We start from the raw sequence: 288,358 nt of genomic DNA on the forward strand, positions 1-288,358 counted from the left end.
TTGGCTCAAAGAGAGAATATCACACATATTTGGTATCACAGAGAAACTTATCATACCTTATAGGAAAGTGGGAGGGGAAAGGTAAAAAGAAAGGGGAAGGCTAATAGAAGGGAAAAACAAAAGACCTAGGAAAAATGTATAAGAAATGGGGAATGGCTCTAAAACAGTGAGGGCTGTCTGAGGGAGGTGGTGATCAAAGGCAAAATACAGCAGTGGAAGGAAGAGGGATAGGAAAGAGAAAAACATAATTTGGGGGTAAATAAGGTGTTAGGAAATAGAGAATTAGTTATTTTAACTATGAATGTGAATGGAATTAACTCTCCCATAAAACAGAAGCAGATCGTAAGCTTGATTAGAAGCCAAAATCCTACAATTTGTTGCTTATAAGAAACACATTTAAAGCACAGTGATTCATATAGAGTAAAGATAAAGGGCTAGAGCAGAAGTTATCATGATTTAGGTGAAATAAAAAACAGGAGTAGTAATCCTGATCTCAGATCAAGTAAAAGCAAAGATAGATTTAATTAAAAGAGATAAGAAAGGAATCTATATCTTGTTAAAGGGTACCATAGATAATGGAATACTATTATCTAATACTAACCATATATTTAGTATAAATAATCATATATTTGATATAGAATCCAAATTTTTAGAGAAATTAAGAGTGATGCAAGAAAAAATAGGCAGCAAAATTATACTACTGGGATATGTCAACCTTGTTCTCTCAGAACTAGATAAATGGGATCACAAAATAAATAAGAAAGAAGTTAAGAACATAAATACATTGTTAGAAAAGTTAGCTATGATAGATCTTTGGAGAAAATTGAATGGAGGCAAAAAGCAGTATATATATATATATATATATATATATATATATATATATATATATTTTGGTGGTTCATGGAATCAATAAAAAAAATTGACCATGTATAAAAGCATAAAACCTTCAAAATCAAATGCATAATGGTATAAATAATAAAGACACTTTTTAAAGATCATGCTGTACTACAAATCACATGCAATAAAAGGAAAAAGGAAAACTGACCAAAAATTAATTGTAAAGTAAATAATTTAATTCTAAAGAATGAATAGGTGAAAAACAAATCATAAACAAAATCAATAACTTCATCCAAGAGAATGACAATAATGAGACAACATACCAGAATTTGTGAGATGCAGCCAAAGATGTTATAAGGGGAAATTTTTTATCTCCAGATGCATCCTTGCACAAAATAGAGAAAGAGAAGATCAATGAATTGGGATTACAGCTAAAAAAAAGCTAGAAAGAAACAAATTTAAAATCCTCAATTAAATACCAAATTGGAAAATCTGAAAATAAAAGGGGAGATTACTAAAATTGAAAGTAATGCAACTATTGAATAAATAAAACTAAGTTGTTTTTATGAAAAAATTAATGAAATAGATATATATTTAGTTAATTTATTTTGAAAAAGGAAAGAAAATCAAACTGTTAGTCTCAAAAATGAAAAAGGACAACTTTCCATCAATGAAAAGGAAATTAGACTAATAACAATGAGTTATTTTGCACAACTATATACCAATAAATTTGATAATCTAAGTGAAATGGAGGAATATCTACAAAAGCTAGATTGCTCACAAAAGTAGAAAAAATATTTAAATAGTCCCATTTTAGAAAAAGAAATAGAATAAGCTGTTAATCAACTCCCTGAGAAAAAATCTTCAGAGCCAGATGAATTTACATGTAAATTCTACCAAATATTTGAAGAACAATTAATACAAATACTATATAAACTATTTGAAAAAAATAGGGAAAGAAGGAATCCTATCAAATTCCTTTTATGACACAATATGGTGCACACACCTAAAATAGGTAGGGTGAAAACAGAGAAAGAAAATTATAAATTAGTTTTTCTAATAATTGATGCAAAATTATTTAAAAAAAAAACTATTAGCAAAAACATTACACAAAGTTTTCCTGAGAATAATACATTACTGTCAAGTAGGATGTATACCATAAATGTAGGACTGGCACAATATTAGGAAAACTATAAGCATAATTGACTATATCATTCTCAATATATGCAGAAAAAGCATTTGATAAAGTACAACAGCCATTTGTATTAAAAACAATAGAGAGAGTATAGGAATAAATGGACTTTTCCTTAAAATGATCAGTAATAGCTATTTAAAACCATCAGCAATCATCCTATGTAAAGGGGACAAATTAGACCCATTCCCAATAAGATCAGAGTTGAAATAAGGTTGACAACTATCACTATTACTATTCATTATTGTATTAGAATGTTAACTTTGTATTTGTGTATAAATCTTATATTAGAATGTTAGCTTTGGCAGTAAGAAGAAAACAGATTAAATGAATTAGAGTAGGTAATGAGGAAACCAAATTAGTACTCTTTGCAGATGATATGATGGTATATTTAGAGACCCCTAGAGAATCAACTAAAAACTAATAGAAACCATCCACAACTTTAGCAAATTTGCAGGATACAAAATAAATTCACAGAAATAATCAGCTTTTTTACATTTTACCAACAAAGTCCATCAGCAAGAGAAATTCAATTTAAAATAACTGTAGATAATATAAAATATTTAGGAGTCTACCTGCTAAGAGAAAGTTAGATACTATATGAATATAACCACAAAACACTTTCTATACAAATGATCAGTGGAGTAGGTTAGGTTAACAGGACCTCCGCCCCACCTCCTTCCTTAGATGGCAGGCAATCCAATACATGTGAAATATGTTAAAATATATGCTATATCTAATAATGTATAGATATTTATGCAGTTATCTTGCTGCATAAGAAAAATTGAATCAAGAAGGGAAAAAAATAAAAAAAAATGCAAGCAAACAACAACAAGAGTAAAAAGGCCATGTTGCGCTCCACCCTCAATTCCCACACTCCTCTCTCTGGGTGTAAATGGCTCTCTTCATTACAAGATTATTGGGAGTGATCTGAATCATCTCATTGTTGAAAAGAGCCATATCCATCAGAATTGATCATTGTATAATCTTGTTACTGCTGTGTACAATGATCTTGTTCTGCTCATTTCACTTAGCATCAGTTCATGTAAGTCTCTCAAAACCTCTCTAAAATCATCCTGCTGATAGTTTCTTATAAACAAAGAATATTCTGTAACATTCATATGCCATTACTTATTCAGCTATTAAACTAATGTACATCAAGTCAGGTTCCAGTTTCTTGCCACTACAAAAAAGGCTGCCACAAAAATTTTTGGAAATGTGGGTCCCTTTCCCTCCTTTAAGATCTCTCTGCAATATAAAAGCTCAATAGGAACACTGATGGATCAAAGAGTATGCACAGTTTGATAACTTTTTGAGCATAGGTTCAAATTACTCTCCAGAATTGCTGAATTTGTTCACAACTCCCCAAAAATGTATTAGTATCCCATTTTTCCCATATCCCCTCCAACATTTGTTATTATCTTTATCTGTCATGTAAGTCAATATGAAATATTGAGTTGTCTTAATTTGCATTTCTTTCATCAATAGTTATATAGATCACCTTTTCGTATGACTAGAAATGGTTTTAATTTCTTCATCTTTTTCTATCCTTTGACTATTTATCAATTGGAGAATGGCTTGAATTCTTATAAATTTGAGTCAATGCTTGATATATTTTTAGAAATGAGGCCTTTATCAGAACCCTTAAATATAAAAAATGTTTTCCCAATTTATTGCTTCCCTTCTAATCTTGTCTCCATCAGTTTTGTTTGTACAAAAACTTTTTTAACTTAATATAATCAAAACTATCTATTTGGTTTTCAATGAGTGTTAGTTCTTCTTTAGTCACAAATTCCTTCCTTCTCCACAGATCTGAGAGTTAAACTAGTCTATGTTCTTCTAATTTTCTTATAATATCACTCTTTATGTCCAAATCACGCATCCATTTTGACTTTATATTGGTATATGGTATTAGATGTGGATCAATGCCTAGTTTCTGCCATACTGTTTTCCAATTTTCCCTGCAGTTTTTGTCAAATAGTGAGTTCTTATCCCCAAAGCTGGGGTTTGGGAGGGGTTTTCAAACACTAGGTTATTGTACTTATTACTATTTTGTCTTGTAATCCTAACCTATTCCACTGATCAAGCACTCTGTTTCTTAGGTAGTATCAAATTAATTTGGTTTTGATATTTTGATTTTGGTTTGATTTAATGTTTTGATGACTGCTGCTCCCTGTGCTTCTATCTGGGCTCAGCAGAATGTGCCCTCCTACACCTCCTGACTGAAACAGATCTGTTCTGAAGTTCTTTCAAGGTATGGTCTAGAAATGTTTGTTGGTTCTGTCACTTCAAAACCTTTTAGAAGTTTAATCTGCTGTTGGTTTGAGAGAAAGGTCAGAGGAGTCACAGAAAGTTGTGTCTGCTCTCAGCCATCTTGACTCTACTCCCCAGCAATGATTTCTTAATTAGAAAATTCAGTTTCTGAGACTTTAACTTTCTTGACCTTTGTAGTGTTTCTAATCCTTAGCAATAACTTCATCCTGGATACTTTACTCTCCTTGTGTTTTCACAACAGTACTCTATTCTGGTCTTCTTATCAGTCAAATAACTCTAACTTAATGTTATTTAATAATTAATAATTATGAATGTGTACTACAACTCTTTTGAATGATTTAAATACATTTCAATCTCAACATCTAAAATTAACCCCACATTTTTTATTCTTTAAGTACACTATTTTAAGTTTCTTATTTATTTCAAGGACAATAATATTCTTCTAGTCACCTAGATGTGAAATGATGTAGTTATATTCAACTCTTAACTCTTGGACACATTATATATCCAATTAGTGGAAAAGTTTTATTGATTCTGGCACCACAGTCTCTTTTTACAGTCCTTCTGTTTTTCTGTCACATTCCATCAACTTATTTCAGGTAATCTTTACTTCTAGTCAGAATATTTTCCCCCTTTTGTCTCTCTGTATTTATTCTATCCTTTTCAATATCTTTCATAGTCTTGTTACCTTAATAGTTTTAAAGGATGTTTCTTATTATATCATTGTCCTACTCAAAAACTTCAATTGTTCCCTACTGATTTTAAGATTAAATTATAATCACTTCCATTAGTAATTTAAAATCCTTCAATTCTAGGTTTACCTATCTTTCTAGGTTATGATAATTATCTATTTCTCCTTTTGACACTTGATGACCCCATCAGATTAGTTCACTTACTGTTCCACACACATGACATTCTATTTCTACATGCTAATGCCTAGATTGTACCCAAACCCTGTAAATTTTCTCTTCTCATTTCCATTTCTTGAAATCACAAGCTCCATTCAAAGCTCAGATCAAGTATCAAATCCTACACATAGCTTTTTCTAATTTTCTTGAAAGTTAGTACTTCTCTTCCTCCTACATGTTTATTTTTTTCTTAAATATGTTATACTTATTAATATGTAAATATTGTAGAGCACAGTCTCTTTGAGAGAAGACCTTGTTTTAATACCTATTTCTGATGCAGAATATATATGTGTGTTTGTGTGTGTGTGTGTGTGTATGTGTGTATCTTCAATGTTTTTGACAATCTCCCAGTCTAGCAGTAACAAATCTGCATTTATAAAAGGATGTTTTCAATGAGGATTTCCCTAGCCAATGAAAGCAGAGATCTAATATATAGCCACAAAGAATATCAAGTAATATTTGGGTTATTCAACAAAAAACAATGATGTTTACATGAGATAACCATGCATTTTACTGAGGTAAATTGTAACTTCTGTATCTCATTAAAGATATTTGAATTTGGCTATATTGGTTGTTTATTTTTCCTTAGAATTAGGTCAGGATCAAGCTGAAGATGTGACATTGGGACAAATTGATTTACATATTGTGGACCTATTCATGGAAGTTAGCTCAGTGGTTTGTCTATGAAAGGTTCAGGGGTATAGGAAGGCCATATTTCTCCTCTGTGTCCCCTTTTATTATTGAAATGATGAAACGTTTACCACTATGCCAAGTCTAGTTGAAATTAGCCTCTGGGATCAAAAGTTATTAGTGGAAAAGGAAAGGGATAGACAAACATAGTGATTTTATAATCCTATTGTCCTAGGAAACTAGGCTAATGAGAGTTGACTGGTGAAAATGAAAATGATCATGAAATGCTTCAGGCACCACACCTCTATAAATAGTGAAGAGAAACAGCAAAAACTCAGTCCTGCTGTCAGAGATGCTACACTGATAAGGTGAGCTCAGCCTACAAAGGGAGGATAGAAAATACCCTCCACTCACATTTTTGTCCTTCAATCCTTTCAGTGATGAGATAAAATTAAGTAACTATATTGAAAAGAAACAATAAAAATCCCAATGGTTTGCATTTAAAATTAAAGAAACAATAATTTACTAATGTTTCAGTCCTGCATAATTTTTAATTGTATCTATCCTTTTCTTTTCCCTCCCTAAAGCATTATGGATCCATTTTCACATTCTGATTATCTGACTGAGTCTACTTGCACTAATTTAGCATTTTCTTTCCTAGGGGCTCAGAACTGTGGCATTCAGATAAACCATATTTAATAGGTTCTTTTGCCACTGTTTCCAGAATACATATATATATATATATTTATACACACACACACACACACACACACACACATATGTCTAGAGAGAGAGAGAGAGAGAGAGAGAGAGAAACATATATAAGTATGTATGTATTTCAGTATATACTGGAAGTTGATTAGGGCAAGCAAATTATGAATTTTGATTGCTGCATACACAAACAGGGATACCTACATTTTCATACTTTCCACAATTTTTAAATCAATGTTCATCATAAAAGACTGTCTCTGCCACACATTTTCATACAGAATTATCTGTACTCAAAAATGCCATGACTCCCATCAACCTCTACATTATTTCAATCTCTGACTCACCACACTTCCTTATATGAACTTTATCATTTCTCCCAGAAGTGTATATTAAACATGTCATAGATACTCTGTAAACCATTCTTAGTCAGGTTACATCTATTAATGGCCACTTGGCCTTCATAGAGCATGCTTACAAGATAATTAATAATTATAGGCAACTATGACTTTTCCACAGATTGCTTCAATGGAAAAAGAACTGAACTTCCAAATCTATATCTGCTATGTTATTTCTAGATGGGTTCAAGTACCTTCAGTTTTTCCTATTCTCTATTACTTAAGTTTTAAACTCCTTATAATTGAAGTGAAAGCTTTATATGAGTCGGCTTCTTTGTTGTTGATGTTCAGTTATTTTTCCATTGTGTCCATGAGATCCATGACCCCATTTGAGGTTTTCTTATAAAATATCTTGGAAGTGTTTGTCATTTCCTCCTTCAACTCATTTTTCAGTGAGGAAATTGAAACAATTAATATTAAGTGACTTACTTAGGGTCACATAGCTGTTTGAGGTCACATTTGAACTCAGAATGATGAGTCTTCATGACTTTATGCCTGGTACTCTATCTACAATAATATCTAGTTGGTTAATATGGCTTCTACCTCTCTCTTTATCCTTATTTAATACAAATTTTTAAACAACAGTATTTTTTGAATTATATGTAAAGATAGTTTCCACATTCATTTTGTAAGATTGTGTCTTCCAATTTTTTTCTTTATCCCTTTCTTCCTTTCCCCTCCAAAAATCAGCGAGCAGTCCATTGTAGGCTATATTTATACATAAATGTTAAACATATTTCTGTAATATTCTTAGTTCTGTTTCAGTTTCCTTGGGGTCTCTGGGAGCAGCCTTTGCTTCAGTTCAGTAATCACCAGGGGTTAAAGTCTGTAAAGGGCTGGAACTCTGAATAGGTGCACTGGTGTCAGACAACCAAGCACTTAAGGCTAATTACCTATTGGACAATACTCTATTAGCATATGCTTGGAAAATGGCTTTTCTAACTATTCTGTGCTTGCTTGATTTTTTGGTGTATACAGATAATTGTAGGAGGGATTAGGGGGTGGAGTAAGATAAGCCAGAGTCACTTTGGAGGAGAAAGAGGAGAAGGGGGGTCGGTTGGTGGAGAGCTTGTGGCAGTTTTGTCCATCTCCTTTACTTCTCCCCCTAAAGACCTAAAGACTTTTGCTGATCCTGACTCTGGCTGATCCTGAGGTCAACAGAGAGCTAACCTGAACTTCACAAAAGTCCAAATCCTTCATTATTTTTTTCAAAGTCTTGTCTCCTTTCCTGGGGCTGGGTTAGCTTTCTTAGAGGCCTATCTCTCTCCTTGGTTCTGAGAACTTGAGCCCCCACCTGTCTTCTCTGCCCTCTGAACCTCTCCAAATGAATCCTGACTAAGGCTTTGTGAATCTCTGAATCTACCTGGCTAAGGCTTCTAGCTTATATGCTCTATACTGAGTATAAATCAATCATTATATCACTAGGAAACCATTATTTGTTGTAGGATTAAATCAATCATACTGAACCATGCTAAACTAGATAACCATTGTATCCTCAGTTCCACTTCTGGCCCATAACATATTTCCATATTAGGGATGCTGTGAAAAAAGAATCAAAAAAGACAAAAAATACAAGAAAGAGAAAAAAACATTTTAAAATTGAAATCAAAGCTTTGTCCTTTGTTGTTTTCAAAATAAATATCCTTCTTTTTCATGTTCAAATGAAATGAGATAGGTAGTCACTTTTCCTTAATGGGAAGAATAGAGATGACAGGTCCTGATGGTAGAGGGGTCACTTCTCTTATATACCCAGCCAATAATGTCAGAAAAAAAGCATTGAACAAAGACTATCAGACAGCATTGTTTGTGGAAATGGAAAACTTGGTGATGAGAATTCAGGAACAAATTATCATGATTAGATATAACATAAAAGCTATCTTGAGACCTAGATTTATTAATAAATACATATTATTGAGAAATGATACAAATGTACAGTGTAACACTGCATGCTATAAAAATATAATATTTACCAAACACCTAAAATCACATAACCTGCTGGTCAGAAATACATACGCAGTTTTCTACTATTTTATGAAGTGAAAGCAACAAAGCATGCTGGTACAAATACAGATTGAAAAATATTCTTGAGAATTCAAACCATAAACTATGGATAGATAAATGCAATTTAAAATAACTACAGAATATATGAATACAGAATATATAGTTACATAGAGTAACTATATGAACAAAATATTTTTTCTGAAATCTATATGAAGAAAAACACCCTTCATGACAATATGTATAGACCAAAATAAGTATCCTGTAGAATAATTTGAGATCAGGAACTTCTAGGTCCACTTACTTTTTGTTTCTTTAAATGAAATTTGTTATTATTTTTTCTAGCTCTATAAAGTAATCTTTTATTAGTGAGTTAATGTACTTAAAAGTAAACCAATATAGTAAACTAAGTAAAAAATAATATAGTAAATTAATATATAATAATTTAACAATATTGTTCTTATATTGGTTTGCTTTACTTATAAACAATAAATATTCATTTATTTTGGTCTATATTTATTAACATATAAAATAGTTAACATCAAAATAATCTCATCTAACTTAAAAAAAAAGTAAGATTATTCAGTGGAGCAGAGTACATAACTGTATACAGAAGTTATTGAACTTAGTGACCAAGTGTCATATAACTTCGAAGAACAATGCTGTTTTCTTACAATGTTGATTTCTGACAAAACTTCTGGAAATCATCCTTCTCTTTCCTCCTTCACCTTACCTAAATGATACCATGAGGATATGCTAAGACATGTGCTCCAAAATGGCCAAAGGTGAGATAGCCACCAGTGAAGACTAAAATTTTCTGGAAAATATGGACAAACTGATTAGTTTAAAGTAACTAAAAATTAAAAATATTGCAGCAAATATAAGTGAATTCCTAATACCCTCTCTGATACAAGCTGTGGTGGTATGTGAAATGAAATAATTTTTTTTAGGCTCAGATTCCTACTTTGTAAAATAGAGATCATAGTACCTGTAGTTTCTGCATCACAGGGTTATATTGGAGTTCAAGGGAAAAAAAAAATGTATGTGAAACTCTTGGCAAACTTTAAAGTCACATATAAATCTCAGTTATTGTCATTTTATTCTTCTCATCTTTTTTGATGTAGTTCATATAGAAATGACCCTGACCTACATCTATTTTCTATCAATATTAGCAACCCATCACCCTGCAAGGATTCGCTCTAAGGTATGAATCAAAAAGCACTGTATCAATTCTATTGAGTTAACACCAGGACCCTGACATAACCCTTGAGTTTTCATCTTGTTTCAAGTTGAGTTGACATTAGGATTCCAACATCTCCCCCTTTCTTTTGATTTAGAACATAGGCAATCATAACCTCCTTGACTTCTCAAGGAGATAAGAACTCCAAAAAGGTGATCACGCCTTCCCTGACTGCTCAAAAAAAGGAGTGAAAACACCATAAAAAGAAGGTGGTCACACCCTCCCTGACATCTCAGGAAGGGAGATGAAAACACCGAAGGAAATAGAAAATGAAATCAGATTAGCAGGTTTCTAAAGGGGCTCACTTGAAACAGGTATGAAACAAGGTATATATAAATCCATCAATACAGGAGGCATTACATATAATTACATAAGTTCATAGCAATATAACATAGGCTAGTACTAATGTAATAAATAGCATGAATCAACATGAAAATTTATACATGTCTATAAGTCCTAGAAATAGTCCAAAAGGAGCCCATTACCATTAATTCATGTGCCAGGAATTCAATAATTCCTGTAAGTTTGAATCAACATGAATCAACATACAGAATTATACATGTCCATAAATCCTAAAAATAGGCCCACAGGAATCCCTTGTCTATTAGTTAATGTGCCAAGAATCCAATAATTCCTGTAAGCTCTGAAGTACTGCAATAGTCTCATCAACAATTTTTCATCTCAAGGAATCCAGTGATTCTTGCTGGTTTTTCAACAACTTGAAATAGTCTCATCTTGTGTTAGGAAATCCAATGATTCCTGAAGATTTTAGAGTTTTTTTTTAACAATCTCATTATCAGCCATGATCTTTCAGTGTCAAATGTTTCTTGAATCTTCTCCTTTGTTTTGAAGTTTTTCTCTTTTTCTGTTTCTCTTTGATGGACAAGGTGAATACGGCTTGTTGGCACCCATCTGATTCCTTCTCCACCTGTGAAGATACAAGCAAACCCTTTTCCCCAAGCAGCTAATCTATCTAATTCCCTTTTATTTACCACTTTAGGGATTTCTCCTCATCATCTGGCAATTACATTGGAACTGTTTGCACTGGACACTGCCCTGTTACTTTAAAAGGCCTGTATTCTCCCCAACTGTAATCCTGATTACTTTTCTGTTGGTTGATGACATCAGAGTCCTGAATTTCTAAAGACTCTCTGGGTATAAACTCAGCTGCCACCATGCCCCACCTGTCCTTTGATTGATACTGAGGAGCTAGGCCCTGCCTCTCACTTCTCTGGGTCAATCTACATTCAGAGGCCCAGTGAAAGCCTCGGTTACATTTTGGACATGAGCTTTTGCATTTTATTCTCTCACTCTGTCCTCTCACTCTATCTCTGTATCTACATTGAGCTCTCAAATGTCCAACTTTTCCACACTGAAAACATCTACGAGTTTCTCTAGAAGTCCCTTGCCATGAGGGGCCCTGTTTTTCCATGTTCATCATAGTTTGGGTATAATAAGCATTTATGCCCACTGTGGTACAGTGTCATATGATCTCCTCTAAAGGAGCATTTCTGTCTAGTCCCCATATAATTCTTTTGCAAACTTCATTGGCATTTTCTATAGCCAGATGTCTAGTCATTATTTCTATGGCAGCATTATCTCCAATGATTCTGATTACAGCTGTTTGCAAATGTCCCACAAAATCTGCAAAAGGTTCATTGGGACCTTGCTCTTTTTTTGTAAAAGACTTACTTCCATCTTTCTGTCCAGGGAGAGAACGCCAAGCTTTTATTGCAGCCTTAGAAATTTGTTCATACACTGATATGGGATAATAAATCTGTTCTGAATTCTCTGCATACTGACCTTCACCAGCTAATTGGTCAAAAGCAACTTGTACAATAGCTCCTGTTTGCCTATTGTGTTGGGCTTGAATCCTACATAATTCATGAAACTCTGAAAGCCACAATAAATTTTGTCCAGTTTCCAAGCATGTCCTCATTATGGATTTCCAATCATTCGGGGTTAAGATTTCATAAGACAAATTATCTAGTAACATCTTCACACAAGATGATGTAGCCCCATAAAGAGTGCAACCCTTTTTCAAATCTTTAATTTTTTCCAAATTAAAAGGAGTGTATTTTCTCTCTTTTTGACCCAAAGAGTCAAGCTTTTCTATCACAGGATATGCATTTATAAAATCAGATATATCTTCTCCTTCATTTTTTGCCTTAATTAATGCTTCTTCTAATCTTGTCATATTCTGCTTCACAGGAGAAGCTGACTGTGTTTCTGCCTCTCTCCCTCCCCCTTCTTCCTCCACCCATGAAGGGTTAATTGATGGGCCAGGGTCATGATCTAATTCCTCCTGCTGTGAAGTATCACACTCAGAATTGTATTTAACTCCATTCTTATCTGAAATTTCCTGCTTATCACCTAGTTTAGTTGGCACCTCTCCCTGCTGCACTTTCTTTTTCTTCATTCTAACACTTAAATAACTTCTTATAGCCAGCTGTAATAAATTATATGTATTAAGTATGTCTTTAGAAATTGAGTAGGGCCATTTTTATTATAGAATTGACAAAGATCCTCTCCTAATAATTTCCATTCATCTAGATCCAATTCTTTCTCCAGAGAAAAACAAGGGCATATGTTCTTAACAATTTCTAAAAGTTCAGTGATCTGCTCCAAAATTATAATCAAACCTTGGCTTTCCATAACTTTGACAATGTTCTCTAAACATTTTCCTTGAATAGAAACGGGTTGTATTCTAAATATCTGTCCCATCTTAGCTGAAATCCTACTTTAACTCTTTTAACAAAATTTTTTTGTTGTACTCGCCCTAACTTCTGGATTGAGGAGACTTTTCAACTGGATTCAGGATCAGAGGCTTTTCCACTGAAATCAGGATCAGAGCTTTTCCACTGAAATCCACTGAGGCGCCTGTCAGCCCCACATTCAGGGCACCAAATTATTGGTGTTTTTGTTCTTTAAAATAAAATAATAGTTCTCTCTGGGAGAGAGGTTTCTCAGAGAGGTTTTCTGGAGGCAGCCTTAGTTTCAGTTATAAGTAAATAATCACCCCAAATCGCATCCAGCTGGTAAAAGTTCAGATCTTTTATTGTGTCCTTCAATATAGCCCGGTTAGCTTTCTTAGAGGCCTATCTCTCTGCTAGGTTCTAAGAGCTCTTGCAGCTTTGTCCTTTGCTCCTGCTTCTGCTTTCTTCAGCCTTCAGCCAACATCATGGTGGAAGTTGTAATGAATCTCTTTTGCCTCAGATAGAGGGCTTGTGGTCTTCCTCCCAGAGCGCTCCTCTCTGACCCCTGGGAATGTTGACACTAGGATTCCAACATAAATCAGTATATTCTTCTTATTCTTTTATAGTAAACATTCAGGGTATCATTACACAGTGCATTAGATGTCTGTATTTTGTAAGTGAGTAAAAGCCTACCTTCTATAGACTCAAAAAATATCTTTGAAACAAGGATATTATGTATGTTACACTGGTAGTACATATTTTTGTAACTTCCAATGCTAGATCTCTACATTTTGAAAGCTTTAAATTCAATGTTGTTTGTTGCTTATAAGTATTTATCATATTACTATGAATTACAATTATTTTTCTTCTGACGATCAATAATTTTTGAATATGTTATAAAAGCCCAATGCTCTGTACATATTGTTAAGCATACTAATTTTCTAAAAGTCTTTCATTGAGACATGTCAGTGAGACATTAAATGATTTATCAAGATTCACACATACTAAGTGTGTAAAGTAATATTTTTAATTAAAGCATTTTATTTACAAAACATAGGCATGGGTAATTTTTCAACATTAACCCTTGCAAAGCCTTCTGTTCCAAATTATCCCCTCCTTCCCCCAACACTGTCCCCTAGATTGCAGGTAGTTATTTAACAATATATGTTAAATGTGTTAAAACATATGTTAAATCAAAAAAAATGTTAAATCCAAAATATCTAAACATATTTATACAGTTATCTTGCTGCACAAGGAAAAAAAAGATAAATAAGGGGAAAAAATGGGAAAGAAAACAAAATGCAAGCAACAACAACAGAAAGAGTGAGAATGGTATATTGTGATCCACATTCAGCTCCACAGTCCCCTCTTTGGGTACAGATGGCTCTCTTCATCACTGAAAATTGGAATCAATTTGAATTATCTTATTATTGAAGGCAGCCATGTACATCACAATTGATTATCATATAGTCTTGTTGTTGCAGTACATAATGATCTCCTGGTTCTGCTCATTTCACTTAGCTATCAGTTCATATAAGTCTCTCCAGGCCTCTCTGCAATCATACTGCTGGTCGTTTCTTACAGAACTGTTAGGATTCTGAGAAGGTGCTAAGGCACTGGAATTAATAGGCATTCTAGGAGATTCACAAGTTCAGTGGAGGAGATTCACAAGTCACAGCTCCCACAATCCCACTCTCAGAGGAGGAGTCAACCTGTTAGTTCACAACCCACACCTCCAAAAGAGCATATAAAAGGACAAGCCCACTGAGAGCATGGGGAGATTGAGAAGCCAGGATTCAGGTGGGCAGAACAAAGGATTCAGAGGGAGTGAGAGGCTGAAGCTGGCAGAGGAAGAGGCAAAGGCAAAGAACTAGCAGCAAGAGGTCTTAGAACCAGGGAGAGAGATAGGACTCTAAGAATGCGATCTGGGATATTTTAGAGGGAAACAATAAAGTACTGGACTTTAACTCCTGGCTTCATTTGAGGTGATTATTACTTTGAACTAAAAGGAAGGCTGCCTCCAAAAGCCCCCTCCCCCCCCAAGAAAGCTGCTCCCAGAGAACGATTATATTTTAGAGAAGACAACATTACACAGAACAATAATATTCCATAACATTCATATACCATAACTTATTCAGCCATTCTCCAATTGGTGGGCATTAAGGTAGTATTTGAATACAGGTCTTCATTTTGCTTTACTACATCAAATTAGAAGAACAAGGAAAGAGATGCTTTCCACAACCATGCCCAAGAAAGAATTTATGACCAAGCAATTTATATTAAGAAACAAAGAAAAGACAAGAAAAAAAAAACTTTGTAATAAAAAATTCCTTTTTATCATCCTTCTACTCTTGAGCTTTCCCCATATATATGAATCAAATACTTTCTCCATTTTTCTTCAAAATTCTTTATAATTATAAAGATACATAAAATAATTATGTATCCATATCAAGTTTATTTTGGCATATAATATAAGGTATTATAAATTTCTTCTGGAATGTTTTTTAGTTTTTCTAGCATTTTTTGAGGTTATTAAATTGATTTTATTACTTAAGTTAAATAAGTGGTTATGAGGGGTGGAGTGGCAAATAGAGAACAAAGAGTCAAAGATGAAGGGGGAGAAGGCAGAAGATAGAGAGACAAAGCCTCTCTTCTGTGCTCTAAATGATGTTGATCTTGATTTCAGAATAAGGCACACAATGAAGCACATGATAAGATAGAGTTCCAAGGTATACACTTTTAAGAAAATATCAAGGACTGCCCAAAGTTACACATCCAATCAAAGGTAGGGACTGGAATTCTTCTTGAATCAGCAGCATTACTTTCTTTTACAAAATTTTAACATAGACATTTGATAAGGTCTATCACATGCATTTCAGCTCTTATGAAAAATTTTTGTGTTAAAGTTCTTCTTTTAAAAAATAACTTTTTATTGACAGAACCCATGCCAGGGTAATTTTTTACAACATTATCCCTTCCACTTACTTCTGTTCCGATTTTTCCCCTCCCTTCCTTCACCCCCTCCCCCAGATGGCAAGCAGTTTCATACATGTTAAATAGGTTACAGTAAATCTTGGATACAATATATGTGTGCAGAACCGAGCAGTTCTCTTGTTGCTCAGGGAGAATAGGGTTTAGAAGGTATAAATAACCCGGGAAGAAGAACAAAAATGCAAGCACTTTACATTCATTTCCTAGTGTTCTTTCTTTGAGTGTAGCTGCTTCTGTCCATCCTTGATCAATTGAAACTAAGTTAGATCTTCTCTTTGTCGAAGAAGCCCACTTCCATCAGAATACATCCTCATACAGTATCGTTGTTGAGGTATATAATGATTTCCTGGTTCTGCTCATTTCACTCAGCATCAGTTCATGAAAGTCTCACCAATGCTCCCTGTATTCATCCTGCTGGTTGTTTCTTACAGAACAATAATATTCCATATGTGTTAAAGTTCTAAAGAACATTTTCTTTAGGGTGGAACCAAGATCGTGGAGATGACACACGTTTCTCTCTGACCTTCTTTACAACCCTCACAATAATTATAAAATTCAGCCTCTGAATTATCTCAGGATAGGCAGAATTCACAAATATTGAGAATGCAACAAATTATCAGGAGAGGATAATTTCAAAGATCAAAAAAAAAAAAAAAAAAAAAAAAAAAAAGGTCTGTTTCAATTGGAAACAGGAGGGAGGCAGCCAGGGAAACCAGTACTAACACCAGTGTGGACAGCTCAGAGTTGAAGGGCAGAGAATTTAATGGCAGAAAAAGACCAGAAAAGATCTGTTTCAGTCAGGAAGGGGAGAGAGGCAAAAAAGCACAGACAGCTGACAAACACCAGGGCAGACAGCACAGAACCTGCTGCCAACTCCACATGGCAGACCCAGAATCAGGAATGAATCAGTACTGACCCAGCACAGCTGCTGTCACTTAGAAAACCACTCCTGCCTTAAAGGCAGACCTAAACTTAAAAAAAAGAGTAAAAAAAAATAAAGGGTGCTCTAATAATTAACAGCTTTTATGGCGAAAGTGAAGAACAGATTTCAAATCCTGAGGATTCTAAAGGCAGATTGTCTCCAGATGAAAGTCCAAAAGGTGAAATAATCAGATGCTCATCACACAAGGCTCACCTAGAAAAATTTAAAAAGGATTTTAAAAAAGAGCTAGAAGAAATATGGGGAAAGGAAATGAAAGCCTTCCAAGAGATTTTGGAAAAGGCAACACAAAGTAGACATCATGAGGTAGAAAAAGCATATGTCATTAAAGGATAGATTTGATAAAGTGGGAAAAGAAAGCAACTCCCAGAAAAACAGAATTTGTGAAACAGAAAAAGAAAATAACTTTGTAAAAAACAAAATTTGTGAAATGGAAAAAAAATAACTCTTTAAAAACAGAATTTGTGAAATGCAAAAAAAAAATTCCATAGAACAAAACAACTCATTCAAAATTCAATTGGACAAATACAAAAAGAAGTAAAAAAAAGTAAATGAAGAAAATAACACATTAAAATTCAGAATTGAACAAATAGAAACATATGACTCAATAAGGCAACAAGAATCAGTCAAGCAAAATAAAAAACAAACAGAAAGAAAGAAAGAAAGAAAGAAAGAAAGAAGGAAAAGAAAAAAATAGGGAAAAAATATTAAATACCTAATTGCAAAAACAACCGAACTGGAAAATAGAACTAGGAGAGACAATCTAAGGATTATTAAACTCTCTGAAATGCATGATGAAAAAAAAAAAAAAAGCATAGACATTATTTTTCAGGAAATGATAAAAGAGAAATGTCCAGATGTCGTAGAATCAGAAGGTAAAATAGACATTGAAAAAATTCATCAATCACCTACAGAAAGAGATCTCAAAATTAAAACTCCAAGAAATATTCTGGCTAAATTCCAGAACTCTCAGGCCAAATAAAAAATACTACAAGCAGAAAAAAAAAAAAAAAAAAAAAAAACAATTCAAATACAGAGGAGCCACAGTACAGATCACTCAAGATATAGCAGCTTCCATATTAAAGGATTGAAGAGCCTGGAATCTGATATTTCAAAATGCAAAGGAACTTGAAATACAGCCAAGAATAACTTATCCAGCCAAACTGAGCATTTTTTTTGAGGCAAGAAGATGAATATTCATTGAAATAGGTGAATTCCATTGATTTCTGGAAAAAAAAAAAACTAGAGTGAAACAAAAAGTTTGACCTCCAAATATAAAACACAACAGAAGCATAAAAAAGTAAAAAGAATTCTTGAAAACTGTATTTCTGTTATGGGTATATATAAAGAGTACATGCATAATTTGGTTTACTGTTATAATATAAAAAGGGATCTAGAGGTGGAAAGGAAACTGTACCAGAAAAAAGGAAATGTGGAAGGGCTACATTTCACGAAGAAGCAAAGGAAAACTATTATATCAGAGGGAATGAAGGGAAGGGGATGATCATAGTGAGAATCTTACCTCATCAGAATTGGCTTGAAGACAAAATAATAGACATATTCAATTTACAGAGAAACTTCTCCCACCTCATTGAAAAGTGGGAGTGGGAAAATGAAAAGAGAAGGGACAAGATAAATATAAGGAAATACAAAATTTTAGGGGAAGGATTAATAAAAGGGGAGGGACTCCAAGGGGAAGGAAAGGATCCTAAAGAGGGAGGGCTGCACAAGACAAGTGGTGCTCATAAATCTAATACTGGAGAGGGGGATAAGGCGAAAAGGAAAGAGAAAACATAATCTGGGGTTAACAAGATGGCAGGAAATACAAAATAAGTAATTTAAATCATAAATGTTAATGGGGTAAACCCCCACATAAAGCAGAGGCAGATACCAGACTGTATTAAAAACAAGAATCCTACAATATTTTGTTTACACTAAATACACTTGAAGCATGGAGATACATATAGACTAAAGGTAAAAGGCTGGAGCAGAATCTGTTATGTTTCAGGGGAAGTAAAAAAACAGGGGTAGCCATCCTGATCTTAGATTAAGCAAAAGCAAAAATTGATCTAATTAAAAATAATAATGAAGGCCTCTATATCTTGTTAAAGGGCAATATAGATAATGAAGCAAAATCAATATTAAATACATATGCATCAAGTGGTATAGCATGAAAATTCCTAAAGGAGAAGTGAATAGAGCAGCAAGAAGAAAAAGATAGCAAAACGATGATAGTGGGAGATCTCAAATTTGCACTCTCAGAACTAGATAAATCAAACCACAAAATAAACAAGAAAGAAGTTAAAGAGGTAAATAGAACAATAAAAAAGTTAGGTATGATAGATCTTTGAAGAAAACTAAATGGAGACAGAAAGGAGTATATATTCTTTTCAGCAATTCATGGAATCTATACAAAAATTGAGCATATATTAGGAAATAAAGACCTCAAATTCAAATGCAGAAAGGCAGAAATAGTAAATGCATCCTTTTCAGATCATGATGCAATAAAAATTAAATTATATAAAAACCCAGGAGAAAATAGACTAAAAAGTTATTGGAAACTAAATAATCTCATCATAAAGTAGTAAATTTGATTAGAAAAAGGAAAGAGGAAAATCAAATTGTTAGTCTTAAAAATAAAAAAGGGAGAACTCTCCATTAATGAAGAGGAAATTAGATGAATGATTAGGAGCTACTTTGCCCAACTTTAAGCCAATAAATTTGATAACCTATGTGAAATGGAAGATTACCTTCAAAAATATAGGCTGCCCAGATTAGGAACTAAACTACTTAAATAGTCCAATTTTAAAAATAAATAGAACAAGCTATTAATCAGCTTCCTAAGAAAAAATCTCCAAGACCAGATGGATTTACATGTAAATTCTACCAAACATTTAAAGAACAATTAACACCAATGTTATATAAACTATTTGAAAAAATAGGGAATGAAGGATGCCTACCAAATTCCTTTTGCTGAAACAGACATGGTACTGATACTTAAACCAGGTAGGTTGAAAACCGAGAAAGAAAATTATATACCAATTTCCCTAATGATTCCTGATGATTAAATCTTAAATAAAATATTAGCAAAAAGAATACAGAAAATCATCACCAGAATAATACATCATGATCAAGTAGGATTTATACCAGGAATGCAGGGCTGGTTCAATATTAGGAAAACTATTAGCATAATTGAGTATATCAATAACCAAATTAACAAAAAGCATATGATCATTTTAATAGGTGCAGAGAAAGTTTTTGATAAAAATCCAACACTCATTCTTATTAAAAACACTAGAGAATATAGGAATAAATGGACTTTTCCTTAAAAAAAATGCTATTTAAAAGCATCAGTAAGCATCATATATAATGGGGATAAATTGGAACCATTCCCAATAAAACCAGCAATGAAAGAAGGTTGTCCACTATCATCATTACTATTCAATACTGTGTTAGAAATGCTAGCACTGGCAATAAGAGATGAAAAAGAGATTAAAGGAATTAGAGAAGGTAATAAGGAAACCAAATTATCACTCTTTACAGATGATGTGATGGTATATTTAGAGAACCCCAGAGATTCTACTAAAAAGGCATTTTAAATAATCCACAACTTTAGCAAAGTTGCAGGATACAAAATAAATCCACATAAATCCTACATCACTAACAAAATCCAACAGTAAGAGATACCAAGAGAAATTTCATTAAAAAAAAAACTGTCAATAGTATAAAATATTTGGGAATCTATCTGCCAACGGAAAGTCAGAAACTATATGAGCAAAACTACAAAACATTTTCCACACAAATAAAAATCAGATCTAACCAAATGGAAAATATTAAGTACTCTTGGATAGGTCGAGTGAATTTAATAAAGATGACAATACTACCTAAACTAATCTATTTATTTAATGCTATACCAATCAGACTCCCAAAAAACTATCTTAAGGACCTAAAAAAATAATAACAAAATTCATCTGGAAGAACAAAAGGTAAAAAATTTCAAGGGAAGTAATGAAAAAAAAGAAAAAAACATCAAATGAAGGCGGCCTAGCTGTATCTGATCTAACACTATATTATAAAGTAGTGGTCACCAAAACCATTTGTAATTGGCTAAGAAATAGACTATTGATCAGTGGAATAGATTTGGTTCATAGGACAAAATAGTCAATAAGTAGCAATCTAAGTGTTTGACAAACCCAAAGACCCCAACTTTTGGGGTAAGGACTCACTATTTGACAAAAACTGCTGGGAAAATTGGAAATTAGTATGACAGAAACTAGGCATTGATTCACACTTAACATCGTACACCAAGATAAGATCAAAATGGGTTTATGATCTAGATATAAAGAATGAAATTATAAATAAATTAGAAGAACATAGGATAGTTTACCTCTCAGACCTATAGAGGAGGAAAGAACTTATGACCAAAGAAGAACTAGAGATCATTATTGATCACAAAATAAAAAATTTTGATTATATCAAGTTAAAAAACTTTTGTTCAAACAAAACTAATGCAGACAAGATTAGATGGTAAGCAATAAACTGGGAAAGTATCTTTACAGTTAAAGGTTCTGGGGGCGGAGCCAAGATGGCGGAGAAGACACACGCGACTTTCTAAGCTCTTCTCTTACCCTCTTTATGAATATTATATCGAGCCTCAAAAATAGTCTTGACTGCCACAATTCGTAAAGATAAGAAGTAGAACAACTCACCGGCCGAAGAAAATCTGCAATCCTGCCAAAAAAAGGTTGGTTCCGGGGCCATGGGGGAGATCGGCGCAGACGGGGAGAGAAATTAGGTTCCGAGGAGAGTCTCAAACCGAGGGTGAAGGCACAGATCTCAGCACAAGCGCACAGCCCCAACCCAGTACGGGGCTTTTCCTTGGGGCAGTTGTGATCCTGCACGGCAGGAGGACGCAGCCCGGGTTAGCCTCCAATCTGCACAGTGGGGAGCTCGGCTTGGGGCCATAGAGCTTTTCCAGGGCCAATTTGCATCAGGCAGAGACCTGGGAAGAGTTTGTGGCAGTCTGTGGTCTGCGGTCTGCGGTCTGCGGTCTGTGGTCTGCGGTCAGCTGCTAATACTCACAGTCCCACAAGAGGCTCCGGCCTGGGGCAGTGACACTTTCACCCCTTAGTCTCTAGCCGAGGGCAATCGCTAACCCACTCAGCCCTACTAACAGTTTGATAAGCTTGGCCAGTGCTGAATCCACTTCCTGTTGGGGAAGGGAAACCTCCCAGAGCACTCCATACCTGGCCAAATCGGTTTACATCTTTCCCTGCTCTGCAGAGGAAGCTGTAACCCCTGCCCTGGAGACCTACCCTAAGGTTTCCAAACATGAATAAAAAGATGAAAAGAACGATCGACGCTTCTATGCAGAAAAAGCAGGTCAGCAAACCTGAAGGAACTCAAACACAAAAATGCATCAGACTGTCCTCCTTACTAATGCTCTCATAGAAGAGACCATTAAAAGTCTCAAGAGAGTTAGAAGATAAATGGGGAAAGGAAAGAGAAGCCTTACAAGAGAGCAACACCTTCCTGAAATACAAATTGGAAAAATAAAGAATTCACTAGAAAGTAGGATTTGTGAATTGGAAAAAGACAAAAACTCGCAAGAAAGTAGGATCCGTAAATTGGAAAAGAAAAAGAACACGCAAGAAAGTAGGATCTGTGAATTGGAAAAAGAAAATAATTCACTAATAAAAAAAATTAGTGAAATGGAAAAAATTCCACAGACCAAAACAATACATTCAAAAACTCAATTGGACATATACAGAAAGAAGTAAAAAAAGCTAATGAAGAAAATAATTCTTAAAAATTAGAACTGAACAAATTGAAACTAATGATTCATTGAGACAGCAAGAATCAGTCAAGAAAAAAAAAAAAAATGACAAACTGGAAAAAACCATGAATTATCTATTTGCAAAACGACAGACTTGGAAAATAGATTAGGGAGAGATAATCTGAGGATTATTGGACTTTCTGAAAATTATGATGAAAAAAAGAGCCTAGATACTATTTTTCAAGAAATCATCAAAGAGAACTGCCCAGATATAATAGAATCAGAAGGTAAAATAGGCATTGAAAGAATTCATCGAACACCTTCTGAAAGAAACCCTAAAATAAAAACCCCAAGCAATATTGTGGCAAAATTTCAGAACTATCAGATTAAGGGAAAAAATTTTACAAGCAGCCAAAACCATTTAAATACCGAGGTGCCTAATAAGGATCACCCAAGATCTGGCTGCCTTTACATTAAAGGAAAGAAGGGCCTGGAATATGATATTCCAAAAGGCACAAGAACTTGAGATCAGCCAAGAACAACACCAGCTAAGCTGAGCATTTTCTTCAGGGAAGAAGATGGAATTAATGAAACAAATGAATTCCATTTGTTTCTGAAGAAAAAACCAGAACTAAACAAAATTTGATCTCCAAGAATAGAACTCAAGAGATGCAAGAAAGGTAAAAATAACTGTTGAAAAATTGTATTTCTGTTGTGGATATACAAAAAGAATACATGTATAATTTGATTGTACTGAATAAACATAAAAGGAGTAGATATGGAAAAGGGATGATGGCAGAATAAGGTGGGAAGGAGGGATAAAAAAGGAAACCACATCCCACAAAGAGGCTAAGGAAACTTATCATATCTGAGGGAATTTAGAGAGGGAGGAACATTGTGTGAATCTTACTCTCATCAGAGTTAGCTCAAAGAAAAAATAATTGACATTTGTTTTAGAAAATTCTCCTCGCCTCATTAAAAACAGGGGGAGAGGAAAAGGAAAAGAAAAAGAGTAATAAGGGAAGGAAGGGAAAGACTCAAAGGGGGGGAGGGGGATTATAAAGAGGATAAGTATTGTGGATACAAGAGGGGTACATAAGTTTAAAAGGGGAAAGAGGGTTGGGGGAGGCAAGAATAAGTAAAGCACAATCTGGGGTTATTAGGATGGCAGGAAATACAGATTTAGTAATTCTAACGTAAATGTGAATGGGATGAACTCCCCATAAAGAGGAGGCAGATAGCAGACTGGATCAAAAGTCAGAACCCTACAATATGTTGTTTACAAGAAACACATTTAAAGCAGGGGGATACATATAGAGTAAAGGTAAAAGGCTGGAGCAAAATCTATTAGCTTGGTGAAGTCAAAAAGCAGGGGAGCCATCCTTATCTCAGATCAAGCAAAAGTAAAATTGATCTAATTAAAGAGATAAGGAAGGTAATACATCCTGCTAAGGGTAGCATAAACAATGAAGCAATATCAATATTAAACATATATGCACCAAGTGGTATGGCACTCAACTTCCTAAAGGAGAAGTTGAGAAGTATTACAAAACTGTAATAGTAGGAGATCTCAACCTTGCACTCTCAGAATTAGACAAATCAAACCACAAAACAAATAAGAAAGAAATTAAAGAAGTAAATAGAATATTAGAAAAATTAGGTATGTTGGATCTTTGGAGAAAAATTGAATGGAGATAGAAGGAATATACTTTCTTCTCAGCAGGTTCATGGAACCTATTCAAAAATTGACCATATATTAGGACATAAAGACCTCAAATTAAATGCAAGAAAGCAGAAATAGTAAATGCTTTCTTTTCAGATCATGATGCAATAAAAACACATTCAACAAAAGTTAGGAAATAGACCAAAAAGTAATTGGAAACTAAACAATCTCATCTTAAAGAATGATTGGGTGAAGCAGCAAATTATAGATACAATAAATAATTTCACTCAAGATAATGACAATGATGAGACATCATACCAATATTTGTGGGATGCAGCCAAAGCGGTAATAAGAGAATTTTATATCCTTGAGGCTTACTTGAATAAAAAGAAAGAAAAAGATTAATGAATTGGGCTTAAATAAAAAAAACTAAAAAAGACCAAATTAAAACCCCCAATCAAATACTAAATTGGAAATTCTAAAATTAAAAGGAGAAATTAAAAATATTGAAAGTAAAAAAACTATTGAACTAATTAATAAAACTAAGAGTTGGTTCTATGAAAAGCCAATAAAATAGATAAGCCTTTGGTAAATCTGATTAGAAAAGGAGGGAGGAAAATGAATTTAGTAGTCTTAAAAATGAAAAGGAGAACTTTCCACCAATGAGAGGAAATTAGAAATAATAAGGAGTTATTTTGCTCAACTTTATGCCAATAAATTTGTTAACCTAAGTGAAATGGATGACTACCTCCAAAAATACAGACTTCCCAGACTAACAGAGGAGGAAGTAAATTGCTTCAATAGTCCCATTTCAGAAAAAGAAATAGAACAGGCAACAGGCAGTTAAACAACTCCCTAAGAAAAATCCCCAGGACCAGATGGATTTACTGTGAATTTTACCAAACATTTAAAGAACAATTGGCTAATGCTATATAAATTATTTGATAAAATAGGGAATGAAGGAGTCCTGACAAATTCCTTCTATGACACAGACATGGTACTGATACCCAAACCAGGTAGGTGAAAACAGAGAAAGAAAATTATAGACCAATTCTCTAATGAATATTGATGCTAAAACTTAAATAAGATATTAGCAAAAGACTACAGAAAATCATCTCCAAGATAATACACTATGATAAAGTAGGATTTATACCAGGAATGGCTGGTTCAATATTAGGAAAACTATCAATATAATTGGCCATGTTGATAACCAAATTAACAAAACCATATGATCATCTCAATAGATGCAGAAAAAGCATTTGATAAAATCCAACATCCATTCCTATTAAAAACACTTGAGGTATAGGAATAAATGGACTTTCCAAAATAATCAGCAGCATCTATTAAACCATCAGTAAGCATCATATGTAATGGAGACAAACTGCAACCATTCCCTAATAAGATCTGAGGTGAAACAAGGTTGCCCACTATCACCGTTATATTTAATATTGTATTGAAATGCTAGCTATAAAATAAGAGCTGAGAAAGAGATTAAAGGAATAAGAATAGGCAATGAGGAAGCCAAATTATCACTCTTTGTCGATGACATGATGGTATTTAGAGAACCCTAGAGATTCTGCTAAAAGTTTTAGAAATAATCCACAACTTTAGCAAAGTTCTGGTTATAAAAATAAAACCCACATAAGTCATCAGCATTCTTATATATCACTAACAAAATCCAACAGTCAGAGTTACAAGAGAAATTCCATTTAAAAGTAACTACTGATAATATAAAATATTTGGAATCTATCTGCCAAGGGAAAATCAGAAACTTTATGGAGCAAATTAAGACCACTTTTCACACAAATTAAGTCTGATCTAACCAATTGGAAAATATTAAATGTTCTTGGATAGGGCGAGCAAATATAATAAAAGATGACAATATTACCTAAACTAATCTATTTATTTAGCGCTATACCAATCAGACTCCCAAAAACTATTTTAATGACCTAGAAAAATAACAACAAAGTTCATATGGAAAACAAAAGGCCATGAATTTCAAGGAATTAATGAAAAATCAAATGATGGTGACTTAGCTGTACCAGATCTAAAATTATATTATAGAGCAGCAGTTACCAAAACATTTGGTATTGGCTAAGGAATAGATTAGTTGATCAGTGGAATAGATTAGGTTCAAGGGATAAAACAGTCAACAAATATAGCAACCTAGTCTTTGAAAACCAAAAGATCCCAGCTTTTGAGATAAGAACTTACTGTTTGATAAAAATTGTTGGGAAAATTGGAAACAATATGGCAGAAACTAGGCATTGATCCATACTTAACGCCGTACACAAGATAAGGTCAAAATGGGTTCATGACCTAGCCATAAGAATGAAATTATTAATAAATTAGAGGAAACATAGGATAGTTTACCTCTCAGACCTGTGGAAGGGAAGGTCTTTATGACCAAACAGAACTAGAGATCATTACTGATCACAAAATAGAAAATTTCGATTATCAAACTGAAAAGTTTTTGTACAAAACAAAACTAATGCAGACAAGATTAGAAGGGAAGCATAAACTGGGAATATTTTTACAGTCAAAGGTTCTGATAAAGGCCTCATTTCCAAAATATATAGAGAATTAACTCTAATTTATAAAAATCAAGCCATTCTCCAATTGAAAAATGGTCAGGATATGAACAGACAATTCTCAGATGAAGAAATTGAAACTATTTCTAGTCATATGAAAAGATGCTCCAAGTCATTATTAATCAGAGAAATCAAATTAAGACAACTCTAAGATACCACTACACACCTGTCAGATTGGCTAAGATGACAGGAAAATAATGATGATTGTTGGAGGGATGGGGAAAACTGGGACATTGATGCATTGTTAGTGGGAGTTGTGAACTAATCATTTTGGAGTAGTTTGAACATGCTCAAAAAGTTATCAAACTGTCATACCTTTGATCCACAGTGTTACTACTGGGATTATATCCCAAAGAGATTATAAAGAAGGAAAGGACCTGTATGTGCACGAATGTTTGTGGCAGCCCTTTTGTAGTGGCTAAAAACTGGAAACTGATGGATGTCCATCAGTTGGAGAATGGCTGAATAAATTGTGGTATATGAATATTATGGAATATTACTGTTCTGTAAGAAATGACCAACAGGATGATTTCAGAAAGGCCTGGAGAGACTTACACGAACTGATGCTGAGTGAAATGAGCAGGACCAGGAGATCATTATATACTTCCAACAATACTAGATGACCAGTTCTGATGGATCAGGCCCTTCTAGCAACAAGATCAACAAATAATTTCTAATGGAGCAGTAATGAACTGAACTAGCTATGCCAGAAAAGAACTCTGGGAGATGACTAAAACCATTACATTGAATCTAACCTATATTTAGCCCACCCATTTTGATTTCCTTCACAAGCTAATTGTACAATATTTCAGAGTCTGATTCTTTTTGTACAGCAAAATAACGTTTTGGTCATGTATACTTATTGTGTATCTAATTTATATTTTAATATATTTAACATCTACTGGTCATCCTGCCATCTAGGGGAGGGGGTTGGGGGGGGGTAAGAGGTGAAAAATTGGAACAAGAGGTTTGGCAATTGTTAATGCTGTAAAGTTACCCATGTATATATCTTGTAAATAAAAGGCTATTAAATAAAAAAAAAAAACAATTAAAGGTTCTGATAAAGTCCTCATTTCTAAAATATATAGAGAATTGACTGACATTTATAAGAAATCAAGCCATTCTCCAATTCAAAATGGTCAAAGGATATGAAAAATTTTCATATGATGAAAATGAAAATATTTCTACCCATTTGAAAAGGTGTTCCAAATCATTATTGATAAGAGAAATGCATATTAAGACAACTCTGAGATACCACTCCATACCTCTCAGATTGGCTAACATGACAGGAAAAGATAATGAGGAATATTGGAAGGGATGTGGGGAAACTGGGATGCTGATGCATTGTTGGTGGAGTTGTGATCAGAACCAACCGTTCTGGAGAGCAATTTGCAACTATACTCAGAAAATTGTCAAACTGTGCATATTCTTTGATCCAGCAGTGTTACTGTATGTGCAAAAATGTTTGTGGCAGCCTTTTTCATAGTGACTAGAAACAGAAATTGAATAGATGCCCATCAGTTGAAGAATGAATGAGTAAATTATGGTATATGAATATTATGGAATATTATTGTTCTGTAAGAAATGACCATATGTACAGTTATCTTGTTGCATAAGAAAAATCAGATTTAGAAAAATGGTAAAAATAACTTGGGAAGAAAAACAAGAAGCAAGCAAACAATAACAGAAAGAGTGTAAATGCTATGGTGTAGTCCACACTCATTTCCCAGCTGTAGCTGATTCTGCTTATTACTGATCAATTGGAATTGATTTGGATTCTCTCATTGTTGAAGATAGCCAGTTCCATCAGAATTGATCCTCATATAATATTGTTGAAGTGTATAATGATCTCCTGGTTCTGCTCATTTCATTTAGCATCAGTTCATGTAAGCATCTCCAAGCTTCTCTGTATGCATCCTGCTGGTCATTTCTTACAGTACAATAATATTTCATAACATTCATATACCACAACTTATTCAGCCATTCTCCAATTGATGGGCACCCATTCAATTTCCAGTTTCTATCCATTATGAAAAGGGCTTCCACAAACATTTTTGTACATATAGGTCCCTTTCCCTTCTTTGATATATCTTTGGCTTTTAAGCCAGGACTAACACTGCTAGATCAAAGTGTATGCACAGTTTCACATCTTTTTGAGTAGAGTTCCGAATTCCTCTCCAGAATAATTGGATCCATTCACAATTCACCAACAATGAATCAGTGTCCCAGTTTTCCTACATCCCCTCCAACATTCTTCATTATCTTTTCCTGTCATCTTAGCCAATCTGACAGGTATATAATGGTGTCTCAGAGTTCTCTTAATTTGCATCCCCTCCAACATTCTTCATTATCTTTTCCTGTCATCTTAGCCAATCTGACAGGTATATAATGGTGTCTCAGAGTTCTCTTAATTTGCATTTCTCTGACGAATAATGATTTGGAACACCTTTTCAAATGGGTAGAAATAGTTTCAATTTCATCATATGAAAATTGTATGTTCATATCCTTTGAACATTTTTCAGTTGGAGAATGGCTTGATTTCTTATAAATTTGAGTCAATTTAACATGTTTAACATGTATAAGACTGCCTGTTATCTAAGGGAGGGGGTGGAAGGAAGGAAGGAAAAATTTGGAAAAGAAGTAAGTGCAAGGGACAATGTTGTAAAAATTACCTATGCATGTTTTCTGTCAATAAAAAGCTGTAATAGAAAATAAATAAATTTGAGTCAATTCTCTATATATTTTGGAAATGAGGCCTCTCAGACTGGGCTAAGATGACAAGCAAAGATAATGATAAATATCGGAGGGGATGTGGGGAAATTGGGACACTGATACATTGTTAGTGAAATGGATGGATCCAATCATTCTGGAGAGAAATTTAGAGATATGCTCTAAAAGTTATTAAACTGTGCATGCCCTTTGACCTAGCAGTGTTTCTACTGGGTTTATATCCCAAAGAGATCTTAAAGGGGGGGAAAGGGACCCACCTGAGCAAAAATGTTTGTGGCAGCCCTTTGTGTAGTGGATAGAAAATGGAAACTGAATGAATGCCCATGAATTGGAGAATGACTGAATAAATTATGGTTGTAAGAAAAAACAGGAGATCATTATACATGACAACAAATTCTATATGATGATCTATTCTGATGAATATGACTCTTTTCAACAATAAGATGATTCAAACTAGTTCCAATTGTTCAATAATGAAGAGAGCCATTTATACTCAGAGAGAGGACTATGGGAACTGAGTGTGGACCACAACATAACATTCTCGTTTTTTTCTTTTTATTGTTTGCTTGCATTTTAGTTTTCATTCTCAGTTTTTTTTCTTTCTAGATAGAATTTTTCTTGTGCAGCAAGATAATTGTATAAATATGTATACACATATTGAATTTAACATATATTTTAACTTATTTAACGTATATTGTACTACCTGCCATTTAGGGAAGGAAGTGGGGGGAAGGAGGGAAAATTTGGAACAGAAGGTTTTGCAAGGGTCACTGTTGAAAAATTACCTATGCATGTGTTTTGTAAATAAAAGCTATAATAAAATATTTTTTTAAAAGTCTTTAAAGTATCCAGTGGGTAAGATGAGATAGCTCAATCAAAGAACTTACTGTCAGGAAGATCCAACTGATAAATAGAAAAAAGGCCAGACAAGGAGTTACTTAGTAAAGAATCATTTGAATTTTTACTATGTGACAAGCTTTGTACTAAGCATTGAATTTGCAAAGAGAGACACAAATTAGCTAGGCTCTCAAGAAATGTACACAATATATAGTGCATATAGCCATAAAACAATGTCTCTTTTCATCAAATATTATTTTGGTAAAAAGTTTACAACTGTTTTTAAGAATTGAACATTACTAATTGTTGTTATCTGTCTGGAAGCAGTTAATTCAGAAGTTGCTGGATATATATTCTATAAATTTGGTCTGATTTTTTGAAGGTAATGTTTATCTCAGCATTATATATTTACTATTTAAAAGCAAATAATTGGATGTCTACTTAAATCTAGGAAAGTGAAAATGCATATGAAAATTAATTTTAGAAAGAGAAAAAAGAAGAATCATTGTACCCTTAGTTATTTTTCTAGATTGATATTTTTCAGAATGTTATAGTCAAGATGACCATTGAGTAGGTACTGTACCCCTTCAGACAAATATCATCTCTGTTTGTCTTAATAACTGACAATCCTTTCTCTGTGTGTATTAAAGTTCTGTAGCTCATAATTTCTATGAGAAGTAAGTGTGTGGGAGTAATTACCCAGGTGTTCCTCCTGGTTGGTATAATATGACATTGATGGCCATATTCACAGCATTGGCCTCAACTCCAAAGAACAGGTGGGGTGTAGAGAGCCAGAGAATCAGGTCCCTGGTGAGCCAATGTTTGAGTGACTTGAAGCTCTTACTGAACATCAGGTGTCCCTGAAAAGGTCTGATGACTCTGAAAAAAATCAGCTAAGGAGAAAGCACTGTGAAAATGCTGGAGAATGAAATACTATTAATACTCAGAAAACTTCAAAATTTTTAAAGATATCCTTAACTTTCTTGACAGAATATTAGAAGGTACTAATTATTATAATTATAAATCAACTCTCATTATTTTATACCTATTTGGATATCTGACTAGAACTATTATTTAGGAGAATGGGAGGAAATGGGCCTTAGGACTAGATTAAGAAGTTGATTTTATTTTTTCATAGAACAAAATTCTCTCAATTAGGGCGCAGTCCTACCTTATGAAGTGAAGATAATTGTAAATGAAGTCCATCATTTTCCAATTTGACTGGAAGCTCATAATAAGAAAATAATATTTTTATTTTGAATTTTTTAGGAGTTGGAAAAGACCAGATACTAGAGAACCTAGCAGGTAATTTTTTTAGACCAAAAGCAGTAGGAAGATGATTGAGAAAATATTCATGGGAATTCTACCCTCTGTCTTGTATTGTAACGAAATTCCAGAAAGATAAGATCAAGGAGAAAATACTGAAAGGAGCAAGAAAGAAACAATTTCAATATCAAGAAGCACAATCATGATTACCCAGAATCTAGCAGCTTCCAATTTAAAAGACTAAAGGGCCTCGAATATGATATTGTGGAAGGCAAAGAAACTTGAACTGCTGCTAAGCATCAAGAATCACCTCCTACCCCCCAAAAAAGCATTATCTTTCAAGGGAAAAGATGCACATTCAATGAAATAGAGGCTTTTCATTTATTTTTGGATGTAAAGACCAGAGCTGAACAGAAAACTTGATCTTCAGATACAGAACTCAAGAGAAGCATAAAAAGGCAAAAATGGAAGAAAAAAAACTATGTTTTTTTTAAATGTTAAAATATTTGCATTCCTATATGGGAAGATGGTATGTAAAACTCTTGTGAACTGTATCTTTATTAGGGCTATATTTCAAGAGTATGGACATAATTTGACTTTACTGTAATGATACCAAAAAGAATTTATGGGTGGAAAAGAGATTGTGCTGGAAGATGAGGGAAGGGGAAGGAAAATGAGATCATATCACTTCAAGAAGAAAAAAAACAACTTATAATTGAAGAAAAGAAGAGAGGGGGATAAGTATTGTGTGAATCTTAATCTCATTGAATGTGACTCAAAAAAAGAATATTAGACATATTTAATTTCACATAGAAAGTTGTCTCATCCTATAGAGAGGAGGAGAAAAAAAGGAAAGGGGTAAATAATAGAAGGGGGGAGTGATAAGAAAGGGGGACGGGCTGTAAAAGGAGAGGACAGATTGAGGGAGGTGAGCAAAACATAGGTGAGGAGGGAAAGAGGGAAAACAAAAGGAAAAATATAATTTGGGGAAAATAAGATGGCAGGAAATAGAGTTAGTAATTTTAACTGTGAATGTGAATGGGATGAACTTTCCATAAAACAGAACAGGATAGCAGACTGTATTAAAAGCCAGACTACTACAATGTGTTGTTTACAAAACAAAATGAAACAAACAAAAAACAAAAACAAACAAAAAAAAACACATTTAAAGCAGAGTGATACAGAGTAAGGGTCAAAGGCTGGAGCAGAATCTCTTATACTTCAGCTGAAGTTAAAAAAAATAGGGATAGTGATGATGATGTCAAATTAACAAAAGCAAAAAATAGATCTAGTTAAATGAGGAAGAAAACTTTATCATATTAATGAGTACTATAGAAATGAAGTAATATCAAAACTAAACATATATGCACCAAGTGGTATAGTATGTGAATTCATAGAGAAGTAAAGAAAATTGCAAGAAGAAATAGACAACAAAACTATACTAGTGGAGGAGCTCAACATTGCTCTATCAGAACTAGATAACTGAAATCACATAATAAATAATAAATAATTTAAATATGTAAATAAAATTTTTAGACAAGTAAGGTATGATAGACTTTTGGAGAAAATTCAAAACGGAGACAGAAAACAATATACTTTTTTTCTCAGCAGTACATGGAACCTACACAAAAATTGACCAGGTATTTAGACACAAAAAGCTCAAAAACAAATGAGGAAAGGCAGAAATAGTAAATGTTTCTTTTGCAGATCGTGATGCAATAAAAAATATGTATAACAAAAGGCCAAGGAAAAATAGACCAAAATTAATTAGAAACTAAATAATTTTATCCTAAAGTATGATTAAGTAAAACAACAATTTAGAGGAAAATATTCATTGAAAGAATCCATCAGTCATCTCTGGAAAGAGATCCCACAAAACCTCAAAGAACATTGTTGCAAAAATCCAAAATTTTAATCTCAGAAAAAAAAAAATACTTCAGGCTTCCAGACAAAAACAATTCAAATATCAAGGAGAACAGTCAGGATTACTCAGGATCCATAAACTTCTACAGTAAAGAATTGGAGGGCCTGAAATAAAATATTCCATATGACAAGGGATCTATGGTTGCAACCAAAAATTAATTACCCCAAAAGACTAAGCATCATGTTTCAGGGGAAGGGATGGATCTTCTTACGAAACTTTCATTCATCTTTTGAAAAAAAAGCAGAACTAAACAGAAAATTTAAACTACAAACACAGAAATGCAAGAGAACCATAGAAAAGTAAACGGAGAAAATATATATTTAAAGGTTAGACTCTTTACTTCTCTAGATAGAAAAACAATATCTGTAATTCTTGAGAACTGTTTCTGTTACTGGGGCAGACAGAGGAGGACATCACATGAACTGAGATGTGATTGTGACTGGTTTCTGATGTGCTGACCTCAAAAAAAGGACATTAAGGGGGTGGGAAAAGATTTGTACTGGAAAAAAGAGGAAAGGGGTGGTTTAATGGAAAAATTAGTTCACATGAAGAGGTGCAAAACACATTACAATCTAGGGAAAGAAGGGAGGTATATGAGCATTTTTGGAAGTTTGTTCTCATCAGTTTTGCCTTTAAGAAAGAATAATTTAATCATTCAGTTGAGTTTTGAAATTTATCTAACTTTATAAAGAAAGAGGAAAAGAAAAGGGAGGGAAAGGATAGAAGGGAGGTCAAAAGACCAGGGGAAAAGGAAGAGAAGGATGAATGGGGTGAGAGAAGAGAAGGTAGTGGATGGAGTGTGTTAAAAAAATTTCTAAGAGAAAGAGGTAGGGGTGCTAGGAGATAAGGTAGTAGGTAAAAAAAAAACACTAAGAAGTGAAGGATGGACAGTGATAGAAGAGAAGGTAGTGGGTGAAGTGGGTAAAAGAAAAAAGACCTAACTAAGGACAGGGTGGAAAGAGAGAATAACAAAACTAGGTGAGAAAATAGGATGGAGGGAAATACAGAGCTGGTAATCATAACTGTTAATGTACATGGGATGAACTCTCCTACAAAACAGAAGCAAATAACAGTGTGGATTAAAAAAACAGAATCCTTCAATAGGCTGTTCATAAGAAACACATTTGACAAAGAAAGACAAATATGGAATAAAGGTAAAAGGCTGGAACAGAATTTATTATGATTCAATGGAAGTAAAAAAGCAGGAGTGGCATTTGTGATCTCAGATAAAGCAATAGTAAAAGTAGGTCTTATTAAGAGAGATAAAGAGGGAAAGTGCATTTTGATAAAAAGTACTGTAAATAATGATTTAGTAATGTTGCTAAATGTGTATGCATCAAGTGGCAGAAAAAGCAAATGGCTAGAAAGGATTTTAAGCCAATTAAAGGAAGAAATAGAAAACAAAACTATTCTAGTGGGGGATCATAAACTTCCTCTCTCAGAATCAGACAAATTTAACTACAAAATAAACAAGGAAGAAACTAGGGAGGTTAATAGGATCCCAGAAAACATAGATATGATAGTGCTCTGAAGACAATTGAATAGGGACAGAAAGGAATACACTTTTTTCTCGTAGTACATGGCCCCTACACTAAAATTAACCATGTATTAGGGAATAAAAACCTCACAATCAAATGCAAAAAGGCAGAATTAGTAAAGGCTTCCTTTCCAGACCACAATGCAATGAAAATTATATTCAACAAAGACCCAGGAAAAGATAGGCTAAAGACCAATTGGAAACTAAATAATCTTATTTTAAAGAATGAATGGGTCAAACAACAAATCACAGAAACCATCTGTAATTTCATCCAAGAAAATGTCAATAATGAGACAACATACCAAAACTTATTGGATATAGCCAAAGCATTTCTTAGGGAAAATTTTATGTGTCTATATAGCTACATAAATAAAATAGCAAAAGAGATCAATGAAATAGCATCCAACTAAAAAAAGGTAAAGAATAAATTATAACCCCCCAAACCAAATTAGATATTTTGAAACTTGCTAGAGAGCAAACATTATTTGTAATGTAGAGAAGCTGAATGCATTCCTAATAAAATCAGGGGTGAAACAAGATGTCCATTCCCAGCACTGTTTTTTAACATTGTATTAGAAATGATGCCTTTAGCAATAAGAAAAGAAAAAATGAATTAAAAGAATTAGAATACGCAATGAGGAAATAAAACTCACTCTTTGCAGAGGATATGATAATGTACTTAGAGAATCCTAGAAGATCATCCAAAAACCTATTAAAAACAATTCACAGCTTTATCAAAGTTGCAGGATATAAAGTTAACCCACACATTCAGCATTTCTATGTATTACTTGCAAAGCCCATCAGAAGGAATAGAAAGAGAAATTCCATTTAAAATTACTGTAGACAAATAAATACTTGGGAGTCTACCTGCTAGGACAAACCCAAGAACTATATGAACACAATTACAAAACAGCTCTCACACAAATTAATTCAGATCTAAACAATTGGAAAACATTAATTTTCCTGGCTAGGATGAGGTAATACAATAAAAATGGCAATTCTACCTAAATTGGTCTATTTGTTCAGTGTCATACCAATCAAACTGTCAAAACTTTATTTTATAGAACTAGAAAAAAAATAACAAAATTTATCCGGAAAAAGAAAAGGTTAGGAATATCAAGGGAATTGATGAAAAAATACAAAGAATGGTGGCTTAGCAGTACCAAATCAAAAATTATATTATTAAACAGCAGTAATCAAGACAATTTGATATTGGCTAAGAAACAGAGTAGTGGATTAGTGGAATAAATTAGATACACACAACAATAATCAAGGCTTATAGAAATCTGGTATTTGATTTATAACCAAACGCCAGTTTCACTACTTCACAAAATTTGCTGGGAAAATTTTAAAATAATATGTCAGGAATTTAGCAAAGATCTAAATCTTATGCCCCATACTAAAATAACCTCAAATTGGATATATATTTGGGCATAAAGGATGTACCATATACAGATTATGAAAACAAGTGATACTTTACCTATTAGACCTTTGGAGAGTGGAGGAATTTACAACTAAAGAAGAACTAGAGAAAATTAAGAAAGGCAAAATGGATAACTATGATTACAGTAAATTAAAAAGCTTTTGCATAAGCAAAACCAACAGAAACAAAATGAAAAGGAAAGTACAAATCTGAGAAAAAAAATTACAGCCAGTAATTCTGATACAGGTCTCATTTATAAAATATATAAAGACTGGTTTCAAATTTATAAGAACACAAGCCATTTTGAAATTGATAAATGATCAAAGAATATGAAAAGATAATTTTCAGAAGACAAAATTGAAACCATTTGGAGTTATATGAAAAAATGCTCTAAATCACAATTGATTAGAGAAATATAAACTAAAACATCTCTTAGGAACCACTTCAGAGGTGTCAGACTGGCCAAGATGACAGGAAAAGAAAATGATTATTGTTGGAGGGGATGTGGGTAAACTGGGACACTAATGCATTGTTGGTGGAGTTGTGGAATGATTCAATCATTCTGGAGAGCAATCTGAAAAATATTCCCAAAGACATAAAATTGTGCATCCCAGCAGTGCCATTACTGGGTCTGTATCTCAAGCAAGTCATAAAGGAGTGAAAAGGACTAATATATGTAAAAATGTTTGTAACATTTTTGTGGTAGCAAAGAGAATTGTAAAAGGTAATGATTGCCATCATTTGGAAAAAGACTGAACAAGTTATGGTATATGAAGGTAACAAAATATTATTGCTCTACAAAAATGATGAACAAGTTGACTATAGAAAAGCCTGAAAAAGATTTATATGAAGTGATGATGAGTAAAACAAGCAGAATTAGGAATTAGGAATACATTGTACACAATAACAGCAAGGATGTGTGATGATTGACTATGAAAGTCTTGATTCTTCTCAGTAGTTCTGTGATCCAAAGCAATACCAATAGATTTTGGACAGAAAATGCCATCTGTATCCAGAAAAATAACTACTAAATGAGACTGAATGTAAATCAACATATGTTATGTTCACTTCCTTTTTCTGTTGTTGTTGTTTTTTTTTTTTTTTAATCTCTTCCATGGTTTTCTATTTTTGCTATGATTTTTCTCTGCCACCATGATTCATAAAGCAATGTATCTTAAAAATAAATAAACTTACTATGGTAAAAAATGAGACTTTGGGAAGCATGAGGGAAACCTAATAACAAAAGAGTTCAATTATAACAAAAATAGAATAATCATATACTGTATGCCAAGTACTGTGTAGATAAATATAGTGAAAGAAATAATCCTTATATATAAGATTTTCCTTTATAAAAGAGCACATAGCTAATGTCCATACAAATTCTCCATATCTCTTAGAATTATTGTGTGTAAGGAGACTGCTTTGTAAACCTCAAAGTGCTTTTTAAATGTAAGCAATCATTAAAAAAAATAAAAATATATAAATAAATTATTCTACATTAACCATCACAAAAAAATTAATCTGGAAGATCAAAAGATCAAAAATATTAGAGGATTTAATGAAAAAAAATGTAAAAGAAGATGGCCTAGTTGCATTAGATGGAAAACTGTATTATAAAGCAGCGGTCATTAAAACTACTTGGTACTAGGCAAGAAATAGAGTGGTCAATCACTGGAATCTGTTAGGTTCACAAGATACAATAGTCAATGACTATAGTAATCATGTGTTTGACAAATCCAAAGACCCCCAGCTTTTGGGATTAAAATTCACTATTTGACAAAAATTCCTGGGACAACTGGAAATTAGTATGACAGAAACATATATTGACTCATATCTAACACCCTATACCAAGATAAGCTCTAAATGAGTTTATGATTCAGACATTAAGAGTGACATTTTAAGCAAATTAGAAGAACAAAGGATAATCTACCTCTCAAAAATATGGAAAAGGAAGAAATTTGTGGCCAAAAAACAACTAACGTTCCTTATAAAATGTGAAATAGATTATTTTGATTAAGTTAAAAAGTTTTTTGTATAAACAAAACCAATGTCAACAAAATTAGAAGAGAAGCTGTAAACTGGGAAAATTATTTTTACATCCAAGCATTAAAATAAAGGCTTCATTTCTAAAATATATATGACTCAAATTTATAAGAATTTAAGCCATTCTCCAACTGATAAATAGTCAAAGGACATAAACAATTGTTGATGAAAAAATTAAGACCATTTCTAGTCATGTAAAAATGTTCTAAATCAGTATCAATCAGATGAATGCAAATTAAAACAACTCTGAGGTATCACAATATATCTTTCAGATTGGCTAAGATGACAAGAAAAGGAAATAACAAATGTTGGAGGGGATATGGGAAAATTGGAACACTAATACATTGTTGATGGAATTTTGTACCGATTCAACTATTCTGGAGAGCAGTTTGGAATTATGCTCAAAGCTTCTTTCAGTTTGTGCATACTTTTTGATCCAGCAGTATTTGTACTGGACTTGTACCCCAAAGAAATTTTAAAAAAGTGAAAAGGACCCACATATGCAAAAATGTTTGTAGCAACCCTTTTTGTAGTGGCAAGAAACTAGAAACAATGGATGCCCATGTATTGGAGAACTGCAGAATAACTTATTGTATATGAATATTATGAAATATTATTGCTCTATAAGAAATGATAATCAGGATGATTTCATAGAGACCTAGAGAGACTTACATGAACTGATGTTAAGTGAAGTGAGTAGAATCAGGAGAACATCATACACAAGAAGATAATACAATGCTCAATTCTGATGGATGTGGCTCTTTTCGATGACAAGATGATTCAAGCCAGTTCCATCACAAGATCAAGTCCAGAGAGAGAACTATGGGGAATGAGTGTGGATTACAACATAGTATTTTCACTTTTTTGTTGTTGTTTCCTTGCATTTTGTTTTATTTCTCATTTTTTTCCTTTTTTGATCTGATTTTTTCCTGTGCAGAGTGATAATTGTGGAAATATCTATAGAAGAATTGCATTTGGTTAACATATATTGGATGGTGAATTTATGTACATATTTTGAAAATAAAAAGATTTTCTTTTAAAAAGAAAAAGGATTCTAGCAAAGAGAAAAAATAACATTTCTTGTTTAATCAGAGAATGAAGGAGAGAACTGATCCCTCTAAAGCTTTATACCAGACAATGGAGAGCATCCTAGAGTTGATGTCAGATGAACTAATTATGTTTAATGTTTAATGATATTCAATGAGTCCATCAAGGACTCCTTGATGGACTCATTGAATATCATTAACCATTCCTTATCTGTAAAAATAAGAGAATAGACTCCTTAATGTCTAATATGCCTTCCATCTCTAAATCTATGCCTTTTGATAATGCTAATCTCTTTTATAGTAATTACATAGCATGGGTGCTGCCTCAAAGAAAGGCTCAAAAGATCCCATCGCCATTAGTGATAGTGACAAGCATAGTGTCCTGTGTCCAACTGATTTATCTTGCCCTATGTAGACATCTTTTCATGGTGACAAAGCAACAATTTAGACTAACACCTTTTCAGATAATGGACTGAAGCTCATTTTTATTTTTATTTCACTTGAGAATGTCAGTTGATTTCTAATTGTTTTGACCTATGACTTTAAGACTCAGAAGTCTCTTGCCCTGACTCTAATAATAAATACCCATTCATGCTATATTCTATTTGTCTCATCAAACCATAGCACATATGTTATCATTTCAAGAGTATGTTTCTATTTTTCTGCATTTCAGGAAATAATTTGAAGATACATTCTAGGTACAGCTTAGGCATTTTATAGATACACATTCTTAGGTATATTCTGATCTAAATTTAAAGCATCTATTTTTCTTCCAAGCTCTCTCCTTATTTTCCACCTAGATAATAATTCTTCCCATAGCTAATTTTTAAATCAAAGTCCTTTTTTCAGTTATAACCTCCATGCTAATGATAAGCTGAACTAATAAATTCTTAAATTCAAAGATTATTTATTAATAATGGAAGGGACTATATATTTTATAGAAAGTAAAGTCAAGAGAGTATGACATATATAAAGGTCTGGGTTTAAATTCTTTCTAGGAAATTTGTGCTATAACACCAGGCAAGTATTTCACCTCTCTGAACCTGTTGTTGCTTTATTTTGTTTTGTTTTTTCATTTGAAAATTGAGGTGTCTATTTTTTTTTCATTTGTAAAGTTCAGGTATCAGTACTTTACTACTCATCTCATAGGGTTATTAGATATTGTTATGAAAAAGTATGACTTAGAGATAGAGGACTAAATTGAAAATTGATAAGACCAGGGATCAAATAGTGGTGTGAATATTTCATAGGAAGAAATTTTGGATGGAGATAACATAATGGTCACCCTCAAAGTCATTAACACTGCCAAGCTCAAGTCATGCCCCATTTCCCTTAAAGATATCAACTGATTTTGGAAGGTTTTAACTTTGACTCAATTCTTTTGTCCTAATTCTTTAGTAATATTAGAACATGTCCATCTACTCTGTACTCCATTTTCTTCACCTCTATTTGTCTACCTTTCTTATATCACTTGTGACTTCTCAATGTCTCCAGGAGACTTTCTGAGAGATTATATCAGATAAAAATCAAGCATCAATTGTATTTGTTTCCACACAAATGGTAGTAATAAAATGTCAGGCCTGTGTTATATAACAACTATCACAACAGCAATGTAATAATAATTGACATTTACAGAACTCCTTAAGGTTTATAAAAACTTTTCCTCTGTTCACATTCTCATGTCATCCATACAAGTATGTGAATCTTTTATATGTATTACACAAACAGTGTGAACAAGAATCAGGACATTTATTAGGAGTATGCGTCTTGTTTTAATATTCCCATTTCAAACAATGGATTTTCCTTTGGAAACACAATCAAGAAATCTTCAAAAAGAAACTGTTATTGTTTTCATCATATTGAAATTCACTCCTTATATATGACTAATCTCTATTTTCATAGGATATGGTTATTTCAATAAATATGTATAGATTGCATGATATTGCAGAGATATAAAAAAATTCCATGTAAATTATAAACCAACATCTTCATTTCAAGTGTGTACAAATTAAAACTGGATTATGTAAGGCACTGTTCACAGCAAGTATTCTGATTTTAAGCTACACTTCAGCTAGTCCCAAGACAATGAGAGTATAGATTAACATGGAAGTTTTCTCCATAAAAGAAAATTCAAAATATTCTATTAAAAATGTACGAGAAGGTAGATTAAAGATTAATGCTCCCCCAACTTCCTCCCCCAGGAAACTGAATTGGAATAGAGACAAATACTCATTGAGGCCTTTGGCACAAAGAATTCTTGGAAAATTGGGAGACATATTGTTAGTTGAATCCTTTGAAGTTTGAATACAGATGTTTGTTCCATATTTTATTGTATTTTCTCATCATCATTCAATAATCACTTTTTCAGTCTTGTCAGTTAAATAATTTAACATTGTAGGGATATGGGCCAGCTTTGAATAACTCTGAAGATTTGCCCTTGGCTCTGCATTTTAGAAACCTCAACATGATAGGAGTATTTCCACTGGTAATAACTAGATTTTTTCAGGTGATATTAATTCAGAGTTTTATTTTTGATTAATAGTAGGGAAGTAGTGACTGATTTTAAACTTGTTTACAGCCACTATTCTGTCTTCTTGCAATACAAAATAATGGAAAAAAATAAACTAGATCAGTATATCTTTTTCTCCTGGAGAAGAAATATCAATGCATATATTTTAAAGATCTCAGTTAACCAAGTAATCTTTTAGGAAATTAGGGGATTCAAAACTATTATTCATTTGAAGTTGATGGAATATTATTTGAGAGTAATCTAGGCTTTTTGTCATAATTCCTTTACAAATAATACTGTCAATATAAATCAATTCTTTGAAATTATGTAATTTATTGTATTATATACTATTGTGCTAGGGAATTTAGCAACACGAATGCTAGGGAACAGAATAATAAGAGTCTGCATTAATCTTGTGACCCTTCATTGTACCTTGCACACAGTGCCCCATTTGCGTAAGCAACAAGTCTGTGCAAAAACAAGTCTTGTGCTACCTGACCCTTGTGGTCTTTGGCTGGTTAGATCTTCCTCAGCTCATTCTTGGGAATGGATGTTGAGGCCTCGGGTGTATGGTCTACATGACTGGCTAAAGGTCTGGGGTACACACCCTGTAGACACATCAGGACAGGCGTCGAGCACACACCAAAGGCCAAATGTAAAATTCCAAAAACAAAAGGGGAGATTAATAAAATTGAAATTAATAAAAGTATTGAATCAATAAATAAAACTGTTAGTTTTATGAAAAAAAAACAAAATAGATAAACCTTTAGATAATTTGATTAAAAAAGGAAAGAGGAAAATCAAATTGTTAGTCTCAAAATTAAAATGGATGAATTTCCTCCAATAAAGAGGAAATTAGAGGAATAATTTGGAGTTATTTTGCCCAAGTTTATGTCAATAAATTTGATAACCTAAGTGAAATAGAGGAATACCTATAAAAATATAAATTTCCCAGATTAACAGAAGAGGAAATAAATTTCTTAAATAGTCCCATTTTAGGAAAAGAAATAGAACAAGCTATTAATCAACTCCTTAAGAAAAAAATCTCCAGGGCCAGATGGATTTACATGTGCATTCTACCAAACCTTTAAAGAATAATTAACTCTAATGTTATGTAAATTATCTGAAAAAATAAAGAACGAAGGACTCCTACCAAATTCCTTTTATAACACCGACTTGTTACTGATACCTAAACCCGGTAGGATGTAAAAAAGAAAGAAAATTATAGAGCAATTTCTCTAATGAATATTGATGCAAAAATCTTAAATAAAATGTAAACAAAGAGATTACAGAAAGTTATCCCCAGGATAATATACTATGACTAAGTAGTATTTATGCCAAGCATGCAGAGCTGGTTCAATATTAGAAAAATCTATAGTATAATTGGCTGTATCAATAACCAAACTAACAAAAAACATATGATTTTATCAATAGATTCAGAAAGAGCATTTGATAAAATCCAACACTCATTCCTATTAAAGGCTCTAGAGAATATAAGAATATGTGCACTTTTCCTCAAAATGATCAGTAACATTTACATAAAATCATCATAAAACATCATATGTAATGGGGACAAATTAGAACCATTCTCAATAAGATCAGGGGTGAAATAAGGTTGCCCACTATCACCATTACTATTCAAAATTTCATTAGAAATGTTAGCTTTGGGAATAAGAGAATAAAAATACAATAAAAGAATTAGATTAGTTAATGAGTAAAGCAAATTATCACTCTTCAGAAGACATGTTGGTATACTTAGAGATCCCTAGAGAATTATCTAAAAATGACTAAAAAGAATCCACAACTTTAACCAAGTTGGAGGATACAAAATAAATTCACATAAGTTTTCAGCATTTTAATATATTACCAACAAAATCCAGCAGCAAGAGTTAGAAAGAGAAATTCCATTTAAAATAACTGTTGATGATATAAAATTTTTGGGAATCTACTTTTCAAGTCAAAATCAGGAATTATATGTACACAAGTACAAAACACCTCTACACAAATAAAGTTAGATCTAAAAATTGGAAAAATGTCAAGTGCTTTTGGGTAGACCAAGCACATATAATAAAAATGACAATATTATCTAAATTAATCTAGTATTTGGTATTATAAAAATCAAACTTCCAAGATATTATTTTACAGACCTAGGAAAAATAATAACAAGGTTCATTTGGAAGAACAAAAGGCCAATAATTTCAAGGAATTAATGAAAAATGTAAATAAAGGTGGCCTAGCTATGCCAGCATTAAAACTATATTATAAAGGAGCAATCATAAAAGCAATTTTGTATTGGCTAAGAAATAGAGTAGGCAATCAGTGGAATAGGTTAGTTTACAGGACAAAATAGTTAATGACTATGGCAATCTAATGTTTAAAAAACCCTAAAACTCTAGCTTTTGTGATTAAAACCTCACTATTTAGCAAAAACTTTTGAGAAAATTTGAAACTAGTATGGCAGAAACTATGCATTGACCCACACCTAATACTATATACCAAGATAAGGTTGAAATGGGTTCATGATCTAGACATAAAGAATGATATTATAAGCAAATTAGAAGAACATAGAATAGTTTACCTCTCAGATCTGTGGAGCAGGAAGGAATATGTGACCAAAGAAGAACTGGAGATGTTTATTGATCACAAAATAGATATTTTTTACATTGTTAATTATATTATATTTAATATATATTATATTTAACTTATATTAAGTAAATATTTTGTACCAAAAAAAAAAAACTAATGCAGACAAGATTAGAAGGGAAGCATTAAACCGGGAAAACATTTTTACATTCAAGGGTTCTGATATAGGCCTCATTTCTAAAATATATAGAGAAGTTGCTCAAATTTATAAGAATTCAAGCCATTCTCTAAATGATAAATGGTCAAGAAATGAACAGACAATATTCAAATGAAAAATTTAAAGCCATTTCTAGTTATATGAAAAAGCCCATATTTTGATCAGAGAAATGCAAATCAAGAAGACTCTGAGATACCCCTACACACCAGGCTGGCTAAAATGAGAGGAAAAGATAATAATGAATGTTGGAGGAAATGTGGAAACACTGGGACACTAATACACTGTTGGTGGAACAGTGAACAAATCCAACAATTCTGGAGAGCAATTTGGAACTATGTCCAAAAGGGTTAACAAGCTGTGTATATCCTCTGATTCAGCAGTGTTTCTACTAGGCTTATATCCCAAAGAGATTTTGAAGGAGCAAAAGGGACCCACATGTACAAAATTTTTGTGGCAGCTTTTTTATACTTGCAAGAAACTTGGCAACTGAGTGGCTGTCAATCAGGTGGAGAGTGACTGTATAAGTTATTGTATCAGAATGTTATGGAATATTATTTTTCTATATGAAACTGTCAGCAGGATGATTTCAAAGAGGCCTGGAGAGATTTGCATTAACTGATGCTAAGTGAAATGAGCAGAACTAGGTAATCATTGCACATGGCAACCAGATTATATGATGATCAGTTCTAATGAATTTGGTTCTCTTCAACAATGAGATGATTGAAACCAGTTCCAATGATCTTGTGATAAAGAGAACCATCTTTACCCAGAGAGTGTACTAGAACTGAGTGTGGCTCACAACATAGCATTTTCACTCTTTTTATTGTTATTTGATTGTATTTTATTTTCTTTCTCTTTTTTCTGGTTTGATTTTATGTTTCTTGTGCACCAAGATTTATTTAACACATATTTCTACAATGTTTAACATATCTTGGACTACTTGCCTTCAAGGGGAGGGAATAGGAGAATGGTAAGGAATTTGGAATACAAGGTTTTGTAAGGGTTAATAAAGAAGAAATATACATGCATATGTTTTGTAAATAAAAAGTTTTAATATTTTTTAAATAAAATTTTAGGTATAGACTTTGATGTTTGAATATATTTCTTTGTGCAGCATTGTAGAACATCATCTTTCTTTTTTTCTTCCAATATTTTGGGCTTTATTAATCCAGAAATTTCTCCCTGATTTTTCCCCTACTTAAACACTCAAAACTACCTTTTGATTCTGGCTAATCTCTAGAGTCAAGAAAATAATCATTAAGAATATCCCATATTAATATAACTAGCTTTCTTTTAATCCAAAAAAGGAGTGACAAATATTATATTCCCATATGGAAATGTAATGTTAATCTTATTAGTTTCCATATGATCTTCCTTTCATGTTTTACCTTTTTATGTTTCTCTAGAGTCTCATACCTGAAAGATAAATTTCTGTTCAGCTCTGCTCTTTTACTAAAGAATGCTTGATATTCTCCTATTTCATTGAATTTTTTTTTCCCCTGAAGGATAATATTCAGATTTGCTGGTTGATTCTTGATTGTATTCATAGATCCTTTGCCCTAGATCCTTTAATGTAGAAGCTGTTAAATCTAGTATTATCCTGAGTGTGGTTGCACAATATTTTAATTGTTTCTTTATGTCTCTTCGAAATATTTTTCCTTGATATGAGAACTCTCAAATTTTGCAAAAATATTCTTGTTTCATTTTGGGTTCTCTCTCAATAAGTGATTAGTGATTTTTTCACTCATTTCCCATAGATTCAAGATATCAACATTTTCATTTTTTTTACTTTCCTACCATTTCATAGATGTGTTATGCTCATGAAAATTGAGAATATACATTTTTAGCAATTTTTACATGTAAATAGCACATATATAGAAAGTGATTGTACTAGGTGTTTTATCCCTATGTCATTCATATCTCCCAATTAATTATAAAACTTGAATTAATGTTTTAAATTAAGGGTTTTTTTTCTCTTTAAATCTCTGATGCATATTTAATTATCTTTCTTGAAGATTCTAAAAATCATTTAGTCCTTACCTTATAAATAGCATTATACCATGTGATAATCACAAATTAAAAGTGAAGTATCTGGTTCCAGAGAATATAGGCAGCCAGTAGAGATATGTAACCAATCCATCACTATTTTAGTAATGTCAAATACATGTAAATATATTGTTTTCAGCCATGACTGATTCTCCATGACTTCATATGAAGGTTTATTTGTTTGTTTTGGCAAGAACATTAGACTAGTTTGATATTTATAGATGAGGAACTGAGACAAACAGGTTTAAGTGACTTGTCCAAGATCATAAAACTATTGCATGCTTTTTTTTTTATTCAAGGGCTATTACTCTATCCATTGAACCACCTAGCTGCCCAATATGCATATGTATGTATGTGTGTAAATACGCATTATATATATATATGTACATATTACACAGATATAGTATTATATATATATATACATGTACATATAATATGTTGTACAACAACGATTAACAGAATATAAGTGGTTTGTAAACTAAATCAAAACAAAATCTAAATGGCATCTGTGTGGTTGTAGAAAAAACACTTACTAGATTTGGAGTCAGAAAAACTGGGTTCAAATATTGGCTCAGGTTATTTCTAATTTCTGTGAATTAAAAAAAAACACAATTTTTTTGTATTTTATTTCCTCTACTACAAAATTAGGGAATTTGACCAAATGATCTAGGAAAGCCACATAGCAGGGAAGAGATAGCAATTGATTATAAGTCAGAAGAGCTGCATTCAAATTCCATCTTTAATATTTATTGCACATTCACTTTAATTGTCAATTTCCTTGCGTCTTAGATTCAATCCATGATTCTGTGATCTCTAACATGCCCTCAAATTCTTTGTTATCCTATGATAGTCTTCCATAATATTAACTAAGTAGAATAACATTGTTTTCTCCAAGATCCTATATCCTATATGTTATCTATGAATTTGGAAAGATTTTTAAAAAATTCTCCCTATGGGCAAATTTGTAAAGGAATTATCATTAAAATCAATCATATTGTTCTAGAAAAATGCCATCCATTTTATCCTATTTAACTTTTACTCAACATTAGCTATTTATAAATTCTTCTTATGTCTCCTGACACCAGAAGTTCATCCAACTCTTGTTTATGTGAAGTGTCAAGAACACCAACTTTTTCTAGTTTCTTGAGTTAAGATTCCAGGTGCAGAAACACTTGCTTAATCTTCTGAATCCTGGAGGCCTAGACTCTGTGAAAGCAGCTTGCTATGTGGATTTCCTCATTTAAAGTAATGCCTCTAACTAAGACTTTCCCCTCAATGCTTTAAGAAGTTTTGCTCCCAGGAAGTGTGAGTGCTGAGAAATCCTACACTATATCCAGGGATATCTCATATCAATACTTAAATTATATCAAGCCTCTGAGGGAAAGGGGATTGAAGCCTGAGAGCCCCAGGAAAGAACTGATCTTTAAGATGTTGGACTAAAGCAATTACTGAGCAGTCTATTTAATGAAATCCAGTGAGAAGTAGCAGACAGAGTGGGACACAGTAAAATAAAAGATCAATCAATCAATAATTATTTATTTTAATTATTTAATTCACTTGTCTCAAACACCCTAAAATATTATAATCTGTACTTCTTTATGAAAATGAAGCTATAACTCCAAAAGTCATGTAAGTATTTTTTTCCCATGGTGATTTTAGTATGTTATCACATTCAGGGACTGGATAGCTATTTCATATAAATGCTGAATAGGAGAACCCCATCATCTTGCTTTTCCTCATTAGGAATGATCAGGAAATTAGTTGATAGTAACAAACCTTCTGAAAGCTGAGACATTCCTGCATTCAAGAAATTGACATTCTAAGTAACTTCTTAGCTCAATATTCCATTGCCTCTTTCATTTTCCAGGGAACACAATGGGAGATACCTCAGAACACAAGTTGATGTGAGCAAGGCAGCAGGGAAAACTTGCAGGGAGTGCTAAAAGAAAGCATTGTTCCAGATGAAACATATCAACCAAGTGGAAAGCAGCCATACAACAGAAATGCCTGCATGAGGCAACAAGCAAAGATAAGAGTAATTGGGGGAGCGGATATAGGATTTTGGAGAAAACAATGTTATTCTACTTAGTTAATTCATCAACAATAAACTAGTAATCAAATCATACCAATCGCTGTGCAATCATTATACTGAAATGGGTATATTAATACTAAGCAACCCAGTCCATAATATTAAGAAACTTGAATTTTCAAAGGAAAAATTGATAAACATAGTCAAATAGGATTTGATTTTTAGTTGTAGATCATAGGAAAAGTGAAAAATAAAGCATGAAACAAATCACCGGATAGCATCTTTCAATAATCCAGTTTTTTCCCCCATGGTTTTCTAAATCAAACAGTTCATCATTTCTCAGACCTCAGGAATTTCAATCCATTTATTCTATCTGATTATCAATAAAGCTTTATTCCTCCTTCCCTGTTTTTCTGCATTCCTTTTATTTTGACTACATAAGTTTTATTTACAACAAAAAATTAATTTAAAATAATCAAAAGTATTCATTTTATACGTCAATAATGCTTTAATCTTATAATATGATTTAAAACCTATTACTGTTGAATTTGCCTCATTATATCCTGTTTTCTTCTTATTTATTTGAAGTTCCTGATCTTTTGCTTTTCTAAATGAATTGTTATTACCTTTTCTAACTCAGTAAAATATTTTAGTAATTTAATTGAGATATCATTACACAAATAGACTAGGCAAAATTTGGAATTTGTATTATATTGACTTTTCCCACCCATGGAAATCTTACTTCAATTATTTAAATTTAACCTTATTTGCATAAAAAGTGTTTTATTTTTATATTTATATGAGTTAATTCATCCAATTTACATTCTAAGGTATTGTTACTTCTTGTATATTTTCCTTCATATTATTTTTTCTCACTATTCTTCTCAGTCTATTTCTATCTCTCCTCACTCTTAGCTACCTTGCCTTCCTGGAATTCCTTAACCTACCCACTTCTATAAGTATACCTCCCTTATCCTTTCCACTCACCATATTTCTCCTGCCTTTTTATTTCTTTCTGAAATTAGAATTTCAGAATTGATGGATATGTTGTTTCCTCTGTAACCCATTTTGTAGGGAATAAGATTTCAGTACCCCATAATACTCAACTCAGCTCAAGTTTTTCTTCCAAACTACCAAATAAAAATGACAACAATAAAGTAAATGATAATATTTTCATATATGAGAAATAATTGAAGTCTTCAGTCAGAAAAGAGGGCAGAGAAAAGTGAAGAAGTTGCCTGAGCCCTCCCAAGTTTCCTTTGAAACAATCTTAAATCAAGCCTCCTGAATTCTGGAGCAACAGACCCTACAAAAAGATGGAGTGAAACAATTTCCAGCTTAAGATAATATAGGACTTCAGGAAAGGTCTTTCTTCCTTGGATAAAAGAGGAGCACAGCTCTATGCAAGCTCAATAAGGGGAATCTAGGAGAAGTCTAGATTCTAGCCACAGCACAGAGCCGAAGTAGAGGCCCCTCATTCATGGTTAAGTAGGCTGATGGCTCAACTGACCCACTTCAGATTTCCAGTTCCAATACATAAAATGTATTGTAAGCTCCTGAACTCCAGCACAATAGACTATACCAGACCAAGCCAACCTGGCACAGAAAGTCAGTGAGTGATGATACCTATCCTCTTGTAAAAGAAGCTTAAAATAGTGCTCCCTGTGCCATTGTGCCATAGTTCAACTTTTTGAAAATGAGAAAAATGTCAACAAGCACCCTTATCACTATGCTTACAGGGAATCAGAGAACAAACTCAGAAGAGGACATCAAAAATGAATTTTTTTTACATGTGAAGAAACATGAGTAATGTAAATTAGTCTCAAGCTCAAAAGAGTCACTTGGAAGAGCCCTAAAAGAAAATTTTAAATCAAATAAGACAGATAGAAGAAAAATGGGGAAAAAATAAAAGCTATGCTGGAGAATTATGAAAAAAAGAAGCTTGGAAAAATAGCACAAAAATGATGGAAAAAATAATAAAATGCATGTTTGATCATATTGAAAATACACTGAGGAAGAAAAAAACAACTACTTAAGAATAGAATTGACCAAATAGAAAAGGAAAAATTTTAAAAACAAAAAACTACCTGAAGAAAATAATTCATTAAAAATTGGAAATGGACCAAGGAGAAGCTACTTGTCTCAAAAACTCTTCAAGATTCAGTCAAACAGAATTTTAAAAAAAATGAAAAAATAGAAGAAAATGTAAAATACCTTATTGGAAAAACAACTTACTTAGAAAATAGGAGAGACTGTTTAAGAATTATTGAACTACCTGAAAGTCATGATCAAATATATTTATTTTGATAAAATCCTGGACAACATCTTGGAAGAAATCATCGAGGAAAAAGTCCCTGATATCCTAGAATCATAGGTTAAAATAGTCATTGCACGAATCCTCCAATTACCTCTTGAAAGAGAATTCAAAATGAAAAATTCAAGTAATATTGTAGCTAAATTCCAGTATCATCAGGACAAGGTTAAAATATTGCCATCAGCTAGAAAATATCAAGGAAATATAGATAGTATTAGTCAAAACTTAGCATCTTCCACATTAAAGAATAAGAGCATTTTGAATATGATATTCTTGTTGTTGTTGTTGTTGTTTTCCTAAAGCAATTGGGGTTAAGTGACTTGCCCAGGACCACACAGCTAGGAAGTATTAACTGTCTGAGACCAGATTTTAACTCAGATCCTCCTGACTTCAAGGGGTGGTGCTTTATCCACTGCACCACCTACACTGCCCCTGAATATGATATTCTGAAAGGCAAAAGAACTTGTATTACAAGCAAGAATCAAATATCCAGCAAAACCTAACATAATGTTTCCAGGGGAAAAGATGCACATTCATTGAAAAGGGGGCCTGTCAACCATTTCTGATGAAAAGACCAGAACTAAACTGAAAATTTGGTCATCAAATCAAAGACTCAAAAGAAGCATTAAAAAGTTAAACAGGAAAGGAAAAATGTTACTTAGAAATTGTTTACATATCTAAGTGATAAAATGAGCTGAGCCCCAAGTGAAGGAGACAAGATTTTGAAGGAGACAATAAATAGTTAAAGTCCATACCTTTAACTCCTGACTACTAGTGTGGTGATTACTGAACTGAAATGAAGGCTGCCTCCAGAGACCTCAAGAAAAACTCAACCGCGAACATTACATTTTAAAGAGAATATTACACATATTGGTATAAATTGAGTTTGATGTGATGATATAAAACAGAAACTGATGGGAGAGAAAAAATTTACTAGGATAAGAAGTAAAATGAGATAAATTATATCACATGAAGAGGCATAAAAGACCTAGTATAGTAAAGGGGAATAAAGGAGGGGAGAGCATTGTTTCATCTTAATCTCATTAGATTTTGATCAGAGAGCGAATAATATATAAACTTAGTTTAGTATAAAAATTTATTTTACTCTAAAAGAAATTAAGAGAGGAAATGGAAAAGAAAAGTGGGAGTCCTGATAAAAGGGAGGGCAGAAAGAGGGAAGTGGGTGTCAGAAGCAATACACTTCTGAGAAGGGAAAGGGTTAAAGAAGAGGAAACAAGTATAAGTGGGGAAAATTAGGATGAAGGGAAATGCACAGCTAATAACCATAATTTTGAATGTGAAAGATATTAGCTCTCCCATAAAATAAGTGGATTGTAGAGGGGATTAAAAGCCAGAATCCTACAATATGCTATTTACAAGAAACACTTCTGAAGCTAAGATTTGCACACAGAGTAAAGGTAAAAGATAGAGCAGAATAAATTATGCTTTGTTCTGCTGAAGAAAACAAAATAAAACAAACAAACAAAAAAACACAAGGTTAGCAATGCTTCTCTCAAACCAAGCAAAAGCAAAAATAGATGTAACTAAAAGAGATAAGGAAGGAGACTACATATTGCTAAAAGGTATCCTGAATAATGAAGTAATATCTATACAAACCATATGTGTGATACATAGTTTAGCAATCATATTCTTAGTGGAGAAATAAAGTTCATTTCAGGAAAAAATAGAGCACAAAACTATACTAATTGGGATCACATCATCCCTATGTCAGAATTAAACAAATACAACCACCAAAATAAATAAGAAAGAATTAAAGGAGGTGAATGGAATTTTACAAAACTTAGATATGATAAGCTTTTGGGGAAAAAAACTGAATGGGAATACCAAGAAAGACACCTATGTCTCAGTAGTACATGACAATTACATAAAAACTGATCATATATTAGGTCATAAACACTTTACAGTTAAATGTAGAAAGCAGAAATATTGACTGCATTTTATTCTGATTATGATATAATATTATGTATAACAAAGAGCCATGGAAATGGGCCAAAAATTAATTGGAAACTAAATGATCTAATCCTATGGAATGGTCAAAGAACAAACCATATAAACAATCAATAATTTCATACAAGAATATTATAATGGGGAGATAACATACCCATACATATGGAGTGCAACCAAAGCAGCTCTTTGGGAAAATTTTATACATCAGTGTTGCATCAGTGAAATAGAAAAAGAGGAGATCAATGAATTGGACATGCAAATTTAAAATAAAACATAAAAAGAATGAAATAGAAATCCCAATTAAATATAATATTACAAATTCTGACAAAAACAAAAAAAATTTAATACGTTAATAATAATTATTTATTATTGACTAATAAATAAAATTTAAAATAAGAAAAATATTGAAATAAAAATAAAGCCAAGTTGTATTAAAAATAAAACAATAAAATAAATAAACATTTGGCTAATTTAAACTTTTTTAAAAGAAAGAAACAATTTATCAGTATCAAAAATGAAAATGGTGAACTTACCCCCAATGAAGAGGAAAGTAAACCAGTAATTCAGAGGTGTTTTGCTCAATTATATGCCAATGATTCTGACAATCTAATTGAAATGGGTGAATATTTAAAAAACATAAATTTCCCAGATTGCCAGAATTTGGAATAAAATACTTAAATAACTCTCTTTTAGAAAACAATTTTGAACAAGATATCAATAATCTCCCTAGAAAAAATCCAGGGCCAGGTGAATTCATAAGTAAATTCTATGAAACATTTAAAGAACAATTAATTCCAATGCCACATAAACTATTTAGGAAAATTAACAAAAAATAAATCTTGCCAAATTCATTTTATGACATAAATATGATGGTGATATCTAAACCAGGAAGAGATAAAACAGAAAGAAAATTATAGACCAATTTTCCTAATGAATATTCATGCAAAAAATTAGCAAAGAAATTAAATAAACTAGTCAGAAGGATAATACACTATGACCAAGTGAAATTTATACCAAGAACACAGGGCTGGTTCAGTATCAGGAAAATTATTGCGATGATTTACCATATCAATAATAAAACCTACAGAAATCATGTCATAATCTCAATAGATACAGAAAAAGCTTATAACAAAATATATTATCCCTTCCTATTGAAAACACTAGAGAGCATATGGATAAAGTGAGTTTTCCTTAAAATAATAAGCAATAGCTTATTAGTACAGTTTATTAGTTTATTATTAGTACAGCTCATAGCAAGTATTATTTGTAATGGAAAGAAGCTGGACATATTTCCAGTAAAATCATTATAAAACAAAGATGCCTATTATCACCACTATTGTTCAATATCGCTTTGGCAATAAGAAAAAAAAAGAAATTAAAGGAAATGGAATAGGCAATGAGGAGATGAAACTATTACTGTTTTCAGATAATACATGGATATGCTTTGAGAATCCTAGAAAATCATGCAAAAACTTAATAGAAACAATAAACAGCTTTAGCAAAGTTGCATAATATAAAATAAATCTATACAAATTATCAGCATTTCTATATATTACTGACAAAGTCCAGGAGCAAGAAACAGACAATTCTCATTTAAAATGGCCATAGACAATATAAGCCATTTGGAAGTCTATCTGCCAAGAAAAGCATAAGGAACTATATAAACCCAATGGCAAAACATTTTTCACATTTATAAAGTCAGATCTAAACAACTGGAAATACACCAATTTTTCAGAGACAGACTGAAAATAATGTAAAAAAAATGACAGTTCTACCTAATTTATTGTACTTATTCAATGCCACACAAATTAAACAGCAAAAATGTTGTAGACCTAGGAAAAATAATAATAACATGCACTTGAATAGCATAATGTAATTAATGAAAAAATGTGAAGGAAGATGGCCTAACCATATCAGATCTAAAATTATACTCTAACACAGCAATTATCAAAACTATTTGGTATTATTGAAATTGGTTGGATACAAAAGATTCAGTAGTTAATAACTATAGTAATCTACTGTTTGATAAGTCTATAGACTCCAGCTACTGGGATAAAAATTCACTATGTAACAAAAATTCTTGGGAAAGCTAGAAAGTAGTATGTCAGAAACTAGGCATAGACTAATACTTATCCATAATCTGATAAGATAAAAATAGGTTCGTTATTTGTTTTTTTAAGAGCTAATAAATTATTTTTTTAATTATAATAACTTTTTATTGACAGAACCCATGCCAGGGTAATTTTTTACAACATTATTGCTTGCACTCACTTCTGTTCCTATTTTTCCCCTCTTTCCCTCCACCCTAGATAGCAAGCAGTCCTATATATGTTAAATATGTCACAGTATATCCTAGATACAATATATGTGTACAGAACTGAACAGTTCTCTTGTTGCACAGGGAGAATTGGATTCAGAAGGTAGAAATAAGCCAGGAAGAAAAACAAAAATGCAAACAGTTTACATTCATTTCTCAGTGTTCTTTCTTTGGGTGTAGCTGCTTCTGTCCATCATTGATCAATTCAAACTGAGTTAGGTCTCTTTGTCAAAAGAATTCACTTCCATCAGAATACATCTTCATACAGTATCGTCGTTGAAGTATATAATGATCTCCTGGTTCTGTTCATTTCACTTAGCATCAGTTCATGTAAGTCTCCCCAAGTTTTTCTGTATTCATCCTGCTGGTCATTTCTTACAGAACAATAATATTCCATAACATTCATATACCACAATTTACCCGACCATTCTCCAATTGATGGGCATACATTCATTTTCCAGTTTCTAGCCACTACAAACAGGGCTGCCACAAACATTTTGACACATACAGGTCCCTTTCCATTCTTTAGTATCTCTTTGGGGTATAATACCAGTTGTAGCACTGCTGGATCAAAGAGTATGCACAGTTTGATAACTTTTAGGGCATAATTCCAGATTGCTTTCCAGAATGGTTGGATTCATTCACAATAGGTCCACATAGGTTAATTATTTGTACAGAAAGGATGACACTATAAGCAAATTAGGACCTATCAGATCTTTGGAGAAAGGAAATACTTATGATCAAAGAAAAAATAGAGAATGTTATGAATTGCAAAATTAATAATCTGATTCATTCAAATTAAAAGGTTTTGCACAAACAAAAAAACAATGCATTCAAGATAAGGAGGGAAGCAGAAAGCTGCCAAACAAATTTTACAGCCAGTGTTTCTCATAAAGCTCTCATTTATAAACTGCATAGAAAATTGTGTCAAATGTATAAGAATACAAGTTTTTGCCTAATTTCTAATGGCCAAAGGAAATTTACAAGCTATTATGAGATGAAGAAATTGAAGCCGCCCATAGTCACATGAAAATTATATTCTAAATCACTATTGATTAGAGAAATTCAAACCACAACAACTCTGAAGTACCTCTTCTTATACATCAGATTGGTCAATATGACAAAAAAAGATAATGATAAATGTTGGCGGGAATATAGAAAAACTGGAACACCAATGCATTTTTGTTTGTTTTTATCGATCGAATTTTTGTTATATTGACTTGACTAAGTCACAAGCATTGAATATTCTTCCAGATATATAAGCTCTATATTTCTGTTGTTATTGTTATACATGTACATTTTAATGTGTTTTCTTATAAATCACTTTTAGAAAAAAAATCAGAACAAAAAGTAGAAAAACAGAAGACAAAGAAAATTTTTTTTCTTTTTTTTTCTTTCTTTTTTATTATAACTTATTATTTAAAAGATATATGCATGGGTAATTTTTCAGCATTGACAATTGCAAAACTTTTTGTTCCAATTTTTTTCCTCCTTACCCCCATCTCCTCCCCCATATGGCAGGTTGACCAATACATGTTAAATAGGTTAAAGTATATATTAAATACAATATATTTATACATGCCCATACACTTATTTTGCTGTACAAAAAGAATTGGACTTTGAAATAGTATACAATTAACCTGCGAATGAAATGAAATATTCAGGTGGACAAAAATAGAAGAATTGGGAATTCTATGTAGTGGTTCATACTCATTTCCCAGAGTTCTTTAGTTTGGTGTAGCTGGTTCAATTCATTACTGCTCTATTGTAACTGATTTGGTTCATCTCATTGTTGAAAAGGGCCACATCCATCAGAATTGATCATCATATAGTATTGTTGTTGAAGTATATAATGATCTCCTGGTCCTGCTCATTTCACTCAGCATCAATTCATGTAAATCTCTCCAGGCCTTTCTGAAATCATCCTGCTGATCATTTCTTACAGAACAATAATATTCCATAACATGTATTCATACAATTTATTCAGCCATTCTCCAGTTGATGGACATCCATTCAGTTTCCAGTTTCTGGCTACTGCAAAGAGACCTGCCACAAACATTCTTGCACATACATGTCCCTTTCCTTTCTTTAAGATCTCTTTGGGATATAAGCCCAGTAGTAACACTGATGGATCAAAAGGTATGCACAGTTTGATAACTTTTTGAGCATAGCTCCAAATCGCTCTCCAGAATGGCTGGATGTGTTCACAATTCCACCAACAATGTATCAGTGTCCCTGTTTTCCCACATTCCCTCAAACATTCTGCATTATTTTTCCCTGTCATTCTAGCCAATCTTACAGGTGTATTGTGATATCTCAGAATTGTCTTAATTTGCATTTCTCTGAGTAATGATGACTTGGAGCATCTTTTCATATAGCTAGAAATAATTTCAATTTCTTCATCTGAGAATTGTCTGTTCATATCCTTTGACCATTCAACAATTGGAGAATGGCTTGATTTCTTATAAATTAGAGTCAATTCTCTATATATTTTGGGAATGAGGCCTTTATCAGAACCTTTGACTGTAAAAATGTTTTCCCAGTTTATTGCTTCCCTTCTAATCTTGTCTGCATTAGTTTCATTTGAATAAAAAACTTTTCAATTTAATATATTCAAAATTTTTTATTTTGTGATCAATAATGATCTCTAGTTCTTCTTTGATCATAAATTTTTTCCTCTTTCACAGGTCTGAGAGGTAAATTATCCTATGTTCTTCTAATTTATTTGTAATCTCATTCTTTATGGCTAGGTCATGAACCCATTTTGATCTTATCTTCGTGTACAGTGTTAAGTGTGGGTCAGTGCTTAGTTTCTGCCATACTAATTTCCAGTTTTCCCAGCAATTTTTGTCAAATAATGCGTTCTTATCACAAAAACTGGGGTCTTTGGGTTTGTCAAACACTAGTTTATTAAAGTTATTGGCTGTCAAACAGTGAGTTCTTATCCCAAAGCTGGAGTAAAAGAAAACAATTAAAATAGTATGTGTTGATTTACATTGTCTCCATAATTCTCTCTCTTTGGAAGCAGATGGAATTTTTCATCCAAAAGTTATTGGGATTGCCTTGGGATAACTAAACTGCTGAGAACTGGAAAATGATTGAATGCCCAATCAATTAGGAAATGGATGGACAAATTGTGGTTTCTGAAAATAATGGAATGTTTAATATATATTGGACTACTTGCTATGTAGGAGAGGGCATGTGAGAAAGGAGGGAAAATTGGAACACAAGGTTTTTCAAGGGCTAATGTTAAAGAATTCTCCATGCATATATTTTGAAAATTCAAAAGCTTTAATAATAATTAATTAATTAACTGATAAAGTGATGGAATACTATTGCTCAGTAAGAAATGATGAGTAAGCTGATTTCAGAAAGATCTGGGAAGACTTAGATGAACTGAAACTAAGCAAGGTAACTAGGAGAATATAGTACACAGCAACAGCAAGATTTTGTGATGATCAACTCTGACAGACATAGCGCTTCTCAGCAAATGCAATGTCCAAAATAATTTCAATAGACTTGAGATGGGAAATGCTATTCACATTCAGAGAAAGAATTATGGAGACTAAATGTGGATCTAAGCATGCTATTTTCACCTCTTTTTTGTTATTATTGTTTTTTTTTCTTTCACAGGGTTTTCCTCTTTTGCTTTGATTTCTCTTTCATAATGTGATTTATATGGGCATATGTTTTAAATGATTGTACATATATAACCTATCTAGGACTGAAGAGGGAGGAGGGAATGAAGGGAGGAAGAAAAAGAATTTTGACTCAAAATATTACAAAAATAACTTTTGAAAATTATCTTAAATCATCCCCAGAATAATACACCATGATCACCTAGTATTTATACCAGGGATGCAGGAGCCTCCTGCAATATTAGGTTCAATATTAGGAAAACTATCAGTATAATTGACCATATTAACAACCAAATTAACAAAAACCATATGATCATCTCAATAGATACAGAAAAAGCATTTGATAAAATCCAACATCCATTCCTATTAAAAACACCTGAGAGTATAGGAATAAATGGACTTTTCCTTAAAATAATTAGTAGCATCTATTTAAAACCAGCAGTAAGCATCATATGTAATGGGGACAAACTTCAACCATTCCCAATAAGATCAGGAGTGAAATAAGGTTGCCCACTATCACCATTACTATTTAATATTGTATTAAAAATGCTAGCTTTGGCAATAAGAGCTGAGAAAGAAATTAAAGGAATAAGAATAGGCAATGAGGAAACCAAATTATCACTCTTTGCTGATGATATGATGGTATACTTAGAGAACCCCAGAGATTCTACTAAAAAGTTATTAGAAATAATATACAACTTTAGCAAAGTTGCTGGTTATAAAATAAACCCACATAAGTCATCAGCATTCTTATATATCACTAACTGTGGGTGTTTTTTCTTCTTTAAAATTATAATAGTTCTCTCTGGGAGAAAGCAGGTTTCTCGGGGAGGTTTTCTAGAGGCAGCCTTAGTTTCAATTACAAGTAAATAATTACTCCAAAATCTCAGCCAGCTGATAAAAGTTCAGATCTTTTATTGTGTCCTTCAATATAACCCGGTTATCTCAGGCCTATCTCTCTGCTTGGTTCCAAGAGGTCTTGCAGATTTGTCCTTGGCTTCTGCCTCTGCTTTCTTCAGCCTCCAGCCAGCACCAAGTTGGAAGATGCAATGAATTTCTCTTGCCTCAAAGATAGGGCTTGTGGGCTTCCTCCCAGAGTGCTCCTCTCTGACCCCACTCAATGTTCAGGAGATAAAGTCTATAGACTCCAGCTACTGGGATAAAAATTCACTATGTAACAAAAATTCTTATATCTGATATATGATCTCCCAAAGTAAACTCCTCCTTCTGGAGGCAGGGATTATGGGTTATCTCCCAGAGTGCTCTCTGGTCCTAAGAACTTCAAGAGAGGTATGAACACAAGCATTATTGTCTATCAGTATTAGCAATCCATCACCTTGCAAGGATTTGCTCTAAGGTGTGAACCAACAAGCAGTGTATCAATTCTATTGAGTTAACACCAGGACCCTGACATCACCCTTGAGTTTTCACCTTATTTCAAGTTGAGTTGACACTAGGATTCCAACAACTAATAAAATCCAACAGTCAGAGTTACAAAGAGAAATTCCATTTAAAGTAACTACTGATAGTATAAAATATTTAGGAATCTATCTGCCAAGGGAAAATCAGAAACTTTATGAGCCAAAATTACAGACCACTTTTCACACAAATTAAGTCTGATCTAACCAATTGGAAAAATATTAAATGCTCTTGGATAGGGCGAGCAAATATAATAAAGATGACAATATTACCTAAACTAATCTATTTATTTAGCGCTATACCAATCAGACTCCCAAAAAACTATTTTAATGACCTAGAAAAAATAACAACAAAGTTCATATGGAAAAACAAAAGGTCAAGAATTTCAAGGGAATTAATGAAAAAAAAAATCAAATGAAGGTGGCCTAGCTGTACCAGGTCTAAAATTATATTATAAAGCAGCGATTACTAAAACCATCTGGTATTGGCTAAGGAATAGACTAGTTGATCAATGGAATAGGTTAGGTTCAAAGGACAAAACAGCCAATAACTTTAATTATCTAGTGTTTGACAAACCCAAAGACCCCAGTTTTTGGGACAAGAATGCATTATTTGACAAAATTTGCTGGGAAAATTGGAAATTAGTATGGCAGAAACTAGGCATTGACCCACACTTAACACCGTACACCAAAATAAGGTCAAAATGGGTTCATGATCTAGGCATAAAGAATGAGATTATAAATAAATTTGAAGAGCATAGGATAGTTTACCTCTCAGACCTATTGAAGAGGAAGGAACTGATGACCAAAGAAGAACTAGAGATCACTATTGACTACAAAATAAAAATTTTGATTATATCAAATTGAAAAGTTTTTGTACAAACAAAACTAATGCAGGCAAGATTAGAAGGGAAACAAACTGGGAAAACATTTTCACAGTCAAAGGTTCTGATAAAGGACTCATTTCCAAAATATATAGAGAATTGACTCTAAATTACAAGAAATCAAGCCATTCTCCAATTGATAAATGGTCAAAGGATATCAACAGACAATTTTCAGATGATGAAATTGAAAGTATTACCACTCATATGAAAGAGTGTTCCAAATCACTACTGATCAGAGAAATGCAAATTAAGACAACTCTGAGATACCTCTACACACTTGTCACATTGACTAGAATGACAGGGAAAGATAATGCAGAATGTTGGAGGGGATGTGGGAAAACGGGGACACTGATACATTGTTGATGGAATTGTGAACACATCCAGCCATTCTGGAGAGCAAATTGGAACTTTGCTCAAAAAGTTATCAAATTGTGCATACCCTTTTATCCAGCAGTGTTTCTACTGGGCTTATACCGCAAAGAGATATTAAAGAAAGGAAAGGGATCTGTATGTGCCAAAATGTTTGTGGCAGCCCTGTTTGTGGTGGCTAGAAGGCGGAAAATAAATGGATGCCCATCAATTGGAAAATGGTTGAATAAATTGTGGTATATGAATGTTACAGAATATTATTGTTCTGTAAGAAATGACCAGCAGGATGAATACAGAGAAGATTGATGAGAATTACATGAACTGATGCTGAGTGATTTCAGAACCAGGAGACCATTATATACCTCAACAACGATACTGTAGGAGGATGTATTCTGATGGAAGTGTACTTCTTTGACAAAGAGATGATCTAACTTAGTTTCAATTGATCAAGGATGGACAGAAGCAGCTACACCCAAAGAAAGAACACTAGGAAATGAATGTAAAGTGCTTGCATTTTTGTTCTTCTTCCCAGATTATTTATACCTTCTAAATCCAATTCTCCCTGAGCAACAAGAGAACTGTTCGGTTCTGCACACATATATTGTATCCAAGATCTACTGTAACCTATTTAACATGTATAGGACTGCTTGCCATCTGGGGGAGAGGGTGGAGGGAGGGAGGGGAAAAATCGGAACAGAAGTGAGTTCAAGGGATAATGTTGTAAAAAATTACCCTGGCATGGGTTCTGTCAATAAAAAGTTATTAAAAAAAAAGAAAAGAAAATTATCTTCGTGTGTAACTGGGGAAAATACTATTAAGATGTGGAGCAGGGAGGGAAAAATTAAATGATTTGGCCTTATTGATTCCTTTATAAATGGTTCTTAATGTTTACTTTATGTTTCTTCTGGATGTTACATATCAAATTTCCCCTGAAGTTTTGCCCTTTTTGTCACAAACATCTGAAAGTCAATGCATTAAATATCAATTTTGTTGTTGCTCTTCAGGATTACACTTAGCTTTAAATTACTCTTGGCCAAAATGCAAACTCTTTTTCTCTACATAATATAGTATTCCAAGACCTCCAGTTCTTCAAAATAATAGTTGTTAGGTGTTATGTAATCTTTATTGTATCCTTATGTGTATTTAATATTTTTCTCTTTTTACTTCCAATATTTTCTCCTTATCCTGGGAGCTTTGAAAATTCACCTTATAATTGCTGATTGATGCTTTTTTGTTTGTTTGTTTTTTTTCTATTTCTGCTTCACTTTCTTGTTTTAGAACTTGAGTAATTTTTCTTAATAATTTCTTGCAATATTGTGTGAAGATTCTTTTTAATCATAATTTTAAGGTGGTCCAACTATTTTTATATTAATTCTTTTCAATCTTTTCTCCATATCACTTGTTTTTCTGATGACACTTCACATTTTCTTTTTTGTTAATTCTTTTGATTTTGTCTTATTTCTTGGTGTCTTACAATGTCATCAACTTGTCTTTTCCCAATTCTAGTTTCCATGTAATTATTTTCTTAAGTTTTTAATTCTCTATTTCAAGTTGGTTGATTTCCTTTTTATAATTTTATTGATTTTCTTCAATTGCTTTTTTCCCTAATTTTCCTTCTCTCTTATTTAGTTTTGAAAGATCTTTTTAAGTTTTCCTAAGAAATCATTTTTGTTCTTGGGACCATTTTATATTTCTCATTTGGGAAAAAAAAGTTATTTTTTTAATTCTATTATCCTTTGCTTGATCATTTTTATAATCATTTTTCTGTTATTTTCGTTTTTAACAGCTATTGGTCCTTCTTATTGTTATTTTCAGAGTTTTATCCCAGAGCTCAGCCTTGGGCTCTCTTTTCCACTTCTAAACCTGGGACTGGAGCATTGTTCATGCTTTCACACAGATGATCTTACTCCCTTTGGTCTCTCTGGTGGCTGCAAACTACAGGTTCTAAGATTGAAGTTTCCTCCTCCAACCTCAGCTGTTCCCAGGGCTTGTTTGTTGATTCTGCAAAGTTAGTCTGGAGGTGTTTGCACTTCACACAGGCTGATCCTCTGTTCCTGGAGGTCAGGCCTTTCTTGGGTTCTTTTTAGATTGTTTTAGAACTACTTTAGCCTAACTTTTGTTTATTTCCACTGCTCTCCATTTATTCTGAGGCAATGTTCTGTCTTTTACCTTGGAAGAAATTTGGAGAGCAAAAGTTTTCTGACCTATTCCACCATCTTCTCAGAATTTTTTTCAAATCAAACATTTCTTGAAAAAGATATACTTTAAAAAGTTTTTTTAGAGAACCTTTGTATTTCTTTTTTCCATACTTGATGAATACTGCTATTTAAGGAGTTATTTTCCTTACTGAATTTTGTCCAATTCTATTTTTAAGGTATAATTTCCTTTAGTATCTTTGTACTTTTTTTTTTACCAAGTCGTTAATGGTTTTTTCATCACTTTCTTCATTTGCTTTCATTCTTCTACCTATTTTTTTCTTCTAGCACTTTTATTTAATTTTTAAAATCATTTATTTCTTCCAGAAGTTTTTGTTGAGTGTGTGTTGTTTACTTTTTTCCCCTTTCAGGCTTTCCTTGTAGTTGTTTGACTTTGTTGATTGATTTTGTGTTTCTCCAGATGCTTCCTGTTATATGGTTATATGTTCAGTTTCTTATTTTGCTGTTTGTTCATTTTAATTTCATTATTTTTACTGCATTGCTTCATTAAAAACCTTATGTTAATGTTGGACTCTGTTTTTAGTATGGAGGGGAATAGTCACTGTTTCAAATTTCAGAATTTTTACCATTAGAAATTTCAGAGCTAGTTCTGAGGGGGTTGAAAGTTTTTGGTGCTTCTTAGTTGTGTGATCAGGGAAGACATGTAGTAATCAAGAAGGGCTTCTGATTCTTTAAGGCCTGAAGAGATACCATCCCTCAGGACTTCCACTTTATCTGGACTGAAAATGTTCCTTCCTCCTCTTGAGTTGTGACTTAGGCATGGGTATAAAACACCTTCTTTCCCTGTATCTAGTGCTAGCACAGAAGGCCCTCATAATCTCTTTCACACCAGTTGTTAGATACCCTTATCTTCTCTGACTTGTGAACACTTAAAGTTTCTGCTACTTGAACTGCCACCACCTAGTCCCACCACTATTGCTTCATCCATATGGGTTTTAGGGCATCCTCCTTCCCCATGTCATATGTCTTTTTCTCTGACCTTGTCTTGAGCTGGATTTTTTTTACTTTGATACTTTGTTGGCTCTGTTCTTTCAGAATTCACTGCAAGGAGTGATTTTTAAAGTTGTTGGAGGGGAGTGTTGGGAGATATCAGTTGAGCCCTTTCTCTACTCCAACATTTTTTGGAATTATATTTTCTTAATAACTATAAAAGTTTGACATTATTTTAAGCTTATAAATGAACCCAATCAAGTTTTTTGTTGTTATAACATTGGCAGTTACTGAGACCTTCGACAGATGGCTCCAACTCTGAAATCCAGTTTTGTTCTAATACCAAGAAGTCAAACCTACTTGAACAAAATACAGTATTATCATAGACCCCTGACACCATTTAACCAGTGACTTTTTAGTCTTCATCAGCAAAAGGTTTTATGAATTCTACCCCAGTGACTCAGTTGTAGCAAATGAGCTAAATTAAACAAAAAGAAAATCAGGCCATGTCTCTTGGATACACTTTCAAACAACTGGCAGTCATCTGTATTCTGGAAACTTTAGCATCTCATCTGGTTCATAGAACTAATTTACATATCATCCATCAGGATGATGCTAAAAATCTCTAGCAAACCAAGATGGCTGCATCTTTACTGCACACTAATTCTGATAAACAATTCATTGAAATAATATTAGTAGATACCCAAAAGGGAATTTCAAAATCCAACTCCAAAATCTGGATTCATATGTGAATTTCACCATTTTTCTCCACTGATTTTTCTCTTTCCTAGGGTAGACTTGTTTCTTTTGACCTTGTGCTCTAAGAATTCCATTTTGTTATTCCAACAGTTTCCTATTATGTGCAGATTTATTACCTTTATATATATATATATATATATATATATATATATATATATATATGTATATGTATACTGTTGTATTATAATAACACATGTATATTATATGCATTTAAAATATATGTGCATATAATAAATTAGATACTAAAACATAAATAAGTAATGATGTTTAATTTTTATTAGACACTTATAATATAAATAGAACTAAATATTACAAATATATCCTATGGATACTGAATGTTAAGGCTTTTAAAAATCAAGAAGTTAAGAAGAAGTAGCCTAACCTTTTTTATTCAAGTTCAGACTCCCCTAGGTCTGAACACAATCAAAACAATGCCTAAGATATGGAGCAAAGGGGATCCAGCAGTGGTTTCTCAAGACTGGACTAATATCATATATTTGTTTTCATTTATCTCTTTCTAATGTTTCTTTCTTCCATTTCTGTGGCACCCACATTTTCTTTGTCCAAATATGTATGCTTGGAGTAATTATCTTTCTTCATCTGAGATGGAGTATAGCTCCAGATGATTCCCATCATAAATTTTATGAGAAAATCTATCACCTAAAAAAGGATTCTAACTCTGGTTAATTCTTTAAGCAGAGAGACATTTTCTCCTTTATTAAGTTTTAAGTTGTCTTGACTTTAACCAATCCCACTACTAATCCTACTCCAGTTGTATTCACCTTCTTCAAATGGGCTGAACAAGATCAATGTATTTTTCTGTTTTACAGGATTTAGATAAGTTTGTACTGAATCAACACTGTGTTGATACTGAACAAAGGCTCCAGATTAAATCCTGAAACAAAAGCATGTAAGTTTGCTTGCACTGACTATTATACATAATGTATGGGATGAACTAAGCATACTAAGATTGAATGGAAGCTTCAACTAATTTTTTTAAATTTTATTCTATTTGACGAGACTTTTGTCCTATTTTTCTGTTTCTTATCATTGAGATTTAGTTTTAATTGCTTTAGAATGGTTGTTATTTTCTTCTTGACAGAGTTTTAGGCTATGAGATTATGTAGAAAACAAATATTCTTGACAATCATGTGACCTACATTCATTTTTAACATTTTTCTTTTATGTTAAAATTCTTTAGTGTCTACCCACTGAGTAGGAATAAAGTCATTTCCCAAGAGATTCCTTTTGCCCTGGATATATTTTATAGATGCCTACCCAAGTTGACCTATTCAAGTCTCTTTTTAACATCATTTTATCAATACTGAGTGATGGGTGAAAGGTGAGCTATTTTCCAAAATGTGGAATTTCTTTTCTATCAATATCCAAGTGTACTATGAAACATAACATTAGATTTATGTCTATCTAAAAACCAGTGAACTGACTGTTTGATGTTTAAAACAGACAACAAAGGGCATGGAAGGGGGGACTTTCAGAAAAAGGCTATAGGGGAAATCATTTCTACAAACATTTATGAAGTATTTACTGTGTTCAGGGAATTGCACTAGCTTCTGGGGATTCTGCAAAGACAAAATAATAATCATTCATTTTCAGATGATTAAAGAAAAGATTTTAAAACAAAATAGCTTTGAAACATGTAAAACATTTTGCAAATGCTATTTATCTGAATAAGAAATTATGTTATGCAATACAAATATTACTATTATTCTTATTTTGCAGATGAGAAGACTGAGGCAAAATGACTCGGAAAAGTCACACAAGTAATGTGACCTAACTTTTCTGACTCCAAATGGTATTTTTCTCCTGAAACCACATATGCCACTGAACTTCCTTTTATCTTTATTTAATGTAACCACAAGGTAGTTTAGCATTTGTAAATATGATTTTGATGTAAAAAAAAACATAGTACTGTCTATGTGGAACTAAATACCTGCTCCTTGGTTTTAGTATTTTTTTCTTTGTTTTTGAACTCTCAGATTAAAAATGAGTAAGTGGGGAAAAGATGACATGGAAAAGGCTCATTAAGATACAGCTTGAAGTATCAATAAAATTTAATAAAGCAAAATGAATAGAACACTAGTATTCTGAAAAAGAATGTTAAATAGCTTTTCCTTAATCATGAAGCCCTATTATTATTTTCTATTCAGTCATTGTGGTTATATGGTATAATATTAAAATCATTTTTATATAATGAGAATTTCAATTGATTATTAAGCAAATATAAACTTCATTTGTTTAATAGTATGATGAGTTCAGGATATGTTAGTATCTCTAAAAAGAATATATATATACATATATATGTGCATATATATATGTATATATATATACATGGAGACAGAGAGAAAGAGAACTGTAATATTCTCTCTAAAATGTAATATTCTCTGTTGAGTTTTTCTTGGGGTCTCTGGAGGCAGCCTTCATTTCAGTTCAGTAATCACCACAAGTGCAGCCAGGGATTAAAGATCAAATACTTTATTGTCTCCTTCAAAGTTTTGTCTCCTTCACCTGGGGCTCACCTAGTTTTTCTGGAGGCCTTCTGGATCTTGGTTTTAGTGGAGAAACAAAGGAGAAGAGCCTGCCACCACTTGTCTGTCTTCCCTAGTTCTGATTCTGAGTTTCTTTGAGCTTATATCCTTTCTAATCAAAGGTGTGAACCTTGTAGAACTATAGTAAGTTCTAAGTACATGTACTGAACTAGAGAACTGTCAAGCACCATATTAAACAACCATTTTCTCTATCAATTCCACTGACTTAGCACCTTGTTGTTGGAGAGAAAAGGAGCTTGACAATGTTAGAAGAGGAAATTGATTATAGAATCAAGCAATCAAATGCAATCATTTTCCTCTTCTAACATTGTCAAGTACTTTGTTTTCTGTTGTGGGCAGAGGTGTGTTGTGGGCATAATTTCTTATTCAGATAAATAGCATTTGCAAAATGTTTTATAAGTTTCAAAGCTATTTTGTTTTAAAATCTTTTCTTTAATCATCTGAAAATGAATGATTATTATTTTGTCTTTGCAGAATCCCCAGAAGTCAACAACAAGGTGCTAAGTCAGTGGAATTGATAGAGAAAATGGTTGTTTAGCAGGATGCTTGACAGTTCTCTAGTTCAGTAGTTTGAATTATTTCCTTTTCTCTCCAAGAACTTATATCCTTTTACATTAATTCTCTTCTAGTTGTATCCAATTAAATGAATATGGGGACCTAGAAAATGCTGGATACAACTAGAAGAGAATTAATGTAAAAGGATATAACTTGGCAAGATGAACAGAAGACAGAGTTAGAATATTCTTGAGGAAAAAAAAAACAAGTAATATCTTGTAGAGAAAAGGAAATAATTCAAACTATTTTCCTCTCAAGGAAGACCCCTGGAAAGTAATGATGACAAAAAAAAAGTAAAAAAGAGAATGAAGGATGAAAATAGTTAAATATAAACATGCAACATGATACCGTGAAGTTTGGGTGTTGAGCAACTTGATCAGACTTTGAAAACCCCAAATAGATAAGATCAAGTCCTGTTACCAAGTGTGAGAAGCCAGACTTGGTATATACTTCAAAATGCTACATTTGAGAATTAATGTGTTGTAGAAGAAAGAAATTTAGATTGGAAGAACTGAGGCTCATAATGGCAGTTGTGACATTGGTTTTGAGACTATTAACAAGTATATTTTCTGAGACTCACATAAAATGAGGATAATAATAAAGATTTTATTTTATTAATGTGAGACAAGCACTTAAAGTCTTAAAAGTGCTACAGAAATATGAATGAAGTTTGATATTACCTGAAAGAGAGTCCATTCTCCCATAATTCAGCATTCCACGGGTAAGCAAGCTACAGGCTAAAAATGACACAGAAACAGATTTTAAGGCTATGCAAGGAACAGCATCTCTTTGACATTAAGGCAACATATCTTGCCAGAGTAATACTTACTGACCCTGTGCCTACCTAGTGTAGTTTTTTTTAAGTCTCCAGCAAGAATTTTTAGAATTTGTTATCAACCTTTCTAATCCTGATTTGTGGCAGGGAAATCTAGGTGTCATAGTAACAGTGTACATAGAGCACTGGATATGAAATCAGGAGGATATGAGATTGAATCTCACTTTACATACTTGATAGCTATGATAAGTTGCTTGATCTTCATTTCCTTCAGTTTTCTTAGTAATAAAATAGGATTATAATAGTGCCTAATTTCCAAGATTGTGATGAGGATCAGAGGCAATATTTTAAACACTTTTGAAACCTTAATGCACTATATAAATTCTAGTTATTATGTTAGCATTGTCATTTTTGTTATTATTTTCTCTAGTTCTCTGAGTTTTTAGACTTGAATTCTTCATTTGTTTATTCCCATTCTCCTTACCTCTCTTAGTATTTATTGTGAAATTAATGATTTTTATTTGTTTCTTTTTTTGTTATCTAATGTTTTACCAGTAGTAATAGATCAATAATATATTCCCTTCACTATTTTTTTCTGCTATGCTATTGTATTATTCAGGAAAGAATCAGGTCTTTCCAGAATTAAAGATACTATTTTATCAATTTGTTTCCCTAACCCATTAGCTCTAAAAAGAAAATATTTGATTTATTCTGCTTGTGGTTTCATGGATGTGGATACACATTTTACAAAAAATAGCTCTTCTCTAATGAGAACCTGAATTTAAAATAGATCATTATTTTATTAGTTGTAATCTTGTAGTTATAAAATCCCAGAAGATGGTCACTGAATTTCCTAGTGTCCAAAATTATTTCAGCATGAAACAACTTATAGAAAGAATGTTCATCTTTTGTATCACATTGCGTGGGTGGTAAATGTGTAGTTTATATTGTTGATACTAACCCAGATTTGTCTGAAACCAACAATTACTCCACAATGACTAAACCTAACCCTAATCCTAATTCTAACCCTCAAACATAAATTTTCCAGCAGAAAGGGACCTCACTATCAAAACCATATCTCCAAATTCATTAAAACAACATCATCAAAGTTCACTTCTAACAAAGCTACTGTTTTTTGAGTTATATTCATTGTAAAAGTATCATATTGGCAGTAGCCTACAAAATTGGTTCCCTAGGTTTTTTCCTCCACAAAAGCTAATGATGACATCACTATGGTAACTGTTGACTAGAAAATACTAAGGATTACAGTGAAAAAATACCATTCAAAACAAATAGGCTCAAATTGAGTTTGTGTCCTTCTGTCTCAGTCTTGATATTCAAAGTCCTGGGTCAGAAAGAGGAAGAATAGAAACAGATTCCCAGGAGCCAAGATGATGGAATAAGCAGTAAAGCACCATAACTTTTTCTATATTCACCTTCAAACAACAATAAAATAGCACCCATAAACAAATTCTGAAAGAATAGAACCAGAAAAAAGACTGGGTGAAACAATCTTTAAACCCAGGAAACTTGGAATATTGTCAGGAAAAGTTGTCTTACTCATGTAAAAGAGGAGCACAATCTAGGATGGGAAATGCCCCAATAGCCATATGACAATATTCTTCTGAATACCCCTGGTAGAAATACCCAACTGAACTAGATACCAGCTCATTACAGATATACTATCAGATTCCCATAGTCCCCAGCACCATAAACTACTCCTTCAGGACAACACAAGAAATGAGGATCTCCTGCAAGAATTAGGGCAACATTAGTGCAATACCAGGTAAATACCGAGGCTTTTTACCCCTGTCTTGAGAAGATGAATATAGTGCTCATTTTACTCCAGAAGCAAAACCCAAATTGAAAAGAAAGACAAACAAGAAAAAATATGAACAAAACCCAACAAAAAGAATCAGATCATAGAAAGCAAATCAGACACAAATGTAGTGGAAGACAGCAATGTCATAACACCCTATGAGCAAAGTCCCAAAAAAAATGGGAAGTACTTTCAAGTCCATAAAGAACTCATGGAAGAGTATAAAAAGAAGCTTAAAAATCATAAAAAATAAGTAGAAGAAAATTTGGAAGAAGAAATTAGAATAATGCTAGTGAGTTGTGAAAAAAATTTAACTGTTTGGAAGAAGAAAACAACTGTTTAAAAAAGTGGAATTGGCCAAAATGGAAAAGGAGATACAAAAATCTATATAAATAAACAATTTAAAGAGTACAATTATCCTAATGGAAAATGAAGAACAGAAAACAATTGAGGAAAACAACTACTTAAAATTTTGTATGGTGAAAGTAGAAGCTGATGACTCTATGAAATATCAAGAATTAATCAATCTAATATAAAAGAATGAAAAATAGAAGAAAATGTAAAATACCTCATGGGAAAACATATGACCTGAAAAACAGATCCAGGAAAGAAGAATTTCAGAACAAGTCCACTACCTTAAATCCATAATAAAAAATGAGAACCTGAACAGCATCTTTCAAGAAATTATCCATAAAAAATCTTGATATCTTTATAGCAGAAGGAAAAATAAGCATTTAAAGAATCCACTGATCTCCTCAGCAAAGAGACATCCAAATAAAAACTCCAAGGAACAAATTTCAGTACTATCAGGTCAAAGAAAAAATATTTCAAGTGGCCAAAAATAATCCAAATATTGGGAAGCGACAATGAGGATTGCACAATACTAGCCTCAACATTAAAGGATTGGACTTCATGGTACATACTATTCTGGAAGGTAAAAGATCTAGGACTACAAACAATTATCTACTCAGAGGAGAAAGTTTATTCAATGAAGTAGGATTTAAAGTTTTCATGAGAAGAAGATCAGAACTGAACAATAACCAAAAGACTTGATCTCCAATATCAAGACCCTAGAAGAGTCTGAAAAGGGAACAGAAAAGAATCATGCTTTCAATAGAACTGAACTGTTTACATGCTTACATGGGAAGATGATATTTGTAATTCTTAAAAATTGCATCATTAATGGAACAGCTAGAAGGAATATGCATATACAGATGGTATGGATATAAGATTGATTGGAGGGGATGAGACTGAGCAGTTGCAAGGGAATGGTGACCTTTGTCACTGTTTCAAGGAAAAGAGAAGCATTAGTATTTGTGTCTTTAGAAGAGCATGGACTCTAGCCAGGGTAAAAAGCAGAGTTCAGACTAACAGACTAACAGACTAACAGACTAACAGACTAACAGAGTTCCTCTCACTTTGGAAGCACTGAAGATTTGCAGACTCAGAGAAATACCTCTGACAAACAACAGCATGAAAAAGAGTGAAGTTTGTGACATAGAGTCCGCATACCACCTTTGGGGAGAAGAACCAAACTTTAAAATAAATTCCATGTCAAGAAACATGCAGGAAAAAAGAGCAAACACAAAGAACCAACAACCAACAACAACAACAACAATAACAACAAACTACTACAGCCTCAGGGAAGACCAAGACAAACTCAGAAAAAGGCAACCATATGAAAACAGTTAAAAACAAACACCCAAAGAAAAGTACTAATTTCATTCAAGCCCCCTCCCATCCAAAAAAATACCTTGAAGAATTAAAGAAAGAGATAGGAGTGATAGAGAAACAATGAGAAAAAAATAAAGGAGTGATGGAAGAAAATTAAGAAAAACAAATTTGCATTTCAGTAAAAGAGGCCTAAAAATTACTGAAAGAGCATTTTAAAAATAGCCTCATGATAAAAGATGCCACAAAATTCCCTAGATATGTCATTAAAATACAACATAAGCCAAATGGAAAAAGAGGCATGAAATCTCATGAAGGAAAATAATTCAATAAAAAATTAAAACTGAATAAATGGAAATTGTGGAAGCTAAGCACGAATTTAGTGAATAAAATGATAGTCCTGAAGTAAGGAAGACTCCTCTTTATGAGTTCAATTTTAGTCTCAGACTCTTACTAACTCTGGGACTCTGAATGGAAGGAAAGCTTTAAAAAATAGAAGAAAATGTAAAGTAACTCATTGAAAAACACCTGATCAGGAAAATAAATCCAGGAGAGATAAAAGAATTATTTTATACATGAAAATCTTGATCAAAGTAAAAAGCCTAGACATTATATTTTAAGAAGTTATCGAGAAAAACTGTTCTGATATCTTATATCCAGAGAGCAAAATAGAAATTGAAAAAATCTATTGGCCACCTCCTAAAAGAGATCCTCAAAAGAAAATTTCTTGTAAGATTATAGACAAATTTGAGATTTCACAGATGAAAGTAAAAAATACTTTAAAAAGACACAATTGTATTGCCACAAGTTCAGAAACACAAGGAGATTTTGCAGCTTCTACCTTAAAGGAGTAGAGGTCTTGGAAAATAATAATCTGAAAAGCAAACGAGCTAGAATTTCAACGAAGAATAACCTACCCAGCAAAATTGAGCATAATTCTTCAGAGGAAGATAAAAAGGGGGTGTTAAGTGAAATGGAGGACTTTCAAGCACCCCTGATGAAAACAACAGAATTAAATAAAAATTTTGAGATTCAAACACAGAACTCAAGAGCAATACAAAAGGTAAACATGAAGATGAAGAAAGAGTTATAAGGTCTCAATAAAGATATACTTTTACATTCCCAGTGGGGAGATGATATTTATAAATTCTAAGAATTTTGTTATTTAGTTAATACGTGTTTACACTGTTGACCATGTTAGAATGATCTCCAAAAAAGTTAAAGGTTATATCCAAAATAAATTATCTAGTAAAACTTGATAAATCCTATAGGACAATTAAAGTGACCTTTAATTTAATTAAAGCATTTCTAAGCCTTTCCGATGAAAGACCAGTGCTGCCTATTAACATTGAACAATTGATATTGCAAATAAGAATCATAGAAAGTCAAACATAAGACAACAAGAATAGTTGTTTATATTCTGATATAGGAAAACATTTGTCCTATCATCAGAGTGTCTTAGGGTAAGTTTAATTAGAAAGATGATCCGGGAGGGTTTCTTTTGTATCATGATGACATTTAGAAGAATGATATCATTTACCTTGCTTTACTCCTTGTTCTGTATTCCCCAAATCCTATAAAAAGGGAATTATCCCCTTGTTCTGAGTCTTTAACATTACTAGAGACAAACCATGGACCCATTTATTGAAAAGTAGAATGCCCCTGATAGTAAATGTTACTTTGAATGGAGAGCTGCCTTAATTTTCCCTTTTGTTAATTTTTTTTTTCAACAACAAACCACTCATTCTTGAGGGAAAGTTTAGTGATGTAAAGCTCAAACCCAACTATCCTTTATGTTCATACATTTTCCCCAACGTCAAATTCCTTGAGGCAAGAATACATGATTTTAAAATTCAACCCATTGCAGGCCAGTTTAATTCTAAACCAAGTTAAAAAAAAATGGCTCAAGCAGTTACAAGGCAAAATCAATTACTTGTAATTATGATAAAAAAAAGATACAGGATCAATCTTAATTTTCTTAACTCAAAAATCTTCTTCTAAAAGGTTAGACCAGTTCACAATTACACTAACAGGATATCGTGTGTATTTCATTTATTTTTATTGCGGCTAACATTTTGTTACCTCATTTGGAGGTTTTTTTGTTTGTTGTTTGTTTGTTTTGTTTTTGTTTTTGTTTTTTTTGGCAGAGATAGTGGAGTGCTTTGCAATTTCCTTCTCCAGCTCATGTCATTGATGAAAAAAAGTGAGTCAAACAGGTGTGAGTAACTTTCCTAAGGTCACACAGCTAGCAGAATGTCTGGGGCAGAATCTGAACTCTCAGAGATGAGTCTTTCTGACCTCAAATACAGCACTCCATCCAATGCAGTATATAAATGCCCAAAGACTGTATTAATGTCCCAACTTTTCGTATCCCTTCCAGAATTTATCATTTCCTCTTGTAAATATTTGATATAACATTTCTAAAGTTACCTGCTTCTGGGATTCTTTTATTTAGGGATCTCATTCATGGATTTGTTCAGTTTATTTTGCTGAGATGAGGTTATTAAGTATTCTATTTCCATATTTTAAAATGTTTATATTTGAAATAAAAATAAGAAAAAGTGAGAAAGAAAAGGAAAATAATAAATAAAAAAATTTAATATTGTCATGTGCCTAGCAGAAAATCATGAAGGACTTAAAGTATGTAACAATAAATTTCCATTTCAAGAAAGTATATATAATAATAGAAGAGAATATAGTCATAACTCCATCTTCTTTACTTCCTGGTAGATTTGTCCTCTATTGTGCACTTTTTATTTTATTCTTTTTTCTTTCATTCTTTCTACCTCCCCTAAACAGGCTACAATTAAGCTGGATATATTCTTATATATATATATATATATATATATATATATATATATATATATATAAACATATATGTGTATATATGTGTGTGTATCCATTCACACTCATACACACATACATATATTTATATACACACATAAGTGTGTATATATATATATATATATATATATATATATATATTTGCACATATGTAGATTGCTTCTAAAACAATACTACTATGGCTGATGTATATTGAAGATTTCTCTTTTCATTGAATTTTTAAGTTTAACTTTTTCTGAGATCACACATTTTTTCCTAATAAATTCTAATCCTGAACCTTATTTTACTGTATGTATGTATTTCTTATTATTATCCTTTCTAATCCTTCTACTTTAGTTCTATACTTCACCTTGCTTTGCTCTTCCTTAACTTTCCCCCACCAGGGATCCCTTCTTTATCTTCTCCTCTCACTCTATACCTTCTTCTTTATCCCATTCTCTTTAATCTAACCAGCCTTTTGTATTTCACCTTATCCTGTACCACCCTTTCTCTCCCTCTATATCTTTTTCCCATTAATTAACACACTTTGGACCATTAATCTACAAACTTTGTTCAGCTGCTATAAATCTACACATTTTTCTATGCCTCAGCTTATCTTTTCTCTCTCTCTTTTCTAGTTAACACATTCCCAATGTGATTAGTAACTACCAACCTTTATTCCCTCCTCTAAGACATATGTGTTGATCCTTCCTTGGTACCTTATTCATTTTAACTTTCTTTAGACACTTTTACTTTTCAGTCAGATAATATTCAGCCCTGCCCCAATCTTTCTTTTGAGCTACCCAATTATTGATGCCAATATTAAACATATGGTACAAATGTTCATGTTTAAAAAAATGCATAAACAATTATCTTTGTTGAGTCCCATGAAATTAATCTTTGATATTGGCTCTTATATGTTAAATTTTAATGAAGAACTGGTTTAGTCAAAAGTCAAAGTCCTGAAAACCTGTGAGTTCATGGAATTTTTTTGTCCCTTTAAATATTATGGTTAGTTTTGCTGGATATATTTTTGGTTGAAGGTCTACTTCTTTTGATTGCTGATATATAATATTCTAAGATCTGCAATCTTTTATTGTAGCTACTGATAAATCCTGTATAATTCTCACTGTAGCTCCAGCATATTTGAATATTTTTTGTTTTTTTCTTAAAAATTTTTTCTTTGTTCTGAGAATTTCAAAATTTATCAATAATATTCCTTTGTCTTTTTCTTTTAGGAGTTCCTTGAATTAGTGAATGGTTGTTTTTGTTGTTGTTGTTGTTATTGCTGTTGTTGTTTTGTTTTGTTTTGTTTTGTTTTATTTCTCTCTTGTTCTATCACTCCAGGAAATTTTCTTTGGTTATTCTTTATAGTTTGTCAAGATTCATTATTTGGTCGCAGTTTTCAGGTAGTCCACTTATTCTTATGTCTTCGCTTCTTGATCTGATATTTTTCTTATGTTTCATGTTCTGTTCTATTTTTTCATTCTTAATATTTTGTCTTGCTATTTCTTGAACTCTTACAGCTTTGTTGGTTTTCCTTGTCCAATTCTAATTTTCAAATAATTGTTTTCTTCTTTAAGACTCTAGATCTCCTTTCCTAGTTGGTTAACATTTTTTCTTCCCATGATCTTTTGTTTATTTATTTTTAACACACATTGCTTTATGATCATGTTGGAAGAGAAAAATCAGAGCAAAAGGGAAAAAGCATGGGAGAGAGAAACAAAAACATAAAAAAGAAGTGAACATAGCATGTGTTGGTTTACATTTAATCTCTTTAGTTCTGCATTTTCAAATTTGCAATTTGTAAATGCAGATGGTACTTTCTGTCCAAAGTCTACTGGAATTGTTTTGAATCACTGCATCACTGAGAAAAAAAAACAAGTCCTTCACAACTGATCATAACATATTCTTGCCATTATTGAGTACAATGTATTCCTGCTTCTTCCCGTTTCACTCAGCATTAGGTCATATAAATCTTTCCAGACCAAACAATCAGTTTGTTCATCATTTTTATATAACAATAATATGCCATTGTTTTCTTATGTTCAGCCATTCCCCAAATGATGGGCATCTACTCATTTCTAATTCATTGCTACCACAAAACATTGCTCCATTTTTTCATATGTGTGTCTTTTCCCCTGCTTTATGATTTCCTTGTATGATGATACATATCTTCCATGATTTCCTTAGGATAAAGTAATGGCACTGCTGTGTCAAAGGGTATGCACAGTTTTATAGCACTTTGGGCATAATCCCAGATTGCTCTCCAAAATAGTTGGATCATTTTACAACTCCTCCACCAATGCATTAGTGTTCCTGTTTTCCCACATCCCCTCCAACATTTATCATTATCTTTTTCTGTCATTTTAGCCAATCTGAAAGGTATCAGGTGATATCACAGAGTTATTTTAATTTTCATTCCTCTAATCAATAGTGATTTTGAGCATTTTTTCATATAACTATAGATGACTTTAATTTCATCATCTGAAAATTCATATTCTTTGACCATTTATCAATTGGCAATGACTTGTATTCATATAAATTTGAACTAGTTCTTTATATATTTTAGAAATTATACCTTTATCAGAAATACTGGCTGTATAGATATTTCCTGTCTTTGTACTCCCCTTTGAATCTTGTTTCTTCTCGTAATTGTCTTTATTTTGGATGGTTCTTTTATTTTGCCTCAATCTTTCTCATTTTATTTTTAAAGTCCTTTTTTTTTTAGTTCTTCTCTAAATTATTTCTGAGCAGGTAGCCATTTAACATTACTCTTTTGAGTATAAGAAGGTTTTTTTATTTCTTTATTTTTACTTCACTGTCCTTTTCTGAAGGACATTCCCATAGTAAGCTTTTATGTTTGTTTGTTTTTTTCTTTCTTTTTTACCTGTTCATTTTTTTAATGAGAAATATTAGTATAAGCACCTCTAATTCTGAGTTGAGGTGCCTCTGGCTTCCTTTCAGGTCTTGCTTCTGACCTAGAATGCCAGATGAAGAACTCCATTATCCTATAAGAGCATTGAGCCCACAGTTTCACAGCCCCACTCATTCTGCATTCACCAGGTATGGTGGTTCATTCTTTTCCTGGCCTGCATCTCAGCATCATAATTCAGCCTAGCATTCTTTATCAGCCACAGCTACCTCAATCTTTCCACTCTCAGACCTTCCTCCTCCCACACTGTCCAGGAGATGAAAGTTCCTGTGAACCAGGGTGATACACAGTATACACAGGACATACAGGATGCACCTCCAAAGCCAGCTAGCCCCAGGACTCACTATTTCTGTGCAGTTAGCCTGTAGGTATTTACACTTCCAGTGATCCCTGTTATGCCCCAAATCATTTATATTTTCACAGAACCTTCACTCTGAGGTAAAATTGTGTTTTTTGTTTGTAGGGGAAATCTGGAGAACTTGGAACTTTTAGACCTACTTTGCCATCTTCCTTTTCAATTTATATAGACTTTTATAAAAAATGTATATCCAATCATTTCACGTAGGCTCTTAGTTTTATTGTTATACAACTAGGTAAAATAGTTCCTAATAATTGCTTTGATTTCATATCATTGATTTGCTCTCATTCTTTTCATTTTTGAGATACACAAATTGTTATTTCTTCTTTATTTCCCTGAGGCAATTGGCCTTAAGTGACTTGCCTAGGGTCACACAGCTAGGAAGTGTTAAGTGTCTGAGATCAGATGTGAGTTCAGGTCTTCCTGATTTGAGGGCATCGTGCCATCTATCTGTGCCTTTTCTTCTTAAAAAAAAAAAAAACTAAATTAGCCAGTGCTTTCCCTATTTTATTGACTCTTTTCATAAACCTAATTCCTAAATAAATGTATTAGTTCAAATCTTTTGTCTTGATTTCATTATTTCCTTTGATTTTTATTTTACCATTTAAATATATAAGGAATTTTAATTAGTTCTTTTTCTAGTTTCATTTTTTTAGTTGGATGGCCAATTCATTGATCAACTATATTTTTCATTTATTTTTATTTTAAAATATTTTATTTTGACAAATATTTAATTGTTACTGTTTTTTTTTACCAATTCTTTAAATATTTAAGTTCCAAGTTATTTCCCATTCACCTCTTCCCACTCATTTTTAAAACATAGTCTAAAATTTATTATTTATTTATTTTGAGCATTTTCTCTTGTTTTATTTTTGAGTTCTAAATTCTTTCTCTCTTCACATCCATTTGTCATCCATTGACAAGACAAATAATATGACATTAACTATGCACATATAATGTTGCAAAATATATTCCTACATTAAGCCTATTTTTAAAAGAAAAAAAAGAAAATTATAATTTTGTATTTAAATATGTATTTAGAGTTCATCAATTCTTTCCATTTCTCTAGAGATGGCTATTAATTTTGGGATACTTTTGGAATTGTATTATCTTTGTTATTGATCAGAATAGCCAAGTCTTTCACAATTTATCATTGCAACATTTTTATTGTGCACAATGATCTCCTATTTCTTTTCACTTTGTATCATTTTATATATGTCTCATCATGCTTTTGTTTTATTTTGTTTTCCTGAACCTATGCATGTTCTGTCATTCTTCACAGCACAATACTACACTAATAATTAATATTTGACTAAATAAAAAACCATTTTCATTTGGGGAATGGCTTTTATTTTTTTAATTGATTTCATTTTATGCTTTGTCTCTCAGTGTATATGGTGCAAGTATAAATATAAATGAATATATACAATATGCACTATATATATAATATATATATATATATATATATAATGTGTGTGAGTGATGCGTAAATGTTTTTAAAATAAGGCTTTTATTGGAGAAATTCATTATTAGTGAAATATGGTTTCTGTAAATTTTCCTTTTAATTAAGTCTATTTTTCTTTTTACTTTCTCTGAGATCATACTTGATACTCTGCTCTTTTTGAGAATGAAGAGGGAAGGGAAACAGAATATACTAGGGATATGAGTAAAGTTGAGTTAAAGTACCTTATTCATATAATTGGAGTATGCAAGTAGAATTGTAAACCAAAAAAAAAAAATGAGGAAGGTGTGGGAGACAAAAGATGACAAGTGGAATTTAATCTCATCTGAAGGATGAGAGATTACTTTTAAGAAGGAAGAAAATTCAACATTTAAGTAGAGAAATACATGTCACTTCTGGGAAGGAAAGGGAAGAAAAGGCATATAAAAATGTGAATAGAAAAATTTGTAAGGGCTGAGATTATCTTAAGTAAAACAAACTCTAAAGAGCTAAATATATTTTAATACCTCATTTTGTGGTGAAAAAATGTTTGGTGTGTGAGGGAATCCATCAATTGAGGAATGACTGAACAAGTTTATACATATCTATAGATATATATAGATATAAGTCATGCAATATTATTGTTCTATAAGAAATGAAGAAGATGATTTCAGAGAAAACTGGAAAGGTATGAATCAACTCTTGTTGCTGCTGTTGTTGTTTGTCCTTCCTTCTCAAAGAAGACCATGACATCAGGGAGATGATGTCATGGCATGAAAGTAAGTTGGATTTTAGTGAGGGAAAGCTATGCAAGGCCACCTGTCTCACTTTCCTCACTAGAGCCATCTGGGAGGCAAAATACAGATCAAGATGATTGATATATCTGAAAAGATGGTGGAGAAAGATCTATAAAAGCATCTTATATTACAGGGCAACCACAAAACAATAATAACATAACAACACATAGGGCAATCCATGATTCTAATTTTAACCATCATGAAGAGGTATTATCAAACCTATGTATGAGTTTTTTTCAGCAGTTTTAACTGGATTCAAATCTTAATGAGCTTTCTCTATGTCAGATGCTAATTTATATAAACTTTTTGTCACCTTCAATTGTGTTATTGAGAAATAAACCATTCAAATACTTCTTGATATTGTCCCAATCATTATCTTATCCTATATGATTATATAGCAAAGGGGATCCATATCCTAACAGTGTATAATCTAACAGGGAAGATAGAGCTATAGAATTTAAAGAAATCTCTGCAGTGAATAAACTTTCAGACTTTTAAGAGAAGCAATCATCTTATATGAAAGGGAATTTTTTCCCCCATCTTAACCCTTAATATATCTTCAAACTGTCCATTGTTTCTAAGAAGCCAGGAAATTACATATTTAATGTCATTAACAGTAAATTACATTCATGACATACTAGGCTACCATTTGTTGAAAATCATAAAATATAAAATAGTCAATAAAAAAGTTTGTGCTAGAGAAAAAAAAAAGATGACTGGATATATCTGGATGAAATGGGAGATTTGGGCCTTTTTATGCTAAAGTCCAACAGCTCAGTTTGACTAAGGCTGCACCTATTCAGTGATTACAAGTACACAACAATAGAAGCAAAGAATCTTATCTTTCACTTAGTCCAAAAAATTCTAAATAAATAAGTAAATGAATGAATGAATGAATAGATCTGGCAGGGAAAGACCATCAGACTTTCTGGTCAATGCAGAAATAACTGCTATTTCATTCAATCTGAGTCAGTCAGGACTCAAAAAATGATCAAAGCATCTAATGGGTTGGGACCTATTGGTAGCCAATGAGATTCAGATTGGTTTTGGTTTAAAGACTGATCCTTAACAAAGAAATCTAATAGAATAAAATGAGCAGAGCCAGTATATCAATATGTCCAATGATACAATGACAAAAATACTGTTAGGAGCAACAACTTGAAAAGACTTAGGACCTCTCATCAGCACAATGACCAACCATAATTACAGAGGATTCATGATGAAACATGCTACTCACTTCATAATGAAAAGCTAAAAGAATCAGAGTGTTGGATTCAAACTTTTTGTATAGGGTCAATGAAGGAATTAGTTTTATTTGACTACATATGTTTCTAACCATTTTCCTTCCTTAAATGTGGAGAAGATAGAAATAAGAGAAAGTGGATCTTTGTTATTTAAAAAAAATAAAATTAAAAAATAAAATATACTGAAACTTTGACAATTTTTTGTTCACTCACATTTTAAGTCATTTTCAAACTACTTTATTTTAACCCTTTTTAGAGTATTTTTAACAGAAAGAAAAATAACTTTAAGGAGAAAATTTCTTTCTTCATAATTGTTACAATTTGCCAAGCTACATTTAAAGAGATTTCATTTGTTCACAGCCAATTTGCAAGGAGATATCAGAAGTATGCATGAAGTTGGAGTTTTAAAACGAATCAGTGTAATAAATGCTTATACAGTCAGTTTCATTTTGAAATAAAGAATGCCGAGCCAAGATGGCGGAGAAGACACACGCGTCTTTCTAAGCTCTTCTCTTACCCTCTTTATCAATATTATATCGAGCCTCAAAAATAGTTTTGACTGCTACAATTCGTAAAGATAAGAAGTAGAACAACTCACCAGCTGAAAAATCTGCAGTCTCGCCAAAAGGTTGGTTCCAGCCAGGGGAGATCTGCAGACTGGGAGAGAAATTAGGTCCTGAGGAGAGTCTCAAACCCAGGGTGAAGGCACAGATCTCAGCACAAGCGCACAGCCCCAACCCGCAGTAAGGGGCTTTTCCTGGGATAGCGATCCTGCACGGCAGGAGGACGCAGCCTCGGTTAGCCTCCAATCTGCGAGGGGAGCCTGGCTTGGGGCCATAGAGCTTTTCCAGGGCCGATTTGCATCAGGCAGAGACACTGGGCAGAGTTTATGGCTGTCTGCTTTCTTCGGTCTGTGCTCAGCTGCTAATACTCACAGTCCCACAAGAGGCTCCGGCCTGGGCGGTGACACTTTCACCACTTAGTCTCTAGCCTAGGGCAATCGATAATCCACTCAGCCCTACTAAGCAGTTTGATAGCTTGGCCAGTGCTGAATCCACTTCCTGTTGGGGGAAGGGAAAAACTCTCACCCAGAGCACTCCTATACTCAGAGCCGGAAATCGGTTTACATCTTTCCCTGCTCTGCAGAGGAAGCTGTAACCCCTTGCCTAGGAGACCTACCCTAAAGGCTTTAAAACATGAATAAAAAGATGAAAAGAACAATCGACAGCTTCTATGCAGAAAAGAGCAGGTCAGCAAACCTGAAGAGACCTCAAACAGCAAAATGCATCAGACTGTCCCTCCTTTACATAATGCTCCTATAGAAGAGACCATTAAAAGTCTCAAAAGAGAGTTAGAAGATAAATGGGAAAGGAAAGAGAAGCCTATAAGAGAGCAAACAACTTCCTGAAATACGAATTGGAAAAGTTAAAAATTCTGAAGTAGGAAACAAAATTGGTGAATTGAAAAATAAAGAACTCGCAAGAAAGTAGGATCCGTGAATTGAAAAGACAAAGAACACGTAAGAAAGTAGGATCTGTGAATTGAAAAGAAAATAATTCACTAAAAAAAAATTAGTGAAATGGAAAAAATTCCACAGACCAAAACAATACATTCAAAAACTCAATTGGACATATACAGAAAGAAGTACAAAAGCTATTGAAGAAAATAATTCTTTAAAAATTAGAACTGAACAAATTGAAACTAATGATCATTGAGACAGCAAGAATCAGTCAAGCAAAACAAAAATGACAAACTGGAAAAAACCACGAATTATCTACTTGCAAAAACGACAGACTTGGAAAATAGATCTAGAGAGATAATCTGAGGATTATTGGACTTTCTGAAAACTATGATGAAAAAAGAGCCTAGATACTATTTTACAAGAAATCATCAAAGAGAACTGCCAGATGTAATAGAATCAGAAGGTAAAATAGCATTGAAAGAATTCATCGAACACCTTCTGAAAGAAACCCTCAAAATAAAAACCCAAGGAATATTGTCAAAATTTCAGAACTATAAGATTAAGGAAAAATTTTACAAGCAGCCAAAAACCATTTAAATACCGAGTTGCCAATAAGGATCACTCCAAGATCTGGCTGCCTCTACATTAAAGGAAAGAAGGGCCTGGAACATGATATTCGAAAGGCACAAGAACTTGAGATGCAGCCAAGAATAAACTACCAGCTGTTGAGCATTTTCCAGGGAAGAAGATGGATATTTAATGAAACAAATGAATTCCATTTGTTTCTGAAGAAAAAACCAGAACTAAACAAAAATTTGATCTCCAAGAATAGAACTCAAGAGATGCAGAAAAGGTAAAATAACTCTTGAGAATTGTATTTCTGTTGTGGATATACAAAAGAATACATGTATAATTTGATTGTACTGATATAACATAAAAAGGGAAGTAGATATGGAAAAGGGATGATGGCAGAATAAGGTGGGAAGGAGGGATAAAAAGAGGGAAACCAATCCCCAAAGAGGCTAAGGAAACTTATCATATCTGAGGAATTTAGAGAGGGGAGAACATTGTGTGAATCTTACTCTCATCAGAGTTGGCTCAAGAAAAATAATTGACATTTGTTTTAGAGAAAATTTCTCGCCTCATTAAAAACGGGGAGAGGAAAAGGAAAGAAAAGAGTAATAAGGGAAGGAAGGGGAAAGACCAAAGGGGGGGAGGGAGGGATTATAAAGAGGATAAGTATCGTGATACAAGAGGGGTACATAAGTTGCAAAGGGGAAAGAGGGTTGGGGAGGCAAGAATAAGTAAAGCACAATCTGGGGTTATAGGATGGCAGAACAGATTTAGTAATTCTAACGAAATGTAAATGGGATGAACTCCCAAAAGAGGAGGCAGATAGCAGACTGGATCAAAAGTCAGAACCCTACAATATGTTGTTTACAAGAAACACATTTAAAGCAGGGGATGCATATGAGTAAAAGTAAAAGGCTGGAGCAAAATCTATTATGCTTCAGGTGAAGTCAAAAGTAGGTAGCCATCCTTATCTCAGATCAAGCAAAAGTAAAAATTGATCTAATTAAAAGAGATAAGGAAGGTAACTACATCCTGCTAAATGGTAGCATAAACAACGAAGCAATATCAATATTAAACATATATGCACCAAGTGGTATGGCACTCAACTTCCTAAAGGAGAAGTTAAGAGAGTTGCAAGAAGAAATAGACAACAAAACTGTAATAGTAGGAGATCTCAACCTTGCACTCTCAGAATTAGACAAACCAAACCACAAAACAAATAAGAAAGAAATTAAAGAAGTAAATATAATATTAGAAAAATTAGGTATGTTGGATCTTGGAGCATATTGAATGGAGATAGAAGAGAATATACTTTCTTCCTCAGCAGTTCATGGAACCTATTCAAAAATTGACCATATATTAGGACATAAAGACCTCAAATTAAATGCAAGAAAGCAGAAATAGTAAATGTTTCTTTTCAGATCATGATGCAATAAAAACTACATTCAACAAAAAAGTTAGGGGAAATAGACCAAAAGTAATTGAAACTAAACAATCCATCTTAAAGAATGATTGGGTGAAGTAGCAAATTATAGATACAATTAATAATTTCACCAAGATAATGACAATGATGAGACATCATACCAAAATTTGTGGATGCAGCCAAAGCGGTAATAAGAGGGAATTTTATATCCTTAGAGGCTTACTTGAATAAACAGAGAAAGAAAAGATTAATGAATTGGCTTGAACTAAAAAACTAAAAAGACCAAATTAAAACCCCCAATCAAATACTAAATTGGAAATTCTAAATTAAAAGGAGAAATTAAAATATTGAAAGTAAAAAACTATTGAACTAATTAATAAAACTAAGAGTTGGTTCTATGAAAAGCCAATAAAATAGATAAGCCTTTTGTAAATCTGATTAGAAAAAGGAGGGAGGAAATGAAATTAGTAGTCTTAAAATGAAAAGGGAGAACTTTCCACCAATGAAGAGGAAATTAGAGAAATAATAAGGAGTTATTTTGCTCAACTTTATGCCAATAAATTTGATAACCTAAGTGAAATGGATGACTACCTCAAAATACAGACTTCCAGACTAACAGAGGAAGAAGTAATTGCTTGAATAGTCCCATTTCAGAAAAAGAAAGAACAGGCAATTAAACAACTCCCTAAGAAAAAATCCCCAGGACCAGATGGATTTACATGTGAATTTTACTAAACATTTAAAGAACAATTGGCCCCAATGCTATATAAATTATTTGATAAAATAGGGAATGAAGGAGTCCTACCAAATTCCTTCTATGACACAGACATGGTAATTGATACCTAAACCAGGTAGGCTGAAAACAGAGAAAGAAAATTATAGACCAATCTCCTAATGAATATTGATGCTAAAATCTTAAATAAGATATTAGCAAAAGACTACAGAAAATCATCTCCAAGATAATACACTATGATCAAGTAGGATTTATACCAGGAATGCGTATTGGTTCAATATTAGAAAACTATCAATATAATTGGCCATGTCAATAACCAAATTAACAAAAACCATATGATCATCTCAATAGATGCAGAAAAAGCATTTGATAAAATCCAACATCCATTCCTATTAAAAACACTTGAGAGTATAGGAATAAATGGACTTTCCTTAAAATAATCAGCAGCATCTATTTAAACCATCAGTAAGCATCATATGTAATGGAGACAAACTGCAACCATTCCCAATAAGATCTGGAGGGAAACAAGGTTGCCCACTATCACCGTTACTATTTAATATTGTATTAGAAACGCTAGCTATAGCAATAAGAGCTGAGAAAGAGATTAAAGGAATAAGAATAGGCAATGAGGAAGCCAATTATCACTCTGCCGATGACATGATGGTATACTTAGAGAACCCAGAGATTCTAGCAAAAAGTTATTAGAAATAATCCACAACTTTAGCAAAGTTGGGTTATAAACAAACCCACATAAGTCATCAGCATTCTTATATATCACTAACAAAATCCAACAGTCAGAGTTACAAAGAGAAATTCCATTTAAAGTAACTACTGATAATATAAAATATTTAGGAATCTATCTGCCAAGGGAAAATCAGAAACTTTATGAGCAAAATTACAGACCACTTTTCACACAAATTAAGTCTGATCTAACCAATTGAAAATATTAAATGCCTTGGATAGGGCGAGCAAATATAATAAAGATGACAATATTACCTAAACTAATCTATTTATTTAGCGCTATACCAATCAGACTCCCAAAAACTATTTTAATGACCTAGAAAAATAACAACAAAGTTCATATGGAAAACAAAAGGTCAAGAATTTCAAGGGAATTAATAAAAAATCAAATGATGGTGGCTTAGCTGTACCAGATCTAAAACTATACTATAGAGCAGCAGTTACCAAAACTATTTGGCATAAGGAATAGATTAGTTGATCAGTGGAATAGATTAGGTTCAAGGATAAAACAGTCAACAAATATAGCAACCCAGTCTTTGATAAAACCCAAAGATCCCAGCTTTGGGATAAGAACTTACTGTTTGATAAAAATTGCTGGGAAAATTGGAAACTAATATGGCAGAAACTAGGCTTTGATCCATACTTAACGCCGTACACCAAGATAAGGTCAAAATGGGTTCATGACCTAGCCATAAAGAATGAAATTATTAATAAATTAGAGGAACATAGGATAGTTTACCTCAGACCTGTGGAAGGGGAAGGTTTTATGACCAAAGCAGAACTAGAGATCATTACTGATCACAAAATAGAAAATTTTGATTATACTAAACTGAAAGTTTTTGTACAAACAAACTAATGCAGACAAGATTAGAAGGGAAGCACAAACTGGGAAAATATTTTACAGTCAAAGGTTCTGATAAAGGCCTCATTTCCAAAATATATAGAGAATTAACTCTAATTTATAAAAATCAAGCCATTCTCCAATTGAAAATGGTCAAAGGATATGAACAGACAATTCTCAGATGAAGAAATTGAAACTATTTCTAGTCATATGAAAAGATGCTCCAAGTCATTATTAATCAGAGAAATGCAAATTAAGACAACTCTAAGATACCACTACACACCTGTCGATTGGCTAAGATGACAGGAAAAAAATAATGATGATTGTTGAGGGGATGGGAAAACTGGGACATTGATTCATTGTTATGGAGTTGTGAACGAATCCAACCATTTTGAGAGAGTAGTTTGGAACTATGCTCAAAAGTTATCAAACTGTGCATACCCTTTGATCCAGAGGTTACTACTGGGATTATATCCCAAAGAGATTATAAAGAAGGAAAGGGACCTGTAGTGCAATGAATGTTTGTGGCAGCCCTTTTGTAGTGGCTAGAAACTGGAAACTGAATGGATGTCCACTGTTGGAGAATGGCTGAATAAATTGTGGTATATGAAAATTATGGAATATTACTGTTCTGTAAGAAATGACCAACAGGATGATTTCAGAAAGGCCTGGAGAGACTTACATGAACTGATGCTAAGTGAAATGAGCAGGACCAGGAGATCATTATATACTTCAACAATACTAGATGATGACCAGTCCTGATGGATCAGGCCATCCTCAGCAACGAGATCAACCAAATCATTTCTAATGGAGCAGTAATGAACTGAACTAGCTATACCCAGAAAAGAACTCTGGGAGATGACTAAAACCATTACAATGAATTCTAGTCCCTATATTTATGCACACCTGCATCTTTGATTTTCACAAGCTAATTGTACAATAATTCAGAGTCTGATTCTTTTGTACAGCAAAATAATGTTTTGGTCATGTATACTTATTGTGTATCTAAGTTATATTTTTAATATTTAACATCTACTGGTCATCCTGCCATTTAGGGGAGGGGGTGGGGGGGGTAAGAGGTGAAAAGTTGGAACAAGAGGTTTGGCAATTGTTAATGCTGTAAAGTTACCCATGTATATATCCTGTAAATTAAAGGCTATTAAATAAAATAAAAAAAAAAGAAATAAAGAATGCCAAAATAGTATTGTTTTTCTTTCTCTATTTCCCCTTTCTGTGGCCAGACTAAGAGGATTTGAAAAGAAACTCTTCCAGAGTTTTCATTTAATCACTATTTGGAACTGTATTTTGAACCTGCTTCTTTTAAAGCCCTATTAATCATAAATTGTCTATCTTTGACAGATATAATAAGTGCTAGAGGTAATGTTCTAAGTATTTTAAGGAATGTTTTTCTTTATTTATCTCTAATATCCTATAGCACTCTTTCCTACACTAGTCATTCATGAGTTTATTGTACAGAAGAGAAGATATTCCTGTTCTACCTCCTAGATTTTTTTGCATTTAGATCCCCTTGGAAGTCTCTATGGTGGTGTAGAAAATGCAAGAGGTTTTGAACCAGAATATATGGGTGTGAATCCCAGTTCCTCCACTTATTATCTATGTGACTTTGGGCAAGTCACTTAACCTCACTGAACCTGCTGTTACTCAACTCTAAAATGAGGAAATTGAATAAGATGAACTATCAAATTTCTTTCCTTTCAATTTCCCATGACCTTTCAGGACCACTTTCATATATCCCATGAATTTTCAAATATATTTTCCTCAGAGAAATAATTCTGCTAGCCATTCCTCTAGTGTACTTAATCTCTCTATCCTCCAAACATAATTTAAAACCCAATTCAGATGCCATTGATTGCTGATCAATATCATGAATGTTTTATTTGGAGGTAAACTATTTTAAGTGGATAGTCTGGTGTAATCCACAATTATATATTGTGCTAAGGAGAACTTTCCAAAGTACTGGAGGCCCCCCATTTCACTAGATGACATCCAATGATAATGGCCTTAATATGATGGGAAATTAATTGAGAAAGTATTTCTACACTGTCATAATTTTATCATCCATTCTACTGCTGCTATTAGCAAGAATCCATAACCCCATGGGTGTTTCAAGTGAATCTCTTTTAATAGAGCTTATAGTCTGGAGGTCACACAGTTAGCTCTTTCCATCAGCTCGGTGTCAAATCATTGTCAAAAAGAAATTACATTGTATTCATTTTTTTAGCTTCAAGCCCAGTACTATGGTGTATTAGATGATTTGTAGATATCCTTTGGGAAAAATGAGTGCTGGTGGCCAGGAAAGCCTTCTTGAACACTGGTACTTAGGAGAATCATTACAAGTTAACTCAGATGTGCAAGGTGAAGTAAACAATTGAAAGGCTATTATCAAAAAGAACTGTAAAATCTTTACCTCTCCTTGCTGCACATATATTTGTATGCTGAATTATGTCACAAGGATAATGTTTGCCAACACTGGTGAATGACAATGGACAATACAGGATTTTCTAATATGTACTGCTCCAACAATAGCATAAGCTGAAGGCTAACATAGCATCTATGTTCTCAGCAGCTTATTTATCTCCAACTCTCTCTCTCTCTCTCTCTCTCTCTCTCTCTCTCTCTCTCTCTCTCTCTCTCTCTGTTTCTCTCTGCCTCTGCCTGTCTCTCTCTGTCTCTCTCTCTGTCTCTGTCTCTGTCTCTGTCTCTGTCTCTCTCTCTCTCTATATATATAGATATAGATATATCTATATATCTATATCTATATATATCCTTGAATAGTCACATATGTTTCTGTCTCCATGTGCATGTGTATAGATATGGATTTATAATCATCAAATAACAGACTGAAAGCTGGCAGGAACATCATAAAGACATTCCTCTCATTTTAAGATGAAAACAGGGAAAAGTAAGATGTTTTACCAAAAAAAAAAAAAAAAACCCAAAAACAAAACAGGATTTGACTCTAGATCTTCTATCTAAAAATAGAATTGTTTCCAATGGTGTTTTGGTGCATTGTATTGTGCATCAATGTGAAATTCTTTATTTCATCAATGTTTATATATGCGCATGTATATATGTATGGTTGAACATAAAAACATACATGGGTGTTTATGTAAGAATGTACACATGTATATTAAATCCAGCATAGTTGATCCTTACCTAATCTTAATGCTATGGACTATGTTCTCTTGGTTCTAATTACTTCACTTAGCATCAGTTCGTGTTTCTGAGTTTTTCTGAAATTAGCTCACCCATCATTTTTACAAAACAATAGTATTCTATAACATTCATATACCATAAGTTGTTAAGCCATTCCCCAACTAATGGGCATCCACTCAGTTTTCAATTCCTTGTCACTACAAAAAGGGTTACTGCAAATTTTTTTTTTGTGAATTTGGTCCTCCTCCCTCTTTTATGATGTCTTTGGGATCATAGTATAGATACACTGCTGGTCAAAAGTATGTGGAACTTTATAGCCTGTTGGACATAATGGAACTCAAAACCTTATAAAAATTCATGTTGAAAAATATTTCATGTGTGATTGAAAAAAAAATTAAAATATATTAAGTGGGAGGGGAAATGAAAATCCCCCAATCTAGATCAGCAACTGTAATGGGCTGAGGTTTGAGTTGATGCACTGAGGCCCCAAGTATGTGAGGCTAAATAGTAATTGGACTATACTCTATTAATATACATGATTGGATAAAGAATGGCCCCGCCCTCTTTCTGTACAAGTCCTGATGTGTTGTATAGGAAATGACGATATTGGTGGGTGGAGACAGAGAGACAGGAAGAGAAGCTGGGAAAGATTGGCCTGGGTTCCATACTCCCAGCTGCTGGCCGTGTGGCTGCTGGTCTAGCTAGCTTCTTGACTCAGCTACACACATTGCTACTGCCCATTCTCTTCCACCTCCGATCTTTCTTCACTGAGAATAAAGACTGACGACTTTCCCCCTACCTGAATTCCTGACTCTGGCTGATTTTAAAATACACGGTCTTCACAAGCAACCATTTCACAATTTATTGTCTTGGGGAGTTGGTTGGAACATTTACCACTTAAGAACTATTATTTTGCCAGAAGCAAGATGTAAACACAAGTTTTAATAATTCTCAGCCTTGCTTTCTACTCATTATGCCATTTCATCTTTAGATAGATATTATAGATAGAGTAAATAGCTATTCATCTATGTATACAGAGATAACATAATACAATATGTACATATAAATACAATACAACATGTGCATATGTGTATGTGTATTCACATACATATATGTATGCATACATGATCTAAAACTTTAAATATTATTAAAGTACAAGCTACATGTTTATGTTTTCATATATATATATATATATATATATATATATATATATATATTAGTATTTTGTGAATATGTAGAAAAAATCACTTTTATGGTATCACAGTAAAGATAGCATAGCCCCTATTTTCAAAGGTGCAAAAGTATACTCACTTTTCTGAATCAAAATGGCTTTCCCACATTTGGAAGCAAGATGGTCCCTTAATAATCCTTTTGTTATTTATTTTTAAATTGGCACAATGAGACATACTATTTACAAAGTGAAGGAAGAGTGTAGTGCCTTCTTCAGCACAAACACACACACAAGCATGCACACATGAATATTTATGTAAAAATTGCATGGTTTTATGTTTTTGGAAAACATATGCTATATCTATGTTGGTATTACCAAAGCATGCAGTGTTTGAGCTCATAATAATCTTCACTGAGAGAGTACAGAAAGAATCCCAATGCTTTGTTCCTTTTTCTGGTCAAATACATTGGAACAATTTCTGTATTAAGATTCTATAATGCTATATGAGTACCTTATGAATTTTCTAAAACAATTGTATTTAGAAAAACTAGATGTTGTTGTGACATATTCAGGCTTGCAGGTCAATAGTTTTTTTTGTTCTTTCTTTCTTAAATCTTTCATATATTTCTTACTTCCTTTAACCAGCTCATCACTAAGTGATGGGGTCTAAGACCACAGCATTCTTCATCAAAGTGAAAGCTCTGAATCAATAGGACCCAAGAACAGTTTTCAATGTGATTTTAACCTTTTTCTTTATTAAGGTAGGAATAGGAAATGATTTAGACAATATGAGAAACATCTAAACAAACCATTAACATCCCAGACCAAAAGTCCAGGGAATGCCTCAGTTCACATCCCTCCTCTCCTGTGTAATAAGAGCTGTATGATTATTTTGTAGTTCATCTTTTCAAGTGTGTTTGACTGTGACCTCAGTTGGTGTTTCATTGGCAAAGATGCTGGAGTATTTTGTCTATTCTTTCTCCAGCTTCTTTTACAAAGAAGGAAACTGAAACAGAGTTAAGTGACTAGCCAGGGTTACCCAGCTAGTAAATCTTTAAGACCAAATTTGCATTCAGATCTTCTTGACTCAAAACTCAGTATTTTTCCACTCTACCACATGACTTGTGTGACTTTAAGAAAATATTTAACCTATCTGAGCTTTACTTTCTTCAAATATAAATAGGTATAATGATACTTGCATCACCTGTCTTACAGGTGAAAAGGCAATGAGATTTCTGTATATGAAAGTGTATTTTGAACTTTAAAAATTAAAGTCATACAGCAATGTATTTAATCAAAATGAAATACTATAAAAAGTAATTTATTCAGAGGAATAATGACAATAGTAATAATTCAGTATAAGACAAAGATTGTGCCCATCTAAAGATAGAATTGTCCTTAGATCCAAAAATGAAAGAAGTATTCTTCAGTCACCAAAAATAGTGCATTCTGGCCAGTATTTTATTGTTCACTACAACAGGAAAGGATTTTTTTATGAAAGATGGTGAGCCTCTGTGAAAAACTTAGGGATACTCTCTCAAACTTTTAATCTTAATAGCCTGATCTATATTTCATATTCATTAATTCATATAAACCCTTATTGAATTTCTTTATATTTATATGTCCTTTATTTGAATTAAAAACTTGATTGAGAGTCATATTTCAAAATGATAAAAAAAATTAGTAGAAGACTCAAATCTAGAGTACATCAATCAGGGCTTTGCATTAAGTGATAAAATTTAGAGGAATGTCACTTTTTCCTTAAGCTTGACTTCATAGATAATCGAGTTACTGATGTCAAATATAAACTATCAGCATAGCCAAAGGTATCATCCTTCCAATTTACAAATGATTTGTTTAATATGGATAGAACTCTCTAAACCTTGGTTCTATCTTCTTGGTTCTAAATATTCTTAGTTCTAACTTCTTGGTTCTGAATACTTTTTGATAAAGAAGCAGGGACCAGGGCTCACAAGCTTGGGAGATTTAGTGACTTGAACTGATGATGACAGAGGGTGTACTACAAGAATTGAAATAATGAGTTTCACTATTTAAAGTTTCTACACTTAACCACTAGTCACTTTCAAGAAAGCTATCCATTCTGCTTGGAAGTTGAAAACTGTTGTAATCCAGAAACAGAATCTGCTATCTCCTGGTATCTGAGAACAATTCTTCTTTAGCCTCACCTCTCCAAATTCACTTCACTTAAATAAAATTTTCAGTCTCTTCACCAATTTTTGCCTCTTTGGTTCAGTTCAAACAAGAACTATGTGTTACTCATTATAATTCATAAAAACAATAATGTAAAAATGACCACAAAAGGACAGAGTTTTCCTAGGTCACCATGTAAAGAAGAATATTGTAAAGGCAAGATTATGTTTGTGCTTCCTCTACACATGACTCAAAGAGTCCACAAATGATTTGAGGAACCATTTCATTCCCTTTAGGAAGGAACATTCACTACTCTTAATAACTATCACTCTAAGATTATAAAGTCTTTGGGACACCAACAATAGTGAGATCAAATTAAACCTAAAAGATTACATTACTCTTCTTAATTAATTTTTTTCACTGTTTTAAATAAAGAAATCAAAATTTTGCTCTGTAAACTCCAGCTTCTACAATTGACAACGTGGCTAAACATATCAAAAGGTTAGATTGTTGTTAAATATGATCTATATTATTGTGCATCTCTCAGAAAAATGATGAAGAAAATTGAAATTAGCTTGCATGCCAAGTATACATACTCCTTTTTATGGCAAGACCAAAATGAAGAGATGGGCCATGGGTATCTGGAATTTTTTAATCTTCTATGAAAATAGTAGCTGGTGGTGCATGGACCTACAATACCACCTCTGTAGTCACAATCAAATCTGTCATGAGAAGATTGAAGGAATTGAAAGACCTGTAAAATCTCCTTATTAAATATCTATAGCCCATAGGTGAATAACAAATTGGTTATTTTAGGGGAGTATTACACTTTTGCAAGATTTTGTGAATAGTGGATATTTTAAAATCCTTGAAATTATAGATTTATTTGTATGATTGTTAAATTTCCCATTATTCTATTTTTAATTCTAATTTTCAATTATTCTATTACTTCTATTATTTTTAAGTAGAAATATGTACTTTGTACATTACTCAAAGTTACATAACATATCCCCTAATAAATATGAAAAAGCTTCTAAGGAAAAATAATATTAAAATATATAATTAAATTATATTTTCCAATAGTTCAGGTAAAATATGCTCTCAGATTAACTTTTAATTTGCTAGAAGAAAATCTCCAAAATTACCCCTCTAATCACATAACTAGAAAGTATAAATCTATGTCTTCTTCCCTGCTAACAAAGTATATGTTACATTCAGTTTAAAATAAACATCATTTTTAATTTGTGATAACTTAAATAACTTGCTACATCCTAAATTACTTACTGAACATCATTATGATTTTTTGAATTTTTCAATAGGATAAAACAATGTTTAATTAAATTATGTCTTAGTTCCTGCTTTCTTGGGGAATTAATTTTGGGTATTTATTTTTTATGGTTCATGTGTCCATGTGTGTATGTGTGAGGAGAGTCTCTGGGTGGATATATATGTAAAATCATTTTACTCTGCTAATTTATCATATACTCTTTTAAGGTATGTCTTACTCTAACTGAATACTGTTAATGCTATGTTAAAGCTAATTGTGTAAAATATTTTAATTTAAAACATTCACAGAGCCAATCAATAATTTCAATGAGTGACTGCCTTAAGGAAAGAAATCTAGCATGCATACTTTGCCCTGCTTCTGTTTTAAAACTATTCTTTCTAGGCATGTTTGGCTAGGTTGTGGTAGATTCTTTATTGAAATTATATTATGGGACTTTGCTTCACTTGTATTATTCATTTAAATCACAAGAAAGGGAGCCTATTTGAAGATTGAATGCTAAATAATAAAGTGTGCATTCTCATGTTTTTTATGTGTAATTAAAAGATCACTAAATGAGCTAAAGTAAAGATGTGTGACAAGTTTTGAACCAATTTCCTCACATAAAGTGAGGATATGGAGTATCTGATATTATTGACTTCTTTTCAGGAGTTTTAGAACCAGAATCCTTGTTTAGATTTCAGTAGATGTTAACTTGGATGGGAAAAATACATCTTCTTTTTCACTAAATACTAAAATTTAAAATTTCTTTTTATTATTTGATTTGAAACAAGATAGTGAGAAAGCTTTCATAAATTTCATTAGATTGTCAAAGGGGTTCAAGACATTAAAATGTTGGCAACTTCTGCTTTAGATTCTCTTAAAAGATTAGGTCAAGTTCTAATAATATATCATTCTATGATTCAAATATAGTTTATAGTATATGCATGACCACACATTCATAAATGTGCATAGTTATATATAAAGCGCTCATATAAATATACTCATAGGCATATATGTTTATAGATATGCATACATATATAGGCATCAATATACATGTTTCTGATTGGTATATATGAGCATGTACCTGTTCAGATGTATATGCATATATGTGATATACACAATTTGAACAAAACCTTGCTCTGATGTGAAATTGTAGTGTTGAGATTGCCATGGATCAAAGAGTATGCAAATATAAGTTCTGACAGAATCTAACTGGCTAAAATAGATTTGAACAGAAGGAAGCCTATTGATGGGGTCTATGTTTGCTATCCAAGGTCTAATCTTAAGTTTGGAAAGTATCATTACTAGGTCATTCACAAGATGATTAAATTTTCAGTTGAAGAATATCATGGGGAAGTACTATAAGGGAAAAAAAGCTATATAATTTGAATCTACAGAGAAGCAACACAAAAGGGCAACATTCAATAACCAAGACATACTAAAGTAATCTAAATACAGCACCTCTAAATTATAAGAAAACAGGATCAACTAAACAATTGCTAATTTCTAAAAATTAATTAACACAATCTAAAAAAAATCACATTTTAAACATAATTGGTATTTCCTTTTCCTCATCTCTTCTATTAGGCTAAAAAACAAAGTTCTATCCAGAATTTAGGGAGTTAATTTTTTTATGGTGTTTGTGTGTGTGTGTGTGTGTGTGTGTGTGGTATATGTGTTATATATGTTTAATCATTCTACTGTGTTCCTTCATAATATGATTTTTTCAAGGTACATCTTATCCTAATTGAATATTATTAATGCTGTGTTAACCTTAATTGCATAAAATATTTTAATTTAAAACTTTCACAGAGCCAATCAATAATTTCAATGAGACACTGACCTAAGGAAAGAAATACAGCATGCATATGTTGCCCTTCTGTTTTAAAACCATATTTCCAGTAAAGAAGTTTTCTTTAGAAATTAAATGAATACTTATGCTTTGAATTAAGCATATAAATGTCCCTGCTTTCTAATATTTGCATCATATTTATTAGATTTTTCATTTGTTCCTTTTTAACTATGTTTTGTTCTGTCAACTGTTTGTTAGCAAATTTCCCTAGAGAGAAAATTGAGCTTCCTATCCATGCTCATAGATCACAGTGTGAATACAACTTGCCACACTCCACTTGGCAGGTGGGGAATATCCGTGAATAACATTGGAATATAATTGGCTTCAGCTCCTGGTGTTGTCACTAGAAATTGCTTCATTCCTATAGAGCCTGACCTAAGCAGCAAGGACATATTTTAAATTCAGACTGGCTTAAATAGTTGCATTAAAGCTTTTTGATAGAACCCAAGCATTACTGAAGCTAAACTGCTACTTTTTCACAATATCCTATATGTGTTGGTGGATGAGTACATGAGGGCTGTTTCCTGAATTACAAATTGCTGACAGTTCTGTTAAGAACATCTGGCCTTCACATTATATCCAATGAATCTTCTGACTTCTACTAACACCATCACTTAAGATGACTGCATTGATTATTCAAAGATAAATTAGCCTTTTATTCCTGTTAATCATACCACGAGTTATTGCTTTTATTGTTCCTTCACTAAACATGGGCCTGAATATGGTCAGTGGTCACATTTCCTAGGCAGTAGTGCAGGAACCCAGAGTGCTGCTCCTATCCTGATGAGCTGGGCCTGCATGGAAGGGGTGGGGAGAGGAGTGGAGAGATCCAGGAAGCAGCATTGGTAATTTTTCAGCTCATTAGGTGCATATTCATCCTAATGGGGCATCAAAGTTTAAAACTATAATGCATTCCTCTCGTTTAATACTCCAGAGAACATGCTCTGTAACCACATGAAAGCAGAAAGGATTTCAACATTTTGAAGATGTACAATCAGGTGTCATCTTTCCCTTTAGGAAGAATGGAAAGAAATCTTTTGAGTCTCAGGAATCTACCTGAGCTTCTTCCTGGTAACCTTCACTGGGAAAGAGTGAGAGATTAGAGACAACAAATACACTGCATTGCTTTCTATTCCCATTTTTTAGAGATAAAAATTTTCAACATTAGTGTGATAACAGTTTAACAAATATTTTTCCCCTGTGGAAGGAAGCAAAATAAAAAGTGTTAAGGATCAGAGATAATTAGATTAGAAGTGATAGAAAAATTTTGCATTTAGAAGGGCCAACTATATATTAACTATACTATCCTTCATTATCAGTCTAAACTAACAGGACTCTTGATGTGCTTACCCACCAGATTTTCTCTAGGACACTTTCATTGGCTACTACAATGAAAATAATCTACTAAATTTGTTTTGCTCTACAGAGTCTATAATGACTGGTATTTAGTTGCTTAGAATACTATTAAAAATTAATCAACAACCAGGGCCTGCCCAAATTCCTTTTTATTTTTTTCTATGATCATAAAAAAATAGAAATTGGAATTAAGAATAGTGAAGAGGCAAGAGGAATAATAGAATTTTAAAATAAAGTATTTCTCTTTTCATAAAGCAATTTAAATGTATTTGAAGCTAGAAAAGATCTTATAGTTCATCCACTAGCCTGAAGGGCTTTTTCTTCCCTTCTCATCTCACATCTTAGCTTACATCATATGCCAATATTTTCTCATTTGTTTCAATTTGCTATGAAGTAACACTTCTTGGGATGGGCAACCTGTATAGCTGGACATTTCATCTATACCCCCAAATCTTCTCCAGAATATTGTCCCTACTTACTTCACATTCTCAAATTTTCAATCTATTTCTACCTATTGGTTCCTTTGCTTCTGCCATCAAAACAACACATCAAAATTTCTCCAATTCTAAAAAGATTTTTTTAAAAAAAGCTACATTACACACTCTCATTCCCTCTAATTAAAAACCTATATATTTTCTCTCCTTTTTTCCTAAATTACTCAAAAAAGGTCTAAATTTGATGTCTTCCAATATTGTTTTTTAACTCACTAACCTTTTTTCAGTCTGGTTTCCAATTTGATCATTCAACTGAAACTGCCCTTTCCAGTCTCGTACTTGCCAAATCAGTCTTTTCTTAAGTCACAACATTTTGAGTTTTCTATCACATTTGGAATTCCATCACATTTTATATCTTCTGTGGAATTTTTGGACAGTGTTTTTTCTTTGTTTTCTTCCTAAATCTCTAAAGACACTAGTTACCTGGGTTTTGACTTTGAAGGAAACTGGGACTTCCTGGGCTGAAAAGGCCAATAAATATTCCCTATTTGAGACCTCTGTCACTTCGAACATGGCCTACTATAATCATCTCCTAAATTCAATCAAATTGCAGTTTTCCCCATCCAATACATATTCCACATAACTTCAAAACTAATGTTCCCTAAAACATAGATATACCCATGTTATTCTACTACTAAAAATCTTCAAAGACCCCAATGGCCTTATTCTTCAAACCAGAACATATGACTTTCTACAATTTGATTCCCATGGATCTTTTGAAATGTCTCTATTTCCCAACTTTGCATAGTTTGTGCCACAAGTTGTCTTGATCTATATCTTGCCACTAGACCCAGATGACTCCAGAGGAGAAAGTAAAGCTGCTGACTTTGCACAGTCCTACCTCATTTAGTTTCAATTCACTTGCAAGTCATGCTAACATCTTCCTGCTGTCATGATTCTCTTTAAGAATAAAGGACAAATAGCAAATGTGTCTTTAATCTGCAATATATTGTAACTTCACCTGTCCTTTTTAGAATCCTTTGCTTTTTTCAAGAAATAGTTCAAATGCCAAATCGCACAATTATCCTTCCCTGATTTAACAAGGTTTATGTTGTTTCCTTCTAAAATTATATGTTAAAATTTGTAAATATAAATAATGTTCATTTGAATATGTTGTGTTTTTCTAATATATTCCAAACTTTTAAAGTGAAGGGATTATTTCTTTCTCTGTTTTTTGTCTTTGTATCTCTAGTACTTAGCAATAGGTTTTATCCACAGGAAATTCTTAATACCTATGTTTAAACTGAATTTATTAAAACAATAAAATTTTTGGTTTTTGAATTTGGATCATAAATAAAAATGCTTGTTGCAATGGATTTGTGAAGATAATAAAAAATTTCCCAAAAATCCCCATTTCTATGTTTTTCTTATTTATGCAAGTATTTGATTTTCCTTTCATAGAGAAGAAATATGGCAGCAAAAGACAATAATAATGCAAAATTTTCATGAACTTTTTTGTAAACTATCAAGGAAGAGTAAAGTGAAAGATTCTAAGATATACTCTCTCATAAAATGAGTAGTTGAAAGAAAAATATGCTTACAGAAATCTTTATGGGAGACCCAATTACATTATATTATCTTAAAGGCATTAAAAGATGAAACTGTAAAAAAAACAACAAAAAATAGAAAATCTTTTTAAAGGTTATTTAATTAAATTACTCTCTGCTGAAACAGCAGTAATACAATTATAGTTGGCAGAATGGAAAATTTAAATCTGCACTAGCAAATTTCTCCAAAAAAATGAAAAAGACAAGAAATGGTTGGGAATGTCAATACACAGAAAAAGAAAACACCAAGCATAATGGTGAAGCAGCAATCTGTGCATGTCAATCAATAAGCACTTATTAAAAACCTACTATGTGTAAGACATAGTACTAAACCTCAAAAATACAAAAAAAGGAAAAAGAAATGTTTGGCTTGGGTAGACAAAATTCAAGCACATATATGTATGTTTACATACACAAATTATACATGTAAAATAAATGTACAATTTGTGTATGTAAACATGCTCATGTGCATGTTTATATATATATATATATATATATATATATATATATATATAACACTCACATATATTACATATATATACATATATTACATGCATACATGCACAAAAGGTTTTGTAAAAAGTGCAATTTCAAATCTGAATAACTTTAGGGAAACCAAAAGACAGAAATAAGAGAAAGTTTGAGGCTTGGGAAAGAGCTAATAAAAAAATCAGGAACTGGAATATGTGTATGACAAACCGCAAGAATTCCAAAGTTCATGGGGGTGGAGGAAAAATAAAGAGTAAGAAGACTGAAAAGATAGGGAGGTGATGGATTATAATGGGATTTGAATGTCAAACAGAAGATTATATTTGACAAAAAGCTGAGAAGCAATGGATTTTACTGAATAGGGAGAGGATATTGTACTTTTTACAGCTTTTTAAGAAAATCACTTTTACAGCTGAGTGGAGGAATGACTGGGAGGAGGATACACTTGAGTCAAGGAGAATAAAGATGACTATGGTACTTGCTGGAGCAAGAGTCTGTTCTATAGTGGTGCTGAGAAGGACACAGGAAAAGAGAGAACAAAAAAAAAAATTATAGGCTACTTCTAGAAAATACACACACGCACACATACATTCACATTGACAAACTTTGTTACAAATTCCAAGGTACCTAGTGGTTAAACTTAAAAATTAAAATGAAAAACAATAAATTAGAAGAATGAACTACACAAACCATTAGGAAAATGAATTATAAGTTCATAAGAAAGGAAATTTGAATAGCACAAAATTATTCTGAATGCATCAAAAACCATAAAACTAAAGATTATATGTAGACCACAATGTTGCATTTTTTCCTTTTTGTTGTTTGCCTACTTTTTTCTTTCTCTTTTTTCCTTTTTGATCTGATTTTTCTTTTGCAGCACGATAAATATGGAAATATATTTACAAGAACTGCACAGATTTAACTTACTTATATTGGATTACTTGCTTTCTAGGGGAAGGAAGTGAGGGGAATGGAGGAAGAAAAATTTGGGACACAAGGTTTTTCAAGGATAAATCTTGAAAACTATCTTTGCATGTATTTTGAAAATAAAAATTAATTATTAAAAAAGTGAAGATTATATTGTATTTCAAAGATCAAAAGAGGTCATATAATAAAGATGATATCCTGCAAATCTAAATCCACCACCAATTGAAAAAAAGAAAAAGAAAGAAAGAAAGACAGAAAAAAAGAAAGAAAAAGAGAGGAAGGGAGGGAGCAAGGAAGGGAGGGGGAAAGAAAGGAAGGAAGGAAGAAAGGAAGGAAGAAAGGAGGGAAGGAAGGAAGGAAGGAAGGAAGGAAGGAAGGAAGGAAGGAAGGAAAGAAGGAAGGAAGGAAGGAAGGAAGGAAGGAAGGAAGGAAGGAAGGAAGGGAGGAAGGAAGGAAGGAAGGGAGGAAGGACTTAAGAAATGGACATTAAGGACATTAAGAAATGACTATCTGCTTCTGTTGTATGGGTAAACTTATTTCATTCACAAGCACATTTATGATTAGTAACTGCACATTTCTTCATTTTGGTAACTTTTTTTTTTTGTTTTTCTTTACCAATTTTCCATGTGTTTAGAATTTCTAATTACATGCAAAAGCAATCTTAACATTTATTTTTAAATCTTTGAATTCCAAATTCTCTTCACTCCTACCTCCCCACCCTCCCTCGTTGACAAGGTAAGCTATACCATATAGGTCACATATGTGCAGTCATGCAAAACTTCATAATATTAATCATGTTGTAAAAGAAAACATAGAAAAAATTAGACACATGAACATATACATATGTGTATTACATGTGTGTACACACATGCATATATATATACACATATACACACATGCATAGACACAAACAAATACACACACACATTTCAATCTGCATGCAAATATCATCAGTTCCTATTCTGGGGATGGAAAATATTCCTCATTATGTTCAACTTTCAAATTTGTCTACATTATTGCACTGTTTTTTTTTTAGTAAGTTTATTTTTAAAAAATTAATGGGGTACAAAAATTTATCTTACTCACTTCTGGGGGTGGGGCCAAGATGGTGGAGAGGACACACATTTCTTTCTGACCTCCACCTACAACCCTCAAACTAGTTAACAAATCCAGACTCTGAATTAGCTCTGGACTGGCAGAATCCACAAATATTGGGAGTGCCACAAATTACCAGCAGAAGATAATTTTGAAACATCACCAGAAAAAATCTGTTTCAATTGGAAATGGGAGAGAGGCAGTCAAGCACAAATAGCTGAGCACAGATGTCAATGAAGACAGCACAAAGTCACAAGGTGGTGTGGACTACATGGGGTGGTACAGACTCCACGTAGAGGAGAATCTATGGGGAGGAATCAGGAAAGAAATTAGAAATCATGCAACACAAACACAAAAGATAAACAGTAAATCCCAAAATGCAGGAAAATCACAGCGCCTGGCCATGCCCATCCAGTGGAGCCAGAGAAGTTTATAGAGGAAGCCATTGCATGTGGCAGAAGCTTGGAAAACTTTCCCTGACCTAAAAGCAGAACTTAATTTTTTTTAAATGAGTAAAAAAGTGAAGAGAACTCTGATGACAACTGCTTTTATGGTGAAAGAGAAGAACCGATTTCAAACCCTAAAGAGACTAAAGGGATATTGTCTCCAGATGAAGCCCCAAAAAGGTGATATAACCTCATACCCATAACAAAAGGCTCTTCTAGAAGAAATTTAAAATAATCTTATAAGAGAGCTAGAGGAAAAATGGAGAAATGAAAGGAAAACTTTGCAAGAGGGTTTGGAAAAGGCATATATCTAATTAAAAGATAGATTTGATAAAATAGTAAAAAAAAAAAAAAAAAAAAAAAAAAAAAAAAAAAAAAAAAAAAAAAAAAAAAAAAAAAAAAACTCCCCAAAAAACAGAATTTGTGAAACAGAAAAAAATAACTCCTTAGAAAAGAGAATTGTTGAAACAGAAAAAGAAAATAACTCCTTAGAAAAGAGAATTGTTGAAACAGAAAAAGAAAATAACTCCTTAAAAAACAGAATTTGTGAAATGGAAAAAAGTCCATAGAACAAAACAACTCATTTAAAAATTTCAATTGGACGAATACAAAAAAGAAATAAAAAGAGTAAATGAAGAATATTAGTCATCAAAATTCAGACCTGAACAAATGGTAATGAATGCCTCAATGAGACAACAAATATCAGTCAAGCAAAACCAAAAAAAAATGAAAAAAATAGAAAAAAAATGTAAAATACTTAATCGGGAAAACAACTGACCTAGAAAATAGAGCTAGGAGAGACAATGTAAGGATTATTAAACTCCCTGAAATGCAACTGTCTTGATATCAGAATCAGAAGGTAAAATGACCATTGAAATAATTCACCCAACAACTTCTGAAAGAGACCCCAAATCAAAACCCCAAGGAAATCATAGCTAAATTTCAGAACTATTGACCAAAGGAAAAAAAATATTAACAAGCAGCCAGAAAGAAAGAATTCAAATATCAAGAAGTCACAATAAGGATTACTCAGGACCTAGCAGCTTCCATTTTAAAGGATTGAAGGTCCTGGAATCTGATAATCCAAAAGGTAAAAGAACACTCTTTGCAGATTATATCATGGCATACTTAGGGAACCCTAGAGAATCAACTAAAAACCTTAGAAACAATCCACAATTTTAGCAAAGTTGTAGGATACAAAATAAATCCACATAAATCAATCAACATTCTTATACATCACTAACAAAATCAAACAGCAAGATATATAAAAAGAAATTCCATTTAAAATAACTGTTGACAATATAAAATATCTAGGAATCTATCTGCCAAGGAAAAATCAAGAACTATATAAGCAAAACTATAAAACACTTTCCGCACAAATAAAGTCGGATCTAAGCAATTAGAAAAAAAAAAGTGCTCTTGAATAGGTTGAGCAAATATAATAAAGATGACAATACTACCTAAACTAATATATTCATTTAGTGCTATACCAATAAAACTCCCAAGAAACTATTTTACTGACCTAATAAATAACAACAAAATTCATCTGGAAAAACAAAAGGTCAAGAATTTCAAAGGAATTAATGTAGAGAAAAGCAAATGAAAATGGTCTGACTGTCCCAGATCTAAAACTATATTATAAAGCAGCCTCTGGCTAAGAAATTGTGAAGTTGATCAGTGGAATAGCTAAGATGACAGGAAAATATAATGACCAATGTTTTAGGGGATGTGGGAAACATGACACTGATACATTGTTGGTAGACATGTGAATATCCAGCCATTCTGGAGAGCAGTTTGGAACTATGCTCACAAAGTTACTGAATTGTGCATACTCTTTGATCAAGTAGTGTTTCTACTAGAATTATATCCCAAAGAGATTTTACAAGAGGGAAAGGTACCCACATGTGCAAAATATTTGTGACAGCCTTCTTTGTAATGGCAAAGATCTGGAAACTGAATGGATGCCCATCAGTTGGAGAATGGCTGAATAAATTATGGTATATGAATGCTATGAAATATCGTTCTGTAAGAAACAACTAGCAGGATGATTTCAGAGAAGCCTGGAGAGACCTACATGAACTGATGCTAAGTGAAATGAGCAGAACCAGAAGATCATTATACTTGGCAATAATAAGACTATGTGATGATCAATTCTGATGGACGTGTATCTCTTCAACAATGAGAAAATTCAAACCAGTTCCATTTGTTCAGTGATGAAGAGAGCCATCTACACCCAGAGAGAGAACTGTGAAAATGGAGTGTGGAATACAACATAGCATTCTCATTGTCTCTGATGTTATTTGCTTGCATTTCGTTTTCTTAGTTTTCTTTTTCTTCCTTTTTAATTTATTTTTCTTGTGCAATAAGATAACTGTATAAATATGTATACATATATTGGATTTAATATGTATTTTAACATTGAACATGTAATGGACTACCTGCTAGCTGGCAGTGGGGTGGGGGAAGGAGAAGAAAACTTGGAACAAAAGTTTTTGCGAGCATCAATGTTGAAAAAATTACCTATTCACAATATTTGTAAATAAAAAACTTTAATAACTAAAGAAAACATTGACTCTTGACACTCTCTTGGGAGAGAAAAAGCAAAGCAAAAGAGAAAAACCATGGGATAGATTAAAAAAAACAGACACAAGAAGTAAACATAGGAGGTGTTGATTTATATTCAATCTTCTTAGTTCTTTTTCTAGATGCAGATGGCATTTTCTACCCTAAGTCTATTGGAATTGTTTTGTACCAATGAATCACTGAGAACTAAACCTTTTTTGATTGATCATCTCATATTCTTGTTATTGTGTACAATGTATACCTAGTTCTGTTTGTTTCATCAGCATCAGTTCACATAAATCTATCTAGGCCTTTCTACAATCAGCTTATTCATCATTTTTATAGAACAATAATATTCCATGACCTTCATATATCACAACCTGTTCAGCCATTCCTCAATTGATGGACATCCACTCATTTTCGAATTCTTTGCTACCATAAAAAGAGCTCATAGAAAAATTTTTGCACGTGTGTCTTTTTCACTCTTTAAGATTTCTTTAGGATACAAACCCAGTAATGGCACTGCTGGGTGAGAGTGTATGCACAGTTTTATAGTTGCAGAATGCTCTCTAGCATGGTTGGCTCATTTCACAACTCTACCAACAGGGAATTAGTGCCCCAGTTTTCCACATCCTCTTCAATATTTATCATCATTTTTTTCTGTCATCAAAGCCATTTTGTGAGGCATGAAGTGATACTTCAGCATTCTTTTAATTTGCATTTTGCTAATCAATATTGATTTGGAGCATTTTTCATATAATTATAAATGACTTTAATTTCATCATCTGAAAATTGTCTGTTCATATCTTTTGACAATTTATCAATTTGGGAATGACTTGTATTCTTATAAATTTGACACAGTTCTTTACATATTTAGAAATGAGAAATTGATCAGAATCACTGGCTATAAAGATTTTTCCCAGCTTTGTACTTACATTTTACTCTTATTTCTGTTGCTTTTGTTTGTGCAAAACCTTTTTAATTTAATTTAATCAAAGTTGCCCATTTTGCCTTTCATAATGTTCTCTAGTTCTTCTTTGGTGATAAATTCCTCTCTTCAAACAATGAGTAAATTATTCCTTATTCTCCCAATTTGATTATGGTATCATTCTTTATGCCCAAATCATGTAACCATCTTGATCTTGTTTTGGTATGGGCTATGAGATGTATGAAGATGGTACTAGGAATGGTTCACAGAAATTTCTGGGAAGAAGTATGTAAAAGAAAAAAGCCAAGTTTTTGACATATTATTTTCCAGTTTTCTCAAAAATTTGTGTCAAATACTGAGTTCTTATTCCAGAAGTTGGAGTTTGGGGGTTTATTAAAGAATAGATTGCTTCATTTCCAATGGAGCAGTAATGAACTGAACCAGCTATGCCCAGAAAAAGAACTCTGGGAGATGACTAAAAACCATTACATTGAATTCCCAATCCCTATATTTATGCACACCTGCATTTTTGATTTCCTTCACAAGCTAATTGTACAATATTTCAGAGTCTGATTCTTTTTGTACAGCAAAATAACGTTTTGGTCATGTAAAATTATTGTGTATCTAATTTATATTTTAATATATTTAACATCTACTGGTCATCCTGCCATCTAGGGGAGGGGGTAGGGGGGTAAGAGGTGAAAAATTGGAACAAGAGGTTTGGCAGTTGTTAATGCTGTAAAGTTACCCATGCATATATCCTGTAAATAAAAGGCTATTAAAAAAAAAAAGAATAGATTGCTAAAGTCCTTGATTATTGTGTCATTTCTTTCTATTTTTGATCATTTTGATTTTGATGATTTGATTATTTGATTTTTATAATATAATTAAAGGTTTGGTATTGTCCTAAGCCACCGTCTTTTACATTTTTTTCATTACTTCTCTTGATATTCTTGAACTTTTGTTCTTCCAGATGAATTTTTAAATTGTTTTTTCTAGTTCTATAAAATAATGTTTTGACAGTTTATTTGCTATGGCACTGAGCAAACAGATAATATAGTCTGAATTGTCATTTTTATTATATTAGCTCAGTTTTGCCATGAATACCTGATATTTTTTCCAATTCTTCAGAACTGATGTTCTTTGAATGACAAATGTTTTGTCATTATGTTCATATAGTTCCTGGGTTTGTCTTGACAGATATCTAAATATTTTAGTTTTGTCTAAAGTTATATTAAATGGAATTTCTCTATCTTCTGCTAATGCTCTTTGTCACTAATATATAGAAATGCAGATGATTTATGTGAGTTTATCTTATATTCTGTAATTCTGCAAAAGCTGAATTGTTTCCAATAGATTTTTGGATGATTTCTATGCATATCATCATATCATCTGCAAAGAGTGATAGTTTTATTTCTTTATTGACTATTCTAATTTCATTAACATCTTTTTTCTTTTCTTATAGCAACATTTCTAGTACAATATTGAATAAAAGTGCTGAAAATGGGCATCCTTGTTTCATCCCTGATATTAGTGGCAATACATCCAGCTTCTCTTTATTACAAATAATTCTTGCTAGATGTAGGTTTAGATACTTACTGTTTATTATTTTTTAAAAAGGCCCTTTATCCCTATGCTCTGTAGTGTTTTTAATAGGAAGAGGTACTGTATTTTATCAAAAGTTTTTTACTGCATTTATGAAGATTATCATATGATTTCTGTTGATTTTCTTATTGAAATGGGCAATTATGATAGTAGTTTTCCTGACATGCAACCAACCCTGCATTCCTAGAATAAATTCCATTTGGTCATAGTGTATCCTATATTCACTGGGGAGATTGGGTTTTAATTTTCTTTCTCTATTTTAGCTCTTTCTAATTTAAGTATCTGTGCCATATTTGTGTCAAAGAAGGAATTTGTCAATACTCCTTCTTTACCTATTTTTTTCAAATAGTTAACATAGTTTTGGAATTAATTGGACTTTAAATGTTTTTAGAATTCACATGCAAACCTATCTGACCCTGGAAAATTTTTTTTCCTTGGAGAGTTCATTAATGGCTAACTTAATTACTTTTTCTAAAATGGGACTCTTTAAGTATTTAATTTCCTCTTCTATTAACCTTCACAATTCATATTTTTTATAAATATTCATCCATTTTAGTAACACTTCATTTGCTGCTACAGAGTTATGTAAAATAGCTCCTAATTATTGCTTTAATTTCTTTTTCATTGATCATAAATTCACCCTTTTCATTTTTCATGCTGGTGATTTATTTTTGTTTTGTTTTTTACTTTCCTATTTCTGATCAAAATAACCAAAGTTTTATCTATTTTGTTAGTTCTTTCATAAAACCAGTTCTTAGTTTTATTTACTAATTCAATAATTTTCTTAATTTCTATTATATTAATCTCTCATTTGAGATTCAAAATTTATAATTTGATATTTAATTGGGGAGTTTTTTTCTTTTTCTTTCTTTGTTAGTTCCATGTCGAATTCATTGATCTCCTCTTTCTCAATTTTGTTCATGTAGCCATTTGAATATATAATTTTTTCCTAAGAAGTGTTTTGGCTGCATCCCATAGGCTTTGTTATATTGTCTCATTATTTTAATTTTCTTTGATGAAATTATGGATTGTTTCTGCAATCTGTTATTTGGCCCACTCATTCTTTAGATTTAGATTAATTACTAAATGGTTTTTAGTCTATCTTTTTCCTGGCCCTTTACTGAATATAATTTTTATTGACTTGCGATCTGCAAAGGATATATATATATATATATATATATATTTTTTATTTCTTTGGGACTGAAAAGAAAGAATTTGGTGTTTGTGCCTTTTTGCATTTCATTGTGACGTTTTATGCCTTAATACTTGATCAATTTTTGCATGGATGCCATGTGCTGCTGAGAAAAAAATATGTATTCCCTTCTGTTACTATTAAATTTTCTCTAGAGGTCTACCTCTAGTTTTTTTTAGCATCCTATTAACCTCCTTGGTTCTTTATTGTTCATTTTGTGGTTAGATTTTTTCTGATTCTGAGAGGGATTGGTTTAAGTCCCACATGAGAATTGTTTTGCTATCTATTTCTTCCTGCAACTGTCTTAAAATATTCTCTAAGAATTTACTTGTCCTACCACTTGGTTCATACACATTTAGTACTGTTACTACATCATTATTTATGGTATACTTTATTGAGATATGCTTCCTTATCTCATTTAGTAAGGTCTATTTTTATCTTTGCTTTGCTTTATCTGAGATCAGAATTGCTACCCCAGCTTTTTTTTTTTTTTTTAATTTAGCTGAAGCACAATAAATTCTATCCCAGCCTTTTACCTTTACTCTTTATGTGACTCTGTATCAAATGTGTTTCTTATAAACAACATAGTGTAGGATTCTATTTTTTAATCCACTTTGTTGTTTGCTTCTTTTTTATGAGAGAGTTCATCCAATTTTCATTCAGTTATGATTACCAGATATGTATTTCTTTCCTTCCTATTTTCTACCCTGTATATACTTTTGTTTCCTCTATCCCCACTGCCCTTAGTTGTCTTTTTTTATACAATCTATCCATTAGCTTATCTCCTATCACTCCTCCCTCATATTAGTAATGTGTTATCTTCTGTGCACCCTTCCACCTTTTTCTTATTTTCTTCCTAATGTTTTTACCCTCTTTTCTATCCTATCCCTATCTTTTTTTTCTCCCCCTACTTCTTTATTGGGTTAGATAAATTTCTATAACCACATGAATAAATTATTCCTTCTTAAAGCTAAAACTGATGAGATCAAATCTCAAATAATTCTCATCTCCCTCCCTTCTTTCCCTAGCTTGTAATAGATCTTCTGTACTTCTTCATGTTAACTAATTTTCCCATTATGTGTCCCCTTTCCTCTTTTTCTAGTACACATATTTTTAACACTTTAATATCTTTTTCTTTGATATTATTGTATCAGAGTCCATGCATTTTATTCTGCTTCTTTATGGTTCTCTTGCATCATATTTTGTAGATTAAATTTTCTGTTTAGTTCTGTTTTTTTTTTTTCAATAGAAATGATTTGAAAGTCTCTTCATTGAAGCTCCATCTCTTTCAGTAAAAGATGATGCTGAATCTCACTGAGTACTTAATTCTTGGTTGTAACCTCAGGTTCTTTGCCTTTTGGAGTATAGTATTCCAAGCCCTGCAATCCTTTATTGAAGAACCTAACAGATTCTGGGTAATCCTAATTGTTCCTCCTTTGATATTTGATTTGTTTTTGACTGGCAGGTTGCAGTATTTTTACCTTGAGATTATACTTTGGATTTTCTCAACTATGTTCATTGGTTTTTCCTTGTGGAATTCTCTTTCCAGGGGTGATTAATGGATTCTTTTAATGAGTATTTTCCCCTCTGTTCCTAGAATATTGAGGCAGTTTTTTGTAATGAGCTCTTGTAGAATGCTAACCAGATTTTTTTTTGGTTGGCCTTTAAGCCTTTAGGAAGGCCAATAATTTTTAAATTCTCTCTTCTTGATCTATTTCCCGTTCAAAAGGCTAATGTGGTATTTCACATTTTCTTCCATTTTTTTCATTCCTTTTAGTTTGTTTGGCTGATTCTTGCTGTTTCACAAAATCATTATCCTCCATTTTCCCTGTTCTAGTTTTTGATATGTGATTTTCTTCAGTTATCTTTTATATCTCCTTTTCCATTTGGCTTATTCTACTTCCATTTCCTTCCATTTCCAAACTGTTGACTCTCTCATGCATACCTCTCATTTTCTTTATCCTTTTTGCTATCTTTCTTCTTGGCCTTTATTATCATTTCCAAGAAGCCTCTTTGGGCTTGAGACCAATTTATTTCACTCTTTGAGGTTATTTCTGTGGACGTTGTGTCCTTGTCTGAGTTTGTGTTTTGATCTGTCCTGTCACTGTAGTACCTTTTCTATGGTCAAGGTTCTTTTCAATTTCTTGCTCATTATCTTTCTTTTTCCTTTGATATTTCCTCATTTTTTTTTTTTTTGTTCTGTTTTGTTTTGTTTTTTTACTTTTAAGGTGGAGCTCTGCTCCTGGGTTGAAGATATTGATATCATAACCTTCCTGTGCAGCTCTGAACCTTGGCTTTGAGTACAAGGGCACTAGTATTTGTAGAGAGTCATTTTGCCTGCTCTGTTCAGGAAACAGCCTGGTTTCTCAGAGTTTGCTTTCTGAGCTGAGAATGGAAGCTGAACAATGGATTTCTTCCTCTTTTGAACCATGACTGTGGGTCTTAATTGCTGATTGGCTATGATTAGCAAAGCCTTTCACTGATTTTACCAAAGTCTATCTGACTTGGGCTAAAGACCCTTTTCACCCAGTGAAACTGTCCTTTCTTGAGTTTGTTTGTTTGTTTGTTTGTTGTTTCAGTGAATATCCCCACTGAATAGTGGTTTCATTTTGTCAGACTCTGTTCAGCAGCTTAGATTCATGTGGTTTTAGAGGGAAACTGGGAGCGGTCAAGTAGTTTACTAACTTTACTTCACCATCTTCAGCAGCTATAATTGCTGGAAATTTTCACCATTGGATCACTGCAAACAGCTTAGTCATTCACAGCTGATCACCTTGTAGTACTGCTGTTACCCAGCACATTGAAGATTTCACTTTGCATCAGTTCATCTGTTTTCAATTTTTCTGAGACCTTCCTGCTCATAATTTCTCATAGCACAACATTATTTCATCATAGCCACAGATCATAATATGATTGGTCATATTGCAGTTGATGGGGAATTTCCAATTCTTTGCCACAGGAAAAGAGCTGCTATAAATATTTTTATACAAATAGGTGCTTTTTCCTTTTGGCTTTTATCTCTTTGGGGATACAGACCAAATAGTAGTTTTGCTAGATTAATAGGTATGTATACTTTTAAAGTACTTTTAACATAGTTCCAAATTATTTTACAGAACTGTTGGATCCATTTATAACTCTGCCAGTAGTGCATTAATGACTCAACTTTTTCACAGTCCCAATAGCATCTGTTATGTTCTTGTTCTGGCTTATTAGCTAATTTCATGTGCATGAGATAGTACTACAAAGTTGTTTAATTGACATTTCTCCATCAATAGTGAGTTAGAAACTTTTTTCATAAGGCTGTTACAAATATCTTTGATCATCTGCAAAATGTTGTTATAACATGATCATTTATAATTAAAGGAATGGTTTTTATTTTTATAAATTTTTATATTTGAGAAAAGAGGCCTTTATCAAATAAATGTGCTTCATTTTTTTTTCACATTTACTTTTGTGGACTGCATTGCCATCTATCCTATTCCCTACAACCATTTGCCTTTTTATATTTTTCTTATGTTTGAAAGTCAGGCTTTTTATTCTTCTCTGATATTTTAATCAAGAATGCTTTATAGTACTCTATTTCATTGTATATCCATTTTTTCCATGAAGAATTATGCTCAGTTTTTTGCCTCTAGTTGATTCTTGGTTGTAATCCTAGCTCCTTTGCTTCTCCCCTCCCCCCCCCCCCCAAAAAAAAAAAAAAAAAACTCATCATATTCTAAATCCTTCAGTCCTTTAATATAAAAGTTGGTAAATCTTGTATTATCCATCTCTGGATCCACAATATTCAAATTGTTTATTTCTAGCTGCTTGCAGTATTTTTCTTTGACCTGGGAACTCTGGAATTAAGAATATTCCTGGGAGTTTTCATTTTGGGATATCGTTCAGGAATTTATTGATATATACTTTCATTTTTTATTTTACTTTTAGATACATTATTAGGGCAGTTGTCTAGATAATTTTTTAAAGATGATTTCTGAGTTTCTCTAACAATTTTTAAATGATCTCTCCTGGATCAATTTTCCAGGTCAGTTGTATTGCCAGTGAAATATTTCACATTGTCTTATATTTCATTATTTTGATTTGATTTATTTTTGCTTGATTTCTTATAAAGTTATTAGCTTTCATTTGCTCAATTCTAATTTTTAAGGAAGTATTTTCTTTAATGAGTTTTTGTACCTTTTTTCCCATTTTGCCAATTCTACTTTTTAAAGAGTTGAGGGTTTTTTTTTTCTTTGTTTATTTTTGTCAGTGAATTTTTATGCCTCTTTTTTTGGTGTTTAACCAATTCTATTTTTTAAGATATCCTTCTCCACCCTGGCTTTTTTTTTAGCTCTTTTACCATTTGGCCTAGTCTCTTTTCGAAAGTGTTATTTTCTTCCATATTTTTTGTGTATTGTTTTACAAACTGCTGGCTCCCCCCACCCCCTTTCAGGATTTTCTTGTTTCACTCTCTTTTCTCTTTTCAACTTTTCCTCTTTTCTTGATTTCAAAATCATTTTTGAATGCTTCTATGGCTTGAGACCAATTCAAGTTTTTCATTAAGGCTTAGGATATAGGAACATTGCTTTGTTATATTTTTCAGAGTGTGTATTTTGATCGTTCTTGCCACCATAGTAATTTTCTATTATCAGAATTTTTTGCTCATTTGTTTGCTCATTTCCCCAGCTTATGATTTGTCTTTTAACTCTTTTAACTCTTTGTTAAAAGAGAGTATATTGAGCATTGTCTTCAGCTTTGGGGATTTTGTGCAGCTGTTTTCAGGGATACTTCTAGGGACTTGTAAGTTTTCAGTTTTTCCAATGTAGTATGAGAGATAAATATACACCAATGCTCTGGTCTATAAGTGACCACAAGCATTCTTTTCTGCCCTGGAATTGTAACAATGGTTTTTGCTTCATTACAGCCACAGGCTCTAGAATGCTAATGTTTTTCCTCACCCTAGCAGTGACTGAGTACTATTACCCAGATATGAGTATGAACAGAGCAACAAAGTCCTGCCTCATTGCTAGTAAAGAGGTCCCTGTAATCTTCTTCTGGCTAGGTGTTCAATTCTCTTATGGTCTGTGGACTGAGAATTCTGGAAGCTACTGCGTATACCATCTGCTCCCAAGGTCTTTTCCTGGTTTTCTGGGGACTATGTTGACCTGGGCTTCTTCTGGTGCAACATACCTTTCCTGTCATTATTCCTTGTTGAAAATTATTTCTTAAAAGGAAAAAATCTTTTTTCATCTCTGCCAAAAGGAAGTTTTTCTAGATGACAAAAAATGAGGAATTGGCATTTCTACCAACTGACTCTACCTTTAATAAAATGAAAATAGAGACAATATTGGGGGAATAACTTGAGTTTAAAAAGTTAAAATTATGGCCATGTAATGTTTATCAAGATAAAATTTGAGTGCTCTAGAGCTTATTTTTTTCTTTTTCTTTTTCTTTTAAGGATGGCTACCCCTACTTTTTTTTTTTTTTTACTTCACCTGAAGCATAGTAGATTGTGCTCCAGCCTTTTACCTTTATTCTGTATGTATCTCCCTGCTTTAAATATGTTTCCAGTAAACAACATATTGAAGGGTTCTGGCTTTTGATCCAGTCTGCTATCTGCTTCTGCTTTATGGGAGAGTTGATCCCATTCATATTTATGGATAAAATTACTAATTCTGTATTTCCTGCCACCCTAATATTCCCAGATTATGCTTTTCTTCTTCTTGCCCCCCTCCCTTATCCCCTTTCCTAGTATTAAACTTATGGGTCCCACTTATGTCAAGCAGCTCTCCCTTTTTAGGATCCCTCCCTCCTCCCTTTGGATCCCTTCCCCTTTCTTGTACCTTTCCCTTATTACTCTTTTTCCTTTTCCCTTTTCCTCTCCCACTTTTTAATGTGGTGAGAGAAGATTCTCTGTAAAACAAATATTTTGATCATTTCCTCTTTGAGCCAACTCTGATGAGAGTAAGATTCACATAATCTTTCTCCCCCTCTCTAAGTTCCCTCAGATATGATAGGTTTCCTTTGCCTCATCATAGGATGTAGTTTCCCTCTTTTTATCCCCCCTTTTCCTTTTTTCTGATATTATCCCCTTTCCATTTCTACTTTCCTTTTTTTAAATGTTGTATCAGTAAAATCAAATTATACATGTGGTCTTTATGTGTATCCATGACAGAAATAAAGTTCTCAAGAGTTTCTTTGACCTTTTTCTGCTTCTCTTGAGTTTTATGCTTGGAGATCAAATTTTTTGTTTAGATCTGTTTTTTTTCCTTAGAAACAAATGGAATTCCTCTGTTTCATTAAATGTCCACCTTCTTCCATGGAATAAAGTGTTCAGCTTATCTGGGTACCTTATTCTTGGCTGCACTCCAAGTTTTTTTACCTTTTGGAATATCAGATTCCAGGCCCTTCAATCCTTTAATGTGGAGGCAGCCAGATCTTGAGTGACCCTTATTGTGGCACCTCAGTATTTAAATTGTTTTTTCCCTGGCTGCTTGTAATATTTTTTCCTTAGTCTGATAGTTCTGAAATCTGGCCACAATATTCCTTGGAGTTTTTATTTTAGGGTCTTTTTCAGAAGGTGTTCGATAAATTCTTTCAATGCTTATTTTATCTTTTGGTTCTATTACTTCTGGGCAGTTCTCTTTGATGATTTCCTATATAGTATCTAGGCTCTTTTTTACATCATAACTTTCTGGAAGTCAGTGAATGGCCCTGCAGGGACTGAATGTCTCTTTGCCCCAGGAAGAAAAAATCTGCTGGGGAAGTTCTATTGCCCCAAGCCGAGCCCCCCACTGTGCACTGCCCAGGTTGTGCCCCCGTGCTGTACAGATTTGTAACTGCCCCCGCAAAAACCCCAAACTGCAGGATGTGACTGCAGGGCTGTGTTATGGGTCTGCCTGAGTCACTTCCAGGTTTGAGTGATTACAGCCAGATCTTGTTAGGTTCTGGCATTTTTTAGAGTACCCTCTGTTTTAGGCTTTAATTTCTCTACCAGTTTACTGCTTTGTAATAAAGGCAGAGCAGGGAGACTATAGCAGAGTCATCTCTATAACTTTCTAGCCATAGAGATCATCTCCACCCTTGGTCTGCTCAGGATGCTAGTCACTCGTATCTCCCTGCCCATGCTGGTATGTTCCCGCCCCTCAGGACAAACCTGCTCTGGCAATCTTCCAGATTATCTTTGAGTGGTAAATTGTGTGCTTCTAATCTTCATGAATTTTAGCAGTCAAATGCTATTTTTGAGAATGAATTTAATAATTGGTAGTGAGGGCATGAGAGGAGCTTAGAAATTCACGTATGCCTTCTCTGCCATCTTGGCTCTGCCCCTCCCCCAATCTAGAGTTTATAAGTTTAGACAAATAAGTCACAAATTTTAAAAGTCCTTCTTAGCCCAATTGAGGGCTTTCTTAAAGAAAATTAATTTAGGATAAATCAAGGCAGACCCAACAATCTTCAGCTTGGAGATATGTACCTCAGGCTCAGAGAATTTGTATACATACAGCAAGAAGAGTTCAATCTCTCAAGGCCTGAATCCATGGGGCAACCAATGACAAAAATTCACCTTATGTGAATTTTGGGTGGTGGAAGTCCATGCTTTTATGTCACAGCAAAATCATCATATTGTAGTATCTGAAATTGTTCAATCTGCAAGAAAAGCTACTGAGGCACAACACTAAGCCAATAACACTTTATTAAAGAATCCATGGTCCCGTCTAATAAAGTGGACCTGAGATCTTCCTCTTTATCTGTAAAGCCCATAGACATTATTTTTATAGGATTTGATATGGAGTATCAAATACTCTGGGGGGAGTCTTACAAAATCCCGTTGATGTAAAGACCTTGTTTTTGAGGGTCAAAAAATGATACATGAGCTAAAAAAAATTTGGCATGATATCAAAAGGGTCATGAAAGGAAGCATTTGTTATCTCCTCTCACAAGTCTTAAGATGTATAAACTTAATGGTACAAACATATATTGGGAGACTTTTTAAAGAATCAAAGTGAGCCACCCAAACTTGGTTTGAAAATGGAATTTGAGCAAATCAGGATGGAGAGCTCTTTATTAGCATTCATGTGGTTGCAAAAGTGAGATTTAAAACTGGTATAATAATAATTATACCATATTATTATTATAGTATATATAATATATATTATAATTATATAATATTATAATTATAAATAATTATAATAAGAACCCATCTTATCTAATTACTCCTATTTGATTTGTGTAAAATATCAAACAAATTAATACTGATTGGAATGAATTATTCCTTACATGACTCAGCAATACCACAACTAAGTCTTTATCCCAAAGAGTTCAAACTAAAAATAAATTGATCTATGTTTACAACATTTATAGAAGCTCTTTTTGTGGTAACGAAGAATTGGAAGTTATGGGGATGCACATCAAATGAGCAATGGTTGAATAAGTTGTGATCTAAGATTGTAATAGAATGCTGTTATACTATAAGAAATGATTAGCAGAATGATTTCAAAGAAATCTCAGGTTTTTTTTTAGCTGAGGTAATTGGGGTTAAGTGATTTGCCTAAAGTCACACAGCTAGAAAGTGTTAAGTTTCTGAGGCCAGATTTGAACTCAGTTCCTTCTGACTATAGGGCTGGTGCTCTATCCACTTCATCACCTAGCTGCCCCAGCTTATATGAACTGATGCAAAGTGAAATAAGGAAATCCAAGAGAAACTTATATACAGCAACAGCTATACTGTGTGATGATCAATTATGAATTACTTAGCTATTCTCAGCAATAAAATCATCTAAAACAACTTCAAAGGACTAATGATAAAAAAAAAAATTCTACACCTTAGAAGAAAAAAAAATCATCAAGTATGAATGTAGGACAAAGCTTTTTTTTTTTTCTTCATATTTTGTCTTCTTTCACAACATGGCCAATATGGAACTGTTTTGCTTAAATGAACCCAAAAATCTACAGCAAATTTCATATCTTCTAAATGAGAGAAAAGGAAAGGACAGACAGAATTTAAAACTCAAAATATTTAACAAATGAATGTTAACAATTGTTTTTAATGAATAACTAAGTAAAAATTAATGTAAAAGAAAAACATTTCTCTTTGGATGATAACATCATTGAGGTCATGAAACATGTACAATTGATTATTTTGAACCTCAGAATATTTCCTGGTTTAAAACTCAAATGAAATTATTCAAAATATCCCCACTCAAGGTTTTAAATTTTTGCCAAAACTCCTAATAAAAATCAGTATTCTTCTTTGTGTTTTCTTATTTCTCAGCCATCTCTAGTAATACACATACTACAGTGTTTCAATGCAATCATGATTTTTTAATTCTCTCTCTCTCTCTCTCTCTGTCTGTCTCTCTGTCTCTCTCTGTCTCTCTCTCTCTCTCTCTCTCTCTCTCTCCTCTCTCTCTCTGTCTCTCTCTCTGTCTCTCTCTATCTGTCTCTGTCTCTCTCTGTCTCTCTCTCTCTCTTTCTCTGTCTCTCTCTCTCTCTTTCTCTCTCTCTCTGTCTCTCTCTCTCTCTCGGTCTCTGTCTGTTTCTCTCTCTGTCTGTCTCTCTTCTCTCTCTCTCTCTCTCTCTCTCTCTGTCTCTCTCTCTCTCTCTTTCTCTCTTTAACCTTAGTAAATTAGGTATCCTGCTGATAATCATTCTTCTCATACCTTTAGATTAGCTGTATTTAAATAAGAGATATGAGAGCTTTCATGGCTGAGCCTGCTGTTAATCTTTAATAAAGCTTTATAAGTAAAATTTCTCAAATTTTACTGGATCTGATATGGCATATGGGACAAGGTAATTTCTGACAATTATTAGTTGCCAACACATTCTAAACTGTCAGTTTGGTAAAGAAATGAATACTATATTGGAATTATATTCTATCTGTCCCTTTGCTGAAAAACATCCTGGTCTTTTGGATTTGGTCCTGTACCTCCTGAATCAATAAACATACCAGTTTAGTTGAAGAATTTGGTGGCAGATTTCAATTCCATGTAGCTGATGTAAATCAGTGAGCACACAGAGTCCTTCACTGGCATAGACATATTCTTTGCACTCAACCTTATAGATAAGTTTACTATACAAATTTATTAGTATCATCAATATCTACCATTTACAAGAACATTCTCTTTAAGGAAATATATGATCAAAAACTGAGTCAGACAAAAGAAAATACAGAAGTAATAATGTACACATCTAAAATATACCTACCAAAATAAAAAATTAATTAAAACTTAGGGAATGACAGGAGATTACTAAGGTTTTCTTCCAATCCACTCAGCTTCCAAGCATTACCTGCCTTCCTATTTCTAGCCTATGCTAAAAATAGTGAGTACCTTCTTTCTCAGGCCCTTTGGCTTCCATTTGCTAGTTACAGCTTCTCCACATATTTGTTTTCTGTATGGATTCTAATGTCAACTTTGGCCCTCTCATTTTCAAGTTTCTCTTTATCACATGTTTCAACTCACAGTTTCTTTCCTCTCCTTATTTCTTTTTTCTTTCTTTCTTTTTTCTTCCCTTCTTTGCTCTCTTCCTTCCTTCCTTCCTTTTTTCCTTCCTTTCTTCCTCCCTTGCCCCTTTTCTTTCTTTTTTTCTTTTTCTTTCTTTCTCTATCTCTTTCTTTCTTTCTTTCCTTTTTATATTTAGTAGTATTTTTATAATAACAGGTAATGATAGTTTTCAGCATTCATCTTTATAAAGATTTAATGTTTCAAAAATTTCCATCCCTCTCTTCCCATCCCACTCCCCAAGACATGAAGCAATCTGTTGTACAATCACTTTAAACATATTTACACATTAATCATGTTGTAAAAGAAGACTCAGGACAAAAGAGAAAAACCACAAAAAGAAAAAACCAAAAAAATAGTGAAAATAGTATGCTTTACTCTGTATTGAGTACAGTACAGTACAGTACAGAGTACAGTACAAAATACTCTGTATTTTTCTAGATATGATCAGAATTTTCTATCGCAAGTTCTTTAGTATTGTCTTAGTTATTACCTTAGTGAGAAGAGCTAAGTCTAATATAGGTTTACTATACAAATTTATTAGTGGTCATCAATATCCACCATTTATAAGAACACTTTCTTTAAGGAAATATATGATCAGAAACTGAGTCAAACAAAAGAAAATACAGAAGTAATAATCCACTCAGCTTCCAAGCATTACCTGCCTTCCTATCTCTAGTCAAGAAATCAAGAGTGGCCTATGCTAAATGTATCAGTATACAATGTTGCTCTAATCATATATAACGTTCACCTGGTTCTGTTCACTTCACTCAGCATCTGTTCACATAAGTCTTTCCAGATATTATAAAATCTACCTCTTCATCATTTCTTAGAGAACAATAGCATTCCATTACATTCATATATCAGCTTGTTCAGTCATTCCCCAATTGATATATATCTAGTTGTGGTATTGCTGGATCAAAGAATATACACAGATTTATAATTCTTTGCTCATAATTCCAAATTACTCTACAGAATTGTTGGAGTAGTTCATAACTCCATCAATAAGGCATTAGGGCTCTAATTTTGTGATATATTTTCCAATATTTGTCATTTTCCTTTTGTTTTTGTCATATTAGCCAATCTGATAGTTGTGAGGTGGTACCTAAATCTTGTTATAATTTGCATTTATCTAATCAATAATAGTTTAGAACTTTTTCAGATGTAGTTAGATTTAATTTCATCTGAATATTGCATGTTCATCAAATTTTTGATCATTTATCAAATAGAAAATCACTTATATTATGTTTGACTCTATTACTATATATTTTAATATGAGGCCTTTATAAAAATGTGAGAAGTAGCTAGCTTTCTGCTTTCCTTTTATCTTGGATGAATTGGCTTTGTTTCTGCAAAATCTTTTTAATTCAATGTAATAAAAATTATATATGTTAAATTTCATAATGTCCTCTCTCATGTTTGATCATAAATTATCTCCTTCTTCATAAATCTGACAGGTAAACTGTTCCTTACTCTCCTAATTTGCTTATGGCATCACATTTTATCTCTAAAATATTAAATCCATTTTAAACTTATGTTAATATAGAGTGTGATATATTGGTCTATGCATAGTTTTTTGCCATACTCTTTTCCAGCTTTCCCAACAGGGAAAAAACCAGCAGGTTTTCTGAATTAAGGAATTCTTATCCAAGAAACTAGTGTCATTGGATTTATCAAATAGTGGATTATTATATTCATTGTGGAAGAATGTAGTCATTTTTGTTTAGTATAGGTATTATTTCATTGGCTGTGGTACCCTTTAGCAAGATTTAGTTTCCTTCTTATTTTTCTTAATTAGATCTAATTTTGCTGTTGTTTTATCTAAGATCAGCATTGCTATTCCATATTGCTGTTTTTTTTTATTCTGCTGAAGCATCATATATTCTGTTCCAGTCTTCTACCTTTACTCCGTGGTAATCTGTCTGAATCAAATGCATTTCTTGTAAACAACATATTGTAGGCTTCTGGGTTTTAATCCACTCTATCTGCTTCCTTTTAGTGGGATAATTCATACAATTCTCACATACAGTTATGATTACTAAATGTATATTTCTCTTCATCTTATCTTTCCCCCATTTGTATTTTCCTCTCATTTTTCAACCTGTCACTCCTCACCAGTGTTTTACTTCTAGGTCCCCCTACCTCAAGCTTTCCTCCTTGTTATCATCTTTGCCTTTTTTTCCCCCACTTTCCTTCTATTTCCTGATAGTATAAGATCAGTTTCTCTATCTGAGTGTGTCATTACCATTTTAATCCATATCCAAGCGTTACAAGTATCATCTTCTTTCAGAGGGATAAACAGTATAATTCTGTTTAATAATATATATTTCTTTTTCTGTTTATACTTTTTTGATTCTTCTGTTTGAAGATTTAGTTATTTGTTTAACTCTAATCTTTTTATCAGGAACATTTGAAAGTCCTCTACTTCACTGAATATCCATCCTTTTTCTCCAAAAAAGATTATGCTCACTTTTATTGGTTAATTAATTCTTTGCTTTCCAGAATATCATATCCTAAGTTCCCTGATACTTTTATCATGCTAAAGCTTCTAAGTCTTGTATAATCCTGATTATGGCTAATTAATTTTAAATTGTTTATTTCTGGATATTTGTAGTATTTTTTTCCCAATTATTTGTCAATTCTGACATTTGGATACAATATTCCTTATGGTGTTAATTTTCGGATCTCTTTCTGGAGTTCATTGGTGGAATCTTTCACTTATTATTTTACTCTTTGGTTCTAGGATATTAAGGCAGTTTTTCTTGATAATTTCTTGAAAGACGGTGTCTAGGCTCGTGTGTATGTATGTGTGTGTGTTTGTGAGAGAGAGAAAGGGAGAAAGAGAGAGAGAGAGAGAGAGATATTATGGCTTTCCGGTAGTTCAATAATTCTTAAATTATCTTTCCTGGATCTATTTTCCAGGCTAGTTGTTTTTCCAATAAGGTATTTTATTATTTTCTTCTAATCATTTTTATCCTTTTGATTTTGTTTGATTGTTTTTTAATCTTTCATAAAGTTATTGACTTTTTCTAGACTAATTATAATTTTTAAGAAATTATTTTCCTCAGCTAGCTTAACTCCCTTTCCATTTGGTCAAATCTACTTTTTAAAAAGTTGTATTTTTAATTTTTATTTATTTTACTAATTATTATTTATTTTTAATTATTTTATTTTTTCTATTTATGCATGTATATTAACTTCTTTAATGAACATTTCTTTATGAATCATTTTGGGAAAGGAAAATCAAAACAAAAGGGAAAAACCACTGGAGAGGAAAAAAAGAGAAAAAAAGAAGGGAACATAGCATGTGTTGATTTCCATTCAATCTCCATAGTTCTTTTTCTGGATGCAGATGTCTTCTATCCAAACATTTTTGGGATTAACCTGCATCACTGAAGTGCTGAGAAGAAACAAATCTTTCATAGTTGATCATTGCACAATCTTACTGTTACTGTGTACAATGTATTCTTGGTTCTGCTTGTTTTGCTTATCATTAGTTCATGTAAGTCTTTCCAGGACTTTCTGAAATCAGCTTGTTCATCAATTTTTGTAGAACAATAATATTCCATTACCATTATATACCACAACTTGTTCAGCCATTCACTAATTGATGAGCATATACCCATTTTTCAATTCTTTGCTACCGCAAAAAGTGCTGCTACAAATATTTTTGCATATGTGGGAAAATGTTGTTTTCTTCAATCAATATTTATGTTTCCTTTTCTAATCTGTTGAATTTTTTTCATCATTCTCCTGCATAATTTTCATATCGCTTCCTGATTTTTCTTCTACTTCTCTTACTTTTTTTTTGTTTGCTATTTTTATTTTTATTTTTTGCTGAGGCAATTGAGGTCAAGTGACCTGCCCAAGATCACACAGCTAGGAAGTGTCAAGTGTCTGAGATAAGATTTGAACTCAGGTTCTCCTGACTTAAGGGCTGGTGCTCTATCAACTGCACTACCTAGCTGCCCTTTCTTTACTAGATCTTTAAAAGGCTTTTTGAACTCTTCCAAGAGAACATTTTGGATCTGAGAAGCATTCATATTTCCCTTTGACATTTCACAAGTAAGTACTTTGATACTATTGTCCTTTTCTGAGTTTGTGTTTTTATCATAGTAGCTTTCCATAGTAGCTGTTATCCATATATATATTTCTATTAGACATGATACAAATAAGTGCCAGCATTGTATAGTCAAGAGCAAATTTTAGAATCAGAAATAACTATCTAGGGTCAAATTCTTCTTCTAATGCTGTCTATGTGCCCCTAGCTATGTTACTTTATATCTCACACTTCTGGACCTGAATTGTGAAAAACACAGCATATAATGCATAACATTCCCAAGCATCTTGGGAACCAGATTAAAATGTAAATGGAAAATATTTAACAAAATAAAATAAAAATAATATCACATTTTAAAATTAAATTTCAAAGATAGTGCCATTCTGCACTAGAAGAAGAGTTTTCTTCAATCAAGTAGTTTCCTTTATCAATGAAATCGCAGGTTGAACTAATACTATATCATTTTAATATACAGTTGTCCTAATTCTGAACTTTTTAGAATTTCCCATCAATAAACTTAATATTTTAAAAAGAGTTACATGCAAAGTTGCTGCTGGGAAAAAGTGCACTACAATCAACCTGACCATCAATTGGAATATTTCTATGTAGGCTTCTTTCATTCAATTGCTCTCAAAACTATCTGCTTTACCTAAGGTTCTCTCAAAATTGATTCATATCCAGCTTCTGTTCTTTTCTGTCATACACAGTGCTCATTTTGGATCCTTTCATAAATAAAATGATCACATTAGAATAAGGCAGTGTATTCTATGTATATTTAAAACACTACTCAAAGTTTTTAATATAGAGAAAGTATTAATTCTAGCCTATAACATATGACACATTTAGGTAAGGAAAATATATCATGGCATCCTTTCCTAACACCTTTTATAAATATGGGCTTTAACACAGGGACTGATCTTTAAAAAGAGATAGGCACAATGAGAACCTCATATTCATTTTCAATAAATACTACCCAGCTTCCTTCTCCTTTTTGCTTTTCCCTCTGCTCTTTATTTTTCATGTTCAATCTCTATATTTATTTCAATTAAATTCAACAAACATGAGTAGCATTAGAATGACTGAAATTTTAAGAATGCCTTAAAATTCCAAGCTATATCAATTAACAGAGGGCAATTTTTCATTTAAAGCAAAGAGGAAAAATATTTAGTTGCATTAACATGTTTATTTCAAAATAAAATTTAATATATACTTCTAAATATTTGTATTTAATGCATACTTAACAAACATAGAAGAAAGAAAAAATTCATTATTAAATATGTTTGCTGGTAAGCACTTATTTAAGAATCATTTCTTAGGAAATATAAACTTTTTATTTGCATTTTTCATAGATACATTTTTTGGTTTTGTTTGTTTCTGTTTTTCTAAATATACATCTTGTGTACTTGTGTATATAAGAAGTGCAGGGCATTTTGGTTGAAAGCACCCCATATCTTCAACCATAGAATTTGTAATATCCAACTGGATGATTTCTAATAAAATTCTCATTCAACTTTTGGATATATTATCAATGACTAAAATCTGAATTACAAACTTTAGCTTGATTATCCAGATTTTGATGTAGGATACATCTAGAATATTTTAGAAAACATGCATAGATCTTCTCTTATTGTCTGCTTTCATTGAGTAATGTCTTGCCATTGGTCAAAATTGGTCAAAAACAGCTACTCTTATGTTATTGTAAAATAAGGTGACATACAGATTTTACTTTGTTTTATCCTCTGCTATAATCTGAACATCTGAATGGAGGGTACTTTCAACTCTTGGAACTGGATCTCTCGCATTGATATGAAGTCATTGTCACTGTGATCCCAGCAGATCTCAAAACCAGAGTTTCATGCAGTGTTTTCATTATTTCAAGAAATCCTCAGTTGGCCCAATGTTTACTCCTAACTATGCTAAGTTTTTTTGCTATGAAGATCTCAAGAAAAGATCAAGTGATGCAAAATAACCACCATAGGTTACATTGTAGTCTTTGTTGAATAAGCTTTGTTCCATAAGTTTCAGCACTACTTATATAGATTCACTGAGGAGAAAGAATAGGAAAAGCTTTATTAATCTACTAAGTATCAGGCACCATTATAAGTGGTTTGCAAATATTATCAATCAAATATCATTGTTTCTAGTTTTGTATTTCTAATCCCTCCCCCCAAAAAACTGTTGATTATGTATTTGTTTTCAATACATATTGACAAACAAAATTTTAGGCCCAACTTCACTGCCTTGTTTTAAATATATCAAATAAATATAAAGAGTGCCTTGCAATGTGTCAAATGTTTATTGACCATTATATTCACAAAAGGAATAAATGACTTCTCATGATTCTAAATAAAAGAATTCTATTGAGAGGATGCTAGGCAAAACACCCTCAGACAGAATCTGCTTCCTTTTAATTTTATGCCAAATAAACATATCTCATTATGTAGGAATTAAATTTATAGCAAAATTTTATTAATGATAAATGATAACCCTCGGAATTTTTCCACATATTTTTATAGACAGGTTTCTTATACTCATATCACCATGAGTCACAATTAAGATAAAAGAACTTTTCCAATTTGTCTAATGTATTAGATTAGTTAGTATTACCTGTTATATGTTGACCTTTGACAATTCTACATTTCTGAATATTTATAAGCATTGACACAATAAATAAAAGTCAATCAAGAAGCAGTTTTTTTTTCCTCCAATGTAGGTGGTAGAATATTTAGTAATGCCAGATTTAGTCATATTTAGTTCTTACAATTTTCTGAAAGCTGGAAGATTATTTCATTAGATATATTAATTCGAGAGAGAGAAAGGAGATTGTAATCAGCAAGACCAACTAGAAAGTTGTTTCAGTAATACAAGTGAGAAGTAATAGGTGTCTGAACAATGGAAGTGGTCATATGGGTGAAGAAAATATGAAAGATATAATATAAAGATAGAATTTATAAACCTCCACAACTGACAGAATATGAAGATAAGGAAAAAGAAAAGATTTGAGAATGATTCTAACTTTAGGAACCCTAACTTTAGGTAACTAAAAGGATATCAGTGCCCTCAAAACTAGCAGGAAAGTTCATGAAAAACATGGATTCAGCTGGAAAGATAATGGATTCCATTTTAGATATGCTAAGTTTGAGTTGCCAGTGGAATGTCCAGATAAAGGTGAAATCTCTTGAGTTTTAATTTAACCCTCTAACAGAATGAAATTATCTACCAGTGATGGTCATAGGTGAGTCATCATGATGTCCCAATTAAACTTGAAATGGATTCTTGATGAAACTGTCCAGTAGACTATGAAGGTAGTACTACCTAAATATTTCCTAATACATTTTTCCCCAGGAGAAAGATTTTTATGTGATGAAGATATAACCAAAACCAAAGGCAGAAGAGCAAAGTAAAATATGTGTTAATATCAAGAGAGAGAACCACAAAAAGATGGAAAATCTATTACATGCAAGTTGATAAATATGTTTCATCCCACAGGTTAAATCCATGTTTGTTCACTATAAATTTGTTTAATAAAGGACAAGGTTAAACTAAACATGTGGAACAGCTGAGGCAGAGGTAAAGTTGCTAGGTGAGGATTATGAGTATAGTGACATTTTTCAAATAATTCAAAATAAAGTGCTTTTCTGACTAGCATCTTAAGTCTACCAAAAGCTAAATCAAAAGTCAAAGTTGATTTATATAAACAGTGAGCCTTGATTGCCTGCCCCCCCACCAAAAAAAAAAAGTACACCAGCTAAAATGCACATTTTAAGGCCAAACAGATTATATTATATCAGAGCAAAACTCCACTGGGCTTTTACAGAAATCATACAAAAATGTTTCTTTGCATGAGTCTGCATTCTAAATATGAAACTTTTGCAGGTGTAGAAAAACTCGGGATGAATGAACTCAAAGGAAGTAAGCACTTCGAAATTAAAGTATTCACAAATCATGGGTTTTACAGCAGATGTTATGTTGTCCCTAACCAAAGAGTGAAAAGGAATGTGTTTATCAAGATACAAATTGAAAAGGTTTGGGGTTCAGGAGTTCATCAAACAATGAGTTATTTGGATTTGAAGAAAAAATTTCCAGGAAATACTCCTATAAGATCTTGCTACACAAGATTTAACCCTCAAATACATGAAATGTTAATGTTAATGCTATCTAACTAGCCAGAAGCTGTTCTCTTTGGAGGAAAGCCATGATTACTCAGGCATGTGCTTGCAGAGTGATGATAACAATACTAATGCCAGATTTCAAGAGCCAAACTGAATTTTAGGAACATCAACTCATCAATTTGGAGTGGGGATAGAACTTAGAAAATGTCTAGTGCACGCTTCTTATTTTATAGTTAAGTAAACTGAGGCCCTGAGAGTTGTTGGATTTGCCCAGATTATTTAGAATTACTAAGAATACATTAATTATTTAGAATTCTATGCATGCCATTTGAAAAATTTTCCTTAGTCGATGCACCAGATATTCTGAGTCCCTTCTTTTAGATCTTTTGATGTAACATAAATACATATGAAATATTTAGAATGTCTATCCATTATCCCTTATTTTCCTTGGGATATATAATAAAATCATAGTTTGAAAATACTTACCTCAAAACCTGTCACATAGTAAAAACACAACAAATTATTTTCCTTCCCTGTCTTCCCTATCTATGCAATTACATATCCTTTAGGTGAAGAAAAGTATGCATTTTTACTATTATTAATAAGATTACAAGTTCTACAATAAGAGCTCACTAAACCCCTCTCCACAGCAGCTCTTTCAAACCTCTCCCTCCCTCCCCAAACCTCTTATGACTCCTCTTCCCACACTTTCTCAGCAGAGAACATTGCTTCATAGTTTACAGGAAAAAGAACAAGCAAACTCCAACATCTTCCCTCTCTTCTATCATTCAGTTGTCTTCAGCCTTTCTCTTCTTTTATACCTGTCCCACATGATGAAATAGTTGTACACTTTAACAGAGTTCTACTCTTTCTACTTTGAGAAGCAATCTCATTTCCTCCAACAAATTAGCCTCTCTGTTACCTTCACTCTTTTAGTTATTTTCAGTCTCTGTGTCTCTATTGGCTCATTTCCTCCAACCTACAAATATCTCCATGTCTAACCTATCAAGAAAAAAAAAATCTTCATTTGGTCTTTCCAATGCATATATCATCCTGACTCTTTATTCTCTTTAGCTAAATTCTTCAAAATGACTATTTACATTGAATGCCTCTTTTTATTTAAGACATTCTCTTCTTGATCCCTTACAATCCGGGTTTGACCTTATCTTTCCATTGAAATTTCTCTCTCCCAATGTTGCTGACAATCTCTTAGTTGTCAAATATTAAGTCCTTTTCTTACACCTCCTTGACCACTTTATTTTGCTAATCACCCTCTTCTCCTTAATGGTCTCTTCTCTCTATATTTCTTGGGATACCACTCATTCCATATGTATTATTACAATTCATATATCCTTTGCTGTATCCTCTTCCAGATGACTCCTTCTTAACATCAGAGTTCTGTCAAGTGCCCTCTTTTCTTCTTTCTCTGGACTATTTCACTTATGATTTCATCAACTCCCATGGATTTAATTATCATATCTATGGTGCTGACTTTCTATTTTAACAAGCCTCAGTCTTCTCCCCTCCAATAAGTGCATTTCCAACTGCCTTTCAGATATATGAAACTTGATATCCAGTAAACATCTTAAACTTATTATGTCCAAAAAAATAACTCATTATTTTTCTCTAAAACCACATACCCTTTTACTATATAGGTCAACATCATCTTCCCAGCCCCTCAGAATGGTAAACTAGAAGTCATCCTGAATTTCTCATCAACTCTCATATCCTATTTGTCCTCCCCGATAACCTATCCATCACCAAGGCCTATTGATTTCAACTTTGTAACATGTCATTTGTTAAGGGACAGGTCAATTCTCCAAGAGCCTCCACAGCTGTGGATCATAATATTGGAGGGGTTGCAAGGCAGCCTTTGCTGACACAGGTGTTGTGGACTGGGAACAAGATAAATTGGAGGCAGAGGGAAGAGGAAAGAGGTCAGACAATGCAACATCCTCTCAGTCAGAGAGGTCAGAGAACAGCAACTGGATCCATTCTGGGTTGGATGTCCAAACAGCTACTATCAGGTGGCTCCTGTATATTTCACCAGCTCTCCTGTGTATTCCAAAATTTATAAATGCCTCTTTTTCTTTTTCTTTTTTTTGGGGGGGGAAGGTGAGGCAATTGGTGTTAAATAACTGGTCTAGGGTCACATAGGTAGTAAGTGTTAAGTATCTGAGGCCAAATTTAGAACTCAGATCCTCAAGACTTCAGAGTTAGTGCTCTATTCACTGTAGAATATAGCTGAAAAATGTCTTCTTTTCCCTGGAGACACTGTCACTTCCCTGGTATAGACCCTCATCACCTCATACTTGTCTTATTAAAATAGACTTCTGATAGGTTTTCCTGCCACAAATCTCTCTCCACTCTAATTATTCTCCATTCAGAGTTCAGAGTGAACTTTATTAACATAATCATGTGGAAGTAATGGACTAGTCGTGTGGACTAATGATGAAATAGCTCAATTTGGAGAAAGCAAGGAGGAGTTTATATTATTTTCATATTAAAAGAGGCAGGAGATAGACTGATCCAGGGAGGGAGTAGGGCATATTATGGATATAAATTGAGACACAAGGTGATGGAAAATTCTAAGAACAGGGGCACTGATGTTTTCTTGGTACATTAAAATAAGCACAATGATTCAGAGTCCAAGGCTCAAGCATAGAAAATTGTATGAGCAAGATGTTTAGAAAGCCCTGAGCATGATCTTGAGTCTGTACTTTCTGCTCAATATTGCCCCTCAGGTGATCATGGCTGGTTTTGTGGTTTCTGGCAGGTACAGGAATCTACAAATTTGGCTAATCATAGCAGTTCTGAGTTTCAGAAATCCGTCTAATTAGCTAGTTGTTGTGTAACACTATTTCCCTGCTCCTCTGTGAAGAGGGAAACTCTAACATATAGTACTGTCATTATGGAGCCCATGTCTACAAATAATTTTCCTTTTTTTCCCTTTAAATTTGTGGAATAAAACAAGCAATTTTACATGAGATCACAAATTCACTATGTACAATGGGCTATTCCTTTTAAAGACATAACACTATTATCATGTAAATTTCTTTTGTTCCCCTTTTTCTCTTCCTTCTCTCCCTCCCACTTCAGAGATGGCTACCATTAGACACAAATAAGTATAGGGATGTAAAATTATTTCCAAATATTTTAAAGTGTTTGATCATGTTACTTCCAAGTCAATAAATTCCAGGAACTTCCTTTTCCTTCTAAGATCACATATAAAATGGTCTGTTTGACATTTCAAGTCCCCTCTGACCTTTCCAGGCTTCTTACACTTTACTGCCTTACTCAATTCTTCAATCCAGTGATGCTGATCCCCTGGCTGTTCCACAAACAAGATATTTTATCTCTTGGCTCCCAGCTTTTTTTTCTAGTTGTTGCCCATTCATGGGACACTTTCACTCTTTTTTCCCAGTTTTTGATATTCCTAAATTTTTCTAAGTGGCAATTAAAATTTTGTCTTGCACAGGTGTTTTTGCCCTGCCTCTGTTAATTATTTCCTATTTACCCTGTATAAAGCTTGTTCATAAGTATTTGTTAGAATATTGTTTTCCTCATTAAATTGTAAGGATCATGAGGGAAAGGACTAACTAGCTTCTTCAGCTTTTTTTCCTTGTTTGTTTATTTTTGTTTTTCTTTTTTATCTGCAATACTTAAGTATGAAGGTGCTTAATAAATATTTGATAGATTTATACTAGTAGTGTCAAATTCACATTTATATGGGGACTATTAAACAATATATGAGGATCCCTGAAGGCTGCATATTGATTGAGAAAGCTTTATATATTTGTATATGTTTCATATATACATATATATATATATATCCATTAAAGTTAAATAGGAACAACTTTTTTTAATGTAATTCAAACTATACTAAGGGTTATTGCAGGCTCCATGGAGGCAACTGGCAGTGTATTTGACTTGTCCGTCATTCTAGTCAGCACCTTCCAACAATTTTCTATCATATGCCCTTCCAATGATCTTAGGATGATTAGTTGTTATGTACAGGAAGAAAAAAAAACTAACTCAAACAGTTAAAAGATCTAACTAGATTAAACATTGGACCAAAATGTATCGAAGCATTTTCATGGAAAAAGTAAATTAGGAATCAGGAATATGACATGAAATCACATTTTAAAGTAAATGTTTTGTAGGCCTAAAAATCCAACTCAGAGAAAATATTCTGAAATAAAAAATCCAAAGAATAAAGTTGCTGGTAGTAACATAAATTTGGACTTACTTTGTAGTAATTTTAAGAGAACTGTCCACAGAAATATTGAAAATTCTGATACATAGCTTACTCAAACAGCTGAGCAAATGTCTTACCAGATGCCTAGCTTTGATTATTTTTATGATTTTTTTTCTGCTGCCCAGTTTTTAATGTACTGTTTTATTCTACATCTGAGGACTAGACAGGAAGGAATTAAAGAAACTTCTACATGAAACATATTTAGCATCCTCTCAGGGCATGACGCATTCACCGATTTAGCTATTGGCATTGATTTAGGCCAGAAAGTGTTCCAAAGAAAACTGGATGAAGGCCTCAAAACTGTTGTGCACGTCATATTGAGTGGAGAGCTAATGTGAAAGATGATAAAGCCCTTTGGAATTTCATGTACCAGAATCTTACCAGAGATGGGAAATGGATTAAATTAAGACAATGCCTCCTTAGAACAGAGGAAACATTTTAGATTTACTTTTGTCTGTACAAAACTTTCCTCAGGCCCACAAAATGCAACATGGCTTCTCATACCTTGCCTTCATAATCTATTCAGTTTATCACAGTCATATCAATTACTTGGTGATTGAATCAGCCACCTGTTCTGCTTATTAACATGGCCTTCCTCTTCTGTGTGATAATCTATTTGTTCAGAAATAGATGTCAGCCTTTGTTAAAAGTAAGTTTGAAAGAGTGGTGGTAGTCTCTCCTGACAAGCAGGTGCCAAAACCACACTGACTTGAAAATGACAAATGACCTTGCCAAGTCTACCTCAGACCTCGCTGAGGACTTGGCACCATTAAGTGATCTCCTAATGGATGATTCACAGGTTTCCTTAGACACGCAGCAAGATTCTTTCTTCACTGACATGAGGCAACTAATTGAACTTTTTTACATATTAATAGAGAAATGGATAAAATCCTTAAGGTGAATATAGCTAAGTGAAGAATTGCTGCTGTATGGGCTGTAGTAAAATAGAAGTACCCAAAATTTTCCATCTAGCACATACCAAGTAAATTATTTTACAAACTAATTTGACTTTTATGTATGTCATTATCGCAGGCTCAGTTAAATAATCAGTCAAAAGCACTTCTTAATAATCCTTTAGGTGCCAAATACTATGATAGATTTGGGGAAATTGAAGTACCAAAAAAAGGGAAATAATCCTTGCTCACAGTGAGTTTACTTTCTGAGGAAAATAATGAGTACATATAAAAATATGCAATACAAAATTAAAGTGAATTAAAATGCATAGAAGCCTAATACAAAGTATTTTAGAAGGGGGAGTGTTGAAGTTGGGGAATCAGGAAAGACGTCATACCTTAACTACCTTACTATATCCTAACATACCTTAGGATGTAATAATACCTTAACTACATCCTAAAAGGAGATAACTGTATAAAGCAGCAAGCAGTAATGAGAAAATCCATTCCAAGTATGGAGCATAGCCAATGCAAAGGCATAGAAGTTGAAGTTTTGTGCATAACAGAGAAAAAAGTCAGTCTAGCTGTATCATAGAGTGATTGTGATAGAATCTATATCTTCCAAAGTAAAATAATGCCATAATATATAGGCCAGAGAAGAAAAAAAAAATATTCATTGTCAGGATTTGTAAAGACTAATTCTGGCAGCAGAAGAAACAAAATGTTGAAATTTATTTAAGAATCAAGTCCATGATGCCATTTTCCATTTTCCTGAATCAGCCAAAAATTACTGGAATAAAGAAGCAACTTTTATGGAACAAGGATAAGTTGGAGTACGGAAAAGTCTAATTCCTAAATGACTAGGAAATATGTAAGTGATTATAAAAAATGATTAAACTGTCTAGGAAATGGATACTAATAGTTAATTCTATTTTTAAGATGAAAGGATTTTGTAACAAGATGTGTATGACCTGACAGAAGATAAATATTATGTATTTCAGTAGCACTCTTCAGCTACCTGAGTAGTAATCATTAATGTCCACAGTTTCAATGAGGTCAGAAAATGTCATATATTCCCTAAACTTTTTTTTTTCAGGTGAATAAATGAACATACAGATGTCAAGGGAATTGTCTGAGATCAAATGAGAGAAGGGAAAAACCTCAGAATTTTCTGTCCTGTTACCATGTGCATTGTACATGGTGTGAGGAAATTAAAATAGCATTGAAGTAATAGAAAACAAAGAAAACTTGGAAAAGACAGAAAACTAGAACCACAGGAAAAAATAAACTCCATCAAACCCCTCCTAACTTACATGTGTCTAAATATCCATACACATAATGAAGAATTTACACAGAATGAGGAATTTGTATGGAATTGACTTTGCTATACACAATAACCCAAACAGTTTCGATAGTTGATTTCTTATTGGGATAGGCAGTTGTGTTTTTCACAACAGGCTTTATTGGTCAGAGAAGGAAAAAAAAACTTCTGACCTACATTTTTAAATTGCTACCTTTGGATTTTTTTTTTTTTTTAAATGAGCAAAGAATCTTGAGATGTGTGAAATCTCTCTTGAGATCAGTTACCAAGAAAGCATTTACAATGCAATAGTTCCTTCATTAAAGTATGGAGCTGGATGTGACAATTGGCAAGGTTCAAATGACAGCAATTATCTGGTTAATTGCTCTAATTTAAATATAGGCTATGACCTTGGCTTGCCACTTAAATTGTTCCTTAACCTATTAGAAAATAAGTAAGGCCCCAGACTACTAGAGGGTCATTGCTCTATATATCCCAAAGTATATACATACAGCTGAGTTAGTTTTCTTAAAAACATTCCCCATTTAGAAACTGGCTGATATATCATTGAGCACAAAACAGTACACACTTCCTATGAATTGAGGAAGTTTTCCACTTGTGAAACATAACTGTCCAACATTTAAAAAGTCCTTTTTCAGAGTGAGCAAATTTAGTGTTTCTTTTAAAAAACAAACAAACAAAAAAGACTTCAATGGATGCTCTAACCAGAGTAGCAAATTAATTTGCCCTGAGATCACACACATTGGAAGTGACAGGGCCTGAATACAAATATATGTTCTCCTATTCGAAATCCAGCGCTCATCCCTGAGCTAGTCTGGCACCTGGGGAGGTTAACTTTGTTCTACACTTTTGATCAGGATAAAATCTAAGAGTATCAGTCAGAGACAAATGTCCAGGGTTTCCAGAAAATATTTAGATTGATGAATATAAGAAAGAAATTCTAGAAATTTAAAAGGAAACTCTTTGGATTTACAACCTTGTAGCATCTGAGCAATATACCATGACTTGATAAATATACAAAAGCATATTAAGAAGAAAAATGTTTCTTTTTATACTTACAAGAAACAACATCTTACAGACAACAGATGACATACTTTTTCTGAGACCTATTCAACTCATAAATAGTGAACTAATATGCTCCTTCATTTTTCATCCTTTCTTTCTTTCCCTCTTATCCTCTTTTTCCCCTTCTTTCTTCTCTCCTGCGTAACTTTTTTCTTCCTTTTTCTATCTTCTTTTCTTTTTCTCTTCATAAAAGTTGTCTAAGCACTTACTATCTTTAAAGCACAATATTATGTATAATAGGGAATACAAACATAAGAAAAGCATAACTCTTTTTCCTTATGATTTTAAAGTGCAGTTGAGGAATTTAAACAAACAAACAAGTTAACAAATGATTATAATCCAATACAGAAAGTGCTGTTATAAGAGATAATAAATTTCAAAAAGATGTATGCAAGAAGGGATATAATCATAAGATCACTGATTTACATCAGAGTTTCTTTACCTGAGGTTGCTGAACTTTTTTTCAAAAGATATTTCACCAATTCTATTTATTTACCCTGTTATTTTAAAAATTATTTTTCAGTTCTAAATTCTTTTGTCCCTAAACCCTCCCTGAACCAATGAGAAGGCAAGAAAAGCTAAACCTATTATAAATATGAATATGCATGACAAAATAATTTCCTCATTCTACATGTTCAAAAAAAAATAAGAAAGAGAAAGGAAAAATTGCTTCAATATGCACTCTGAATCTATCCATTTTCTAAATGAAAGTGCATAGAATGCTTCATTATGGAACTTTTGATATTAAAGTAAATCATCGTATTGGTCAGAGTGACTAAGTCTTTCAGAGTTCATCAACTTTAGCATGTTGCTGACAAATAACTATTTCAATAGAATTGCTTTCCTTTATAATGCTATATATTACAATGAATTCATAACTTTTACCAAAGTATCGATCACACACATATACTTATATATACACAGTCACATACATACACACAGAAAGTGACTTATCTAGAAGAAGAAGTGAAATTAGAGATCAGCATTTCTAACACTTCTTAGAGATAAAAAAAAAAAAAAAACTTTTAGGTTTGGTGACTTGACCAAGGTCACTTGGGCAATAAATGTAAGAGAAATGATATAAAGGATTTAACTCTAGAAGCAATGCCTTCCTACTATGATATACTATGTTAAGTATGAGCTTCTTGATGGTGACAATGTAACTGTATGAAGAAAGGAAAAGAAGAGGGATATTAGTTGTTTTTGTGTTTTAGATAGGTTACAGAATATAAAAATCCCAGGATAAAAAAGCAACAACAACAACAACAACAAAATACATCTTGCCAAAAAACAAATACAACTTGCTTTGGTTGGGAGTAAAAGAAAATGACTGTTTTCAAATTATTCCTGACTAAGATATTCAGGCCTTCAATGTTAGCTACTCATCTTACAGTATCTTTCCTTTACTTCATTTTGAACTCACTGTTTTACAAGACAAAGAAAAAATTAAACATTGAAACTTGATTAAGTATTTGAAGAAGTGAGTATTTTTCTTTTAAAGTATTGTGGGAATATTTTTAAAATTCAGGGGAAATGATATAATTTAGAAATAGGAAAACCAGAAAAATAAGATTTCCATCTAGTTAACTGAATGATTTAAAAACACTTTTCCACAGACTTCTTGTTAGAAGTTTCCATTCCATTGTTTCTTATTCATTTTAACATTTTCTTTTAAAGAAATTTTCTACTATCATACAGATGAAAATACTCCTCATGCTATTTCTCCTTTATTTTGCTATTGTTCCATAGCAAATCTTGTTAGATTTTATCATAATGTTGCAAATCTTTATTTATTATACTAAGTTATATACTTGTAAAGATTTGAACAAGAGAATTTAGAAATATTTCTCAACTAGTTATCTACTATTGAAAGTACAAAATGTTTCTGATGTTTATAATTGTTTTGTTTTATGTTTTAAATGCATAACACCTACAAGAAGTTGTCAATCCACTCTTTTTTAAACATGCATTTCTGTGGTGAAAAGAAAGAAACAGAAACTTTGATGAATATTGATTAAGCAAGCAAAACTCCATGTTACCATCTTAGATTAAGAGACAGGATTAATTTTCTTCTATCCTAATGATATATTACTACAATGTAAATAAGTCTAAATACAGCAACTACCTTCTCCCATGAGTGCAATAAACCACAAAAAATAGCAATTTGTTGTTAAAATAATTTCTTCCTGCATTTATTCTATTGCATTGCAAGATGTTAGTTTTGAAACACTATATTTTTAATTAACTCAGGTGGTGATATGAGGATAGAGCACTAGGCTTGGAGTCCAGAAGACCTGAGTTCAAACTCTGGGCAAAAAGCTTGACCCTGTTTATTTCAGTTTCTTCATCTGTAAAATGAACTGGACAAGGAAAAGGCAAATCATTCCAGTACCTTTTTGAAGAAAACTCCAAATAGGATTACATAGAATTCTCTGTGACTGACAAAAGATAGTGTGATTGAGAAATGGTGAATGAGAAACAGCATTTCTAGTTTGATTTAAAACTAACAGTTCAATATTATACAGAATTTTACCTTTTTAGGCTTTTGAACAATATTTTGTCACTTTGGGATAATCACTATGAAACTTTCACAAATACAAATTGTTTCTTCGTGTAATTAAGGCGACCTAGTTGAATCTACAAAAGACTATGAGTTGTGATTAATGGGGACACAAGGGAGACTAACAGGTCAGTACCAGTAATCAATCTAACTGATAAAGATAAAGAAAAGCATGTAGATTGTATTTGTACCATACTACTCAAGACTTTTAAATATTCATTATGGTGTCAACCATGATCTAAAGGCTATATGAACTCAACATCCTCTGTGACTAATTTTAGATCTAATTTCAGAGTTGAGGTTAGATGTGTTTCAAATATTCAGGTGTTAAGTACTACATGAAGTAAAGAAGATTTACATTGGTAATCATACTGTTCATTACAAACTTAGTGAGATTTAAAATAAAAAAAATAATAATAAAAGTCCCTTATTTTCTTCCCCTGGGAGTGATAGGAATTTTGACCTCTCAGAAAGGATGTAGAATGTGAATCTGAGCCAGGGAAGACTAAGGGAACTTTGACCCAACTATCCTGCTGAGATGTATCCCTGGGCAAGAAGGAACCAGCATACCTGGTGAATGCAGAAGCACTTACAGGAGGGTGGAATTCTTGGTTTGGGGTTCCAGCATAGATGAAGAACTGAAGTTAGAGACACCACCAATATTCCAGGTTACACAAATATATTCTCTTAAAAAAATAAAAAACAACATGTAAAGGAAAAAGATATTAGCGAAAAAATAAGGTTCATTTTCAGAAGACATGCAAAGTAAAAATAAAAGTCTTTCCCACATGAAACAGTAAGATTAAACAGTTACATGACCAGAAAGAATCTATAGAAGAATTTGAAACAGACTTCAAAAATCAAATAAAAGAAATTGAAGAAAAAAAAAATTTTAAAAGGACAATCCAGGGAAAACAAGAAAATTATGTATGAAAGACAGCCAACTAGAAAGGGAGATACAGGGTCTTAAAGAAAAAATAAATGATTCTTTGAAAATTATAAGTTGGCAAGGAAAAGTCAGTGAAAAGCTGTGAAACCAAGAAATAACAAAACAAAATATAAAGAAAGAACTATCTTATAAAAAATAAAACAACCTATCTGGAAAACAGATCAAGAAGAGAACATGAGAATAATTGGACTAACTGAAAGCTGTGACCAAGAAAAAAAAACTTTGATGTAATAATAAAGAAATAATCAGAGGCAAAGCCAAGATGGCAAGAGAAGACATGTTTTTTTCTGAGTTCTCCCCAACGTCCCTCAAATTAACAGCAAATCAAGGCTCTGAACTGGTATTGCAGTGACAAAACCCACAAATATTTGTATTATATCAATTTTTCAACAGAAGATAATTTGGAAAATCTTCAGAAAACGTCTGGTTCAATCAGGCATGTAAGGAGATGGGCCAACCACAGGCAACTGAGCACAGGGACCCAAGTGCAGGTAATGAAGAAACCCAGGGAGGTGTGGCATCCTGCCTGCTGGAAAAAGTATTGGGAGGAATCTACAGCAGCATTGCCTACTCTGTCCTGGTAGCAAGCCAATAGATCAGCAGATTAGTTATAAGACATCCAACACAAATAAAAAAGTCAAATAGAGGACTCCTAGATCCCAGAATATTGTGGGAAGTAACCATAACCACCCAGCAGAGAAAGTTAGTCAGCACTAACTTAGCATAGCCACTCTTCCCTATAAAAGAACATTGGATAATTTCCCCTTTGCCCTAACAGCAGACACCTATTTTTTTTAACGAGCAAAAAAGCAAAAAGAACTCTGACCATAGATAGTTTTTTGTTTGTTTGTTTGTTTATTCATTTGTTTTTAATGGAGAATGAAAAGAGCAGATTTCAAACCTGAGGACACTAAAAGCAGATCATCTCCAGATGAAGCCCCAAAGGGTGATTTGAATTGGTCCCCATTTTACAAGGCTCTCTTGGAAAATTTTTAAAAAATCTTAAGAGTTAGAAGAAAAATGGAGAAAGAAAATGAAAGCTTTGTAAGAGTATTTAGAAAAGGAAACACAGAAATTATCTGAAGAAAACTCTTTACAAAATAGATTTATTGAAATGGAAAAATATATAATCCCTTACAAAATAGACTTGACAAAATGGGAAAAAAAACAATGCCATGAAAAACAGAATTTGTGAAATAGAAAAAGGAAAAAAAAAACCTTGAAAAAACAGAATTGCTAAATAGAAAAAAATCCATAGAACAAAACCACTCATTTAAAAATTCAATTGGCCAAATACAAAAGGAGCTAAAAAGGTAACTAATAAAATCACTAAATATTAGAACCAAACAAATTAAAATAAATTACTCAATAAGACATCAAGAATCAGTCAAACAAAACCAAAAAATAAATAAATAAATAAAAATAGAAGAAATTGTAAAATGTCTCACTGGAAAAACGACAGATGCAGGAAATACATTTACAAGACACAATCTAAAGATTATTGGACTTTCTTAAAACCATGATAAAAACAAAAAGAACCTAGACATTACTCTTTTAGGAAATCAGCAAGGAAAACTGTCCTGATGTCCTAGAATCAGAAGGTAAAATAGCCATTGAAAGAACTCGGCCATCACCTCCTAAAAGAGATGCCAGAGTGAAAACTCCAAGGAATATCACAGTTAAATTTCAGAATTATTGGATGAAGGAAAAATTATTGCAAGTAGCCAGAAAGACATAATTCAAATACTGAGGAACCACAATCAGAATTACACAAGACCTAGCAGCTTCTATCCTATGAAGGCCCAGGAATATGATATTGTAAAAGGTAAAGAAGCTTGGATTACAGCCAAAAATCAACTATCTAGCTAAATTGAGCATTATCATTCAGGGAAGATGAACATTCAATGATACAGGTGAATTTCATTCATGACTGATGAAAAGACCAGAGCTGAACAAAAAAATCGATTTCCAAATACAGAACTCAAAGAGAAACATAAAAAAGGTAAAAAGGAAAGAACTCTTGAAAACTATATCTTTGTTATAGTTATACATAGAGAGTGAGGATAAAATTTGATTTTACTATGATAATATAAAAAAACTAGAGTTGCAAAGGGGATTATAGTGTGAAAAGAGGAAAATGGAGGGAAAATGAGGGAAATTATATCTCATAAAGGCAAAGAAGACCTATTATAATTAAGGAAAAGAAGGAAGGGGGATGAACATTGTCTGGATTTTACTCTCATCAAATTTGGTTTAAAGAGAGAATATTAGAAATATATCTGATTTCACAGAGAAACTTGTCTCACCTTATAGGGAAGTGAAAGGGAAAGTAGAAAAGAAATAGGGAGGCTAATATAAAGGAAAACAAAAGTAGTAGGGAGAAAGAGTTAAGAAAACCAGAGGGGCTGTAATGGGAGAGGGCTATTTGAGGAAGATAGTGGGCAAAAACAAAATACCAAGGAAGAGGGAAAGTGGGAAAGAAAATAGAAAAGCATAACTTGGAGTAAATAAGATGGTGGAAAATAATTTAGTCATTTTAAGTGTGACTGTGAATGGGATAAACTCTCTGTAAAACAGAAGGGGATAACAAAGTGGATTAAAACTCAGAAGCTTACAATATGTTTTTTAATAAGGAACACATTTAAAGCAGAGTGATACATACAGGTTAAAGGTGAAAGATTGAAGCAGAATCTATTTTGCTTCAGGTGAAGTTAAAAAAAAAAGCAGAGATGGTATTCTTAATATCAGATCAGGCAAAAGTAAAAATAGATTAATAAAAAAGAGAGAAGGAAGAAAATGTGCTGAAAAGTTCCATAGATAATGAAGTAATATCAATATTAAATATATATATAAACATTCCTAGAACAGAAGTTAACAGAGCTGCAAGAAGAAATAGATAGCAATTTCCGGCCAAGATGGTGGAGAGAACACACACATCTACTTAATCTCTGTCTTAGATCTCAGAATTTATTTCATGACAAGTGTCAGAATTAGTGTTTGACTGAAAGAAAAAACCCACAAATAATTACCAAGAGAAGATATCCTTGAAATTTTCCAGAAAAGGTCTGTTTTTGCTCAAGGGCAGGGATGGTTAGACCATGCACAAGCAGTGGCAGCAAGAGCACGTCAGGCAGCTCACACTGAGCAGACCGGAGCAGAGTGGGGTGTGATCTCAATCATTTCTGTGGAAAGAACCTTACCACAGTGTGGCTATTTTGCCTTGGCAGCAAGCCAGTACACCAGCAGAGAATCTGTAAACACAAGAGGTAAAGACTATAACCCTGAAAAGCTAGGTCTCTCAGGACCTGTCCACACTCACCCAGAGTGTCTCAACATGCTCTCAGAGTCTCAGAGTCTCAGAGTGCAGATGCAGTGCAGCCATTGCTGTCCTGCTAGTGTCTCATTGTTGCTCCCCACCCTAGTCTGTAGAGGAAGCTTGGTAATACTATCCAATTACCCCGCCCCCAAAAAAAGCATACTGCATTTGTTTTTTGGGGTTTTTTTTGGTAGTTTGTCTTCTTTCATTTTTCTCTGACAAAATGAGCAAAAAAATTAAACCAACTCTAACTATTGACAGCTTCTATATGGATAAAGAGCAGAATTTAAACCCTGAAGAGACTAAAAACAGATTGTCTCCAAATGAATCCCTACAAGGAGATATGATCTGATCCTCAACACACAAGACTTTCATAGAAGAAATTCAAAAGGCTCTCACAAGAGAACTAGAAGAAAAATGGGAAAAAGCAAGCTTGGCAAGAGATTCTGGATAAGTCATCCCACTCATTTAAAGATAAAGTGGATAAAGAAATCAAATCCTTGAAAAACAGAATGAGTGAATGGGGAAAAGAAAATAGCTCCCTAAAAAAATAAAATTGGTGAAATGGAAAAAAAAATTCCATGGAACAAAATAACTCATTTAAAAACTCAATTGAACAAATAGAAAAAGATATAATAAAGTGAGTAAAGAAAATAATTCATTGAAAATAAGAATCGAACAAATGGAATTGAATGACTCAAGGAGACACCAAGAATCAGTCAAGCAAAACCAAAAAAATGAAACAATGTAAAAAATACATTCTTGGGAAAACAACAGACCTGGAAAATAGATCTAGGAGAGACAATCTGAGAATTATTGGACTCCCTGAAAAATATGAAGAAAAAAAGAGTCTGGACACTATTTTCCAGGAAATTATCATAGAGAACTGCCCAGATGTTATAGAAACAGAGAGTAAAAAAAGACATTGAAAGAATTCATTGATCACCTACTGAAAGGGACACTAAAGTCAAAACTCCAAGAAATATAGTGGCCAAATTCCAGACTTATTAGATGAAGGGAAAAATACTGTAAGGTGCTAGAAAAAAATCAATTCAAATATAGAGGAGCCACAATAAGATTTATTCAGGATCTAACTGCATCCACGTTAAAGGATCGAAGGGCCTGGAATATGATATTCCAAAAGGCTAAGGAACTTGGTATGCAGCCAAAAATAACTTACCCAGCCAAAATGAGCATCTTTTTCCAGGGAAGAAGATGGACATTCAACAAAATAGGTGAATTTCATTTACTTTTGATAAAAAAAAATGGAACTAAACAAAAAGTTTGATCTCCAAAGTTCTATAACTCAAAAGAAACCTAAAAAGGTAAAAAGCAATCTTAGGAACTATATTTCTGCTAAAAGATATATAAAGAACATATATATACTTTGTCCTAGAAACTAGAGGTGGAAAGGAAATTATACCTGGAAAAGGGTAAAGTGGGGGTACTACATCTCATGAAGAGGCAAAGGAAACCTATTTATATCTGAGAGAAAGAATGGAGGGGGATGAACATACTGTGTATCTTAAAGCCATCAGAATTGGCTTAAAGAGAAAAATAATAGACATATTTGAATTATGGTGAAACTTCTCCCACCTCATTGAAAAGATGGAAGAGAAAGGGGAAAAGGGAAGAAATACATTAAGCAGAAGGGAATATAGAAACTGTGAGGGAAAGGAATAAGATGGGGGGGGGACTCTAAGGTGGGGGAAGGGATGCTAAAAATGGAGGGCTGTGAGAAGCAAGTGGTGCTCACAAATTTAATACTGGGGAGGGGGGTAAGGGGGAAGAAAAGGAGAAAAGCATATACAGGGGTTAACAAGATGGCAAGTAATACAGAATTGGTAATTTTAACCATAAATGTTAATGGGGTAAACTCCCCCATAAAGAGGAAATGGTTAGCAGATTGGGATTAAAAGCCAGAATCCTACAATATGTGGTTTACAGGAAACACATCTGAAGTAGGGCAATACATACAGAGTAAAGGTAAAAAGGTTGGAGCAGAATCTACTATGCTTCAGGTGAAGACAAAAAAGCAGGGGTAGCCATCCTCATCTCAGATCAAGCAAAAGCAAAAATTGATCTAATTAAAAGAGATAAGGAAGGGTACTATATCTTGCTGAAGGTTAACATAGATAATGAAGTAATATCATATTGCACTAAGTGGTGTAGCATCTAAATTCTTAAAAGAGAAATTAGGAGAGTTGCTAGAAGAAATAGACAGCAAAATTATAATAGTGGGAGATCTCAACCTTGTACTCTCAGAATTAGATAAACCAAACCACAAAATAAATAAGAAAGAGGTCAAAGAGGTAAATAGAATACTACAAAAGTTAGATATGCTAGATCTTTGGAGAAAACTAAATGGAGACGGAAAGGAGCACACTTTCTTTTCAGCAGTTCATTGAACCTATACAAAAACTAACCATATATTAGGACATAAAAATCTCAAACTCAAATGCAGTAAGGCAGAAATAGTAAAGGCATCCTTTTCAGACCACAATGCAATGAAAATTACATTCAATAAAAAGCCAGGGGAAAATAGACCAAAAAATAATTGGAAACTAAATAATCTCATACTAAAGAATGATTGGGTGAAACAGAAAATCATACACATAATTAATAACTTTACCCAAGAAAATGACAATAATGAGACGTGATACCAAAATGTGTGGAATGCAGCCAAAGCAGTAATGAGAGGAAATTTCATATCTCTAGAGGCCTACTTACATAAGATAGAGAAAGAAAAGATCAATGAATTGGGCTTGCAACTAAAAATGCTAGAAAAAGAACAAATTAAAACTCCCCAGTCAAACACTAAACTTGAAATTCAAAAAATAAAAGGAGAGATCAATAAATTTGAAAGTATATTAACTATTGAATTAATTAATAAAATTAAGAATTGGTTCTATGAAAAAACCAACAAAATCAAATCCTTAGTAAATCTGATTTAAAAAAGGAAAGAGGAAAATTAAATTGTTACTCTTAAAAATGAAAAGGGAAAAGTCGCCACTAATGAAGAAGAAATTAGGGCAATAACTAGGAGTTACTTTGCCCAACTTTATGCCAATAAATTCGATAACGTAAATGAAATGGAAGAATACCTTCAAAAATATACCTTGCCTAAATTAACAGAGAAAATGTAAATTGGCCATTTTAGAAAATCCCATTTTAGAAAAAGAAATAGAACAATCTCTTAACCAACTCCCTAAGAAAAATTCCCCAGGATCAGATGGATTTACATGTGAATTTTACCAAACATTTAAAGAACAATTAACTCCAATGCTATATAAACTATTTGAAAAATAGGGATTGCAATTCTCCCTGTGCAACAAGAGAACTGTTTGGTTCTGCACACGTATATTGTTTCTAGGATATACTGCAACATATTCAACATATATAGAACTGCTTGCCATTTAGGGGAGGGGGTGGAGGGAGAGAGGGGAAAAATCGGAACAGAAGTGAGTGCAAGGGATGATGTTGTAAAAAAAAATTACCCTGGTATGTGTTCTGTCAATAAAAAGTTATTATAATAAAAAAAGAGAGAGGAAAAAAAAAGAAAAATAGGGATTGAAGGAGTCCTACCAGATTCCTTTTATGACACAGACATGGTACTGATACCTAAACCAGGTAGGTTGAAAACAGAGAAAGAAAATTATAGACCAATCTCCCTAATGAATATTGATGCAAAAATCTTAAATAAAATATTAGCAAAAATTACAGAATTTTTTTTTACAGATTACAGATTTACAAAGATTACAGAATTAAAAATATTACAGAAAATCATCCCCAGGATAATACACTATGACCAAATAGGATATATACCAGGAATGTAGGGCTAGTTCAATATTAGGAAAACTCTTAGCATAATTGACTATATATATCTGTTAATAACCAAATTAACAAAAACCATATGATCATCTCAATAAATGCAGAAAAAGCATTTGATAAAATCCAACATCCATTGCTAATAAAAACACTTGAAAGGATAGGAATAAATGGACTTTTCCTTCGAATAGTCAGGAGCATATATTTAAAACCATCAGTAAGCATCATATGTAATGGGCAAAAATTGGAACCTTTCCCAGTAAGATCAGGAGTGAAACAAGGTTGCCCACTATCACCATTATTATTCAATATTATATTAGAAACACTAGCCTCAGCTTTAAGAGTCGAGAAAGAGATTAAAGAAATTAGTAAAAGGTAATAAGGAAACCAAATTATCACTCTTTGCAAATGATATGATGGTATACTTAGAGAACCCCAGAGATTCTACTAAAAAGCTATTAGAAATAATTCACAACTTTAGCAAAATTGCAGGATACAAAATAAATCCACATAAATCCTCAGCATTTTTACACATCACCAACAAATTTCAACAGCAAGAGATACAAAGAAAATTTCCATTCAAAATAACTGTTGAATCTATCTACCAAAGGAAAACCAGGAATTACATGAGCAAAATTACAAAACACTTTCCACACAAATAAAGTCAGATTTAAATAATTAGAAAAATATTAAGTGCTTTTGGATAGGCCGAGCGAATATAATAAAGATGACAATACTCCCCAAACTAATCTATTTATTTAGTGCTATACCAATCACACTCCCAAGAAACTATTTTAATGACCTAGAAAAAATAACAACAAAATTCATATGGAAGAACAAAAGGTTGAGAATTTCAAGGGAATTTATGAAAAAAAAAATCAAATGAAGGTAGCTTAGCTCTACCTGATCTAAAACTATATTATAAAGTAGCAGTCACCAAAACCATTTGGTATTGGCTAAGAAATACATTAGTTGATTAGTGGAATAGGTTAGGTTCACAAGACAGAATAGTCAATAACTATAGCAATCTAGTGTTTGACAAACCCAAAGATCCCAACTTTTGTGATAAGAATTCATTATTTGACAAAAACTACTGGGAAAACTGGAAATTAGTATGGCAGAAATTAGGCATGGACCCACACTTAACACTGTATACTAAGATAAGATCAAAATGGGTCCTTGATTTAGGCATAAAGAATGAGATCATAAATAATCTAGTGGAACATAGGATAGTTTACCTCTCAGACTTGTGGAGGAGGAAGGAATTTATGACCAAAAAAAAAAAAAAGAACTAGAGATCATTATTGATCACAAAATAGAAAATTTTGATGACATCAAATTAAAAAGCTTTTGTACAAACAAAACTAATGAAAACAAAATTAGAAGGGAAGCAACAAAAGGGAAAACATTTTTACAGTTAAAATTTCTGATAAAGGCCTCATTTCCAAAATATATAGAGAATTGACTCTAATTTATAAGAAATCAAGCCATTCTCCATTTGATAAATGGTCAAAGGATAATGAACAGGCAATTTTCAGATGATGAAATTGAAACCATTTCCACTCATATGAAAGAGTGTTCCAAATCACTATTGATCAGATAAATGCAAAATAAGAAAACTCTGAGATACCACTACACACCTGTCATATTGGCTAAGATGACAGGGAAAAATAATGATGAATGTTGAAGGGGATGCGGGAAAACTGGAACACTGATGCATTGTTGGTGGAGTTGTGAACAAATTCAACCATTATGGAGAGCAATCTGGAATTATGCCCAAAAAGTTATCAAACTGTGCATACTCTTTGATCCAGCAGTGTTTCTACTGGGCTTATATCCCAAGGAGATACTAAAGAAGGGAAAAGGACCTGTATATGCTAAAATGTTTGTGACAGCCCTTTTTGTAGTGGCTAGAAATTGGAAAATGAATGGATAACCATCAACTGGAGAATGGTTGGTTAAATTGTGGTATATGAATGTTATGAAATATTATTATTCTGTGAGAAATGACCAGCAGGATGAATGCAGAGAGGCTTGGAGAGACTTACATGAACTGATGCTGAGTGGAGTGAGCAGAAGCAGGAGATCATTATACACTTCAACAACAATACTGTATAAGGATGTATTCTGATGGAAATGGATATCTTCAATAAAGAGAAGATCTAATTCAGTTCCAATTGAGCAACGATGGACAGAAGCAGCTACACCCAGAGATGGAACATTGGGAAATGAGTATAAACTGTTTGCATTTTTGTTTTTCTTCCTGGGTTATTTTTACCTTCTGAATCCAATTCTTCCTGTGCAACAAGAGAACTGTTTGGTTCTGCACATATATATTGTATCTAGGATATATTATAACATATTTAACATGTATAACACTGCTTGCTATCTAGGGGAGGGGTGGAGGAAGGGAATGGAAAAATTGGAACAGAAGTGAGTGTAAGGGATAATGTTGTAAAAAATTCCCCATGCATATGTACTACCTATAAAAAGTTATAATTAATTTTTTAAAAAGAAAAAATAGGGGCAGCTAGGTGGCACAGTGAATAGAGCACCAGCTCTGAAGTCAGGAGGATCTGAGCTCAAATCTGACCTGAGACACTTAACAGTTCCTAGCTGTGTGACCTGGTCAAGTCACTTAACCCCAAATGCCTCAGGAAAAGAAGAAGAAGAAGAAGAAGAAGAAGAAGAAGAAGAAGAAATAGACAGCAAAACTATACTAGTGGGGGATCTCAACCTTGCTCTCTCAAAACTAGATATATCAAACCACAAAATCAATAAAAAAAGAAGGTAAGGAAGTAAATAGAATTATAGTAAAGTTAGGTATGACAGATCTTTGGAGAAAATTGAATTGAGGCAGAAAGATGTGCACTTTTTTCTCTGCAGTTCATGCAACCTAAACAATAATCATATATTAAGACAGAAAGACCTCAAAATCAAATGCAGACTGGCAGAAGTAGCCAATGCATTTTATCAGATGAAGATGCAATAAAAAACCAGGGAAAAAAGATCAAATATTAATTAGAAACTAAATAATTTAATCCTAAAGAATGAACAGGCATTTTCCATAATTCTCTCATCAGTCTCCTGGCTCGGCCCTTTGAAGTGTTGGCCTATTCAATTACCCCAATTAAAAAAGTCTTACCAGGTCTCTTCTCCCTTTCCTTCCCCCTAGATTACTAAAAGAAATCTGGGAGGATCCTACTCATAAACAAGTCTCAAGCACTGCTACTTCTTGTTTCTTGTGTTCCTTATGCCCCACGCTGGGTAGTATGGGAACATGTCTATTCTGACTATAGTCTTCTCCTTTTGAAAGTTTGAAAGCCTCCATGACATCTCACAAGATTCAACAGCTGATATGGTGCTGTTTGCACTCCCTAGCATGCAGGGCTCAGATATCTTAGCATGTGTAGTTAGATAACAGCTAATGCACAAACTTACTGACCATGCTGTTGGCAAAAAGTAATCACACTCCTATAAAATAAAATTAAAAAAAAAACAGGGAATTGTTAAGGGCCATGCCTAAGTGAAGGGTCAGGTCACCTCTCTGAGAACCTCCACAGCTATGAATCATAAACTTGAAGGAGTTGCAAAGCAGCTTTTGGAGATGTTCCTTGTGGATTGGGAATGAAATAAATTGGAGGCAAGAGGGAAAAGAGAGGTCAGAGAATGCATTTTTCATAAGTCTCTCATCAGTCTCCTGGCTTAGCCCTTTGATGTGTTGGCCAATTTAATTACCCTGACTACAAAAAGTCTTACTTGATCTCTTCTCCCTTTCCCTCCCAGCACATTACTGAAGGAATTCTCTTGAAAGCATTCTATTCCTCAACAGCTCTCGAGTGCTGCTGCTTCTTTATTTCTTATGGTTCTTGTAATTCTTATGCTCCATTTCGTTTGCCATATGTTGTGATACAGGAGCCACCTGCTGGTGGCTGCTTGGAGGTCTAACATAGACCTGTAGAATGGATCTCTTCATGTGAGATGATGATGATGATACAAGGAGACTGAGAGGCAGTTGCCTTCTCTGACTTCTTCCCTCTTCCCTCTTTCCTCTGATTTATTTCATTCCCAGTCTACAAGGAACATCTGCATTAGTAAAGGCTGATTTGCAACTCCTTCAAATGTTACGACTCACAGCTATGGAGGCTCTCAGAGAAGCGACCTGCCCCTTCACTTAGGCATGGTCCTTAACAACAATTAATTGCAATAATATATAAACTATTTTTTAAAACAGGGAAAGAAAGAGTCCTATGAAATTTCTTTTATGACACAGATATGGTAGTAATAGCTAAACCAGTTAGGATGAAAACAGAGAAAGAAAACTTTAGACCAATTTCCCTAATGAATATTTGTAATGTCTGGGCTGGCTCTCTTGTGGGCCTCAAGATCAGCCCCAGACCTTAAGCTTAGTGTGGGAGTGAAATGAAGAAGGCAGGACAGTCTCCACATAGCTGGTCGAAGATGGTGTCTATTCTCTGGAGTCTCCAGCCTGAAGTTTTCTCTGTGGCTGAGACTGCCATGGCTGAGAAAGTTCTCTGTCTCTGGGACTCCCTTAAATACCCCATCATGACTAAATTACCACATCACACTGGGCATGCACAGCTGTAGAACTTCACATCACCACATCACCCTACATATATGTCAACTATACTGACCACATCATTACATTACATCAAGTATGTATGTAGAGAACCACCATCTCCCACCAAGTAGATACTTAACTACTGCTGTCTTTGATTCAAGTGCATGCTTTGAAAGTTTCAGACCCCTACATCTCCCATTTTCTTTTGTCTGGAACACAAGTGAGCACACCCTCCCTGACTTCTCAGGGAGGAAAGTGAAAACACCAAAAAAAAAAGGAGTCAAGCCAGATATTAGCCGGTTTTCTCTGGGATGAAGGGTGCTTGAAACAGGTATTCATAACTCTATCAGCATTAGAGGTATTACACAAGTACATAGTAGTATAACTCCGGCTAGTAGTGATGGATCTTCCCGCAGCTGGTGCAGGCTCAGTGTGCTGTAACAAACATGAATTGTACATGCAAGTAGTGATGTAATTAACAATATGAATTAGCATTATATTGAAATTGATTTCCAGAAGTCCTAGAAGGAGGGTATATAAATAATAATTACAAATGCACCTACTTCAGCAGTTAAGGGATAGTACAAAACCAATCTATTGTCCATTACTTCATGTGTCAGAGAATCCAATGATTCCTGCAGATTTTGAAATCCTGCATAGTCTCATCATGTGTTAAGGAATCATTTAGAATGTTTAGAAGTATATGCAAGTCCATTATCTCTTTTTTATTGCTTGTGGCACACCCATAATTGCAAAAGGTTGTATAAGGAATTCAGTGAACGCTTAGGATGTCTCTTTTGCTGCTGGTATTGCAAAAGTAAATCCTAAAAAGGTGTCTACTAGAACATGGATAAAAGACAGATGACAAAAAGATTTATAATGGGTCACATCCATTTGTCAAATTTCATCGGGTCTCAAACCATGAGGGTTCTTCCCTGAAGATAATGTAGGAGCATGGAAAGGAAGACAAGCTGTACAGGCTTTTATTATGTTCCTAGCTTCCTCTTTTGTTATCCCAAATTGTAAACTTAAAGCTCAAGCAATCTGATGATATTTAGAATGAGATTCTTGGGCTGCTTGAAATAAAGAAATTGGCTAACATGGTTAGAAGGCAATCTGCTTTTGAATTTCCATCAAAAATAGGCCTGGAAGTCCACTATGTCTGTGGACATGCAAGATATAAATCTTACCTGGTTAATTTCTCACTTGCTCTTGAAGTTCCTTAAAGAGCTGATATTTATTCAAAGCTACAAATTTTATTTGGGCTGTGGCAATTCTTCGTACCACACCTACTGAATAGGCTGAATCAGATATTATATTTACATCTCCTGGATAATAAGTAAGAGCTAGGATAATTGTATACAATCCATTCTTTTGAGTGGACTGAAAGTAAGTTCTGACTACTCTATAGTTAAGTAATGAGAGTATAGAGCACAAATATTATGTTTGGACACATCTGTAAAGATAGTTGTTCCTTTAAGAGGAACTTAGAAACCTTTTCTTCAAAAATCACCACCAATTATAATATTCTGGTTATCTTTTAATGGAGTCTCATGTATAAAATTTGGAGCTATGGCAAATAAAATTTACCACTCTGGGAGGGTTTCACAGCATACATTAATTTGTGCATTGATATAAACGATGTATATCTTGTCAGGTCTCATCCCAAATAATTGTATTTCTTGCTTAATAGCCTTTAATAAAATTTAGCCACAAGCACTGGGAATACGGCTTTGTTCTCGTTGTGCTGGAAGATTCATACACTCTATCACGCTGTCTCCTTAATGAAGAACTGCTGCGGGTGGCTCTTTTGTAGCAAAAACTGATATTCCCAAGGGTTTCTGAGTGACTCTTTCTACCACATTGGATAAAGCCAGTTCAACTTCTCTCAAAGCCTCTTCAGCTTCTTTTTTAAGATGGTGCAGTGAGTTTAAAGCACTGTCTCCCCTTAAAATGTCATATAATGATTGCAATTGATAGTTACTTAAGCCTAACACTGGATACATCCATTGGATATCTCCTATCAATTTCTGAAAGTCATTTAAGATGTTTAGCTTCTCTGTTCTTAAAGAAATTTTTTGTACTGTAAGCACCTTAGGATATACATCATATCCTAAATATTGAAAAGGAGCATGTCTTTGAATTTTTTCTGGAGCTATATACAATTTGTAGTTCCTTAGTGTTTCTATGGTCTTTTGTAGACATGCTTCTAAGATTTGCTCCTCAGGTGCACACCCCAAGATATCATCCATGTAATGTAATAACATAATTTTTGGAAATGCTTTTCTTACTGGAGTAAGAGCAGCAGGAACATACATTTGACACATAGTAGGGCTATTTTTCATTCCCTGTAGCAAAATTGTCCACTCATATCTTTTAAGGGGGCAAGGCATGGTACTCAACTTGATCTTACTGGCTATACCCTCCAGCTGTGTTGCTAATCCCATTCCCCTCTTCCTCTTTCTCCTCACACTTCCTTGTTGGGCTGTGCTTATGGTACTCAAGATCTAATTCTCCAATACCTTTCAGCTGCTTTATCAATACCCTCCTCTTCCTGCTCTTTCTTCTTTTTCCTAATTCTAAAATTTATATAATTTCTTAAAGCCAATTGTATTATATTGTGTGTGTGTGTGTGTGTATATATATATATATATATATATATATATATATATATAAAATGTTTCTTCAGGAATTGAATCAGTACCATTATTTTCATTATATTCAAATAGTTACTCTCCCACTAGTTTCCATTTATCTGGTTATAATCCTTCTTCCTTAGAGAACCAAGGGGATGTGTACTGTAATGTTTCTAAAAGTCCAAGGATCTGATCCCAAGTTACCAAAAAACCTCGGCTCTTCATTAAACTAACTATGTTTTCTTCACATTTCCCTTGGGGTTGAGGAGACTCTTTTCTTGGTATTTGCCCCATTTCAGCTAAGAAATAAAAGTTACTAGTTTAGCACTTACCAAAGTTTCCTGCTTGTCCATTTTTATACTCACCCTATTTCTGGGTCACAGGGACTTCTCCAATGAACTTACAATCTCATCAGTCCAGCTGGGTGCAGGTCCTTAGTCCACATTGGATACCAATATGTAATGTCCAGGATAGCTCTCTGGTGGGCCTCAGGATCAGCCGGAAGCCTTCCAATTAGTGAGGGAGTGAAGTGAAGGAGGCAGGACTGTCTCCATGTGGCTGGTCAAAGATGTAGTCTATTCTCTGGAACCTCAAGCTTCTCTGTGGCTGAGATTACTGCTTCTGAGTCTGGGACTCCCTTAAATACTACATCACACTGGGCATGGGCAGCTGTAGAACATCACATTACCACATTATCCTAAGTATACATCAACTAGATTGACCACATCATTACATTACATCAAGTATGTGCTTAGAGAACCAGCATTTCTCACCAAGTAGGTACTTAACTACAAGCACCCTGCTGTCTTACATTCAAGTATACCCTTTTAGAGTTCAGGCCTCCCACAAATATTGATGAGAAAATGTTAAATAAAATATTAAGAATGAGATTAGAGAAAGTCATCCCTAGGATAATACACTATGACCAAGTGGAAATTATGCCAGAAATTCAGGGCCAGTTCAATATTAGGAAATCTATTAGCATAAATGACTATATCAATAACCAAAATAACAAAAATCTTCTGATTATCTCAATAGATGCAAAAGAGCACTTTGTCGAGGGCTGCAGATAGTGGGGGAACTTTGGGTAAGATATAAGACCCTTTAGCCCAGAGGGAACTTACTGACAATGTCTGATTTGGCTCCCTATCTCCCCTAAGGGCTCTCACCCTTCCTGAGAAGTCAAAGAGGACATGACCACCTGTGTTCTACTTGAAGCAAGGGATACTTACAGTAAAGAAAGGCATTTACATATCAATAGCAGAGTACTTATAGTTAGCACATGTACAATGTCCTGTAGTGATGTAATCATACTAAGGTATTTAGGGGCTGAGAGGACTTGAAATAAATAGACTTGAACTCTGACCATTGTCCTGGGTCTCCTGTCTTCTTCACTCCTCCACTAAGACCAAGGACTTGGGCTAGTCCCAAGGTTCTCCAGAGAGTTAGTCTGGATGATATTTGGCACCCCCTTTTGGGGCTCTGGAAAGCACACTACATTTTGGTGCCTAAACATGGTGCCCTAGGTATGAAGGCCTAGACATGAGGGCCCTACACACAGCAGCTCAACTGATACGATCAGTTAGTTCGGTGGAGAAATCCCCATGACCAGAAATAGGGTAAATATAAAATTAGGCAAGTGGGAAGATTTGGTAAAGGCTAATACTAGTCACTTGTTTTTCAGCTGAAATAAGGTAGATAATAAGAAATGAGCCTCCCCCTCAAGGGAATTATGAAGAAGACTTAGTTAGGTTAACAGAGAAGCAAGGTTTGTTAGTAACTCAGAAGCAGATCAATGAATTCTCAGGTGCTCAGAAGGGCATGTTTCCTTGGCTCTTTAAGGAAGAGAGATTAGAGCCAGAGAGATAGAAGTTAGTGGAAGAACTAACTGAATATAATAGGTTAAATTTGGTTTCAAGAAATCCCACAAGTTTTAAAACTAGGAAAGATTTTAACTTGGATAGCCAAACAAGGAAGTAGCAGGAAAGAAACAATCAAAGGGTTGATGGTTGTAGCATCAGAGGGTACAGCATGTGGAACATAGTTAAGGAAGTGTTTTTTAGTATTTTACTGATTTAAGTAACTTGTTACTACTATATGAGATTTGTTAGGCATAGCCAGTTGGGCAGGAAAAGAGTTAAGGCCAGTTGGGCATAAAAGGAATTAAGTACCTTAAGTACTTTGCTGGTGAGCTTGCTTTTCACTTTCAATGCTCAGCTTCAGTTCTGCTTATAGCAGAGCATGCATCCTTAGGGGTATTTCCTGTCTCTTGATCCTCCTCTGCCAATTCTGTCTTCGTGGGTGGGAGGTGGAGGAATGGGAGGGGCAATGACACCATCACCACTGCACATGCAGCAGTTTTTCATTTTTAAGACTAATAATTTGATTGTCCTCTCTCCTTTTTCTAATCAGATTTACCAAAGGTTTATCTATTTTATTGTTTTTTTTTCATAAAACCAACTCAGTTTTATTTATTACTTCAATAGTTTGCTTTTTTTACTTTCAATATTATTAATTTCTCCTTTTAATTTTAGAATTTCAAGTTTAGTATTTGATTGGGGTTTTTTAATTTGGTCACTTAGGAATATTATTGCTAAATTTTGAAACCTCCAGATCAAAGAGAAAATTTTACAAGTAACAAAAAAAAAATGCCAATATGCTAGAGGTATATTTAGAATTGTAAGAAATTTATCAGCAGCTACAGTAACAGACTGAAGTTTCTTTAAGTTTTTTTTTTACATGCAATTGGGAAATATCTAATGAAATAAATAAAATATTTTAAAAGAAAAATCATTCTTTCCCCATTGTTTCAGAAAGTTCAGATAAATTTATGGAATAAATATTTATCTTCCTATAGTTTTATTTTATGTGCAAAGTATTGAACAATTGTATGCAAGTTGTCTTACAATATGGGCAGCTAGATGGCACAATGAATAGACTTTTAGCCTTCACATCAAGAAGACTCAAAACTCATGAGTTTAAACCTAACCTCAGATACATAGGTATTTTATTATAACTATTATTTTTGTCGTTAGCAGAATAGAATAGGAAAAAGCAAAAGAGAAGAGAAAAGAACAGAATAAAATAGGGAATAGAAGTAATAACCTTAGTTACCTAGAGCACTGAGAAGAGCAGAAAATCAAAGATAGCACTTGAACCCAGATATTTCCCGTTGCAAGGACAAACCTCTAGCAACTAAATCATGTAGCCACTATTACTGAATGTAGTAATTATTATGATAATGATGACATTATGTATTATTATAAGATTATATAAAATAAGAATAACAGAACAATATAGATCAATTAAAGGACAGATCAAATGAAGTGCTTTGAGTCAACATTTGTTGATTAATATCATGGGAAGATAGGGATATCATGATTTACTTTGCATTCAGATGAGTTCCACAAGCAGAAATTTTGAAATCTACAAATGATGTCTACTAATTTAAAGCCTTTGTATATATTCCTTAAAGTAAAACTAATAGCAGTGGAGGAAAGCATGAACAATCTACATAACATATAGTATAACAGACCTTTGATTCAGTCTTCCATTTTTCTGCAATTGAAAAGAATCCTGACCTTACAGTCTAAATGATGATGGCACTTCACTATGGGCTACAATGCCTTGGGATGAATTCCACATGAGTTTTTCTCCTTACTCTCTAATAAGTGACACACTTGTGTCATTATATTTGAGGTGAAGCAGATGCCTCTGTCAGACTTTATTCACACAGGCAATCCCCAGTGGCAAAACATCTGATTAGCTAACAAAGTCAGTGTAGTTAACAACTGTATCACTGAGACTTAGAAGTATTCAGCCCATTTAGTGAAGGAATATGTCATGGTAATGCCCCCCTCCTTCTGACTATCCCCAAGACTTTAGTCCAGGAGCCATTAATTAGAACTCAAATAGATATTAAATTCTATGAGTATAATTTAAACAAATAAAAATATAAAAAGACATATACACTAAATAAAACAAATTTTCCCTAGTTATATACTCTATTTTGTGGATAACTAAAACTTATGTTCCCTTTCACTCATATCCACTCCCCAAAAAACAACAAAAATAACACTCCCCAGAAAAACCACCACTAGTATGTCCTAAAATTGTTTTGTTGTTGTTTTATTTCTATTTAATAGAAATTTAGCAGATATTCTATAATTATCATATATTAACCCAAATTGTTTTCCTCTTTTCTCTAGTTTATGAATACAAAAATGAGTTTGTATTTCCTCCAACAATTTGTTTTCTTCCAACAATCCAAGACTATAACTTTTTTAATTAGACCCTTTTATTTAGTTATTTCTTATAGCATTCCATATGGGAAAACATTTCAAAAAAGAATTTCCTGGACATGGAGAGATTTGTTTGGACATTTTAAGAGAAATGTCAACATTCATAGGCGCATTGATTGATTTTGAATATTTGAGCTTTGTATCACATATACATCCAGAGTAGAAATGGGAACTGAAAAATATTGTATATATGGCATACCCTCTCAATATAAAATCCTTGAGGAATCCTTGTCATTTTCTCTTTGTATCACTAATATCTAGCACATTGCCTAGTGTACTCCAAAAATACTGGTTAAATTAAATTGAAAATTTACAGTGGGTGAGAAACCAATTCACTGTGCTAGGTGATGAATTCAATAATTATTATCATGGTTGACTCTTTAAAGTACCTACATGATTAATGGGAATGGGATTAAGAGGGAGGGAAAAGGTGGGGGGAAGAAGATAAGGGAAGGATCCCTGGTGGGGGAAGGTTAAGTAATAGCAAGACAAGTTAAGGAGTAGAATTAGTAGAAGAGTTAGCAAGGATAGGAAATAAAGGATATTCACAAACACTGTAACAAGGACAAGGAATAGAATTCATTAGAAAAAAAAGTGGTGCTAGTAATCATTGATCTCAGACAAAGTCAAATTTAAATATTCAATCAAGAAAGAAACTACATTATATGTCAGCCATATTAATATTGTTTTAGATCCATGTTTACATATGTGTAAATGTCTATATGTATATATGCATTCATATGTATGTGTATACATAAGTGTATATAGATATATGTATGTGCATAGGTATGGATGTAGGCATCTATCTATCTATCTGTCTATCTATATAATACGTACATAAATATGTGTGAATGTGTATGCATCTATACACATATGTATATTGTGTACATAAATATGGGTGGATATGCATGGGTGTATATAATGTTTTACTGTAGCCTATTTAGGGAGGTGAGAGGATGAAAAGAGATAAAAAAAGAATAAAATTAAAAATGCTAGTGCAGATCAAAAGAATAACCTAAAAGGAAGCAAAAAAAAAAAAAAAAAAAAAAAAAAAAAGATGGACAGCTATGAATATATAATGTCTATATATAATGTGCTTTTTTGAAATGGAAATTTATTTTTTATGTATTTTGAACCCTCCTTGATGCTCTGCTGTGAACATGACAATGTTTTGTTTTATTTTGTCTTTTAATTGTCCTTTTCTATCTTTCGTTTTCCTTTTTTTTTCCTATTTTGTATTTAGTCTAACAAAATAGCTGCATAAGAATCTAATCAAAATAAAACCAAATTTATAGATTTCTATAAACATATGAACTAGGGTCTATGGCATTTTGAATACTAGAGAATGTTTAAGCTTCAAATGAAAATAAAAGTAGAAAATTTATTTGAGGGATATTTATAAATAATTTCACTTTATTCCTTATGGCAAATATAGTAATATTCCTTAAGTCTAATTAAGTTTCATTATAAAATATTTTCCTTTTTTCATTAGCCTACTGCAACCTACCAATATTTACAGGAATAGAACTTTTCCTTTAATATAACCACAAAATCTTGATTGGGCTTCTGCCCTAAGATGAAAATATACAATAAAAACTATTCAGCAATATATACCTATACAAGTTATATATATATATATATATATATATATATATACATATGTTTGTATGTAGGTGTATATATGTGTATATATATATATATATATATATATATATACACCTACACATAAACATATATATGTGTGTGTGTGTGTGTATGTGTGTGTGTGTGCATGTGTGTGTATGGTGTGAAAATCAACTTAATTACAATTTATTCCAGTGGCATGAAAAATAAATGTTCATTACTTTCCAACTATATATACTTTCCAACTACAAAAAATCTGAAGGTAGTACAGTATGGAAATCTATGCTATAACCTTCTCTCTCCCCATAAGGACATTTTTTTCCTATAAACTTCCTACAGCAACTAAAGGCTAAAAGCAATATGAAATGTTTACAAAGATATCATTAAGCATGTTTCTCACAGACAGATACATTAGGAATATTTAATGGAGCAGAGCCTGTGCTGAAATGTGAACACCAAAAGGCCATGTTTTGTCAAACTATATTTTAATGGATAAAGATGTCTGCAAAATTCTTAGCTTACTATAAACAGCAAGTTTATTTCACTCATAAAAATTTGCTATAAGGAAGATAAATTTGTAAAGGTTATAATATTAAATGGTCAGTTTATCCAGAGACTAAAAAATAGGAATGTTTCACAAAATAACCTTAGTGGTTTTAAATAATGATCATGTGCTGTTACATTATTACTTTACTTCTTTGTAAATATCTTGAATTTTCTCGGGAGAATTCTATTAATATTCAGAAGGAGAGATTACAGGACCAATAAAAGCAAAGCTATCTTCATAGTAATAAAATCAGTGCTTTATTGTTTCAATAAGGACCAACTAAAGAAATGCTATCAGTGATTACAGAAAGCTGCCATCATGCAATGAATCATGCTGTTTATTTTTATTTTATTATTTGTCATTTGGAGGGATAGTGCTCTCCTTAGCCAGTGTTCAGGGTGCTCTTGGAAATGGTTCAATGCCCCTCCAGTGGCTTAATTATCAATTGTTAATACTAAGTAATACTCTTGTGGTAGAAAATGGGACTTCAATTTACACAGATAATTTAAAAATGGACTTATTCCAGCACACAGCAGTTGTATCTGCTCCAAAGTGAGATATCACTCATGAAAAGAGATTAAATACACTTGTTACTCCTTAGTAAACCTTCAACCATTTTGCCAAAAAGGCAAATAGACAATAGAATCAGAATATCAGTTTGCCTTCAGAATATCATGGTTATTTAAGATTTCAATGTTGTTTTTGTTTGATTTTCTGCCTTATTCAGCATATGTACACATATATATGTATTTACATAAGTATAATATATTATTATAATATTAATATAATAATTAATATAATGCTATAAAGATATATTATAGATTATATACATACTTACATATGTGTGCATATATATATTATATATATATATATATATATATATATATATATATATTACATTTAGTTAGTAATAGTCAAACTACCCACCCCAAAGCTGGAAAACTGATGTCACCATATAAGTTACATTCAAAAGTAGAGTTGTCCAAAGAACTTTGGGTTTGGGAAATAAGAGGGCTGGGTTCTACTTCTGTCTTTGTCATATAACCCCACAAGCTACTTAACTTTCCTAGGTCTCATGTCCTTGTTTCTGGACTTTAAGAGGTAAACTCTCTAAAGTCCCCAAACTCTGAGATCCCTCAGAGGTGCACACATTGATCTTTGACATACTAACAAGACTAGACAGGATCTAAGACCTTGTAGAACTTCACCAGAATGGTTCATGAAGTAGCTACAAAGGTTTCATATTTTTCTTCTCAATCAATCTGAGCACATCATTCAGTATTGTTTTGTTTCTGCAGGAGAGAAGTAAACTTCATTTTGCATAATATTTTGACCACCTAACCCAGCTCTTAAGTTTTTTTTTTAAATGTACCCTCTATACATAGGACCAGATTTTAAAGACCCTTCTCTAGGACTAATTCTCTCTATTTTCTGCTATATGTGTTTTATTATTTTTAGTAAAACATTTCAAAGATTTTAGTTTTCAAGGAACCTGTTTTTTCCCTCTTGCAACCCAGTAATCTTTTCATGTTCCTCTACTTCTTATAACTGATCAATAGTTACCCCTTCTTTATATTCTATCATGGGGCAATAATACCATAACAGGGGGGGAGACTGTAGAAAAGCAAAGAAATGTATGCTTGAAATCTACCTTTTAAATCACCCTGCTATACGTTAAAAAGGAAACTGAAAACTTTTGAGAAGAGTTTATATTTTTCTTAAGTCCCCAGATAGTAATGTTATCCTGACAATTTACTCCATGTGAATTTGTTACACTTAGCTATTAGGGAGAAAACGTTTCTAATGCAACAGTCACTAGATATAGAATCTGGATGCTCTGCTTACTGACCCTCCTGTAAGCATGGACCATGCTAGTAATAAAAGGATTCTCTCCTGAAAGTTTCCACTTCTGAAACCTTTACTATATGCAAAGCACTGGCAATTCAATCAGAAAAAAAAAGAAAGAAATACCCCCATGCCCTAAAAGAGCTTATATTTTATAGCATTGGATAGGAAGAGGGGGATATAACTCACATAGAAATAAATATAAGATGTATTCGGAGTAACATACTATAATTTTAAATGTAAAGAAAAACAAGAAAAGTCTTCCAGTAGGAGGTGCCATTTGAAATATGTTCAGAAGAAATCTGTTTCTTCCAAGAAGCAAAATTGAAGTGAGATTTTGAGGTACATTCATGTAAACATCTAAAGGCAAGAAACAGAATGCAATCTCCAGGAGACATCAAGCTAGAATATAAAGAGTATATGACAAGGTAGCAATTTAAAATATAATTGGAAAGGTGTATTGGAACCACTAAAGACTTTAAACGCAATGAAGAAAAATTTTGTTATGTAACCTAGAGGAAATAAAGAATCACTGAAGTGTTTGTTTGTTTGTTTTTGCTTTTAAGTAAAGAGTGACATGGTCAGATATGTGTTATAGAAATATTTATTTGGCAATAGTGTTAAGGATGGACTTTAGGCAGAGAGAACAATTAGGAAACTATTTCTGTTGTCTCAATGAAAAGACATGAACTAAAGGACAAAGTGCATAAATAGAGAGCAGATAAAAGCACAAGAATTGTGAGGCTGTACTAATAATTCATAGAAACTGACTCAGGATAAAGAGAGGCAGAAGAATAAAGAACAAATCCTATATTGTAAACAAGAATGACTAGACAGACAATGACCCTAACAACAAAAAATGGAAAGTTTGGCAGAGCAACATATTGGAAGTATGAAATATAAAAAAGTTCCACTTGGAACATCTTGAATTGTAGATGCCTATGAGATGTCCCAGAAGTAAGATGGCACAGTGGGTATGTTATTGACTCTGGATCTAGGAAGACATGACTTAAAATTCAAGCTCAGATACTTTCTATATGTGTGACATGCCATTAAGGCAAGCAAGGCAATGAATTTTGTTTGTCTCTTCCTCATCTATAAATAATCTACAGAAGGAAATGATAAATCACTTCATTAATTTTGCCAAAAAAATGCCAAATGTGGTCATGAAGGGTCAGACAAGACTGAAATGATTAAAAAAAATAGCAATGAGATATCTATGTAGATATGTTTAACAAATAAGTTGAAATACAGGGCTAGAATTAAGAAGAGAAATTTAAACATGACATACTAATTTGGGAGTTATCTTTGTTGTTCATGAGAATAATCCCAAAAATCTTAAATAGTTTTAGATTGAAATGTAGTAGGCTACTGATAGAAGAGAGTGAGTCAGAAAGGTAGTATAAGTCTCTCCTGTCAATACTCTGAAACATTTATATTACATAGGTTTTAGAAAAGGGTACCCACACATAATCCACCTGTATACAGTTAAGCAAAATTGCTAATTGGGCAATTTGAAAGTAAAATAGAATGTGTAGATATGAGTAGCTGTAATTGTTCAATAAAATTTGAGTGAAACTAAAACATAAGAGATTCCAAGACCCAAGCTTGATGGACCCATCACAGATCCTGGGTATAGTAATCCAAAAGGTTGTTTTCAGTGGATTCAGGATCTGGGAAAACTTAAAATGCCTCCTATTTTTCTCCAGCATTCCTAAAGAGTTAATGGGATCAGGGAACATTCTGGGTACAGAAAATCTTTAATAACAAAGAGTTGGAATTACATAGCACAATATATTGTCTCAAATAATATGATAAATAATTTCCCCATATATTCATAGAGTTTATTATTGAGCCCTTGGTAGATGGTGAGATTATCCAAAAAAGGGGAGGGAGGTTAAAAAAAAACACAAAACAAAACAAAACAAAAAACAGAGAGAAAACCTAGGAATGAACCTTAGAAAATGGTCATGTTTAATGGGCCCATAGTAGGATGGAGATTCATCATAGTCAATTAATAAAAGTTAGACACCTAGTAGAAAATGAAAAAAGAACTGTATTATGGAAACCAGCACTAGACATAATGCACTAGAACTCATAAAGGGACAGGCAACTGAGTCAAAAACTTCCATGATATCAAAAAAATAAGGAAAGAAAAAAGATCAATATAAATTGTTGGTAACCTTGAATAGAGAACTTTTAATAAAGTGATAGAGTCAAAATTCAGATTACAAAGGCTTGAGAAGTGGAAGCTAGCAACACAAACAAGCTTTTCTAAGTTTGACTATAAAAGGGGAAAAAATAAAACTATTTATCAACTTCTCCTCTATTCACATACTAATCCCATCACTCATAAATATATGAATCATATATATATATACATATAAATATGTATATATGTATGTATATGTATGTCTCTCTCTCTTTTTCTCTCAGAGATAATGTTCTCTATTCAAGGTCAAGTACACTGAGAATTGCAAAAAAAAAAAAGGAAAAAAGAATGGTGATAGAAGAAAGAATAGAGTTAATTGCAATGGGCTTAAAGTTGTAAAAGAATAAAAGAAACAATTATATTATTCAATATTCATCCAGATTCAGTTTTCTGTAGCCCTTTCCCAGCTAAATTGTTTATTCATCCATCATTCATCCAATTGTTTCTCAATTACATTTAATCTGTTTTTGAGAATTCTCTCCAATTCTACAGTCCTTTTACCTTTTAGTTACTTTTGGAGCATCCTTTTTCCCCCAAAGAGTTCTATTTTCTTTTTGTCAACATTTGTGCTCAATATAAAACATATTCTTAAGGTCTCACTTGGCCACTATTTGCCAAAGGATGGGCAAAGAATCAGAAGAAATATTAAGGCCAGACTACATACCATAATTATAAAGCATTCAAAGAAAACAAGCTGACCATAAAAGCTCATAGGAGTGCAAACCACTAATTGTTTAAAGGTTGTACAGGACTGTATTGTGCCTGATATAAGACATAAAATGTCTCCATCTGCAAAGCTTGAAGGAACAATTACAATGTATTAGCAATCTGAGGGAGAAAACTTCACCCCCTTCCTAAGGGCTGCAATCACTATCCTACAGCTGCCCCATTGCCTTCTCTCCAGGGGCTTGGTACCCATTTGTTCATTCTTTTTAAGTTGGTGTCTTTTGAAGGATGCCATATAAAATAACCGTTTAAGAAAATAATTATCATTATTATACTCTTCAAAAGAGATCAAAATGCTTCCTATATATCGAATCATTCAATCTAACAGAATCCCTGCAGGGTAGACAGAAAGGACAATGGAAATTCTGCACAAAATTACATTGATTAAGCCTCTCAAATTGGGGGATTAGCATGCTTTTGCTATATGACTTTTTAGATTCAGCTGTAATGAATTCCTATGAAAAACCATTCCTAATTACCATATTTATTAACATTGCATTTGCCCTCCAATGCAATCTCCTCCCTCTTTTAGAACAAGAAGGTTTCAAGAGTTTGAGTACTATAATTATCCAATTTTGCCTTACAATGGGTACTTTCTGAGATGGGAATCAGTGAGGACTTAGTGCAATCAGCCTTTAGTTGTTGCCTGAGCTACCCTCTTCTTATTTCTTCCACAGCCTGAAAACTCCAAACCCAATTCAAGATTCAGCTCAAGTGCCAACTCCTATAAATGGCCTTTGCTGGGTCCCATAATCATTAGTGTTTCCTCACTACCAAAGTACTTTGGTATTTATTCAGTATTTATTTATCTGCATTACAATATCTGCATGGTTTCCTTGATAGCTTCGTGAAAGCAAGAATAATTTCATTAATTGTCCTGGAATCCCTACAGTGCCTTGCATGCAATATGTATTTGATAAATGTGTTCAGTATGGAATCAAATTGAAATGAATATCTGGCAGTGACTTTCTCCTTATCCAGAGCCTTTGTCCAGTGGTATTTATTTGCATATAGTGGTGTCCATAAATTTAAACTGACCAAACTAGAAGCCACAATGCAAATCTATGTATTTGGAACAAATATCAAGATCATAGATTTATAGGTAGCTGATAGCATAGTGATTATACTTAGAATTGCTTTTAATAATCAAGACCTAAGTTTAAATTCTACTGAAGACACTTATTGGCTGTGTGATCTTAGGCAAATAATGCAGTCTTTGCGGCCTCAGTTTATTTATTTGCAAAATGGCTAAAATAGCATCACTCACCTCCCAAGATTTTGCATGGATAAAATTAAGTATTATTTCAAAGTACTTCAAAAACTTTTCAGCAATATGTAAAATCTAGTTATTATTATTATAGCTAGTAAAATGTTTGGTATTTTACAAATGAAAATTAATATCCCTTCTTTCTGATAGTTTCCATTCTAAAGCTACTTAGAATAATAAAACTTTAATTTTAAATCTTTAACCTTTTGAAATTACCATTCAATTAGATGTAATATTACTATTAATGATATTAGCAATAATCATAGCTATCATCTACACAATACTATTAAGTTTAAAAAAATTTACATATATTATTCTATTTGCCCCTCACAACAATATTATCCTATTTTATAGAATAGAAAATTGAGTCAAGGAGAATTAAATGACTTTTCCAAGATCACATGGGTAGTATTCCAACACAGATCTTTTTGATACTAAATTTACTGCCCAATCTACTATGCCAACAAGCCTATATTGAGTTATTAGATTGAATTGTTAAAAATGGAAGTTTACTGAGCATTGCTATCTTCATATATTACAGCCGATGCTCACATCATTGTCTTTGTACTATTTCATTATAAATTCCCAGTGATCAAAATCTACAAATTATTTATTTGTTGTCTCTCCCTCATCATCTAGCCCAAAATGTTGCATGCATTAGATATTTCATGAATAGTTGGAGAAAGAAGGAAGCTAGTAAGAAAAGAATGAAGGGAGGGAGGAATAAGAAGGATAAATGGAGGAAGGAAGGGAAGAAGGAAGGGAAAGTTAGGAAGTAAAATTAAAAGGGGAAGAAGAGGAAAAGGAAAGAAGAGAAAAGAAGAAAAAGTGAGGAAAAATAAAGGGAGGGAAAAGAGAGATAAAAAAGGAAAAGTCAAAAGATGGAAGAAAGAGAGAAAGGAGGGATGGAGGAAATATGTTAGTCTACTGAAAATTATGAGTTAATATGGGAATAGAGGGCATTTATTTCTACACTGATAGTTGAAACAGTTTCAGTAAGATTTCTCTTTAAAAATTATTTGGAAAAAGTCACAGGGGCTACCTCCTCGCTATTTTCCAATGTTTTGTACAAAGCTGAGAAACACAGAAAATGAAGGACAAGATATAGTTCTGAGGATGTCTTACCATGTAGCCTCAGTATGAATGATAGTGTAAGCCATCTTTACCCATTTCACATGAAGCTTTAGGAACTAGCACTACTACATGCAAACCAAAGGAAAATATGTGTCATTTAAAAAAGGAAAAGAAACAAGGTATATTATATACACAGATGTATCATTCATAATAAGTATTGTTTACTCCTGTTTGATTTTCCTAATCCTATTTGGGATTTTTCCAGAAATGATATTGGAATGGATTTCCATTTCATTCTTTAGGTCATTTTACAGATGGAGAAACTGAGGTAATCAGAGTTAAGTAAACTAAACAGGGTTATATAGCTAATGTCTGAGCTGAGACTAAATTTAAACTCAGGTCTTGCTGACATCAGAGTTCTAATTCCTGAGCCATTAGCTGAACAATAAGTAGTTCAAAACTATTTAATGATAATTAGCATATGGTATATGATTTACCCCTGGAACTCAGCCATAGATCTCCTTAATTGACTTTATTATAGTTTTGTTGACAATTTTTTCCCAATCCTCAGGGATTTTGCATTGTGATCCTATCAGTATTGGGAAATATCCCAGAGTAACCAATCTTTACTGAGTATAGGAAAGCAAGCACTTGTAACTCTTAGTTTTAGGGAGCTACTTAAAGCCTTGAAAAATTAAAGAATTAGGAAAAAAAGGTTTTATTTTATTTTATTATAGCTTTTTATTTTCAAAGCATATATATGGGTAATTTTTCCAACATTGACCATAGCAAAGCCTTATGTTCCAAATTATCCCCTCCTTTCCCCCATCCCCTCCCCTAGCTGGCAGGTAGTCCAATACATGTTAAGTATGTTGAAATACATGATGCATCATATATGTATATATGATGTATCATATCAATATATATAATTTATACAGTTATCTTGTTGCACAAGAAAAATCAGATCAAGAATGAAGAAAAAGAAAAACTGAGAAAGAAAACACAATGCAAGCAAATAACAATAGAGAGAGTGAGAATGCTATGGTTTGTTCCACACTCTGTTTCCATGGTTCTCTCTCTGGGTGTAGATGGCTGTCTTTGTACCTGCACAAATTGAACTGGTTTGAATCATCTCAATGTTGAAGAGAGCTACGTCCATCAGAATGGATCGTTGTATAGTCTTGTTGTTGCTGTGTATAATGATCTTCTGGTTCTGCTCATTTTACTTATCATCAGTTCATGCTGAAATCATCTTGCTGGTCATTTCTTACAGAACAATAATATTCCATAATATTCATATACCACAATTTATTCAGCTATTCTCCAATTGATGAGCATCCACTCAGTTTCCAGTTTCTAGCCACTACAAAGAGGGCTGCCACAAACATTTTTTGCACATGTTTGTCCCTTTCCCTCATTTAAGAGCTTTTTGGGATATAAGAACATTAGAAACACTGTTGGATCAAAGGAAATACACAGTTTGATAACATTTTGAGCATAGGTCCAAATTGCTGGTCAGAATGGTTGGATCTGTTCATAACTCTATCAATAATGCACCAATGTCCCAGTTTTCCCACATCCCCTTCAACATTCATCATTATCTTTTACTGTCATCTTAGCCAATCTGAAATTTGTATAGTGGTATCTCAGAGTAATCTTAATTTGCATTTCTCTGATCAATACTGATTTGGAGCACCTTTTCAAGTGGCTACAAATAGTTTCAATTTCTTCATCTGAAAATAGTTGATATCCTTTTACCATTTATCAATTGGAGAATGTTTGAACTATTACAAATTGGAGTCAATACTTTATATATTTTAGAAGTGAGGCCTATATCAGATCCTTTGGATGTAAAAATCTTTTCCCAGTTTATTGCTTCCCTTCTAATCTTGTCTACATTAGTTTTGTTTTTGTTTGGCTTGGCCAGGTCCCATGAGACTCTGGCACTTTGGAGTACACACTTTAACTTTTGTGTTTGTGCTTGGATGTTTTATAGCCTCTGCTGATCTACTGGCTTGCAACCAGGGAAGAGTAGCCAACACTGCAGTAGAGTCCTGCCTATAGATTCTCTTCCCCGTGGAGATCACACCCCACTCTATGCTGGCCTCCATCCTCTGCCTCTCTGCATTCACCTAGCCACCTCCTCCCGTGCTTAAGCCCAATCAAAACAGACCTTTTCTGGTGATTTTTGACATTATCTTCTGCTGATAATTTTTTGCACTCCCAATATTTGTGGGTTCTGCTGGTTCAGAATTAATCCTGAGACTGGATATCATGATTAGCGTGAGGGTTGTAGAGAAGGTCAGAGAGAAATGTATGTTGTTTCCACCATCTTGGCTCCACCCCCAGAAGAAGAATTAGACAAAGTTAATATGTGTCCAAAGGCTAGATTTAAACTCAGGATTTCTTAGCATCAAAATAGGCCTCTCTCAACTATAACACACTGTCTTTTGACACCTGAGAGAATGACATATATTCCTGAATAACAGAAAAGGCCTGTGAAACCCAAATATTTGACCTACTCCAGAGAAGGTTTTAGCAAAATAAAGATGGCATTTTGAAAAAATGGAATCTTGCTAAAGTAAGAAGGGGATTCAAGAACTTGGGAAAAGAAACTCAGTAAGAGAATATGGAGTGGTGACTATGATTTAAAATCTCCCTTTGCTATTATGCCTGTGACCAGGCATAAATCATTTATCTTCTCTCTTTTCTCAGTATCTTCATTTGTAAAATGAGTATGCTGGATTATAAGACTATGAGCTTTAGAAAGACCTGTAGTACTACAAATATATGAACTCTGACCTAAGGAAGATGAAGAATAAAATCACATAACAAATTTTGTAACATTCTTCTTTCATAAGATCAATATGTGATGATATAGAAGAGCTCTGTAATGCTGAAATTTGTCTGGATCTGAGCCTTTTGTTTCCAGATCCATTTTTAATGCCCTAGACCTTTTGCTTAACATTAATTTTGATCTTTGATTTGATATAATAAACCAGTCATTTAGTAGGGGGCTCAGAAGTTTTTCATCTTCATGTAAAATAACCAAACTGATGGTCTGATTCAACCAATAAATAAAAACAAATGAAAATCGGATTGCCATCTTCTAATAGCTAAAAATATACGATTCAATTAGACTTGCAAGGATAAGAAAACCACAAGCAATCAAAAAAGGGGATTAGAAAAGCAAGGAGGAGTTATGGTTTAGATACACCTCAGGATTCTGAAGGCTTAAATTCATTTGATCTGCATTTATCCAAAGATACTAGAAGAGAAACAAAATAATAAATCCCCTTCATATTAAAAATAACTACTTAAAACAGATTTATTTCCAGTTATCTGAAATAAAGTATTTATATTTGTTCTTTGTTGTAAGATTCCTAGAAAAATAGTTCAACCAAGATTAGCATAAGATAGGGACAAAACACCATTCTTCTTTTAAGGACAGGAAATATAAGGTTTATAGTCAGTGAAGGAGTGGTTTCTTTAAAGTAATAATAATAATAATAATAACCATATAATTAATTGAAAATATTTATATGGCTATTTCCTATGCTTAAAATTTGCCTTTCTCTTACCCTGATATTCCAATGAAGTTCAATTTTGAAGAAAAAGCAGCTGCTTTGTCTATTAAACCTTTCCTGATTCCCCAGAAATAAGTAATCTATCACTCATATGCCTGAATATACAGTACCTTATAAACTTCTCATGACTCTGTCACAGAATTAAACTATCTGAGAGTGGGGAGGGATATATAAAATTGTCTAGATCATCCTATGCCTGAACAAAAAAATCCTTAGTAACATACTTGATACATAGTCATTTAACTTTTGTTTGAAAATATGTAACATAGAGGAATTAATAGTATCTAATATTAATTTTCCCCCCTACATCACACCTAAAACTTCTACTCATTACTCCTAATTATGAATTCTGGAAATATGTAAAACATTTCTTTTTTTTTTTTAATTTAATAGCCTTTTATTTACAGGATATATGCATGGGTAACTTTACAGCATTAACAATTGCCAAACCTCTTGTTCCAATTTTTCACCTCTTACCTCCCCAGCCCCTCCCCTAGATGGCAGGATGACCAGTAGATGTTAAATATATTAAAATATAAATTAGATACACAATAAGTATACATGACCAAAACGTTATTTTGCTGTACAAAAAGAATCAGACTCTGAAATATTGTACAATTAGCTTGTGAAGGAAATCAAAAGTGCAGGTGTGCATAAATATAGGAATTGGGAATTCAATGTAATGGTTTTTAGTCATCTCCCAGAGTTCTTTTTCTGGACATAGCTGGTTCAGTTCATTACTGCTCCATTGGAAATGATTTGGTTGATCTCGTTGCTGAGGATGGCCAGGCTCATCAGAACTGGTCATCATATAGTATTGTTGTTGAAGTATATAATGATCTCCTGGTCCTGCTCATTTCACTCAGCATCAGTTTGTAAGTCTCTCCAGGCCTTTCTGAAATCATCCTGTTGGTCATTTCTTACAGAACAGTAATATTCCATAATATTCATATACCACAATTTATTCAGCCATTCTCCAACTGATGGACATCCATTCAGTTTCCAGTTTTTAGCCACTACAAAAAGAGCTGCCACAAACATTCGTGCACATACAGGTCCCTTTCCCTTCTTTATAATCTCTTTGGGATATAATCCCAGTAGTAACACTGCTGGATCAAAGGGTATGCACAGTTTGATAACTTTTTGAGCATAGTTCCAAACTACTCTCCAAAATGGTTGGATTCGTTCACAACTCCACCAACAATGCATCAATGTCCCAGTTTTCCCGCATCCCCTCCAACAATCATCATTATTTTTTCCTGTCATCTTAGCCAATCTGACAGGTGTGTAGTGGTATCTTAGAGTTGTCTTAATTTGCATTTCTCTGATTAATAATGACTTGGAGCATCTTTTCATATGACTAGAAATAGTTTCAATTTCTTCATCTGAGAATTGTCTGTTCATATCCTTTGACCATTTTTCAATTGGAGAATGGCTTGATTTTTTATAAATTAGAGTTAATTCTCTATATATTTTGGAAATAAGGCCTTTATCAGAACCTTTGACTGTAAAAATATTTTCCCAGTTTATTGCTTCCCTTCTAATCTTGTCTGCATTAGTTTTGTTTGTACAAAAACTTTTCAGTTTGGTATAATCGAAATTTTCTATTTTGTGATCAGTAATGATCTCTAGTTCTTCTTTGGTCATAAAGACCTTCCCCTTCCACAGGTCTGAGAGGTAAACTATCCTGTGTTCCTTAATTTATTAATAATTTCATTTTTTATGCCTAGGTCATGAACCCATTTTGACCTTATCTTGGTGTACGGTGTTAAGTATGGATCAATGCCTAGTTTCTGCCATATTTGTTTCCAATTTTCCCTGCTAAAGTTGTGGACTATTTCTAATAACTTTTAAGTAGAATCTCTGGGGTTCTCTAAGTATACCATCATGTCATCGGCAAAGAGTGATAATTTGGCTTCCTCATTGCCTATTCTTATTCCTTTAATCTCTTTCTCAGCTCTTATTGCTATAGCTAGCGTTTCTAATACAATATTAAATAGTAACGGTGATAGTGGGCAACCTTGTTTCACTCCAGATCTTATTGGGAATGGTTGCAGTTTGTCTCCATTACATATGATGCTTACTGATGGTTTTAAATAGATGCTGCTGATTATTTTAAGGAAAAGTCCATTTATTCCTATACTCTCAAGTGTTTTTAATAGGAATGGATGTTGGATTTTATCAAATGGTTTTTCTGCATCTATTGAGATGATCATATGGTTTTTGTTAATTTGGTTATTAACATGGCCAATTATATTGATAGTTTTCCTAATATTGAACCAGCCCTGGATTCCTGGTATAAATCCTACTTGATTATAGTGTATTATCTTGGAGATGATTTTCTGTAGTCTTTTTGCTAATATCTTATTTAAGATTTTAGCATCAATATTCATTAGGGAGATTGGTCTATAATTTTCTTTCTCTGTTTTCAGCCTACCTGGTTTAGGTATCAGTACCATGTCTGTGTCATAGAAGGAATTTGGTAGGACTCCTTCATTCCATATTTTATCAAATAATTTATATAGCATTGGGGCCAATTGTTCTTTAAATGTTTGGTAAAATTCCATGTAAAACATTTCTAATCCCTCTTCCACAAATCAAATTTTCTTCAAATAGCAGAAGATAGTTTTCATTTAATATCTTCAAATCTTTCAAACAATTTTTAGATTGGATCTTATTTTTATAGCAGCTTTACCAAGTCTAATCTTTTTTAATATTTTAAAAATTAAGCCTGAATAATTTAGTGAGATAGGTTATGCAAGCATAATTCTCCCTTAATTTATAGGTTAAACTGAAAGGAAACTGAGGCTCAAAGAAATGAAGTGGATTTCCCCAGAGCCAATAAGAGACCAGAACAAAACACATAACACTCTACTTTTTATGCAAATTTGTATGTGTAAACTTACTTTTTTTAATTAAAATCTCCCATCTTATTTATTTCATCACATACTTATATCTATAACAGATCATAAAAGATATTCAATAATGTCTGTTGAATGATTGAATTGAAGGCATGGCACAGAATCTATCAATAGAGATTTTAAAAACATGCATTTGATGAGAAAAATAATCAGTTTCCAAGTGCTTAGATCATAGAGTATTAGCAAGAATTAATATAGCTTTGCAAATAACAAATCCTTTCAGAGTAATCAAATTTTCTTATAGACCAAGGCAAGAAGAAGCTGTAATAAGACTAACAACATGAGGTATATTTGCATCTATAAGAAATCAAAATAGTGCACAACTAGTGAGAATTTATTTCCCAAGATGCATTAACAGTAGTATGAAATAAGCATCAATATCTCAAGTAAAATCACTTTGTAAAATAACAAAAAATCCAAACAGCATTACCAAGTCAAACTTGAGCTCCTCTGTTTCAACTCAAGTCAAATTCATTAAAGGCCTACCTAGTATAAGATATATTCATTTTACATTATTCTCCAAATCTTTAATTGTCCTTTGATTCTTTCCCCTATCCAACTTGGATCCATGTCCCTCCAATTGGCAGCTCTCAGTCTCACTCCCATACATACTTTTACATTCTTATGAGCTTCATAGTATGCACCTATGATTCAGCTTGTGGCTATCCTAAACCAATCCTTGGAATACCTTGGAAACTCCTTATTTTCTTTCCTATCACTTATTCGCCTTCAAATTTTTTCATAATGAACACAAAAGTGGAAGAAGTAATTTTTTTGGAATTGTCAGGTCCTTTCAGCATAAGTGTCAATTGGCTTTCAGGCCTTTATTTAACCTTGGCTCTAATGACTTGGGTTCAATGTATCATTTTTATATTAAAGATGAAAATGTGGTAATTTGTCAGATTAAATCAGATTAAAATGAAAAACTGTTTTAGACAAGTTAAAGAAAAGGGTCAATCTAAACTAAATAGCATTCAAGAGACATAACTATAAAAACATACCATATTTTTGAAATCCCAAATTGAAACAGTCTTAGAATTTGCAAAACTATAGTTCTTTATTTGAATTTGGAGCAATCCTTTAAAAAATGATGAAATAATAGAAAATCAAAATATAAAAATACAAAATCAAGTGAAAAACAGAACCATGAAAACAATACAGATATGATAATGTACTGCACCTGTGTTCTTTATATATTTTCAGCCTTATTATTAATAGATAAATATAAAATCCTTCTTTGACTTCAAGCATACATGAATGGCTTTCTTCTGTAGAGAACAGAAAGCCTATGTACTCAGGTAGAAGATGGAAAATTAAAAAAAAAAAAGAAGATTTTTCTGTACAATGAAGACCAACTATGGGAAAGAAATGAGCATTTATATGGGACTTACTTTGTGCCAGGTATTGTGCTAAGATATTTATGAATATTATTAGAGCTAAAAAAGATCTTGACTAATTGATATCAATAGCTAACATTCATATATCATTTACTATGTGCCAGGCACTGTCCTAAATTCTTTAAAGTTATTTTCTCCTCATTTTGCAATGAATAAACTGAGGGGAATAGTGGCTAAGTGTCTTGTGTAGGGTTACAAAGTTAGTTAGTGTCTAAGGTAGGATTTTAATTTGTCTTTCTGACTCTTAGTCTGGGACCCTCCCCTTGCATCATGTAGCTGCCCTGGGGCAGATTATGAAATGGCAGAACCCTAGGTAAGAGATTTAGAGAAGTCTCACTTAAGAATAGCAAAACTGAGACCTTGATATTGTCGTGATTTAATTTGCCCAAAATATACTTTTCCTTTTTTTTTTTTTTATTTAATAGCCTTTTATTTACAGGTTATATGTATGGATAACTTTACAGCATTGACAATTGCCAAACCTCTTGTTTCAATTTTTCCTCTATTACCCCCACCCCCTCCCCCAGATGGCAGGATGACCACTAGATGTTAAATATATTAAAATATAAATTAGATACACAATAGGCATACATGACCAAACAATTATTTTGCTGTACAAATAGAATCAGACTCTGAAATATTGTACAAATAGCTTGTGAAGGAAATCAAAAATGCAGGTGGGCAAAAATATAGGGATTGGGAATTCAATGTAATGGTTTTTAGTCATCTCCCAGAGTTCTTTTGCTGGGCATTAGCTGGTTTAGTTCATTACTGCTCCATTGGAAATGATTTGGTTGATCTCATTGCTGAGGGTGGCCAGGTCCATCAGAACTGGTCATCATCTAGTATTGTTGTTGAAGTATATAATGATGTCTTGGCCCTGCTCGTTTCACTCAGCATCAGTTCGTGTAAGTCTCTCCAGGCCTTTCTGAAATCATCCTCTTGGTCATTTCTAACAGAACAATAATATTCCATAATATTCATATACCACAATTTATTCAGCCATTCTCCAACTGATGGGCATCCACTCAGTTTCCAGTTTCTAGCCACTACAAAAAGGGCTGCCACAAACATTCGTGCTCATACCCAAAGCATACTTTTCCTAGAAAGACAAAAAAAGTCCTTGGAGAAGGGAATGGCTAGATGGGGGAAACAAATCAGGAAAATGTCAGAAAGTATAGGGTTTCTATAAAAGTTGCTAACTTTGTGGGAAAAGGGATGTTTGTAGAAATATTTGTTCCCATGAACAATACATAGTGAAGTATATGGCTATGATTGAATCACAGGTGAATTCTCTTACTCATACCAATTTCTCTGAACCCTATGTCTATCACTTCTAAAGTCATAGATATGCACATATGGTGGAAGTTCCCACTGCCATTTTCCATAAAGTTCACAAGGGTGGGTAGAAGCACTGACCAGAAACGCAGAAAAGACAAAACACAAGAAGTTGGATATCAGACTTCCCAAGCTTACTCCTATATATACCAATGCAGATTTAGATAATATTTGTACAGTACTTAGCACAGTACTTGTCAGATGGTAGGTATTTAATCCTTGCCCCTATCCCTTTATGGTACCTTTTAAAGGGTTGTTATTGAGATCCTAACAAGACAATCTGCACAAAATCAAAAACTCACTTACAAATAATGATAAATATGTATTATCAAGTTTTTGTTGCTGTTGTCTCATTTTTCAGTTATATCTGACTCTTTGTGACCCCATTTAGGATTTTCTTGTCAAAAATACTAGAAAGATTTGCCTTTTTCCACCTCATTCATTTGACAGATGAGAAAACTGAGGCTAATATGATGAAGTGACTTGCCCAAGATCACATAGGCAGTAAATATCTGAGATCAGATTTGAACTCGAAAAGATGAGTCTTTCTAACACCAGGCCATATGCTCTATTCACTGCTCATATATTAGCAAAGTACAATAATAAAACCGTGAATGTGATCATTATAGATCAAATAGAATGGACTGCAAAATTACTGATTAACCTAATAGCATCTACACTATGACTATAACGACTTGCACTTGTCTAGTATGTAAGTGCAAGAGATAAGGTGGAGGATGACAATTCTGAAACCATAGCAGGGGGAAATAAAAAGTCAGGCTTTTGTAATGGCAGAAAAGGAAATTACTATACAACCATAGTGAATCCATTCCCAAGCAGTTAAAAGAAAGTAACCACTTTAATACGAGAATTCAAGATAAAGTGGAGATGGAAGAATTCAGCATGAGATTAAAATGTATAAACAAGCATTAGAGAAATAGAAATAGTCAAGTGGTTCTTCCTTAGGCTGACTGGTCACTTTGCCAGAGAATTCTGTTTAAATGTATTGACATTGAGAATTCCATATTCAAGTGAAAGCAAACAAAAGAATTACTTATTTTTAATGGCCACTTTTAATCTAAGAAAGCTATGTTTACATGAGAATTTATTTAATAACATTCAATAGATGTGTGAGAAATTTCATTAGAATTATTAACTATCATCTTGGGTTACCACAGAGGTTTTCACAAGCAACCTGACCTTGGAAAGAAGTGTCTAGAACAAGTAGCTACCCATTCTCTCTTAGAAGAGCTTTTGTGATGAGTAATTCATTTCTTCCAGAGGAAATTCATTCTACCTTTGGTGAGACCTCAGTGTCAGGAAGTTTTATCCATGTATCTTCAAACGTTCTAGCGAAGAGTAATGGAGAAATTGACAACTACGAGCACACCTGCAAAAGACAGAGATCAAAGGTACACAAATGTACTACCTTGTGTATCTATTATGAATGATGGAAGTGTTTAACAGAGTTTTAAGAAGGAGAATGAAAGGAATTGCCAGTGGTTACAGATTAGCAGGCAAGATAGAATATTGCAGTGATTCTCATTAGTATTTGTAAAATGATTCAAACTTATGGGTGGCTCTGGGTTTGAGAAGGGATTTAGTTGAATTGTAAAGATCCTAAAAGCACCTAGATGGGCATTAATCATTATGCATTCCTCTGTGTAGACACTGACCTTTTTAGGGTACAGAAATACTAGGTATGATTGTTGAGTACCTGTCAGTGATCTTTGAAAACCCATAAAGTTTGGCAAAGATAACAAAAGACAGAAACACATAATGTTAGAAGGTCTTTGGGAACATAATCACATTAATACCTAATTGGAAAAGCTATAAATTGGTTCAATTGTTGTGGGAGATAATGTGGCAGTATGTCAGAAAAGTCACAGAAGTGCTCATACCCTTTAAAACCCAGTGTAATGAGAGAAAGTGTCTATACATAACAAAGTGTTTTTTAGTACCTGTGTCAGTAAAAGAAAAAAATAACTGGAAACAAAATGAGTGTTTATTGATTGATCAAAGAACAAAATATAATATGTAAATTAAGTGGAATATTATTGACATAATTTAAAAAAACAAGAATTCTGGTAAAAGCACAGAAAGACCTTTATGAATTGAAGCACAGGAAACAAAGTAGATCCAAAAAAACAATATATGTAAAGATTATAAATTTTTAATAAAACAATTTTAAATATACTAAAATATAGGTTAATTTCAATAGTCAATTTTAGTGTTAGAGATCATACAATAACATAAACACATTTTCCTCCTACCCAACAGAGAGGTACTCTGATTACAGAACATTCAACATAATATCATATCCAGTAAGTTTGATGATCTAGTTTTAACTTTCTGTGAAAAGGAAAGGAAGTAAATGGATGTAGATATCTTGAGGAAAGATTGTGATGGAAAAAAGCAAAAGTCATCAATAAACTTATTTTTTAAATGGAAAAAAAACTGATCAGAGGACTAGAAAACAGAAACTCTTTCCCTGATTTGTTCAGCATTTTTATAGAACAAAAATATGCCTTTATCTTCCATAACATAGGATTGAGAGTTGAAGGGAATATTATATTTCATCTAGCTTATCTTCTTCCTTTTATAATGATGATTAGAAAGAGGAGAATCTTTATCACAGTTAGCATTTACAAAGTGTTTTATGATTTACAAACTATGTTATTTGTATTTATGTTATATCAATCCCACAGCAACTCTGAGCAGATTGGTATCATTATAATCATCATTTTACAGTTAAGGAAACTGAGACAGATAGAGATTAGGTGAGTTGCCCAGGTCTCACATATGGTGAGTGCCTGTGGTTGGATTTGAGCTCAGGTTTTTCTGACCACCATGATAGAAGATTCCAATATATATTTTTTCCCTATGCTTTATCATAGTTAAGTTAAATTTTTAGTTACCTACTCACGAAATTACATCTCCAACTTTATTGCATGTAAATAGAAAACCCCCCCACATCTGCAACTCTCTTTGTTTCTTCCTTCTAGAATCCCTGAAATCCTTCAAAGCAAATATCAGGTGCTACCTTCTACTCAAGAAGAAAATATTATCATTTTTACTTTCTGAAATTCCTTGTCATGTACTTTATATTGACTTATCTAGGTACTCTTTGTGTATAGGTCTTTATGAAACATTGACATCTCTGGTATAAGTGCTTGTCAAATCTTTTTCAGGATTGATCATCAACCTTTGGTGTCCACTTGTCACCCAACTCTTACTTGTAACTTCAAGAAGTTATAGTATATGCAATGGGCACATCCCCATAAAAGCATCTCAGCAGATGGGCTAAACCATTTTAAGGGTAACTGAGAGGCATTAGGTGGATCCCTATCCCAAGCATGTGAAGACTCATCTTAGTGGAGTAGGCAAATGAAAACAATTTGTTCCAATAACCATGAAGCTGGCTAATATAGGTTCTATAGAGTACTTAGAGACTGGTTAAACATGGGAGATACCAAAGTTACACAGTGCATTTCAGGCCATTGCCAGTCTTCCTGACTTTTGTCTTGCTCCTGGACTTTGATGACTTTGGAAGAGAGAAAGAGGCTGATGATTTTGTGCAACTCCATTTTACTTAGATCCAATTCACGAATAAGTCAAGACATCACCCTGTGATGTCTTTGGTCTCTTCAAAAATAAAAGATAAATAACAAACTCCTCAATGTTGGGGACTATTTCATTCCTATTTTTGTATCTTAATTTCCTGAAAATGTGCTTTGCATATAGTAGGTGTTTAATAAATTATTAAATCAAATTGATATGCCTAGAAAGATTAAATGGATTATTTGAGGTCATTCATGTGGAAAGTAGAAGGGGTAGGATTAGAACTCACGATTTCTGACACCATATCTCCATTTATCCTCTTTGGGTATTAATTCATTATCAAGAATAATGTTATGCGTAGGTTTGACTAAAATCCTATGAGAAGGCAATAGTTTAGATTGGACAACATCCTGGGGAAGAATAGCTTTGACCTCAATTTTTCTCTTTCTACTTGAAATAGAATATGTTTAAGAAATATATATTTCTTATGTCATTAAGACTATAATTTAGAGAAAGCCTTCAAAACTACGAATCTATTTCATTCAAAGTTCACTTTAAATTCAATGTTTCTCTTTCATTTATATTAATAGTAACTTAATATACTGATGCCAGTCTATTCTCTTATTTAACTTAATGGTTATAAGTTCAAATTGCATGTTGGTTTCAGATTTATAAAAACCCTTTAATTTGCATTATTGTAATTTAAATCTTTATTTTTCTCTTCACAAAAAAAGCAAATTGTATTATGCATCACATCCTTGTGTATGTAATACTTGTATAGACATATTTGTGAATGTCTTAAGGAAGAAGAGATAATAAGGTTACATTTTATTTTTTGCCCTTTCATGCTATTTGTTTTTCCAATAGCTTTTTATTTTTCAAAATACATGCAAAGATAATTTTGTTTCAAATTTTTCTCCCTCTCTTCTTCTTCCCTTTTCCCCTAGACAGCAAGTAATCCAATATAGTTTAAACATGTACACATCTTCCAAACATTTCTGAATTTACCAATTTGCACAAGAAAAATCAGATAAAAAGGGGGAAAAATTAGAAAAAAAAAAAAAAAAACAAGCAAGCAAACAACAACAGCAAAGGTGAAAATACTATTTTGTGATCCACATTCAATCCCCATAGTCCTCTCTGGAAGCAGATAGTTCTCTCCATCCAAGTCTATTGGAATTGGCCTGAATCACCTCAGTGTTGAAAAGCATTAAGTGCATCACACTTCACCATAGCATAATATTGTTGTTGCCGTATACAATTTTCTCTTGGTTCTACTTAATTCACTTTGCATCAATTAGTTTATATAAGCCTCTCTAGGGTCTTCTGAAACCATCATGCAGATTGTTTCTTATAGAACAATAATAATCCATAACATTCATATACCATGACTTATTCAGCCATTTCCCAAAAGCAGGCCTCCGCTTATTTTCCACTTCCTTGCCACTACAAAAAAAAAAAAAAAAAAAAAAAAAAAAAAGGGGAGGGACTGCTACAAACATCTTTTGCATATGTGAGTCCTTTTCCCTTTGTTTGTGATTTCTTTGGGATACTGACTCAGTAGAGATACTGCTAGATCAAAGGGGATGCACATTTTATTAGCCTTTTGGATATAGTTCCAAATTCTTTTTCAGAATAGTTGGATCAGTTCACAACTCCACCAACAATGTATTAGTGTCTCAGTTTTCCCACATCTCCTTCAACATTTATTATTATCTTTTCCTGTCATCTTGCAAAACTGAGAGGTGTAAAGTGGTACCTCAGAGTTGTCTAGAAATGCATTTTTCTAATCAGTAATGATTTGGAACATTTCTTTCATGACTAGAAATAGCTTTAGTTTCTTTAACTGAAAATTGTTCATATTATTTCATAAGATTACATTTTATGATTTAGGGTCCTTCATATATAGCCTGAAGAATCATTAATTTGAGATTACCAGTAGGTTATGCTATATTGGTACCCCAAAAGCACATTTTTTTAGTTTAGGCAGTGACACTTTCTTGGAAACATTGGCCCAAGCATATATTCCCAAGCACAATTAAGTCAACAAGTATTTATTAAGTACCTTTTATATTCCAGAAGCATATAATAAATCTCTAAATGTCTCAAATTTATGATTCTCCTTTCTCTTTATTCTCAAATTCATGTTCTACTCAAAATCAGAATATTTACATGGTAAATAAAGAAAATAAAGGTATCTATTAGCAGATGGTTGGCAATTCATTACTTTCATTGGTGTTGGCATTCTTCCAAGGGGGAAAAGGAAGAGAAGAAGGCTAAAGGGAAGAATGCCCAGAGTGCTAGCTGTTGTGAAGTGCTAAAAATACTAAAGGGCGGTTCTGAAGCAAAAGATACAAAGCCATCCAGGTGCTAGCTGCCTGGTGTGCTCCAAATACCTGAAGTGTTAACGTCCACTGCTCCTGTCAGAAAGCTAAAATGGAGTGTTAGAAACAAGATTGCAGATTTGTCTCTGAACTGGAAAAAGCATTTTATCCTCCTCCTTTGAGTATACTCTCTTATTTGGACCATTTGATAGCAAAAATGTGTCATGAGATGGTGAAGTTCTAATAGATCTCTTTGAAACATCAAATAGTCAAATACTGATTTAGAAATGAAAATAATAATAATTATAATTTGTCACTCAGCATTTGGCTTAAAACTCAATGCAGTAAGTGAGAGCAGAACATTTTGGAGGGAAATCAAAACCCTACTCAAAATTTTCTGAGGTTCAGAGCTCTAATCTTGTGTGGTATTTTACTTAAATAGTGAGTTAAATTCCATTATGGAAAACACAATAAATAAAAGGAAAAAATCACTTCTATAGCCAGATCTGAGGCAGTTTACTTTTGACAAGAATAAGAATGAAGTTTTATTCATATATACACATGCATATATACATATACATACACACATATATAACATACATTTCATATATAATGCATGTTATATGTTTGTATATACACACAAACATGCATGTGCAAGTATATATGTATTGCATGTGTGTATGCATACATACTACACAATACCCATATATACATTAATATATGTATATCTTTATATTTACATATATACACATATATAGAGATTTAACATTGCATATGTGTGTATATCTCCCATATATGCATCAATACATATATTTTATATATAACCGTGTATGTGTATTTATAAACATATATGTAAACACACATATATGTGCATATATATGTGTATGTGTGTGTATATATAACCCACTATATGTATGTGGATCTGTGTATATATATATAATGTACAAACCTTATATATATATATGTATAATAGATATTGTATTATATATAATATAATATGTATATATATTAAGTACTACGTATCCATCAGTTTTCATTTTGTTTCCACTGAGTCAATGAGACTAAGAAAGCTTATAGGGATCTGAGTGTGTATTTGGTGTGTGTGCGAGTGTGTCTGTGTGCATGTGTGTATATGTATTTTATGAGAACCTTAAAAACTACATGAGAAAAGGTTAAAGACAATAAATGTGTTACTGAAAATATTTCAGCAAGTATTTATAGAAATGGGAACTGGGAAAGCCACAGGAGCAGACAAAGCAAACACATTGATGGAAGGCCTGGATCCCCAGACCTGTTCTGAATCTCCTTGGGACTTTTACTGAAATGAAGTCCATAAACCTTAAAAGCAACCACTCAGAATCCAAGACAGGAAATTGTTTGGTCAGGAAACTTCCCTGCCTGTGACCTTCTTTGGAGATCATTCAAAGTGTACATAGCACAGGCTCTGAAAATAAGTGATAGATGGAAAATTGGCAAGATGATCCCCCAGGACTAAATGCTGTAATGTCATACAGCTTGTAATTGCATAGGAATTTGTCACCATGGTCTGCATTAAGGATACACACTGAGTAAACTTTAACTAATATGCTCTTATCACTTTGGTGTGTGATTTCCTTCCTCAAAAAAATAAAAAAAACATTATGTAAAATAATCTGGCATTTGGCACAATACTTGATAGTGACTGTAGTCAACTATGCAAATTCTTAATTATTATGGCACACACATATACATTATAACATTTTTAATGAACTTTATTTTGCAGTAAAATTATCTTACCTTAACCCCCTTCAGGAGAGTCCAAGGGCCTCATCCCCCAGGAGGTGTGGTCTGTACTTACAAGGACTAAGAAGGCAATGTATCTATTCAGGGGACCCAACAGGGGACTTTCCATGCAAATCCAAAGACAATGATTATGAATTATTAATTAGCTACATCTCTATCAAGGTTTGGACATGAAGGCCTTTCTTAAAATTGATCTTTTTTTTTTCCTTTTTTAATTTAAAACCCCATAATTTTCTAAGTACCTCAATATGCTGATGAATCTATGAAATCCCTAGAACAGGTTATTTACTTCAACAATATAGTTTGCAGCCTATCTATCCCTTCTCATCCTGTTTAATTGTTTTCTACATTGTATAGAAAAATCATATAGATTCATCCAACAGAGCAAATTTTCTTAAGTATCTTTGACATGGGATGAATATCATACAATTCATTAAATAAAATTTCTAAATAATGTATACAGAAGTTTTTCATGCTTTGTTATTTTGAAAACTATACTCAAATATTTGCTAAGGCCAATGACGAAGGAGTTCTTAAATTAAATTTTTCATGTTAAAATAAGAAAACGATCCTCTCAGTGTTAAAACCCCAATTTCTGGTTATGGTGTTGTTTTTTTAACTTCATAATTTTGAAGATGCAGACTGACAAAACACAGGCACAATTTATAAAACTTTATTTTGGGTGATTGTTTCTATCAGTGAGAGCTCTGTATCATTCAAAAGTTAAATTAACCTAAGGGACTTCTTCCAAAGATTCAGGAACCTAAAGATCTTACAGTCATTAAGGATTGAGTTGAATTCTCAGAAGACTTGATTTGGATTCCACTTATGCACAGATCACATATTACATGGAAAAAGATGGAATAATTTTATTTATTTTTAATTAAATAATATTATTTAATTAATAATTATTCTTAATTAACAAAAATAATAATGGTTAAATAATAAAATTAATAATAATTAAATTATTTGTTTAATTAATTAATAATATTAATTAATTAAAGTTAAAAATAAATTTTAAATATTTATAAATCAATCCTACTGGACTGTAGACTCCACAAGTATTAAGGACCACATCTTGGTTATCTGCATATCATTACTGCTTTCTAAGGTATGTTCTAAATACTCAAATATAGCTGATGACAAAAAGGTATGGATTTTCTTCCAAAACAAATGTCAATCTAAAGACATCAAGACCTGTTAATTGCCAGGGTGTTTTTGTTTTCTACCAAATTATCAAAGATACATTGCCTATGGCCATAATTTCATATGCAGTTTAAAGAACATTTCCCTAATAAATCTTATGGGAAACTGATATAGTACTTAGAATGTTAGGAGTTTGATTCTGTTTGAAGTACCTTATGTTAGAAATAATTCTTTTTTTAAGGTGGCGAGCATGTAGAACTGAAAAACCAGGATGTCAAGGGATCTGAAAGCAGTGCTATATGAAGATTGATTGAAGAAAATCAGAACATTTAGCCTGGAGTTTAGAATGTGGGAGCTATTTTTAAAATTATCTTGTTTTTATTTTTATCTCTGAATCCCATATTTGACATAAGTCTAATACATAATGAGTGCCTTGTAAGTGATTATTAAACTGAATTGAATCCAAGGAACTGCTGTGTCCAAGAGCTGATTTCTTTTTTAACTTCAAATTGAAAAAAAAAAAAAAAAGGAGTCATTAGAAATTGCAGAGAAATGTAAGGATTGGTAATAAGAACAAAATTTCCTTGAGTTTGCTGCTAGATGAAAGTGGAATGAGTTGCTTTTGTGGATCTTCAGTTAAAGGCTAGAAGAGTGTTTCTATAGTGTGCCATAGAGAAAATTCTCGTTCATGTATGAATTCTATCAGAAGGCCTCTGAGTTGGTTTGAGTTTGTGTTTATCCGAAAGAGATAAACTGTCCACAATGTGATCAGAGTAAAGAATATTTTCAGGGCATTTCATATGTTAGGCACTTTCTAAATACTTATGTAATGAATTACATTAAGGAAATTCGGGGCACAGCCAAAGCAGAGAAAGTGAATTTTCTCTATCTATTATTGATTGTCAAGAAAAAAATAAGTGAGTGTTTTGTTCATATAATGTGGATCATATAGATATTGGGCATCATGTAGATACAGCCCAAAAGGAAATAGGAAGGATGATGTCTATATTATAAATATATATATATATGTATTTTTGTGTATACATATAGACATATATCTATACATACACACACACACATACACACACACATATATAATAGTTGTCCACTATATAATTGAGGCTACACCTCAACTTCTAGTGTTTGTCATTAGTCCAGTAAAGAAATTAGTGGGTGGATAAAAGCTTTTTTTTTTATTTCCATTGTGTGAAATTCCATAGGCCAGTATTCAAATTGCTTTTTCCACTAATTTGAAAACATTACTTTCATCAGGAAAGCTGAGAAATGAGGAGAACTCCACAGAATAATTTTATTAGCAGTCTCAGCTAGAAGGTCAACACCTGTCATTAGAGAATTAGATTGGAATTGTCATTGAAACCATCAAATGATAAAAATTCATTTGACATAAATGTGAAAGAAAAAATGTTTCTTTTACAAGGCATTGTTGTCCACTGGATAAAGCCTCTTTCTAACTTCAAATCCTTCTGGATGAAAGGTGTACCAAGAGCAATTAGCAATTACTATTTCACAACAAATCATAGTTGTCTGCTAGATAAAGCATTGCACTGGGAATTGATAGACCTGAATTCTATTCCCAGATCTGCTATTTTCTCACTGTATGACATTGAAAAGTCACTTCATCTCTGTGTCAGAGAAAAGTTATAATTAAGTTTTATTGGAGTATAAATCTCTATCTGGTAGAGCTATAGAACTACAAATATAATTCCAATCAGAATAAAAAGTGCTCATCATGAGTGGGTATCTATTTCCCATGAATATATTGTCTGCATGTGTAAGTATGTGTATTCATGAGACAATAGATAGATATGATTTTGGAATGCTTTGGAAACTCTAAGCTATCTGGGATGTCTAAATTCATTCTCTGGAACAACTTATACTAGAGTCATTATCAGTTTGATTTTTCTATAGTAAAATGAAGCACTGGGATTACAGTTGCCTATATATTAGAACAATAGTTCCCATTAGAAATGATGATGCTATTTGAAAGAGAGCAATTTTACTGTTTTCCACCTGGATTAATGAGCAAATCATATGATCATGGTACTGCTCAGTTTCCCTTATAGGTAGAATGAGGCCATTGGTGATCTATCAGCAATGGCAAGATTGATTTTCAAAGTCCTCAAAGATAAACATTACTTAGAAACTGCAAAAATGTAAATTTAGATTTGATATCAAGAAAACTAAAAATTTGAGCCATCTCAGCATGGAATAAACTCATTTAAGAGATAGTCGTGTTTTTTTTCATTGAATTCCAGAACAAGTTGCATAGTTCTTCTCTAGTATATTAGTGTAAAGATTCCTTTTCAGGTTTTGAGTTGCACAAGAAGGCCTCAAGATCTCTCTAAATCTAAAATTACCTGATTCTGCAATTCCCTGCAAGCCATAATTCAAATTTTGGTTTATACTTTCCCAGAGGATTAGGCCTTTGTGCCTTCATTCAGTGTATCTAGCCCAAAGCCCTGTTCTAAAGAGAATTTTAGTTTATCTTATATGTGTTACAATTTATTGCTTCATTCTTTAATTGCATTAACTAAGGTCTTTTATGTGCAAGGCACTGGTTTTGCTGAAAAGAGAATATATTGGAGTAAGAAGAAACCTGAATCAGGTAGATTCACTAGTAGATCATTTCAATAATACAGAAGTGAGATGATGAGATCCTATACTAGTATCAGATGAGAAAAGAAGGCATATTTGAAGGATGCTACTAAAGTGAAATCAACAGGCCTTAGCAACAGATTGGATAACTTCTATATTGTGAGCCTGAGAGACTGGGGATATGTTATTGGCCTATGTAGAAAGAGTAAAGGTAGACGGAAGGTAGTTTCGGGTGGAAAGACAAAATTTTGAAAATATTACATTTAAAATGTTTACTGGGGAAGAGGATTTTGGGAATATGATGGAGTGGGTCAGAAAATGTCAAGCTCTTCAGATTTCCCCCAACAAACAGAATAAATTTGTGTCTTAGGGTGAAGACAGACAGATGGAAAAAAAGATGACTTCAAGAACAACAGGGATCCTTCTGGGATAACCTGAGAAGACAAAAAGAAAGGCCCCAGGCCAGGGATTAACCAGTGTGCAGTACAAACATCTCTAGGGTAGCTCCACAGAAACACCAAGTAGAAAGAACATGAAAGAAAGAAAGGAAGAAAGGAAGGATGGAAGGAAGGAAGGAAGGAAGGAAGGAAGGAAGGAAGGAAGGAAGGAAGGAAGGAAGGAAGGAAGGAAGGAAGGAAAAGAAAAAGAAAGGAAGGAAGGAGAAAAGAAAGAAAGAAAAGAGAAAAAGAAAGAAACCCAAAGAAATTTACTATAGGAATAAGGAAGATTAGCATTCATCTTCAGAGGAGGACAGTGAAGAAAGAAAGAAAGAAAGAAAGAAAGAAAGAAAGAAAGAAAGAAAGAAAGAAAGAAAGAGCAAGAAAGAAAGAAAAAGAAAGAAGGAAAGAAAAAAAGAAAGAAAGAAAAAGAAAGAAAGAAAGAAAGAAAGAAAGAAAGAAAGAAAGAAAGAAAGAAAGAAAGAAAGAAAGAAAGAAAGAAAGCAGTAAATGGTTGCCTTCCCAGAAAGAATTTATGGAAGAACTTGAAAAATAATTTAAAAATCAAGAACTCTTTGAAGAATAGAATTGGCCAAGGGAAAGTCAATGAAGTATAAGACAGTAGGAAATTACAAAATAAAATAGAAAGAATAAAAAAATAGAACAGAATGTGAAAATCTTGTAAGAAAAACAACAGATCTGGAGAACAGAACAAGAAAAGAAAATAAGAGAATAATTGAACTAGCTGAAAGCTGTGACTGAAAAAAAAAACCTTGATAAAACAATGCAAGAAATTGTCTTTTAATGATAGAATATGAGGAGAAAGTAGAAATAGAAAAAAATCCATTGATCATTTATTACCTGTGTGAAAAACACAAATGAATGTTATCTCCAAATTTTAAAACCTTCAGATCAAAGAGAAAATTTTGCAAGAAACAAGAAAAAATATGCAAGAACTACAATTATAAATGTACAGAATACATCAGTAGCCACAATAAAAGACCATAAGCACTGGAATAATATATGCTGGCATTAACAAACTAGGCCTGTGGCCAAAAATATTATCAGCAGAAAGAGAGGTGTTTTTTTTTTTTGTTTTTTTTTTTTTTTTATCCCTGGGAGAGAGGAGAGAATGGCGATCTAAGTTTTCTTTCACAACAGGATTATTAAAGGTTTTGCATACCTCCAAATACATAATCTATATTGAATTGCTTGAATTCTCAATAAGAAGGGTAGGGAAAGAGGAAGGGAGAGCATTTGAAATACAGTTTTAAAAACAAAAGGTAAAAAATGGTTTTTATTTGTAACTAGGGAAAATAAAATGCTAAACATAATTTTTAAAAGAGAATAGTCATTTTTAGGATAATGAAATGAAGAAAAGTGCAACTGAAATCCAGGCTAAATGTAGTGGGTCACAGGAGGACCTCCCTCCCTTAATTCCTTTCTTCCTTCCTTCTTTCTTTCCTCCCTTCCTTCCTTCCTTCTTTCCTTCCTTCCTTCCTTCCTTCCTTCCTTCCTTCCTTCCTTCCTTCCTTCCTTCCTTCCTTTGGCCAAATCTTGATTCTTACCAATGACTGACCTTCACTGTTTGATAACAGAAAATAAATACAAAGTAAACTCTGAGCTCTTCATGAGTCCTTCCCTGATACTCCCTCTTTTATCTCTTCTGACAGCTTGCATTTAATATGATCTTCACTTTTAGAACACTGAGGCAAGTATTTATATCTTTAGTTTTCAATTCCATTAAAGCAGTATTTTACTGTATCTTAGCATAAGATATTTCCAATACAGAACTCAATAAACAGGTGAGCTGCCCATTATCCAACCCTTGCCTGCTGCTCAAAACAGTGATAGTACATATTTTTTGAAATAAAAGAGAAACATAAAATCATCAGCTACTCTTTAAAAAAAATGATAGGCCAAGAAAACAGAAAAAATATTAATTAATCCAGGGTACATTATTTAGCATTACTTCAGCATCAGAAGATGTTTAAGATTTACCTGGTTAATCTCATATTGTCTTTTCAAAAGCATGTATTTCCAAGAAGGTTTGGCCATCCTTCTGGTGTCTTAATTAATGAGTATCTTTTATTGCAGGCCTGTGATTATACTGGAAACCAGTTCATGGAGTAAACATAATCCCCCTAAATAAATGAACACATTTTCTCTTTTGTGGGCCTCTTGTGATGGAGCACCATGTATCTTGGAACCTGCTATGTCTCAAGAGTCACTTATCAAATGAGAATACTTACCATAGTGCCTTCTTTGTTCTTAGTCTAAAAAACATCCCACTAGTAGAAAAGGGACTTTGAATATTCAGTACAGGAAATCCTGTATAACTTGCCTAGCGATAGCTTTTCTGCCAGCCACAGAATTCAGATGTTGGTGCTTCCTTGGAATGGTGATGATGTATGCTGTATATTGCTATACTATCTTTATTGTTATAGTGACCATTGTGTTTGTTTATTAATATGCATTACCTTTGTGCTATGTTTCCCTTATGTTCTAAGCAATAATAAACTTGTACCAACCCTCTCTTTAAAAAAAAAAAGGAAAAGAAAACATGGATTTATATGGAGCACACAGTTGATGTTCACAGTAATGTACAACTTTATTTGTCGTTTAACTGTTAACTTAATGAAACTTTTTACACAACAATTTCAAAATTATATAGGAATATGCTCAAAAACAATCTTATTGATAAAGAAGTTATCTCCATTAATGTATCAGGTAATCCAATCATGCCTGCCTGTCCTATCTATCTGTCTCATCTACTTCTGCATAAATGTTTGCACAGGGAATCTCCTCAACATGTCAAAGAAATTCCTCACTTCTTCCTGATATCTGGAGATTAATGTTAGAGTACTTGTCATCCTCCTTCTTCTCATGTGATGATCACATTTTTTGTAGTATCTTTTAATGCTACCCTAATCTTGTAGCTCCCCTTTGAGCTACTCTTAATGCCCAACCATTGATGGCACGGCTAGGCCACACTTACCCGCTTTGGGCACCAACCTGGATAATATAGAGACAATCCACCAGGAGGTAGGGGTGAAGTGAAAGAGAACTTTATTCTTAGAAAGCACATATTTATACCCCCCCTGAGAATTGGGGAAGGGGAAGGTCCTCTAGGAACCTGGCATAATGGGATTGGCCTGAGAAGAGGGAAGGAAGCATGCTAGGCTTTGAGAGCACTAAGAAGGCAGGTGTGGTACCTGGGATCAGACACGACCTCCTGGGGCTATGCCCCACCTCCACGTAGGACTCACCTGTGCCTCAGTACCTCTCATCCCTCAGGTCCTCCCACATGCCTTAAGCCACATTCTTTGCTTCTAGAGGCTTTTTAACCCTTACATCCTCCCCTCTTTTATTAATAAGACCAAATGTTCTCATGTTAACGAATGAGAAGCTCTTCCATAAGCACTTCTAAAAAAATTTTTAGAATACATATAATGCATTCTAGAAAAATAGGCAAAAACAAAAGAAGCAACAATATGAAAATGGCTACATGGAGCCCATAGGATACAATAGAAGGGGATGGGAAAGGGAAGTAGTTGGATCCAATCATAAGCCAGTCTGGGAAGGGTAGTCATCTCTGCTATGGTGCTGTTTTGGGCATCTCCTGGGTCATCTTCTTGTCTTCTTCTTCAGCCCCTGTTTTAATAGAGGCAACTTTCCTTGTTCTTTCTGGAATCCAGCTGCCTTCCTCATCAGGACCTGCAAGACATAAATATCCCAGCCCTCTCCAAAGTACTAAGGATGGACCTTGCCAATGTCCTTCCATGTCCTTCCAAAGGACCTTTCGAATGTTCTCTGGAGCTTGAAGCACTGTTTTTATGGAGCTTTTTTCTATCCTGTCTATAAGATTGTGCCAAATGTATCATTCCTGGAAAGAAGCCAGTATCCCTATCCAGGCACAAAAATTTGTAAGTATATAAAGACTTATCCATGTCCACCTGTGTGGGCCATTGGGGATTCTGTCTACTTCCTCCCCCTTTCTGTTTAATAAGAGTGGCCTTCAGAGTACGATGGGTCCGTCCACTAGGGCCTGACCCTGTGGATTATAGGAAATCCCTGTGACATGTTTAATGGTAAATGTGGTAAGAAAGGTGGCCATTTGCTTAGAGGTGTAAGCTGGACCATTGTCGGTCTTTATAGTATTAGGAACTCCGTGAGAAGAGAAGCAATTATACAAATGTTTAGACCAAAGGGGTGTTCTCACAGGAGTCCACTGTGGCCCAAAGGAATCTAGAAAAGGTTTCAATACAGACATGGATGGCCACATGACCCACATGTGTCACGTCTATTTGACACAGATCAATGGAGAATAAACCCCAGGGATTAACTCCTTTACTAGGTAGAAAAGGGAGAAATTGAACACACTGAACACACTGCTTCACTATCTGTTGGGCTTGTTCCCAGGTGAGGCCATAAAGGCGACATAGAGAATTAGAGGGTAAATGGAGAAAATCATGGCCACATTTAGAGGGTGTGGTAACCGTGAGAAGGGAGCATTTTAAAGCATGGTCTGCCACCTCCTCCTCATTGCCAGCAAATATGCCTTTTGTACAACATTGGTGAGAGTATACATGCAGGACATAAATGAGATGTTTCCTAGTCTGTAAAATCAGCTGCAAGTCAGAAAGGAGGTCAGCAATTGAAGGATTCTGAGGCTGTAGGACAGCATCCTCAATGCCCCTGAGCACTTGGACAGCATATAAGCTGTCTGATATGATGTTAATGTGCTCTGAGTATCTCTTACATTCTTTTAAGACGTCATATAAAGGCTGGATGGAAGAAATAGGAAAAGAGGCATGAGCCCTTAACCACTGAATTTGTCCAACTAGTTTCGGAACTAGAGTATTCACCTTGTCTAATTGTAAGTTAGGTATCTGATTAGTAACTGCAGAAGTCCCCATGCGGAGTCCCAGGTAAATGATGGGATAGTTATGTTGGATCTTTTCTGGGGCTACCACCAGTCCATGTGTAGTGAGAGAGAACACTTATGGTCTCTAAGCAGGGCAGTGAGATCTTTCCCATTGCTCATTGGTAACAGTATATCATTCATATAATGCAGTATCACAGCATGAAGTCACACCTTCCTAATTGGTTCTAGCACTTGTGTTACATACGCCTGACACAAGTGGGGCTACAGTACATCCCCTGGGGGAGAACTTTCCATTGGTAGCACAGACCAGGTCCTGCATTGTTTACAGAAGGAATGGTAAAAGCAAATATTTTCTTCTCCTCTGGGGTCAGAGGGATGGAGAAGAAACAATCTTGTATGTCTATTACTGTAACTGGCCAGCTAGTGGGTACTAGATTCAGAGATGGCATGCATTTGGGAGCATTGTAGGGCTCCCATAGGTTCAATAGTAGCATTAACAGCTCCCATATTTTTCCTTTATGATAAATACAGGGCTATTACATGGGCTGGACGTTGCTTCTATATGCCCAGCCTTCAACTATTGTTGCATGATTTTATATAAGGTTAGGGCTTTATAAACTAAGAAAGGACATTGAGGTATCCAAACCGGGGTGTTAGATTTCCATGTTAATGATGTGGGCATGATATGAAAGGTGGTGTCCAAACAACCAATGTCCCCAATTAAAAATCCTGTGGGGGTGGTATATAAACTGAGGCTCCACAAGCCTTCAATATGTCCCTCCCTGCCCCATAGATTGTACCTGAGACCTGTGACTACCAGGTGTCAGAATATCCCCTGTTTGTCTGAAAACTGACAGGGCAGGTCTTCTGCAACCCCTTTAGATATAGCAGCCACAAGGACATCCATTTGAAAGGCAATGGAGCCAACATTCTCACATTTCTTTATCATCTCTTCCACGCCAGCCTCCCCATCTAAAGTAAGCATGGCCTTCTGGTAGTTAGTATTAGCATTCTCCCCTGCCAATTTCTGTGTAAGGAGGCTGGAGGGTTCTCCTCTGCCCACTGACTTCTCAAGAGCCACCAGTAGGTGGGCCACAAAATCAGGAAAAGGTTCATCTGGGCCCTGTTTAATCTTAGTCATTGAAGGCTTCAGCTTTCCAGAAGCTTGAATTTTGCTAAATACTTGTGGGGGACATTGGGACACAGCTGCATATACTGCTGAATCATATTGTATTTGATCCTCATTTCTTTTATACTTTCCAGCTTTCTGTATTATTTATCCTAAACTTGTCTGGGAATCTCCAAAGCCTTCACAAAGGGGCTCAGAGGGAGTGGATGGGAAACATATCTCCTCAGGGAGGGCAGGGGATGAGGGAAAAGGCCATGTCTTGGAGATGGAAGCAACCTTCCCTCTGCTCACTTTCTCCTCTCTTGTTGTATCACCATCCTTTTCCTCAAGATCATATGTCTCTCTGTTTACTTTCTCATTATTCATCTTATCCCTGCCCCCTCCTACTCAGTCATATCCACTACCTGCTTCTTTCATGTCACATCCACATCCTTCATCTTCCTCTTTATTTCCTGATTCTTTCCCACAGCTAACTTCCACCGGCTCCATTTTATGGACACAGCTGGTCCTGGTGAGTGCTAGTTTATGACCCTCATTTGTTTTATGATTCTCCATTTGCATGTTATTATTGACTTTTAATGGATTGCTGCTTGCACCTCTTAAAGTACCCTCAAACACTTGATAAATGAGGTGATGCCATTCTGGGATGGCTCCCAGAATTTCCTTATCATAGGAAGCTATCTGACTGCCTACTACCTCCCACGTTGTAAAATCCATTTCTAATCCTACTTGCTTGACTATTCTATAAGCTTCTTTCCCTGGCCCCTCCTAGTCTGGGACCCTCACAACAATTTGTCCCATTTTCTAACTTTCTACTCACTTACTAAAGCAGAGTTCTGTCTCTCTTCCCTTATATAGGTCCGCTACAAGGTGAGGTCCTAACCAAAACTGTCCCTGTTTGGGCCACTTTTAGCATCTCTTAATGCTACTCTAACCTTGTAGCTCCCCTTTGAACTACTCTTAATGCCTGTCCATCGACAGCACGGCTAGGCCACACTTACCTGTTTTCAGGTACCAACCCAGATAACATAGAGACAGACCACCAGAAGGTAGAGGTGAAGTGAAAGAGAACTTTATTCTTAAATAGCACATATTTATACCCTCCTGAGGATCGGGGGAAGGAGGAGGTCCTCTAGGAACCTGGAATAATGGGACTGGCCTGAGAAGAGAGAGGAAGGCGTGCTAGACTTTGAGAGTACTAAGGAGGGAGGCATGGTACCTGGGGTCAGACACCACCTCCTGGGGCTATGCCTCACCTCCACTTAGGACTCACCTGCGCCTCATCCCTCAGGTCCTCCCACATGCCTTGAGCCTTGCTTTTAGAGGCCTTTTAACCCTCATATCATGCAATTTCTTAATGAATTTGCTTTTATTCTGCATACTAGAACCAAAATTTCCATGACACTAAAAAGAGAGGAGACATAGTGGATATTGGTCAATCTTTGTTTTAAGCCTATTTGGATCACCTAGTGCAGTCATATAGCTGATAGTCAGGTGTTGAGGAAGAGAGCTGCCTGGGCTCGATGTAGAAATCAATTATTTTTTTATACCTTCTTTTGGAAGAATCAGGTGAATCAGCTAAAGTTTCTGTTTTAAAGATATCTGCAAATTCTATAGCATCAGAGAAAAAAAAGCTTGTCCTCTTGTTTATAAATATATTGTATATATTATAGCTTAATATTTTATAACCTAAAATGCACTAAGATATGGGGGACACTATATAAGAATGACAGCCATTCTTATAGATAATTGATTAAAATATATGAGCAGGCTGTTCACAAAGATAACAAAAAAAAATAGGTCTCAAAATCCAGATTATAACATTTCTCACACCTATTATATAAACAAAGGTGAAAAAAATAAAAATAAAATGAAAATTGTTGGAGATGCTATTTGAAAGCAATCATGTTAATCCAATTTCATTGTTGATAAAGCTGTAAAATGATTTAGTGGTTTATCTGTTGTGGAAAATAATTTAAAATTGAATCTCAAGTCACTAGGTTGTGCAAACCTTTGACTTTACCATATCAATATAATCTCTATATCCAAAGAGATTAAGAATCTATCTGTATAGAAAGGTATATAGATAGCTAAATAGATGTGAAAGTATGTATATGTATATGTACCATATATACATATATGTGCATATGTTAAAGTTAATATATTATAATGTGTACATATTATATTACATAAAATAGAGTAATAATTTAAGCATTATTTATATAATTTAATCAATATATCATAACAATATGTATATATGTTATATATGTGTATGGATGTAGGTAAGTTAGGCAAACCAATATAATAACACGAGATATGTGAGGAGAATAATATGGAACTGACATAATTAATAAGGTTATAAATGATGGGAACTGGTCTGGAAAAATGGTGGTAACTTTAACACAAATAGGAAAGTATGGGAGAAGTGACTACTTATAGGGAAATGTAATGACTCCAGTTCCAAAAATGTTCAGTTTGGAATTATTTTTACCATATACAGTTTGAAATCCCCAATAAGGTATGTATGACATAAATAGAATAGCAGTAGATAGTTCCATTCTTCCATGAAAATGAAGATTTCCTCTCTAATCATTCTTAATTGCCCCAACCCATCCATTGTCATTCCTTCATTACTTTTGGAGGTTTTTTTTTTTTTTTTTTCGAGGAGTAGGGGCGTTGTTTGTTTGTTTGATTTTTTTCACTGTCATCCCTAATTTTTTTGAGTTAAAATGGAGTCCAAGATCCTGAGTTTCTTAATGAGAGATATATTGTTTAATAGGAATCTTATTCTCTTCTACTTCTAGACTTATCTCCAAATTAGAAAAGAGGAAGAGGAGTAAACAGGAGAATGATTTGAACAATGGACTTCTCTATGTGACCTCCATAAAAGATTTCCATGGACATAAGTCCTTCTTGTTGTGTTGATAATGCAATTTCTTCATTCACTGTGAAGGAGGGTCTCAAAGATTCTTATTCTTTAGTGCTGCTAAAATCACCTTTTGTTCCTTTAGATGAAAAAGATTAGCACTTGTTTGGTCTGCCAAGTATCTTTCCATAGGCTTGAAACTATTCTGTGCTGACCTTAAGACTACTTTCTTCATCCTCACTGAAATTTCTCATGTACATATTTTAATGGAAGTCTGTTTATTTTTTTCCTATTGACCTATTGTTTTGTCTTCATCGGTTTATACAAAACAGTTTTACTGTATAAGTATTAATGTTTTTGTTAGTTGAAACTTAATTTCTTAGACTTTTTGTTCTAGAGAAATAGAGTACTCTATTAGTGAGTAGATAGTAAAGTATATTAATAAAGAAAGTAAGAAAAAATAATTGACTGCTTTCTCTGCTATTTTTAATGATTCTCTGCAACAGCTCTCACTAAATTTTTATGCCTGGACTTCTATAGATGTCAGAAATAAGATTATAGATAGATATGAATGACCATACAAGTAGTCAACTTTGCCAGCTTCCCCACATTATTTTTCATTGATTAACTCTCTCATACTCCCCCCTTTTTCATAATTCCTCATTATAACAATAACACTTTTGTAACTTTAAAGCACACTCTTAATATATAATAAATACTCCAATCTTTTCATTCTTACTTTGCAGATGAGGAAGGAAAAAAGAAAACTGGGGCTTTAGTCAGTACCCACTTTGTGCCAGACACTGTGTTAAGCAAATTACAAATATCAATTTTCTTGATCCTCAAAAAGACCATGAGAAATTGATGCTAATCCCCTATCTCCAATTATAGTGGAAGAAACTGAAAAAGACAGGTTAGGGGACTTACCTAGGGTAACACAACTAGTAAGTACTTGAGGCCTTACTAACTCAAGTCCCAGAACTCTATCTACTATGCCATATAGCTACCTCTATGAGGCAGTTTCCTCAAATGAGTAAATTGAAATGCAGAGATATGATGTCATAATCCAGAGAGATGATGTAATTTTACTACGATAACTCCCTAATTTATTTTCCAATAGTCTAATGTACAAGGGAAAATAATAACCAAAACCTCCTGACTTTTAATTCTACTACTCTTTCCACTGTCAAAGTGGACTCATTACAATTTGATAATATCAAAGATATGGGTAATTTTTTTTTACAACGTCATCCCTTGCAATCACTTCTGTTCCAACTTTTCCCCTTCCTCCTTTCACCCCCTCCCCCAAATGGCAAGCAGTCCTATACATATTGAATATGTCACTGTATAGCCTAGATACAATATATGTGTGCAGAACCGAACAGTTCTCTTGTTGCACAGGAAGAATTGGATTCAGAAGGTAAAAAATAACCTGGGAAGAAAAACAAAAATGCAAACAGTTTACACTCATTTCCCAGTATTCTTTCTCTGGGTGTAGTTGCTTCTGTCTATCATTGATCAATTGAAACTGAGTTAGATCTCTTTGTCGAAGAAATCCACTTCCATCAGAATACATCATCATACAGTATCGTTGTTGAGGTATATAATGATCTCCTGGTTCTGTTCATTTTACTTAGCATCAGTTCATGTAAGTCTCTCCAAGCCTCTCTGTATTCATCCTGCTGGTCATTTCTTACAGAACAACAATATTCCATAACATTCATATACCACAATTTACCCAACCATTCTTCAATTGATGGGCATCCATTCATTTTCCAGTTTCTAGCCACTAAAAACAGGGCTGCCACAAACATTTTGGCACATACAGGTCCCTTTCCCAATGGATAATTGGAAATTTAAACATCAGAATTTTTCACAGTTGTGTAATGAATTGGTCACAAATTAGCAGTCACCAAAAGCTTTCTACTCCAAAATATTCTCTACTAAACTTCATTTCTCTGTTTTACTAATGGGTATGTTTATCAATGGATTATAGAGACTTTTTTTTTAAAAAATCTGCATTTATTGTGCAAAATTAATTACTATGAAAAGTTTCTCTAAATCATTATTTTGAAGGGCAACATTGCAAAAACTGAAGTGAATAAGGGTAAAGCACTAGGTTTGGATTAAATGATCTCTAAGCTCTAACATTTCAGGATGCTAATATAATGGTGAGAACAAGGAAAGGCAACTGCAGTAAAAGAGCTTGAAAATGTGGGAGGACATAAATCTTGATCTGTTATAAAGTGGAAGTTTTTATCCAGGGTTTAGAGCTTTCAGAAAGACAATGGATGTCTTATGGATCTGAGTGCATCATTAGATTACACAATTATTTGGGGTCTGAAATACTGGACCTAATTTTACATATGTTCTGCTGGGGAAAAAAAGAAAGCAAAAGTTGTTTTTAATGGGATCACTTTATTGGCTGTTTCTTACAAATCAGTCTTTGGCTTTGCCTTTTAACAAAGTGGCAGCCAAGGACCCAAGGGAAGGGAAAGAGTGCCAGGGATTTTGACCAATGAGTTGATTGTTTTCTTCTGTCAGGGAGTTAGTGCTAATCCTTTTTCATGAGTTGGCTTTTTCCCTTGGTCAGTGACACAAACTCATTAGTTCGCCTGACTATGGTCTAGTGAATCAGCCAAAAGAGCAGGAAGAAGTTGTAAAAGTAAACCCTTAGGAATAGTCTTGGAAAACAAGTACTTGAGCTTGCCTTGTTTGTTGTTTTTGACATTTTCCAGGCTTGATATTTCTTTTGGACTCAGAGGATTTGGCAATGGGCCACTGACTTCCAGAAAAAGGAAAAAAGAAAAATGAATCAAATGAAGTGATAAGATTCCTGAACTTCATTGTTTTTGCTTCTTGTTGGGTCAGTATGTGATACTTCCATACATTCATTTATAGCAATATGCTACATCATAAAAGTGAAAAGATCTGTAATTTCATTAGTGGAGGAACTCTTTCTGAAACAGATTGAAATCTTTCCTTCAGAAAGTAACTTCAAGAGGTATTACTGCACAGTAAAGAAACCATGTCCTGACTGATGTCCAATCTCCAAATTTAGGCCTTTAATGATAAACTTACACCGTTTATCACTATGATCATCTTTAAAACCTTCCCAGTAAGAAAGAATTTGCTAGAGCCTGTCCTCTTTTGCATAACTTTTGAGAACTGAAGCTATTTTTGTGCCTTAAATTTTTTGTAAATAAGATAGATAACTTAGTGAATCCAGCAGGGACATAAGTAAAAATCCAACATTCTGGCTCTGGCTTTGGCTCTGGTTCTGTCTCTCTGTTTCTATCTCTTTATCTTTGTCTATCTGTAGCTGTCTCTGTCTTTCTTCTCTCCTTTCTTTCTATCTCTGGTCTTATAAATATATGAACTACTTTCTATCATTATAATTAAATATTTTTCCTGATATACAACCTGCCAACCAAATGCACATACAAAATTAAGTAGAAAAGTATTCTGGGCAGAGTATTTCTGGAAAGTTATAGCATATGTTTTTCATGTGAGCTGTAGGTTCCAAATTACTTATTTGTCGTTAAAATTATTGCTGAATTCACATGGCATGAAGCTCAATTCTAGAAAATGGGAATAAGTTTTTTAAAATATGTATTTGTTAAAACTGAAGGAATTGTAAGCCTTTAAATTTATGTTTGATATAAAAACATAGTTTTTTTGCTCTCTTATATACCTTATGCTATACTTTTATATTTATGCTTTGTTCTCTCCTATAAGCTATCTCCTATATCTCCTATAAGCTTAAATAAATCAAATCCATACCCATCTTTATACATTTGTTCATTTTATTCCTCATGCCTGAAATTATCACAGATATATCTGCCATTCAATATCCTATTAATTCCCTCTGCCTATCCAAACTCTCCAATGTTTCTTTCCAATGTGCATTTAAAATTCTACTTTTTGTTTATGAAGCCTACACTTAGTATTCTGATACAAATTCATTTCTTCCTTTATTGAACTATTATTGGAATTGATTTATATATAGCTTCACTTAGTTCTTATTGTCTTAATTTATTTAATTTAACCTATTTGTAATCATTAATTTAATTGTTGGCACTTTTCAATGCAAGAGTTTGGTCCATTGTTGACATGCTATTAGAAGGATCAAAACATGTAAAAGAAATTATTTTCTCTATAAGGAAAAATTACAAGATATCAAACTAGTGCAGCTAAATTAGAGGCAGATCCAAGAAGATGTGAATTAAATATTTGGAAACGTTTGGTTATTTTTTACCTATAAAGGTAACAAAAAAAATAAACTTTAATAGGAAAATTGGTCGCATTTCCTTGCATTTTTTGCATAGGAAACATAAACAGATAAAAAGTCACCATGAAAATAATTACTTGAGTGTCAACCAACAGCTGCTGAAGATCATGACTAAGTCAAATAATTCTGTGAATAGTTTGATTGAGATCTTCCAAATAAGATCAAAGTATACCTTGGTTTTTGGTAACTACAATGGGCAAAAAAAGAAGAGGGGGGAAAATGGAAAGTGAAATTCATGATTAGTAGACAAAAGAAGGGGACTCACAGACTCTTCAGGATTACTTATGCCAACAGGTGAATAATATTTTCTTCAATAACAGAGTCAGACCATACTAAACAGGGCATACTTGGAACAAAATCACTCATCCAATTAGGTAATCATATTTTGAAGGACAAATAATGACTAGCTAATGATAGAGTCATTTTAGAGTCAGTACATGTTAATGAGCAGCAGTGATTCATAACAGCCAAGGTAAAATCAATATCAAATTAGAAAAAAAAAGGTTAAATTGTGCAGATATTAGTGAAAATATGAGAGCCTTAACTTGACTTAGTCAAACAAATAATTAATGGCAAAAAGAGAGATTTCTAAAAGAATCTGTTAAATGAATGCAACATGTAGGTCCTATCAGCTAGAATTAAAAACATGGAAATTACTTTTACTTAGGTTGCTTGCTACAATGAAGGGCCATGAAGATCAAATTATTTTTGGAGTACCAGGTCAGCTTACTGTATTTCATAAAAAAGAGTGTATCAAATGTTATCCCTTCTGGAGTATGACTATATCATAAAACTCCGTTATTACCCTGTGAGAAGATCTATGACCTTAAATGAATATAAGAGGAAAAACTTTATGAACATATGATCAGGAAGATGTGAATAAAACATTTACCCTTCTTGTTGATCATGACTTGGGGTTCTTTTTCTTTTTCTGTACAAAAGGAGTACATTTGGCTACAGAGAGATAACAAGGGGCTCAATGAAATTATAATCTAAAATAAATACCCTCTACATCTCACATTTGACATTTTTTCTAATAATTATGGGGTAAACACATGTAAACTTTACTTTATGTTTGGAATATTAAAATTGCATGAGATACAGCTTGGGGTTAAATAGAAGATGGTCTATAAAATTTTGAAAATTATGCTGAAGTATGTCTTTTGGGCTGCCCAATGTTTCAGCAATATTATAGTATTTAATTCATAATGGCTTTGCTTAAATTTTTGATTAATTTGTTATAAAATGGATGAAATTTGAATATGTTTGCAACCTGATTACTAACATATTTTTCACATAAATAAAATTTTAATCACATTACGACATCACCACTTACATTGCAAAGTAGATAAAAGCATTTTCCATTAAACTCAGGTAAATTATTAGAATTATTTTTAGCACAGGAATAGACAACTTATGCATCCAACATATACATTAAACCATACATCACTAAATAAAACTTCCTAAAGTGAAACCCTTGCTTTGATTCCTAGAGATTTTTAATTTTAATAGGAACTTATATTTTGTTTTTTTAATAGGAACTTATATTTTGTCTTTGACAAAATTTCACCAAAATGCTGATTTCCACTTTGACCTGGTATAATAAGAGGCCTTTCAGACCTTCAAAAAGAAACATTCATTTGTACCATTTTTATAAGATTCCTAAATATGTGTTATTTGTGAAGACAGGTTAATTGGAGAAAGTTCCTGGAACATCCTTTATAAAAATGTCTGTTACAAATGATGTTAACTTAAACCTAAAACCACTGGCTACTACTCAAACTAATTAATCATAGAAGAAAGAGACCATATTATAATAAAGGTGGAGCCATTAAAAATCCAGGTAGACATAAAAACAGGGTGTCATCATCTAGAGGGATATCAATAGTAGGTGACAATGATCCTACAAGTCATTCTCCAGTCATTAATACCATGATCACCACTAGTCAATGACCTGAAAATTCATTGCCAATAAGTCAACAAGCATTTACTAAGCAATTGCAATATTACAGAAAAGTTAAAGACAGTGTTTTTCTCTTGAGCAGCTCATACTCTAATGAGAGAAATAACATGCAAACAACCAGGATAAATTAGATCATTAACAAGAAGAAAGCATTAATACTAAGAAGGAACAGGAAAGATTCCTTATAGAAAATATGATTTTTGCTGGGACTTAAAAGGAAGCCAGAGATAGAGGTAAGGAAGGAGAGTATTCCAGATATTTGGTCAACCAGTAAAAATATTCAGTCAAAAGATAAAACTTTTCAAGGAACAAAAAAGGCCAGTGTCATTGTATAGCAGAATATGAGGGAGTGAGGAAGATGAAAGAAGAATGGAAACTTGGGAAGTGGGTAGGTTTTGAATACTGGCAGAATTAATATTTCATCCTTGAGGTGATATTTAGTCACTGGAATGCTTTAAGAAGATTACTTTGATAACTGACTGGATGAGGGGTTGGAATAACAATAGACATGAGGCAGAGAGAACAAGCAGAAGTCTATTGAAACAGTCAAATCATGAGGTGATTAGAGCCTATATAAGATATAAATAAGATATTTTTAAAATATAATCTAAATGATGAATAAACAGTAGAAATATGAGAATGTGAGAGGGACTGAAGAGTTGAGTGACATCTAATTTATAGATTGGGTAGCCTGGAATAATGGTGAGTATTCATCAAGAGTAACAGTTCAGAATAAGGAAAAGCTTGAGAGAAAAAACAAAGAGTTGTATTTTACCCATGTTAATTTTAAGATGTCTATGAAATATCCAATTCTAGATGTCTGGGCAATTTGTAATGTGAATCTGAAGATTAGGAGAGAGGTTAAGGATGGATAAGTAGTTTTGTGAGTGTTTGGGAGAGATAAGATCACTAAATCCATGTGAGATCACTAATGAAAATAGTAAAGTAAGAGGACAGAAGAGATATTATGAAAGAGTTATGGAAGTTATTACTGTTAGGATAAATGACAGGAAAGGAGAATTGTAGGTTCATCATATAAGTAGAAAAAGAACCAGGACAGAGGAACATCATGGAAAACTAAAGAGAAAAGAGTTTCCAAGAGAAGAAGTTGATCAATAGTGTCAATGACTTCAGAAATCAAGAAGGATGAAGTTTAAGAAAAATACATCAAATATGATGATTAAAGAAATTGGAAACTTTAGAGAGGGCATCTCAACTGAAAGGTAGAGTTAAATCATCCTTCTGATAATTTTTTATCCTTGCCCATTCTCCTGGTGGCTCTCCTGCCTTAATCACTTCTCCGCTGAAGACCAAGGCTTGTCCAGAGATCCTCCAGAAAGCTAGTCTGGACATTACAGTAGGGTTGGGTTAATAACTGGGAAATTAATAAGAGAATTAGCTGAAAGAAAGTGAAGGCACCATGTATAGGTGAAAGACACCACATATAAGTGATATCTTAAGGATATCTTAAGAAAAAAATAATAATGGGAACATAACTATTGGGATAGTGAGGTTTTTGCTTTTGTTTTTGAGGGAGATATATGCATGTTTTTAGGGAAGAAGCAGATAAAGAGAAATTGAAGATAAATGAGAAAATAGAGATAATGGAGGAAGAAATCCATTGCAAAACACGGGGTTATAATGAAATCAGGGATTTGTGTGTGCTTATATAGACATTTGCTTTGTTAAGGGAAGAGATAGCTTATTATGTGAAAAATGGGTGAAGGAAAAATAGTAGCAGACACTATCTGAGTGATATGAGATGAGGTGAAGGGAGGAAAGAGTTTTAAAAAAAATACTAATAATTAAAAGTAACTTAATAGTTATACTGTCCTGGGTTGTGGACTAAGAGGAATCAATCAACAAAGGGATAAAAGGTATTAATAATATTCACACCATCGGCTTGTTCAGTCAAACTAAAATGGTATAAGTCATGGCCACCATGAAAGATGCCAGTGCCCACATGATGAAAGGAAACCATTAAAGATTAGGTCATAACTTGATGAAAGAATTAATAGGCACCTACTATTTTTGGACAATTGTACATGTAATATTTGTTGTTATATGACAGAATTATCTCCATTATGGGATCATAAGTAGCACAGTGGATAGCAAACTGACCTAGACTTAGAAAGACTTCTTTTTCTGGGTTCAAATCCAGGTCAGCCACTCATTAACTGTATGCTATGGGCAAGTCACTTAATCCTATTTATCTCACTTTTCTCATCTGAAAAATGAGCTGGAGAAGAAAATTTCAAGCCACTTAAATATCTTTGACTAGAAAATTCCAAAGATGGTCATAAAACTTAGATACAAATGTAAAATGATTCAAGGCAACAAAACATTCATCAATACTTTTTAATAATTATCCATTTTTTAAAATGTACCATATGACCCTGTACCCAACAAACAGTTGTTTTCTGTTTCTTTTCCTAAACAATTGTTTCCCAAAACATATAATTAAGATACATGAATTTCCAGTTTAAATAGCATCAAATAGGTTCTAGGTTCCCAAATTATAACCAAGATATATGGAATATGGTCTTAGGCAAATGCTAAATCAGAGATGCATCCTTATGCTGTCTCTGGAAAGTTTTCACATAAAAGACTGGCATTAATCACACAAGTCTCATAAGAATATATAACCAGAATAACAAATGAAATGTTCTACTCATGTTACTTCTTACATTTCTTTTCCTACATCTTCTTCCATTGGCCCCATATGCAGATCACATTACCTACAACTTAGCTCATAGGCAATTCTCTTGGGACTATTCCCTGAAAGCAGTTATTATTTTTTCAGCTTCATCATACTCCTTGGACAGGATGCTAACTGTATCAGGGATTTCTAAGAAATTTGGCCAAAGTAGCTTTGGACTCTTGTAGACAAGAGAAACCTTCAAAAGATAGAGCTGTTATTTATAAAATATAGAATCATGATAATTGATGGAAAAGAAAGAAAAAACTACTCTATATTTCTTTAACATCTGTAAAGGAGCTAGAGAAACTCCCTTCTTGATTGGAAAAGATATAAGAAAAGTAAAAAAAAAAATCCTGAAGGACAACATAAATGAAGGAGTTGAAATATACTAACTATGCTTTTGATGAGTTATAATTGCTAGACTAAGCAGAATTATACCCCCACTTATTTGTAGAAGTAGGAAGTGCACAAATATAAGCCGTAGTTTATAATTTCAGATTTGATGAGTTTTAATAAGTTTGTTTTCTTCTTTCTCATTTTCTTCTTTAATTTGCATGTGATATAACTTTCTGGGAGAATGGGGCAAGTATGGGAAACAAATAATAAAAAATAAAATGCATTAATAAAATTTATTTTTCAGGAAAAAAAAGGACCATGGTTATTAGACTGAAGGAGGCACTATACTCTGTCCCAGTGGATCCATGTCTAAAAGTCTTGTGATCAGTTCTGCTAAGAACTTTTGCTAAGAATATCAGTGAATTGGGGGTGTTTAATGGTATAGTCACTGGAAGATAAATACCATAGTAAGACTGATTGCACATATTCATAATTTTTATACTGGAAAAGACTTAAAACTGGGATAATGATTATTTTCAATTATCTTAAGGTCTGTCCTAGAGAAAAACATATTTGTTATTCTATGTTTCACCCTAGAGGGAAGGAATAGGAGCAATGGGTGAGACCTTCTATACTTCAAATTTTGGTTAAATATAAAGAACTGTCCAGTTGAACTATATGACAGTGACATTGGCTGCCTCTGGAACTCTGGAATTGCTGTGGAGATGTATGGAACATGTAGGCATTCTTTAGAAAAGATTCCTGTCCGTGTACTACTTGGATCTTGGAGATCTTTTAGCCAATAAATTTTTGTGGAAAACTGTGGAATAGAATTAGTAAGCAATTGGCTTTAGGAGATGTCTGCACTGACATTTGTCTACTGCTTGATGATAACAAAAATTTTAATTATTGACTTTTCAGTTCTATAATCATTTTTATAATTTTTTATGATTTCTATTAAGTTTATGGAAAATAATAGGCTCTTCCTCAACCCCCACATGGAAAAATCCTGGACTTGATGATATTTCCCCAGTTCTTTACTTGGAACATTTTATACTAAGCAACTAACTGCATATAAAGAGAATCTTATGTATAGGGGATAACTTGTTAAGCAAACTATCATCCAAAGTCAAAAAGGTCCTTGCAGAGAGTCAGTGGGGGTTGGGGGAGGAGTGTCATTTATAATATGCAATATGGAAAAGTGGGACTCCAAGAACAGGTCTGGACTCATTAAACAAGTCCCATGTTGGGACTCTTCTAGTCCTATGTTTATGGGATTGTTTTGCACTGAATTGTTATGCCCTGAATAAAATTATTAAAGCCCCTTCCCCCCTGCCCCACTATTTCCTTACCATTAGGACTGAGAGAATTGAGTTAGGAAAAACCTTAGAGCTCTGGCCACTTTACATTCCATTGTATCATAAAATCCAGGTGCATTATTTTGATCTTTATTTTGATCTATTATTTTGATCTGTTTGAGTATTGTCCCTCACCTTGCTGTCTCCTGCTCTTGATCTGTTATCTTGATCATTATCCTGTCAGAATTAAGTTATGATCTTTTCCTGGAATTATGCCTTGTCCACTCCCCCAGTGTCCTCACCCCCTTATCTTTGTTTCCCCTATAAGTCTGTAAACCCATGTTGCTCTGTTTGCAAACCCTAGTTAGCTATAAACATTCTCTGCCTCGGTTCCTCGGGGTCGAATGATTTTTGAGCATGAGCTCTATTAGGTGGCTAGCCTAAACCCTCCCTATTATAAAAATTAAAAACTAATCTCTGTTTTGCCTCAGTTTCTCTGGCATTACATTTAAAGAGGTAGAGAGTCCAAGAAGAAGTACCACTCAGCAGCTAAGAAAAAGTGAATCAGGCCAGGATGATAACTATGTTAGCATTAGTACTATTGTCTCTGTTAATTTTAGCATCAGATTGACCTGTCTCTCTTCCACTCCTCATTGTGGCCAGTAGTAAATGTCAAGTTTTGCTAGTAATTAATAGATCTTGCAAAATCTATTGCCCAAATTACTGCAATGCAAGAGTAAAGTAACAACAGTTCTTTTCTTTTATTCTAATCCCAAAGTGAAGTCACTAAAACACAGTCCTTGGATTTTTTAACCTCTTCTTTATAATACAAATGATAACGATTAAGAAAGTTGGAGCATCAGTCAGAGTTACAAAGAGAAATTCCATTTAAAGTAACTACTGATAATATAAAATATTTAGGAATCCATCTGCCAAGGGAAAATCAGAAACTTTATGAGCAAAATTACAGACAACTTTTCACACAAATTAAGTCTGAGATAACCAATTGGAAAAATATTAAATGCTCTTGGATAGGGCAAGCAAATATAATAAAGATGACAATATTACCTAAACTAATCTATTTATTTAGCGCTATACCAATCAGACTCCCAAAAAACTATTTTAGTGACCTAGAAAAAAATAACAACAAAATTCATATGGAAAAATGAAAGGTCAAGAATTTCAAGGGAATTAATGAAAAAAAATCAAATGAAGGTGGCTTAGGGTTATCTGGTACAGACCAGATCTAAAATTATATTATAGAGCAGCAATTATGAAAACCATTTGGTACCAGCTAAGGAATAGATTAGTTGATCAGTGGAATAGGTTAGCTTCAAGGGACAAAACAGTCAACAACTATAGCAACCTAGTCTTTAACAAACCCAAAGATCCCAGCTTTTGGGATAAGAACTTACTGTTTGACAAAAATTGCTGGGAAAATTGGAAACTAATATAGCAGAAACTAGGCATTGATCCACACTTAACACCGTACACCAAGATAAGGTCAAAATGGATTCATGACCTAGGCATAAAGAATGAAATTATTAATAAATTAGAGGAACACAGGATAGTTTACCTCTCAGACCTGTGGAAGGGGAATGAATTTATGACCAAAGAAGAACTAGAGATCATTACTGATCACAAAATAGAAAATTTTGACTATACCAAACTGAAAAGTTTTTGTACAAACAAAACTAATGCAGACAAGATTAGAAGGGAAGCAATAAACTGGGAAAATATTTTTACAGTCAAAGGTTCTGATAAAGGCCTCATTTCCAAAATATATAGAGAATTAACTCTAATTTATAAAAAATCAAGCCATTCTCCAATTGAAAAATGGTCAAAGGATATGAACAGACAATTCTCAGATGAAGAAATTGAAACTATTTCTAGTCATATGAAAAGATGCTCCAAGTCATTATTAATCAGAGAAATGCAAATTAAGATAACTCTAAGATACCACTACACACCTGTCAGATTGGCTAAGATGACAGGAAAAAATAATGATGATTGTTGGAGGGGATGTGGGAAAACTGGGACATTGATTCATTGTTGGTGGAGTTGTGAACGAATCCAACCATTTTGGAGAGTAGTTTGGAACTATGCTCAAAAAGTTATCAAACTGTGCATACCCTTTGATCCAGCAGTGTTACTACTGGGATTATATCCCAAAGAGATTATAAAGAAGGGAAAGGGACCTGTATGTGCACGAATGTTTGTGGCAGCCCTTTTTGTAGTGGCTAGAAACTGGAAACTGAATGGATGTCCATCAGTTGGAGAATGGCTGAATAAATTGTGGTATATGAATATTATGGAATATTATTGTTCTGTAAGAAATGACCAACAGGATGATTTCAGAAAGGCCTGGAGAGACTTACATGAACTGATGCTGAGTGAAATGAGCAGGACCAGGAGATCATTATATAGTTCAGCAACAATACTATATGATGGCCAGTTCTGATGGACCTGGCCATCCTCAGCAAGGAGATCAACCAAATCATTTCCAGTGGAGCAGTAATGAACTGAACCAGCTATGCCCAGAGAAAGAACTCTGGGAGATGACTAAAAACCATTACATTTAATTCCCAATCCCCATATTTATGCCCACCTGCATTTTTGATTTCCTTCACAAGCTAATTGTACAATATTTCAGAGTCTGATTCTTTTTGTACAGCAAAATAACAGTTTGGTCATGTATACTTATTGTGTATCTAATTTATATTTAAATATATTTAACATATCCTGCCATCTGGGCGAGGGGGTGGGGGGTAAGAGGTGAAAAATTGGAACAATAAGTTTGGCAATTTTGTTAATGCTGTAAAGTTACCCATACATATAACCTGTAAATAAAAGGCTATTAAATAAAATTAAAAAAAAAAAGAAAGTTGGAGCATGTCTCAGTTTCCAGGGAACTCCCTACATTGCACACTGTTTTGCACACTTTTTTGTACCATTGCATTGCAATAAAAAGTGGCCAATAAGTACTCAACATTTCTGAACTCTATAGATCATTTGAAAAGCAAATACAAGAATGCATACATACTTTTATTATCACTTTTCCTTTTTTTTAAAAAAAAAAAAGAGTACAATATATAGCCTTCCTTATAAAGTTGACACAGTAGAAAATACAATCAGCACCTATTAGGTCAAGGGTTTACTTCCAAACATAATAAAATATTATATCCCCATTGAGTTTATAGGGAACAAATCAAAATGTATTTTTGGTTCAGGCTTTGCTTTGCTTTTAGACAGAAAAAAAAAAGCAATAGAGAATGGTGAATTGTATCCAGGCAGGCACCAAGAGTAGTTGGCTATTTCAAGATTTCAAAACATTTTAAGTGTCTACTAAACTTTAGGGGTAAAAACAAAAAGGGAAATAAAAATATCTTCTAACCTTAAGAGATTTATATTGGTAACTTTATATGAGAAGAAAAGATGGATGGAGAGATAGAGATAGAGATATACAAATAAATAACAGTATTGAATAAGTGTAGTTGAAGAAAGCAATAACAACTAAGGCAACATGAAGAGTATTCTGTAAGAAAAAGTAACTGAGTTGAACCTTGAAGGTAGCAAGAGGATTCAAGTGGTAGAGGTGAAGAAGGAAAGCATTTACTAATTGTGAGAAAGTCTGGGCAAAGGCATGGAGAATGGATTTGAAATATCGTATACTGAGAATAGCAGCTATTTCTGTTTGATTGGGAAATAAAGTGTATGATGGAAAGTAACTTGAATTAAATATAGAAGCCTGGTCAATGGAACATTCCTCTATTTATATCCAAAAGACATCTAGTGATTTGGGACTGTAGCTCAAGAGTGAGAATAATTACAGTTGTTATGATTACAAAGAGAATATAAGTAAAGAAGAGAAAAGACCTGAGCTTGAGTCTGTATACCCATGCAAAAGCAATTGAGAAGAAGCTGTCAGAGAAGTATGGTCAGAAATACCCAAAGAGAAAAGAGAAAGAGCCTTCAAGCTAGGTAAACAAGTTGTCAGCAAGCATGAGCACTTATGCCAGGCTCTGCACTAAGAGTTCATCAACAGAGAATGAAAAGATGGAGAGATATAGAGAGGTCAAGAAGGATGAGAATTGAAAGGGGAAATACATATGGTTTAGCAATTAAGAGACAATTTGATGACCTTCAGAGTAAATTCGGTTGAATAATAGGGTACGAAGTGAGAATGCAAATGAATAAGAAGCAAATTTTAGGGAAGAACTAAAAGTAGTAAATAATTTATATTTTAGCCATAAAAGGTATAAAGATAAAAAAATAAATGAAAGGAGAGCAGGGTGATATGAAGCAAGAATGGAAGAGATATGAGCATTTTTACAAACTGCAGGAAAAAAAATACCAGGGATAGATATTGATTATTGGATTATAAAAAGGAAATAAAGAGGTGATCTTCAAAGAAGTGAGGAAGAGAGAGAAGAATCATATCAAAACTAAAGTAGAAGAAAGAGCCACCTTTTCCTCAGATTCTAAAATAAAGGAACAGAGAATAGGTAACAATGTTAAACAAATTTGATATGAAGATTAGGTGAAAAAGAAGCAATTGATGTTTTCTCAGTAAAATATATGGCATGATCCTCTGCTGAGATAAAGCAAAAAATGGTAAAATTAGTTTACAGAAAAGTTTCATATAGCTTCTATAAATTAAATCTGGGAGTCATTCTGGAAAGAGAAAAAAGCTTGCATTCCATCAATACTTTAGCAGACACATTAGCATAGATATTTGATTTTTTCTAGTATTAAGTGTTTATTGGCACCCAAAGACAAGACTTTTAGTCACTGCTTGTATCAATGCTCATAATTAGTATTTGAGTTTAAAAAAAAGCCCATCACTAAGATAGCTGTAGCTTCTCTACCAAAATCTGTATAAAGAACAAAGCAATGATTGATGAGTAATTTAATAAGATCTTATTAATTTATATAAAAATAAACATTTATAATCAGAGATTTTAATGAAAAAAAGGAAAGAAGTAAGAAGGATGAAAAATGTTAGAAATAAAGATCAAAATTAGGGAATGAATGAGGCAAAAAGGTGGTACATCCACAGAAAACATGCCTATATTATTCATTCTTTTTTTTTCCAGAAAAGAAAGGGGGAAAGCAAAGGGAATAAACATTTCTTAGTGCTCTTTATAACCACCATCTTCTCTGATACGCAAAATAATCCTGTGAAGTAGGAGGTATTATCCTTTTTTTTTCCCTCAGTTGAAGAAACTGAAGCAGAGATTAAATGATTTGCCAAGAGTTGAACAGTCATGTATAGGATAAACTGAGTGAAGACTTCTCATAAGGGTGTGGCTTCCATATATGCCCTAATTGTGACTTAAGACTTTCCAATAACAAGTTGAGCTATAGCTAAAAACTGCTGATGTTCCATTATCTTAGATAACCAAACATTTCCCTCTTGTCTCTTCCCCCCCCCCCTTTTCAAATTGGCATTAAAATGCCTAATACAGTAAAGTTTGTTCTGGGATCCATATTTAGTCCCTAGGTAAATTAGAACCCTCCAGTCAATGGCAGAAAAGATCAAAGGGGCTTCTGGTTAGTGTGAAGGTCTGAATCTCTGAAAAGCTGTACTTGAATCTGAGACTACAGAGCACTTAAGGCTAATTACCTATTTGATGTGAGATAATGGCTCTATATACATAAATTAGATGAGATGGTGCTGTGATGGCTCTCCTCATCATAGGTGCTTGCTGAATGTTTGGTGGTAAGGTAATCATAGACAAGAATTGGAGGGCTAAGGGAGAGGGGTCAGAGTCACTTGGCTACAGGACAAGGAGGAGAGGGTCTGGAGACTCCAGACTCCAGAATCCAGGATATATCTTTGACAAGCTATGTAGTAGCTTGCCTGCCTCCTTCACTTCTCCCCCTAAATACCAAGGACTTGGATTAACCTTGACTCTGACTGATCCTGAGACACTGCAGGGAGCTAGACCAGTCATTATAGATTAGGGTCTATATAATCTTGTGTTTGCAGTTCACAATTTACGCTTTGCACTTTTTTACTGACAAACACCTTCTCTATTGGGAGTTGGTCTTCCTCACAAGGTCGTAATAAACCCCTTTTTTTCCTTTCTTACTCTTAGAATCTCTGATTTTAATTTGGATTTACTGTCCCACATGGGCAGAAAGTATTTGACGCTAGATTTGAACTTCTCTTCTTAACTCCAATCCTTTTCAGCACTCAATATACGGCACCACCTAGCTCCTTCTAGAAAAGAAGAGAAATGCATTAAATATGGCAAGTAAGCAAAAATATAACACTTACACTCACACTCACACACATACATACACATACATACATACACATGCATACACAAAAAAAAATGAAATCAATTTATTTTAGTAGACAGATAATGACCGATATTGGTATGGGAGCGAATACTGAATCAATGATCTAAATGGAGTATGAAAATTATTGTTAAAGATCAAAATTACTACAAAACTGAAAAAAAGAAAAAGATTTGGGAAAAGTTATAGTATATAATTTAAACTACTCCATTTGAACCTATTTACATGAGCCATTCATGGTTAAAAATGGGTCATAGATGAAAGAGAGGACATAGACATGCAATAAACTAATTTCTAAAGAAATATGTCTTGCTATAAGAAAGAGACAAAAAAAAAAACTAAAAAAATATTTAGTCTTTGAACACCTAACTTCCTTGATAAACAAAGACATTGTATTCAAGGGCAACATCAAGTCAGAAAATGAACTTGTTCATAGAATCTTACATAGAAGAATGATTATATAATATGAATAATGTCACCTCATTAAATAGAGAGGAAGCTATTCAGTATAAAAGCAATTTAAAGGTTGGGAAGATAAACTACACTAAGTAAAATCATCCAAGGATAAGGATGAAAATTGAAGGAAAAATAGAAAAACTACAATTTGATGAGGAAGAAAGAAAGAAAGAAAAAAACAAAGAAACAAAGAAAGAAAAAGGCAGGCAGGAAGGAGGAAAGCAGGAAGGCAGGAAGAAGAGAGAGAAGGAAGGGGAAAGAGATGGAAGAAAGGAGGGATGGAGGAAAGGAAACATATCAACGCCTTTATATTAATAATACATTTAATAATATCATTTTTATAATCAATCCCTTTAACCATAAGGCATTTTGGAGAATGCCACATTTGAATTTTAGCACCACAGACAGAGGAAAACACTTCTAGATTAGGATATAGCAAAGATCTATGCCCTTTATTTCACCTAAAGTGCAGCATCAAAATTTCTCTACCCCTCCTAGTTACTGCAACTGCTTCAGTTAATTCTGGTTACTTACTATCAAGAAGAAAATTAAGTCCATGATAAACTTAAGCTATACACTTGAAAATATAAAATGAAGGAAATTAGACCTGATAAGTTTTTGTCAGCCGGTGGTCAGAATTATAAAATTACAGTATATATTTTATCAACTTCAATTGTAAAATTGGCATAATATGGGTTATAGGGTTGTTTTGAGGATGAAATAAACAAAATAAAACAATGTACAAACCTCAGGGCACTTTATCAATATTAATTCTTGTTATGAGCCAGAACTTGAAACAAGCTGTCAAGTTATTAGACTTGATAGAAACAATGCTAGTTCACACATTAGCTCACACATTACTTCACACGTTTGGGAGATATCCAAGTTTATACCTTCCACAATCAAGGTGATAACTCAATGGAATTGATAGAAACAATGCTTGTGTTAACACCTTTAGAGAGCTCATATAAGCAAGAAGCTCTTAGGGCCAAAGAGCACTCTGGGAGACTGAGAGTCAGAAGCCCTCTCTCGGAGGCAAGACAGACTCATTCCAACTTTCACCTTTGTGGTGGCTGGAGACATTTGGAGGGAGCTAGGGGCTGAAGCTCAAGACTTTAAAGGACACAATAAAGAATTTGGATTTTAACTCCTGGCTGCATTTGGAGTGATTATTACTTGGAACTGAAACAAAGGCTACCTCCAGAAAACCTCCCCAAGAAACCTGCTCTCACAGAGAACCATTATATATTATTTAAAAAAAAACACCACAAGTTCTCAGTATATTTGGTTTTCAGGGGAAAAGTCTTAAGGCATAACAGCAAAAATGTAATGACTGACATTTATGTAATACTCTATGATTGAGAGACTGCTATGTATATATTATTTCATTTGATCATCATTAAGACACTGATATAGAAATTGTATCATTTATACCATTTTGCAGATGTGGAAATTGTATCTCAAAGAACTGAAATAATTAACAAACATGGTGAGTAAGTAGCAGTACCAAAGTGTGAAACATCATCTCACACATAATTCAATCAATTTCTATAGGCACAAGCAAATAATACATAATCTTAAAGTTTTTTTTTTCCTGTAAAAACTAGAGAATAGATCCATGAAGACCTTTATCTATTTTTTCTTCCTTCTTGTTTAGGGGCAGGTCAATTTTCCAAGAGTCTCCACAGCTGTGGATCATAGCAGCTGAAAGAGTTGCAGGGCGGCCTTTGCTGATACAGGTATTGCGGATTTGGAATGGCAGAGGGAAGAGGAGAGAAGTCAGACAATGCAACGGCCTCTCAGTCAGAGAGATCAGAGAATAGCAACTGCCTCTCAGTCTCTTTATATCATCCTCTCACACAAAGAGATCCATTCTTCAGGTCTGGGTTGGATCACCAGCAGCCACTGTCAGGTGGTTCCTGTAATGTCAACACCTTCCTTCCTTCCTTCCTTCCTTCCTTTCCTCCTTCCTTCCTTCCTTCCTTCCTCTCTTCCTTCCTTCCTTCCTTCCTCTCTTCCTTCCTTCCTTCCTTTCTCCCTCCCTCCCTCCCTTCCTTCCTTATTTTCTTTCTTTCTCTTAAATTTTCTGATTGAAATAAAAAACTATATACATATATCTATATCTATATCTATATCTATATTTATATGTAGTTTTAAAAGTCCAGTCTGCTTAATCAGGAGAAAATACAAGTAAGCAAAAATGATGTGCAAAGGCTCTTTCTGAAAAAAAAAAAAAAATATATATATATATATATATATATATATATGTAGTATGTATATATATATATGTGTGTGTGTGTGTATATGTATGTATATATATATATTATATATATGTATGTATGTATGTATACACACATTAGGTCATTAGGAATCACTTTGCTGATAAGATTTATCATCACATTATTCACCATAGACTAATTGCTCAGGAACAAACAGTTTCTCTACACTGACAAGAAATTCAGTATTTACAATGTTTTTGATTCCTTGTACTTGCATAAATGTACTTGCATAAAACTGGCAAGATTGTACTTTACCATTTGTCTGTTAATAAAACCTGGGTAAAACAAGGATAAAATTAATCAGTATGAAATGATAGCAAAAAAACATTTATTGTTCATTTATTGGATGCAAAAAATATGAAATAAGAAATTGGGAGGAGGGTTAGAAAATGTAATACTAAGTGGCCTTTTCATTTAAAGTAATATAAGTTTTAGTATTTCCCTTCAAATTAATATGAAATGTGGTCTTTCTCTTTAAAATTGGTTACAGGAGCTGGTGGCAGAGTCAAGATGGTGAAGACAACACACATTTCTCTTAGACCTCTAAAACCCTCACAATAATTATGAAATCCAGTCTGAATTAGCTCTGGACCAACAGAACTCACAAATATTGGGAGTTCAACAAATTATCATTAGAAGATAAGTTAGAAGATTGTCAGAAAATGTCTGTTTCAATTGGAAACAGGAGGGAGGCAGAGAGAGCAACCAGATGATTACAAACACCAGCACAGACAATGCAAAGTTCTTGGGCAGTACAATCTCAGTGTGGTGGTGCAGGGGAGGAAACAGAGCAGAAATGGTCTGTTTCTGTTAGAAATGGGAGGGGGTCAGCCAGCACAACCAGCTGAGTACAAATGCCAGGGCAGATAGCTCAGAGTTCCAAAGTGGTGCATTCTCAGTGTGGCAGTGCAGACTCCAGGAGGCACAGAATCTATGGGAGGAAACAGACCATATTGGTTTCAATCAGAAACAAAAGGTAGGCAGCTTAACACAAAAGCTGACCACAAACACCATGGCAGACAGAACAGAGTCCCAGGGCACTGCTGACTTCGACAGCAAATGAGGTATATACTACATGTGGTAGAGACTCTACAGGCAGGAATCTACAGGAATCAACAGCATTGTTGGCCAGTCTGCTCTGGTTGCAAGCCATTAGATCAGCAGAGAAGTTATAAAACATCCAACACAAACACAAAAAGTAAATGATGAACCCCAAAACGCCAGAATCTCATGGTACATGGTCACACCCACCAAGCACCAGGAGTGAATCAGCATTGACCCAGCTCAGCTGCAGCCACTAGGAAAACCTCCCCTGCTCTAAAGGCAGACCTTGACTGAAAAAAAAAAAAGAGTAAAGAAATAAGGACTCTAACGATTGACAGCTTTCATGGCAAAAGAGAAGAACAGATTTCAAACCCTGAGGAGACTAAAGGCAAATTGTCTCCAGATGAAGCTCCAAAGGGGGATATAAACTGGTCCCCATCATACAATGCTCTCCTAGAAGAAATTAAAAAGGATCTTAAAAGAGAGCTAGAAGAAAAATGGGGAAAGGAAAAGAAAAATTTGCAAGAGTGTTTGGAAAAGGCAACACAGAAACTATCTGAAAAAATTCACTACAAAATACATTTAGTGAAATGGAAAAAACATATAACTCATTAAAAATAAATTTGATAAAATGGAAAAAAAAAGCAACTCCCAGAAAAACAGAATTTGTGAAACAGAAAAAGAAAATAACGCCTTGAAAAAACAGAATTTGTGAAATGGAAAAAAAATTCCATAGAACAAAACAACTCATTTAAAAATTCAACTGGACAATACAAAAGGAAGTTTAAAAAATAAATGAATAAAATAACTCACTAAAATTCAGAACTGAACAAATGGAAATGAATGACTTAATGAGACAACAAGAATCAATCAAGCAAAAGCAAAAAAAAAAAAAAGAAAAAATAGAAAAAAAAGTAAAATATCTAATTGGGAAAAGAACTGACCTGGAAAATAGATCTAGGAGAGACAATCTAAGGATTATTGTACTACCTGAAATACATGATGAATAAAAGAGCCTAGACACTATCTTTCAGGAAATCATCTAAGAGAACTGCCCAGATATCATAGAATCAGAAAGTAAAATGACCATTGAAAGAATTCACTGAACACCTCCTGAAAGAGAGACCCAAAAATTAAAACCCCAAGGAATATCATGGCTAAATTTGAGAACTATTGAAATAAAGAAAAAATATTACAAGCAGCCAGAAAGAAACAATTCAAATACTTAGGAGCCACAATAAGGATTACTCACGATCTAGCAGCTTCTACTTTAAAGGATCTAGGCCCTGGAATATGATATTCAGAAAGGGGAAGGAACTTGCAATGCAGCCAAGAATAAATTACCCTCCAAAACTGAGGGAAGAAGATGGACATTCAAAGAAATTGGTGAATTCCATTTATTTTTGATGAAAAGACAAGAGCCAAACAAAAAATTTGACCTCCAAATATAGAATTCAAGAGAAGCATAAAAAGAAAAAAAAAAACTCTTGTGAACTGTATTTGTTATGGGTATACATTGAGAGTACATGTTTAAACTGATTTTTCTGTTACAATATAAAAAAAGAAACTAGAGATAGAAAGGGGATTGTAACAGAAAAAAGGCAGGAAAGTAGAGGTAAAATCTCAGGAAAGGCAAAGAAAATCTTTTATAATTGAGGGAAAGAAAGGAGGGTGATGAATATTGTGTGACTCTTATTCTCATCAGATTTGCCTTAAAAAAGAATATGATATATTGAGTTTCATCAAGAAACATGTTTAATCTTTTAGAAAAGTGGGAGGAGAAAGAAGAAAAGGGAAGGAATAGGATAAATAGAAGGAAAAAGAGAAATAGTAGGGGAAAGGTATAAGAAAGGGGGGGTCTCTAAAGGAGGAAGATATAAGTAAAATGCTGGAAAGGAGTGAAAGGGGAAAAGGAAAGAGAAAAGTATAATTGGGGGTTAATAAAATGGCAGGAAATACAAAATTAGTAGTTTTAACTGTAAATGTGGACAAGGTGAATTCTCTGCTAAAATCTAAACAGATAACAGACTGGATTAACAGCCAGAATCCTACAATATGTTAGTTATAAGAAACACATTTAAAGCAGAGCAATACATACAGAGACAAGGTAAAAGGCTGGAACAGAATCTATTATGCTTCAGGGCGAAGTCAAAAAAGCAGGGGTAGCCATCCTGATCTAAGATCAAGCAAAAGCAAAAATTGATCTAATCAAAAGATATAAGGAAGGAAACTAAATCTTGCTAAAGGGTACCTTAGATAATGGAGCAATATCAATATTAAACATATATGCACCAAGTAGTGTAGCATCTAAATTCCTAAAGGAAAAGTTAAGAGAGTTGTAAGAAGAAATAGAAATCAAAGCTATAATAGTGGGGGATCTCAACATTGCTCTCTCAGAACTAGATAAATCAAACCATAAAATAAATAAGAAAGAAGTTAAAGAGGTAAATAGAATACTAGAAAAAAAAAACTAGATATGATAGATCTTTGGAGAAAATTGAATGGATACATAAAGGAGTATACTTTCTTCTTGGCAGTTCATGTAACCTCTACAAAAATTGACTGTAGAGTAGGACATAAAGACCTCAAAATCAAAAGCAGAAAGGCAGAAATAGTAAATGCATTTTTTCCAGATCACAATGTAATGTCTATATCTGAGAGGCTCCTTCCCATTTCTCCCAGCCCTTAAATACTTCAGTATGATTACATCACTAAAATGCACTGAGCATGTGAAACCATTAAATCACCATATGACATTAAGTATATGTTTAGAGAACCAATACCTCACACTGAGTAGGTGCTTAACTATAAGCATACTGCTATTTTTGTTTCAAGTGCACCTTTTCACAATAAAAATTACATTCAATAAAGGGCCAGGGAAAATAGACTAAAAAGAAATTGGAAATTAAATAATCTCATCCTAAAGAATGAATGGATGAAAAAGCAAATCATACACACAATCAATAATTTCATCCAATAGAATGACAATAATGAGACAACATACCAAAATTTGGGGAATATAGCCAAAGTGGTAATAGGGGGAAATTTTATATCTCTAGATACTTGCTTGCATAAAAAAAGAGAAAGAGAAGGTCAACAAATTGGGCTTGCAAATAAAAAATCTAAAAAGCTAGAAAAAGAACAAATTAAAAAACCCCAAATACAAAACTTGAAATTCTACAAATAAAAGTTGAGATCAATAAAATTGGACCTAAAAAAAATATTTAATTAATAAATAAAACTGAGTTAGTTTTATAAAAACCAACAAAATAGAAAAACTTTTAACTAATTTAGTTAAATAAGTAAAGAGGGGAACTTTGGGCAAAGATAGCAGAGAGGATACACGCTTCTATCTAAGCTCTTCCTTGCCCTCAGAATACTTATTTTCATGACAAGGCCTCAGAAAACCTACAAATACATTACCAATAGAAGATATCCTCGGAATTCACCAGAAAAAGGTCTGCTTTTGCTTGAAGGCAGGATGGTTAGATCAGACGCAGACTGCAAGCAGGCAAGGAGAGCACAGAAAGCAACTCACACTGACCAGACCAGAGGGGTGTGGGAGGTGATCTCAGACAGCAGAAAATCTGTGGGGAGAAATTTACCACAGTATGGCTATATAACTATATGATGATCAATTCTGATGGACATGGCTCTCTTCAAAATTGAGATGATTCAAACAAATTCTACTTGTGCAGTGATGAGGAGAGTTAGCTACATCCAGAGAGAAACAGAGAGGGTGGAACACAACATAGCATTCTCCACTCTCTCTGTTATTTGCTTGCATTTTGTTTTCTTTATCAGTTTTTCTTTTTCTTCCTTTTTGATCTGATTTTTCCTGTGCAACAAGATGAGATGAATATGTCTACATATGTTTAATTTAACATGTATTTCAAAATAAATAACATGTCTTGGATTACCTGGCAATTAGGGGAGGAGGTGAAGGGAAGGAGGAGAAAATTTGCAATGAGTTATGCAAGGGGCAATGTTGGACAAATTACCCATGCATAGGCTTTGTAAATAAAAAGCTTTAATAAAAAATATTTTTAATTGGTTACATGTATTAAATAAATACATAGCTAAGTTTACAAATATAACATGGTGAAGTAGATAGAACACACTTTGAAGTCAAGAATAACTAGGCTCAAATGTGGCCTAATTGAACAGAGGAGATACATGAAAGTTAAAAGTTAAGTAATGGTTCAGGAAGCTTGAGTGCTTTGGAAAATTTGACCTGTACAGACAGAAAGCAGGGGGTGGATTTGAATAAGGCTTCTGAGCCTTACAGAACCTCAGGCTTCCTATAGAGACACTGTTTCTTTGTATTACTACAGGAGAGTGGTGTCCAATTAAAACGAGAGAGAGAGAGAAAGAGAGAGAAATCTTGGTTAAAGTAATTACAAATTGTTTATACTTGCAAAGCAAATAAAAACATGAAAATAGAAAAAAATAAAAATTCCAAGAAAGTCAATTCCCAGAAACTTGAGGGCATAGAGGGAAGGGTCCCAAGAGAAGAGAGTTAGAAAGGGAAAGGAGTTTAGAAGAGTTAGATATTGAATAACGAATAAGTTCTCGGGATACAGGAAAAAACTATGCTAATGAGGAAGAAAAATGAGGATAGCAAGAAACCAACTTGGCTAAATGAAAAGCTGAAATAAAGACCTGAAACACAAATAGGGAACTAGGTCATGTTAACAAGGATAAATTTGAGAACAGGATAAAAGCTTGTGGGAATAAGATGAGAAAGGCCAAGAGAAAAAATTTAAATGCAACTTGCAAAAGAAGAGCAAGGAAGCCATTTACAGGTAAGAGAGAGGAAGCTACTCCCAGGTGCCAAGAAAGAGCAAAGTCCTAAGAATTTTAGCTGCAAGCATACAAATAAACCAGGTATCTTCCCCAAAGGAAAGTATAAAATCAAAAGAGACTAGGACAGGAATTAGTTGGATGTCATATCAATGATTATTAATAGCATTTATTTTAGGATATTTTAGCAATTTTTAAAGTTATTACAAAGACATTAGCTATATTTATGAATTCCTTAATGGCTATAACATTGCAAAAGGCTTACTAAGGAATAATAAATTAGCTCTTTAAAAAATATCATTTATATATGCATCAAAATGATTCCATAAAATTTATTTAGAGAATCAAAAGTTCAAGGTGCTGTAAGGATGAGAAGACTAAAAGAGCACAGGTGATTATAAATGTATCCAGGAAAATGAGGATTTACTGTAGCCTTTTAATGATAAAGGAAATCTAACAAACGATGGAGGTACCAAGTAGGATGTGGGTTAAGGTCTTGTATAATTGGTGTCATGTGAAGGGTGATTTCTACTTGTCTGTCATATCTAAGAATTATAGATTTAAAGTGGGAAGGAACCCTAGAGGTCATTGAGTGCTATCATTTTTTTTCCATTTCACTCCCGAAAGCTAGCAAATATTCAAGGCAGAATTTAAACAAAAATCTAACTGACTGCAGGTCCATAATTCTGTAGTACATATTGCAGAGATAACTGATGCTGGGAAATGCAGTGATCCTAATCCCTCTTGCTTGTGACATCAGTGAAATACGCAGCAGTGCTTCAATCATTTAAAGCATTAATCAAAATTAAGAAACAGGCAATGACTTCAAGAACTGTGGCAAGATACTAGTTCTCTTTTTTCTGAATTATAGCATTTAAACTTAATTTCAAGTAAATTTAAGTGCATTGAGTTTAGAAATAATATAATTGGGAGTGGGAAAAGAAAAGAGGAGGAGGCAGAGGCATAGAAAATAAACCTGAGAAAAGAAGAAAATACTTTAAGTACTCTGACTATCCTAGATAAGGAGATGTTATGCCAGCTGGAGAATTAGTGCTTAAAAATGTAACAAAGCTACAGAAAGGAAAACACAGATATTATTGCCTTGCATTCCAAGCCAGCAACTCAGGTTTTTAGGCAAAGAGGCAATAAGAAATTTTGGTAGGCTGAATACACACCATCTTCAGAGATAACCTATTTCAGAAAAAAGAGAGAAACATGTAATGAGGGAAAACACTTGGATTTCCTTTTTTATTTTATTTTATTTTATTTTTTGCTGAAACAATTGGGGTTAAGTGAGCTGCCCAGGATCACACAGCTAGGAAGGGTTAAGTGGTTAAGTGTCTGAGACCAGTTTTGAATTCAGGTCCTCCTGACTTCAGGACTGGTGCTCTATCCACTGCAACACCTAGCTACCCCACATTTGGATTTTCTTGGATACTTTTAGTTCACATTGGGCATAGTATAGGCTCATGATTATAATTCCTGCATTAGTTTTGTTTGTACAAAAACTTCTTAATTTGATGTAATCAAAATTTTCTTTTTTGTAATCAATTATTTTTTGTACGTCCCCCCCACTTTCTAGCACAGTACTTTGCACAAACCAGGCATCTGATAAATGACTTAAATAGAAGAGCAGATAGTTATAATTATTATTCATTCTAAGACGGTAATGATTCTAAATCTAACTTTTGGGACTGGCCCTTCTAAGTAGAATATGAAACACCTCCTCACACCCATTCCATAAGCCTAAAAATACCCTCCTTTGCCTGTGAGTCATTAAAACTTGATGATAATTTCCTAGTGAAATTTTACGCTTTACATATGCAAACACACACATAAACATATATTATACATATATATATATATATATAACATTTTTTCCTGATGTTAGATATTTCTTGGCTATTAGAGCATATCAGATACTGGAACAGGTGGTTCTAGGAGATTATGAAATTGTTTCTCAACAAAACATTAATAAAAAGATAAGACATTCATCTATCATATTTGTTTAGATACACTCTTGTCTCAAGGACAAGTATAAAAACTTCTCTTAAAATCCCCTCCAGGTTTTTTCTTTTATGCCAGTTTCAGTTTTGATAGTTTTTTTTTCCCCCACAAGTAAACTTTTTCAACAGCTACAAAGTTAACACCAGGAATACAGACTCAGTTGATCACTTTTAGATTAACAGTTTTGGGGATCCTTTTAACAAGTGTTCTGCAATCTACATTGATCTGTTGATTTTTACTTTGACTGTAGCTCATGTCATTGATCCTGTAGAATGCAATTTTAAGCAAGACTAGAATATTAAAACCATTATATATTATAGGTTTCTATAACAAAAAGATTCAATTTTTACTTTAGAATATCTAATTTGAAAAAGTATCTCTATTTCCTAAAGGTCAATGCTGAAAATTTACCAAGTCCATGGCTTCATAAATAAAAATTGAATATAATACTTCAGAGAGAAATATATTTTTTGATCATCATTCAGAAATCCAATGTTGTTTGTTTTGAGAATTAATTGGGGTTAAATGACTTGTCCAGGGTCACAGCTAATAAGTGTTAAGTGTCTGAATCTGGACTTGAATTGAAGTCCTTCTGACTTCAGGATCAGTTCTCTATCCACTATACCACTATCCACTATACCATGCACTATACCACTATGCCCCCTCTCCCCAAACCAAATCCATTTTTGAAAAAAAAAATTCCTAAGTATCTTATAGGGGAAAAAAAGAAGATAGAAGATTGGTCAGAATCTACAGTCGTCAATATTTAATTATATTAAATTGCCAATTTATCTTTTTAAAAAGAGAAATTCAACTGAATCACACTCATTAAATTCTGTCTTTTGGCTTTCAAAAACTAAAAACAACAGCCTTTGTAGGACAGCTTTTGGCTAGAGGCAAAAGAAACTAAGATGGGCAGTCAAGAAACTCTTCTTGGCTCTCCCATTAATAGTGGGACCTTGGACTTCACAATTTTCTCTGAACCTAAGTTTTTTCATAAATTGATTGGATAATTTCTAAGGTCTTCTCACTCTGAAATACTAGTGTGCATTCTGTATTATTTTTTATTCTTTATGTTTTTAGATATTGTAGCATAGGTGATAGTCCATTTTATGCAAATTGCTTCAGTGCAAACAAGACCTCGTTGATCAAAATTCTCTATCTAAGTATTCTACATAACTTCCTAACAATATTAGTTGTATTGAAAACATTGATAAGGGGAAATTTTTCTCCAAGAAGTTCTTTCCATCATGGACATTATAGATCATGTCCTTATCTTTATTCCTATTTTTCTTCCCAGTATGACTTTTATTTACTGAGCTCTTTAGATGTATTCTACAATAGAATATTTTGTAAGGCAAGGACTGTTTTCACCTTTTTATCTCCAGTCCTTAAGCATAGTGTTTAAGAAATACTGATTTCTTGAAACTTTTTTTTTTTTTTTTGCTGTTGTTGGTTCTTCATTCTCAAAGGGACTATAACATCAGGAAGGTGATACCATGACATGTAAGTGAATTGATTTAAATGAGAGAGAGCTGTGCAAGGGCACCTATCTCTTTTTCCCCTCCAGAATAATCTGGGTTCAGTGGCCAGATATAGATCTGGGAGACTTTAATCTTTTTAAGCTAAGGTCAACCAGTCTCAGTTTCAATGAGGTTACACCCATTTAGTGATTAAGGTTTGGTTACAATTGAGGCAAAGAATCTCCTCTTCACGTAGTCCAAAAAAAAATCTAAATAAATAAATCAATAAATCTGGGAGAAGACAGCCAGGTTTCTGGCCAAAGCATAAATTTACTGCTATTTACATTCAATCTCAGTTAATCAGGACCCAAACTGAAATCTAGGTAAGATTTTAGCATAAAAAGGTCAAAAATCACCCACTGCATTGAATGTCATCTCCAGACCTGATCTACATCTGACCCCTGTATCCAGATGGCTCTAGAAGGGAAATTGAAACAAGTAACTTGCACAGCCCATCACACTAAATCCAATTCACTTGCATGTGATGACATCACCTCCCTGATGTCATGGTTCTCTTTGAGAATGATTGACAAAAAATAACCAATACTTATTGAAGGATTGACTATTAAGCTCAGAGATAGTCAGAAGAGCTAGCTTTTTATTTTATTTTATTTTTTAATTGTTTCCTGGACTTGGTGGTACACACTCTAATTACAACTACTGGGGACAGAGAGATTTGGGGATTTTTTGAGCTCAAGACTGCTGAACTGATCTTGACTATACAGTTCAAGTATCCAAATTAAACTCAGCATAATATGATGAGACCCTAGGGACAGAGCACCATATATTTGACTAAGTAGGGGCAAATAAGCCTAGATCATGTTCACGTCCCAAATACGAGATTATACTCATAAGTAGTTCCAGTGTTTGCCTTTACAAGATAGAAAAAATGTCTTTTAAAAATTATAATTAAAAACTAATTACAAATTAAAAAGCTATGGCCTTCAGGCAAATAAATTCTTTAGATTAAATATGATTTCCTTTTGTTTATTTGTATTTCTGGCACCTATTAGAGTGCCTGGAAAATATTAGGCCATTTATTATTGTTTTGAAACATATTGGCAGAGTCAATAAATATTGATTTGGATAACCTGGGGGTACTGAATAACACCAAGATAAAGGAGAATCAAAATAAAATTTAGAACAAAAGAATGTAAATTAAACTGATATTCAAAGTGGAAGAAAAATGGCACAATAGTATTTTTATTTGAGCATATCTAAGTTGAAAAAATAAAATGGGAAATATACTGCTAGCATAAAACATTTCTTTCCTCAACTTATTTTTCAAATCTTCAGAAGACTAGGGCTCCAGATTTCCCATTTGAGAAACAGTTTTTTAAATATGGTCACTTTTAACAAGGTTGACCACTATCATCATTATTATTCAATACTGAATTAGAAATGTTAGCCTTGGCAATAAAAAAATAACAAGAGATTAAAAGAATTAGAGTAGGTAATGAGGAAACCAAATTATCACTCTTTGCAGATGATATGATGATATACTTAGAGAACCCTAGAGAATCAACTAAAAAACTACTAGAAACAATTCATAACTTTAGCAAAGTTTCAGGATACAAAATAAATCCGCATAAATCATCAGCATTTTTAAATGTTAGCAACAAAATCTAGCAGCAAGAGATAGACAAATTCCATTTTAAATAACTGTAGATAATATGAAATATTTGGGAATGTATCTGCCAAGATAAATCCAGGAACTATATGAGCACAACTACAAAACACTTTCCACACAAATACAGTTGATTTAATCAACTGGAAAAATATCAAGTGCTCATGGGTAGGCCAAGCAAATACAATAAAAATGACAATACCACCTAAATTTATGTACCTATTCAGTGCCATACTAATCAAACTCCCAAGAAATTATTTTATAAACCTAGGGAAAATATTAACAAAGTTCATCTGAAACAACAAAAGGTCAAGGATTTCAAGGGAAATTAATGAAAAAAACTGTAAATGAAGCTTTGTGTAAAAATTAGATTTTGTGTTGATCTGAAAGAAGCCAGAGAAGTCAAAAGACAAAAATTAAAGTTAATGAATTCTAGACATTGGTAGACAGACAATGGCAGTTCAGAAAATGTTGGTATGGTGCAGCAAAGAGGCCAGTATCCCTGCATTGGAGAGTACTTGAGAATGAGTAAGGTTTAAGAACACTGGAAAAGAAGGTCAAATTATATTAAGTATGGCTTTGAATGTTGATCAGAGAGGTTTTTTTTTTTTTAATTTGATCTTTGGCTTATTAAGGAATTTACTGAATGGGACCATGTGACATGGTCAGACCTAAATTTTTAGAAGATCATTTTTATAGCTGAGAGAAAGATTGATTGAAGTAGAAAGAAACTTGAGGCAGAGAGAGCTACCCAAACTATTGTCATAATTCTGGCATGAAGTGATAAGGGCCAGCATCAGAGTAGTGGCAAGTCATAGAACAAAAGCGGATATGTACAAGAGTTAGTACAAAAGTAAAATTGATAGTAGTAACAGATTAGATGGGATAGGGAATGATGAGAATGAATAAGGAGATGAGGATGACACTTCAGTGGTAATCCTGGGTGACCACAATAATGGTGATAAACTTAACAATAATAAGGAAATTCGAAAAGGAGGGAGGGATTTGAGGGAGAGAGATAATTGATTGATTCCGCTTTAGAAATGATGAGCTTAAGATGTCCACTGGACATCCAGTTCAAAATATCTGAAAAATAGTAGGAGATATAAAGGTGATAATAAGAAGAAAAGTTATAACTGAATGAGTAGATTTAATACTTATCAGACTTTGGATCTGATAAGACCTAACAAGTAGAATGATATAGAGAAAAAGAAAGAATTCAACAAAGGAACACCTACCTTTAGTGGCAATAATGTGAATGAAGATCCAGCAGAGATGAAAAAGACTGATTAAATATGGAGGAGGAGAAACAAAATAAAAGTGTCAAAAAAATCTAGAGAAAAATTAATATCAAAGAAAAGAAGATGTTTAACAGTGTAAAAAAGTACAGGGAAGTAAGGAAAGATGAGAATTGAGCAAAAGTTAAATTTGACAACTAAGAAATCATTGGTAAATTTAGAAAGAGTTGTTTCATTGGAATGATGAGAACAGAAGCCATATTATAAAGACTTTAAAATAGAGGAAGAAACACACACAAAAGAAAAATAAAGAAAGCAAAGATATGCTTCAATCTACAGACAGATTCTATTAGTTTTTCTCCTCTCTGAAGATGTCTATTATTTTTATCATATCTGTCAGAATTATCTTACACCACTGTTGAAGACAGATAAGTCATTTACAATTGATCATCATGCAATATTGTTGTTACTGTATGCAGTATTCTCCTGGCTCTGCTCATTTCACTTAGAATCAGTTCATGTAAGTCTTTACATGTTATTCTGAGAACATTCTGCTCATCACTTCTTATAGTACAATAGTATTTTATCAGAATTAATAAGAAATACTGGGTAGCTATGGAGTGGGACATTGTAAGTATGGGATAAAGTTTTAAGATGTACTCAAGTTAATTAGCTATGGACCAGAAATTTCAGAGAACAACTTAGAAATACTGGGTAGTTTCAGAATGGGACATTGTGGGTATGGGATAGGCTGAGAGATATAGGAATATATAAGCAGACAATGGAGCACAGAAAACAAGGTTAGAATAATGACAGCTGGTGGGTCAGAATCACTGGGTTAGATTGGGAAGGTATGACTGCATGATAATTTATCAAATATTTGAATTGAAGTAGGTCATTAATATCCTTAGGACTACAAACACAGGGAAGAGCCTCCCAAGGCCACAAGGTCTCATGGATAAGAGTTGCAGATTTGTGGAGCTGATGAAATGTTTTTTCTCTTTATTGAAGCAGGCAGACCAGATCTGACCAAAACACCAGTGGAAAAAATCAGCAAGTAATAGTGTTTTAATTCATCTCCTGCAGGCAGAACAAGGCCAAGTTAGGATACCAGTTAGGATACATACTATTGATGGAATGATATGTTTCTCTACCCTCTGCAGGTAGGAAGGGGTCACTGTAAGAAGGTAGAGGCTAGCAAGGAAAAAAAAAAGAACAATAGCATACTGCAGCTGATATCCATTTTCTTCCAAATTATGTGACTAAGCCCTGGAATTCCTGTGTTCATGGTACATCCCTAGAATTCTTCACTCACCTCATTCCCCCTGAGAAGTTTCTTTTCTAATGATCTGACATCATTCAGATATTCAAAGCCTGCTGGGAAGAGGTAGTTCTGAGGTTTTCAGGCTCAATTAGATGGCTCTGACAATGCTTAGGGGAGACTAGTCACAAGCAATTTCAAGTTCTGAGAGTGCCCACCTGCAGAGGTCCCAGTGGTACAAGAGAAGATTGACCAGAAGGGGTAAACTTTGGGAATATGATAGAAGAGAGTCATTTTGTTAGATAGGAAATAGCGATTCTGAAAACTTCTTTGTCTCCTGACCTCTTGATCATGCTTCTGTGACTTTCTTCTCATTTTGCCATTTTGTATCTGTATCAGATAACAACTACTGAGGTCTTTCTAACTTCTCTGGATCTGTTCACAGTTGGATTTATATGCACTCTTCTTTGCTTTTACACCTATTGATATCCTATTTTTTTTACCAGTCACAATATGCCCGACAAATGTATTTTTCCAACTTTAATCTAAGCTTATCTGAAAGAGAAATCTTGTTATACATGATTGTCTTTGTGATTAATGTACTGTACTGTACACATTAGTTATAGGCTTCTGAAGTATTTTGAATGAAGACAATACCTTTAAAAATATGAAATTAAGAAAACAATATAACAATTTCTTTTCAAAAGCCCCTTTTAGCTATGAAGTTTGTAGTATACCTCACAGTCATTTTCTAAAAAGCCTTTACACCTCATCATACTAATTAGTTGAAATTAAAGATGTGCTCTTTAGCCATATTATTAAGTTGTAATTGAACCAAGGAGGTAACTGTGGGTAACTACAAAGTCATTATCAATTCATAGCATTTGTATGAAAGGACCTTGAATCTTTTATTCAGCAGATTTGGTTCAGTAGGGGTTGCACTTGTATAATGATTTAATAAGTCAGCCATTAGCAGAAAATATGATAGACACAGCTGCTGAAGCCAAATAAAGTGGAAAGTAATGACAAATTATACTTCATGTGCCAGAAAGGCGGGAAAGGGCAAATTAGTAAGTAGCTTTCCAAGGATTCCATGCAAAACTCCAAGTGAGTTCTAGATAAGGAATCACAAACTTCTACCCAAAGATCTTTTAAAATCAATGATAATTATCATTACTATTGCAATTTTCATTGACTTTTTTTCCTTCTAAAGTTTTATTTTGATTTATTTTTCAAAAGAAGAAACTTGGCCTTTATATCCTCACAGTCATCAAAGAATTTATGATGCCCTTCATATTTGGACTGAGAGATAAATTGGAGGTAGAGAATATATTGGACAAAAGTTTCCAATGTCTAAACCACGTTGTAGGATTAATCAGAAATTCCTTTCTTTGACAAACTTTAATCCACTATAATAGAGTAAGAATATTAAGTCATGTCCTTATTGTCCCTAAGGCCATGTAGAAAAAGAAAATAAAACTGCTCTGAAATGGGTTACAAGTTTTTGAAAGGTAATAAGAAAGGGCAGAGAGTAACAAACCACAATTACCTTATAACATTAAAAAATGGATTTCCTTTCTGCATTTGTGAACTGTCTCATTTTTGTTAAAATCTCTCATTTCCATGTCCACATCCTTCATTTTTATTTCTACATGTCAACTTAACATACCCATTTCCATTGTCTATTTCTAGATAATAAAAAAAATAATCTGATTAATGAGCTGAGAGTAATCTATATTCATTTTTATCATACCTGGATTTAATTTTTATATCCAAATTCTATCAGCCAATATATTAGTTAATCCTTCTAATTTCACAATATTTGTAGTCATGAGATATATATTAACCATTCACAATTTTTTTCATCCAAATCATTAATAAGAATGTCAAATAAGACAGATGCAACAATAGAAACCTTTGGGATGCATTGGAGACATCCATCCAAGTTGATTATATATAATGAATAACACTATTCTCTAGTTTTCTCTATAAATTGAATCCTCAGCTGTATTGATGGTGTCTTAGGAACTAGCTATTATAACCTTCTACTTCATTCTAATATTTTCAGTTCAAAGCATATTGCTGGATACTTCATAAATGTATATGATCCATCTTGATTGGTAGAATACTTATGCCCCTTCTTCAATTGTTGGTCACTTTGCTGAAGTACTTTTTACCTAAAAATACCTTTCTGCATAATTTAGTGGTTCCAACTTTGGAGAAGAGTGCTGATTACTCAATAACCCATCACTTTTTGAGGACATCACAAGAAGAAATAACATACATATATGCATGCATGCAACAAAAAGAGAAAAAGGACAAAACAGAGGTGTGTATGTTTGTTAGGATTATTGAAGAAGCAATTACTGCTTTGGCAAGTATTGTTTGGATGGACCAATCATCTGACTTCTTCAAACTCTGACATTTTATGATTCATGATAAGCATTCAAATGCATGAAACAGAACACAAGTGAGCAAAATAAATGATGAGAACAGGGAAAACCCTTGTGAATTGAATTCATGGAAGAACTGAAACTTTCCTCAAAATAGGTTACAGAATAATTTGGTAGAATAAAAGTTGAGAAGTAGAGATGTGGCACATGAGATGACATTAATGAACGACTAAGGTTATGAACTTTCATTGCTAAGGACATTTTTAAGCTTATCAAACTTTCAAGTACATTTCCTTGGTTACAATGCTAAGTTGTCAGATATAAGACTAAAACTGCAAGTAATTTATTCTCACCAATCAAAATATTAATGGACTTTCCATAGTGTATTAAAAATGACAGTGGGCATAAGGAGATAAATAAATTTGTACTTATATGATGATCTTTTTTGTGTTCAAGTCCAACATGGCAAAGAGCCAAAATAAGCTTTCTTTTATCAGCAGGGATATTGGATGGAAGATTCTTCTGAAAGAATATTAAACATAGATTCCAGAAACTTTGGTTGTAGGTCATGTCTATCACTAATAAATTATGCAACTTAAGGTATCACCCTTCCCTCTCTTAACTTCAGTTTGCTCATTTGTAAGATTCGTGGATTGTTGTTAAGATCCTTTCCATATTAATATGGTATTATTCTATTAGGTTTATTTGATAAGCCAATTCCACTCACTCGGATTACATCTTCTTTTTACCTCCTTATGCTTTTTTTTAATGGGAAAAGAATGAGGTTGGGGAAGACAGACAGGATATAAGAATTTGTGGATAGAACCCTGGAGTCAAGAATTCATACTGGCCTCAGATGCTTACGAGGTGCATGTCCCTGGAAAAGTCAGTTAATTTTTGTTTCCTCAACTTCTGCATCTATAAAATGGGGTTTATAATAGCATCTACCTCCCGTGGTTGTTGGGAGAACCTAGCAAGATAATATTTGTAAAACATTTAGCATATTGTCTTGTCCATAGTAATCACTAAATAAATGTTAGTTATTACTGTCATCTGAATACCCTAATCTTCCATAATTCTTATATCAGTATGGTTTTTCCTCCCATTTACTGAAAGAAAGGTTACATATCAACAGTTATACAGCAAGATTATGTTGATGAATAATTATAGCATACATTTGTATAGCACATTAAAGCTTAAAATGAGTTTTCCTCTCCAAAACCAAAATAGGTGGAAAATTGAAATTGAAATCCAACAATTTTAGTATTTTTCTAATTTTATCAGTTGTTTTACTTTTAAGGATACTTTTAAGTTGTTTACTTTTAAGGCTACTTAAAAATATGTTAAATAAATAAAGACATGATAAATAGAACATTAATTTTGTGTTTAATAAAATAATTATAAGATGCCAACTTTCCATACTCTGTAATCAAATTCTCTCTACCCAGTCCTCTCGATTTTTATGGTGAATAGTTTGTTACTACAGTAAAATGAATTAGTTGAGGTGATATTTAAGAAATTAAATTAATTTTAAGGATTTAATTGGCAGCAAATCTGACAATCTAAATGAAATGGATGAATATTTACAAAAAAATATAAATTGCCCTGATTTACAGAAGAGGAAATAAATTACTTACTTAAATAATCCCATATTAGAAAAAAAATTGAACAAGCCATTAATGAACTCCTTAAAACAATCTTCAGGAACAGCTGGATTTAAAAGTGAATTCCACCAAATATTTAAAGAACAATTAATTCCAATATTATGTAAACTATTTGGAAACACAGGTAAAGAAGGAGTCCTACCAAATTCCTTCTATGACACAAATATACTACTGATACCTGAAACAGAAAGAGCCAAAAGAGAGAAAGAAAATTACAGAACAATCTCCCTAATGAATATTGATGCAAATATATTAAATAAAATATTATCAAAGAGATTACAGTACTTATCAGCAGGATAATACACTATGACCAAGTTGGATTTTTTTCCAGAAATGCAGGGCTGGTTCAGCATCAGGGAAACTGTTGCCATAATTGATCATATCAATAATACAACTCACAGGATAATCTTAATAGATTCAGAAAAAGCATTTGATAAAAAAAATTATCAATTCCTATTTAAAACACTAGAAAACATAGGAATAAAGAGAGCTTTCCTTAAAATAATAAACAGTATCTATCTAAAACCAACAGCAAGTGTTATTTATAATGGAGAGAAGCTGGACACAATCCCAGTAAAATCAGAGGTAAAAAAAGGATGCCATTATCACTAATATTATTCAACATTGCACTAGATATGCTGTCTTCAGCAATTAGAAAAGAACAAAAGATTTAAAAAGTAGAATAGGCAATGAGGAAATAAAACTATCACTCTTTGCAAATGATATGATGATGTACTTAGAAAATCCTAGTAAATCATCAAAAAACGTAAGAAAACTATTCACACCTTTAGTAAAGTAGCAGGTTATGAAATAAACCCACACAAATCATCAGTATATATATATATATATATATATATATATATATATATATATGCCCAACAGCAAGAGTTATAAAGAGAAATTCCATTTAAAATAACTATATACAAAATAATTATTTGGGTGTCTACCTGCCAAGACAAATCCATGAACTATATGAATTTAATTACAAAAACTTCTCACACAAATAAAGTCAGATCTAATCAGTTGGAAAAATATGAAGTGCTTCTGGGTAGGCCAAACTAATAAAATAAAAAGGGCAATTCTGCCTAAATTGGTCTACTTGTTCAATGCCATCCCAATCAAAATGCCAAAAATTATTTTATAGAGATAGATAAAATAATATTAAAATTCATCTGGAAGAACAAAAGGTCAATAATATCAAGGGAATAAATGAAAAAAAAAAAGATGGTGGTTTAGCAGTACAGATCTAAAACTAGCTTATAAAATGACAGTCAACAAAACTATTTGTTACTAGCTAATAAATAGAGGGGTGGATGAGAGGATCAAATTAGATATATACAAAAAATATTCAATACCTATGATAATCTAGTATGTGATAAAATCCCAAACTCCAGCCTCTGAGATAAGAACTCACTATTTGATAAACATTGCTGGGAAAAATTAGAAATAATTTTAGGAACTCAGAATAGACCTACATCTCACACCCCATATCAAAATAAGATCAAAATGGGTATGTAATCTGGACATAAAGGGTGATATCATAAGCAAATTAGGAGAGCAAGAAATAATGTAATGATCAGATCTTTTGAAAAGAGAAGAATTTATGATCAAAGAACAACTAGAGAACATTATAAAAGGCTAAATGGACAAGTCTGAATGCATGAAATTAAAAAGGGCTTGCACAAACAAAACCAACAGTAAGACAATTAAAAGAGAAGCAGAAAGCTGGGGAATTTTTTTTTCTTACAGCCAATGTTTCTGATAAAGGCCTTTCTAAAATATATAAAGAATTATCTCAAAATAAGAATGCAAACCATTCTCCAACTGATAAATGGTCAAAGAATATGAATAAACAATTTTCAAATGAGGAAATTAAAGCCATTTCTGGTCAAGAGAAAGAATGTTCTAAATTACTATTGATTAGAGAAAAGCAAATTAAGACAATTCTAAGCTACCATCACACATCTCAGATTGGAAAATGACAGGAAAATTTAATCATAAATGTTGGAGGGAATGTGGGGAAACTGAAACACTAATGCATTGTTGGTGGAGTTGTGAACTGATCCAACAATTCTGGAGAGCAATTTGGAGCTATGACCAAAAGGCTATAAAAGCTGTTTATACCCTTTGACTCAGCTGGGAATATATCCCAAGAAAATCATAAAGGATGGAAAAGAATCCACATGCGTAAAACTATTTGTAGCAGTTTTTTTTGCAGTGGCAAAGAATTGGAAAATGAGCAAATGCTCATCAATTGGAGTATGGATGAATAACTTGTGGTATATGAAGATAATGAAATGTTATTGTTCTATAAAAATGATGAATAAGCTGATATTAGAAAAGCCTAGAAATATTTATGTGAACTGATGCTAAGCAAAACAAGCAAAACCAGGAATACATTACATGCAATAACAGCAAGAATGTGTGGGAATCAATTATGAAAGAATTGGTTCTTCTCAGTGGTTCAGTGATACAAGACAATCTCCATAAGCTTCAGAGAGAAACTGCTATGTGCATTCAGAAAAAGAATTATGGAGACCAAATGTAAATCAACACTACTTTTTTTCTGTGTTTTTTTCTCTCTACTAAGGTTTTTCCCATTTGTTCTGAATTTTTACTCCCAATATGATTCATAAAGAGATCTATATTAAAAATAAGTATTTTTTTAATTTCAAAAGTTTATTTGATTAACTTACTCATTTAAATGTAAATTAAATTAATGTAATGATGACAAAACATCCTGTTTGGAAATGAAAAAAAAAGAAAATATATAATTATACTTTTCCTTTTCCTACTCAGACTTAGAAAAATTCATATGATTCTATTTTTCAAATGTAAATAATAATTAAATTTAAGTTATCTGGCTTTATCTTCTTTCTAAGATCCTAAATAATCTGCCTATGAACATTAGAAGTATTTAAAATTATTATGAATAACATTAATTTATATTTAAGTAACAATGGAACATACACCATTTCCTCACAGCAATGCTATGAAAAGAAGTGTCACTTCTGTGAAAACTTATATAATTATTAGGAGACACAAATTTCAAAGAAGAATCTGTGACAGTTATTAATGATTACTGTTGTTTTAAATTAAATTAAATGAGTTGTATTAAAACAACTCATAAGCATCAGAGATAGGATCAGATTCTGATCTCCTGAATCAAATTCTCATTTTTTCTGCAATATGCATATGAAAATCACTCAAATTTTTATTAATTTAAATTGTTCATTCATTAGTAATCCTTAATTGTATTGTTGTTCACCTTCAGAGGAGGACACTGATATAAAAAAAAAACCTTTCTTCTACCTCAAAGAGTAATGTTAAATAGCTCCCTGCCCAGAATTTATAGAACACAAAAATAATTTAAAAATCAAATGAGGGAAATTAAAGAAAAACAATACAAGAAAAACAAGATGATTATAAAAAGTCAACCAATTAAAAAGGGGGATCCAGAGTCTTAAAGAAGGAAATGACTGAAAATTGGAATAAGGGAAGGGGAAGCCAGTAAAGTTATGAAACCAAGAAATAATAAAACAAAATAAAAAAATGAAAAAAATGGAAAAGAATGTGAAACATCTTATAAGAAAAACAACAGATTAGGAGAACAGATCAAGAAGGAAAAACAAGAATAATTGGACTGCTTGAAAACTATGATCAAAAAAAGAACTTTGACACAAATAATTCATAATTAATCAAAAAAAAATCTTGGTATAATAAGACACAAGATAGAAATAGAAAAAATCCACTAATCCCACTTCAAAAAAATCCTTTGTGGAAAACACAAAGGAATATTATTGCCAAATTTTGTAACCCCCAGATCAAAGAGAAAATTTTTTGAGAAACAAACAAAAAAAAAAACCACAATTCAAATATGCTGCTACTGCAATTAGAATTGTACAGGACTTATCAGGAGCCACAATAGAAGACCACAGGTTCTGAAATCACACATGTGTAATGAAAAGAACTAGGTCTGCAGCCAAAATAATCATATCCAGCAAAATCATCCATAATATTGGATGGAAAAATTTACATTCCACAGACTTGCAGATTTTCATGACTTTTTTCAACCAAACATGAACTGAAGAGAACATTTAGTATATAAAAGCCAATACCCAATATTAATTTAAATGAACTCAACGCAGACAAATTGTGCTTGTTTTTTTATATGGAAATATAAATCCAATGTTTAAGATTGACATCAGTAACTGAGTAGCTCAAAAGAAAGGTTTGCACAAATGAAATGCAGAGGAAAAATAGACACAGAGGCATTGTTAGGGGGAGAGAGCTCATAGTTCTGAAAACCTATTCACATAAGGAATGGGTTAAATAGACAACACTATATAGATACTATGAAGGGAATAGCACTCTCCAAAATCTGTAAAGAAATAAGGATGAAAGGATTGGTGGAGAGGAAAGCAAAGGGTGAAGGGAAATGACAAGAGAGATATCCATTGTTGGGGGGCAGGTTATGTAACAGCAAGACAAGTTAAGGAGAAAAATTAAAGTAGAAAAAATAGTAAAGACAGGAAATAAAAGATATATACAAACACAACAAAGAGCAGGCATAAATATAGGTATATGTGTGTGTGTATATAGATATAGATATGGAATCTGTGAATGAGTATGAATATATATATATATACATATGGGTGTGAGTGTGAGTATCGTTATGTATGGGTGTGGGTATGTGTATGTGTGACTGTATGTGTGTACATGTATACATGTATGTGTCTATGAACTATGTTTGGACTTACCTATAACCTGCTTGGGGGAGGTGAGGGAGATGAAAAGAGAAAAAAAGAATAAGAAAAAAATACATAGCAGAGAACAAAAGCACAGCCTATAAGGAAGCAAAGAAAAGATGGACAGTCATGAATATAACTTATTCTACTATTATATATACTTTTTTGGACTGGAAATTTATTTTTATTTATTTTTAATCCTCCCTGATGTTCTGCTGAGCACAACACTGTTCTGGTTTCTTTGGGTTTGTTTTGTTCTATTTTGTTTTTGCTTTTCTAATAATTTTCTTTAAAAATTAAAAAAAAAGAAAAAAGAAACTAAAAAAAAATGTTTTTGAGTTGTATTAGTTGTGTCCAATTCCTTGTAACTCCATGTTGGGTTTTCTTGACAAAGGTAGTGTAATGGTTTGTCATTTCCTTCTCCAGGTCATTTTCTAGATGAGGAAAGTGAGGCAAATGGAATTAAGTGATTTGCCCAGGATTACACAGTTAGTACAGTCTGAAATCATGTTTGACAGGTCCTCCTCTCTCCAGGGCTGATACTCATCCAGTGCTCCCCCTGGCTACCCTAATTACTATTCTTACCTATCTTTAATTAAGATAGCTTTTCTTTTAGTATTAGCATGACATGATCATAACTAAAGTAAGTTGAATATGAGGGAAGATTTTTAAAACTTTAATAGGTATAGACATTTCAGGTTTAGCCAAACTTTTTGCTTCTTCATGATATCAAAAAGACAATAGTGATGGTTTTGAAAACAGAAACCACAACATTAGGGAAATAGTATTGGACTTGGATTTAGAAACCAGGCTTCAAGTAACTTATCTGCCTATAACTTCTTGTACGACAATTGATAAGTCATTTCAAGCCACTAGTACTCAGTTAACTCATCAAGATTTGGTGATCACTGAGGTCCCTTCCAGTTTTATTAACTTATAAATCTATGTTGCAAGGGAAAAATAGTGAAATCTTTTTTCTAGTTTCCATTTTCATTGATTTATATGGTATAATATACATCAATTATGTAACAAGGAATTTGGTTGCCAATTTATTGATGCTTTTTTAATATATACTCTTCCCAAGTTCTGGATCCCGTGATGGCTCTGATTATACCTAGGCACCCCATAAAATACAACTGGGCATGCTAACTAATAACTCTAGCCTTTGGTATGCAATCCTCTGCTTGGTAAGACTTCAAAATACCACTTACTTTTATTTTAAATAATAAAAAATCTAAACTTTTCTATGAGTTTTACTCCAAATCATCAGACTATTTTTATAAACTCCCAGTGACCAGCAAGATTAATCTTCTAAGCACACATTCTAATAGCTCTATTTTACCCAACTCTTTTATTATTTAAGGGGAGAAAGGAAAAAAAAAAGCAATACGTGAAGAACCTATGGATCACTGCTTTCCTTAAAATTTAGTACTTCTTTGTCTCATTTCCACTAGTGTTTCCAAAGATGAAGGATTCACAAAGGAAAACATCTGGCAGAACATAAACCCATTCTCTGTCAAGAGTCTCTCTCTGTGATCTGGAAAAAGTACAGAACAAGTAGAGAAAGAGAACATAATGACAGATTTCATTTTGTCACTAAAGATTCTTTGAAGTTACTCATTAATCTTTTAGACAATTCTGGTGTATTAATGTCCAACTGTAGAATACTAATATCACTCCTATGAATGAGAGGAACTGTTGGCTTTTAAAGCCCTGTCTGTAGCTCTCCACTGTGATAACTCTTCTGATTTGAGTAATATGTGAAAAAACAGACAACCTGTAGAATTCTTTAATTTGCTGCTTTTCTGGGTTTTGCTATCCCTGTGGCCTGTCAGTTGCTTTGTTTTATTGTACAGGAATTTTTCCAGAGAAGGTTCCAAACAAGATAAGATCCTGAGAAGGGTTTTGGGGAACATATGATCAGCACTATTTTTCATAAGGAAGATTAAATGTGTTTAAATGTATAAACAAAATCTCATGAGAGTGAATGACATTCACAAAGAGTATTCTGTATAAAATGGTTTATTTCCATGCATCCATCAATGGCCTATTATACAACAGAATTCTGTGTTATGTGTAATCCTGTATAACAATGCTTTCTCTAGCCTTCAACCACAGTCATTGAATACCTTCATGTTTTTTGCATAGCAGTTAAGAAAAGGAAAGAAGAAGTGAATCAAAGACTGAATGAAATTCTTTTTGGCTCTCTTGTCTAGCAAAAAAAATTACTTCTCAATTTCTAATAACCAGCCACATCTTAACCAAAAAACAATCAAACAATCAGAATACACACTAAATCATCCTAAGGGTACTCAGCAAAAGAAAAATACACTTAAGATTCTAGGTAGAAGAAATAGGATCTAATGTGTATTGTCTTCATCTTTTTCAACTCTTTCAAAGCTTTTATTCTCAACGGATGTTTCTCCAAAGGAAGATTAGTGTAAATTGTGTTTCATCTCTAGATCATTTATACTAGAAAAAAAGAATTAGAATGCTGTGTTCTTTAGGACAATATGTTGTTATCCAAAGGAAGAAATCAGGGACCATAAAGGAGTAGGTTTGAATCTTGTTTTTAACATTTACTAATTATGTGACTCTAACTTATCAATTAATCACATGAATTTTTCACAATGTGACAGGCATTGTCCTAGGGCTTAGGCTTGCAAACATAAAAATAAACAACACCTATCCTCAAATAATTCACATTGAAATGAAGAAAAAAACACATGCATATTTAAGAATACACATAACATTTACAAAAATTATTTCAAGGTAATTTTGGAAGCCAGTATACTAGCAACTGGAGGATTAGGAAAGAATCCATGTAGAAGATGGAATTTGTGCTGAGAAAGGAAGAGATTTGAAGAAAACCAGAGATTCTAAGAAGTGGAGGTAAAGAAGCAGTGAATTCCAAGAATAAGGAATGTCCTGTGCAAAGGCAGAGATGTGGAATATGGAAAAAAAGTATGCCAGTGAAGCCGTAAGTCTGTTTCTTCATCTAAAACACACTATATCATTCTTACTTTCAAAGGTTTTTGTGAGGACTAAGAGAAAAGCAAATAAATTATTTTTAGAATTTAGATCTCCATAAGAATTTCAGTTACTAAGGACTTTGTTGTAATGGGCTTTTACTAGTATGCACAGCCAGTGTCCCAAATGCTAATGATTTCCTTTTTTTATTCTTTTTTTCTATTCCTTCATTTTACAATAGACCTTGCATAATTTTCTCTGGCAAATTTAAAGTTTATTATTAATGCTCGTCAAGTATCCCTTCTGAGCTCATCACAATTTCCTTAATTTTTTTTAAACTGATAGAGAATATATAAGGAGATCTGTTTCAGTGAGAATAATACTCGTATAGAATGTAATGATGTCCAATAAAATATTCTATTATTTTCATTGTTTAAAAGTTTAAAAAGATATAAATTTACATTCTGTATAAAAAGATGATTTTGACTAACTATTTTTACTCAATAGGGGAAAACAAATCATAGGTTTAAATGTGACTACATCTTACCATGACAGTGTCTGATTAAGTTAGTTGTTGTATAATTTTCTAAAAAACACAAGAAGTTCTAGAAATAACTGTAACAAAAATAATTGTCCCCGTACAAAAGAAGGGGTGGCCCACAATATAATTTAGGACAAGTATACTTCTAGCTGTTGGAGGTGCATTTCCTACACTTCAAATGCTCAATGAATTGGAGTCTTGTATACTGTCAAACAGCTAGTAATAAATATTCTTCATAAAACACTATGCTAATTAGGATTAATAAGATAAAAATAATGTGTTCTATCATCAAGGAGTTTACCCAAGAAGCAGAAGTTAGAGGGCAGAATCATTTAGGTATAGGGACAACTTGTGCAAAGTCATGAAGTTAAGAAATGGTTTACCAAGCCACTGAAATTTCTCATTTTTAGAGAAGTTCAAGCTGTTTTCATTTATTTAAAATGTGGTTCTTCCAAAATAGAAGCGTTAATCACTATGTCTTGATCAATAACTAATTGGCTAATTTATATTCTGCTTTTCTTAGGTCCCCCTATAGTACCACAGAAACAGTATTTTTTTTTTGTACTGCATAGTGTTGCTGTATTTTTTTGATCATTTATCATGTCTCAGTCAAGAGATGCCTACATTCCTGCAGCAAGCAAAACAATCCTAAATTGAGTATATGTTGTAAATTGGTTTTCATAGTTTCTCTCTTTTCTTTTAAATGCTTTGAGACCCATCAGTTTGCAAGGTGATGTCTAAATATAGTGTCATTACAATCTGATATTTCAGAAGTTGCCACTGGCAGCAGGAAATGTTTACTTGATTGCAGCTATTGACCTATGGCTCAGTGAAAGGAATCAGATGCTAAGTGAGAGAACACTAGCCCCATTCAGTACAAAATGTAAGACGCTTTCTAGTGTTGCTATCCAGCTCAGAAGACATCAGGTCGTACAATGAGATATTTTGTCTTTGCAGTCATGTTAGATGGAGTGCCAATGTTCCCTGTACTACAATGTGTGTTCCTAATTAAAACTGTGTAACTTTCTCAACTGTGTTCAAAGGACAGTGTAAGCTATCAGTTTAAAAAGAATTTTTGAACTTTTTGTCATGTTCCCCCCACCAATTGTCATTATTCTTGTCATATAAACAATTTAATAGACAATACGAAGACTTTCTAATATAATTTAGTATCACTTATCTAGTGAAATAAGGCAGTCAAAATCTGACATAAGGATTATACAAGTAGTTATACAAATATTGGGTTTTAGGCTCAGAACTCATATTGAGAATTTAATAATGAAGAAAAGGGGGAGTAGATGCATTATTAAACTAACAGATGTGTCTTTATAGGGATAAGCTTAAAACAAAAAAATTGAGTATTATGAAATGATAGCACCATAATTACTTATTTAGCTAAGGGTTTTTCAATGAATTCAATAACAGTTTCCTAATTCAAATTTTGTGAAGGTCAGCATGAATTACAAATTGTTTTAGAAAAATATCATCATTATTTCCAAGTATGTATATAGGTGTATGTGTGTGTGTATGTGTGTAAAAGTGAACTTACATTTCTAAGTAATAAAATCCCTATGCATCTTAAATGGCTACAAAGGAATCATTTATTATGAATAGGCAGGTGGCTTATGTGTTGTTCTGTAACATCTTTTGGAGAAACAAAGACAAGACAGAGCTAAGGTCCTTAAAAACAGATTTTTTTCTCATAAATAAACATGTTAGTCCACAAGATAATTGTAAACTATACATTTGTTTTGGTTGCTCTTTCTCCTTGATTTCTGTGCCCTTTATAGCATCTATTGCCGTGACTTCTCTGAGCAACTTTATGTTAGAGTCTACTTGCTTAGAATTAATTAATGAAATACTCCATCTAGGACTGCCCCTTCCAAAAAGAATTTTACAGAATAATTCCCAATCTGCCTCCATCCTATCTAACAATGAATTCCTTTGGGTCAGTTAAATTTCAAATAGAAAACACTTTAAACAAATTCATCTAAAGTATGAAGAAATGATAGCCCTTAATGTGTTCCAACATGAATTGTTCTTATGAATCTTATAACTTAAAGGAAGGAGAGTCAAGTTAGAATTTCAATAGATATTTTAGAGGAAAAAAATTGTGTAACCTTCAATACTATAACTTTGGCAAGCAGAGACAATGTGGCATAGCTGATAATAGGTAAACAAAATAAAAAGACTTAGATTCAAATCCTACCTCAGATAATACCAATCACTTACCCTCTCTTTTTCCCAGTTTCCTTGTCTATACAATGAGGAGATTGCATTTCATGATGTCCAATATATCTTTTGAATTCCACCTCTGTGATGCTATGATCCCTCTCCTTTTTGTAAGAGTTATCATATATACATGAAGTATATGCTGTAGTAATATGAATAATCTATAACATAAGATGATGAGCTACTTTTTTAAAATAAGGCATTCTCCCAGGTTTACATTAATTGGCCTTCTGTCTTTCTGATTGGTTGCTGTCCTTCATACTCAAAGAGAACCAAAATGATATCACTGTGTTAGGACTGAATTACAGTGTATCTGATTTGGTTGATCAAATCAATATGAGCTCAAAATGTTTTGTCACAAGTAGGACACAAATAGTCCATATGAACATTTGGGGTGGCTTCTCTAATTTTGTGCATTTCCTGTTTCTTCTGGACTAATCTAATTTTGCTTTGCTTGTAGAGCCCTTCTCTGATGAAGGCATGCCATGCTGGGTAGTCCTGTGCCAGTGTCTCCCATGTCATTACAATCAATTCTAAAGTTCTTAAGAGATACTTTGAAAAGTGTCTTCTATCTCCCACTTATTTCTAGCACTCTTTACTTCAGCCTCCTTATCTCTATGAAACAAATAAGAAATAAAACAGGAAGATGTATTAGAATAAGAAGGAAAAGTAGAAATAGAAAAAAAAAACTATCACCACCTGAAAGAGATCATAGATCATAGGAGGAAAATCTACAGGAATATCATGGCCAAATTCTGAAACCATTATCTGAAGAAGAAAATATTATGAGCAACAAGGGGGAAAAATCAAATTAGAATAACACAAGACCTAGCAACAGGTACACTAAAAGACCTCAGATCTTGGAACAATCTATATCAAAGAGCAAAAGAATTGGTGTTGTGGTCCAAAATACAATATCTAGCAGAGGTAAGTAATCCTGAATGGAGTTGAAATGTAAACCATATGCCTATGCTTGTCATTAGTAACTAAGTAATTTGAAAAATGTTTGTGGTAGAACTATGATAATGATTTTTAAAAGTAAAAGCAAGCAGGAAAAAGTAAAAAGAGAAAATATCTTATTCAAATAAGGTACAAGAGGAAGAACTGAAAGAGAGGGATTAGAAAGGGGAAGGGAGATGGTAGTTCTGAAACTATTTTCATTGGGAATAGATTAAAGAGGGAACAATGCATAGACATAAATATAAAAGTTGAAATTCAGAAAGAAATAAGAGAATAAAGAGATGGAGATGAAGGAAGGGAAAAGGGAGGGATTTTTAGAGGGAACAAAACATTGGATCTGGGTTAAAGAGAAAACGTGTGTATGTATGTATGTATATGTATGCGTATTTAATTTTCAAAATATACACATGGATAATTTTCGACATTCACCTCTACAAAGCCCTGTGTTCTATTTTTTCCCTCCCTTCCCTCTACACCTTCCCACAGTCAGTAAATTATCCAATATATGTTAAACAAGTGCAATTGCTCCCTACATATTTCCATAAATATCATGCTACACAAGAAAAATCAAATCAAAAAGGCAAAAATAAAAAAGAGAAAGAAAACAAAATGCAAGCAAACAACAAAAAGAGTAAAAATACTATGTTGTAGTCCACATTCAGTTCCCACTGTCCTCTCTCTAGATGCAGATGGCTTTCTTCATCACATGACCATTGAGATTTGGTCTGAATCACCTCATTATTGACAAGAGCCATGTCCATCAGAATTGATCATTGTATAATCTTGCTGGACAACATGTATATTGAGAAGGGAATAATTTATCCAAGAGAATGACAAGAAAATTTATGGGATGAAGCCAAAGCAATTCTTAGAGGAAGTTTTATATCTCTAGATGCTTACTTGCATAAAATAGAAAAAAGAGAAGTTCAATGAATTTGGCATGCAACTAAAAAACTTAGAGAAAGAACAAATTAAAAAACCCCAATTAAATACAAAATTTTAAATTCTGAAAATAAAAGGAAAGCTCACTACAGTAAAATCAAGAAAACTATTGAATTAATAAATAAAACTAAAATTTGGTTTTATGAAAAAAACAGCAAAATAAATAAACCTATAGTTAATTTGATTAGAAAAAAAGAAGAAAATCAAATTCTTAGTGTTAAAAATTTAAAAAGTGAACTTTCCACTAATGAAGAGGAAATTGGAGCAAAAATTAGTAGCTATTTTACCTTCTTCCCTTTGATATCAAAGGAAAATGGATGAATATTTACAAAAATATAGATTGCCCAGATTAACAGAGAAAGAAATAAATTACTTAAATAGTCCTATTTTAGAGAAAGAAATTGCATAAGCTATTAATGAACTCCCTAAGGAAAAATCTCTAGGGCCAGATGGATTTACATGTCAATTCTGCTAAACATTTAAAGGATAATTAATTCCAACATTATGAAAACTCTTTGGAAAAATAGGGAAAGAAGGAATCCTGCCAAGTTTTTGTTTGTTTGTTTGTTTGTTTTTAATGACACAGACATGGTGCTGATACCTAAACTAGGTAGGGTCAAAACCAAGAAAGAAAATTATAGACCAATTTTCCTAATGAATATTGATACTTTTTTTGCTTTTATTTTTGTTTTTTATTAAAGGTTTTTTTTTTATTTTTCAAAACATGCATGGACAATTTTTCAACATTAGTCTTTACAAAACCCTGTGTTCCAATTTTCCTGCCCTTCCCACACACCCTCCCCTACATGGATGCAAAAATCTTAAATGAAATATTAGCAAAGAAATTAAAGTTAGCTCCAGGATAAAACACCATGACCAAGTAGGATTTATATCAGGAATGAAGGAATAGTTCAGTATTAGAAAAACTATTAGCATAATTAACTATATCAAGAACCAAATTAATATAAATAATATGATTATTTTGAAAAGATACAGAAAAAAACATTTTACAAAATCCAACATCCATTCCTATTAGAAACACAAGGTTGCCCATTATCATCATTCCTATTCAATATTGTATCAGAAATGTCACCTTTCTCCATAAGAGAAGAAAAAGAGAGTAAAGGAATTAGAGTAGATAACCAGGAAACCAAATTATCACTCTTTTCAGATGATATGATGGTATATTTAGAGAATCCAACAGAATCAACTAAAAAACGCCTAGAAACAATTCACAACTTTAGCAAAGTTGCATCATCAGCGTTTTTACATATTACCAGCAAAATCTAGCAGCAAGAGATATAAAGAGAAATTCCATTTAAAACAACTGACTATAATATAAAATATTTGGGAGTCTACCTGCCAAGGCAAAGTCAGTAACTATATGCACATAATTACAAAGCACTTTTCAAACAAATTATAAAGTCATCAAAACTATTTGGTAACTATTTGGTACTGGCTAAGAAAAAGATTAGTTGATCAGTGGAATAGGTCAGGTTCACAGGACAAAATAATCAATGACTATAGTAATCTTGTGTTTGGCAAACCCAAAGGTCCCAGCTTAGGGGATAAGAAGCCACTATTTGACAAAAACTTCTGGGAAAATTGGAAATAAATTAATATGGCAAAAACTAGGTATTGACCAAAACCTAACACTCTATACCAAGATAAGATCAAAATTCGTTCATGATTTAGACATAAAACTTAATATTATAAGCAAATTAGAAGAAGAAAGGATAGTTTTCCTCTCAGATCGTGGAAAAGGAATGAATTTGTAGCCAAAGGAGAACTCAAGTATATAATTGAATGCAAAATTGATAATTTTGATTATAATCAGTTTAAAAGATTTTGTACACACCAAATGAATGCAAACAAGATTAGAATGGAAGCAATAAATTGGGGGGGGAGGAATTACATTAAAGGGTTCTGATAAAGGCCCTATTTCTAAACTATATGGAGAATTGACTCAAATTTATAAGAATTCAAGTCATTCTCCAATTGATAGATGGGCAAAGGATATGAACAGGCAGTTTTCAGTTGAAAAAACTTGAAACTATTTCTAGTCATATGAAAAGGTAGTCTAAAGCACTATTGATCAGAGAAATGCAAATTAAAACAACTCTGAGGTACCACTGTATATCTCTCAGATTGACTAAGAGGACAGGAAAAGGTAATTATAAAATTTGGAGGAAATGTGTGAAAACTGAGACACTATTACATTGTTGTTGGAGCTGTGAACTGATTCAACTATTCTGGAAAGCAATTTGGAACTATGCCCAAAGGACATTCAGACTGTGTATATCCTTTGATCTAGTACTTTTTCTATTGGACCTGTATCCGAAAAAGATCATAAAAGAGAAAAAGGGACCCACATATGTAAAAATGTTTGTGGCGAGTCTCTTTGTAGTGGCAAGGAATTAGGAACTGTTTGGATGCCCATCAGTTGGAAAATGACTAAACAAGTTATGGTATATGAATGTTATGGAATATTATTGTTATGTAAGAAACGATTAGCAGAATGATTTCAGAGAGGCCTGGAGAGACCTCATGAACTGATGTTAAGTGAAGTGAGTAGAAACAAGAGAACATTGTCAATGGTAACAGCAAGATTATGTGATGATTAACTGTTATGGACATGGTACTTTTCAACAATGAGATGATTTAGGCCAATTCCAATGGTCTAGTGATGAAGAGAGCCATCTGCACTCAAAGAGAGGACTGGGAAGTTACTGTGGATCACATCATGGTATTTTCACTCTTTTTGTTGTCATTGGCTTGCATTTTGTTTTCTTTCTTAATTTTTTTCCCTTTTTGATATTTTTCTTATGCAGCAGGCTATTTGTGGAAATATGCATAGAAGAATTTTATATTTTTAACATACATTGCCTTCTAGAGAAGAGTGGGGGGTCAAGGAGAGAAAAATTAGAACACAAAGTTTTGTAAGAGTGAATGTTGAAAATTATTCATGTATATATTTTGAAAATAAAAGACTTCAATTTAACAAAAAAATTATAATCTCCAAACTAATAAAAAGAAGGGAATAAAAGTCTTCTAAATTTGTATTTAAAAAAGAAGAAGAAGAGGAATCAATGAGAGAATAAAGTGGAAGGGTATATAGAAGGATATATAAATGGGATAAAGGGGGAATAACATATATTTGAAAGGCTTTAAAAGTAATCTGAATTGATAGCAAGGGAAAAGAGTGAGTGGAAATGATAATGGAGTTTTCCTTGGAGGGAGACCAGGTTAAATAATAGAAGGTCAAGATAGTGGCTAGAAATAAAGCCAAGGAGTCAAGAAGGATAGGAAATAAGAGATAAATACAAAAATAAGACAAAAACCAATAATAGAGTTTAAGTGGAAAAAAGTGATCTCAGACAAAGTTAAAGTTATTAAAATAGATTTAACAAAAAGAAAAACATAGGGAAACTACACTCTGTGTCTGCCATATTAATCAATATTGTTTTAGACTACTTAAAATACTTAGGCAGTTCGAGGTTGGAATATTGCTGTGCTGTAGGAAATAATGAGTGGATGAATTTAGAAAAATATGGAAAAACTTGGATTTATGAAAAAGATGTTATATACCTTCAGAGAAACAGAATAAAACAAATGTAGTATAGTCTTCCATAGATGCATATGAATGTACATGTGTGTATAAAACTCAAGGTGTATTTTTCAATTCAGAAACACAGACCTTTATTGAAACTTTTTACACAAATAAATTATATTGACCTTCATTGATTTTCTCCTATTTAGTTCAGAATAAAAGTGTCAAACACAGGGGCCGTAAGCTGTTGAACAAGACTAAAATGTAATTAGGAAATATTTAACAAAATAAAAATACAAAGGAATTGAGATAAATTTAATATGTAACTTTTTAAAGTCAAAATTGAATTATTGGGTATAGTTCAGAGACTCTTTTTCTATTTAAAACTGGCATCACTGGATTAGAGGTTATCCCCAGAAAAGCAAGGAATATAAAGAGTAAATAAGGTCAATGAAAACAAATTTTGGGGTTTTGCATCTATATTTCCTCACTCTCTCCATCCCAACTAATACATTGCCTTACCCATTAGTTTCTGTAATGTGTCCTGAAATTCAATTGAAGCTTTATACTTTTATAGTTCATAAAATTTGAGATTTAAGAGAAAAGAAATAAGTTCATGAGTATATGGATGCTTATTTTAAAAAGTGCTTCTCTCATCTTTATTATTAATTTGTGTTATAATGTGGATTTGAACTAAGAACCCAATCTAAAAGGCCTTGGGCTATATAGCTAGTCAACTAAATGTTTATATCTCTGCAAATACAGGAATTATGCAGAGTTTGGGTTGCTTGCTACATACATATTTGTCAGCATATTCAATGATTTATTAGTGTGGCAATAAGCCTAAATTTCTTTGCCTTAGTATTTACACAAAAGTTCACATGATATATTTACTTCTATGCAAAATCAGTGAAGGCAAATTATCTGCCCCAAAAAGAATAAATTTTAACTAAACATGACAAAGCCCAAAGCATAAAGACATTTTCTTATTGGATTCTTCAATCCTTCATTAAGTAGCCCTTAGTATTCTGAATTTGTTTCTTTAAACAAAGGGCATTTTCAATCAGATGAAAAATAGCAGAAACAATTTATTTGGAATAATATTCTTATCAATCAGATATTAATTACAAACCACAATAGGAAAATTAAAATAAGTACCTCAGAAGCACTTGTGAAGGAAATTTCCAGTAGAAATACACTGGAAAATATATAGTTTTGTTTTTTTCTCTGACCTTGATTAGTTACTGAATTACTCTATCCTAATGTACATTTATGCACTTCTGCTAAATACATCTTGAACCTCTCAGAAAGAAATAAAGATTTCCTGCATTTCAGTCAATGTTTTTGTACAATATAGAACACTGATCAACCAAGCTATCTCAGTTAATTAAGAAATGTAAATCACCCGGGTATCAGACATTATGATCAGTGCCAGTTTTGTTGTTGTTTTTAAAACTAAAAATGCAAATCACCAATAAAATTCATTACTGATAACTTCAGGGCTTCATTTTATATTCACATTACTAAGAGAAGGTATTCATATAATATATTCTCTTATAAATCCACTCGCTTGGTCATCATTTTTTTTTTTCTGCTTGATTTAGGATAGAGGCACTTAGAATGACAATTATAAAGTCAGAGTCACAAGATGGGAAATAAGTTTAAAAATTCATCTACCCTGATTATGTCTTTTTATTTTATTTTATTTTTTGTAAAGCAATAGGGGTTAAGTAACTTGCCCAGGGTCATACAATCAGTAAGTGTTAAGTGTCCGAGATCAGTTTTGAACCCAGGTCCTCCTGATTTCAGGGCTGGTGCTCTACCCACTGCACCAACTAGCTGCCCCATTAATTATTTCATTTTAAATCACAAAACTGTAACCAAGAGCATTTGCTAAAAGTAAGGGAGTGTGATAATGAAAATCATAACCTCTCCTAGTTAATTCTGGGTTGAGGCGAGTGGCCATAATTGGAAAAGAGGAAAGGAAAAGGAAGATTTTAAAACTGAAGACCTTTTAGGGATGTGCTAGAGACTGCTCATACCAGATGGTTAATTATTAACTTGTCATTGAAAGCATTTATACCTCAGCAAATGATTGGTTTGATTGTTTTGCTGATTGTCTAGACAAGAAAGTGATAGAGCCAATGCTAATAATGTATATTAAGTTTAGAAGTGTTTAGTGGACATCCCCCCATGGAAGAAATCCAATTGTTAAGCATTTCCCATAGTCTCTAACTCTAGAGAAGGAACACTTAGTTTTTTCTTGTGTCATAGTTCCCCTTCTCAGAATAATTACTTGAAAAGCATAAACACATAAAATGACAAAGGAAAGTAAATAAATAGAAATAGAGTTATCAAAGTATATAAAAAGGGTTCATAGACCCCAGATTAAGAAAACTTGCAAGGGATATTAGTAAATTGACTTCTGTTTTCCTAAGCCTTCTATTCAGGCTTCAAGCTCCTGAATTTTGAGGATCCCATTTTATTTTATATCAATCATTTTATTTATCAAAGTGAGAGCAATTAAGATGATTGTCTCCTAAAAATTTCAAAAAAAGGGGGGGGATTCATTTATATCTTATAATAGCTTCTCCCACACACAATGGTTTGAAACTGTCATCAATGGGCAAAGCAGTAAACCAAATTCCAAATGGCATTTTCAGGTTAATTTATGACCAATACAAAACTTCCCAGATTTTTGCAGTCTCAGATTTTATTAGAAGCATTTTAAATGAGAAGAAATAGAATTTTAATTAAAAAAGAGCGAGGACAATGCAATATATCTTCAATAAATAACACAATGTTAAGAAAAGGGAGAAGAAACAGAAGAGTGCTGTGTATCTTAGTTGGCTTTAACCACTATTAAATAATAATGAAAAAAAGGTTCTGTGTGAAGACGCTATAAATAACATAGCAAATGAGGATTTTTCTTTTGGAAATGAGGTCGGAATAAAAATAAAATTATCATCCTTCACTGCAAAAAAAAAAAATTATGGTTTAACTCTGTCAGAAATTGTATTACCATATTTTTCCACAAAGAAACTTGTAGGTCCATTAGAGACAGCAAGAATTTAAATTTCCCAAATACACTGCCTTGTCAGCAGAAATATTATTATTACAGTAATGCCTCATTTATCTGGTATCATTGGGGAATGAGGTATTCTACACAAGACAATTTTCCACATAATTGAAGCTTATCATTTTAAGTGTGAAAACTTTAAAAATTAACTTCTTTTGCGTAAATGAATTTACTAAAATGAGTTTCAAAATCTTTGTTTCCTTTAAAAAAATATTCGAACCTTTGTTGAAAATTTCAAAAACTCTTCCACAACTATCTTGTCTCCTCACTCACATGGCTACTCATCCACCCTAATTTATTGCTCATCACTTCTTATCTCCTTCAGGATAAGGACTTTTTTTTCTTTGTTTTCCTTGTTGCCTCAGTTTCTAATATCATGCCTTATTAAAAAAAAAAAAAAAGCAGTTCTTGTCCTTTATTATCAAAGAGGACCAAAATGACACAACTGTGTTAGAATCAAGTTGCAGTATGTATGACTATGGCTGAGCAGAGCAACACAAACTTGGTATGCTCTACCAAAGATAAGGCACAAATAGTCCATGTGTATTTTGGGGGTGTATTCTTTAAGTTTGCACATCCCATGTTTCTTTTCAGCTAATGCAAGCCTGATAGGCTCTTACAACGTAGTTCCTTCTCTGATTAAAACACTCCAAACTGGGTGGTCCTGTGCCAGCATCTCCCATGTCACAAATCAGTTTCAAAGTTGTTGAGAATGAATTTGAGAATGTTTTTGTATTGCCTTTTCTGCTACTATATGAGTGCTTGCCTTATGTGAGTTCTCCATAAAATATTCTTTTTAACAAGTGTATATTTGGCATTTGAACAAAATATCCAGCTCATTGGAGTTGTTTCCCCTATGTAGAGTTTGAAAACTTTGCAATTTAGTTTGAGAAAAGATGTTAGTTTTTGATACCTTTTCCTTCCAGGTGATCTTCAGAATCTTCCTAAGACAATTCAGAGAAAAGTGATTCAGTTTCTTAGCATGTCACTGAAATACTGGCATACAACAATGAAGTCTGCACAATGACTCTGTAGACCTTCAGTTTGGTAGGCAGCCTAATATCTCTTCTCTCCTACACTTTCCTTCAGAGCCTCCTAAACACTGAGCTAACTCTAGCAATGCATGTGTCAACCTCATTATCAATTTGTACATTCCTTCAAAGTATACTGTCAAGGTAAGTGAATTTACCACAGCATTCAAAACTTGTCTCTTTGTGGTAACCAATGAATGGTTTCATGTATGAATGGTGTGGTGCTAGCGGATCAAACACCTGTGTTTTATTGGTGTGAATTGTAAGGCCAAAATTAGCATAAGCAGCAAAGAATATATCATGTACCAACATTCTCTCTACTTTAGTCTTGGCTTGTACATTTCTCAAGTAAAATAAGTGACTGTCAATGTGATAGCTAATCTTGATATTGTATTGGCTTCATTTAAGGCATTCGACAACATGGCTAAAAACATCATGTTAAAAAGCATGGGAGTAAGCACACATCCTTGTTTCACTCCACTGGTGACTGGGAAAGAACAAGAACATTGTTCATTATTCAGAACCCAGTTGATCATGTCATTGTGAAAGTGTTGTACAATACTGATAAATACAGATAAACTTATCTAGGTAATCAAATTTTGACATGATTTTTCATAAGCCTTCATGACTGATAGTATCCAAGGATTTAGACAGATTTACAAATTTTGTATAGCGATCTTGTGCTCTTCTTCTGGCATTTCTCCTGGAAATGTTGAACAGCAAAATTCTTATCAACCATGATTTGACCCTTTTTGAAGTCACACTGGCTCTCAGGTAGGTGACCATCTTCCACATGAAGTATAAACCTATTAAAGAGGACTCTTGCAAAAATGTTGTCAGCAATAATTAAGAGAGAGAAACATACCCCAATTGTGTTGCAGAACAATATATTTCCTCTAGCTTTACAGTGATGAACAATAGAGGTGTCCTTGAACACCTGGAGGACAAATTACTCTTGGTATATAATGTGGAAAACTTCAATTAGCATTTTTTTAAGCAATGGACTCTACCATCACCACCACCATCACCACCACCACCACCACATCTAGAATTGAATCATCATCAGGTAACATTCAAAACCTCTTCTTCTGAAGTTGGAAATTCAGCTAGGGAAGAATTGATTTCAATTTAACATAAATGGTCAATGTCTTTATCATTGGTTGATGATGATCTGTTGAGAACACTATCGAAATGTTCAGCCCATACTTACAGGATCACGATCTTATCACTAATCTATGTGGTTCCATCATCACTGAATAATTGAATTGCATAAAATCTTTGGCCCATAAATAGTCTTCAAGATATCATGAAATAGCTTTGGATTGGTTCTATCAACATAAAACTTAATTTTATCTGCCTTCTTATTAAGCTAAGAATACTGCATTTCTCTAAACTTTGCTTGTATTTTATATTTGGTAGAATTAAATTCTGCCTTCTTAGAGACAAACTCTGCTGCTGTTACACACTGTGGAGTTCTCATTTTCCATTTACCAGCTTCTGAATTTCTTTGTCATGTTCAACTAACCAGTCTTGTTGTTGTAAGTATTCTGACCCAGATGAGCAAATGTGATGCTTTATACCAAGTCTCTAAAAACTTCCCACTCCTTTTCTGGTCCACTGTTGCCAGCTATGCATTGGCTCAACTTTCCCTCCAACTTAGCATCAAACTGTTCCTGCTGAGAGAAATATTCTAATATATTTTTGTAGGCTTTTTGCCTTGGAACCACTGCTTTGTTTTGAACATGAATATTAATTTTGGAGAACATAAGATTGTGAGCAGTCCAGGACTAAGCACCATACATTGCCTTTGTCATTCTCACATACTGTCTGTCTCTTCTCCTTACAATCACATAGTCTATTAAATACCAATTTTGTTATTATAATACATACATAAAATTTTATTGAATTTAGGTAAATGAAAGATAGTGTTAGTGATAAGAAGGTCATGAGATGCACAAGTCTTCAGTAGTAAATTGATATTTCTGTAAGCCAACTCCATTCTTTCCAAGAACTCCCTGCCATGATTGTATTCTGAGCCTACTCTAGCATTAGTCAACCAGAATTATAAACATATCATCTTTTGGCTCATCAATGGCAAGTGTTTCCAGGTCTTAATAAAATGTTTCTTTAGATGATTTCAGAAAGGCCTGGAGAGACTTACATGAACTGATGCTAAATAAAATGAGCAGGACCAGGAGATCATTATATACTTCAACAACAATACTATATGATGACCAGTTCTGATGGACCTGGCCATCCTCAGCAAGGAGATCAACCAAATCATTTCCAATGGAGCAGTAATGAACTGAACCAGCTACGCCCAGAGAATGAACTCTGGGTGATGACTAAAAACCATTACAATGAATTCCCATTCCCTATATTTATGCCCACCTGCATTTTTGATTTCCTTCACAAGCTAATTGTACAATATTTCAGAGTCTGATTCTTTTTGTACAGCAAAATAACGGTTTGGTCATGTATACTTATTGTGTATCTAATTTGTATTTTAATATATTTAACATCCACTGGTCATCCTGCCATCTGGGGGAGGGGGTGGGGAGTAAGAGGTGAAAAATTGGAACAAGAGGTTTGGCAATTGTTAATGCTGTAAAGTTACCCATGCATATAACCTGTAAATAAAAGGCTATTAAATAAATTTAAAAAAATGTTTCTTTAACCTTATCAGATTTTATCATAGTGGGAGCATAGGCACTGATGATGATGGCATGGCATTTTTCTGCAAATGGCAATTGCATTATCATGGGACTGCCATGATAATGACTCATTTTTGTAGGCATATAAGCTTATTGATTAGATTAATTTTTATTGCAAAATTTATACAGCTCCATGGCATTCCCCTTCACTGTGGTCACTCCAGAAAAATGTGTATCCAGTTCTAACTTCAGTAAGCTGGACTTCATCTGCCAACCTTTCTTCACTTGAGACTGCTATTTGGATACTAAGTTCTCTCACAACAAGAGATGTTTGTATTTCAAGTCTACTGGAGTTTGTGTTGTCTATAAATGTGCACACAAATCATGTATTGATGGTGACTAGAATCATTGTTGCACAAGTTTTTTGTACATTTTTCTTCATTTCAAAAGCAGGGTAGAATGCCTACCTGCCTCAGCCAAGTTTGTACAAGCAGAAAAATTTTAGACCATCTTTTCTAGTCCCTTCATTGCACTATGAGGAGAGTATGCAATCCTTAAAAGGCTGCTCAAATACTGAGGGAGTTTCCAAATCTTACTACTGCTTCCAGAAAGATGATTCTATTGCTTGACAGGATTGTGACTATTGGCCCCAGTGTAGCTTCCCCAACTACTTCATCAATTGCCTATCATCACAGGACTTTGGGATAAGTAAAAATAGAAAAAAATGGTATGGGTGGCATCTATTGATTCATGCTTAAATTGGATTTAAGTGAGGCAAAGATACACAAAGTCATCAGCTTCACACTCTCTTCCAGAGTCATGATTGTTCTATGGCAGTATATAGTCAAAGTGATTCTTGATGGCTTGAAATGCTGTGGATGACTTTGGAGTCTTTGATGTCTAACCAAGATTTTAAACAGTGCACAATGCCAATTTCAGCTGCTTTCATGGCTATCGGAATCATGTGAATAGTTGGAAATGTCAGTTGTGAAACAAATGAAAAATCTAAATGCATTACAATTATCACAACATAGAAAAATAGTGACTAGTAGATCTAGATATTTAGCACTGACTTATTAGGTAAATCATATCCCATCTTGCTACATTAGCATATTTAGGGCAGGAAAGAACTTTACTCTCTGTATGTATTAGCATGCATTTGCACCCAGAAGTTTGGTATAAGAAACTGCAGAACTGCCTGAAGAAACATTTGGATTTAGATGGTATTCACTTATGTTCTGCAACAATCTATCAATAAGGTAATGAGAAAAGATGTTATACGTAACAAGATACTGAACTGTTGTGGACAAAGCAAAGACAATGTTCTTAAAAGGGTCAAGAAACTACAAAGAATGATGATCAGAGAGGGTTCCCAGTAAAATGAGGAGTGTCACCAAACAATGATATCACTTTGAGGTGAGGCAAAAGCATCAGATAAGCAGGGACTGCCAATAGACATGAGTATGAGAATTAAATCCAGATAGTGTGAAGAATACTTATGATTTTGTCTAATGACTTCATGTATATGAATATACATATATATATATATATATATATATATATATATATATATTTAAATAATGGAGTCATGTTGTAGCTATAAAACATAAGTATTCACTAGTTCATGGTTAGCTGACAACTAACTTGTTTTAGCTATATCAATACACATGATTATATATTTCCTGGAATTACAAATTAATGGTATGACTTTATTAAATGGTCAAAGAAGATAATCAATATTTAGATATCTACCATGTGTCAAGAGAACATAAATATTCCATCAGTCAGCACCACACCATCCATATGTGGAACCATCAATTACAGCAAATGATGAAATTTTTAATGCTAGAGATAAGTTCACTTCCCTTGGTCCTATACTTTCCAGGCATGTCCACATTGATAATGAGATTGACACACATATTGCCAGAGAAACCCAGTGTTTGGGATGCTCTAAAGGAAAGTGTAGGAGAGAAAAGGTATTAGAATTACTACCAGACTGAAGGTCTAAGAAGCCATGCTAACTTCATTGTTGTATGCCTGGGAAATCTGGACAGTATACCCAGCGCCATGCCAGGAAACTGAATTGCTTCAATTTGAATTGTCTTAGAAAGATTCTCAAAATCGCCTGGCAGGAGAAGATAACAGACACTGAGGTCCTTTCTCAAACTCAACTGCCAAGCATTCAAACTCTGCTGCAGAGAGCATAAGTTCATTGGTCTGGCCACAATGTTCAAAATGTCAATGTATGTTTGCCAAAAAGACTGCTTTAGGGAGAATTCACACAGGGCAGAACTTACAAGGTGGTAAGGAAAAATGATATAAGTAGATTTGAATTAACTCAGGAGAAAAGTGAGATGCATCAAATTAGAAAAGCTACCCCAATTGTTATAGAAACTATTTGTGTCTGACCTGTAGAGCATTCTGAATTCCTATTGGTCTGACCAGCACAGTCAGATACATTTTAACTTGACTTTAATGTAGTGATGTCATTAGGTCCTCTGAGAACAAAGGACAACCAAATGCGTGGATCATTCTGCTAAATTCTTAAGAATCAAAACCAAAAATCAAATAATCCCTATCCTAAAGGAATTCATATTCTGGCTGAATATGCACATATAGAGAGATATATAAAATATATATGTAAGAAATATAGAGTTATCTGGGGAGAAGGAACAAGGCAATAGCATCTAGGAAGGGCAAAGACTTCCTTCAGAAGATAGAATTGCAACTGAACCTTGAAGGGAATAAAACATTAATAGAATGTAAAAGGGGCTGATGTGTATAGAAAAAGGAGTATATTTCAAACATAGGGCACAGGCAGAGCAAAATCATAGACATTGGATAAGACAATGCCATCTATTATGACCATTAAAAAGTCAGCTTTGTTGGCCTACATTACGTGTAAAAGGGGAATAATGTGTAACAAGCATGGAAAAATAGGCTGAAGAAAAATAGTGAAGTACTTTTTATATAAAAAAGAGGAATTTCTATTTGATTCCAGAGATGATATGAACCACTAGAATTTTTTGAGAGCAGAATGACATAGTTAGACCATAGTGTGTATGTATGTATGTATGTATGTATTTGTATATGTAAAAATGTTTTAAAATACTTTAAACTTTTTTCCACAATGTAAATGTGAGATGTTTATCATAGTTGTCAATTTCTCCTAGTACTCTAAACAGAATTTACTTAGATGTTTAATTAAAATCTGCATACTGTTATTAAATGAACCAACTGAGGAGACTCATTTGGTTTCTCTTGAAATGAAGCTTTGTGTTAAGAAATGGTTTTCCAATTAATGGTCCTTGAGTTCACTCTCCCCTCCCTCTAATCTCTTCAAGGGGAAAGAGTGGTCCATGCAATGGCTCTATCTCTCTACCATACAATGCAGCATGAGTATATATAACATTTTCATAAACAAACAACACCAAGATTCTCGAAATGAGAGAATCAGTGGTTTTCTGTTTGCTTTTCATAACATATAAATTCTGTGGATTCAAAATCTCTCATGAGATTTATCAAGTGTATAAATGTATACACTGAAACTATATTGGTCAAATGGGCTACTAGAATATGGGGATAAGATAGTTCCTGAAGGCAGTTTTAGTGACTTTGAATTGTTAACCTGAAACGACCTACCAAATTAATAGGTAGGAATAGTCATGCTAAGGAGTGCCCATTAACAATTGATACTATTATCAGAATTTGTGCTGCAGAGATATATGAAAACAATAAAGTAAGAGAGTACAATGAGATATAAAAAATATATCTATGGTGGTTAAAAATTATGAAACCTTATTACAGAGAAACAATTCTGCGCAGAAGGACTGAGGGCCAGAGAGAAGATTTGAGTTGCTAGCAGAGGTGACTTTGACATAAAGGTAAAATTCTTATGATCTTCTGCCCCACTTAAAGTGAATCAAGAACCTATTGCATCTGTCACTAAGTGGAAATATTGTTCACTAAAAATGGTTTTCCAATTTATTCCCTTATTGCAAAATGGAAAAATAGCAGCACGCACACATGCACAAAGCTTTCTATGGTAGTGGCTCAAGAACATTCAGTAAAAGTGAAAAATGGAATGAAATAGAGTAGAATTTGGTTTTCTGTAACACTTTTCAAGAGCTCCCATGAGCTTTACAATGAAAGTAGGTATATACTTTTAGAATGTTTGACTGCAGTGGAAAATATATAGCTCTGGAATGCTTACAAAATGCTTTCCAGCAGTATTTCCCAATCCTTTCTATAGCATAATGTTATTAAATTCTGAATGAAGGAATAGCAAAAATTAGAAAAAATTCAACTTAAATAAAGAAACTAATAATTTGAAAAGCAAAAGAGAAATATATATTTCATGTTTGTAATAATTTATTAAATGGTAAGGGCTTATATGAGAGAGCATTCTCTATTTTATTTGATTTTCAATTTTGTTTTTTGGAAATTAAAGTTTAATATGTTTTTAATTTTTAAAAATGCAATTGAATGACCTTTGGGAATAAAAACATTTTTTTTAAAAATGACTTTTGTTAAAAATTTGCAGTAATTTTGGGTAATAAAGGGAAGCCTAGAAATCTGGAAGACATAGGTATAAACCCTATCTCTGAATCATACTGGTCATATAAAGCTGGCCAAGTGAATGAATTTCTTGGTGCCCCAAGTAACTGTTTAGAAAAAAGAAGTCTTCTTCTGAAGTCAAGATGACAGAATAAGCAGTAAATTGCTGCTACTTTCTCATATTCACTTTTAGGCAAACATAAAATAGCACCCCATAAAATAGCGTACTAGAATAGCAAAACCAGCAAAAAGATGGGGTGAAATAATCTTTTAGCTCAAGAAACTTGGAAGATCAGCAAGAAAAATCTGTATTGAGCAGGTAAAGGGAGAATACAGCCCATTACAGGAAGTGTTCCAGCAAGCCAGCAGGTGATCCTGAAACTCAACATGGTGGGGCAGGCAACACCAACACCAGGACCTCTACCCCTCACTGCCTCAGCATAGCAAGGGAAACTAGCAGACTCCAGCTTCAAAAACTGTCATGTGCCTTAGCATAATCTGGGACAAATCAACAACCTTCAGCAATCAGACTCCTAAGTATTTCAACATAGACCCAGAACATGATATTCTAAAAGGCAATGGAAGTGGGACTACAAACAAGAATCACCAACACAGTGAAATTGAACATAATACTTCAAGGGGAAAAAATGATCATTCGATGAAATACCAGGATTTCAAGCTTTCACAAGAAGAAAACCAAAATTGAACCAAAAATAAAAAGTGATGTTCACAATCAGGACCCAAGAAAAGCCTAAAAAGATAAAAAGGGGAAAGAAAACATAAGGGATTCAATGATGCTGATTTCTTTATTTCTCTACATGGGATACTTGTATTTCTTTAAAAATTGTATCACCAAAGGCAACTATGTTGCACAGTGGAAATAACAGTAATGCATTGTTGATGGAGTTGTGAACTGATCATCATTCTAAAGAGTAATTTGCAACTATGCTCAAAGGGCTATAAAACTGCGCCTACTCTCTGATCCAGCAATACCACTCCTACTGTTGTAACTCAAAGTGATGATTTAAAAAAGGGAAAGGACGTCTATATATAAAATATTTATTGCAACTTTTTTATTGGCAAAAATTTGGAAATTCCATCAACTGGAAAATGGCTGAACAAATTGTGGTATATGGATATAATGGAATACTACTGTTCTCTGAGAAATGATGAGCAGGCTGATTTCAGAAAAATCTGGAAAATCTTACATAAATTGATGATGATTGAAGTGAGCAGAAACTAATAGAATATTATACATATTAACAGCAACATTGTGTGTTGATCAGCTTTGATAGACTTAGGTCTTCTCAGCAACATATTGATTTAAGACAGTTCCAACAGCCTCACGATGGAAATTGCTACCCACCTCCAGAGAAATAACTATGGAGGAGAGGAATAGAAATCAAAATCTTATAAAACTAAATGTTGAAAATTTAAAAAAAAGAAAAAAGAATACTAGAATGCATTTTTTAAAAAATTCCTAGAACCCACCTTGAGGAATTTGGTTTTAATTGAATTAAGGTATTCTACTACTTTTAATTGAATTACATTTTTCCATTACATTAACATATGACAGTGTTTAAATACTTCTTTTAATGCAAACTTAAGTTATTTTTAGGGATTTTTTTTAATTTTGGGGGGAGTTTTGTTTTGTAACCACAAGTAACAGTGCTATAAAATCTTAAAAGTAATGCTACTTTTTTGTTTTGTTCATAACAGTTTAAGGATATTGATTATATCAAGTTAAAAAATTTTTGTACAGACAAAACTAAGGCAGACAAGATTAGAAGGGAAGCAATAAACTGGGAAAACATTTTTACAATCAAAGGTTCTGATAAAGGCCTCATTTCCAAAATATATAGAGATTTGCGTCTAATTTATAATAAATCAAGCCATTCTTCAATTGATAAATGGTCAAAGGATATGAATAGACAATTCTCAGACAAAGAAATTGAAACTATTTCTAGCCATATGAAGAGATGCTCCAAGTCATTATTAATCAGAGAAATGCAAATTAAGACAACTCTGAAATACCACTACACACCTGTCAGATTGGCTAGAATGACAGGAAAAGATAATGCCGAATGTTGCAGGGGATGTGGGAAAACTGGGACAATGATGCATTGTTGGTGGAATTGTGAATACGCCCAGCTATTCTGGAGAGTGATTTGGAACTATGCTCAAAAAGTTATCAATCTGTGCATACCCTTTGATCCAGCCATGTTACTACTGGGCTTATATTTCAAAGAGATCTTTAAAAAAGGAAAAGTGACACATATGCACAAAAATGTTTGTGGCAGCCCTTTTTGTAGTGGCTATAAACTGGAAATTGAATGGATGCCCATCAATTAAAGAATGGCTAAATACATTGTAGTATATGAATGCTATGGAATATTATTGTTCTTTGAGAAACAACCAGCAGGATGATTTCAGAAAGGACTGGAAAGATTTACATGAACTGATGCTTAGTGAAATGAGCAGAACCAGGATCATTATACGCTTCAACAACAATACTACATGATGATCAATTCTAATGGATGTGGCTCTCTTCAACAAGGAGATGAACCAAATCAGTTCTCTTTGTTAAATAATGAAGAGAACCAGCTACATCCAGTGCAAGAACTATTGGAAATGAGTGTGGATCACAACATAGCTTTTCTACTCTTTCTGTTATTGTCTGCTTGCATTTTTGTTTTCCTTCTCAGGTTATTTTTACCTTATTTCAAATCTGATTTTTCTTCTGCAGCAAGATAACTGTATAAATATATGCACATATATTGCACTTAACATATACTTTAATATATTAAATATGTATTGGTCTACCTGCCATCTAGAGACGAGGGTAAGGGGAAGGAAGGGAAAAGTTGGAACAGAAAGTTTTGCATGGATCAGTGCTCAAAAATTATCCATGCATATGTCTTGTAAATAAAAAGCTATAATAAAATAATTAATTTCTATTTATTGATTTTTTTTTACTATAAAACATAGAACTAAAAATACAGGGACTGTGAGTAAAAGTCACAAAAAGTTAAATTTAGATATAGTCAAGGAAGTATTGATTAATCACCTGCTGTGTATCAAACACTGTGCCAAATGTTATTAATAAATAGAAAAAAAAGAGAGGTTCTTGCCTCAAAGAGTTTATATTTTAATATGTAATACAATATGTACAGCTATAGATATAAGAACTACATAATATATTATATGAGACATTTGAAACAGTTACAAAAGTAATGGAGTTCAACAAAGCTTCCTTTCCTGATTCTCTTAGGCACTTGGACAGATGTGCTTGCTCAGCTATTAAAACACTTGAAAAATGACAGCTCTTCTTCCCATTCCCCTTACTGTTTCTGGATGTCCATGGATTATTTGAGTTTGATTGCTTTCAGGTAATAAGGCAATTCCAAATGAGAAAAAAAAACTTAAGTCTCAAGAGACCTTTTAAAATAGAGTGGCTCTATTCCTGTCTCCCTTCTTTTTTGGACACTCCATGTTATGTTCTTGTAGATTAGGGAAGGGTACAAAAATGATCTCTCACCCTTGGCTGAAAAAACTACCAAAAACATTCAAATAAACTGGGTCATGTGAAAAAGAAGATAGGAAACTAACAAGAAGATAGGAAACTAATGCTGATCCTTATTATTTCTCCAAAATAAGATTTATGTTCAAGAGGCAAACTAATTTTAATAGTTTCTATAAACTAAGATACCAAGAGTAAGATAATAAATTAACTTAATGAATTAACATCACAGAAAGATAAGACATATTCCCTAAGGTGTTCATTCAAAACACCCTCCACCACAAATTCCCAAGATCCCTTGTTGTAAACACAAGTTGACATATAGGCTTGTGCTCCATGACTCACTGGTAATTCCATTGCTATTGGCATATTTGTCAGTATACCATACTGCCTTTGCTCCTACCCTGCCATTCATGGTAATAAGAAAGGGGAAAGAAATAAGAATTTACCATGCCCTACTGTGTGCCAGGTATTGTTCTAAATAATCTGCACTTATGTTTCATACTTCACTTCCTCAAAAAAGAAAATAGAATAGTACAAAGGGAGATGGAAATCTAGGGAAAAAATCTGCCTGGAGTGACAGGGTGAGGTGCTGCAGTTGTGTTCAGCCAGGAAAACCAAGGAGAAAAAGGGAAATAACATGGGGCTAGTATATGAATGGGAAAGAGTAGGGGAAGATTAATAGCCTTGAAGGAAAAATGACTGGTATACAGATAAGGCCTATTCTGACTCCCTGGAAGTTACTTGAGGCAGGAACTGAGGTCAATGAAAAGTGAATTTCCCAGAACGAGAGGAAGCTGAGAGAATTTAAAAATCTAACCCATGGGGAATCTGCCATCAAAACAGGAGTCAGAAAGTGAGTGATAAGGCAATAATAAAAAAAATGCAGTTACCAAAAATCTCAGGAGGAATAAAACTCAATTAAAAACCTTGAGCACAAGCAATTAAACCTACAGGGAAGAAATTAATAACAAAAAAGAATATAAGCTCCAAGCCATCTAAACTAGTCCAAATATCTTTGAATAAATATTCCAAGACAAAGAAAAATGAATCAATGCCCTGGATGAGGCAAAGAAACCTGTGGAGTCCCAAGAGAACATGAAAACATAACAGGGTGTTCTCAAATGGTCCAATCAAAATAAGAATCATGAAAGCTGATTTTATGTTCTAGATAGCAGAATTATTTGGCAAAAAAAAAAAAAATACTTGAGTATACTCTGATAAGTCTTACCAAAAAAACAAAAGAGAGAACATGATTGAGAATATGAATTCACCGAAGTGAAGAACACTCTGGAAGAAGGGAAATAAAAGAGGTAATACAGTTAAAAGAAATCATGATCTTTGTATAAGGAAAAACCTTCAAAGTTTTAAGTATCTTTCACTATACTTTCAATACTTCTATCCACCCATTCCCCTTTAAGCTCTTCCATTTCTTGAACCATAGATAACACCATTCTCTTATTGCTATCCTTTGAATTAACCCTGGCAACTTTAAACATTCTTCTCCATCCCTCTGCTTCCCTCCCCACCTTCATGTACCTTCCCAAGTGGTGATATATCCTACAACAAAAAAAATCACCTGGTGATAGTTTGTCCATAATGTCAGCTGTCTGCTTCTTCAGTTTTACCTGTTTCAGATTTCTATATTTCCTTTTGTTTTGTTGTGCACATTTAGAAAGAAATCTCTTAGTGCTCTTTCTGTTGTTATTCTTATTGTCATTGCCCTTGCTTGCTATATTTATTCATTTCTGCATTTCTATTGTTGGAGGTGTTCAAGGAGCAAATAATTCCTTGAATTTTGATTTTCACTCCAGAAATATTTCTTCTTTCTTATAGAATGACCAATCTTTTTTTCTATATGGTTAAGCTCAGATTTGCAGAGTAAATCGCTCTCAGCTACATCTGGAACTCTATTGTACTTTGACATTATTCCATTCTCTCTTCCTCTTTCTAGTCGTCACAGAACAGCCTTATGTGATTTGAAGGTTCTTTCCTTGGTATTTGAAAGTCTTTCCCCAGATCTCTAACAATTTAACTTGTTGTTAAATTTAACCAATATGTCTTAGAGTTTGTAGGCTTGGGATTTTTCTGGAAGTGATCTGTGAATTTTTTTCAATTGGAATTTAATTTTCTATGATCAGAATGATCTTGAAAAGTGTCTTTTGTTATTCCTTCATTGTGATTTTAAGGTTAATTGTCCTATCATGTCATTCTGGGACCTGTGATCTTAAGGTTTTTTCTCCAAATACTCTTTTAGATATCTTCCTTACAAAGTGAGTATATGTGAGTATATATATATATATATATACATATATATTCTTTCTCTTCTAGATAATTACAATCTCAAACTACTGTTCACATTTGTTTCTTTAGTGAGGTTTGCCTTTGAGGATTCCAGTTTTTCTATTCTGTTACCTATTTTTGCTATGCAGTCCTTGGATTTGCTAGTGTACCCTGGCTGCCAAAATTATAAAAAGTGAGGGAGGGATGCTGAGCAAGTTCAGGATCAGTTACCATTAGTTCATGTGTGTAGTTTAAAAAAATTAAAACTACTTTTCATTAGAAATTCTCTAGACCATGGAAAAACTAACATTGCTTTATTTTTGGCATAAAATTTCTACTTTGGAAAAGTCTGCAATATTGGAGAACAGAGAAAATATCCATCCTTCATTTTATTGTTCACATGACCCATAAGAAGCAATTAAGAGCCAAGGAAGAATTTCCTAACAATCATAGCTATACAAAAGTGTAATAGATTGCTTCCTGAGGTCCTCTTATTGGAGATCTTCAATCAGAATTGCCTAGCATAGAGCTAGACTCTAAGAAAAAAAGAACAAAGTATTCATTTAACTTTTCATTAGTTCAATGAATAATCATTTATGAAGTTCTAAAAATGTGAAAGGTGCTGGGATGGCAAAACACATCAATAATAATTCAGTGCACAGTATTTATTAAGTGATTATTCATTTATGAGTATATGATTTAATTACTCAAATTATACAATTAAAATAAATCAACCCATTTATTAATACATACATATATATTATTGTATATTTACATGTATACTCACAGACTAAATAATAGTAGTTGAAAGAGGACAGCAGAAGCCATGTAGGAATGTCAGTCCCCTCGTATATAAGATGGTGTTTGAAGTGAGTTTTGAAGGTAAGAAGTGATTCTAAAAGATAGAGGTGAAGAAGTTGTATATTCTAGAAAAGACTGGCAACACCTAGTACAAAGAAACCAAAATGGGAGATGGGGTAATTAAAGTTTAAAACAGTAGGAGAGAAAGAAATCCCACTGTAATGTAAATTTTTTGAGGAGATGGAATATTTCATAGTTGTCTTTTTATCCCAAATACATAGCATAGTGCTTTAAATATAGTATGTGTTTGATAAATGCTTGTTTAATAGACAGGAATTGACATATGAACAAATATTCAACTGTTAAAGTCTCAATAAAAAGGTATTATCAAATATCTTTATTTCATGAAATTAGAAAACATTTTTATATCTGGAATTTCTTCTCCATTCAATAAACATATATCCCCTCATTCAATCAAATAATAAGCATTAAGTACTTTGCCAAGCATCCCCTAGGTGATGATGATTAAAAAAAAAAAAGTAGAACAAGGAAATAAAGGTTTTCAAGGCAATGCTTAATGCCTCTGAAGTTTACAAACATAAAATTACTATTAATAGGTGGCACTTTGATTAGAATGATAGGCTTGAAGTCAGAAAAACTCATCTTCATGAATTCAAATCTGGCCTCAGTCATTACTAACTATATGATCCTATGCAAGTCATTTAACCTACTTTTTCTCAATTTATTCAGCTATAAATGGGTTCACAAAGACTTGGGCATGAAAGAAACAACTAAACAACAAAAAGAAAAATCATTAGTGATCATTCTTCATCCAAGGTTCCATGTATCTATTAAGATATATGTAGATAGATAGAGAAGAGGCTAAATGATACTTAGGATCTCTTTGGATATTTCAAATTTTTTAACCTTTTTTTTCCTAGCTAAAATTTATCTTAAAAGACTCTTAACTCAAAAATAATCATGGATAACAGACATCTGTTATATCAGCTCTTATAGAAAAAAATATGATATTTAAGTAAGACTTAGGATCCATTTTCTTTTCCAGAACTCCATAAGTATTTCCAACTATGATAGGAATAAAGTCTTATCTCAGCTTTCCTATCATTATATGAAATAAAATAAATGATAAAAGCAATAACCACTTAATGCACAATACAACTTTCAAAGCACTTTAGCCTACATTATCTTATTTGTTCTTCTGAAGAACCCTGGTGGTATAATTACACACATTTTACAAATGAAGATTATGGAATACATAAAGGTTACAAGATATGTTTATCATCATAGGACTATTATTTGTGACACAGTTGAGAGCAGAACCCAGATTTTCTGATTCCTATTTATAATAGAATAGAGCGTTAAAAACCAGGCTAATAGGTACTAAAATAAAGATTCAGATTTGACCTGTGATACATAGCCCCAAGTTGTGTGCATAATATTTGAAAAGTCAGCATTGAAGTGTCCAGCAGGTGATGTTTTTTCCCTTGCTGAGATGAAGGAAAAGTAATATATGTAGACTATCTACTAAGTTATAAAAGGTTTGCAATCCTTCATTGGTACAAGAAGTGCTGCCAATGAAACAAGAGATTCTTACAGATTTGGATGTACAATCTCATTTATATGTGGGAAACTGCTTATTTGCAAATGAATCAATTTGAGAATGATCCAATAATTTCCTTTCAAATTTTATTTTCAAAATATATGCATAATTTTCCAATATTAACCCTTGCAAAATCTTGTGTTTCAATTTTCCCTCCCTTTTCCCACTCCCTCAACTAGATGGCAAGTAATCCAATATATGTTAAATATGGTAGAAATATATGCTAAATCCAATATGTGCATACATATTTATACAATTATATTGCTGCAAAAGAAAAATCAAATCAAACAGGAAAAAAATGAGCGAGAAAATAAAATGAAAGCAAACAACAACAAAAAGAGTGAAAATGCTATGTTGTATTCCATACTCAGTTCCCACAGTAATCTCCCTGGGTGTGGATGGTTCTCTTCATCACAAGATCATTGGAACTGATCTGAATCATCTCATTGTTGAGGAGAGCCATGTCCATCAGAACTGACCATCATATAATCTTGTTGTTGTCATGTGCAATGATCTCCTGGTTCTGCTCATTTCATTCAGCATCAGTTCATGTAAGTCTCTCCAGGCCTCTCTGAAATCATCCTACTGATTATTTCTTACAGAATAATAATATTCCATTGCATTTATATACCATAACTTACTCAGCCATTCTCCAATTGATGGACATCCACTCAGTTTCCAGTTTCTTGCCACTACATAAAGGGCTGCCACAAACATTTTTGCACATGTGTGTGAAGACTGCATTAGCACCCGGGATACTTTAGAATCAGCCAGAGTCAGGATAAGCAAAAGTCTTTGATCTTTATTCTTTGTGGACACGAGAGGAATGGCAACATGAATCCAGCCAGGAGTCACTCTGGCTTTCTCACTCCACCCTCCAATCCCTCCTCTTCATCTCTCTGTACACTAACAGATTGAGCCCGCACAGAATGATGGGGCAGGCCATTTTCCAAGAAAATGCTAATAGAGCATTGTCCAATTGGTAATTAGCTAGCCTTAAGTGCTTGCTTGTCCGAACCTCAGTGCATCTGCTCAGTTTCAGCCCATTACATCTCCTGCTTTCGTTTGTTTTAGAACACAGGTGGTCACGTTATCCCTGACTTCTCAGGAAAGGAGGTGAAAACACTGAAAAGGAGGTGATCACAATCCCCCCCCCGACTTCTCAGAAAGGGAGGTGAAAGCACTAAAAAGGAAATGATCATGCCCTCCCTGACATCTCAGGAAGGGAGATGAAAAGCACCAAAGGGAAGTGGGGATTGTTAGCTGGTTTCTGGGCTGAAGAATCTTATTAGAAACAGGTATGCACAAACCCATCAGCATGGGAGGTATTACACAAGCACATAGCAATAACACACAGGCTATTAGTAATAACTCTTCCCACAGTCAGTGCAGACTTGATGTGGTGTAACAAATTGTACATGCAAGTAGTGATATAACAAACAATATGAATCAACATGGCATTGTAAAAGATTCCCAGAAATCCTAGAAGGAGGGTATGTAAACAACAGTCTTCTCCTTCATTTCAAGGGTCTGCTCCATCTCTCTCCGATGGACAAGGCAAATATGGTTCCTTGGTACCCATCTGATTCCTTCTCCATTGGTCGAGATAGAAGAAACCCTCTCCCACAAGCATTTAACCTATCTGGTCCCTTCCATTCTCCACTTTCTGGATCTCTCCATATCACCTGGTGATTATCTAAAGATAGTGGAGCTGCTCACACAGGACACTGCCCTTCCAGTGGGTTATAAAACCTGTCTGCTGGAACCAGTGCATCTTTGTCAAAAGTCAAGAAGTTAATAGCATAAAGGCCTACATTTAGAAGTTCTCTAGGGTTACCTGTGGCTCCCTCTTTCTTTTGTTTTTGGAGGAGCATCTTAATGTCTCTGTTTTTCCTCTCTACTATTGCCTGTCCGTGGGGATTAAAGGGTATGCCAGTGGTGTGTAAAATCTTATACTGTGCACAAAAGTGTGCAAAATGTTTATAAGTATATGCAGGCCATTATCTGTTTTTATTGCTTGTGACACACATATAATTGCAAATGCTTGGATAAGGAATTCAGTGACCACTCCGGCTGACTCTTTTGCTGCTGATACTACAAAAGTGAATCCTGAAAAGGTGTTTATCACAACATGGATAAAAGACAGGCAACCAAAAGATTTATAATGGGTCACATCCATTTGCCAAATTTCATTGGGTCTCAAATCATGAGGGTTCTTCCCTGGAGGCAGTATAGGAGTGTGGAAAGGAAGGCAAGCTGTATAGGCTTTTACTATGCTCCTAGTTTCCTCTCTTGTTATTCCAAATTGTAAAAGTAAAACTTGAGCAGCCTGATGATATTTAGAATGAGATTCCTGAGCTTCTTGAAATAAAGGAATATTGACCAACATAGTTAGAAGGCTATCTGCCTTTGAATTACGATCAAAAATAGGACCTGGAAGTCCACTAAAAGAGTGGACATGCAAGATATAAATCTTACTTGGATGCTTTCTCACTTGCTCGTGAAGTTCCTTAAAGAGCTGATATATATTATATGCTACAAATTTTATTTGGGCTGTGGCAATTCTTTGTACCACACCTACTGAATAGGCCAATTCAGATATTATATTTATATCTCCTGGATAATAAGTAAGAGCTAGAATGATCACATACAATTCATTCTGCTGAGTGGATTGAAAAGGAGTTCTGACTACTCTATAGTTAAGTCACGAGAGTATACAACACAAATATTATGTTTGAATGCATCCTTTAAGAGAAACTTTAAGAGAAACTTTAGAAACCTTCTCTTCAAGAATCCATGACCAATTATGTAACAGTCTGGTTATTTTTAATGGAGACCCGTGTGTAAAATTTGGCTAATAAAATTTGCCAATCTCGGATGGTTTCACAGCATACATTCACAGCATACATTAATTTGTGCATTAGTATAAAAGGTGTATATCTTGTCAAGTCTTATCCCAGATAATTGTACTGCTCGCTTAATGGCCTTTAATAAAATTCTAGCCATAAGCACTGGGTAAGGAATAAGGCTTTGTTCTTATTGAGCTGGGAGGTTCACCCACTCTATCACACTGTCTCCTTGATGAAGGACTGTTGTGGATGTCTCTTGTGTAGCAAAAACCTATATTTCCAAGGGTTTTTGAGGGACTCTTTCAACCACATTGGATAAAGGCAGTTCAACTTCTCTCAGAGCCTCTTGAGCTTCTTTTGTAAGCTGTCATGGTGAGTTTAAAGCACTGTCCCCTTAAAATGTCATATGATGGTTGTAATTGGTAGGTAGTCAAGCCTAACACTGGATGCATCCATTGGATATCTCCTATCAATTTCTGAAAGTCATTTAAGGTAAACAGCTTCTCTATTGTTAAGGAAAGTTTTTGTACTGTGAGCACCTTAGGATATACTTCATATCCTAAATATTGAAAAGAAGCATATCTTTGAATTTTTTCTGGAGCTATGTGCAATTTGTAGTTCCTTAGTATTTCTATGGTCTGTTGCAGACATGCTTCTAACATTTGTTCCTCAGGTGCACATCCCAATATGTCATCCATGTAATGTAATAACATAACTTTTGGAAAGACTTTTCTTACTGGAGTAAGAGCAGGAGCAACATACATTTGACACATAGTAGGGCTGCTTTTCATTCCCTGTGACAAAACTGTCCATATCATTTATAAGGCTCAGCTAAGTTAATGTTGGGTGCTGAAAAGGCAAATCTTTTCATATCCTCCTTATTTAGAGGGATAGCATAGAAACAATCCATAATGTCTATAACCCAAAGAGGCCATTCTCTAGGCAACTGAGTAGGAAATGGAAGTCCAGGCTGAAGAGTTCCCATAATTTCCATTTGTTCATTTACCTTTCTTAAATCAGGCAACATCCTCCATTTTTCAGATTTCTTTCTTACAACAAATACTGGGGGAATTCCAAGGACTTAGAGAAGGCTGTAAGTGTCCTTAGTCAAGTTGCTCTTGTATTATATCGAATAAGGCCTGAACTTTATCGCTACCTAAGGGTCACTGTTCTATTTACACTGGTATATCAGTTTTCCATTGGATAGGAACAGGTGAAAGTGTTGACAGGCCTTCAACAGCAGCCCTGCCTAAAAAACCAAAGTAATAATTTTTAACCCTAATTGTTGTAAAATGTCTCTTCCCCACAGATTGATGGGAATTTTATCAACTATAAAAGAAATAAAAACTCCTGTTTTGCCTTCAGAAGTCCCTCTCAAAGGGCTAGCACTGACTTCAGCTGCTATTGATCTTCCCACACCAGACATGTAGGTGTCTGCCTTAATCTTTGACCAGTGACTGGGCCAGTTGGCACCTCTAATTACTGTATGATCTGCACCTGTGTCTACCAATCCTTCTAATGGTATGCCATTTATATAGTGAGTATAGGTCAGTCAGCTGTCACAGCTGCTGTTCAGTATATTCCTGGATTTTGTTGCTTGGAGTCAGAATCTGGGCAATTATCACTAGATTGCTTATTAGGAGTCTGTAACCGTAAACCTGATGCTACTACTTCTCCTGGGTAATAAGTCACACATTGTCTACCTGTATTAGTGACTGGGATATTATCTACACATTCCCCAGTTTCCCACATCAGTGTATGGATGGACAATGTTTTGTATGTACCCTCAAGAGGTGAAATGGTCAAGCCTACTGTGCCTGGAGGCAAGGGATCCATAGGCTGGAGAAGAACAGATTTCACTTCTCCAGAGGGTATCTCAGTTGTCCCAGCTGCATACAACTCTATTTTCCCCAATTGTAATCCCTTTTCCCCATCATCTGGCTTTCTGGCTGATTGGTCATGTATAGGTACTGGACTCCTAGGCATTCTCTGGTTATACCATCAACTGCCATCATGTCCCAAGAGTTTTTTGCCTGGGGCCCTGGAACTGGGCCCCTCATCCCATTTCCCTGAATCAGTCTACATTCTGATGCCCAATGGAAGACTCTGTTACATTTTGGACATGGGGTGTTGGGTCTTGTTCTTCCACCCTGTTTTCTCATTCTGTCTCTATGCCAACATTGAGCTTTCAGATGCCCTACTTTACCACATTGAAAGCATTGACGAGTATCTCTGGAAGTCCCTTGCCAGAAGGGACCTTGTCTTCCCATGTTGGAATCTTGGAAAGTCTGCATCAAGCCTGGCTATAAAAGGCATTTGTGCCCACTGTGGCACAGCATCTTATGATTCATCTAAAGGAGCATCCTTGCATAGTCCTAGTATAATTCTTCTACAAAACTCATTAGCATTTTCTTTAGCAAGTTGCCATATCATAATGTCTGATACTGAATTTTCACCATTAGTTCATATGATAGCTGTCTGAAAACATCCCACAAAATCAGCAAAGGGTTCATTTGGCCCTTGTGTTATTTTTGTGAAGGCTTCACCCTAGTCATTTTATTGTGGAGAGAAGCCCATGCTTTATTAGTAACAGCAGCAATTTGCTCATATGCTGCTATGGAGTAATTAATCTGTACTGAACTGTCTGCATAAGAACCTACACCTGTTAGTTGGTCACAGGTGACTGAAGTATTAACTTTACTTTGACTATTTTGTTGGGCTTGTATCCTACAGAGCTCACTATATTCAGAAAGCCACAACAAGTTTTGTCTAGATTCTAAGCATACCCTTGCTATAGATTTCCAGTCCCTAGGAGTTAAGATTTCATAAGCCCAATTCTGTAATAACATCTTAACATAAGCTGATGTAGTCTTATAAAGAGTGCAATCCTTTTTCAGGTCTTTGAGGATTTCTATATCAAAAGGAATGTATCTTCTACTTTCTTGTAAACTGTTGAATCACAGGATATATTTGTAGTTTTACCTCCACTATATCTTTCCCTTCCTCTGTAGCCTTAAGTACTACCTTTTGCAATCTACTTATAGGAGGGTGTGATTGCTGGGGAGGGGGTGGGGAGGTGCTGGTGGCATCACAGCCCCTTACACTACTCCTCCCCCCCTCCATCCCGCAAGGTGGAGTTGATGGGGGAGGATCAATTTTCTGCTCTGGGCATGATTGAAGTTGCCTGGTGAGATGGAAAATCATCACACCCTTGAACCTCACTTAAATCCTCATGCACTCTGGAGATATGGTCATTAAACAGTTCTTTGTCTTCCTCTTTTTCTTCACACTTCCTCATCTGCCTGTTACTAGGACTTTTCTTTTTTTCTATAACTTGCAGGATTCTTTAAGGCCAATTGTATTAAGTTCTATACATAGAATACTTCAATGGAAATTGAATGAGGAACTTTAGCTTTGTAGTATTCACATAGTTGTTGCCCTACAAGTTTCCAATTATCTGGCATAATTTGTTCTTCCTCCAAGAACCAAGGGAACATGTGTTCTAATGTACCTAAGAGTCTAGCGATCTGTTCCCAAGTTATAATTAAGCCTTGTCCCTTGATCAAGTTCAGCATGTTCTCTATAGAGCCCCTTCGGGGTGGAGGTAGGGTTTGGCGTGGGGCTGAGGATGGAGGAGAATCTTTTTCCTAACATCTGCCCCATTTCAGCCAGAAAAGGTCACTAGTTTAGCCCTTAACAAAGTAAGTTCCCTGTTTGTCTATTAAAATATTCACCCAATATCCTGGTCACCAGAGACTGCTTCAGTGAAAATAGGGTCCTTAGCTCTACATTGGGCACCAAATGTGAAGATCATATTAGCACCCTGAAATACTTTAGAATCAGCCAGAGTCAGGATAAGCAAAAGTCCTTGATCTTTATTCTTTTTGGACATGAGAGGAATAGTAACACAAATCTGGCCAGGAGTCACTCTGGCTTTCTCATTCCACCCTCCAATCCCTCCTCCTCATCTCCCTATACACCAACAGAAGGAGCCTGAACCGAATGGTGGGGCAGTCCATTTTCCAAGCAAATGCTAATAGAGTATTGTCCAATTGGTAATTAGCCTTAAGTGCTTGCTTGTCCAAACCTCAGTGCATCTGCTCTGTTTTAGCCCATTAGAAACGTGGGTCTCTTTCTCTCCTTTAAGATCTCTTTGGGATATAATCCCAGTAGAAACACTGCTGGGTCAAAGGATATGCACAGTTTGATAACTCTGGGCATAGTTCCAAGTTGCTCTCCAGAATGGTTAGACCAATTTACAATTCCACCAAAAATGTATTAGTGTCCCAGTTTTTCCACATCCCCTCCAACATTCAGCATTATCTTTTCCTATCATCTTAGCCATATATCTGAGAGATGTGTAGTGATACCTCAGAGTTATCTTAATTTTCATTAAACTCCATTTATTGCTGTACTCTGTAGTGTTTTAGTAGGAATAGGTGTTGGATTTTGTCAAATGGTTTTTCTGCATCTATTGAGATAATCATATGATTTTTGTTAATTTGGGTTATTGATATAGTCAATTATGCTAATATTTTTCTTGATATTAAACAGCCCTGCATTCCTGGTATAAATCCTACTTGGTCATGGTGAATTATACTACGGATGACTTTCTGTCATCTCTTTGGTAATATTTTATTTAAAATTTTTGCATCAATATTCATTAGGGAAATTTATCTATAATTTTCTTTCTTTGTTTTCACCCTACCTGGATTAGGTATCAGCGTCATATCTGTGTCATAAAAGGAATTTGGTAGGACTCATTATTTTCCTATTTTCTCAAATAGTTTATATAGTATTGGAATTAATTGTTCTTTAAATGCTTTGTAGAATTCACATGTAAATCCATCTTGTCCTGGAGATTTTTTCTTAGGGAGTTGATTAATAGCTTGTTCTATTTCTGTTTCTAAAATGAGAATATTTAATTAATATATTTACTCTTCTGTTAACTTGGGCCAGCTATATTTTTGTTGGTATTCCTCCATTTCACTTAGATTATCAAATTTATTGACATATATTTGGGCAAAATTATTCCTAATTATTGTTCTAATTTTCTCTTCATTGATGGATAGTTCTCCCTTTTCATTTTTTGAAACTTACAATTTGACTTTCCTCTTTCCTTTTTCTAATAAAATTAACTAAAGGTTTATCTATTTTGTTTGTTCTTTTTCAAAATATCAACTCAGTTTTATTTTTTAATTCAATATTCTTCTTATTTTCAATTTTATTCATCTTCCTAAGTCTTCTTATTCTTAAGCTAAACAAAGTATAATTATCTTTCAGTATGTTAGAACTCTGAGAATTTCTCAGAAGACAATCAGTCTCTTTTTAAGTCAGTAGGCACTATCATTGACAGAGTTGTCCTGCACAACAAGGAACAATAAATCCTAGTTGAAACTGGTAATATTTACACCTCTACCTGTGCTAAAAAAAAAAAAAAAACCCTACCTGGGGTGAGCAGCAACATGTGTGTTATCAGTTAAAGGGAGGATGATGGGACACTAACATTTAGGCAGACAGAGGCCTCAGACATTGGCATTATACTGTTTTCAGAAGCTATATAGGGGAAAATGTAGAGAACTTTACCTAAATTATGTGATAGCTTCCTTTATGAATTAATTATACTTATTCATTATTTATCCTATCAGAATATTATCAGTTTCCTGTAAATTCAATACTCCCTGAAATCAAGGGCTTAGAGATAAATTTTAAGGCAGAATGCTCATTCTTGTTTATACATTTACAGTATAAATATGCCTTCTCCAGAAATGGTGCTTAAAACCAAAATATAGTGCCTACGGTATTGTTCAGCCATTTCAGTAGCATTGTATCCCTGAAGTAATTTCCCGTTTCCTTCTCCAGTGGATCCAGTATATTTTGACAAATAATGAGTTAGTGATTTGCCCTATCACACAACAAGGAAGTGTTTGAAGCTGAATTTGATCTCTGATCTTCCTTATCTCAGGCCCAAATTTCTATCCATTAAGCTGCCAGCTATCTCCTGCTTTCTAGAGATTAATAGCTATGTTCTTGCTATGCATTGGACTTTCCTAGTCTTCCTGTTTGAACTTTGTTCTCCATATGTTTGTGACAGTCTAGTTTATTGTTGTTGTTGCTGCTGAGGCAATTGGATTAAGTGACTTGCCTAGAATCACACAGCTAGGAAGTGTGAAGTATCTGAAGTCAGTTTGAACTCAAGTCCTCCTGACTTCAAAGGTGGTGCTTTAAGTACTGTGCCATCTAGCTGCCCATGGGCCAATCTAGTTTGAATCCTATCTGTGACTTTATGCTGGGCTCATTTTCTAGATACCAGCCTTGGGTCACTTTCTTGATATCCTTGTTGTCATCCTTTGACTCGGAGTCTGGCCCAGAATTCTGAGCTCCAAATTCAATTTTGGATTAATTGTACCCAAAGATGTTTTCTCTCTTTAATAAATCACCTTTTAGTTGTGATGGCTAGACAATATGTCACACTACCTCACCTTCATATTTTAATTCTTGTTTAGTCCTCATCTGTTCTTCCCTGACCCATATACCCTAGCAACCTTTGAGTAAGATTCTGTCCTTCAAAGTCTTCAAAGTAAAGTTGTCAAATCTTTCATATATCCCTTCTAATGGGTTCAAGATTTTGACCTTATCTTGAGTTGAATATAGCGGTAAGAAAAAAAGATTTTTGCATAAGTCTGAATTGAGCTGGATTTACAATTTCATTAATTATATAAAGCTCATCCAACTTCTTTGTATTTGGGTTCTGTTTAGGCTCCATTTGCTGTTCAAAAATGTTTTCCTTAACTAAATATATTCCTCTGAAGTGATACTGTGCTAAGTGGATTGTAGAAAATGTAGATTAAACTATCTGTTTATTTAGTCACTTTCAATATACTTCCATTTTGTTTCTACTGAACTCAAATTCTCACTGATGTAGTTAATCCTTTCTATGGTACATATTATATCATATCTAAAACTTCTTATCTTGCATGATTCTTGTCCCTAATCTCCCTAAAATCCTCTGGAAAGTACCTAACCAAAATTCCAGAGGTTTTACAATTTTTTTCATTACTGTTTTGTTATTTCTTTAACATTCACTGAATACCACTGAGGCAGTTGGGCTATTCAGTTGTTATCCTTTGTTCTTATTACATGATGTGCCCATCTCCATTTCCAATCCCACATTCCCAAAATATAGATCATAATATATGAATCAGTTAATGCCAATAATCTGCATTACTAAGGATTAACTTCATCAGATTATGTTTATGTTGACTCTTTTCAATCTTATTTAATTTCCTTAGAGTCTCTTATTCTATTTATTTAATACTTCAGAAAATAGTATTTAACTCAGAAAACTTAAGAGTAAATAAAAGTATAGCTGTACCAGATCTAAAATTATATTATAAAGCAGCAGTTACTAAAACCATCTAGTATTGGCTAAGAAATAGACTAGTTGATCAATGGAATAGGTTAAGTTCAAAGGACAAAACAGCCAGTAACTTTAATTATCTAGTGTTTGACAAACCCAAAGACCCCAGTTTTGGGGATAAGAATGCATTATTTCACAAAAATTGCTGGGAAAATTGGAAATCAGTATTGCAGAAACTAGGCATTGACCCACACTTAACACCGTACACCAAGATAAGGTCAAATGGGTTCATGACCTAGGCATAAAGAATGAGATTATAAATAAATTGGAAGAACATAGGATAGTTTACCTCTCAGACCTGTGGAAGAGGAAGGAATTTATGACCAAAGAAAACTAGAGATCATTATTGACTACAAAATAGAAAATTTTGATTATATCAGATTGAAGTTTTTGCACAAACAAAACTAATGCAGGCAAGATTAGAAGGGAAACAATAAACTGGGGAAACATTTTTACAGTCAAAGGTTCTGATAAAGGCCTCATTTCCAAAATATATAGATAATTGCCTCTAATTTATAGGAAATCAAGCCATTCTTCAATTGATAAATGATCAAAGGATATGAACAGACAATTTTCAGATGATGAAATTGAAACTATTACCACTCACATGAAAGAGTGTTCCAAATCACTATCGATCAGAGAAATGCAAATTAAGACAACTCTGAGATATCACTACACACCTGTCAGACTGGCTAGAATAACAAGGAAGGATAACGTGGAATGTTGGAGGGGATGTGGGAAAACAGGGACATTGATACATTGTTGGTGGAATTGTGAACACATCCAGCCTTTCTGGAGAGCAATTTGGAACTATGCTCAAAAAGTTATCAAACTGTGCATACCCTTTGATCCAGCAGTGCTACTACTGGGCTTATACCTCAAAGAGATACTAAAGAAGGGAAAGGGACCTGTATGTGCCAAAATGTTTGTGGCAGCCCTATTTGTAGTGACTAGAAGCTGGAAAATGAATGGATGCCCATCAATTGGAGAATGGTTGGGTAAATTGTAGTATATGAATGTTATGGAATATTATTGTTCTGTAAGAAATGATCAGCAGGATGAATACAGAAAGGATTGGCAAGACTTACATGAACTGATGTTGAGTGAAATGAGCAGAACCAGGAAATCATTATATACCTCAACAACGATACTGTATGAGGATGTATTCTGATGGAAGTGGATTTCTTCAACAAAGAGAAGATCTAACTCAGTTTCAATTGATCAAGGATGGACAGAAGCAGCTACACCCAAAGAAAGAACACTAAGAAATGAATGTAAACTGCTTGAATTTTTGTTTTTCTTCCCGGGTTATTTATACCTTCTAAATCCAATTCTCCTTGAGCAACAAGAGAACTGTTTGGTTCTGCACACACATATTGTATCGAAGATATGCTGTAACCTATTTAACATGTATATAACTGTTTGCCATCTGGGGGAGGGGGTGGAGGGAGAGAGGGGAAAAATCGGAACAGAAGTGAGTGCAAGGGATAATGCTGTAAAAAATTACCCTGGCATGGGTTCTGTCAATAAAAAGTTATTTTTAAAAAAAGAGTAGATAAAAGTAAAGTGTATGTTACTTTAATTGGATATTTTCTACCCAACATGTTTTTTCAATAAAAGACATTTTTTCCATTTGCCTTCACACTCTTACTGGGTAAATCATAGCTCTTCCACAATTCAGTATCTTGTTCTAATGGAGCTTCTATAGCCAAAGAATATTTCATTTTGCAGCTAATAAGATGATGAGACTCTGAACTTAGCTAGGCTGTTCCTGGCCATATATTAATGATCTCTTAGCAGGCAGCATCTATCAATTAAAACAAACACAAAAACAGACCATGATTTTAGGAACTTCAGTAGTTGCTTTTTCCATATGGTCAGATAATTATTTGTCATGACATATATATTGATGTATATGCTATTGCAAAGGTAACTGCATGGATGAGTGCAGATTTTCAAGTCACAGGACCAGGATTTGAATTCTGCTTCTGATGTATGCAATCTTGGTAAGTCATTTGATTTCCGTAGGTCTCAAATTGAAGAAGTAGAGAAGGGTATTAGAGGAGTAGACATTGTTTGAGGTTGCTTCAAGCTTGAGAGTCATTGTTCTATAAATATATCCCTATCTAATAGAAACAGGAAATTGAAGTGCTTTCAGCTTTATTGTGAAAGATTAGATTTTGATATTAAAATATGTGTTATCTAATCATAGCTCTGCTACTTTACAGTATGATCACAACAAGTCCATCAACTAACATTTATTAAGTGTCTGGTATTTGCCATGCAAAATATCCATCCTTGGGGACACACACACACACACATACACACACCGGCCTTAATCAGGGTCTGTTAGATAGCAAGGTGAAGAAAGCACTGGCCCTGGAATCAGGAGGACCTGAGTTCAAATCAAACCTCAGACATGTAACACTTCCTAAATATGGGACCCTAAGCAAGTCACATAACCCCAATTGTCTCACAAAAAACAAAAACAAAAAAGATAACCCCTGCTCTCAAGGAATTCACAATCTAATGGAGGAAACAATTTGCAATGTACAAACAGAATACAGGATAAATTGGAGATAACCTCAAAAGGAAAACACTGATTAAGGAAGACTGGGAAAAATGTCATGTAGAAGGTGTAATCTAGAAATGGCCAAGTTTAGACTGAAGGTCTTGATGAAGAATAGAAGAAAGTATCACATAGGCCAAGGATGAGTGTAAGATATAAGAAGCCTAAAAAGGTTAAAGGGGAACAAATTGTAGAGTGATTCAGGGAAACAATGAAGATTCAGGGAGACACTGTATTGGGAGATAATATTTTCATATATGTACTAAAACAAATCAATTTGATACCTAAATAAAGAATGGATTGAAGTGTAGAGATATTTAAGGCAGATGAATTTAATTTAACTTTAATGGATCTCACCTTCTTCATCTGTAAATTGAGAGAATAATGATTAAATCAGAAATGTAGTGATTGAAATGGCTTTGGAGAACATGTAATCCAAAGATTTTATTTTACAAACGAAATCCATGCCCAAAGAGATTAAGTGCCTTGCCAAAAGTCACACAGTAAGTGGTACAGCTTAGATTCAAACTGGCCATTTGTCCCAAACATAATGTTCAAGGGTCTCCTTGACTTCATATTATCCCCCATGCTAATGATGAGATTTCTCACTTAAATTTAAAAATATTATATCTTACTGACCATTTGTAATGCACATTATAAATCCCAAATAGTTTTAAATGACAAAAAATGAAGTTCATAAAAATTGAATGACTTTTTGTTTTTTATTTCTAATTCTATAATGTCTCTCCTCCTCTCTACCTTCATAAACCCATTGAGAAGGCCACATTATATCCTAATATGAAGTCATACAAAACATATTTCTACATTAGTCATGTTGGAAAAAATGAGAAAAAATATACTGCAGACTACATTATATTTCATCAGTTGTCTCTCTGGAGATGGATAGTACTTTTCGTCATGAGTCTTTTGGCACTGTTGCAAATAATTATATTGATCAGAATAGGTAAATCATTCACAATTGCTTGTTACTATAATATTGTTGTTAATATGTACAATGTTCTCCTAATTCTACTCACTTCACTTTGAATCAGTTCATTTAAGTCTTCCTAGATTTTTTCTGAAATTATCTCCTTTGGCATTTTTTATAGCACAATAGTATTCCGTCACAATCATACACCACAATTTCTTCAATCATTCCCCAATTGATGGGCATTCCTTCAATTCCTTATTCTGTCTCCACAAAAAGAGCTACTCTACCTTTATTGTGCATATTTATCCTTTTCCCTTTTCTTTAATGCCTTTGGGATACAAATTTAGTAGTGGTATTATTGGATCAAAGAATATGCAGAGTTTTATAGCCATTAAAAATGATTATGGTTCCAATATAATATATAGTTCAAAATTTGAGTATGAGGAGATACAACAACCAAAAAAAAACAAAAAAAAAAACCAACCAGTTTTTTGAGAACTGGATTAGAACCCTATAATGAAAGTCGAAATTTAACTCTCTCTCTCTTCCAAGTTGGATTACTTTGATTCAAGTAGTTGTTTTGTTTTGTTTTGTTTTGTTTTGCTTTTCTTTCTTCTCAGATTACCTGAATGGCGTACTTGATCCAAATATACTAGATGTCTTAAAATTTCTTTATATTGTCAAGAATAATAATAAACCCTTTATCCTAATTTGAGTTTTATTTTTCTTATCATTTTTTTTGCAAAGAATTTGGTTTAAATGACTTACTCAAGATTACACAGCTGGAAAGTGTTAAATAGCTGATACTAGAATTGAACTCAGGTTCTCCTGACTTCAAAGCTGGTATTCTATCCACTGGGCCATCTCACAGGCCCTTTTATTATTCAAAGAAATCAACATTTCTGTTCCCAGGAAAATAAGCTTCTTGGCTCATCCAGTCTAGCTTCTAAAATAGCACTTCTCAGAATAATTGAGGTATTAAATACCCCAAGAATTTCCCCAAGCTATGATTATCAAAAGTATTCCTTCTTTTTCTCCTGTGTCATTTTTAAGCCAAAATTGTCACACAGCTAAACTGATTTTCAGTGAAAATTGTGTGTGTGTGTGTGTGTGTGTGTGTGTGTGTACCTGTGCATAAGGATTTGGCCCTTATATCCAGATATACAAGTCACCAATGGAAGATGGAATATCTAGAAAAAGGTATAACTATTAATTTTTGAAAAAATTTGAAGTAAACATAAAGAGTGAAGTTATGGAACAGAGTTCAAAATATATTTATATACAGAGAAATAGACAAAGCTAAGAAAATAAAATTAAACCTACATTCTATTCCTAATTTACATGGTTTACATCACAAGCCATGTTACATACTGTCACAAAAGTAAATGTCTGAATCCTACATCTAGTTCACCTTGGATATTGACCTAAATCTAAGGAATAATAAGATGTATAGTAGCTAGTAAAGACCAAATCTCATTATGCCCACAAGATTATATCTAAAATAGAATACACATTTTTAGATGTCTTTCCAAAGGTTAAATGAAGTTTAGATTTCCAAGGATCTTGTTCCTCTTTATAAAAATAAAAGGTTCATGTAAAGTACTGTTCTTATGGCTTTCTTCTTCTAGTACTTGATATTTCTTAAAATGGAAAAAAATGTTAAGAAAGATGTTATAAATTAGAAAAGACAAACTTTCATAGTTTTTCTCTATTTTATGTGGCTATGGAATAAAGATTAGAGTCCATTCTCATTCAATTTGGATTAAGATAGACAGTTGCTAGGCAACCCTTAAAAAAAAGCATAGAGATTTCAAATTGTAGTACTAAACTATTGGCTTCGATGTTTCATGGTTTTGTCAAACTTTCTTAAGACCTGGTATTTTCAGGAAAGAAAAAATGTCTCCCCTGCAGCCCAACAAAAATAAACCAAATGTTTGGTGAATATTAATACTAATCCTTTTTGCTGGAATATTCCCAAAGCAACATGTGGTATTACTTTTTATTTCCTCTCTTCATTGTATAGCCTATTGCTATACTATGAAGAGAGGAAATAAAAAATAATACTATGTCTTTGCAAAAGGGCTTGGTAACAGTGCCTTCAATCTCTCATTCAAAACCAAGTAAGAAATCATCATTGAAATGATAGAATGTCTTTTTCTTGCCAGTAATGCCCTACAATTACCTTTCTCATGACTAATAGTTTCAAAACTGAGAAACTTTAATCTCCATATGAATGGATATATAGATAATGAGCTTCAGATTAATTTATTCCACCTTATTTCCTGAGCATCTACTGTATGTCAACTGTTGTGTTTAGTGTATTGCAAATCATAATGATATTTATGCCCCCTTAATAAGCTTGGTTTTTTTATCCATGATAAAGGCATATATAATATAAATAATGTGAATTGAGGGTAAGTAAGGATTTTCTTAAAGAAATTCATTTAAGAATTATTTCTTTCAAGATTATGAAGTATGTTATGGAAGATGTAATAATATGACTAGGGAGATGTCATAGTATGGCATGCTGATAGGATAAGTGGCTAGATTTAGTATTAAAGTCAGGCTATATCATGCTTTTTGGGGTCAAATTGGTTCCAGAGTTCCGAAGATAATATGCTGCTATATATCACTGTTTCTTATAGCAATCGCATTTAATTCTTTAAACTGGTCTCTTCAACATAACTTTTTCCGGAGAGCTGTTTGTTAGGAAGCCCCTTCTGAATCTCCAAACTCTACCTTACAGAGTCCCTGCATATTTCAAAGGCATAGTCCTTTAGAGAGGAAGAGACTTTGAACCAAGCCTTCCAAATTAGAACTAAAAGTGGGAAAAAATGAAATGAGTCCTTGTGTAAATTTCAATATTCTGGGACAGTGTATATAGTTATGATGGTCCTTGACACTGTGCTAGGTGCTGAGAATAACAGGACAAAAGAAAAAGGCCTTTGTTATCACCCCTATTATAAGTGCCTTGAAATGTGTACATATATGTGAAAATAAATATAAGAGAGAGAGAGAGAGAGAGAGAGAGAGAAAAAGAAGGAGGGAGGGTGGGAGGGAGTAGAAAAATGGAAGGAGGAAAGGGGAAAAGGGGAGAGGGAGACGAGGGAAGCAGATAGACAGAGGGAGAGACAGAATGAGCAAGACTGAAAGATTGAAAATTGGAAGGAATCTTAAAATGCAGTCTAGTCCTGAATATTTTAAGGCAAGGTCCAAAATTAATGGGGGTCTGTGAATTTGGATGGGGAAAAAATTACATGTTTATTTCAAATTAATTATTTTCTTTCTATTATTGGGTAGTTTATTTTTTGTTTTAAAAATATTCTCTGAAGGGAACAAAGGCTTGATCACATTGGCAAAGGAGTTTATACAAACACACACACACACACACACACACTCA

Source organism: Sarcophilus harrisii, chromosome 3, assembly GCF_902635505.1.
Source record: "Sarcophilus harrisii chromosome 3, mSarHar1.11, whole genome shotgun sequence".
In the NCBI taxonomy this organism is placed as follows: domain Eukaryota; kingdom Metazoa; phylum Chordata; class Mammalia; order Dasyuromorphia; family Dasyuridae; genus Sarcophilus; species Sarcophilus harrisii.